This window comes from Tympanuchus pallidicinctus, unplaced genomic scaffold (genome assembly GCF_026119805.1).
Source record: "Tympanuchus pallidicinctus isolate F22 unplaced genomic scaffold, pur_lepc_1.0 scaffold31, whole genome shotgun sequence".
Taxonomy (NCBI): domain Eukaryota; kingdom Metazoa; phylum Chordata; class Aves; order Galliformes; family Phasianidae; genus Tympanuchus; species Tympanuchus pallidicinctus.
This window is the reverse complement of record NW_026294749.1, coordinates 4981833-5270190: the sequence shown is the minus strand read 5'-3', so window position 1 is coordinate 5270190 and position 288358 is coordinate 4981833. Positions and strand designations below refer to the sequence as shown.

The 288358-nt window shown below is 43.4% G+C and overlaps 4 protein-coding genes and 2 long non-coding RNA genes across 20 annotated transcripts; 3 read left to right on the top strand and 3 right to left on the bottom strand.

Moving 5' to 3' along the window:
* Nucleotides 1-32070: 32070 nt before the first annotated feature.
* On the bottom strand, nt 32071-69139 carry DSP (desmoplakin). Of its 4 annotated transcripts, none has more exons than XM_052697913.1 (24): nt 68796-69139; nt 60700-60802; nt 58929-59077; nt 58457-58631; nt 55742-55870; nt 54599-54649; nt 53605-53766; nt 52550-52654; nt 51325-51420; nt 50666-50791; nt 50114-50266; nt 48831-48985; nt 48176-48302; nt 47454-47658; nt 46735-46952; nt 45856-46022; nt 45403-45541; nt 43900-44093; nt 42925-43087; nt 42252-42335; nt 41277-41384; nt 40555-40653; nt 37448-39739; nt 32071-36016 (listed from the first exon to the last, which is right to left on the bottom strand). In XM_052697913.1, exons 1-24 carry the CDS (start codon nt 68978-68980, stop codon nt 32822-32824), a joined length of 8580 nt encoding a protein of 2859 aa, XP_052553873.1. In that variant the 5' UTR covers nt 68981-69139; the 3' UTR covers nt 32071-32821. The 4 variants fall into 4 exon arrangements, with proteins under 4 accessions (XP_052553873.1, XP_052553872.1, XP_052553874.1 ...); XM_052697912.1 differs by having other exon boundaries at nt 68790-69138; XM_052697914.1 differs by having other exon boundaries at nt 38774-39739; nt 68790-69136.
* On the top strand, nt 66347-67135 carry LOC128087917 (uncharacterized). Its single transcript, XR_008210071.1, has 2 exons — nt 66347-66630; nt 66796-67135. It is a non-coding gene; the product is annotated as an uncharacterized LOC128087917 (long non-coding RNA).
* A 36190-nt stretch (nt 69140-105329) lies between the features above and the next one.
* On the bottom strand, nt 105330-119800 carry RIOK1 (RIO kinase 1). 3 transcript variants are annotated; one of them, XM_052697918.1, is made up of 17 exons: nt 119671-119800; nt 118935-119148; nt 117681-117771; nt 116554-116623; nt 116098-116140; nt 115325-115417; nt 114295-114407; nt 114086-114166; nt 112810-112896; nt 112200-112337; nt 111782-111885; nt 110265-110371; nt 109675-109740; nt 107857-107976; nt 107635-107688; nt 106851-106994; nt 105330-105527 (listed from the first exon to the last, which is right to left on the bottom strand). In XM_052697918.1, the coding sequence occupies exons 1-17, from the start codon at nt 119739-119741 to the stop codon at nt 105417-105419; spliced, it is 1707 nt and encodes a 568-aa protein (XP_052553878.1). In that variant the 5' UTR covers nt 119742-119800; the 3' UTR covers nt 105330-105416. The 3 variants fall into 3 exon arrangements, with proteins under 3 accessions (XP_052553878.1, XP_052553879.1, XP_052553877.1); XM_052697919.1 differs by having other exon boundaries at nt 118935-119137; nt 119671-119790; XM_052697917.1 differs by lacking the exon at nt 105330-105527 and adding an exon at nt 105553-106523 and having other exon boundaries at nt 119671-119781.
* A 5493-nt stretch (nt 119801-125293) lies between these two features.
* On the top strand, nt 125294-145980 carry SSR1 (signal sequence receptor subunit 1). Of its 4 annotated transcripts, none has more exons than XM_052697971.1 (9): nt 125294-125464; nt 126943-127061; nt 128418-128505; nt 128654-128916; nt 129374-129450; nt 130631-130709; nt 131488-131581; nt 133938-134001; nt 145203-145980. In XM_052697971.1, exons 1-9 carry the CDS (start codon nt 125386-125388, stop codon nt 145342-145344), a joined length of 1005 nt encoding a protein of 334 aa, XP_052553931.1. In that variant the 5' UTR covers nt 125294-125385; the 3' UTR covers nt 145345-145980. The 4 variants fall into 4 exon arrangements, with proteins under 4 accessions (XP_052553931.1, XP_052553935.1, XP_052553932.1 ...); XM_052697972.1 differs by having other exon boundaries at nt 125296-125464; nt 145199-145329; XM_052697975.1 differs by lacking the exons at nt 133938-134001; nt 145203-145980 and adding an exon at nt 132092-132261 and having other exon boundaries at nt 125295-125464.
* RREB1 (ras responsive element binding protein 1) lies at nt 145865-268372 on the bottom strand. 7 transcript variants are annotated; one of them, XM_052697968.1, is made up of 12 exons: nt 268142-268372; nt 217040-217165; nt 212789-212908; nt 211296-211498; nt 206712-206801; nt 205197-205360; nt 187114-187258; nt 185812-185948; nt 171826-172015; nt 168158-170897; nt 152994-153740; nt 145865-149577 (listed from the first exon to the last, which is right to left on the bottom strand). In XM_052697968.1, the coding sequence occupies exons 4-12, from the start codon at nt 211407-211409 to the stop codon at nt 149057-149059; spliced, it is 4848 nt and encodes a 1615-aa protein (XP_052553928.1). In that variant the 5' UTR covers nt 211410-211498; nt 212789-212908; nt 217040-217165; nt 268142-268372; the 3' UTR covers nt 145865-149056. The 7 variants fall into 7 exon arrangements, with proteins under 7 accessions (XP_052553928.1, XP_052553929.1, XP_052553925.1 ...); XM_052697969.1 differs by lacking the exon at nt 268142-268372 and adding an exon at nt 267461-267753; XM_052697965.1 differs by lacking the exon at nt 217040-217165.
* Nucleotides 237172-237829, top strand: LOC128087938 (uncharacterized). Its single transcript, XR_008210083.1, has 2 exons — nt 237172-237473; nt 237564-237829. It is a non-coding gene; the product is annotated as an uncharacterized LOC128087938 (long non-coding RNA).
* Nucleotides 268373-288358: the final 19986 nt, after the last annotated feature.

Sequence of the window (288358 nt, the reverse complement as noted above, 5' to 3'; positions counted from 1 at the left end):
GCACAAAGAAAAATAATTGCAATGCTTCTAACTATTTTGCCTACCTTCAATTTTATTTTCAATATTAGTGAACTTCCAACAAAAATGTAGAGTTTCTATCTAATAACCTAAGCTATCCACAATCAAATAGTGAAAAAAAAATGAAGAGGATTTACATCCTTTTATGATGAGATGCAGATCATATGTCATTATTCATTTCAGTACTCGTGTTTTAGGAAGAACAAGGAGAAAATGCAGTTGTAAAATTAACTTGTTTCATTTTTTTTTCCTAGCACCAGTCATTGCACCGATTATGAGCATATCATTACAGAAGGTATTTTTATACTGAGCAGTCCACATTGCAATCTTGCTTTTGGCAAAAAATTAAAAATAAAAAGAAGTCTTGTACTGTTACAAGAATAATTCTCTCATTTTCCTTTCCTGGAGAAATACCATTTACAACTACAGAAATCACTGTGTTAAAGCACTGGTTTAACAGCTAACTCTGGCCACATCATTTGTCCATTACATCTAGTGAAGTAAAATTGAGCGATCAATTGTAAGCGCCAACAGAACAGCTCTGCCACAGTGGAAGAATGGGATTCAGAATGCAAAGTGCATTCATAGAAGTACAACTTTTAAACAGAGGTCTCCAGATAGATGGAAGAAAGGTTGTCTAGAACTTGGGAGAAGCAATGCAGCTGGAGAAAAAGGAATGAGAAAAGCTCTGCATTTTTCTCAAGTGCAGTGATTCGGAAGTCTCTGGAGTAGCTAGGCCAGGGCTAGGAGGCTGTATTCCCCTGCTGCTCATTCTGTTATAACTGTAATTGTTTTACTATTGCTTATGAGAAAAGCCTCTGCTTTTAGCAAGTTCATTTGCATGATGTGCCTTTTCTGCTTTTACTGTGATGTGTTCCTGACCAGCAGGATGATAATTTAAGAGGGATAAAGTCATTAGAAGTCAGGGAAAAGCCAAATACCAGAAGAGAGGAAAGTAGGAGGCATTTAGCATCTCTTTTTACGCCTTAGGCATGTGAACTAAGAGGATCTACATTACTACAAAAATGGTTGGGTACAGTGTGTACAACTGGAGTATATTCATCTGAGCTAGAAAATGCACTAAATGCAGAATGTAGTCTGTAGTTACTGTAGCCATCTGCTGACTGTTAATATTAGGGTTGACAGCAATAAGAAACCTCACCTATTTTAGAAGATACAGCCAGAGTCATCCACTTCAAATGTACTGAACATCAGCAAAAATAAAGCTGAACTCTTTTGTTTAGAGCATTACTAACTTCTGGTCTGTTAATCCCAACTGCCATAATGGCCCTGTGCTTTTCTGTGATGACATCTCCCTTCTCATGTGAAGACAAAACACAACAGCCAGACTAAAAATGCACTTGGTTCATTAACAAGGGTGTCTGGGATGCTTACGTTCTCCTATTACATTTACCATGACACTTCAAAATAAACACCAGAGGTGAATCTAAGGTATTACTCCCCCTGCCCCCAGAAGTTACTTCTTCATGAGCATGATCCATCATGAAGTATGATTTCAATTTTTACACTGCTGTATTTAAGTGGATTTTGCTCAGCCTGTACTTAAAAATCAACAAATCAGAACATAGGCCATTTCCTGGGGATTAATAAGAAAGACCAGCTGTGAAGAATGGATGGTCTGAGGCACAGCTGGGGACCACTAATCTCTCTGTACAAAATGAGAGATATTAAACTTTGCCTTAGTGCCTTGGACAGATTTGGTCAGCACTGCAGACATGTAACATCTGTGACTTAATTCACGTAATTCTGCATATTTCAAGTTGTTTGAAATCTCTTTTGGTAGTCCCCTTTCAAAAACATTAGTGTCTAATTAGGCAATGATTAAGATTAAATGACAACATAGTAAAACAGTTTTTGTGAGATACAAGAATTCAAATCTATAAAGAAATGAAGTCCAGGAATAAAATTCTATTCTCAGGGAAAGTAACTGGTCTGCAAATCTTCTGGGAAGGGATTGTCTTTTGCTACGTGTTTGAACAGCATCTAGCAAAATGGCTTAGATTTCTAGGCACTATTGTAACACAAAACAATAAAAATAACAGCAGGAATTTACACAGAACTACTCCAAACAACTCAAGCACAATGGTGAGTGTCATTTGAAGACAAAGGTACATTCCTTGTAAATGTTTTCACTGCACATAGTTGAAGATACAGAATTTTGCCTTTAAATAATACTGCACAGGAAGGCAATGTCTGAAATTCATAAAAAAAATATGGCTGATTTTTAGATTTTTTAAAACTGTTTCATCCTGTTTTCCCCAACACAGCAAGCTGGATGTATACAACCAGGCTCTGGCCTTCTCACACAGTTCTGGCAGATTCATGGCGGTCTCCTATCTCTGTCTAGCAGTGGTAGAGTTACAAATGATGGAAACATTAATGCTGAAAACTCTTCCATCAGAGCAAGAGGACAGGGAGCCCCATGGCAGGACATATTCTGTGAAGAGGTCTGTTGATCCTGCATAGCTATCTATTTACACACTTGGGGATAGAAAGACTAATAGTTGTGGGAACAGGATATTTTGTCATATATTATTATTCTGGATTGAGAGTGAGGAAAAACTGCTGGCTTTCCTTCTCAAGTTATTGTATTTTAAATTGCTCGCAAGGTCTCCTGGAGCCCAGAGAGGTATTCTGTTAAACACTGAAATAAATAAAAACTGCTGTCTGATTGGCTAGAGATGAATAATTTCTACTACCCCCAGATGCATCCATCTAGGATGTGCTTATTTGTATGATATGTGAACTAATTGTTTAACACTACCCCAGAACATAGTATTGTTCACCCAGAGAAAGCTACACAATAGAAATTTATTGACTCATCACACTACTATTTTTTTAGCCAGTGATGTGCCAGGATTTTTTCCTTCGGATATGTAACAATAGCAGAAAGATACTTCATTTCCTTGGGACTATTACTCTCCTGGGTGGCAAAATTAAAATCAGCCTCCATAAAACACTCTTGTGACAGTTCACAGCTGCCCCAAACTGCACAAAGGGCAGACTTTCTTCTTATACATTATTAGTAGCAAGCTGAAAAATCCTGTGTCGTATGGACGACATCCGTGCGCCATCCCCTTCCCACTGAGAGCTTCCCCAAGGCCAGCGGCCGCCGTGCTGCGCGTCAATGCGATTGAGTCCAACGAGCGCCCGCCGTCTCAGCAGCGCCCCCTACCGGACGCCCGCCTCTTCCACAGCCTCTGTGCAGGGCTGGTAGAAGCAAGCGGCACCATTTGGGGGCAACCCAGGGATCCTGACTTCAGTCCTATGCAACTCTACAGAGCCATCGTTCTGTATCTCACATCCATACCTTTCTTTTCTTGGTACCTCCCGGTGGCGTCCAGAAAGTGCAAGCCATTTAGGTCATGAAGGTGCTGAATGGCCTGCAGTGTCCTCCCACTAGATATAGCACTTTTATCACTTCTGCGTAACAGCTTGGGCAGATAGCCTACAGTTCAGATGTCCTAGCAGGGATGTATCTGCAGCTGCAGACAGCACATAATGCTGCATCTCTGCAAAGGAACATTTTATGCCTTCTACAGATACCTTAAGGTTGTTTTTTTTCCAAAGCCCTCTCTTCCTGAACAGAGATCCTTTCAAAAAACTCTACTCCAGAAATACCCACGTTACTGTTGCTTTCAACCAGTGAAAGAGCAAAAGTTCCCAAAGCCAACATTTTCATCGTTTTCCTTCATAAAATTTCAAGAGTTTGCTGGCAGATGGCCTTCTTTGGTCCATTTGTAATTACCCCTGCTTGCCTTTTCTCCATAGCCTCCTTCTGGGAAGAAGAAACGCATCCATGTAATAAAAATTGAAGGTAAAAACACTTGTATTTGTACAGTGGTTCAGGGCAGCTCCTCAGCTATTGTAACCAGCCTCTCATCTAAGGCATGTACTCCTTTCTACACAATCCTAAGGTAGTGCTTCAGAGTCTGTTAGAATACAAGCCTGTGAGGGTCAGCTATAGCACCGCCTGTTAATGTATACACGCACAGTCCTCACTTCACATCATGCATGTGAAAAGTTCCATATGTTCAGCTATCATTTTTAAAATGTGGTTTCCTGTTTGCTTTTTCAGTGAATGCTCTTCCTTGTATATTCTGCAATCCATATGCACTCTGTAGCAAGTCTGGACTAGATTTCAAATATAACTTCCAGGTACCGTCCCAATATCTGCTGTAAAATACGTATTTGTCTTACTCTTAATGCTGCTACATTTCTTGTCTTTAGCACACTACATACTTATCGCAATGATTTTATGCCATTTTATTCCATCAATATATGAGGAAAAAAAACGCACAAAAGAATCCCCTAAAATTCTTCATATCAGATTTCTTATATTTACCTTCACCTTCTGAATGTGTAATACAATTACATTATCCTGTAAACAAAAGAGGATGAGTCCTTCAAGTAATAAGAGAAGGGACAATGTTCTTCATTTCAATACCCCAAATTTGACCCAGAGTTCTGATCTTCAGGATGACTAAATACCTGTTGTCATTTCCTACTGCCTTTGGTAACCTTATGGAAGAATTTGTAATCTTGTTAAATGACAAAAGAATAAAAATATTCTCCTTTGCTATCAACCTGGACGCATTATTTGGCAGATTATAATGTCTTTTTTATTACTTTATTTTGGGAAACGTGCGCCTCCAGAAAGAATATTTGATCAGTTGCAGAAGTATCCAGATTTCAGTAAATTAACTGATAATTAACAAGGATGACTGCTTTAGTCTTTCTTTACTGCCTGCAGAAAACCACCAAGAATTTTATTAGCAAGGGTTTGGCTATGACCCAGAGCAGATCTCTGAAAGCAAGGAGCTAGCAGCATATATAACTTCGATTGATAGTGAGCTTTGGGAAAGTGATTTAAGAAAGATGTAGAGAGTAGCGTTGTATTTTAAATGTGAGTGAGCAATTTTTGACATACAAGCCCAGAAAATATCCTAAGAAAATAGTAGGGACAGAAACGTGAACTTCTGTCCAAATTATTAACACAACTGCCTTTTCAAACAACAGAACAATGCACAGAGAGTTCTAGAGCACTTCTGGCTAAGGCTTCCCAGAGCAAGAATGCCACTGGCTAATAAGGCTAAACGTGGAACCTGAAGCAATGATGTTTTCCTTGTTCCTCCTTTTTATGTCTAGAACACATAACAACCCCAGCATGGAGGAAATCAATCTGCTCCTCAGATGCCTTCCCTTTGGGAACAACTAAGGAGGAAAAAAGGACAATTGTTTGCCCATAGGTCCCTCTCCCATTTTGCAGAACTAGAGCAGGCAAGGAGTGCCCAAGAGATCACTGACAGGATCTCTATTCGCATGGTTGTGAGGTAGTATGCCAAGGAATCATCTCCTTCCTGACTCAACATTCTTGCAGCAGGTAACAGCTAAGTGATAAGGAGTTGAACTCAGTGATCCTTGTTGGTTCCTTCAAGCCCAGGATATTATCTGAAGTCCTGCTTGATCCAGTCAAGTCTCTGTGTAAATGTGGCACATTCTTAATCAGATACTTCAGCTGGAGAATATCAGCTTAGGTCCAGAGAAGTTGTGCCTTGTGTTAACCACTATGGCCCGTTTGCAGACTCTGACAAGGATAAAATTCTTCTGAATCCATAGTACTTCAAATTCTATCTCCTAAGTTTTATTCGCTCCTTCCTGTTAGGTTTCTTGATCTATCCCTCATCATTATGTTTTTTGTTTGTTTGTATGTGTGTGCAGTTCTAAAGAGTTCCACTGGATAAGCCATGTCATAAAGTATGCAGCTCAGTGCAGACTGGCAACTGTGAACTGTGCAAAACCTAAAGAAAAAATGCATTTTATAGTACATTTCTGTCTCTTAGTTCTCAGTGTTGGGTATACTGACAGCAGACTCCCATCAGAAAAGCTTTCTTTTTTTTTCCCTTCTTTTCTCCACAGTGCCAGAGGCAATGACATACCCCTAAACAAAACAGCTCTTCAGCAACAAGAGATTCAATGTTGTCCTGCTTTATCATCCATTTACTCCTTCCTCTGTTGAGACTAGCAATTAGTGCAACAATTAAAAGGAACTCAAAATGCAATATCTTGGTATAAAATTTTGTACATGTTGCTCTGTGTGCGTGTGTAATTCATCAACTAATTTAACAAACTATCATTCATTCATTAATCGCATATAGGCAGTAATTCTCCATAGAAAAACACTGTTTTCCTGGTCATCCTGTAGATCATAACACCATATAACAGTTGTTCTGCATATCTGTGCTTTATCTCAGAAGAGTTTGCCTTACAAACTTAAAGCTAAATACAAACAATAAATGACAAACTGCAAGGCTAATTAGCCTTTGTCTTCTGGCCCTCCAGAATCCAATTTGAAGAGAAGATAATGGGAAAACTGCATTTGAAAATGCTCTCAATGTTATTAATTGGATGCATTCTATTTTTCTCCCACCATATTTCAACCACATGTCCAAAGTTTCTGTTTCCTAAATGACTGTGTTGAGCTCCCCCCTAAGCATCTTTATAGGCCGTGTTCTGAAAAGAAACACATTTTAAATTAATGGTCATATGACGGGAACTTGGGGAAGCATCTGTATTTTGCTTTTTCAAATGTATTGTGGTGAGAGAAGAGTTTTTTGAAACTTTCTGGAAAAACCCTTTGCTTTTTGGTAATGATTCCTTAGAAAAGTTCTTTTCATTTACTAGTACTTCTGATTAGAGAATAAATCACCAAAACGCTTATGTGGGAGAAGCAGGAATGTGTCAAATGTTAGCATCATTTTATGCATTGGTGTAATTAAGAAATAACAATGTTCCTCTATGTCCATATGACCCCTTAGTACTCTCACATCCTGATTTCAAGGGACATCATACTGTTTAATACTAAAAGGTCTATCAAAAATGAAAATTTAATGTTCCAGTTGTAACTTGTTTCAACTGCAAAGATCAGGAATTTGTAATCTTGAACTAAGTTAACAGAACTATATACACTAAGATTCCTGTACTGATGATTCTTTGTGGGTTTCCAGAAATTTGTTTCTTTCTGTTGGGGTTTTTATTGTATGTTGTATCATTCATTTGGGTCTTAGAAGGTTCAGAAGTACGTCTGGGCCCCAAAACCATGGTGCCTGAGTGTCTCCCAAATTATTAAAAACAGATCAAGCAACAACATCAACATCTATTTTTATGTATAGTGCAATCATTAGTGACCCCCATTAAAAAAAAAATAAAAAAATCTCAGCATATGCTTTTCTATGAACCACATTGAAGTGGAGAGACTTAAGCACGTCTGAAGCTAAACAAGGTATTTATACGAATAATATATTTCATTCCAAGTTCACCTACTAGAGCCACAAGAAAGAACTGCAGAAAAAAAACCTTCCTATTGAATAAAATACATTACAAGGCCAGTTTCAAGTCAGTTATACATACATTTCCTTTAAGTTAAAAATGAGGATTAGATTTCAGCTTATCTAACTGCTTCTTGCAAAGTTTGTATCCTGCACAGCTTCAGTCATTATGACAGATATGCATAAATGGAACCAGGAGTGAATGGTCCGTTCATTCCAACCACAAGAGAACAATCTGGAAGACAATTTGAGTCATAAATTAGTGAAAAGTGAATTAAAATTGTAACTTCTGAGGCTGATTTGTGGTCTTCTGAAGCTGTAAAAAGATGAAGAAGCAAACTGATTTATGTTGGTTTACTGCTCCTTTGTCAGTTGCAGAAAAGGATCAGTAGTCAAAAGTGATGATTTCTGTGAGGAACTAATGCCAGACTAAGAATACTTCACTATAGCAGTAGTAAAGTCACCCTGAGCCCTTATAGAATTCAGCAGCTCTTAGGAAACAATGAATTCATTTTGAAATTGAGCTACAAAGCTTTTGGGTTTGCTTCAATAGAATCTGACTGAAAACAAAGTTTGGTTTCCTTTCTCTCGTTTTCTGGTCACAAAGCTGCAGGCTATGTCTGAACAAAACCACGGCTGATTTGCTAAAAAATCTGTCCCATCCATTTTGACCCAGTTAATGCGTTCCTATATTTCTAAGAAAATTAATGTATCAGGAATTTTCCCTCTGTCTCTGAAGACCCTTCTGGTTTGCAGGGTGATTTTAAGAAGTTCAAGAAATATAATTAAGGAAAACATTTCTATTAGTAATCAGCTTAATCTGGGCATTTAGGAGCCATATTCTTCTTGGAAAAAAAAGATTAGATTGTCTTCCAGGAAAAAAAATAAAATTCACTTAAGTGCTCTTCATCTGTACATCTGCGCATGCACTTTCATTTCACACCCAGATGCAGCAGCGAGGTTCACATCCACATTCCTGGAGGCATTTGTACAGGCTTTAATGCTCCAGTCTTAACTTTTATCAGGGCCAGATTGCAGCATTGACAATGCTTACCGTGGGCTGCAAACACCAGCTGAGGCCTCACTGCTGACCATCTTGACCAGCATTGCTCTCAGTCAGACCCAGACTTTCAGAAAGATTATTTGCCTTTCTGACATAGACCGCCGAGGGAACCACTAGATGGCACTTCAAAACATGATTTTGCACATAGCACCCAGCTAGCTTCACAAATCTCAATGGCAAGGCACACTGTAAACTCGTGTAGTACATGCTGTTATCGTTGACGTATGCTGATTTCCCCAAACAATATATATTTTCAAGAGTTTGATGGAGCAAAATTTAACAAAAAAATTCAAAACAATGGAAGCAAATGACAAACAAGTTTACCCTTCCTTTGTAGCAGGATCATAGCACCGTCCTTTCTGAAGAACAAGGCCATCAATTTATAACCATGGACATGATAATTATGATATCTGATAACCCGTACAACATTTTATGACAGATAAGATAAATGACATAGTGGAAGCAGCAGTCTCTTTCCTATTTCATTAACTACCTGAGACATCACATTTTCCAGCTGTGAGACCAGAAATGCACTTTCAAGTGTCAAGTTTCAAGTATATTTTCTGTGTTTCTCTGCTGTTTTATCCCTCCTTAGCCACTCTTTCTGGAGTCAATATAGATGAAGAAATTTGATTGTAAAAAAACAGAAAACTAATTTCTTATCTTAGGCAAGAAAGTTCAGTGGGACATGACAGTCTTTCTGTTTCAGTAGCACTCAGTACCGTGTCCATGCACGCTGAATGAGGTCTTGAAAATCTCCAGCAGTGTAGATGATTACATGAAAAATAATCATTACATGCAAGGCCACCAAGTGTGGGTAATCAGCCATTAAAATTAGCCACATATGATTACTGTTTTCTCACCACAAATCAGAATGGATGTTAGTAGTGTAGTAGAGAACAACGATCTATTAAGCCTCTTTATAAGTGGGTTTCAAATCCAATATAATCTTGTAACACCTGAAATACAGAGGCCACCAGGCACATATGATGGTATTCAGATCTCATGGCCACGGATTCAGAATTTCTAGTTTTATTTTCACTTTCATCACTCACTGACTAAACAGGTCTATAATACCTTCCAACAATACATCAGCAGACACCTTCAGTCCCTGAGTCCTGTTACTTTTTAGAGCTCTAGATGTATGTATGTAGGATTAGACAGGGTTTAATGGCTCTGAGTGTCTTTGTTTTCAAGGCAGTTGTAAGGACTACTCTCAGAATCCGTACAACCTCTTAAAAACTGTATGACCTCAACTTTGGAAGGATTTTCTGCATGTGGAGTTGATTTTGTGGGTGTAAGGCCATGCCAAAATGGGTACCGTGGGGGTACCTACGTTACTCTATGCATTTTGTTGCTCAAGACATACTGCAAGTGTAAAGCCTTGAGGGAAATTTCTCACTGTTTTGAACTTTGTGGTTGAGAAGAGGAAGATAAAATAACCTTATTCTTGAATCAGACAAGGCTTTGTTCCACTAAGCTAGCATTTCTGATAGTGCGTGGAAGTCTAGTTAACTGTCAGTCTGCTTAGTCTATGAGGATTTGGAATTTTTGTTAACAAGGAAGCATTTTTAACCTTTTCCAGGGTAATTTTTTGTGATAATAATATAATAATATGAAGAAAGATAGTTTCTATAAAAATGAAGGCAAATTATATGTATCATATACAAAAGAAAATCCTAAAACAACCTCTTTAACTTACTTAACTGAACGTATCTGAGTCAGGAAATAGCAAAATTTAGGTTACTCATGGGCCATTAATTTCATTGCTTTGAGCCTACAAATTCTGCTAGTCTTTAATTTCATTATGATAGCCTGGTGGCGTTTCTTTCCATTACCAGTCTTGTTTTACTTAGAATATATTAACTGACTGTCATGTATTTTGATATTGATAATTATTTTGTTTACTCTCATACAACACATGGCACTTAGCCTTATTTGCTGAACATTATTTAAACCTTTATAGGAATTTGCTCATTAGATTTTCTAAAGCTTTAATCTCTTAAATAGCTCAGTGCTTCATAAATCATGCATTTTCATAATACCCATGCAAATGGATGATAAATGAGAAAGGGATCTTACAAGTGGGAAAGGAGGCAAAGAGAGACCAAGGTTATTAACATTTATTATGAGTGCTTACCTGGCTAGGATATGACTCTTTGCATATTTACCACTATACGACAGTTTACATAGGCAGAACTCTACTGGTTCTCATGCAGTAAGTGAAAAACAAACGACTTTTTTGTGACTTCTAAGTGACTCATTAGCATCAAGACTAACAGAAGCAAACAGCTTAAATTGAGAAGCACGTACTTATCAAAGAATTTGATACAATTCTTTGATGAAATGAAAGGTCTAATGGATGAGAGGAAAATAGTGGTTATTGTCTAACTGGACTTCAGTAATGCTTTTACACTGTCTTTACAAGTGATCAATGCACGGGCTGGATGAGCAGACAGTGAGGTGAAATGAGAAGTGGCTGAGTGGTCAGTCCCACAGGGCAGTGATCAGTGGAACAATCTATTTGGAGACCAATATACAGCTGTGTATCCCTCAGATCAGTATTGAGATCAGTCCTGTTTAACATCTTCGTTAACAGTCTAGGCAAACCAGCAGAGCGTACCTTCAGCAGCGTGTCCTTGCTGCAAGGAAAGCTAATGTTAGCCTGAGCTGCACTAAGCAAAGTATTCCCAGAAGGTCAAAAGTGGTGATCCTTCCCTTTTACCCAGTAATGGTGAGGTCTGTAGCAGCCCAACAGAAAACACTTTATCTGTGGTATGCCTGAAATTGTCTCAAACACTTGCAAGATAAGACCTTTACCATGTCAACAAACTGAAGGCTAGAGAAAGAAATCCTGTGAACAACAGGATGGCCTTGCTCTGTACAAAACAATCCTATTTTGCTACAGGAAGTTTTGGCTGTAAACTTGTTTTTGACAAAATTATTCATTGCAGACTTGCTTCTTTATGACCTTGGGATGGCACATCGATAAATTCAGCAGGCATAAAAGTATACCTGAGAGAAGCCCAGGGAGCTTTGATTTTCCATACCTTGAAACTTCAGGATGAGCACTCTCACAGACCAAGAACATCCCCATTGTCTGGACCAGCACAGAAACCTAGACCAGTGATCTCTTTATCTATCTGTTCCTCTCTCTCTCTCTCCCCCTCCCCCACCTCTCTTTTCTTTCTGTTCTCCTTGTAAATGTATTAAGTAATGCAAGGTTTATTTCCACCCTTCTGCTTGACTTCCTAATTCACGTGTTCAACACCTGTGATAAAAGAGCCAAATCTATGCAGATGACTGTGCTTTCATCACATAGATGTGATTTATGTCCAGAAAAAGTTTCTATCTTTAGTCCTCAATGAGGTAAGACTTTCGCAGGAAAAGATTGGTAGATATACCCTCTTACAGCACCATGTTAACATCTTCATATATAAAGCAAGTTCCAACATTCAACCTAACACACAAAATTCTGACAAAGTAAAAATATCATAATGGCAAAGCCCTCATTTTCTTTGTGAATTAATCCTATAAGATACTGATTCATACTGCTTCTCTAGAAAAATTGCAGACTTCTGGAATCCACTTCTGGTGAAGTTGAAAATGGTGTATGGCCCGGTGGCCATAAATTCTCTTAAGCATTCCAGAAGGAATAGTTTCATTTACCGGTATGTAACATGCCCTTGCCCTTATTCATCTTTATGTTTTCCTACTTAGTTCTAGTCTCCTTATCTACTAATCCCATGTAGTGGCTCCAATTTCCATGCTTTCTCCACACTGAGCTTGAAACAGGCTTTCCCTCATTGCCATTCTATTCTGGTTGGTGGAGCTGAGCTGAGCTATTGCCATGATGGTGCAGAGCAGGGAATGGCTGCATTGCAAGCTGGGCCAGGCCCTCCATATGCAGGCCATGGGGCAGAGATGACTGCCCAAATGGTAAAGAGAAAAATCTAGAGTGCATAAGAGAGTACACTTTATCAGTGCACATTGTCCTCCTGAAACACTTTCATGCAAATTTGGCTGGTGGAAAAGAATTACTATAATTAAGAATAGAAAGTGACACAGAACAATGCAAGAAACAAAATCTAAGAAGCAAGAACAAAAGAACCATTTTATGCAAGAGGTAAGTTACAATAACTTGATATACTTATTTTCTCCTCTCTTGCATGTCTTCTATAAAGAGAATTAAGAACTTAAATGAAGAGAAAGCAAAGAATTAATTTCCTACCTGCAAATAGAAGAGTGGGGGAGGAGGGGGGGGGGGGGAAGGGGGAGTAGGGAGGAGGGGAAGAAAAAAAATGTCTAGCTGACCTGTAAGCTGCTTCTAAAATAAAAGGCCAAGTTTAAAAATTGCTTTCCAAGCTGCATAAATGTCTCAAACTCTTCAATGCAGTCTGTTCAATACTGTAGAATTCTGCATTTTTAAGCACATAAATTGAACAAGACCCTGCTTAAAATACTATTTAAATTACTAGTATGTCTATCAGAAAATACTTTGATAGAAAAAAAATTGTTTCATTGTAGGTGAAGGAATTTTGTCTAGGAGTGAACAGCTACGACTCATCCTCTGACTGATCAGAATCTGAGTGAGAAACAGCAGGCAAATTCAGTGAAACTCTTCTGCATCTGCTATGGAACAGACTACTTTGGTTTAAGTTTTGTTGATATCATCAGATTGTTAAAGGACAAGCACGTAGCTTAAAAGTTTCAGCACAAGCCACGTTTCTTTTTTGGAATCACTTCTTACTCATTTCATGCACGACAACAGGAATTGCGACATCTATTTCCAAAAGAACATCATCCTGGCAAGTAACGGGCAAGCAAGGGCAAGAAATTCTCACAACAGACCCGGCACGTGCAATAGACTGCTATAAATCACGAGGAAACCAGTTTCACATTCTATGAACGAGTGAGCTTCCTTTGCTGGTGGCGGGATCGCCGAATCCATCGCACCCCCGGGACGACCCACAGCTCCGGCGCCACGCTGCGGTTCATCACCATGGACAGCGCCAGCTCCTCGAGCCGCGCTGCCATGGCCGACACGGCGCTGCACGACACAGGGCGAGAAGCAACGCAGGCAACAACTGGTACAGCTGGCAGTAAGACAAGGCTTTGGGAACTGACTTAAATGGCACTTCTCATGTCTTGCTACTCTCAGTAAAAGAAAAGAAATTGCATTTTAACATTTCAATAGGATGACGTGCACTTTATCATTTCAACAGGATGACTTACAACGATTGAATTCCCATGCTAACTTTTCACCCCTTGCATATTTCCATATCTTACTAACTACGCATCAGGACATACTTTTCGGCTGCATTATCCTTTGCTGCTAATCCAAAAAAGATTAACCACGAATAACAAGTGTACAAAACAGTCTGTTCAATTTAAAACTAAAGTTCATCCACAAGTCTGCCCATATAATGAGCTTTCTTTCATTTCCAGTGAAGTTACTGTAGTATTCCATATAACTGTGTTTACCTGTGTCAGAAGATCACATAGTATCATTTTTTCAAATTGTTTGGGTGTATGAAAAATGAGTTTCACAGCACTGCTTACTTGGCCACATTGCACAAATAAACAGTACGAGTTCTCATCATATTAGTGCTGATTCTGCAAATAATGACATTCATATCATGCATTGTACAAAACAAATAAACCAACAAGAGAGAAAGAAAGATGATCAGCCAAACTAGCAGTGAGGTCCTGAAAAAATAAAGAATTTATCCTTAGAGATAGCAAGAGATCTTTGGCAAGACAATTTCAGTTCATTATTAAAGTTGTAGGGAAAGGAATTAAGAAAGTGGAGCAGGAGAGGTTAAAGCAGTGGGTTGAAAAAGGTAGTTGGAGTTCAGTGAATGAGTGGAGTTAGGACTTTTCTTTTAGGAGAGACCAAGAGTATCTATGAAGAAAAATATATTCAAGCTTTTCCATAACACACATCACCTTTTTACATACATATCTGCAAAATGAAATAAGATAAGGGAAAGAAAATATTTCATATTTGAAATAAACCTGTGTTTAAATTCTAGGAATGTTAAATGCTCTTTACTTGTCATTTCAACTTTTTAAACAGGACACAAGAATCGTTCCTTTGGCATGGGTTTTTACATTTTTTCCTACTGAAAAGAATTCTGTAGAAAACCCAAAAATCATATGTACTAGTTAAATCACAGACCACATTGCAGTGAGGGCATGTGAAATTAAGAGAACTGAGCTGAGAATGAAAGAGGCTCAGGCATGTTTGCATTTTGGAAGCAGGTATTTCTCGACTTTTGAGAACTATTATAGGTGTGACTGGAGCACAGCCATCAGCATGAAACCGTCGCTATGCAAGAATCTGACAGAAAATTGTCTTGAAAAAAAAATAAATATATATCACTTAATCATGAAAAGGCAAGTCAAGGAAGACAGAAAGTACACAGAGATGCAGCAATAAAGAGTAAATGTTAGGTGTCACTGGAACATTCCTGGCTAGTACTTTTAAAGACCAGTAATTGGGAAATCACGTCTGGTTACATACAAAGGAATAGCAAAACCTCTTTCCCTTTGTTATTTTTTTAAACAGTTATAAACCTGTTTAAATAGCAGCCTCTGAATATTCTCAAAATTAAATCTAGAAGACAGTGTGGTTTTTTAAATAATTCATCCTGATGACAGAATCTTACAAGAAAGTTTACTTAAAGGGTACTTTAGGCTATATAATTTTAGACTGATCATGTGTTCTTCTGGGCATCTCTTTCTGCGTCATGTGGCCCTGCTTATTAAGCTGACGTTTATGGCATCTTCAGAACAGCATGACAGTAAATTAGACACTGTGTGATACTGAAAAGAACTGAAGCATTGTGTATTTTACATGTCAAGAGATGAGCACCTGTATTTTCTCTTCTAACTTCAGGTTAGAAAAAGAAAAACAGAGAGAGAAAGGAAAAGATGTAAATACAGCCGTTATTGTGCCCTGTAATCACCTATAATTAAAGGTGGACTTGCCTGCACAATCACTTATAAGGGAAAGACTCTTGTCTTTTCATTCTCATGTAAGGTAGATTAAGTCATAAGTCTTGGCTTTCAAGACACTCAGGTAACGGCATAACAAAGTATAGAAAAGCTGCTTCATTACCAGCATATGAGAAGTCTCACTGAGACTTGAACATGGAAATATTCAGACTGTATTTTAACCAATCCCTCCAAAGCCAGTGGGACTCCTTAAGAACTGATGTTACTGGGGACCATGATTTTGCCCCTCTTCCCTTGTATTAAAAGGCATTTGGAAACATGTCTTCCTTCCAAGATTACTCCAATACATTAGCAAAGCCTGTATTTGCAACAGCGTTGTTCTGAGTCTGCAAACAGCCAAGGATGCGACCCATGAAAGAGCAAAACCGATCCACCACAGCGTTGATTCTTCTAGGAAGTAATTTCACTACCACTAGCTTTCTATTTTTATTCTGTTTAACTTTTCATTCTCAGAACACGTAAGTAATAGACGAAAACTTAATCTGGTCACACTTTGCAATAGAGCTACTACACTGGAACTCCTTCTGCTCATTTGAGATGAGCTCCTTTAACTTTCATGTCAGTGGTTCCCACATCAATGCGCAGCACTGAGTTTAACAGCCTGATTTGAATAACCTCCTATTTAAAATTAAATGGAAATCAAATGGAAATATTTTCGTGTCTCAAGGGAGAATGCTCAGACATTGATAATCTGCAAGGCAAAACTGTGCCTTAGAAGTTTTTGCAGTATGACACAGACATCTGAGACACATTGTAGATTACCACGCACCATGGACTTGGGTGGCTTACTTCGTTATAAGGAGTTGCTCCTGATGTATTACGAAAGCATATGAAGACATAGGCATGCATATTTTTTTACAATATACATTACAATTACAAAATAACTTTTTTTTAAAGCAATCTTAATAAGAGATTGCTTAAATCAAGTGACCTCTACATAGCTAAAAACTTTCTCCTTTAGGATTTCAGGACTTCTAGCCTAAAAGAGTGACATGTTAACCAGTAGCTACATGGTCAAAAATATTCTCTTCCAAAAAGAAATGGGAGGCAGGAAAACATTCCTTGCAACTGCAATGAGATCCTTGACATTCTAACACATCAAAATAATGGGAAGGATGAATAAGTTGCCACAATTTCAGGATTTAAGAAACCATGACTGAAGTAATCTGTTATGCTAAATTTTGTTCCCCTTTTAAAGAAAAGTATGTCAGAAAATCACTAAATCATGTTGCCTGTTTTCATCATTGTATTGATCTGTATTCATTTATGCTCAGAGGCAACAAACTATTTAACCACGTACATAATTTCAAGCATGTCTTTAAGTGCCATGGCATCTTCATTCAAAATTAAACTCAGTCACATTGCACCAAAAGTGTTTGACAATGACATTGGGTCAAAAAAGCAAGACTAATACTCAGATTTTGCACTGGCCTGTTGATTTCACAAACTCAAATGAAGGACCAGTATATCTCTGCCATGTTCAATACCAGGACCTCATCATTCGTGTTCACAGAAGGCACTGGATCACTTTCTCCTCTGGTTGGGAATGTCTCATCTTGCTGCCAGTTGATCTTCTCTTCTTCCATTTCAGACCACATTCACGTTAATAATTCCTAACCACTAAGGAGAAATGTAATTATTCTCTTTCTTTCTACTTAAAATTTAAAGGAGCATTTTCTACTTCATTCTTTTTAACAGCTACTCTTAACACATTTTCAAACTTGCAATAATGATTTTAAAAAGTAGGAAAAGGAGCATAAGTGTAATTTTTTTTAATTTTTTTTTTTTAAAGCTTATTCAGTTGGAGGTACCAGTCTCAGGTACATAAACATGCATAAGCATACATTCTTAGAGTAGTTTACTAAAATATTACCATTTTTGTAAGTGATCTTTGAGCTTCACCAACGATTTTAAGAAGAACTACGATTCAGGTATGTGCTTCAAACTCACACTTACCAGAGGGCATGCACCCAAGCTCTACAGGTTCCAGATATTATTACTAAGACATTAAAATGGTTTCTCTCTCAGGGGGAAACATCTTTGTACTTTGGGTGAGCACTTCAAGCTCTCCCTGAGGGTTGGGACTCAAGTTGCTAGAGGTGTTTTTGTAAAAGACCAAATAACTACATCCTCTGTAGGGGGAAAACAAAAAAAAGAATAAAAAACACTATTTAAATAGATTGTGCTCTTGGCACTGCAGCACTAATTCTGAAAATTAATTGTCTATAAGAAACATGTGGCTCCTAAGTGATTTCTAGACTTAACACTGGTTTCAGCTAAATAAACATCAGTGCCATAACTGCCATGTTAGAGGTACGTCACATCTCCTTACAAATTTGTTTTAGAGCTGTCACAGACATTCCAGTTTATCTCTTCTAAAAAAAATCCAAGCAGAGATAACTTCTTCTGTAATGCAGTATGTCACTGAAAACACAGTCTACTTCTAGGTGAATTTATTCCTAGGGGAACTGCTGTTTGATATCTGAATCCCAGTTTTTCAAGAAACAACAAAAAAAAATTGGCATGGTTTCTCTGAGAAATAACACTGAGGGGGATCTCACCACTGTTTATAAATATCTAAAGTACTGAAGTCAAGTTAATGAGGGCAGACTTCTTTTGGTGGCAGGCAGCAATAGAATAAGGGGCAATGGGCAGAAACTAAAATGCATGAAGTTCCATACTAACACAACTTCTTTAAGTTGTGGATGACACTGGAACAGGCTGCCCAGTGAGGCCGTGAGTCTTCTCCAGAAATATTCAAGACAGACCTGGACACCCATCTGTGTGACCTACTGTAAGGAATCTGCCTTATCAGGGGAATTGGACTGAGTTTTCTCCAGAGGTTCCACCAAACTATACAGTTCTGTAATTCTGTAGTAAGCTGAAGCTTCAGAGGTTAAAAAAAAAAAAAAAAAAAAAAAAAAAAAAAAAAAAAAAAAAAAAAAAGGATATTAAAGGTCACATTTGTAGAATATCTGTCCCATTTGCAAGTTCATGCAAACAAAAAACAACTAAAGACCATATTTTAAATACATGAGATCATTTACCTAGCAAAAAATTCCAAAGAACTTACATAATGAAGGTGTTACGTCTCTCCAAATGGTAACTGTTCTTACACTCTTACACTCTTGTGTATTAAGGATCACGGAACATTCAGATTGGAAAGGACTTCAGAAGGTCACCTAGTTCAACTTCCTACTCATCTGCATGCAGCAAAGCAATAGCTCTAGTTCCAAACTCTGAAAAAAACTTTACGAGAGTCCACAAGGCCACTGTTGTTTTACTGTGAGATGTAAGGGTTTGTCTTTCCAACTACATGTGTCCTGAATCTCTTTGACTGTAGCAGGGGGTTTCATCTGTGAAGTGGATAACAGTGGTAACTTGGTTTCTAGTCTTTCTTGCTGTGGAGCTGTTCTGCATCAAAGAGGAATAGACATCTAGACGTTCTTCAAGTATGTGATACAAATTAATTAACTTAGCTTGGCAAAAGGCAAAAATAAGCAAAGTGTACTTCTATTATTATGATTTCAAGTTAGCTTACCGACATTTTCAGTAAATTACCAAATGACAAACTCATACCTACTTTAAGTAGTCACAGAGTTACTCTAACTCGTGAAAAGCTAACAGATAAAGGAGTAAGTGTGTAATAACAGATCTTGGTTGGCTATAGCAGAAATAAGTGTGTCAGTTCCATCCTGACTTCATAACTTGCAAGGCTGGGATCTGACTCGACCTCTTCAAAAGGTGTGAGCATGTAGTCTATGCTGACCATCTAACTTACCACCAGTGTGCAAAAATAAAGAGGTAGGCATTGCTGATAGGCACTGTGTGATTCAGCATGCTTATTTAGATATGGTCTCTCTACTTTCCCTGAATATAGAGGATGATCAGCTGACTGGGTTAATGTAACCACTTAACATTTAGACTACTGGTGTTAATCCTGCCTCTGGTATACCATAAATTCAGATGTATGTGCTGGTAGACCTTGAAGTCCAATGAAGTTTCTGTAAAGGTATGGACAGCAGGAGCAATTCCTTAGACACACTGGAATAAGCTAAGAGAAGAGCTTTGCTGTTATGCAAGATATATTCATCTTCACTATTACCAGTGAAATCTGATCAGGTGACAATGAGACCTACAGGAAAACAGGATCAGAACAGGATCAGAATCCTCTTCTACAGCACGACAATCTGAAAGTACACATTTTAGTGGGTATATCAGTGGGTAACTGAAAAAATGACTGCCACAAACATGCCTTACATTATAGTCTGCTCTTGTACGTACTTCACGGATGGCTCTTGTGGCTTTCATGAGTCCACATCATTTGGATGACTCACAAAAAGAAAGCTATACTTATACTCAACAGACTCCTACAACAATGCCAGAGGTGTTATAGCCTCCACAGTCAGTACAGCGCTCAGCAGGAAGAAAGAAGTCACAAAGGAATAAGGTATGTAGGACAGTTCTTCTTAGTGTTTTCTATCATACAGTACATTATGACAGCCGAATGCAATATCGATGTTGCAGCCAAAAATTCAACAGCAGTATTCAATGGACTGAGAATGCATATGGCTGAATAAGACAAAGAACAATTTATTCAGAAAGTATTATAGGCAGTTATAACATTTGCTTTCCCTTTATGACCCTAACCTGACACAGAAAGCTACAACTGCAAAAAAATACAGGACCTTCCAACCCGAGAAGAAAAACACAAGATTTTATAGGCAATGAAATTCTAGAACTCACTCCTGACAGATCTTTTCAGATCTTAACATTCCCTGAACTCAATGAAGATATTTTCTTGAGGTTAAGTATTTCCTTAACTAATTCTTCAGATGGAAGCACCACAGCACCAGAAATCCTTTCCATTCCACACAGAAAAATCCGCAAGCCTACCAAGCTCTTTCATCCACAAATTCAGAATGTATTTTTGCACTTAGTCTTATATTTTGGATGAGCTCAGACACAGTGGTGAAAGTGTCTACGTGGATAAACAGACAGACAGGATTTAGACTGAATCTGCTCAGTGATTTTTACATCTGTCTCCCTATTGACATATCCCACAGGCTGATGTGCAACAGCTTCAACTTCATGTAGACCATAACATAACATCAAAGAAAACCTGCTGTAAAGTTCTTGTGAGCTGACTGAGTGCAAATAATACATCTTTGTGGTCTCTTTACCCCAAGATTGTAATTAAATTTATTTGCCTAATTTTCACTCTTGCTTTTCTTTCACTTCTTTTCTTCCTTATAGGAAGATGACTGGGTGATTTTCTTACTTTACAGATTTGTAAATATGGAAGTCATGCATACATATTTTCTCCTTGGAGCATATAAGGAGAGCGTTTATCAAATACTGCTTAAACATAACTTTTTTTAGCCTAGCTATGCTCTACTAATTTGCTTTTCTTCTGCATATTTTCTCCCTCACAAATGTACTGACCTGGGATATGTGGACTGTAGTAGTGCTTTCAGAAAGCTAGGTCATGCCAGCCTTCCTGATTAAGAGGTAAAGAGGACGAACACTAATTAAAGAATAGCAAGACATTGCACATGAAACATTAGAGTTTTGCAAAAATGTATTGCTCGTTTGCTTAGAAGGATGAGCTTATTTAAAATATTTAAAGACTAAAAGTGAAAAACTGGTCCCACTGGAATAGTAACCAGTTCCCTGCTCTTTTTGTAGAGCCAGAACTTCATTCTGTATTTCTGGAAGATACAACCTCTCTCCTCATAGCTGCAAATCAAAAGTACTTTTACTTCTCCTTGATTTACCTGAGACACAAACAGGTATGGCTACTCTGTTTTGTAAATAAGTGAATTTGGGTGTAAATTTCAACTCTAGGGCCACTACAAATTTAACTTTTGGAGAAGACAAGCTTTTCCTAATTTCTGAATATTTTATTTTCTTAAATTTTACAGGTGTTTTAGCTTTTACCATTAGTAACATACTACACACCGTGTTGGAGGAAGGACTCTTAAGTACCAAAGGCTACAAAATACTAGTAACCTTCAGCCTACTCACACAACAGCTTTAAACGCACCTGGCCTGAAGTCTCTGCTCTCCTATCTCTTGCAATGTTCCACTAGAAGCAATGATGCATGGTATCACAATTCTTCAAAATAAAGATTAATGATTTATATTCTTTGTAGTTAAGACTGAACAACTGGAAGGGAACAACTCCCTTCCATGGGACGCACGCAGCTTACTCTGAAGCACATTTATGCTTGAGGGAAGTCCAAGAAAAGAAGATTTATGAGCTCTTCTCACAATTTTGTCTTACCCTCCAGAAATGTTACCATGCTCTTGAACCAAGGGATGAAAAGTGAAGGCATCTATATAATGAAACAGAAGATACATTTAGATACAGGAACTGAAGCAATTCACAGGTGAGGAAGGGCTAAAAAAGCTGACTTCATCCAGATGTTGACAGAGGAGAGTCAAGGAAAAATAATCAGTAGGTACGAATAGCTGAAGAGAGTGCTTGTATCTTTTCAGTGATGCTGAGTGACAGGACAAGGGACACACTGAAACACAGGGGGTATCACCATAAGACCAGAAAGCACTGTAAAAGCGCAAGGGTGACTGAGCAGTGACACAGGTTTCCCAGAGAGCTTGTGACTGTCCCTCCTTGACGATATTCAAAAGCCATTTGGAACATGCTGGGGAACTGCCTCTAGGTGTCCACACCTCAGCAAAGAGAGCTGAAACCAACAAACTCTGGAGATCCCTTCCCACTTCAGTTTTTCAGTGATTCTGCGACTGTAGGGAGCAAGATTATGCTGTCACATATAGGAAGAACAAATAGTATGTATTTGTCAGATGCAACAGTACTGGCTAGCCTCAACTCTAACTTAGCTTTAGTCTAATTTTCTCTCTGCAATGGTGAGAATCATCTCTGAATTCTCCCACGTCACCCAACCTCACTTCCAGTGTCCATCTACTTTCTCTTTCTACCTAAGATCTAAAAGAAGATGCCTGCATTAAAAAAAAAAAAGTCAAGAAATGCTATATAAAAAAAAAGAAAAAACCCATAATCATAAAAACTGAAAATAAACACATTTTGCAATATTACACTTTTTACACTTCTGCCCACTCTTCTGTCCCGTTCCACACTTGAGTCACCCTAATACTTACATTGATTTATCATTTTTAATCTGAACAGCTTTTCATTCAGAATTCTATCTGTGTGAATGTCTTAAGGAAGGATTGAATAACATTCAACAGGTGTTGCTGAAAGTATAGCTCTCACCCATCCTATCTACTCTTTAAGGTTGCTATTTTTTTGTAATTTACTTAACAGGGCAAAAAGCAGATTAAAAACAGATATGATAATGATTTATCAAAGGTGACTTTCTGATGCTTGTTATTCAAAAGATCACAATATTTAAGATGTTGTAAACTGTGTACCTCACAATGTTCCAGACAACCCCATTATCACTCCATTCCTTTAATTTTACTTTACCTAAGACTAGTGAAGAGTTATCAGAGAGACTAGAAGAGATGAGCATAAAATATAAAACAAAGTCTATTTTGAATTTCGTTCTACATCACTGACGTAAACAATACCAGAAATTTCTGCAAAAATAAATATTCTTTTAAAGTTGTTTTCATTATGGATTCCTAAAAACATTTTATACTTCCTCCCATTTTTAGAAATCACCAGTATTCTTATTCTTACTCTTGGAAGGCTTCACCACTATATTTTGACTGCATTGCATAATATTGAGTAGAAAATGTCATTTCCCTGGCTTGCTGCAAGTCTAAGAGAATTTTCTCTTGAGGGACAAACCAGAGAACCAAAAAGAACAAACAGTTCCATAGATTATTCAATAAGCCTAAAATCAAAGGTTCTATAGTGCCTGAAGATAGCTAACTAAAAGCACATAAACCGAACACAATGCATATAAGATGATAAGTTTGCAAGTAGTTCATGTTCTATATTGGAAATAATTTTCTAGCTGTATCAATTGTATCAAAGCAGATTATTTGAGAGCATTAAATTAACTTAGATATGCAGACAAATTCCAAAAATTAGATCCTTTGCAACACTAGTAACTACTGAGCAAGAAGAGGACCTTCATTTGGACTGCTTTATTCATGTCCAGGGTGATGAAGGGCATATGAGAGCCTAGGAACAGATGGCAGTCCAGGAAAAGCCTGGAGCACAAGTCTTACAAAGAACAGAGAAGGGAGCTGGAATTGTTTAGTATGGAGAAGAGGAGGCACAGGGGAGATCTTACTCTTACTGCTCTCTACAACTGCCTGAAAGGAGATTGCAGCAAGATGGGGTTCAGCTTCCTGTCCCGAATAACAGTGAGGGCCTTACGTTGTACCAGAAAAGGTTCATGTTGAATATCAAGAAACATTTCTTCTCAGAAGAAGTGGTGAAGTAGTGGAACAGGCTGGCCAGGGAGATGATGGAGTCACTGTCCTTGGAGGCGTTCAAGGAATGTGTGGATGTCGCACTGAGGGACATGGTTAGTGGCCATGGTGGGGATGGGTTTGTGGTTGGACTAGGTGGTCTTAGAGGTCTTTTTCCATCCTTAATGATTGTATGAAGTAACACTCATCTCAAAATGATGATAAGGTTAATTTTCTTTCAAAAATAGTATACCCTGACAGAGATTTCACCAGTCTTCAGGGTCCTTTGGCAGGGAGAGAAGGCAAGATTGGAAAAAAAGGTAAAGAAAGCAGTTGATGCATCAGGTCACAGTTTAACACTCAAAGCCACGAGGATATAAAACAAAGAAAGAAAGAAAACGATAACAGAAAGTTTCATCTTCCAGGGCTTTACCTTCTATCATCACATAGTTGACTCTACAGCTAAAAGCTTTCCTAAAAACCTAAGAGCGGCTAAAAAATTCCATGTGATTCCTTAAGCTTAATATTTATTATGATTATGCAGAGAGGCTTGCCAAGTAATCCAATAACATTCTTGGCTATTACTGATGCCTTCTAAGCTTCTCCTTTCCAGCCAGTCAGTGCTGTAAAACTAAGCTAGAAATACAGACCTTCTTGTTTCTCCAGACCTCGAAAAGAGAAAAATATCCATACTGTGGACTGTGACAAGTCCAGCTTAAAAACTCACTTAAACTTCAACTGGACTGCACAGTGAGCTCAGCCCAAAGCCTATTATCATAAACTGCCCTTTCCCAGAAGTGAACAATCCCGTGTGTTTCACACTGCCTTGACTGGGAGCCAAGGATGAGCAAGTTCAAGGATGCCCCCAAGGAAGGCCAAACTCTTCTGTGGTGGAGTTCGGTTACCAGATTTTAGATCTGATGTGATACAAATACATATGTGGCTGTGCATGCCTGTCGATTCACCAGCAGAGTGGGAGGTGGTGACTTCAAAAAAAAATATATATATATATATTGCTTCAAACACTATTTTTAAGCTCCTGTAAAGCCCTGATAAGAAAGACACTGTGCTGAAGAGAAGCTGATGGCTGGTGGTCCTACTGATCCATTGGGCAGACGTGCAGTGAGCGGCTCAGCTCACTATAAGGAATGGTCACCTGAAGGACCAATAAACACCAAAGGTGCTTCCAAGATTGCCAGCAGGAAGGAAAAGCCTTGTCTGCAGGAGCTGCCTTTGTTTCCAAAGAGGGAAGAAGTGAAGAATCAAAAAGAAAGAGGGAGGATGGGAAGTCTTCAAATATTTCTGGTGATCTGCTCACTGAACTTTGGGAGAGTTACAGATACAAGTCTGAAATCTGACTTCTTCAAAGATACAGACATTTCAAATATTAAACTTGGAGAATTGTAAAGCAGACAAGTCTGTAAAAGAAAAAATCTGCCCCAGAGTGACTCCAATAAGAATGATAGCCAAATCTTCCCATAGAAGTCAAACTTAAAAACATCTTACTAAGTACACATAAAAGTCTCCTAAGTAATGCATTACTAATGTTAAGTAAAATCAAGAATATATATATCTTACATTTTTAAGCAGACTCTATACATGTTAATGAAAAAATTTAGGTACAGGCTGTTGTTAAATATTCTTTTAGAGCAGGTGTCAGTTCCAATAAATTTGGGACACGCAATCATGCCAGCACAGTCTAATATGTCTTCTGAGCCATGCTGATGCTGTATGCAAAAACTTTCCACTGCTAAGACAAGATAATCCAGCCACTTTATCAGTTGTGTGACTGAGATTATTTAAATCACTTTGCTTTTTATTTGTGGAAGACGAGCAGCATGCACGATCCCCATTCCACAGTGTTGCATATGTAGAGGAACTTGGTATGCACTTCTTACAGTAACAGTGATAGGACAAGGGGGAATGTCGTTAAATTTAAGGAGGAAATCAGGTGAGAGGTTAGGAAGAAATTCTTTACTCAGAGGGCAGTGAGGTCCTGGCACAGACTGCCTAGGGAAGCTGTGGATGCCCTATTTCTGGAGGCATTCAAGGCCAGGTTGGATGGGGCCCTTGTCAGCCTGAGTTGGTGGGGGGTGTCCTGATCACAGAGGAGGGTTAAAACCAAATGGGCTTTGAGGTCCCTTCCAACCTAAGCCATTCTGTTGTGCTGTGAACTTGCTATCTCTGACCTTTCTTTGGCTTATTTCTTCTGTGCAGCCCAGACTGGCAGACGACAGATCAGGAACGTAGCCACTTATCTTAGACCTAATGTAACCCAGGTAACCCTCGCATGTGTCTGAGCTTAAATGCTCAGGTTGGCTATGTCAGGGAACAGAAAATATTATGAATGAGGAAATCTGTCTCTCAGAAGAGTGAATGTTGTCACTGAGCTGGGTTCCCTCTACTAGAGGCTGATATCTTATGAAAAAGAAACAAAGATACTTGATCAAAGGTAGAAACCATGTTCCATGAAGTTAAGGTAACCACCAATTTCCAATTTTTGTAAGGTTTCTCCATCTGCCTTCTCTCCTATCTCCTTAAAAATATACGTGTATATATACTTCAAAATACACTTCCAACAAAAAGCTCATATACAATTCTATCCCAGTTGGTGCTCCCCATATGTAATCCTTCCAGTGTTAACTACACACAGCAGGAGATAAAAACACTGGATGTCTAGCTTTGTGCGCTGGCCATACCTCAGTTGTTAGAAGGAACATCACACATTGCACATTCCTTTATCTCCTGACTGTAACAGCAGTAACCCAGTGCCATGGCTTTAATCTAGCTGAAATTAGATAGAGAAACCACTTGTTCTCACTGCATTCAAGAACATTGAGGTGCTGGAGCAGGCCCAAAGAAGGGCAACAAGTCATGTGAAGGGCTTGGAGAATGTGCCTTACAAGGGGAGACCAAAGGATCTGGGGCTTAGTCTCAGGAAGAGGAGGCTGAGGGGAGACCTTATTGCTCTCTTTCAATACCTGGAAGGTCTTACAGCAAGAGTGGGGTTGTTCTCTTCTCACTGGTGACAGGACGAGGGGAAATGGCCTCAAGTTGCACCAGGGTAAGTTTAGGTTGGATATCATGAAACACTTCTTTACAGAAAGGGTTGTTAAACACTGGAACAGGCTCCCCAGGGAGGTTGTTGAGTCACCATCCCTGGATATGTTTAAAAACTGTTTGGATGTGGTGCTCAGGGACATGATTTAGCAGAAGGTTGTTAGGGGAGTATGGTTAGGTCGAGGTTGGACTCAATGATTTTTAAGGTCTTTTCCAACATGAGTGATTCTATAATTCATTCAAACTGTCCTACAGTCTGTTCGTACAGTAAGAAGCAGCAGCAAATTCCCTGGGCTTGAGGGAGGGGGCAAGGAAGTCCAGATGAGAACAAAAGACAAAGAGCATATTAGGAACCAGCATCTCATCACTGATCACAAGCCAGATGCTTGTATTCCTGACTCAAAGCTGATCCCTCTCAATCTGTTTTGTTACATATTTGTGCTTATCACACATACAAAAAAAGCACCAAGCACCTGTGTAGGAAAACCTCCTTAAGAATATGTACAGCTAAGTCACTGGACCAGAGCTCAATGTAGAGCAGCTATGATCTGTACTGACTGCCTACAAAACCACTGTGGCCCTGTTACAATATGGCATAGCATGTAAGATCCCTTTCTCACCACGCACAGGTAACCATACTATTCAGGAAGCCAGCAGTAAGAGGAGGTGGCAACCACCAGAGAAGAGTTTGCATCCCATCATCAAACATTGCCTGCAGGTAAGCAGACCACAGCATCCTGAGGGTAGAGGGAGGGATCTGGCCTAGAATGGCTATTTGAGGTCAGAGGGGCTCAAGCAATGGGGGATAAGAAAGAATGCAGCATCTAAGATAATTTTATTCTCCGTTTCTCCAGGCTGGATGTACATAATGGGTATAGCATGGTCCTTATTGAATCTGGAGCCTCTAATATCAACCTGAAAGAAGCAGAAACTTAAATATTTCCAGGCTATAGCCAAGGACAACATCCCACTCCTCTTTCCATTCCACCTCAAATTATTCACCAGAAAACCAAACAATTTCAAAGGAATTACAGCTGTTTGGAAACTTGTCTCAAACTCCATGAACAGTTTTACAAATAAGAGGCAGGAAAAAAAAAAAAAGCTAGAAAGCAAGACAGGTTCAAAGACTTTCCCTGATATTTCCTAAATGAAAATGTTTATTGCAACATTTTAAAATAGAACTAAGTTTTAAAAATAAAGATATCTGAAGAAGAAACATTTGATTCTGTCTTCAAACTCCATAGCTCATCCAAGAATCCAAGCGCTATCCCTGTTCTGTCCTTGATTGTTTGTAAAACCTTCCCAGGACTTCGTTCTTTGTTTTGTGTTCCCCCCCCACTCCTCCTCCTATGAAAACAAATACATTATTCTTGGCATAATAAAAATAAATGAAGTCAGCAACATTTTGAAAAGGGAAGAACTGGTCTGCCTGGACTTAATAGTGAGTCTGGCCCCAGAGGACATGTTGGATTTCCCAGAGTGAAGGAGGCCACTGGGAAACAAGGCAGGAAACATAAAGTCCCCAGAGTCAGGGTTGCACAGTTTGCTTAGATTACTATCAAGCTCTCTGAGATAAGGTTGAATGACAGTTCAGCTTTATTGAATGATTTTATCCTCTGTTTACTACTTATTTAGCCATTAAACATTAAACGTAACTTCATAGGAACAGGAAGGCTTTTTATATAGTAAAGGGTGTACTTGCAGTAAGGTACTCATCAGTATTTAGCAACAGCATCCCCTGCATGTTTCTCTCTGTCAGGATTTGGAAGGTTTGCAGAGGGAGCTGGATAAGCTAGGTCAATGTGCCATATAACTTTCAACAAGGTTTAGTGCCAGGTGCTGCACTTGGGTCACAACAAGTCCATATAGCAGGCTCAGAGCAGTGTGGATGAAAAGCCACCAAGCAGAAAAAGATCTGGTGGTGCTGATTAACAGGCAGCTGAACATGAACCAGCAGTGTGCACAGATGGCCAGGGCCAACAGCTCCTAGGCTGCATCAGAAACACTGCCAACAGAACAGGAATCTGCAGAGAGATCAGCAACAGAAGTATCTGGTATATTAGCAGATGGATATTCAGCTCCTGCCAGTAGAGCATCCCACTGGATTTACACTACCATGAAATATGTTGCTGATCTACTAAAGCTGAAACATACTCTGTGATGAATAGAACTGAAGACATTGCTCTGCTTATCACAGGATGCAGTTACACATGTACCAACTGTGCATTTGGTGTTACTGTGAGGAGTAAAAAAAAAAACCATTAGCCTCAAATTACAGACGCATAGTTGTTAACACCAGGATAGTTAACACGGGTCAGAAAGGAGCAGAGAGCCTACACACAGCCTGCTGTGAGGTACACAGGGATTGTGCAAGTTGCCTGGCATGTAAGAAACATGCATTTCCAAATATAAGATAACTCTGAGACAGCTACACATGACAAGTGAATCCCACTCATCTCAGAACAGCCTAGATGCACAGAAACTTCAAAGAGAACGACTCACAGAGATTTATTTTAGAAGAATACACAGAAAATTGAAATACAAACAAGTTTAAAAAGCACCACACCCACGCTCATTGTAAATACTTATAATCTAATAATCCAATTTTACACTGTCACATAAAGCTATTCTGTAAATATTCCCCACCCATCTTTCATATTCAAAAGGCTAGACTATTAGTCAACCATGCTATACATGCATTACAAAGTTGCAAAAGACAGACAAAACTGGCTCATGCACTGCTGTGCAAGCTGTATTGTTTTCCACGTACTTTGGGCTCTAAGGAGCAGCCTTTTCCCAGCCCAGAAGCAGATGGACAGTAAATCCCCAGCATCAAGGTGTTTCACTCCAAGAAAACCCTCAGAAATAAATTCCTCTCCTGAACAGAGCAAAGCCCAACTCTGTAAGGAGCTGACCCTGCTAATAACCAAATACTCTCCAGCCAAGTCAGCATGCAAGGCACTCGTTTTTCCACTGAACAGGGTGGATGTACACAATGGATCTATCAGCCCTATCTTCTGTCCCCAGGCACAGGGAGGAAGCAGTGGATTTGGGGAATTGACTGTGAGCCCCAAGGCTGCTAATGCACACGTCTCACCCAGCACCCCCTCCACATGGGGAAGTGCTCGCAGGCACAGGCTGGGCCAACAAGTCTACCTTGGATTTTTAATATTGAAGAGCTGCTGTCTCAGCAGAGATGAAAACTCAAAATTACCAGTCATTCATTCAAGGCAAATGGAAAAAAACCATTTCATCTTCCATGCAAGAAGTGCTGAGCCTGTGAACACCCTACCCCAAAGCTTCACATTCACTTCTTTGTCCCCATAGCACCACACCACAACAGAACAACCCGGGTATACCCAGGTACAGCTCTCTCATCTCACCAGCACCATATGCTGCCTCAGAAACACACACCCACACTGAGCACGTCCAACAACTTGTCCTCCTGCTGCTCATACCTGTTGCATCTCTGCTGTCTGACCGTATGGGGCTGCAGCTACCAAACTTCAGCTCTGGAGAAGGGGAGCTCTTCCTCCAGCTCCTTCCTCTGCACCTTTTTACTACAGAGGAGAACTCTCTGGCACCTCCAAATTATCAGTTTCCTGCCCACCTGCTGCCTACTCTAGCTCAGCTGCCATTCAGCTGGCTCTTGAGCAGAATTTACATGCAGCTACCAACTGTGCCTCAAAGGAAGACAGAATTCCCCAGTCTGTGCCAAGTGCAGGCACCCAATTGCAGGCTTTTTTTCAGTAAAAAGGTCATTTTTAGCACTGCAACCTTCTCTGCATTTAAAACTGCTGCAACAGATTTTGATTAGGGTCTTAAAAGCAAACAAAGAAAAAACCACCCACAGCTGTTTCTCGCTACCAGTCAGAAAGCTACTCAGGCACCGAGTTCTCCCCCATGGTACAGCTAATGAATTTCAGCTGTAAGCAAACCTCAGAAGCTATGGAATTTCCTCACGGACAGATTTATCACTTTATCACCTACTTTCTACAGAGATCCCTACTGACTTGTAGCAGTTCACTAAGTTTTTTAGTCCAGTGATGGAGAATACTTTATGTATGGGAGAGAATTTAGATGTTGTTATAATCTTCAGAAGATACTGGAAACACTTTTCAGGTTAGAAGCTATGCTTCAGCAGAGACAAACTATCAAAATCCAATCTATTTTCACCCTGGGAAAAGAATATGCTACAAAAATCATGCAGCACCATTGACAGTGATTAGCATTTGTTCCTATCAATTTAGTCTTTTTACCTGTAACAAATCATAGAACTGATAGGTAAAATCCCTACATGATACACAGCTAAAAGCCTGATACGTGTTTCAACTACTTATAGGAAGACTTATACTGGCAAATTATACTAATAGTTTTTTCATTTAAAGCTCTGTACTGTTATTTGTCTAAAATCATACTACATTATTTTAAGTGATAACAGAGGTAGGAACACAATACCAACCAGAGGTATTGGCACTCTGCTGTGTGCAGGAGAGGACACGATGCTCTCAATAGACACAGACATTTTCTGCCATGGCTGAGAACAGCCACAGCAACTAAGCAGCTTCAAATCATGCCTCGAGTCCAGTGCTCAGCCCTGCTCTGCTTTCTGAGCTCAGGAGAGACCTCAGGTACAAGACTCCTAGCAGGCTGCTAGCAGAACTTGCAACAAGAAGCCATCATACAAACAGTGATACGTGCTTGCCATTTTCTAGGTTTTCAGGGGCCACCAGAGGTGGCTGGACACCACAGGAGGTGACTGTTTAGCTTTCTGAAAGACCCTCCTATTCCACTAGACTGTTTGGCAAAGTCCAGTCACTTATCTTTGTTCTGCTCGCTGTCCAAAACTGAATGATGCACAAGGGAGAATCTAACTCATAGTCTGTCATGGCTGCAGGGACAAAGGATCATGAGCAGAAGAGATCAAGCCGACAGTCAGCTGTGGAATTCAACTGTGGAAACTGGCTTTCTGCTTCTGGAGCAGTTTTCATTATTGGTGCAATCTTCGCTTTCCTTCTGAAAACACAGAATTGAAAGTCTGTACTCATAAAAATGATGTACAGGCACATTATTTTTCATGATGCCAATCTGCTGTTTTTACAAGACTATTACTTCTTTATTTTCTAAAAGGTCCTTTCTATAATTCCTATCTCTAACAGTATTCAAAGCTCTGTTTAATAAGCACACAACAAATAGTTTAAAACTGCAAAGGTTTATTGCCCAGGATAGCCGATGTGGTGCAGTTAGATTTATGTATATTTTTTGTTACATGGAAATAAAGCAAAACAGTAGAAAACATATAGGTAACAGTAACACAAAAGCCCAGCCTAATACCAGCCCTTTATATTCACCAAGTTATACGTAAGAAAATGGCCAGACAAACATAAAGAAGCAGAACATTTGGAAGACAGCTTTTCATGTTATGGCAAAGATTGTAGACCAATATTTAAGGTATTTTCTATCCACAGTCTATTTTTTCTCTGTAATAGCAAATTGAGAAAGGCTCTATGTGGAAAAAAAAACCCAAACTTCAGGACTTTAAAACCTCAGCTATCAGTTTATGAGTTGACAGTTACAGTTAATAGGAGAAGGCAAACAACAGTATTTAAAATATACAGAGACCCATTAAAAATCCAACACTAAAAGGAAATGGCAACTGAAAATCAAAATTCACAAACATGACTTCTTGCATTCCCCTATCCTCTTCTCCACAAATCTGTGTTCAGGCATTTTACAGCTTTTTCAGACATTGAACACACCCAGAAAAGACTTAAAGTTTTTTGGACATGCCTTTATTTCCTTTGTTTCAGCAAAGTGGTCTTGCTTGTGCAAGTAACAACAGGACCACAAACTATATTGCTTTCAGTTAATCAGTTGTTGATTTAGGAAAGGGGATATAGACTAAGCTAGATGATACTAAAATGCATTCATGTTCCCTCACTAACTAGCGCCCAATAGACCCACTGCTGAAGGTTGAGTATGAGTAAGAATATGAAGAAGTTGCCGATGCATCAAAACTTCCCCTCCTAGATCCGCTGCGTGAGCCTGAACGTGAGCCAGAGCGAGAGCCAGAGCGAGAGCCGGGTGCTGAAGAGACATTGTAGGGACTGGATATACCTTTAGACGAAACAGAGGCTGCTTCCAAGAGTTTGAGACCAGTGATATCTTCCACCATTGACCGATTCATTGCATCTTTGTAGGATATTTTCAGCTTGGTCTTGGGGCAGGTCAGTATTTTGGGATAGCTGTTGGTGTCTTGCAATTTCTGGGCAGCACGACCATCAATCAACGAATTTCGAATGGCTTCTTCAATACTTATTCTTCCACGTACTTCTGGATCCACGAGACCACCGGTGAGGTACTGGAATTCAAGGAACCGCTGCCCAGCCTCATAAGGCAACCATTTTTCCTTGACTGCTTCCGCTGCTGACATCCTCTTGCGTCCGCTCTTTATGCCTTCAAATCCTATGAAGGCCTTCTGGGCTGGTTTGAGCCGCGTGGCCATATCCTGATCAATGATGCCCTGACTGGTAGCTTCCTGAAGGGAGAGCCTTTGGCCTGTGGTAGGGCATATTATGCCCCCTGTGCAGGCTTGGGCTTCAAGTAACCGTTGTCCGGTGATGCTATCCACAATGCCCCGCTGTATAGCTTCTGAAATTGAGATTTTCTCCAAGTTTTCAGTGTCAAATATGGCTGCAATGGGACTGCACTCATCTGGGGTCTCTGAGAATGAACCACTCCTTATCAGCGAGGAAGAACTCCTGACACTCAGGACTGTGGGAGACCGAGTCACCGATTCATGTCGAAACACCTCATCGGTGCCATTACGGCAGGAAATCATGTCTGCAAACTGAGTCAGGCTTAAGCTGCCAGAACGGTATTGATCAAAGAATTTCTTCTCTACCAGACCTTTATCAATAGCATCTTGTATATCATACTGGCTGCCTGTTTTCCTGTCAACAAGGACTACTCTACTGCTACCATCTGATCCTGTAATAGTTATTTCTTCCCACTCACACTCCTGTTCAGCTAGTTCTGTATAGGTGTCAAAATCTATGAGGCCTTTGCTGTATGCCTCCTGCACTGACATTTCCCTGTTTGTTTCTGGATCTACAATGACAACTCGACGCTTCCTAAGGGTGTTCTTCTGTGAGGTGTGTACCACCTTCTTCTTCTCCCTCAGGGGCAGAAGACAGAGCCCTGTTGCATCATCCTTTATGCATCTTTCTTTCAGCTGCAAGTAGGTCAAGTTCTCTTCCGTATTAGGATCAAAAAACCCTTTGGTGTCATCGCTTGGATCACTAAGAATCTGGTTGAGCTCCTCATTGAAGTAGCCACGCTTGTAGGCTGTCTCTACTGGCAGGCGGTAGCTTTCTTTGGGGTCAATGATTCCACCAGTGGCAATCTGGGCCTCCAGCAAGCGAATGCCATGGCCTCTTTCTATGAGCTCTTTATTCATTGCTTGAAACAGAGAAATGATGTTTCCAGTTTCTGGGTCTTTGTACCCAGTGACAGCTCTTTCAGCAGAGAGAAGCTTCTCTTTAAATTCTATTCCAACAAGACCTCTTTTATAAGCTTCCTCAACAGGCAGCCTCGCGTTGCTGACAGGATCGACTATGAATCCGGTGGCTGCCTGGGCTTCTAGGAGTTCAAGGGCTGTCCCTGGTCTAACCAAGCCTATTTTCATAGCCTGGTAAATGCCAAGTTTCTCTTTAGTAGCCTCATTGTAGATACCTGCAATACAGCTAGAGCCCTGAAGGAAATCGATAATCCTCTCACTCACTTCTTCCACTGTAATTGCACCTCTTTCCAAATCATTCCTTGTTGATTCCTTAATAATTCCAGCCTCAAGAAGAGCATCTGCTGAGACAGGCTGCCTGATCCCTTGGAATGACATACTCCTCTTCTGCACTGGAAGGAGTAGCAAGCCAGTATGTGGCTCAATCCTGCATTTTTCCTTTAGCTGCATGTAAGTGACTGCCTTTTTGGTGCTGGGATCAATGAAGTTCTTCGTGGTGCTTTGGCAGTTGTTTAGAATCCTGTACAAATCTTTGTCAATCAATCCACGGGATAAAGCTACATCTTTGGGTAGGAAAACACTGTTGACAGGATCAACAATCCCTCCCACAGCCAGCTGGGCTTCAAGCAGACGCATCCCAGTTTCTCTGTCAATCAAGTTTTTCTTCATGGCTTCAGACAGTGGCACAGTTTTGCCTGAGAAAGGATCTTTAAAACCTGTAATAGCCTTTTCTGCCGTATAGATTTGTTCTCTGTCATCAAAGTCAATCAGATCTCTGGCAATAGCACTGTCCACTGTTAATACCTCATTGCGGTGTGGGTCTATCACTCCTCCTGTTGCTGCCTGGGCTTCCAAGAGCAGGACTGCATTTTCTGCCGTAAGCAGCTGGTTCCGTTTGGCCTCAACAAAGGAGTACTTCTGTCTGGGTAAAACAGACACTCCTGCAATAGCACCTGCCCCTTTCAGAAAGGGTTCAATGTCAGCAGCGACTTCTTCTACTGACCTCTGCCCCTTCAGCAGTTTATCCAGAGTGAGTTTGTCTATAAGCTGACACTCATACAGCTGCATTGCTGTAATTTTCTTCCGCAGCCCATTGAACACCAACTTGGAAGCATCAATACAGAAGTCTTCTTCAGTCTGAGTAGATCTGTGGGACCCATATGGGCGCTGTTTAAGTTTCTCGATCTCTCTCTGCAGCCTGAGACGCTCAGATTCCAACTCTGACTGGCTTTTGACAGCAGTCTCTTCCAGTCTGCATCGGTATCTCTCCTCAATCCTTTTAATCTCCATCTGCAGCCTTTCAATCTCACTCCTCAAGGTGTTCTTCTCCCTCTCACTCTTCTCTCTCTCACACTGGATCTTCCTTATGGATTCCTCTGTCCGGGAGTGCTGGTTCTTCCATTGGTTGAGGTCATTCAGGATTTGTTGTTTCTCATTTTCCAGGCGTTGCTTCAAACGAGACTCTGATTCCAGGTTAACTTTCAAACGGTTCAACTCCTCTTCTAATCTCTGCAGCCTGGCTTTGTCTTGCTCTAGAGCACTCATTTTTATCAGCAAGGTTTCTCTTTCTTGCATAATGTGGTTATATTGATTTTTGGATTCTTGAATCCTATTGGATGCCTAAAATTTTAAACAAGAAATAAAACAAGAGAAGATAGTTAGACATACTCTCTCCACTTACCCTTCAGCCTGTCATTTAACCTGCAACAAACTGCCACTGGAAAACATTCCAGTCACAGCAGTGCCTTACCCAAGACCATGAATAAAATAAACCAGCGAAGATACATCTGTCCCTTCAATGAAGGTGTCTTTAGTACCTGAGTCTCCAATCTATTACCTACAGTCTTAATTTTCTAGTGATTTAGTTAGCTCTTTATGTCTTCTTCATGCGTCTCATAGTACACGCACAGAGCACTCAAGATTCTTTAAGAATCTGCTGCCCAGTAGGTGTACCCTGGCATAATTCTACTAACCTGAGTGAATACATATCAGCTAAGAAGTGGTCACACATGGATGAAAATGAAATATATGACTCACTTTTTCCTATTAGTTTCAAACAATTTGTTGATTTACATTTAAATTCCCTTCATATCTTCATAATATAATATATATACGCACACACACCTTTATACACTAACACATACATGCACATTCACATGCATTCCATATTAAACCAAATAAAATGTTACATATTTGTAACACATGCAGTATGTATGCATAGATGTCAGGCAATGCTAAGTGTTATTAAAAATTAGTATCAAGGTTTTAAAAATAAAGAAAAACTAAACAACTGACAGAATAGATGAGAATGAGGAAAAAATATGGAGGGCAAATACAGAAAAAAATAAACATTTTCAAAAGGTAGAAGAATGAAGATGCAAAAATATCTTTTCTTTAGTTTATCTATACTGTCATCTCAAGTTTAAGGAACATGGGCTGATAGTGAAATTTAAGTCACCCTTGATGACTTAGGAACAGAAGTCCCAACAGTCACTGAAATTTAGGTTTTAGGTATCTTAGCTGGCAGCATCACTTTTAATTCTTAGTCACCACTTTACGCAGCTAAACAGCACTTAGATGGTTTGTTGGTTCTGGGGCTTTTAGCTTGTTTAGTTTGTGATACAGCTCAGGTCAGGCTCAAAGGACTGCTTTAACCCATTCTGACCAAAACAGACCAGGAAGCACACAGCCAGCAGAGTACAGCTAAACCACAGTGGTATTCCATGTATTGTTATTTTCCCTTAGGATAGTTTGGTGAAGACCGGTACATATCCAGGGTTTCCTCCATGCTGAGGGCAAGGCTCAGCTAGGTGAAAAAGACACTTTAAAGTTTCCTAGCACAGTCCTCAGGGAGTAAAGGGGCTAAGAAAGTGGCCAAATTCTGCCATTTTTCTTTTAAAAATAACGAAGAGAGTGGCCATAAGAGGAATATTAGTCACAAGTACAGTGAACTTAATCAGCAAGGTGTGAATTAAGTTGGTTCAAATGGACATTGTGAGTAATTATATATCTGAGAGACAGTAAAGCTGGGATCAAAATATGTGTGAATACCTCCAGAGCCTGCTTTTGGAATTTTTCAATTTCCTGTCTCAATTTTTCCCTTTCTTTCTGTAAATCATTAATCAACCCCTGAAGTTCCAGGGTTTGCTTGCTGCTTGTCTGAAGCTGATTCTTTAGTTCAGCAATGGCAGAATTTTTCTCATCAACTTCACTTCTGACCATTCTGAGATCATCATACTCCAATCTAACATTTCGCAGCTCTTCCTCCAGTAACAAGTGTTCCTTGGTTAGGTTCTCAGTGAGAGACTGAAGCCTTTCGATTTCGATTTTGCACTCATTCAAGTTTTTGCTCTTCTCCTCGGAGGTTTTCTGTAAGTGCTCATTTCGCAGGTGAGCCTGCTTCAATTGCTCCTGTTCTTGTACCAACTGACGACGTAAAGTCTCAATGTCAGATGTGTATTTTCTTATCTCCTCCATGTACCTTTGTTTCTCTCTCACATGACCATCTAATGCTTCTCTTTGGTGTCTAAGGTCATCTTCATTTCTCTTCTTTACAATAGACACTTCCTCTATCTGCTGTGTGAGATTAGTTATTTTAACAGATTGCTCTCTCAGAGATCTCCTCATGCCTTCTACTTCCTCTTCCAGTTTCTTCCTCCTGGCTGTCTCTTCCATCACATTCTTATTCTGCCTGCAAAGTTCCTCCTCCAGCTTATGTTTTTGGATCTGCAAGTCTTTTACAGTGCTTTGGAACTTTGCACTTTCTTGATCCCTGCCTTTTTTCTCTTGCAAAACTCTTTCATAGTCAATTTTCAGTCTGGCCAGATCCTGCTCCTGGATCCTCAGCTTGTTAATTGTCTCAGTAGCGCTCGTGTTTGCTTTCTGAAGGTCAAACTGAACTCTTTTTAACTGATTGTTCTCATCCTCTATTTCTTTTCTTTGACTTGTCTCTACATCCAACAACTTTCTCAGCCTTTCAATCTCTTTGTTTCTCTCTTTAATGGTCTTAGATGCATCATCAAGCGACTGTTTGTATCGCATGCTTTCATCAGAGTGCCTTTGAATAACTTGTTTTAGTTCAATCTCCAGCTGCTGTTTCTTCTGAGAAAGCTCTGAGCCAGCTGCCTTTTGCTGCTGAGCATTCTCTTCTATTTTCCGTAGATTATCTGTTGTTTGAGTTATTGTATTCTTCAGTCTCCTAATTTCCTCACACAAATTCCTATTTTCTCTCATAGCATTATCAAGCTGTGTTCTATAATTATTGGTATCCTCTTCCTTTTGCATAGTAACCTGGTGAATTGTGGTCTTTGTGATATTAATCTCAGTTTCATACTTGTTCTTTAAGCTAATAATTTCCTCATCATAACTGTTCCTTACCTTAGCCAACTCATTTTCAAGTTCCCATCGGCTTTTAGCTTCTTCCTGAAGCTGAAGCTTTAGCCTTTCCAGCTCCTTAGTTTTATCCTGAATAGTAGCAGCAGCCTCTTCAAGAGCCTGCTTGTATCTGGAGTTGTCTTCACCACGAAGCTGAATGATCTGTTTCAGCTCCAGCTCTAACTGGTGCTTCTGCTGTGACACCTCAGAACTGCAAGCCTTCTGCTGAAGAGCATCTTCCTCTGCCCTCCTCCGCTGATCTGTGGTTTGCAGAATGGCATCGTTCAGCCTCACGATTTCATCCTTAAGGTCTCTGTTTTCTCTTGACAGTCTGTCAACCTGGGCTCTGAGACCTTTCGCATCATCATCTTTCTGTGCAGCTATCTGCTGGATTGTGGTCTTCTTAATATTAATTTCTGTTTCATACTTGTTCTTTAAATTACTCATCTCCTCGCTAAACTGGTTTCTTACCTTAGCCAGCTCATTTTCATACTCCCTCTTCCGTGTGCCTTCGTCCTGCAGGAGAACCCTTAATCTTTCTATTTCGTACTCCTTCTCCTTGATGACCTTCTCAGATTCTAACTTTTGCCAGCCAAGGCTGTCTTTCTCGTTTTGTCTTGTTTTCTGCAGCTGGTCGTAGTCATTCTTTTGTTGCTCATATCTGTCCTCCAGCAACTTCCTTTTTCTTTTCTCATCTTCAGTCTCGTAAGTCAACCTGGTTATTCTGTCATTTAGATCCTTTATTTGGGCATAGCATTTGTCCAGGTTTTGCTTAGCTGAATTTCCATCCATTTCAGCCTGTCTTTTCATCTCCTCCAAACTCATCAGCTTTGCTTTGAGCTGAGATATGTCCATCTGATACTTCTGCAGATTCTGTTCCAGGAATTTATGCTTGTTGTTTGTCTCTGAATTTGAATCCCTGGCAAGTCTGAGTTCTTCTTCCAGAAGTTCAATTTTTGTGGCTTTCATCTACAAAATGGTAACAAAAGAAGGGGAAAAAAAGAAAAAAAATGCTCACTTGTGACAACTGTTTCAAAAGTAGCACAATCAATACAATATACACTTGCAAATCTGACAACTTACAAGATGTATATTTTATTTGCTTCAATGATAACTCAAAATCCTTTTTAATTTAAAGTCATCAAGGCAAATTCTGGCAAATCTCTTATTCATTCAGATTCGGATTTTATTTAGAAAGCAACATGATGACTTTCAGAGGGAAACAGTACTTGATGGACAAGGGAGATGCAATACAGACAGTAAAATCTGGTGTACCAAGAGCTCACCAGCAAAATATTAAACAGCCTCGTTTACAGGCCATTTTATTTTCAAACAAGTAATTTTCATCCTTCATATATGACATTTCAAATGGGCCTGAATGGAATCCATGCAGCCGTTACTCCATTTTAAACAACAGATACCAATGAGGTGTGTCCTTTTAACGATAAGTTTTCAGCATGGAGATAACTGCATTCTTATTGAGATCACTCTGACAGGGAGATAAAAACATCCTGCATATTTTATCAAGCCCCTCTTATTTACCACAAAGGCTAATATTCTCTACCTCACACAAGATCTTGGCAGTAAATCTGCAAGACACCACACTCTGAAAAAAAGGTTGCATGAAACTACTCATATGCCTCATTCATCCTATTCAATGATAAAGTTCAGTATTTAGCTTTGTGTACTGTTTAGCACTGTACTAAAATATAAAGTCTTGGATCAGTGATAGTGCTAACCTGTGACAAAAACAGAAGGCAAAGGAAATAAAAGAGGCAGATTACCTTCAGGTCCTCCATGCTCTTTAACATTTCACTTAAGAATTTGTAATAATCTCCAGATCTTGTAAGAAGCTCTATGTAGCGAGCCTGAGCCTCGCTAGCCTTGAAAAGAAAAAGGGAATTATTAGTAGTTTATGCTGCAGAGTTAGATATGAACATACCTAGTTCTCAGACTATTTAAGAATTCTAATTTACTTGAGAAAACAAGTCATTAAGTAGCAAAGTTTCCTCTTTGCAAATTTGTATGGCTTCCTGGTGACCCCAAGTATATAAATTCTCTCTTCTGACAGACCCACATCTTTTTCAGTATTACTTTCCCCCAATGCTCACGTAGTATTAATTCCAAGCCTTCATCTCTTGGTTCTTCATGCTACTCCTGCCTGACAGTCACAAGTAAGTCAAGTTGAACTTTTAAAATAATGGTTAATTCCCAGTTTGAAAGTGACTGAACCACTTGGGGCACAGATCTTACTTTCTCACAATATGTATATAATGGACATTGGATAGGAATGAGCCAAATTCCTGAGGGTTAATCTACTGTCTAAATGTGCCTAGGTATAATTTTGCAGTGCAGCAACTATTCTGCACTAATTACTTTTGCATATGTGCTTAGTAAACATTACCAATGGCAGTGCTAATTATTATATAGTTGTATATGACTCACAGCGGCTCACGCAGATGAATACATGTATTCAAAAGACTGATGAGGAAGGAAAGAAAGATACCTCTTGCAGAATCAGCACTGCAGGAGACTGAACCACACACTTTTTGATAGGTATGTTGAGCAACGTTTCTAATCCAGAACTGTAGGAAGCAACCTGAAGCTCATAATCCTGTAAAACAGCAGGATAAGGTAAGACCCCGATAGCAACTGCTAACTAACTCCCTGGATCTGGATTTCTCAACATGCAAATAAAGGGTTGGTTTTGTATTTTTTTGTTTAAATAGCTACATTCTCCCTTGTTTATCTCTGGCCATGTACAAATAACCTTCTCTCACAAACTAAGGTTCATCAGTTCAAAAAACATTGTGAAGACTCATGGAAGAGAATAATAAAAGGGAAAACAGAACATATAAATTTTGAAAAAACAGAAAGATACGTGTTTCTGTCAGTTGAAGACCATCCTTTCATTATCAGTGAAAACTTCAGAGATAACTGACTCCAGTTTCTTTCACTTTTGCTACAACATGTACAGCAAGATCTTTGTGATAGAAAGGAAGGCTTAACTGGAGAAAGCGTAGATATAAAGGTCACAAAGAAATGCAAAGACCATAAAACCATTCCCTGTACATCTTTTCAGTTTTCATGGCTACTGCCTACCATTCTTCCTGACAATCTGCAGTTGCCTAACCTTCTAGACCAGATCCTAATCAGATCACATTTCAAAGCAACCCATCTATTCTCTACTCTCATTTTTAACATGTGAACTGGAAAGGTTGGTGTGGCTAGCAGGAGGCTTTGATTCTCCTGAAGAGAAGCATTCATTGGAATCTCCCATATCACCCTGCCATCTTCAGGAGGCAAGTAGAGATTGTTTTTGTTATCTTTTGTATAAACGACTATTTTACCCCAGCAGTTTCTTCTTGCAAGCACACACACATCCCAGAGAGCTAACATTTTGCCTATCACTAGAGTGGAGACAATAGGATGCACCTGACCATGAAAACAACCACCTGTAAAAATGCTGAAATCCAAGTACCTTAATTGCAGCTGAGCACTGATCTGCATGCTTGAGAAGCTCCTCAACTTTGTCTCGCTTCCCACAGATTTCACTGTGCAAGTTCTGTCAAGAAAAAAGTGAGCTGTGAAGCAGTCCCTCAGACTTGCCAGTACACACTGCATCCACAAGATGCCTGCAGTATGAAACCAGAGGCTCAGACTGAAATGAAGTGTAGCCATGCCTTTTCCACAGAGGCAGACACACTGTACAGAAGGCTGTTCTTCAAAAAGAACACCTAGCAACTCAACAACTTTCCGAGCTGGGAAGGGACAGATGCATGATTTTAGCTTACAAAAATATACTCTATTTTTATTTCTGTGCTGTGTATTTATTTTATAATCTGTCCCATAAGTTGCAGCATCTTACAGTTCCTTGACTTAATTCAAAGCTGCTGTGCCAAAGTGTCAGTCATCATGACGGAGACAAGCATAGTCTTTTTCATAATCCACAGCACAGCTGACAGAAAGTAATGAGGGTAATAATATTTCCTCTTTCTTAACTTGCACATATGTGGTGGTTTTTGGTAGCTTATATATTTTCTAATTCAAAACAGGCCACTGTATTGCTGGCTGCATTCACAGTGGTATTTCCTGACCAGTAAAGCAATTTAACATCCAATAAACTGTAGACAGCTTAGCCAGGTATTGCATACCTTCTGATCATGTAGATATCTCATAATAGTGTTGGAGTCACACAACTTTGTGGACTCAATAGAATCCTGCCTGCGCTTGGCATCACAGATCCATTTGCACAGAGCCTGATATAGATCCCGGTAAGTTTTCAGCTGTTTGATCTGTCTTTCTAAATCCCATGATCTAGGAAAAAAACCAGAAAACTGTCAAAATGAAAGTGCATTAGCTTTTTCTCTCTTTAAACATCTTTCAGAAACAAGACACCCTGATAAATATTGTAACGAACTGAGTAAAACAATATAGAGCTCTAATGGAGATGCTGAATAAAAATTTCCACTAATGGCTATTGAACTTGCTACATTTACCCAATAAGAGGTTTTGGTCCCTGACTTTTGAGGGATTGTGCATTACACAGAGGTCGACACTTCCTGACAGTTAAACAGAGGATGAATTGCAATGCTGTGACACTGCACTCATCTCAGTACACTTGTTTTCAATGTTCACCAAAAAAGCAGCAACTAGTCAATTTTGATCAATAGGACTAGATTTGGCCTAAAATAAAAACATGGTAGAACATGCCTTCAGTTTAATGAAGTTTTAATTTTTTTTTTTCCTTCTTAGTTCTTAATGTTAGGTTTTGTGGTGGTTTTCTTAGTTGGTTGCTTTTTTACCCCTTGCATAAAGAATATTCAGGAATAAGCACAGTTGCTTTGTTTGAGGGGCAAAATGCTAGTTAACTCTGTAGCACATAGGTTACACAGTTAACATGAAAAACTACATTTTCTTGCTTGGTCTTACACGATTTTGAAGTATGCTCAACCTATTCACAGTTGCTATTTACTGTTTACTACAGTCTCTCTGCCCCACAGTAATCTGCGCAGTAATTTCTACAGTATCTTTACTTTCAAGGGATATTAGTTCTTTCAGACTTATTGTTAAGAAGATCTTAGTAGCAATAGCCATACAGAAGAAGCCAGTAGGAAATTCAAGCAAACCTGTTATCTATCTGCTTTTCAGCTCTCTGCCAGCGGTCTATTAATTGGGTAACTTTGTCACTGAACTTTCCAACATCCATATCATACAGGGTATATGACTGGCAAGACTGTGAGTGAATCTGAAGCATTTTCTGCAGCTCATTTTCAAGAGTATTCAACAGTGACTTCTTCATGTTCAGATCACTTTTCATTTTCTGGAGAGGAAAAAAAAAAGGTATACCTTTTATTCAGAGGATACTCAATCTTAACCATCAACAGCACACACAGTGCGTTGGGATCTAAATGTTCTGTATCAAATTCAGCATAGTATGTATGCTGGTGCCAACTGGAATTAGTATATTTGAAGTGAAACACCTACTTTGTTAAACAAATTGACTTAAAACCATGTTTGAAGTTAGACTTATTCTTAAACAGTTAACTGAACCACTGCCTTCTGATGTCACACTCTGTAGCCACCACCATTTCCATTTCTGAGAGCTACACTGAGCAGTCCCAGGAGGGAGGAAAAAAAAAGAGGAAGAGGAAAAAAGAAGAAAATCTTCCTTGTAGGATCAGGCCTTAGGATTGTCATACAGTTTCTAAACGTTAAGACCTGCAATGGCTATGTGTGCTTTTTTTCCTTTCCTGTTTGCATTTTCCTCAATGTCTTACACAAAGATGTTGCTTTACACACACATGTAGACTGGTGTTTGTGTGCACATACACACTGTCGTGTAAGACCAAATGGCATATACAGTACAGGCAGGTCTCTCTTGTGTTCCCCAATTATGGGGATGTGTGCACCCTTCAATAATCTGCTCAACTATTTTTTTTGTGTGCAATTCAAGTTTACATCAGTTAAATACATCTACCAGCAGCTGGAACTGCAGCTCTCGGGTAATGTGGTAAAAGAGCAACCTGGTTGTTCTGTTTTTGCCACCTCAAGCCTTTGCCCTACTGCTTCTTCTGAGAAGAGGAAAGAAAGGAGGAGTGAAAATTTTACCGAAGGCACTCAGTGCAAAAAAATGATCGGCTCAGGAGCAGATAGATTGCTTCTACATGCTGTCATTGTGAGTAACAAAGCAATCATTCTTTGCCTTGTTCAGGAGGAAGTTCTCATTTTAAGATTTGAAATGCACTCCACAGGAAAAAAAAAAAGGAAAAAAAAAAACTAGTTACAACTAGATCACAAAATGAGAAATCAACGAGACTTTCTGCAAGAAATAAAGGAGGAAGTTGGATCTGACATTAATAAACATAGGTAGCCTTGTTCAGAAACTGTTTATTGAGACCTTCCATGCCCTTGGCTTTTCTGCGTGGGAAGCAATAGACAGTGGATGGCAGACCTGTATATTCCTTCCAATAACCTGCAAAAGCATTGTATATCTATGTCAAAATATGACAGGATCAGCTTCTCTGTCTCCTGCTGTTTCAGAAGGCTTTCACCTTCTGAATAAACTCAATAAACTAGTGATGACAGCTACTACTTCTGTCTTGCTGTGTTCCTGGGAATTAGCCTCTCACCTTCAGACAAGCCCGATAAGCCTCTACTTTATCAAGATCCAAAGGAACAGTCTCCTCTTCAGATAGCCTGACTTCAAAAACTTTGATCACATCTTCAGTTTGTAGAATAAGCTGGAGTAGACACCTCAGTGCATTCAAGCTACAGTAAAGAACACAAAACAAGACAAATTAGTTACAGACTGAGGCAGAAAAGATTATAATTCTAATTACCTCCAGATCATTAACTAAAGAGAATATGCAATAAACAAAGAAAATTCAGTAATATCCTCAAGTCTCATTTTTGTTTTCTTTAGTCTTCCAGAAATGAGAAGAAACTTAAGTGTTCCTACCCACATAAAGGAAAGAAGATATAATTTTATATTACTGATAATAATGGGACTTCTAGACTATGGAATTACGGAAGAATTATGCAAGAAGATGAATAAGTTATTACTACAGCCTCAATTTTCTTACCTGTCTAAGTAGCCAGCAGAAACACCATTAATATTTTCCAGTTTTTGAAACAGGGCGTTTATCTCTGATTGCAGGTACACATACTTTTCACAGCCTCTGAAGTTAGGCAGCAAGTCCTTATGCTTATTGAGGGTTTCAGCCATTATTTGAGAGTCATTCTGCACACCCTGAAGAAAAAGAATGCCCAGTTTATGCATTTTTGGTTGCTGAATTCTACTGCATATCTGAAGTTGATTTCCCTATCCAATTAGTCTTATCTTATCTAACTAGCTTGACTGAGAAACAAAGTAGGGCCTCAGCTCGTTTCCTTTAAATTAAGTAACATTATGTGGTTTCTGTTTTGTACGGTCCACAACAGGTAATATCTCTCTCTTCCATTCTGGAACTCTGCTCTGTAGAAAGCAGTAGAATGCCTTATTGCCAGTTGCTTCCCCAGTGCTCATGCCAAGGTCCTCCTAGTAACCTCATTGTCCCAGGGGAATTTCTCAAACTAAATCTATTCTCTTTACTAACTCTCTCTCCAGTCTCCTTCAAATCTGAAGAGCTGGGAGAGAGACAAAGTCTGTAAGCCTCATGTATGTTAACAGTGCTTTAACCTGGATGACACTTAACATGAGGTCACATCCAGTTGAGATAAGGCTTTTTGAAACCATACCCTGAAAGAATTTCTCTTCTAAAATCTGAGAGTCAACTTTTCCTACTTAGGCTTCTAGATAAAAAGCTGAATGCCAACCCAAATACATCTTTTAATTGGAAGCTAACTGTGCTATGTGCAGAGTGTTCATGTCACTCCCAGCTGATCAGGAATCCAAATACAGTATGCTCTGCAGAACAGTCACGATGAGTTTGAGATGATCGACTGAGAACATACACAGTTACCTCTAAATCCTGTATTCTGACAGAGAAGTCATGCAGAGCCCCTTGATCCACACCAAGTGGAGCTCTTTGAACCATTCGAATCTCAGAAGCTTCAATCTGACGCCGAAGTTTCTGAAGTTCCATCAGCAGCCAAGCCTCCTGTTTATCATGTTCTCGGTTTCTTTCATTAACTATAATGGTGTTTGAGGTACCCACAGGACAACTCTCAGTTGGAATCACTGTAAAGTGAGTTGGAGGTAAATGTCAGCTGCCAGAGAACTGAATTTCTACATACAGAAAGCTGATGCAGTGTCAAAGTGACCTAAGCACTGATTTGAATTGTAGAACGGAGAACTGGTAGATCTGGGCCATTAGGCAGAGTCTGCAGCAATGAAATGTCCCTTTCACAAAATGATAAACTTGCTTCCTCAAGTGAAGTTTTGCTTCCTAACAACTGAAAATTGATGGATTAAATTCCTCTCATTTTCTCAACGAGTTCTATGAACTTCAGAGAACTATTCCCAGATACACAGCAATGGAAAGAAGAACAAAACATACTCTTTCCTGGGCATGGCAAGTTTTGTTTTCTGAGGAGACAACAGTTACAGTTCTTTTACATGTCTCTGCATATGTTTACAAGGCTATTTTCACATGAAAAGGAAACACAGCTTTCTCTTCCGCCCTCCAACAAGGAAACCCAAGCAGTACAATCTGTACAAGACAACAGGAGGACAACAAACCTGTTTGGGGCTGCCGTGGTTGATTGGGCAGTTGTATTATTAAGGTTTGGTAGTGCTTCTGAGCATCAGTGAACTGCGTCTGGATCTTTCGTTTGTCTTCATCACCAAACATCTCAGAGCCTTGGCTGTTCCTGAGGAATTCTTGATAATGGATCTCCAAGTCAGTTATTATTTTTTGGTAATCTTCCTTACGCATTGTTTTCAGCTGAAATAACAGAGAAGACAGTCTTGAAAAAGGCAACAATTGGAGAGGATATATGATTAACAACTCATGAAGGAACATACGAATACATCTACTGAAGAACAGAGGAATCTCATTTTAGAATAAAATGATGCAGGCTGCTCTAGAAGTATGATGCACAAAGCAGCCTTTGAGCTAGATATGTAACAAACATTTCACAACTTAAAAACAGTTTGCAATTCTGCCTTTTACTATGTCATCCGTGCCCTTGCATAGTGGGAACACGCAGTACAAGTATACAGTAAGTCCCCTTAGTTTACCTTCATTTTTATCTATATCATGTTTGAATGGGAAAGTGTTTTTCTTCTCTTTAAATAAAATGCCAATTTCCATATATAACTGCTTGTGTAACCCAGCAAAAGGCAGGCCCACAGTTTTGCAGAACATACAGCTGAATTGGAAACTACAAGCACTGTTTGGAGCAGCAGAGGACAGGTCACGAATGTCCCTGGTCTACAGTTAAGGCCTGCTGTAGTCTCACCTTGGCAATAGTCATCGCTCTGATTTTCTCAATGTCAATCATGCAATAGTGCCAAGATACCAGGCTCTTCATGTTGATATACAGCTGGTTCCACAAAGCCAGAATAGCTTCATAGTATTGCTCAATTCTGAGATGGGAGAAGAAATTTCATGGTTAAAACTTGTAGTTTAGTAGCTTAGCTAAAAAATATCACAAGAAACAGTTATGGATGTTAAGTATGGATGTTGGATGTTAAGTGCTTTAAGGCTTTTCTCTAACAGAAAAAGAAACAAACCTGAAAATGAATTTATCCATAACTTTCAGATTAATAATGAGTATAACAATGAATACACAGCTAGAATTCCAAACTAACTCCAGTAATTTGCTTAAGAGTATAGGTAGCCACTGCTAACCATTTTTTTTTCACAGTGCCAAAAAGAAAAGAGCAAGCTAAGACTTTTTTCTTCTCATAGGAGAGGCTAAAGTAATATTATGCACATAATTCTAACTACCAAAAGCCATAAAAAAATTATTAACAATAGAACAAATCAGGCTTTGAGACAGAACTCACTCTTTTAACAATCAGGACATGTCTATGGCATGAGCACAGCAATGCCTGAGCTGGATCCACTCAAGCCACCTCGTGTCTGCAAGAAAATTCAACTTGGCAACTCACTTGGTAGCAAGATCCACTGCTAATGGATTTGGGGGTGGGATGATCAGACTAACAGATGGCACGAGCATATCCACTCCTCCAGGGCCAGTCACCAACCACTTGCTGCGTTCATTGTTGTCCTTCAGGATGCATTCATCTCCTTTGCGCACTGTTTTCTGTAAGGAACATAGAACAACATGTTTGTTCTTTAGTAAGATGGGGTTTCTAGGAGAGACAGGCAAGGATGATGTACCTAGATTACAGAACCAGGAGTGCTTAACAGCTGCTATGCGCATGTGTACATCCCTGCTTGATATTAACTCTGTAAAACTAACTGGGAGCCACAGAACACTCTAAGCATCTGCCAGTCCAGCTGATCATCAGATCTGGGGCTTGCCGTGACATACATCAAAAGACAGAGCGTGGGCACATGGGTACTGTAAGCTACACAATCATTTATGGCTGTAAGCCACCCCACAGCAAGCTGGAAGCAAATGGATGCTTAGCGCACAAATCATACTTGAGAAGGGACCAGGAGCAAGTGCCACAGAGCTAGATTCACCAGCAATGTCTGCCAGACATTCTGACACCCTGAGGCCACAGGCCTGGATGGTGCAGCTTACAACCCACACACAGCCAAGAGGGGAAAGCTCCTCCTATCATTTACCGTACCAGGAGTCCCCGTATCATTTTTGGACATCACTAGCAAAAAGCCACAGGCTTTACACTGACCTGATCATTCAGAGTCTTTGAATTTGTCTGGTCTTATCTTCTCCTGAGCAGATTCTAGCTTGTTTAACTGTGAGGACGACTGCCAAGCAGCCAGGCAAACACTGCCTACGTTTGTTTTGTTTTGCTTATAGTTCCAACAAGTAGTTAGCTCTGCGTGGGCTGAACTTCTGTGATTCCAGAATAAAGTGTGATATGGAAGATCACAGAGAGTGGATAGTAGAAACCCCAGATTATAAACACACATCACAACGGTCAATTAGTGGTCACTACAGGACTGCAACTCAGTGAATCAGGTAAAAAAGGTTTTACAGATAAAACATAGGAAAACTAAGTAACTGGGAACCAATAACAAAAAGAGCAAGTAGAAAATACACGTAAGCATGCTGTTAAGAGACAACACAGAAATAAACTCCAGCATATCCAACACTTCAGAGGAAGAAATCACCACCATTAACTTCATACTCCTACTTGCAAAAATGTTACACCTATCAGCTCAATTGTTTGTCTACTAAATCATTTGCTATATTTTAGTTTACATTATTTTCATTTCAGCTAAAAAAGGGACACATTACCAGATCCTGTTTGTAGTCACACAGAGCCTTGAGTATAATGGGCTTGTTACTCCGGTAATCTGGGTTACGTGGCTTCAGCTGCACAATCTTCCTGGATTTATTCACCAAACTCTGCACTTGCCTCTTGTATTCAAGAATTCTCTCTCGTTCATTCTGCAAAGATCAACTGTAGGTTAAAAACTCATTCTAAAAAGAAACCACATCTAGTTCCCACTAGTTTATTTAGAGGCATATATCTGGAGCTCACTGTAGGCAAAAATTCCTTTATCTACAGGGGGATGAGTCTTAACCCTATAATGTAAAATTGTAGCTTGAAGAAAGAGAAGAAAAACAACAAATAAATTATTTTTGCAACTTTAACAAGCTGTTGTTTTTTGTACCCATTTGTAGGCTATCTCAAGAAAAGGAGATGAATATATCATTAATGATTCCAGTTCACTCAGTACTGTTTATCAACATTCCATTATATTTGGGTTAATATTTGGTCTCTAAAGGGGTCAACTATTATCCATGCAAGGCAGAACATTATCTGTGAGTAGGATGGAACAGTACCTCCAGCTCCTTGATCTGCTCCAGCAAGCTCTGAAGTGACATGCTCTTATCACATATGAACTTCTTTCTGATGGAGTCCTGCAAATTCTTCAGATAGCTCTCTGTAGCTTGGGCCTCCTCAAAGAACTACAGGAAAAGAGTTGTGATTTCAGCTGCACACAGTGCTCACAGAAATGTCTACCACAAATTAATGGACTCCTTTCATGAGAAATCCCAGTTCACATCCAGCAGAACTGCAGCATTTACAACAGTTCGATAACGCTGTGTTGCATCTAATTGTGCATGGATTTAAGAAGATTTTGGTACAGAAAAAATACCTGTGGTAGGATTTATGCTTTTAACCAAACTTTTGAAGGATGGGACAGATCTCCCACAAACTATTAATCACATTCACAATTTGTCAACTACTTTCTTAAAACCCTAACATGAGCAAAACATGTAGACAGCCGTCACAATTCTTACTGGTGGAAAAGCATAAACACAGTTTTATGTTACCCTGCATTGCTAGCTAGTGAAGTGAGCTCTTAGAAGTCAGTCAGTTCTTTTTCTAAGTGTGTATGTTTTAAATGTTTTGATGCGAGAACATGAAGTTTAAAGTAACCATTTGTGAACAAGTACTTGCCTAGTACTCACATAATACAAAAGTAATCACTACCCACCTGAAAGTAAGCTGCATTCTCTTTCAAATGAACATCAATGCACTTGGTGATCTGAAGAATCCAGCTCCACTGAGTTTGCAGTGTGTCCATGTAGGCCTAAGAGAACAAATAATATCCAGAACTCAAATTACCACATGGATCTCTCTTCTGTATCCAGACTCAAGCACAATTATTTAATTTGAATTTCTGTAGAGAGTAAATATCTACTAGAGCAAACTAATGTACACCAGAATAAGGTAACTCATGCAAATAGTTTCCCTGCTTCTAAGTGTCTACCTAACTGAAGGCAGTTACATACCTGTTTGTGGGTTATAAAGAGAAACCTGTTCTTGACTTGAATTTTGTTTGATCAGCATAAAGCCTGAAGTGCATGAACAAAGGGGTGAAATGCAAAAACAGCAGTGTACATGAAACATTTCAATGGCAAACTGTCCTCCTTCCAAGGGGAACTGTCAAACAACTTTTCATGATGGCTACTTCTATAGCAAGACGTCTCACATACCCTTCATGTAAATCATTTGGAAAGTTACATACTGCTTTTTACTTCACTGCTGAAGCCCACAATGATTTTTCTTTAAGGCAGAAACTGATCACACAGTGAATGATGAGTGAATTCTACACAGTACGATAGCAAATTACACACTAAACATATTGAAAGGGAGAAAGAACTTTGTTTTTGTGGGTTCTTTCACACATTTAAAACAACAGCAGTTCCTAGAGACTAAGATTTTTCCTTAGTCTTGATTAAGGTGTAGAAACATACTATAAATTTCAGCTGCAAAAAGTATTTGCACTAGATTAAATATAAACCCTTAGAGGGTGTGGCTATCTTCAAAACATGCCTCTTGAGATAGCAGGAGAATGGCATGTCTTCCTACTATATTCCACTGCACTGAAGTTAACTCACATGAAATACAGCAATTTCAATGTATTTAGACAACTCCCTAAGCCCCCATATTCATTTTTACATGCATCCATCATCAAATTTGGTAGCAATGAGATCTCTCAAGCTCTTAAGAAGTCTTCAGTAGCTGTGTCTGCAGGTTTGCAGGAGGTAGTAACATTTATTAGAGCAGTTCTCACAATTGGATAAAAATTGATAGGGTTTTTGGCAAGCCAGCTGTTCTCATGTCTAAATGCAGCATTTCATTTGTCGACTTTCACTACAAACTTTTCCCATACAGCAACTAAAGGAGCAAGTTAAATCACATGAAGCTTAACTCACCTCAATTTTGTCTGAAGCAGGGTGCTGGTTGAGCACAAGCTGGTCACTTTCTTGCTTTAGCTTGTTGAGTTCTTTTTCTTTAAGCTCCAGTTCACTCATACGTTTCTAATAACCAAAACACAGTGTTAAATGAGCTTCCAAAGGCACAGAACTTAGAGTGATTTACTTAACTTTTTCCTGGTAGTTTGTATAATGATTGCATAAAAGCAATGATTGTATAAAATTATCCCTGCTAACAGTGCATGTTAATTCTACTAAATGCTACATATGAAGTCAGAAGAATCAAAGAAGGTGGTCATTTTAGTTCTAGTCTCTAGGCTTGCCACTTCATAGAGCAAAGCACCCAAAATGAAGCTTTTCTTGTTGAAGAGGAATGATGAAAGCAAGAATTAGTGTATCTTGCAAGATCCATAACAACCAACTGAAAAAGAATAGAGAATCTCCTTAATGGTGTGACTTTCATTTCTCTTTTACTCTGATGACCAGCACCAACGTTGGCTAAAGAAACACATGCTCAATTTCCATTTGTACCCACAGAAAACAATTAGGAGAACTGCAAGCCAGTCCTGATGGTGCTCTCAATGTGCTGAGACCATCAGGGGAAAAGAGAGTAGTTCCCTCATGTGTACCCCTAGTACCTGGTGAAGAGATCAGGACCACATCAGGGATCACTGGCCCCTGCATAAGCCCTAACAGGGAGAACTGGGCAGCTTGATTCAAGTCCTCTAGTTTAGCATGCATACACAGGCTACATGTAATTACTAGCCCTCAATGAACTGTACTGATAAAGCTAGTATCCAAGGTCAAATGAATACACAGGTGGCTGAGTGGGAGTATTATCTTCCAGTTGATGTTTAATCTTGATTCAAAAGGTTGTCACATAGAACTTAATCCAACAGTGTTTTGACAATAAAAAACCAAACAAACAAACAAAAAAAATCAATAGATTCTTAGTGAAGAAATGCCATGATCAGTTCCCCTGAGACAAGCTGCTCCTCCCTCAATATGCCAAAAGAAAATTCCAGGGCAAGCAGAAGGAGATTGTGCTATCTTACAGAGAAGGCCTCCTGCTTCCTGGAGATATCTGTGTTCCTGTCACTCCAGTCATAGAGAAGCTCCTCTTCCTCACAGTCATTGATCCACATGATCTCTCTGCTGGTTGCTTGGATAAGGTTCTGGAATTGACGGAGCTGATCCATTCTCTCAAAGGAGTATTTCTGCAAGGAATTCCAAAATGAGAAGCAATAAACACAGAAGAGGCTGTGCTGGGTGGAGAAGGGGAAGCCAAGAGAACAGCATGCACATTCATGCGTTTTTTATCTGAACTAAGAATAACAGTAAAATCTGCACAGCTATAAAATCTGCTGGCAATGGACAAGGGATAACATGCACGGATTTGAAGAACAACAGGGATCTGAAGTCACCAGGTTCTTCAGTCATTTCAAACAAATGCAGCAGATATGCAGGCAGGCAAGCGAAAAGACATGGGGAAAATAAAACGCCTGAAAATTTAACCTGGCTTTTACTTCCATTTGCTGCTGATAATATACCCTTCATTTTGTAGCAGTGCCTTTTGCACAGATAATAATTCATGAGAAGATTCTCTCTGTCCTTGCATCATACTGCATATCTGCTATTTGAAATGCACACAGGAAACAGCTTCCAATCCCACGGGTTAAGTCTATAATTTGCACAAGATTCTCTGTGTTTTACATGATGACATGGGCAAGACACACAGTCCTCCTAACATAGGCCAACTTTGCTGCTATATCAGTTCCTATTAAGGAAGTAGACTACTACTCTGCACCTGCTTAGTGATCAACACCTTCACCTGGTGCAAAGTAGGAACTTTCTGGTGAGGGTAAATCAATTATAAACCTGGCAATGAATTAATCTCAAGTTCATGCTTCAAACTGAGCCTTATATAAGCTACAAAGCACTGCTGAATGGCACTACTTATATATGCACCTATATTGGCTCTCACACCAGTGTTAGAACAAAAAACATTTATCATAGAAGGCATCAGACATGAAAACATCCTGTGCTCACCAGCAGTCCTTCGTATTCTTCCTCCAGTTGATGAACGGCAGCCTTCTCACGCTGAAATAAAGAGCAAACATGTAGTGTGCCTTTTAGAAATTGCCTTTCTTTACAGAGCCAGCACCACAATGCTAAAACTTCAGGTGGTAATTCACAATGTCTGCAACGGATCCAAACAGGTCAGCAGCAGGTTTGCACCAGTGGAGGACCAGAAGTATAAAAACAAGACTTGAGCAAACAAATTTCCCACAGAGATGTTCATAAGCAAGGTGGAACATAAACCTTGTAATACCACAACAGCTTCCAAAATCGGATCTCTTTCTGAATCAGACTCTAAATGGCTATGGGGAACAATCCAGTCCTTGAGCTTTGTAAAGACTATGAAGTAGTGTAAATTATGACCTGAGCAGCATGCTCTGATTTTATTCTTGCTTCTATGAGTGGGAGTGTGCATAACCTTGAAACTAATAATTGATAGGGCTACCCTTCCTACTTTTTGAATAAGTAGAAGGAACAAGGGAAAAATAACCCTTCCACTCCAGCTTGTCTGAGAAAACAGAGCTCCAGAACCAAAATCTTTTTTCCTTTAGATCCAACTCCCTCTCCTCTTGTCCACTTGAGGAATTAACAGAAAAGAGTTGAGATAAAGTAAGCCTTTCTCCTACACCTAGCTGTTGGGCTAATAACTGAAGAAATTAACTACTGCACTTCTTTATTCCAATCACAAAACTTAGATAGATGAGAAACTGCAAAAGGATTAAACAAACACAAAAAAGTTCTAAACTTAGCCCACAGTTTGGGCTAAGCACCTACATAATCCTTTCACTTCCTCATGTTAACTTAAGAAAATGAAAACAATAACTCTTGGCCATTCTCTCACCAAAAATATCCCAATACATAATTGCCAGTGTGGGTACACAATGATGAAACATTAAATAACACTAAATTTTCATTATAAAATTCTAAGGAAAGAAGCGGAGCACAAAATAATTGTGAAATAATAAATATTACAGTGGAAAGTTGTTGCTATCACTACATCAATGCTTTCTCAAGAGAAGCTCTGCTGTTCAGTGTTACTTGCTGCAGTGGAACATTGGCAAGCCAAGGTTACAAATCCAGACCAAGCAACGCGTAAGGGAAGACAGTAATTACCAGATCTGTTTTGACTTTGTCCAGGTGCCAGCGATAGTCTCCAATGGCATTGTGAGTTCTTCTGTGGTCACTAATCTGTTGCTCAATGGATGCTGCATCAAACCCCCATTTCACCAGCTCCATTTCAGCCTAGGAAAAAGGGACAGCATTCGTACTTTCATTTCAAACAAGACACTATAACCTAAATCAGAGCAACAAGGTTGAAAGAAACATGATCATGCAGTAAGAAGTAAAACTGCACTGTAATTTAGAATGGGGGTTAAAAATGTCTTTAAATTGCCTTTACTTCAACTGCGTGAGAGGCTCTCAAAATAGAAGAAACAAAGTAGGGAATATACTTAAGTTTGAAATTAGATAAGATGAAGCACACTCATTAGTATAAAGTTTTCTACAACACTGTTCATAATACATGTGAAAATGTACAATCCTGTTCTGCAGTCCAGTACACTACATACCATTTTAATTACATGAAAGTAACACCACTGACTTCAGTTAAATTCAGTCAAGCAGACAAAAAAAAACAAGTAATTAATTTAAAAACAAAAAACAAACAACAACAAAAAAAAAAGAAGCCAAGATATGTATTAAATAAATTGAAAAGATTATGAAACACGTTTTTTGTCTTGTACTTCGGCAACTTTTATTATAGGATGATGAAGAAAAATCTCTAGAAACAGCATTTGAAAGAACAGTAATACACCTGGATAATTCCTAGCTTGAAAACTGTCTGACTCCAGTTCTTGGTTTCATTATTTGCAAATACTAAAATCCACCAAATTGACAGCTCAAATCCTCAAATTCCAAAGCATCTTTTGCTCTGTGAAGACAATCACAATCCATCCTTTCATGAATGCCTCTGTGAGCATATGCACTGTAGAGAATTATGTATCTTAATCTTGGGTTGGGACTCAATTTGGTAATTACCAGCCTGGGGCCAAATCTCTATGAGTCAACAGATGTCAATTAAGCCTGAACCACACTCAGGCGTAGGGGTTCAAAGGCAAGGGCTGAAAATGTTCTGAGAAATGAAACCATTTTACATTCAGCTATCTAAAAGTTACAGGACTTTGACCCTTCTCAATTATATTTATACAGTCTAGAGAGTCCGTAGCAACAGACTTGAAAGACTGCCAACATGCAAACAAAGGCTCTCTGGATATCAGTCCACCTTCCTTAATTTTGCAGTGGAAATCTGACCAGCCCTCTTGCCACCTGGCTCTCCTGTCAGCACACCATCCGGACACAAGATACAAAAAACACAGGCAGAAAACCACCACAGCTGCTCAGACTTTTTTTCTGCTATCTCATCATGTTATCTTGGTCACAACATGAGCCGATAGTAAGAGAGAGGGAAGGAGAGGTATGCTGCAAAGTTGAAAATAAACCTTCCCTAATAAAAAAAAAAGCTCAAAAGCCAAATAGGAAGCCTCAGCTTTGCTTTAGAGACTGAAAAGGAGAGTGAGTCTTTTTCTTTCACTGCAGCTATTGTGTGGGAACTCAGCTGTAAAGTGCTTGCTCAGTGAGGGGTGCCTGAGCAGGGAGTCACTGGCATCTCTGCGAGGTGCAGCATGTTCAGAATCTTTCATCACTGGAAGGAGGCCCAGTGTCTGTCCAACATCATTCCTCAAGCCATGGCAGGTCTGATAATCAGCCTACTCTCCCACAGTACGTGAAGAGCAATCATTATCTGCTGCTGCTCTACTGGCACAATGCCCATAAATGTTAGCACTCAGAGGAGTGCATCTCCACTTCCCTTTCTTCCTCTAAGACAGGTCGTGATACGGGAGGGCACTGGAAGACCAGACTATGACTGGCACTCACATAAGTATGGGAACTGTACACAGCTCTCCTCTGCTCATTTGGTTTGCATAGCAGCCACTTGGTAAACACCATATGTAGATAACAATGACAGGATCACTAAGCAACAACCTAATAAAAGAGAGATAAAAATACTGCAACTTCAAATTACAGGGAGTCTGCAAATTCTGTCTCGGGCCTCCCTGCTCCTTTTTCTCCTAACTATCTCTCAGTAAGTGCTGTCCAACTACAAACACAAAACTTCCACACCAGCAGCACAAGAACACTTCAGGCTCTTAATGCATGCTTCTACTCCAGGCCATACCATCAACAGCTGTGGATAGGCAAATTTATTCTGTGCATGCAACAGGTACACATGAAAACGCTGAAGCTGCTTTTAAGGCAGCAACTTCTGGAAGTTTAGTCCTGTGGAAGTTAACTCTACTTTCTAGCTCCCACTTTGATAAGAATGTAGTAGAGGAAGAAAAATTGCAAAATACTGGGTAGTAGTTAAATCTATGAAGTTGGCCTCATCTGTAAAGAGTTAAAAAGCATTAAGGAAGTATGTGGAAGGAAGGAAGGAAATAATGAACACCATAATCTCTAGCACAAACATGCCAATGTCTTTTGTTATGTTAACAGTTGTGTCTCATTTTTTGTTTTCAAATCTGACTTCCACTTTTTCCCCTGCAAAAGAAGATCTCCAAATCCATTTTTGTATTTTAGTGGAAACTCACCACTCATAAAAATGCTGCAAAGAAGAGGAAAAAAAAAAAAAAGAGGAACTTGGAACAACTTACTATCATCTAAACATAGTTTTAATGCTCTACTAGCATTCATAACATCACTGCATGACAAGGTGATATTCATAAGCAAAATTAGGTTTTATCACTGTCTCCAGGTTTTGTACAGATTTACCTTCTGTTGCCTCATCCAATTTAAGCATTCACTTGTGACACGTTTTGTATACTCATCCCAGCCTGAACCACTCTGAGAGGAGTAGCAACCACCACCTTTGGAGCTGGCCCTCCTGGCACGGGGAACACTGATGGCTTTGTACAGAGCACGCATTTGCTCCTGAAGTTGAAGCAACCTGAAAGGGAAGGAACCAGTTACTTTCTATCAGGCAAACACCCAGAAAACATGAAAACAATACAATTCCCATCTTTTACTGAACCATTAGATATTCAAAAATAAATGCTGATAGCACAGGTTGTAAAAAAAAAAAATATCATGTCTAACATTAAATTGTGACAACCAAGACATTAAAAAAAAATCACTACCATTTCTTTCTATGTTATTATTTTCTGCCTGCCACATCAGAGAACGTTTCAAATACCACAGGATTGTATCAATCACGTTCTCTGCCCCAGCCTTTCCCTGGTAATACCTTTTCTGATACATTTCACAGGGCTGATTCATCTGCCTTAGCTCTCTGATCAGCCCATCCAGGATGTCCATTTGGTCATTTGCCTGTGCAAAACATTCTTCCAGATCTCTGTTTCCTCTAATCTGAACACCATCACCATATTTCAATTCCTAAAATTAAAAAAAAAAAAAAAAAAAAAAAAGATGGAGATTAAATATTTACTGCATAAACTTCACATTGTTTTAAGAGTGATGCTATGAGGACCAATAATTTTTAAGAAGAATAAAAGGTTTCAACTGCTAGGTCTCTGATTGACAGATTTAATTAGCTGAAGTCCAATTACTAAAAGATTCATAATCATTTGAAAGTCCTAATTACAAATAAAACATACAGAAAAAATTTTAAATAAAGTACCAGATAAACATTTCCATAAACAACAGCACATTATGACTGAGTTTTATTTCAGAGGAGTCAAGGCAGCACTCAGTGCACTGAGTTTTTAAGACCTCATGAAGTAGGAATGGCTTTTGTGTTTAGAAGACAAGAATCAAACATTCTGTCCAAGCTGGAGTTGGTGATCTCTTCTCCAAATTCTTCAGATTTTTTCCTAAGATTCTAAGAGCTACAGCCATTGCTTCTTTTCTCACAAAATACACCCTGCATCTCATCTGCCTGGGATCAGCTGCATTGCCAGGTGTCTCCAGTGCACTGGACCAGCATGGTCATGGTGCTTCAGAGAAGGAAGACAAGGCCTTTTGATCTCACCCTGCACTGACAAGGCCATGCTGAACTAAACATAATCCAGCTGTGATTTGATTCTGCAAAGAAAATGTTGATGGGCCTCGTTACTTAGTCCCACGGGAAAAAAACAGCAAACAAAAAAACAGCAATGTTGTGTCACCAAGCTGGAACTAAACATCACTTCCTTTTAACTTCACTGCAATAATATTAATCCTTAACAAGAGGCATTATTTACTATGGCATTGATTTTTATGCAAATACGCTCTCACATGCTGTACCACTGAAAAGGAAATAAACTGCTAACAACAGAGTTCATTCCCAGAAGAATTTTCTGTTCACTGAGGGTCAAAAAGTGCACATTAAATTTCCTCTACTGCAAGTACTGCAAACAGATTCTAGAACTCAATGGCCTCAACAGCAAGATGTGCTCACCATCCTGCACTTCCTTTGACTTAGTGACGAGTAACCCATCCCCAGATACAGTGGGTTTGTGTGACACACAGCAAAGCACACAGCAAAGATCATCTGTACATAGCTCAGATCAAACAGCTGACCAGATTTTAAGCTTATTTCAAATGCTTCTTTAGAAATCAGCTGTAAAAACAAATGTGGTGAAGGTTTTTATGACGGTTATGACACCTGACAGGATACACTAAGGGAGGGTAAGTGGCCATAACATTATTAGCATCTTCATCAGTAGTGGCCTTGATCACTGATAAGATGAAAAATTAGATGCATTAGAATTTGTTCAAAAGGTGTTTTATTGTTCTTTTTCGGTTCTGCATTTTGCCTTTTAAAATCAAAAAGGTGTCCTTATTTTAACCAGCTGCACATCAATCAGTTTTACTGATCAATGACTGTAGGCAGAAGCAAGAGATCCATAAGGATGTATGTCACTCCACTCTAAGGGTAAGTGGCAGCTGCCTCACGTAAATAGCTTAAAGGGTCGAAAAGAGATGAAGAACCACAGCCACTGTATTCAGTTAACAATGCAGCACTCATTCCCTACAAATATTCATAATCACTTTTTCTAAGAAGAAAAAGCACTCACAGGTTGTACTATGAGCTCAGCTCTCATCAGGCAATCTGAACAGTTTTGCAGAAGCTCCTGAATGGTGTTCTGACGTCTGGTAACTGTACAGGTTCCATTCTGACTGTTGGGGAAGAGAAGAATAAGATGAAGTAAGTACAAAGTAAGCACAATTTACAAAGAGAAATGTTTAGTAGGAATTCCCAAGAGCCACAAGAAGTTACGTGAAATAAAAAATCTAGTTAAGCTTTGGTGGCAGAAACATGCTTGGTCTGCTCTCTCCTCCATATCTTCACTGTGAAGTTTAATGCTGATTCCACAATGGTAGAGCAACTTTGACATCGTGCATCAGCAGACATGGAATAACTTCACCGCAGGATCGTGCAGAAGATGGAGCCTCCCATGAAGTTAAGAGAAAGGTTTTCCTCCAGTACAGGTATTTGCAGCTTTGACAGACGAAATTTTGACAGTAGCACAGTATAAATAAATTATTCATGGTCTTTCTTAGAGTCAACACATTAGAATGCAGTTACATTATTGCATACGTTATCATGCCAGCCACTGAACTTAGGAGTATAAAAAGATCACAGGATTCTCTGCTATGCAAGTGCATGAACACACACGTCTATACAAGTATACAAAGGGCCTTTTTATAAGAGGAAATTATTAAAAAAAATCAGTGCAGTGTCTCAAAAAAGGCATTACAAGATGCTTAAGCTATTACAAAAACAGATATAGGGGCTGGAGTCAGAGGACCTGTTTTTTCACAACTGTGTAAAAGGGAATCTTGGGGGTGCCATGTAAAACTACTAGTTAAGAAACACTAGAGGAGAAAACAGCAAAGGTAGATAGTGGGATCGTTACTATTGTCTTGTACATAATCCACTGCAACTGCACCACCAGAAAGTTGCTTTTCCAGGATTTGGTCACCTTGGGATCCTGCCACCAAAGCGAGCCACTGCTAGTTGAAGGTGGGTGAGGTGCTTCAAGCTAGGAATCATTCCTTGCTGATAGAATCAGAGCTCCCAAGCAAGCTCAGGCAGCTCCCAAACCCAGGCGCTTGCCAGTAGAACTGAAGTAAACCTTACTAAGAGAGGATAAGAAACAAAGAGGCTTCCACGCCTTGCCTAGTTCTCTGACTGCGGTGTTCATAGCAGGTAACATCCTCCATTTTAATTCAGTGGAGGCCCAAATCTTCCATACAACACTAATATCAAAAAGACTGTTTCTGTGCAAGCCCGTCCAACGCTACATAACCAGGATGTCATTTGGATACCCTGCAAAACTTTCCATTGACTCCGATCATACTTTGCAAAAGGAACTGTGACACATGGTAGAGCTGTCCTTGGGAAAAATCACTGCTGTGAAGGGAAACATTCAACAGTTCCCTTTAAGAGGGCTTCTGAAGTGTGTGTAGCTCTTCCTCTAGCAGCCTGTCATTCTCCTTCCTATGAGCATTTCTTGAATAAGTGATAACAAAAACTTTAAAGCTGTTCTTGTCAATATCTGGGAATAAACCTTTGAAAACAGAGGCAGGACTGGAGAATCACTGGATGACCTAAAACAAGCTGTACACACACAACTCTTGCTTACACCGTGACCTATGGCTGCATAAACACTGTACACCCTACTGTGCTATGCATGCCTGTATATCTTGGAAACAGCTTAAAGAAAGCAGCTGCACAACTGATTTTATGCCAGGTTTCCCCATTGGTTTCCTTTTCTAAATAATTCCTTCACCTTAGGCCTCGCTGTTGTGTTTGGATCGAGACGTATCTGACTGCATCTAAAATTTACATTAATTATACCTACAATTACGCTCATTAATGAAACACTAAAGAAGAGAGAGGATTCTTCCACATGATTTTCTCTTTTTGGAACATAAGAAGGGTATTTTATTCTTCAATTGCTTTTGTAATCATCTCCTGATAGCTACAAACGCCCGATGTCCATTAAAGCCAAAGGAACCAGACCTCTACTCTAATAAATTAGCATTCCTCCACCGAGTTCTGTGTAACTTGACTGACCTCAAAGCCATTAGCTCACCTTACACTGAGAGAAGTCTGAATAATGTCCAAACAATGACTGTCACAGTTAACACTAGGAGAAATTGTGAAGAAAAGGTGCTTTTAAAACCAAACTACAAGAACAAGTTGGTAGACAGAAAAATACAGAATTGTAAGTATTGTGTGTTCATTCCACTGCTTTAGAATACCACATCCAGCACTACTGCCCAAAAATTCAAAAAGTTGGAAAGCTTAAGATGGCTTAATACAGATAGGCAGAATGGATTGAAGGCAGGAATAAATGCCTTGTAGCGTGAGCTTCAGTGTGAACTACTAAAATCTTTAAATGTAGACCTGTAACTTCTTTGTTTATTGCTATGGGGGCATTCACAAGAAGAAAGCAGCAAACATTTGAGGCTCTCTAGTCTGTCTAAATAAAGACATAATCAAAAATAACAGCAGAAGTTGTAGCCACACAAAATGAAACCAGGAAAGAGCACGGCAGCTCAGCATTCTGGGGCACGGCCAGAACCAGCAGAAGCCCACAGAAGAGATTATGGTCTAGAGGAAGAGCTCCACCAAGACAACATGATGTGAGGCCTTTACATCTCAAAGAGGATTTAGCTGCACAAGTATACTCTAGAAAAGCTTACCTCAACATATATTGGTTGATTTATCAGATACAATGAGGACAATCCAACACGGACACAAATAAAATACTTGTCACCCATGCAAGGAGAAGGTATTTATTTCATAAGCAGTTTCAAAACCCTCAACTCTGATTTGGATGGTTGGACTGGATGATCTTGTAGGTCTTTTCCAACCTTGACGTTTCTGTGATTCCGTGATTCTGATACACTTCCTCCTGAAGCCAACAGGCCTTTAATGAGAATGAATAGATCAAAGCAAAAACCCCTACATAGAGTAAGGAGAAATCCAACCTTGAGGTAGAAGTAAAAATCCAAACAAAGACATACCATATTCTACACAATAGTGTACAGGAAGGAGAAAAACACTGGACCATAGACATCTTTGCAAATCCTAACTCGGTGGCATTACAATGCGGAGGCACAAAAGAACCTGGACTTCTGAAGTACACTCATGTAAGCTAAGTCCTCTTTAAAAAGATGTTTGTGGCCCTCAGAAGGACATAGGACCCTGACAGTTCTCACGTAACACACATAGTGGTTTACCTACGAATGGTATTTTAGAATCATAGAATAGCTTGCATTGGAAAGGACCTCAAAGATACAGTTCCAACTCCCCTGCTGTGGGCAGGGTTGCCAACCACCAGCTCAGGCTGATGTCCCATCCAACCTGGCCTTGAACACCTCTGTGGATGGGGCACCCACAGCTTCTCTGGGCAGCTGTGCCGCTGTCTCACCACACTCTGAGTGAAGAATTTCTTCCTAATCTAAACCTCCTCTCTTTCAGTTTAAATTCATTCCCTCTTGTCCTCTCTCTTCTCATTTACATGAACAGTATTAAAGTAATTGTTGATAGCAGTCATGATGACATTTTGATTTGGTTTTAACCCAACATCATCCAAAGCTTCAACATGTGAATGGGATCCTGCAGCATCAACATTGCGGACACACCAGGCAATAAGACATAGGCCAGATTTTCACTTGGTCTAGAGCACAGCTGTAAATACAGAAAGAATTTTCAGACCTTCCAACTATCTGCACAGAAAGGGAAGTGGAGCTTGGACCTTTCAGCCAGATTTACAATATAGGAGCGCAGGGGCACCTACTGAAAAATACACACATTTTGCAAGATCCTGGTTAACGGCTATGCTGCTTTGTGTCTGCAAACCCTGTGGAACAGAGCTGAGCAAAACAGCCCAGGCTGCTCCAGACCTTAACTACCTCCTTCTACCTGCATCTTGACATGCCAGACTGTAATATATATTTTGAAGGCAACTTATGAATTTTAAAACGGCACTATGAAACCAAATTCTTTATTAAAATGACTTGATTTTAATAATCATTAATTACTAAAGGTAGAAAAGAAAACATATGGGGATAATGTCTTTGTTTTAAATCTCTGAGAATACTTCAAAACGCAGAAGAATCACTTCTGATTGGGAAAAGATCTCTTTACTGTGAGGCTGACAGACACTGGAACAGGCTGACAAGAGAAGCTGTGGAGTCTCCTTCTCTGCAGATATTCGAGACCCATCTGGACACTTTTGTGTGCAACATGCTGTTTAGAAGACCTCCAGAGGTCCCTTCCAACTCCTACAATTGTGTGAGGGCCACAGATGTGAAGATGTGGCTGTAGGGATGGGAGAGCACCTTCATGCTGCCATCGCTCTGTATAATAGGCCTGTTACCTCACGGTAGGGCAGAACACACGTGGGGCAGAACACATGGTTCCCTTGCTGTGCTGCATTCCTGCTCTCCCAAAGAAACACAGAGAGCACAAGGCCCTGTTGCAGCCTGTTCCTGCTGCAACACCTCTCCACTTCAATGCCCACTGAGCTGAGCTGTGCTCAGTCATTGCCTTGCTGGTGAACCCTGTATTTCTGAAATAGGTTTGCACTTTACTGGTAAATGCTATCCCCATGAGTGCTGCCACTGTCCAGAAAGAAGAAATAACATGCTGCTGTTGTCAGAGGGCGGTGAGTCCAGACAAGCACTCTGGAGGGGGCACACAGAAGCACGTCCAGCTGGCAGCACGGGGGACTGCTTCACAGTTCCCTAATACTTTAGAAGCACAGAAGGGATACTTTCACCCAAAGACCTGATTGAAGAGGATGCACAACAGGTCAGAATAATCCCTGTTAAATGTTTTGATTGCTCTACAAAATATTTACCCTTTTAAAAACCCAACGCTTTTTTTTTTTTTTCCTAATTATTATTCAAAAAGTAAAAGAAGCTTTAAGAAAGGTCTTCTTGCAGCTCTGAAGTTATCAAGCAATTCCCATAATTCATCAAGGAGGCTAAAATAGGCAAAACAATAGCACCTCCTATTTTTTTTTCCTCCATTCACACAAACTTGTTTGAACAAGCAATAGCTTCATCAAGGGATTACCGGTATGGTCAGGGTAGACAAGTTAAAAGAAAAACCTGAACTGGAGCAGCAATCTCCAGCACACAGGCTGCACCCGTCATCAGCAAGCTGTTTGTGTGCACCTGGAAATCAAGCGTTAGGGAATGGATTTGATTTGTAGGAAAAGTCTGACCAATACACTGGAGAGAAACCGATAAAAGGTGGTTAATAGCAATATCCATGCAAATACAACCAAAAATTAAACTACAGTTTGCCTGAATACAGTTTAATTGAACTCTGACAGCCAAACACAACTGTCAGCAAACAATCTGTGCATTGCAGGGGAGTTGGACCAGATGGCTTTCGAAGCTCCCTTCCAACTCAAATGATTCTGTGATTCCATGACCAGGAATTTTCTTGTGTGCTCTCCTTCTGTGCATTCTTTGCTCTTACTGGCTCCATTTTGGCACGCTGCAGCCTCATCCAACACTTTCATATTTGAAAGCACAGAACACACTGCAACGTGATAAATCTCAAAAGAAATCTGTATCTCACATTACTGGGCTCTTAATCCTTTTAGGTGTGTGCAAAAAAGTCAGTGCTGACACATTAAAACTGCCAGGTGCTTGCAGTGGAAGCTGCAGGGTTTCACAAGGGGTCCGGCCACACCTGTTTGTAGAAATTCTCACACTCCTGAGCGGGACTTTTGCCACTGGGATGAGTCACTGAGAGCAAAGGCACCATTTGCAGAGACAGCGGCTGGTGGCTACACGCATGTCTGCACTGCTCACTCTGGGAAAGAGGTGCACCTGGAGCCCACAGCACGGCACGGCACTGCAGCCCCTCCAATAACAGCCACCCGAAACATGGCTGCGCATGAAAGCAGCTTTCATGCTTTCAAAGACGAACAGCTTGCAATGGAATTGATCTCTCACCAGTACCTATAAAAAAGGTGAGTTAGGAGAGGCACAGTGTGGTTTCTTTACCTCGTGGCAGCATTACCAGCTACTGATAAGAGCTGTTCTCCTGCTGGCTCTGCTAGCACTGCAGGCATTTGGCAGCTCAGGCACATTCCTTACTCTCTGCTTTCTGATAGTTCTGTTTGTCACTGGGGCAGCTCTCATGGCCAGCACAGCACAGCACAGCGATTCACCTTGGGCAGGATCCTGCAGACCACCACAAGGCCAACGGGATGGGCAAAACTGCAATTCTGAATCTGTTTATTTTAAATTTACCCAGTCTGCCAGCCCCCTGCAAGTAATTTCAAGGCTTCAGTATGAATTTCTGACTCCTTTTCTACATGTAAGGCACTGGCAGTACATCAACCTTCAAACATATCTTGTGTGTAAACCAATTAATTCTTGCAGCAATGCATTACTTGGTAACCACAAATCTTATGCTCTTTTTATTATTTTTTCGCCTGATCTCAGCCATGACAAATAAAACTGCAAAACTTGCTACTGTCTTCTTCTCTGCTAGCATCTCCCCATTGCAAAGGCATTGATAAATACTTGGTTGATGAATTTGCAGTTCAGGGGTGTGTGACTCAACGTCAAGCTGAGTATCTGTACCCAGGGCCAAGCTCATCTTGAGTTCCCAAGCCAGAAGAAACTGGGAACGTTGTAAAAGCACCTTGCTGAGCCCTGAGGGTAAGGAGCGGCTTATATTGCTCTGTGACTAACGTAACACTCAGCACAGACTTGTTTGGCAGAATACGCCCCAGATCTTACAAGACCAGACCCTATGTTGAATCCTACTGCGTTGAAAATTCAGCAACAGGAATTTTCCTCATTGAAAAAAAAGAAGCCTCTGTCTTCAGGTTTGGTAACTGACACTGAAATTTAGCATTAACAATATCAGGCTTAACAACCACCAAAACCAATTCCAGAGACCACGGTCCTGGTTCTGCAAGCACAACACACATAGGATTTAGAGCATTTTCTGCACGTGTGCAAAATTAGGCCTGTTTTTTTTCCATCATTTTTTGGGACACATCATTCAAGTCAGCACCAATCCAAAACAAATCTATGCCATGCGTAAGATGCAAGCATATAGAACGTATTGCAATTACTTATATAAATGTTATGGTCAGACCTCTTCACGTACATTATACATAAAATACGTATATGTATTTCAATCTCATTAGCAAGGGTCTTTAGTTCCACAGAAAGACGTTGGAATAAGGTGAAAAGGAACTTTCATTGTAACTTCCTTGCCAAAAAAGAGGTAAGAACATTATCTTACAGAGAGTCAATGAAAGTATGTTGATGGAAGACTGTTAACCTCTTCATCAAGCCTGTGCTAAGGAACCACTGAAAACTAAAGAAAGAAGCATCTAGCAAACTACGTACTTGTTTGCATTACCTAACAAAAGCCAAAGAATGCTAAGTAAAAGGCAAGTATTTATTCTCTAGTGAAAGCCAGACTAACAGGGAAGTCACACCACTGTAACAGTGCTGGAATGAAGTCAGGAAGAATAGTGAGGAAGCAACATGCTCTGTCATTAATTTTTCATGTCTGCCTCTTAAAAGCAGTATAACTCCTCGTAGTGGAGCATTGCTGGCAAAACGGACCCTCAAAAATGCAACACAGTGACAATACTTCGGAGTCCTAACACGCACTCTCCCTTGGTAAAGCACTGCATTGCTCTAATTATACTGCAATAATAGGTATTCTCGTATTACTGCAGCAGTAGGTGGACATGTCCCAGCAGCAGCTAATCAGAGGTACAAACGAAACCAAAGGTGAAATGAAGAACTAAGAATTGTGCAAAGCAACAAACAAATTTGGGAAGAACACAAGTTTGGTCCTTCATTCTTTGGTCCTGGGCAGCAGATGCTAAGCACAGCTCTCACCACTGGGTAGGGTCCCTAATTCCCAAAAGCCCGATTCTCAGCTGGCACACGTAACTTCGTGTAGCCTTCAAGTTGCCAGCTGCTGTTTGCTTACTGCATACACTGGACTCTCATCCTGCTGCAATCCGATCAGGATGTCCTAGCAATAAAGCCAGGGCTGGACTTGAACACAAACAGCACTCCAGAAGCAATGCTCAGTGGCATCAATAATGAGACCAAGAGGTCAACAGAACCACAGGTGAGCCTAACCACCTACCCGTACCCGTCGGAGGCGTAGTCCCCCCCGTAGGTCTTCTGGTAATAGTAGGTCTTGTGAGTGTGGGTGCCGCCGCCGCCGCCGCCCACCACATGGGAGCTCATCTCGTAGCGCAGGTCGGTGCCCGAATCGGCCCGCGCCATGCGGCCCAGCGTGTTGATCCGCGGGTGCGAGCCGCCGTTCATGCTCATGGCGGCGGGACGGAGAGAGGGCGAAGCGGGCAGCGGAGGGACAGCCGACCCACAGCCGGAGAGGAGAGCGGCATTCACCGCCCGGAGAGCCCGAGCTCAGGGGGCGGCAGGGCGGGCGGGGGCCGGGATGTGAGGGAGGGCGGCTGGGCGAAGCAGCGGGTCTTGGGTGGCGGCGGCTGCAGCAAGAGCAAAGGTCCCGTCCCGTCCCGTCCCCTCCCCGCCGGCACAGGAAAGGCGAAGCCACACCTTTCGACGGCGGTTTTAAGCGGCGGTGCGGGGCGTGGAGCCGCCTCGCCTTCAGCCCGGCCCGGCGCTTTCCCAGCCCGCCCTCCGCACCGGCGTGGCCCCGGCCGGGCTCACTGACTGCTTTGATTCCTTCACGAGTTCTCGGTGCGGACGTTGTGGCCTCATTAAAAACTTCCGATCGAATTTAGGCGAAATCTACCGCTTTCCTCATGGTACTGCCTGGCCTCCAGAGCGCTGTGGTGACGATAGCTGTAGGTGCACTAACGATTCCGAATACTATGGTACAACTCCGGAAGGCAACTTGAACTCAACAAAGACAGCACCTGTTAAGTCAGCGTGGTTATACCATGGACAAGCGTGCTCTGCACACAGCAGCCATCTCCCCGCTGATGTGCCCATTGGAAAGCAGTGTAAATGGTTCCACCAGTGTCCATAGACGCACTGGAATCACAGAATCACAGAGTTGTAGGTGTTGGAAGGGACTTCTGCAAATCATCGAGTCCAACCTCCTGCTAAAGCAGGTTGCACAGGAAAGTATCCAGGCAGGTTTTGAATCTCTCCATTGAAGGAGACTCCGCAGCCTCTCTGGGCAGCCTGCTCCAGTGCTCTGTCACCCCCAAAGTAAAGAAGTTTTTCTTCACATTCAGATGGAACTTCCGCTATTCCAGTTTCTGCCCACTGTTCCTTGCTCTATTGCTGCACACCACTGAAAAGAGCCTGGTCTCATCCATTTGGCTCCTGCGCTTCAGACGTTTATAAACAGCGTTGAGATCCCCACTCGGTATTCACTCCTCCAGGCAGAACAGCCCCAGGTCTCTCAGCCTTTCCTCACAGTGGAGATGCTTCAGACCCCTCATCATCTTGGTGGCCCTCACTGGACTCTTTAGAAGTTCCCCATCTTTCTTGGACAGAGGAGCTCTAAACTGGACAGGGTACTCCAGATGTGACCTCACCAGAGGTCCGCCAGGCAGAAGCACTGCCAATATTCCAAGCCCAGTCCATTTCTAAAAAGGCTCTGAAACCATCACATCCATAGATGGCTTTCTTGATGCCTGAAAGTTTAGTTTTAAAAAGTGAAAAATGTCAGATGCCAGAGACAAAATTGTTCTAACACATTTGGGTGTGTGCAGAATGTCAGCAAAGGCAGTTTGCTGTAGGATGCCCAGCAGCTCCTTCATTCTCAGCCACTGACTGCTGCTTTGTCTCAAGGACCAACTTGGAACCGTTTCTTACCTGTGTTTAACTGCACTTCATCAGCTGTTCTGGCCACTTGACCTTGATGTTAGAAAGCTGAGGAAAGATGGTCAAATTTTAAGAAGTATCTGTCACTCATGGATAAATCTGCCAAGGCATTCATCTCAAAGTGCCGTACAGCCAGCCAGCTATGTAAGTCATCCACATCTGTAAATTCTTGGGCCCATTTCTATCTTTCCTGCACCAGTTATTTTCTTGGTATTTTAGATCTGAGTGATAAACCACATCCCAACTCAAACACTTGATGTGTTTGACACATCTGATTCAAAAAGCAACTGAAAGAGAGCAATCCTCTGCAGTGCCGCTGTAAATGACAGAAGAACGTAACCTGCTGCTGCAGGTGGTGGTGGATGCGGCACAGTGGAAGCTAAGAGCTGTTCTGAGCAAATATGATGTTGCCTGGGGCTGTATGGAGTGCTACAAAGTAGCAAAATGCAAGTTGGCCATTAGTTGTGAAGTCACACAGTGACTTCCACATTGGAATATGTATTCTGTACTAATGAATTATTACGTAGCAGTGCATATATCAATTGATTGATACAGGTTTATGTATTCATGTGGATTTGGGGTGCTTTTTTGAACAAATCTGCACGAGTTGATGATTTGACGTTAGACTCCAAGTCATCAGGAAGCAGAATACAAAAACAGTAAGGCTGAGTAAGAACGACAGATACAATCCAGGTTTTCACTACACAGATATAGAGATCACTGCATTCGTGACACCTGCATATTTAAAAGTCAGATTTTTCAAGAGCTGATGCATTTATAAATACACAAATGGTAAGCATTTTTTTTCAGCAGGTCCCTTTGAAAGTTGTCTGTTTATATATATGTGTATTTAGAAATCTGAAAGTATTACAGTGATTTGGCATTCTTGCTGAGTTTTAGCACCACCTCCAATCAGCCCCACCTCTTTCAGCTTGGTCTAGTGTGCCAGCTCAGTGAGACACTCCATTATTTGTGATGGAGACAGCATGTATATGATACACCCAGAGGCCCAAATGAGTCATTGTTACCTGGACATGTTGAAAAATGTGCTTAAGTAGCAAATGGATTCTGTTGGTCCTTCTTGCACAATTAGCCCCTCTGGAATTCAGAGGAGAGAATAAGACTGAACTGACACTGAGAACAGCTCAGTGCTCCCATGCGAGCTACTTTCATGCATAGGCAGTAGAAATAAGTAAATACAGATATTTTTATTTTGCTGAAACAAAGTCAATTTTTGTAGGTGCTACCTGGAGGTGGAATTGGTGAAATTGGTTATCTTGAAACAATAACAAGTGACGTGGGCATAGCTTAAAACTCTACTTACTGTGGGAAAACATTAGAGTCATAATTTGAAGATACTGCTTTGACCTTGCTTCACTGCTCCTAGGAAGGGCCAGCCCTGACATACCTGAGGCCACATCCTAAGTTCCTTGATTTTCTTATACTTCAATGTGCTACTAAGACCAAATGTCCTGTAAACTCTGTGAGCCTTAGTGTTTTTTTCTTCCCAAGGAAAACTCCCTGCAGAAGAGAATGAAATGCAGTAATTTGGAGCTTCTTTCTCATGCCTTTTAGCAGAATGTGGAGTTCTGTTTCTTAATACATGGATTCATGAAAACTGTCTGGGTCTTAGAAGACTGTCTTTAAGCAAGTCAGTCTAAAGTAGACGTAATATTCCCTCCTTGCTTCTGAAAGCAAGAGCTGTGGTCTGTTCTGCAGTCCTGTATCCTAACTCACCTCCTCTGGAACTGCATAAATTAACAGAATGCCACTACATGGATGTGAAGATGATACGGTTGTGTCTGAATGCCAGATCAGTGAACAGAGGGAAGCTGCTTTATTCATAACACTAGGGCTATGCATTCTCTTCACTCTTTAGGTTTTGTGGAAAATTATTTCTCAACCCCAAGTGATATACCCAAAAACTGTGTTTCAGGCTTCAAATACTGGGTAGTGGGTTTTTTATTCTTCATGGTGCTGAGGTGACTGTCTATGTCTATACCAGGGGGATATTCATAAGCTGAATTCCTCTCTATGGCTTGTTAATTAGCTTATAACAGCAGCTGCCATCCCGTCCTACTTCACATGCCATCTTGTGAGCTTATTTAATACCATCTTCTCTTTGATACCTTCCTCGCATGGAGAAGAACCAAATGAATTTGAAATAGCTGAAACACACTGATAACTGATGGTAGCTGATGTTCAAAACAGCAATATGAATATGACCTGGCGATTGATTTTTGTTATTGTTGCTTATGAAAAATAGGTCTAGAATTCCAAACAAATACCAAATCGTCACGGTAAGACAGAATGTGACTTCCGTGTTCCTGCCTCCTACAGTTCTGCGTAGCGAGGACAAGTCTGCACGTGCAAGCCACTTATCTGGGTACGTATCTTTGTAGCGTGATTGCTGTGCATCATCACTCCTGTGCAATGACTGCCTGGGAAGCGACAGCTTAGCCTGAGTGGCAGCACTCACAAAGTCTCTGTTTCTGAGGAAATGAAGGCCAGTCCTAGGAATTTTCACTTCCTCACTTCACTTGACCTCAAAATCCCAAGTCTTTACTCTGACCTTCTCTCTTAGTGGGAAAAGAGGTTCACCAGCTGGCACCAGCAGCAACACCTCTACTGCAACTACAGTCTGAAATGTCAATAATAACAAAGCTAGACAACTTAGACAACTTACTCCAAGATATCTTATATACACTCAACTGTTGTCTAATTACGGGCAGATTTATAATGCCCTGCAGCATAATCCATTTGAAAAGGTAGGTATGCCCCAGTGAGTGTTTGGAGGGGCTGGGAAGGGCAGGGGATGACTGACATGAGGTTCTCCATATCACCCTGTAACTAGCCAAGCCCGGGATTGTCTGCAAAGGGCTGCCATTCCCAGGTACCTGAACACCATCTGTGCTCTTTTTAGACAGTATTACACTACTGGTTTCTAGTAAGGGGAAAAAATAAAATAATAAAAAAAAAAACTATTTGAATTCAAGGAGAAAATGCATCCTAGGTCTGCAAAATTCTTTCTCTACCATGGAAAAGTAAAGGCTGTGGTGAAGGATGTGTCATCCTTGCCGAACCTGACTGACTACTCAGACAAAAAGTTTCAGGATGCCTTGCTGCTTTGCTTCAGGTGAAGAATGGCATGTGACATCCCTTTCCCACCAGGGTCTTGCCATGACTGACTGTTCACACAGTATTTTCTACACAGCTCCTGAGTTTGTGTTGCTGCAAGCAGAGAAACCTAACAGTGACAGTACAAGGTCAATTATGTAATGATGCATTATTTCTGTTCCTTTAAAAATTCCCTTTACAATGATGTTTCATCAACACCTGCTGGCATTTGCCAGAGCTTCAGAAGTTTATAGGAAGGTACTTAATAGTGCTGGCAGCAATAGGAGGCTATTTCTGCCTAGCTGTTGTGTCGTAGTGGGTCATACATTTCTTCAGCCAAATAACATGCATGCAATATGCATTCATTTGTGAGGATGAATTATTACCAAAAGTTCATATTTTGTTGAGGAGTGCATCTTCCCTCATTATTCAGTTTGATATTTGGTGTTAGATATTGCAGTGCAGCTGGGCTGCACACAGTATCAGAAATGGGACGGGAAGCTCTCCAGGAAACTTCACAGCCACTTCACACCAGAGCTGCTCTGATTTGCATCCAGGTACCTGTGAGCCCAAAGGGATGAAGAACATGACTGACACCCATCCCTTTCTTCTGCTCATTCTTGGAAATGGGAGTGAAGGATCAAATGGGAGCTGCAACAGTAGGTCTATAGACAGCCAGGGTTTCCCCTCATTAGCATGAAACTTCCATTAGCAAGGCTGAGCATTATAACAGATGCTTGTCATCCCAGCATGTCAAACAACTGGGTTATGGCATTGGCTTGAGGCACTGATAGTCTTATTAAAATGCTACCACCGTAATTACAAGTACCTTGTAACTTGTAAGAAGGAAAACCAGATCAGAGCAGTTATAAAGATCCTAAATATCTTTACCAACTTAATGGAGAAAAGTAGGACTTTTTAAACAGATTTGCATGCACATCTCCCCTGTGCTGAACTTTTACAGAGTGCAATGGCTGCAGGCTATGGAGGACAGTGGAGAATTTGATCTAATATATAAAAAAGGATGGCAGTTAGCTCAGTTTGCATTAATTTTTGCAAGCAGACTTGTTTCATGTTCAGTTGTGGGGCATACCAAAGCTATTTTGATAACAAACAGGAAAGATAAAGATTTAGCTCTTCACCGTGCCAGAAGCTCTTCTTCTTCCAACTGAGAAGTGGAGGTGTCATCCTTACAAGATGATTTTCTTCTCCAAAACCCCAAGGCTATGGAGGGTGATTTATCTCCTGGAAGAAATGGAAACCTCCTTACCAAGATTCCCACTCCACAAACTTCAGATGCTATCACAGCATTGTGTGCTCTAGCTGTGCTTGCTCATAGAGCCAACCAGTATGTTGGGTATGCAAACAAAAGAACCTGGCTATGCAGTGAGAGCTGCATTAAGAATTGTTTTGTGCCGAGAAAGCCTTTTTGAACATGTACAACTTGACATAAGAAAGTTTCCTAGAAGACTTTTTGTTATGATCAGGGATTTGTGATTTGTATAGTGAACAGGGAATTTTGTTACCATAAAGTATGCAGTGAAGGAAAAAAGAGGCAGCCTCCCCCTGCCACACACATCCACAACTCTCTAAAGCCGAATTCAGAAGTGAAAAGTGGTCGCCTTTCTCTTCTATCCAGCTGAGTCATGTTAAGCAGAAAGACAAAAATGGGAAGCTCTTTTATGACAATGGTATTCCTCTCCATTACAAATGCAGAGACAGCACCATAACCCCTTGTAAACTTGAGAGGTCAGCATCAGCAAGACCAGAATACCATGAGGCAGCCACTGGGAATTGTGAACCACCTGTGATTACCACAGCTCTCAAGATGTATAAATTTCACTCAGACTTACAATGAAATGTTCTCTTCCTTCTCGGTCCTCAATTATTGCTCCTGTGATGTTCCACGTTCAAGAGCTGGTGCATTTTGCCTTCTTTCCCCAAACACCTTCACAAATCTTGTAGTTGAAAAAAAAACTATTACATTTAATTTTCTGCCTTCTCTTTCTGTGCTGCATGCAATCATAACAGTCTGATAAAGAGACCAGAAGATTAGAACCCTGACAGGAGATGAGATGCTAAGGAACTTACTTTGCATTAATGTTTTCTTCCCAGATCTGCATGTGATTTAGATATATCTTTCAACATCTATGATGTCTTCTCTATGTGCGTAGCTCTAAATCAGACATGTAAGGAAATAAAAATATGACTTAATTTCTTCTTTTTCTGCTCAGATCCACCTTTCTGTGAGGAAGACTTAGATCGCTGTAGGATATAGCTGTTTCCATAAAAATGCAAATCTCTTGCATGATTATTGAGGCTAACATCAATTCAAAAGAAGTTGATGGGAAACAGGGAAGAAAAAGGTCATTACACATTAACCTTATTGCAACAGCTCTGAGGTCTTATTTTCTGTGTGGATTCTTGGGAAATACTTCTGAATGACATTGTAAGAAACAGGATCACCTCAATGTAACAATGCCTCCTTGTACATGCATTTTAGCAGGTTTAACATGCTCAAGTATCATAGAATCATAGAATAGTCTGAGTTGAAAGGGACCCACAAGGACCATTAAGTCGAACTCCTGGCTCCACGCAGGACTACCCAAAATCCAGCCCCTGCATCTAAAACTGTTGTCTAAATGCTTCTGGAACTCCAGCACTTGAGGCTGTGCCCATTGCCCTGGGCAGCCTGTTCCATACCCACTGACCTCTGGAGAAAAAGCTTTTCTTAGACTTCATCTGACCCTCCCCTGCTGCAGCCTCATGCCATTCCCTCAGGTCCTGTTGCTGTCACCAGAGAGTAAAGATCAGTGCTGCCCCTTTACTCCCCTTGTGAGGAAGCTCTAGATTGCCATGAGGTAGTCTTCAGAACAGCTGTAAGCAGATAAAGACCATGCTATGTTACGTGCTGTAGACATGATTTCCCTCAATGGGATAAAACTTCACTTGTCCACACTACTCTGCTAAATGTAGTATGAGTTTAAATTATGAATAAGTCTAGTCCTGCCAGTTTCATGCCAGGTACGTCCTCCCCTCCAGGACAGACTCTAGCCACATCTTTGAAAAAGTGCCAGTTTTGTCTGTGAGAAAGCAATAAGACAATAATTATGGACTGGGCAGCTGTTTATAACACTGTGCTTTCTTGTATTTCTGTAGCTAGTGCACTCTCCTTTGATGCAGATAAGAACAAGATCTGGATCTTCCAGGAGAGGCAGGAGCACCTGGTGCTGCTGTATGGAAAGTGGTGCAATACACTGTGCCTGAAGGGAGCTCCTCAGTGCCGGAGTTGGACACATCCATGGATGGTGCCTGCACAGCTTCACTGTGCAGTTTGTTCTACTGCTTGTTGATCTCATAGCAGAAGGTTCTTTATCTCCCATTTGACCTCCTCTTGTCCACTGTCTGTTTTCCTCCTACCACTGATTTGGTGACTCTGATAACTGCCTCATAGTTAGTGGAGGCGGCTCTTTACTTCATGAAGATATTTCATCCCTGGTCTGGACAAGTCCTGGTCCACCAGCCTTTCCTCACAGGGCTGATATCCAAATACTAAACATTAAGAGGGCTTAGCAGCAACTTTATAAACTTAGTTCTTGCAACAGGGCTAAAATTTGGATGCAAGATTGTAAATGAGATCTAATTAATACTATATAGAAGGGAATACTCTCAATTTAACTCCTCTCAATACATTGTCCATGCTCCTTCTGATGTAGCCCAGGCTGCATCAGGCTCTTGATCTTCCTCCCTGCCAGAGCAAACTACAGAAAATTTTATAAGGTTCCTGTTGGCCCATTCCTCCAGCTGCCCAGGTTTCTCTGAGTGGCAGTCCATGATGATGGCTGTCCCCATCATCATGGTGTTTGGTGTCAGCTGCAGACTTGATGAGGGTGAGTTCTTGCTCCACCTCCATGTCACTGACAAAAGTGGTAAATCAGATACACGGCAGAATAAATCTAGAACTGTGCTTATAAGAGCCTCCAAATACAATATTATCAAGCTCAACAAAGAAGACAGTTATTCACTCAGCTACTAATCTGTTCATTTAGACCAGTATGTTCCAGTTAGGATACAAAGATGTTGCTCAAGTGAGAAATTTCATCTTAGTAGGGAAAATTAATTTACAGTGAGGGTAAACACTGCAGTAAGTATCCAGGGGGGCTGTGGAGTTTCCAGCTTGGAGATACTCAAAATCCAACTGGACAAGACCCTGGGTAATCTGCTCTGCTTTGGATAGGGGTGGGATGAGAGACCTCTAGAGTCCCACAGTGCCTACATCATTATGATTCATAATACAATCTTGGAGATCCATGTAGGCTATTCCCAATCACCCTCATCTCATTCATATAACAAAGCTTTCACCAGAGAGGCTTGATAACAGCACAAACAGCATACCTACCACGGAATGTTACTTATTCCAAAGGCCATAAAATCAGCTCCTTCAAGCAAATTAATACACAACTTGAAATTCACGTTCATCACGTATAGAATACAAGTTGTAAAACTATTAAGCATCATCCTTAGCATACTTGCGTGCTATCATAGCAGTTCATTCTGTTTCACTCCTGGTCCTCTTGGTGTCCATACCGCATTCATGCTGGTTTGCCCCAGGCTCTCACACAGAGACAGCCAACCAGCTCCCTCCCAGAGGGCACAAAATTCCCAGTTCCTGGCTTCAGGGACACAAGACACTCTGCCACATGGTAGCTCAGATTTTTCTTTCCTATGTGTCAGCGTTTACCTTCTGAGAAACCCAGCAATGGTGTAGGTTTGCTTTTAGTCTCGTCGTGCCAAGATACTCGTTTCACTGTGTTGCTTCATCTGAAGTAGATGAACGCTCTCCTACAGGGCAGCTAGGAGCTGGTAGAACAGCTGAAGGATGTAAAAGCACTCAATGGCTGAAATCCTTGACTTCCCAGCAAGGGGAGAAAACATGACTGTGAGGCAGAGCCTGAAGTCATGGCACAACTGTTCAGTATTTTTAAGGAAGTATACATCTCGAGCAGGCTGGGGCAGCTCCATGCTGCTGCTACATTGCTACTGTCACGCTGCCACTGCCACCCAAGCCAACCCCACAGAGAGCAGCCAGATGGAGTTCACCCATATTGCAGATGCACCTTTGGTTGCAGTGTGGGCATGCTCTGCACAACTGATGGTAATCACCATAAGGACGCACAACATCTGCAGCCCTCCCTGCCACCATCTCCCTGCCCTCTGTAAGGATCCAACATCCCTGGTGTGGAAGCAGCTGCTGGCGTGGCTTCAGTGGGAGCAGAGAAAGCCTTCACTGCCCTGCATAGGTGCAGAGCCAGCCTTGAGGGCACACAGTGCGGCTGTTCCAGCAAGAGCCCATCTCCACCAGTGCTGGTGGTGACACAAGTCAGAGCAAGGGCTCGTTCGTGCTGGAACATGAGCAGTCTCCTTGCTGGCTTCACATCCTCAAAAAGATCAGGTTTTGCCCATCAAATGGACTGATGGATTTGTTCCATACATACTAATACACATTTCATGCATAATAATAATAAAAACATCCTGCTCCACAAGGGCAAATGAGTTAATTCATTCATTCTTTGGTCTGCATTTCCTTCCCCTTTCTCCTCTCTTTCTGCAGACTTTGACAAGTTTCCACAACTAAAAAAACTGCACCAACAGATTGAAAAATAAATCCATTTCTGTGTAATTGTTTTAAATGGGAGCAGCCCATAAAGGTGCTTGTTCCAACATGCGTTGTAGGATTTTTGCACCTGCAAACAAGTTTTTATCTAGCAGGCAGAACTTATTCAAAAGGTCTTACTTGTGCTGGGACTAGAGGCAGGAATGAGTCACAGCTGTTTAATACTCATGAAGTGCCCTGCCCCAAGGAGTGCCTCTGTTTTTCTCCCCTCCCTGTCTCGCGCTCTTTCTCTCAAGACTTAATTGTCCTAAGTTATAATGCTTTTGAGAAATCACTTTTAAAATTATGACTCTTGTTAAAGTTAATTAGACACGAACCCAGCCAGATGAGATGGGACAGTTTCATAATTGTTATTCTAGTTTAAAACACTAGGAATCCCTGACCACAGGAAGTTCAAAGGACTAGCAGCAAAAGAAACAGATAATCTTCAATCTCAGGGAACACCGGCTTCACTCGGGATGCCAACAGAGTCATGACATGAGCTGGGCTTTAATTACAGCTGAGGTGGGGCCTCTCCCATTGACAAACAACAGGATTTCTTGCAGGTCTGAAGTTTGCCACAGCAGAGCTCTTCTCGAAGCTGAGTATCACCCCCAAAAAATAAGGTGCTGCCCCATACCATCCATCTGGGAAAAAAAAACTAAGCTGCAGTGAGATCAGGTTGTTTTAACGGGCAAAAATGTACCAGTATTTCATATCACAGACCATCTCAGTTTGGAAGTGACCATAAAGAGGATCCAGTTCCAACCCCCCACCCGAGGCAGGGCTGCCACCCACCAGATCATGCTGCACAGTGCCCCATCCAACCTGGCCCTGGGGATGGGGCACCCACTGCTCCTCTGAGCAACAAATTTACAAACTCAGCAATCACTGAGATCTGCAAGTTCAAAAAGCAAGAGAACTTTCCAGGGACAATGTTTGATCCACATAGAAAAGAATGACAAAGTGAGGTGGTAACCTAGAACTACAAGGTGACAATAATCATCGTACGACTGTGCCCTAAACACCCCGTGGCTGAATTCCATGGAATTTAGAGGTGACAATTTCTCATTCCACAAATTTTTCTTAAGCTGCTTCCTCATGTAAAAGTAATTTCAAAGGTGTGGAATTCTTTTATTGAGCATCAACAACGTATTTAGTGATGTATAAACATGCAGAGCAGAGAATCCGAAGGTCACCACAGTCTAGTCAAAATACAGCTAGAGCAGATTCAGAAAAGTGTAGCAACTACTTCATAAAGACATTGATGATATAAGCAGACAGACATGGAGAATGATGTACAAACGTTTCAGATGCCACTGTTTAAAGGCTTCATGCGTATACAGTGGGTTTTTGTGGGGAGAAGAGGAAAGTCACATTACTCAGTGCCAGGATGAAAGCCAGCTTTGTTAGAAGGCATAAAGTCGGGATCTGTAAACACGTATGGTCTACGGTCTGGAGGGAATCTGGAGCAGAGCAAAAGACAGATAAGAAAGGAATTTGTGAGGAGGTGCAGGGAGAAGAGGTCACACAGGCCATCAACTGTGGTGTCAGCAGACTCCAAACCGCACAGAGAACAAGGAAAATCTGGAGAGTGTTTCACAGTTAGTGCGGCAGGAAGGGAGCCTGACTGGAGCAGAGAGATGCAGTTCGAATGAGCAGTGAAGGGAGGTATGACTGATGAATTTACCAAAAGGGAGGTAAGACAACTTTTAGCCCACAATCTGTCAGCATCATCTCTCCTTCTAATACCTGCAAGAAGGCAGCCAAAAACTGCTCGAGGGAAAGAAACAAAACAACATATTTATGCATGAAATGCTAATGCTTTTCACTAATATTCACGTAGCAGGAGGCAGTTTCACCCCCAAAGGAAGGATTTAAACTCCAGTGGAGCTGAGGCGCAGTATAAAGCTTGGTAGCAAAAAACAGTGCAGTTCAGAATTTCAGGAGGAAAAAAGGCACAGAGAAACATGTGGCCAAGAGCAGACTTCATAGCTGTCTGATACAGCAGTTTTACAGAAAGCTGAGACCTGGCTGGGATGCTAGGATGAGCTACAAACACATAGTTTGTGCACCTAGCACAAGGGAGCAGACTGCTCATCCAAATGGGGATTGTCAGTCCTGCAACTGCTGCCATTCCAGTCTGCACTGAGCCAAGGAGCTGCTTTCCACTCCTTCCCCTCATCTGCAAAAGCCCGCAAACACTTCAAACCATTGCCTCACAGGAAAGCCAGGTTGGAGATGGCAGCACAAGGCAGCTGCAAGACATGTAACAGAGAAGACATTTTCTAAATCTGATTATAACCTGCATAGTCAAAAATCTGCTCTGAATTTTCCACAGAGATGAACTTTTTTTAAAGCCAAAAGGAACAGTTTTGTTAATATAATTGGTCCCAGGTGCAGAGCAAAAATCTATAATCTCACCTTGTAAATCTAATCTTGAATCAAAGTAGTGTTCTGTGGCTGAGTTAGAGCAGCTCTCAGAAAGATGGGCAGTCCAAATCCTACCTCAAATGACTGCGCAAAAGAGTGGTTAAGAGGAAAAATCAGTTTCAAAGGATCATTTTGGATCTTGGGTCCATCAGTTTGGTATCTTAACTTCAACCTGTCCCCAGATCTGTAAACAGTGCAGGGACACTTCAGTCTTACCCAGCTACAGACAGAGCGGGAGACTTGCTAGGAGAAGTGGTATCTTGCATTGGGCCAGCTGATAAAGCTCAAGTGGGAAAAAGACAAGATAGAAGGATGGATGCTGTGGTGCAAAGCTTAAAAGTTTTCAGCCATGTTTCTTGATCTGATAGAAGATTTTTAGTCTCTTAAGCTTTTCTTACCCCTTCATTTTTAAATCATGCCATCTACCACAGCTCTACAACTGCATCCTGCATCTCACCTTGAAGAACAGTACTCACAAAAAAAAAAAAGTCTTTTAATAAAAGGGAAAACCACAGCAATAGAGCAAAGCATATTACAGCCCCACTGTTTGGCTCACAGCCAGACAGCACGGTCTGGAGACCTGTTATCAGCATAGCATAAATAACAGACATTTGATCCCCTACATGTAGCATAATGTATACAAACAAATAGGCAATGCAGTAATATGCATGCTGTCTTTCTCCTGACTTGCACGTGTAATGCTGGAATATATTTATTTCATTAAATATGCCTTTAATCCTGTTGCAGCTAGCAGCAGATCTGTGGTTACAAATTTCCTGGGCTTCCCCATCCCAGAGGAGGTGCCACAGCTGAAAACAGCCATATCTTAGGCCCTTCCCTCATGGCCCTGGGCAGCCAATGCAACACGAGGGAGTCCTGGAACATCAGAAAGTCAGCTCTTGCCAAGCTCGCCTCTTGAGAAGAGGAGGGGTGAGAAGAGGCCACAAGCCAGAAGCCTTCATGGTGTTCCTCCAGTGATAGGGTCCCTCTGCAATAAAAAGGCTCTGACCTAAAGAAGCAGGATTTTCCCTTGCATTCATCATCTCTTCAGTAGGAGGTAAACTCCCATCTCTCTTCTGAGCTCTGACATGAGCTGGAAACAGCTCATTGCTGGTGCACAGCCAAACCACTGTTGGTCAAGAGTGGTGTGGAGGGAACTGCCTGACTAGGTCTCCAATTGTTAATACAAAGAAAGGAAAGGAATTCCATCTTTCACTTCGTGCCTATGGCACCCTGGAAGACTTATCACAAGATGAGGCACTGTCTGGCTTCAGCTAGGTATTCTTGTATTTAAGCCTCAATTAAAACGTACTACTATACTGTAGACCCAGGTTTTAGCGCTTCCATTTCTGATGGCTGCACACCAAGGCATTCTGAGACACAAAAGGACTGGAGACTAATTTCAGTGACTGACACATAACCTCGGTTTGTACAACCATGCTACCTAGAGAAATATTTAATTCACAGTGAAATAGGCTTGTTGCTAACATAGAAGAATTGGGCACAAGGCTGCATTATGCTCATAATAACTTACCTTCTTCTTACAAGACAATGCACTTGTGGTCACCCAGGTTGTTGTCTGCCACCTTAACACAAGTCCTGGAGAACTGTGAACCAGAGGTAGGGCTCCATTCCCAGTACTTTACACGAAAACGATCTCAGTCCTCACTGAAGTTCTTGCTAATTAAAAGAGATGAGATGGGCATAAAGAAATGTCCCTCTGCCTCCACTCACATTACCTGGGAGAATGAAGACCCACACCTCACTCCCCAAACTCCTGCAACCTGCCTAGGAGGTGCAAGATGTGTAAATATGAAAACAGAAGGAACTTGAAAAGTGGAGAAAGTTGAGGTGAGCAAATTCAACACGTGCACAGAGGCTCCAGATTTGGCCCAGACTTGCTGTTTATTTAGCTCTAGCTCTCTCTATCCTGCAGTGGCTCAGAAAGAAATAGTGCATGAAGGAACTAAGAATTGATTGGGTCAGTTTTCCCTTTCTCCTCCATACTAGTTATATGTGATCTGAAATGAACAGCAATTTTTTAGAAAACCATCTTTTGGTAGGAATCTTTCAGAGCCTCTGGTAAGTAATGTTTGGGAACAAAATAAATTTGCAAAGAGTGCATGAAAAGCATGTAGCATCTGCAAGTCTCCACGCATTCCAAAACGTCATCACAAAGCAGAAACTGTCCAAAGCTACTTCCTTCACACGCTTTGGGTGTAAAGGACTTTCAATCTGACCAGTCAACAGTTTTAGCCTTCAGCTTCCCAAGAAGCCACATCAGTGTCTAAGTTAGGCATCCCTAGGACAAGCTATTTCCCATTTATTCTTTTCAACGACTGGCAGGATCTGAGCTTTATGAAGGGCACACCCTCGTTCTGGGGAAGGAGACTGTGCCTCTCCAATTCTTAATGCAGGTTCCAGCTCCCACAAGGCTGGCCTGGCGGTTGGCTATGGGTGTGGGAAGGCAGGTGGCTCCCGCTCTCCCATCCCCCTTCCTATCAATGAATTTGAAATGATTTGCTCAATGTCACAGGTAGCAACATGCAGTCTGGATGGCTGCCTGGTTTTGTTCCATAAGTGATGGTTGTTGGTAATTAGCAGTTAACCATACAGAGAACACAAGGTACTATTTTTACGGGTCTAGCAAGCTGCAGACCACAATAAAGGGTGAAAATAACCTACACAGCCAACCATGTGTGGAAATAGAGGATTTTTCACTCTCTAAACATGAGGAAACGCTCTCTTCCCTTAGCAGCCAAGGGGCACTATATTGTACCAGGGTGCCCAAAACACTTGCCATTCTCTATTTGCCCCACTCTACACCCTCAAGCTTCTCCACAGCATTGCCTTCCAAGCTGAAAATGACTCCCTGGCTTGGCAATCACTCTGACAATGAAAAATACATTAAAAAAGATGCCTACTGCAGTAAGGATGGGTAGGAGCAGAGGGTGCAGCCACCCACGGGACTTGTGAAGATTGAGGGGAAATAACATTTTTGAGGAAGCGTGAGAAGAAAAATCATGTGCACAAGGCAATCAGATAAACAGAAACTCTGAGCTCTGGGTGGCATATACACTGTAGACATCGAATTTGCTCCAGTAAACACATGGCAGGCAAAGAGGAAAGCCAAGGATATGTGGCAAAATGGGAAGCCTTAGTGATGCTGAAGAGCAAAGTGCAAGGTCAATCCAAGGAATTGAGGATGGGGGAACAGCTGTAACCTGTTGTACTACTGAGCATGCAGGTATTGGCAAGAGACCCCACAATGAGCATGGTAATCTTCAAGGTTAGAAGCAACTGAACATGCCACTGCTTATAGCAGAAGCTGAGCACACCCAGAGAGTCAGAAACTGTGACATGTCACCATAGACAGAACCTGGGGAAAAGGCAGTAGGAGCTGCCAGCCCCAGAGAATTCACTACCTGCTCAGCCTTGTGGTAGCCCAGGAGAAGCTGCAAAGGTTGGAGCAATCCCAAGTGCAAATACAGACTGGGCATGAGGGAAGCCCTAAGAAAGACTAGGAGACGTTGGTTGATGAGAAGCTCAGTGTGAGCTTGCACAAGTGCTTGAAGCCCAGAAAGCCAACGATATCCTACACAGCATCATAAGAATCACAGCCAGCAAGGCAAGGTGATTGTTCCCCTCCACTCTGCTCTTGTGAGACCCCATTGCAGCTCCAGGGTCCCCAGCACAAGAACATTCATCTGTTGGAGAGAGTTCAGAGGAGGGACATGTATATGCTCAGAGGGCTGGAGTACAAGTCTTACGAGGACAGCTTGAAAGAGTTGGGGTGTACAGGCTGTAGAAGAGGAGGCTCCAGGGAGACGTGATAATAGCCTTCCAGTACCTGAAGGATGCCTACAGGAAGGCTGGAGAGGAACTCTTATCAGGGTGTGTAATGACATGACAAGTGTTTTAAACTAAAGGATAGTGGATTTAGATTAGGTATTAGGGAGAAACTCTTTACAATGACAGAGGTGAGGCAGTGGAACAGGTTGCCCAGAGAAGCTATGGATGCCCATCCCTGGAGGTGTTCAAAGCCAGATTGGATGGAGCCCTGGCAGCCTGATCTAAAGGGAGGTGTCCCTGCCCACAGCAGGGAGGTGGGAATTAGGTGGTCATTAAGGCCCCTTCCAACTCCAGCTATTCTATGATTCTGTAGTCCTTTCTCCAAGACAGGCTTCAGATACTGTGGGCCTAACAGGGATGGCACCTCTGTGGTCAGAAGGACTGAAAGTGGTCAGGTTTTTGTGATCTTTTACCCCCCCTTTCCCCTATTGTACTATTCCTACTCAGATAGATGAGTAATCTGCCACTCTATCCTTCCACTCTTTTTCTTCTTTTTTTTTTTTTTTCCCCATCAGTCTAAGAGGAGGCTTTTCGAAAATGCCATAGTAATTTAGGAGCACAAGCTCTACTTGTTTTCACTTGGATTTATAGCAACTCACGCAGGTACTTTTGAAATTCTCTACTTGGTATTGCAGGATCTGAGAGATGGAAGCTCAGAGAGCTGTGGTAAAGTTTAAAGGGGAAAGTGCTGAACTTCACTCTGCTGGAATGAATGGTTCACCAGGGAAATTTTACCTTAAAGGACATCAGTGAGAGAGAGAAGGGGATTCCTATGTTTAAAAATACTGTCTCCCCCTTCCTAAACATGGCCCTGAAGCACAAGAATGGAGACAGCCAGTGATATGCTCCATGCCCTCATCAAGGAGCTGAGGTCATTACTGCAAAATCAGAGCAAGTTTTGGTCATGGAATTATTCAGTCCCTCCCTACATAGGCATAAATGTCTTATTTACTTTATCCTGACATGCAAGCATTTGAGCACGTACACTCAAAGGCTTCTGCAAATTGGACCCATGATTTTACCTAGACCATACTGAACTGACTGGCCCTCAGCAAACCCCACAATAGTATACACAATGCCATAATTAGATTGTAATGCCTTTGCAGAATCAGCCACTCTTATTCAGCTGCCCAGTGATGCTCCGATTACCTCACTGCTAGTACAAAATCATTTCATTTAATCTGAAATTATTCAGAACAATTGTTCCTGCTGAGGTTAAGCCCTATTTAGTGCACAATAATTAAAAATCTTTCCACATCTTGCATGCCTATTAAAACACTATAATTGTACCCGCTAAGAGGAAGCCTTTGCAGAGAACTCCTTTGGTATCAGCAAAGTTGTGAGAAACCCAGGCCTCTTTCTGGCCATCAATGGGAGTAGCTGCAGTGCCAGTGATTAATGCAGCTGTTAGGTGAGGAGGAAAACACTCCTCTGACTCAGCCATAAACAAACCTGCTTTATCTCTCTTTGTTCAGCCCCCTCCCTTGCTCCTACTCTGCAACAACAAAGCAAAGCATGGGATGAGATGAAAGAGTCAGGCCAGGGCTTTTATTAGCATACCATGGTAAGGAAAGGAAGCTCAGGGACAGGTTCGATGCCCAACTCAAAGGAGAGCCAAAACAATATTCCCTGCCCTATGCCAAAGAGCAACAACGCAGTCGGTGCGTGTCCTTTGATGGAGTTACATGCCACTGCCTACCGATGCTTCCTGCCAATTCCAAGCTGTTCTCAGGTGTGCCCGGCTTTCAGTCCTGCCTCGCTCCCAAGCTGCCCTTCCCATCACAAGGTGTGTGATGAACGCAGGCAGAGTGCGAAGATCCCAATGGCCTTGTTCAAGAAATGCTTTTAAAAGCCAAGCCTGCCTTTTTCCTCCCTTTCCTCATGTGCCACAATAGCAGACCAAACTGGCAGGCACAGCTTTGCCAATGGTTCAGCTGCAACCATGCTGAAAGGCCAGCCATGGCCTGCACCCCCCAGCACAGTTTGGAGACCAGCCGTGCAACCAAGAGCGGCTGCGGCCTCTCTGGCACTGCCCCAGGGAACAGGCCTGGAGGGGCCATCACACTGCTGGGTTTTGCAGCACAGAGCTCATTGACACAACAGCTTTTTATGGCCAACCACTTTTTTTTTTTTCTTTTTTTAAACATGGCCCACTTGGTTTTAACTCTATCCATCCAAATTCAGGCTGGACAAAGCCCTGGGCAGCCTGATCTAGTGGGTGGCAACCCTGCCCATGGCAATGGGTTGGAGCTCAATGAACTTTAAGGTCCTTCCAACCAAAACCATTCTATTATGTATGCCTCCTCAGAAACTTATTATACATATCTTTTACTGTGCCATGTAGTGAGGCAATATTTATCGGGCAGTTACTGTGCACACAGTAATGTACAGCAGCTGAGGAGTGGGCCAACCCACATTTATAGCTCCCCTATTTTTATTACTGTGTGCTTTTTCCACAGGCAGCGTCTTCTGCCTGAAAAGACAACATTATCCAAGTAGGCAATATCAATAGTGAGCACTGAATCACAAAACAGTAAAAACAAATTGGACATTGTCCCTTGCCCATTGAGATTGTCCCTGTACATTGAGCAAAGCAGCAGGTGAAAGGGGAAGGAAGGAAAACTCACACTGTCACTGTAGCACCTAGATTTTGCTTGTGAAGATGCCTATCTTCACTCGTATATTAATTTTTATTTGGACAAACATGCTTTTAAAACTCATCCTGACCTGCTGGAGATACTATGTTCACAAGCCCAATGTTGCCGTCACCTTTTGCCATCTTTTCCCCACTGCAACAAGCAACATCTCCCAGCTCCTGCTAGATTTCCTCAGTTATTTTACACATTTTCTCACCCAAAAACCTGGTCAGGGAGGATGCTGAGCCATTCTCTCATCGGGTCCTTTGTGCCCCAGCTCCCACCAGGCCCCAGCTGAACAGCACCTTGCAGAGATCCATCGGTTGCCTGTAAGAGGCACAGGAACATATCCAGCTCCTTTCTCCCCACCATGCTCATGCAATCTTCAGAGCAAGAAGCATACCAATAAAGAGAGAAGCCATAGATGCTTTCTTTAAGCAACTCTCATTTTTGAGGCACATTCCTCACATTGTCTTCTTCTGGTACAGAGTGTGAAATGGATGACCTATATGGATGGGCATATGACTTTCCCATTCTCTGTGCCCTTCAGAAATGAGAAGTCCCACTGAGCTCTACGTAAGCCCTCTGCTATGTAGGTAAAAGGTGACCTACAAGGGAAACAAATGTTTCCCAAGTCCATGTCTGCAGAAACGTTAGGCCACGGAGTCTGGAATATAAACCTAATGAATGGTCAATAACAATCACTGCAGGCAATGAATGGATTGCCTGTGGCAAAGCAGAAGAAATGGCGGGCCACCCCAGCAATTGCAAAGTACTGACAGTGCTGTCAAAATGCTTGTTAGCACCTGAAACCTCCAGTATCGATACCAAAAATCATTATAAACAAGAGGATACCATGTTTTCTTTGGTTCTCCAAACACAGAGTACGGTCCAATCCAATATGTAGGTACCAGCACCAACTGCTATGGAAGGGGATACATTAAGAGATTAATTTTTATACACTTAATTCATGTCTCAGGCTGATCCCTTTCCCTATGCCCGAGGCAGATACAGTACTATGAACTGAGAAACCAAGCGACAGTAACTGAGAACAAGAAGCATATATGGGAAACACAAGGCTGGTTGACCAATGTCAGCATTCAGACTCCACAGGGTAGTCTGGGGTACGTACCTACACCTGTGAACTGGAATGACTGTTTTGACTCAGATACAATGGATTTTAAGGAATTGCTATTTTTTTATAAATACAAATTGAGAGTATTTCACAGCTCCATTATAAACCCAGAACTCATTCCTGCTTGGCAATCACAATTTGGTACTCAATGCAGTATATAAAATTGGGATTGCTTCCCCACATCCTTATCAAATGCCTCACTTACCTGCACCGTATTTTACTACCTATTTCCTCATTCAGTTAGTGCCACAAAGTTAACCCTTGACCTCCTCATCCCTAAGCATTCTTTGATGATTTTTCTCAACTCACTGCTCACTCTCCCAGATCACGCATGGATATAGAGAACAGCCAAGACTTGCGTGAGACTCCACCAATGACTTCTCTCTATGGCCACACTTCTGCATCCTTCCCCAAGGGTGGACACTGCAATAGCAATCAATGGAGGCTCCTTCAATTTCAGTCATAATCTTCTCTTTAGCTGACTTTAGTAATTACATCATTCAGATATTTATGGCTGTAATGGGCATAAGGGACAACGGATTCACCAGAGCACCTATAAATTTTATAATTTGTATTACATCCAACTGCTGACTTAGATCAGAAGCCAAACCTGCATCCACTGCTCCACATCACCTCTAAGTTCAATAAGGCTTTTCACAGAACTCCATGCGGTGCTTCTGAAAGATTCATTCTCCCACGAGACCCAAAGTTTAAACTTCTCCAATCATCTATTGCCACTGTTAACTGATTTTGTAAATACAGCACCAGCAAACAGCCACTGAGCTCAGCAGAGTGGTCACTGGCACATGCTGCAGCCAGCCCCCTTCCTGAAGAGACCTTGCCTTTGCCACCCTGAAGGTACTAATCCTTCAGGACTGCTTGCTGCTCAACCCCCAGCACTAGCAGCAAGACACAGAACCACAGACAAAATACACTTCACGTTCCTATGAGAATTCTCTTCTCCTACAAGACTTCGGGTGCTCAGTGCCTGCACAGTGTCCACATACAAGAAATGGGCCTTCCTGTCATGGAAGGGTCATCAGATTGAGGAAAGGTTAGAAGCACATTCATGTCTAAGAAATATGCAAGGGGCACGCAGATTCCATGCATTCTCCTTCCAACTATCCAGAGCTTGCAAACATACATCCTAGCGTTCATGGCATGCCCACACACATTTATCATTGGGTCACAAATATTACTATGGTGTATTACACCTCCATACGTAAACATGTACTTGTTAGTTGAGATCTATTTATTTCAAATAACATGAATGCTCTCACACTAACTGCTACACAATTGTGGACATTTTTCTCTTTTAGGACACTTCTGTATTTGTTCCAAAACCACTGAATTATGTAAATACATCAATTATTTTCATTACCTTCAAATTTCAGTGGAAGAAAATATCGAAAGGGATATTTTAATTATCTAAGCATTCATAGCTAGATATGCCCCATATACTAGACTCGTGAGGTTTGCATTATTAGATTGTGGTTGGAAAGAAAAGTACATTTATGGCACAGTTTCAGTGAAAGAGAGACAAAAATGGTCTTTTTCTTACAGTGATTTAAGAGTTGGAAAATACCATCTGCTTTCATTAAAAACAAAAAATACGGTACTCTTCCAACTTCATTTTGCATTAATTTATGAGACTCTGAAGATGGCCGATTTTACAATTTACTTCAAATGAGCATCAAACAAGATCAGTGCATCTCTATGTAAAAAAAAAAAAAAAAAGGGCATTAATCCCTGCTTTAATATGTATAGCCTGTATGTTCCTGTGACACTAATCAGACAACATTCCTTTACCAAGTAACCAACAGTATTCAAGTTTTTGTCAAGTAAAACTCTCAGGAATCTTGGTAACGTTGATACCAAGTGTTGTTTTTATGTGCATTTACACAGACACACTGCATTGTCAACAAGCATCACAGTGGCTTAAACCTTCCTGATTTGCAGCTATAGAATCACAGAATGATTAAGGCTGGAAAAGATGACTGAGATCCAAAAGCCCACCATGCCCTCCAACTCACTTCCCTCACTGCCACATCCACACAGTTCTTGAACACCTCCAGGGATGGTGACTCCACTGCCTCCCCGGGCAGCCTGCGCCACTGCCTCAGTGCTCTTTCTGAGAAGAGACTGTTCCCAATATCCAACCTGAACCTCCCCTAGAACGACTCAAGGCCATCACCTTGTCCTGTCGCTGTTACCTGGGAGACGAGGCCAATTCCCACCTTGCCACCACCTCCTTTCGGGGAGTTGGGGCATTTCAGATAACTAAGAGTAAGCAGGGAGAAAAGGAGACAGGATTCCTACTCCGTCATCACTGTCACTACTGCCTTCAAATCATCAGGATCAAATGCATCCTAATGAATACCCGTGTTAATCCAGGCCTGAGCTCTACCAAGAATAGATTTTTGTATTCGGATTTGGAATTCCTTGCACAGGCTTCAGAACAGCAGCCCCCTGCAATTCCTCCTGTCAGCTCCCAGTAACTCACTCTCAAAAGACAACCACAAGGAAAGAGCGAAGCTCAGATGTGCTGAAGAGTTAGAGCCCTCCATCTTTTAACAAAAGAATAAATGGAAAAAGCTACCAAGAAGTATCATAAAAACAAAAAAAAAGATCTCTTTTTCTTCAACATTATTCTCAGCCTGAGCGGTGGTGGTGACGGCTGACAGCGGTGGTCCCAGAGCCGCCTCTGTACACAAAGCAACTGCAGCTCCGAGCACCGTAAATCACTTGCAGACACCCAGATGGGCCCCAGCTGCACAGCGGGCTCACCCAGCAGCACACAAGGACAGGAACGCTCGGGAAGCAGCTTCAGTTTCATCAGCAGAGACAGCTTGGGTGACGCCTCTGCCCCCAGCGCCGCGCTGGCTCCTGCTGCAGCCAAGAGAAAGCTGCTGAGCACAGACAAATCACAGAACAGAGATTAAAAAAAAAGTAGCTGAGCTGACGCATGGGCTTCGTATATCATCGCCTCTCAGAGTAAGATTCAATCCCAACTCCTCAGGCATCACACGGTGGGCTAGCAACATTATTTGTTTTTTCCTCCCTTACAAAAAAGAGAGATAATCCACCATGTATTTCTGAGAAATGCAGCTTCAACTGATGTATGCACACCCAGAAATACAGGGAAAAAAAAAACACATCTTGAAAGTATATGCAAATTTTTAAAAAGTGTTTTTCACATTGCTTCACATGTCTCACATGCAGAGAAGGGCTTCATGTCATCACAGACCTACACTTGACCAATACACGTGCACAAATGGGAAACGCATCAGAGAGCTCAGTGTCCTACACCACAGCTCTGATGCTTCCATGACACTGAACTGAGAACATGTGCAGCACCCCCAAAATTAAAGAGTTTCCCCAGTCTCAAACCACAGGGAATGGAGAAGGGGACTCATCTTTCCAGAGTACCTGTTCCTCTCAATCACTGCAACAGCAAGGCAACACGCCATGATCTGCAGGGAGACCAAGGTCTGTGGCTGGTTTTCACACTACTTAAATCAGAGCAAAACACAGACAGTTGTTTTTTACTTGTGGTGTTTTGCAAACAGGCAGAACACTTGCAAATCACCTGCCAGCCAAGGCCCAGGAAGGTGCAGGACAGAATCACAGAATGGCTTGGGTTAGAAGGGACCTCAAGGATCATGAATCTCCAACCTTTCTGCCACATGCAGGGCCACCAACCTCCCCATTTAATACCAGACCAGGCTGCCCAGGGCCCCATCCAATCTGGCCCTGAACACCTCCAGGGACGGGGCATCCACAACCTCTCTGGGCAGCTGTTCCAGCACAGCAGTACCTTCTGCATGCAGGGCACGACACAGGGATTTATCTCAACCAGGGATTTCAATATACAACTTTAAAAGAAAACATCTCCTGAAGAGCCTACTGCACACTGTGCATCAGTATCCTAAGGAAAAAATAAAAATAAAAACCAGACAGCAAAACACCAATGAAGCAATAAGGTAAAGACACGTTCCAAGGGCTGTTCCAGTTTGTGCTCCTTGTGCCTAGAGAAACAGCCATGGTTGGTACCAACTGGCAAGAGCAAGCACAAGGCCAGCAATTTGGGATTCAAAGAGGTTATGGTACTAGAGACAAAACCGGGAGTCAATGATTTGGAAGCTGAGCAAAGCCTCTGCTCTCCCAACCCGAGCACAACAGCAGAGAGACAACCCCAGGTGAGCCGTACTTTACAGAAACGACTTGTTCTGTTTTCTGGATCAGCTTGCCTGCACCTGTCAGGGAGAAACCATCAGCTCGATATAATCAGAGAGATCTGGAGGGAGGGCAGCTCCTCGAGGATCACCCATCACACCCTGGTCTGGAGGAGTTTTATGAAGCTGTAATAAACAGTGCAAGCAAGAGAAGGCCAGAATGAGAGATCAAAAGGTTTACCCGGCATGCCTGGCTGTGGGAATGGAGCGCACAGCTGTGCATATGAAAGGGTTACACCCAAAAAATGAATATGACTGCCAAGCAGGGTGGAAAGAAATTATGTTTACAACTGCAAAGCCTCATGCTTCCATCATCAGGTGTTACAGAACAGGAATCCTGGCCTGCAAAAATTTCCAATTACCTCTGTTGGCTGTGTGTGCACAAGTAGTTTCCTTTCTTATTATTTAGTTGGAAAGTTATTTTCTGTACTACTGTTTCCATGCAAACCAAGAGCTTTTTTTGAAAAACAAACCAACTCTGATGTCATGGGATGAGCCGTGTACCAGTTAAGACAGGATCATAATGAAGGGAAAAAAAGAAATCTGTTTGCTCTGATTCGGGTCCAATTTTCCAGCTTTACCTATAACGAAAATGTGATAATTCTGATGATAATTCTGTCCTTAGAGAATTCATGGAATAGTTTGAAGTTGTATTACTAAAAAAAAAAAAAAAAAAAAAAAAAAAAAAAAAAAAAAAAACCCAACATGTAAATAAATTATACAATATGATTCTTGGGTTAGAATATGAGTCTTGGGTTAGAAGGGACGTCAAGGATCAACAAGGATCACCCCCATGCTGCAGGCAGGGCTGCCAACCTCCACATTTAATACTAGAGTAGAAACAGCAAGTTGCCACTTGCTTTCCCTTCTTCCTGAGCAAATGCAAGTTCTGAAAATATCTGTATTATCTTAAGGAAGTGATCAACCTTGAAATAAGAATAAAAAAAGGGAATACAGAGCATAGAATTGTTAAGGTAGGAAAAGGCATCTAGGGTCATCTAGTCCTGTCATCAACCCATCACCCCCAGATGCACATTGGTGATGTACATTGTACATATGCTGACGTACAGTGAGAAGCAACAAAGGTGATGATCGGTGACTTACAGGGATGGTACCTCAAGGTTTGGGAAGCTCAGGATTGAACCTCCAACAGAAAGTATTTGATACTGAGCAGAAGAGTTAAAGAGAAGCAAAGAAAGGAGCCGCTGCAAAGCGCTTTGAGCCAAGCACATCACTGAAGAAGAGACAAGGAGGACTATGCTGACCCTGGAGGCCATTTGCCAGGAGGGAGCCCAAACTCTTCCTATTATGAGATAAGGCTAAGCAAATCAGCAGCAAACAGCTGCATTGAAATACTACTACTAATAATACACCATTCTGCTTTCCTGGGATGGTTTGAAAGCTTGTTGTATTTTTATTGGACTTTCCAGTGATGTCAGCTTGAGGCAGGGCTTAGACAAGTAATTGCTGAAGGGCGAGTCTAAGAAGGGTGTAATTAGCACAGGGAGTGTCTGATGTGGGAAAATGGCATTCCTACCTGAGGGAGAGCCAGGGTCAGCCCTGTCCTGGGCCCCTTTGCGCTTACAGGTATTGGAGGAGGAGGAACACCCCCAGCCCAGCACTGTGTGCTACTGCTGTGAAACGCCACTGACCTCACTTATTCATCACCAATTACTCAGACTGCAACAATTTCACATCAGACAGCGTTCGCTGTCACGGAGCTGAGAATGCAAGCACGGCTTAAACCTTCCAGATACACAGCCCTGAAGTTATTGCATCAGGTAATGGTTGCAAAATAGACAACTGCTGACTTCAGGAAGGCTGCATGGGTGTAACTAAGAACAGAATTTGGCCATTAGCATTTGCATGGGTTTCACTGTAACTTACAAAAGGGATGCGGAAGAGTCCCCAGTTCCAAACAGCAGAGGAAGCACTTCCTTTGCAGTTGCCCATCTCCTACCTGCAGGAGTTATAAGTTCTCCCCTTGAGAAGTAGACTCCAAGCATCAGTCAATCCATCTATCCTCTTCTAAACAACTCCTTTACATTCACCTCTCCTGCTGGCAGCTCCTGAACTGGGCTTGTGAGTACCCTGTTCCAGAAGTCACTTTGCAGCCCCAAACCATGCGACTGCTCCTACCCATGCCACCTAGCCATTTGTTTCACTCAGATTTTGGGTCTTACTATTGGCAAAGGCTGGAAGCACTCTGCAGCTTCTTTCAAATACACCAATACAGCATCATTATCTCTGACCCAGCAACCAAAAAAACTGTATGAGTGCAGACACTGGGGGAAATCATAGACCCATCCAAAGCACAGGTAGCTCAATCACCATGCCTTGTGCAGCCAGACCCTGTTGGGGTCTGGGAGTTACTGCGTGTGTGAAAAGACCACTAAGCTCACCTAGTCAATCCACCACCCCATCCCCACCATGCCCACTAACCACGTCTCTCAGTGCCACATCCACACATTTTTTTTTAACACCTGAAGGGATGGTGACTTCACCTCCCTGGGCAGCCCGTTCCAGTGTCTGACCACTCTTCCCGAGAATAAGTTTTTCTTAATATCCAACCCAAATCTCCCCTGAGATGCAAGGCTACAGCTACCCTGGGAGTCTTTATAGCATAAATCAGCAGTGTATCATGCTCCCAAGCACACCTCTGGTGGACTCCGTTACATCAGCAAAGAATGCTCCCTGTGCTGCTATGTTAAAACCTCTCCTAAGAAGCTTGTTTTGATGTGCTTGTTATTAGCTTCCTTCCCACTGAAATCTTTTCATCTTTTGCCTGTGCTGCCCCTTACGTATGAAGCAAGCTGCCAGAAGACATCACCATCTCGAGGCTTTTGCAAGAGCTGCCACACTGGTCAGGGAACTTATATCTCTTCACTGTCCTGACTGACATAACTATGAGATAGCAAAAAGCAGCGGCAAGGAGGCCGGCTCAAGTCTGAACGCGCCCTTATTATGCATTTTTACCCAAGACACACGTGGCTGATAGCACAGAGCATGCTGACAGCTCTACATAAGCTGCACCTTGTGTTGAAGCATCCCACTTCTGCCAGATTACTTCCTCTCTCACTTGTCCTCTTTCTCTTCCGCACAAACTGTGTGATAGTTTCTCCTGGCTGCCCAGAATTCAGTGCCAATAGCAGGTTACTTTCAAACCTCAATGAAATATGTTTTCTTTTCACTTAAGTCTCACCACCAAACTCATTTCGTTACTCTCAGTTCCCATCTCTAATACTTCCAGCATCTCAAAGGAAGAGAACAGCGCACCACCCAGGCTTACCATCAATAAAATGGACTCATTAAACATGCTTCAAAGCAAACAGTACAGGTATTGTTGATCCAATACAAACAGGAATCCTTTAATTCTGCACAATGCAACACACAGGCAGCCACAGGGGACTCCGGCTCTTTTACAGGGAGTCCATCAATTACGTGGGTTGGTCATAGAAAGCTGACGTTTCATTTTTAAGTGGAAATCACTTAGCAGGAGCGTCTTTGGGCACTGCTACTGGTTTCCCCAAATGAAGATGATGAGAGGGAGTTCCTGGCTCACCAGTGGGAGGAGAAATAAGCTCATACAACATGTCTGACAAGGGCTTGCTAATCATAGAATCACTAAGGTTGGAAAAGACCTATAAGATCATCCAGGCCAACTGCCTACCTACCACCAACATTTCCCCACTAAACGATGTTCCTTAGTACAACGACATCTTAGGAAAGCTTTAAATTCATCTAAATACTCGGTAAGCCATGAATGAGGTCAAATTCAACTTGGTTTGTGACTTCCTACAGTAATAAATTTTGCCCTTTAAAGAAATAAAGAAAAGTAGAGTTTGATTGAATGCAGTAGGAAAAAAGCTGGTTTTTCTCTGTGATGATCCCACAGATTATATGCCTCATCTGTGATGTATGTAATACTAAAGTGCATCTTAATGCAAGAGATTTAAAGAGAACATTGTAAATATTTTCTTCCTTTACAGTCCTTTCCAGTGCTGTAAGTAGTAATGATAATTGGCAAAATAAAGCCACATAACTGACATTTTCTTTAGAACTCTGAAAGAACTACTTATTTTCTCTTCCACTAATACTAACATAATAGAACATCAAAAGTGTGACCATTCTCAAGAAACACATCCCTCACCCCTGCTCAGATAGGAATTCTTCAGCTCTGTTTAATCCTCCCATCAGTTGCACCAGGACTCAAGCTTTTCAGGGGATGAAGCCCTTGGTCTGCTCCCTGCCAATCCTCAACAGTGAATAGCACCCTGGGTTGCACTGATCAACCAAGGAAGGGCAACTTGCAGACAGATTAATGACAGCATCCAGAACAAGGGATGGTGCAGAAGGCGCTGGAGAATCACCACATGACAGCTCCTCTCTTCAACTGCTTTTTCCCTTGCTAGCTTTGTTCATCCAGAATTGCTCCATCACTTGAGTTGTAACCACCTCCAAAGTACCACTGTTCTTCATATTCACCACTATTAGAGCAAAACAAGTTGTACCAACAGTGTTTCCACGCATTATTTTGCCTCCTTACATTCCCTCGAAGACCCAAATACATGATAGACCTGAGGTCTACCATCAGTAGTAGCAGCTCAAGTCCACACTGAAGCTAATTTATAGCCCAAAGAGACCTAACACTCTGCAAGGCATGCAAACTCATACTCTGCAAGCTCGTGCACATCAGAGGACCGCAGAATGAGAAGGCTGGTGAGGATAGAGGACAAAGATTTCTCAGGTTTCTATTCTAACTAGTAGCATAAGTGCATTAAGAGCAATATCTTATCCTAAGCACACAAATAAGAATGAATTGGACAGTCTCTGTGCTACACATTTTTAGTTAGCATCTACCTTCATCTACTCTAGCCAACTCGCAGCTCTGCAAGATCTGCATATCCCCAAAAGAATCAGCAGTAGCATGCACATCAAAACTGGAATGCTTGGAAGGAGGAAACATTACTCAAAAAAAAAAAAAAAAAAAACCCACCAAACTTTACATACCTGACCTCACCTCAACACTTCATCTTCAGACCCAGCCTGCTTATCCAGCCCTCCCTCTCCAAACCTGGGCTCCAACCTGCTTTGACTATTTATAGGCTAAAAGTTATACTGGTAAGGTTGCTGTAACTCATATACCTCACAGACACAGAATTACATAGTGAAGAATCCATAAAGAAATCTTTTCAAACTTGCTGTCAAGATCTCAAGCCAAAGTGCTGGTAATGGTCTGCCACATCTCTCTGCCTCAAGCATGGTGCTCATGTCAAGCTGCAAGAGCCAGGGGTCAGATTAGGTAAAGGGGGGTGAAAAGCGAGGCTTAAGAAAAGGAATGCCAGGTAAACTCTTTGGCTTCAAGTGTCATTCAGAAGCTAGCCACAGGCCAAGCTTTCTGTTCTCCATGCCCGTCGCTCCCTTAGCCCAGTATTAATACCAAGATAAGGGTCACAGCCTTCCTGCTGTGCAGCAGCCCAATATAATCAGATATCTTAAAACAATTTTAACAGCCCACCAAATCCAAAACCGAAATACACAACAAAAATCAAACACCAAGCAACATTGCCAGTAGCCATTCCTGCTCAACAATCCCCCTCTTATGGCCTCTGAGAGCTTCAAAGCAGACATAGATCTCCAGGCTAGGTTAGAGAGCATCCTAAATCCAGTGCTGTAGGCTACAGGTCCACACAGTCTGCAGAGATCAGAGGCGGGTTGTCGCATGCCATGAAGAAAGGCCAAGTTTGTCCTTATTTCTGCCCTTTGAAAATAAACAATCATAGGAGAAGAGAGTAACAGCTGTCAAACTGTGCTTACAGCTAGTTCTTATGGGAAAGCAGTTACTGTCTATTGCATTACACAAGATTGTAGTTTATGCCCACAAGTTTGAACAGCTGCAGAGTGGCATCCTTAGGATGTTTTAGCTTCTCACCACAGGTCTTCATACACACAGGAAAAATGTCTCCTTGGAGTTTGTCATGTGCTGCCTGCAGTCTCATCCTAAATCCATCATTAACACCAGCTGGAGCCCTGCCCAGAACAAATTATGACTCTATCACCTTTGAGAGCATAACACTTTGCCCAAGAACTACAAATTCAGGAGAACTAAAAGGCTTAGGTGCCACATACAGATCCATCAAAATTTACATCGTTAGCACTGTTCATACACTAATTCATTCTCAGCAGACCTTCCAACAGCCTGAGCAGCTTACTTCTCCCTCTAGTGGATATGAAAATAAGCACAAGGAAGTAAGACCACATCAAGACAAGGAAAGCCATGAGACACTAAGGTACAGCTCAGTGGTACTGCTTCCAAAGTCTATCGGTGTTGTAGAAGGACAAAAAGTACAACTGTAAAAACAGCAAGTTACAGATTTATGTATTTATTTTTTTACAGCAATGCCATAGAAACTCAGAAATGAGTTCTCGTTCAGCTTACTATATTTAAATTATCTGTGATGCTCTTCACCAAACAGCATCTTAAATTTCATTAAAAGTGGCAAAACCATTTCTGAGTGCTTCCTCCCTCACTGAGCGTCCAAATACTTTCTCTGTAAAGAAATGGAGACAGGCAATTCCATGTAAACAGATGGGAGACCTCCATACGCTTCCCAACCGCTGGGGTCTCTCATCATTCTGCATGCATCCCCAGGGAGCATCCCATAGGTTTAAGGATACGCTGAGAAGCACTCGATATGTTCTGTATTGGTGCCTCACCTCTACAACACCCCACTGCTAAATAAAGTAATGGAATGTTCATGGAATCCTCTTCCACCTCTGCAGCCATACATCAGTAGCATCTCAGCCGGCCATGAACAAAAGCTGCAGGGCACATTCATCCTCAGAAAACAGCAGCCTCACTTCTTTCATATCTTGAGGGACCATCGCTGCGACTCTTGTCTGGGCACACATGCCAAAAGCAAGCATGCTTGAGCTATAGAGGCCTGCCTCAGCTAGTTCTGTATTGTTCAACCAAAATATTTTAGCACAGAAATGAAATGAAAACTCTCTAAGCAGCCGCTCCTTACATGCAAAGCTGGTTCTACTGGCCTCACGATGAGGAAACTAAATCCACAACCTCCACCTCCCAGTCCTTCTATTGCTATGTACTGTAAGACCATGCATGGGAGAAGCAACAAATCAGCGTCAGACTGAAGGACTGGTGAAGTCCTCAGAACTGAGATGCAGTTTCACAACAGTTCAGAAGGCAAATTGGCCATACTGCATTTTAGGAAGATGGACAGGGTGGGGAAAAAAGTGAAGAAAACTCAGACACCTCACAGATCAACTTTTATGGAACAGAAGATACCTGCTGAGAGTACTTCCTTCTTACTCCTCTCCTCCCACTGAGGCTCAGTGACTGGCAGCTGAGAACTGCTCTGGAATGTCCTACAATAGGACTAAATTGCTTTTTTATGCTTTTGTCTTTGATAGCACAGTTGTAAATACTTCCACTGTATGACGTACGCTTTCAAATATCACTAGATCTTTTGGCTGTGAATTCCAAGAAATGCATCTCTCCAAGTATCTGACCCATATCTGAGAATCTGACGCCTTCCACATGTTCAGTCTGTCTAAAAATACAAAGTTACAAAAGTTAACAGCACCTCAGCATTAGAGAGCTGACTTTCAACCTCTGCTTACCTGCACTGTTGTGGGCTGTCCCAAGAAAAGTACTTGTACCTGCTTCAAACCAACCCTCCACCAGGTTAAGCTTCCTTTAACTACTATCACAGGGTTTGGTGAACAACACTTGAGCATTAACTTTCTTTGCTGTTTCCATAATTCCTTAAGCCTCTCATCCTGCTTTTTCACTTTCTCCTGTCCAAAGAGCCTCAGCTCTCGCCTTGACTGCGCTCCTCCCTGCACTGACACCACAGGGTTGAGCCACCAGTCTTGGGATGACCGTGGGTGATGCTACCACAACCTCCTCACATGGCAGCTGATGGCACACACAGCACCAGACCAGGGGACAGAAGCATGCCCTGTGGGTTCATGTTCTGAGCAGAACTAAATACCAGCCTTAGGATGTGGTCTTCTTCACTATACTTCCCCCAAACAAGGCTATAGTCCTCTCTTAAATTATAGTTATAGTTATAATCCTCTTAAATTGGAGAATCTCTGATTCTTCAATTGAACATTTTACATATGGGTGTTTTGATTTCATAGGTGGTACTTCAGATACTTAGTCTTTACATTTTAGCCAGAAAAAGAGTGTTAAAGCAGTTCAGTTAGCCGTGCTGTTTCTTTTGCAGCTGTAAAAACTCATAGCAATTGCCTGACAGAACTGCGTTCCCATCCATTTTCGGAGAACGCAGATAACAAAACATGCATACTTTGACAAACGTGTCAGACAATATACGGTCCTGCTTACAGAAACATTCCCAAAGCTACGGTGACAAAGCAGCTTGAGTTCAAGTCATGACAGCAGTGCAGATGTTTTCATTCAGAAGGGGGAAAGAAACTCATCTGGATGCTACATTTTGACACTTGAATACCCTGTGAGCAATAGAATGAAGGAGCAGCAGATCTGCGGTCAACAGAAAGGAATTCTCTCCGCCTAAGGGATAGTTATCACATCAGCCTCAGCACTGCTGTAACCCATCTCAGCCATCTGCAGCAGCCACAGCCCACCACTTACCCATAGCCAACCTCTACACAGTTTGTTCACTCATGTTGCTCCACAGGGGTGTTACACTTCCCACAGCCCTATCAGTAACTTCCATAAGAGAGGGGAAGAAAAAGAGGAAGCGTAAAGCAGCAGCATTACCTTATGCTGCTTGTGACCCAGTTCTTATAGGAGGTACTGGCATTCCTACCCCAGCAATACTCCACCTGCAGAGATAACAGTGACAGAGTATGCAATAAACATGTTGCTACGGCAAATGCAAAGCAAGTAGGCTTCTTCAGATCCTATTACTCAGGAAAAAACACCCTACCTCATCATACACTGATGTCCATACAACATAGCTTTCAAGTTCAAACTAGCATAGGATATTCAGTTTTTTCCTTAGTACAGGATACAAACAAATGCCAGTCCTTCTCATCTACTCCACCTACCACTAGACTGACGTCATTAGATAGTTGTGTGTCCCTGATGTATCTTTAATAGCCTATTTCCTGCTACAGAGTTCACCAGAAAGGAGGCTCACCTCATGGCCCTTGCCCAAAGAGCTTCTGGCCCACCCAGTGCCTGTGGACTTCTCCACACCTCAAGCCTGCAGTAGCCAGGGCACATGAACTGCTCTCACAGCCCACCTCAACAAATGCATTCCCAGCTGCAAGTTATCCTCAGGTCACCTGCACTTGCAAAACACAGGCTCTTCTGTGCTCCTCATCTGTGCATGCTCCTCCACAGATGCTTTGCAAATACCTAGACTACATACCTAGAGAAAAGCACCTGAGGCAGAAAGTCAGCTTTGCATAGCCTTCTCAGGTAGTCCTGCTGCACACAGCTGCAAGCAATGCTCCTAAACAGCTGATTCAGGCCCACCTTCACACTACCAGATAGCTAGAGCTGGGCAAACTTGATCAGGCTGTGCAACACAGCCTGGAGGGGAGATGAGGCTATGTGAGCTGGGACAGTTCTTCCCTCAAGCCTTGATCACAGCAGCCTCCATTTTCTCAAGTGCTTCCTCAGGTAAGGAAGGCAAAAGCCCTCAGTGGCACACACACTCTAGCTTAGTAGCTTCCAGGCACAACACCAAGATCCAGTATTTACCCTCATCTTCAGAGTTCCCAAAGAAAATGGGGCTGCCTCTGCATCTGGCAACCCCAACCTCACTGCCAGCCACGAACCAGTTTTCTAGCAGAGAAGCCCACTAGTGGCCTACTTGAACTTAGAGCAGAGTTTGTCAGAGATTCACTCAGGCTTGGCCCATTTCACAAAACACACTGAGGTTTGCCCAGTGCACAACTCTGTGCTAGAAGAAAGCAACAGAAGGGACACAATTCCCTGCTAACACCTCCAGTCTCCCCCCCTCACTACCCAGTGCATCACTTTCATGAAACATGGATGTTATGACTGATACACCAAAGAACTGTTAGTTTGTGAGAAGAGTGACTGATACAATGTGATCCAATGGCAAAGTGCACAAGACTTTTTGCATTCAAGACAACCACCAACCATATTAATTGCAGATATAATGAAGGCCAACTTGCCTGTTACTACACAATTTCCATGATGGAAAGCAAAAGCAGAAAATACGTCAATGCAGCTAGTAGGACTAATTTTGCCATCAACAGTACTTGCTCATCTCAGAACATAGGTCTTATGCCCCTCCCTTCCTTCACTATCAAGTTAGAGGCAGTCACCTTTTTTGCACCTGATGTAATGTCATTTTCCAAACTGCATGTGTTTTTCCGTGGGCTCCCAACAAACATCCCTACTTGCTGAGGCAAAACCAGTCTTGATTCCCAACATGTTCCAGCAATCCCATCTTCACTTACATAAACATGTACGTAACAGTCTATCAGTCCCTGTGGGGACAGGGAGAAAAGGAGGGAGGTGTCTGGAAGCACTGACCACAATTCTAACCAAAGGAACAGAAGGGGTTGTAGAGGTCAAGCTGAGAAGTGCAAGCAGCCCACATTTCTTTGAGGAAACGTGCTCCTTAGTGGAGCAGCCATGCGTGCAATTGGCCAACATCTCAGTCTTTGCCTGTGACCATCCCACAATCTCTTATGGGTGCGGAAGGGAAAGAATAGAGAAGGAAGCTTCACCCTGCCTCTGGCCAACCCATCATTGCTTGATGCCTGCTGATGGATAACAGCCTTCTTCTATCACCAAACAACGTGTGTCCCATAAGTGTAATCCCCAGGGCATCAACTCCACCCCTAAAATGGGAAAACAAAAAAAAAAAGATTTTTTATTTTTTTTTACTGAACTCAAAGCCCTTGTCTGTGTTGGCACAGGGAGTCCTGAAACTGTTGACAGCAGGAAAAGATGACTGATGAACAAGGACGACACCTCTCTCAAGGCTTCTGTCAGCCTCAGTGGCCCAAGTTGCTGCCATGAGAAGAGGTGGGATGTTTTGAATACGGCACCTTTGCTCCAACACAAAGGACTCTTCAAACTCTGCCAGCTCCGCCCTATATACACCTTAGCACATGGACTGGTAGTGCTGAGGCACACCACAAACTGCTCCCATGACAGCTTTTCCACCCTGAATTTGAACAAATGCAATCTTGATGTCCAATATTCATTTGGCCAGCCTACAAAACGGTGTGTCCTACTTTCCTTAAGAGCAACACTGCCCCCATGCTGGGGTCAGCACACACAGAAATATCACAGCTTTAGTCTGTTTAGGCATGCCTGTCTGGTTGCAAAAGGGAACAGGGCAGTGAGAAAAGTTGCCTCCCAAATCATGAAATTCAGCTTTCAGCAAGATAACATCAAAAGGTGATGAAAGCAAAGAGGCAGCAAGGTTACCTGCAGATAGCTGCAACAGCCTGCAGAAGTCAGCTAGCTTAAGCTGCTGCCTTCACAGCACAGAAGCACAGGCCTTTACTTGAAGTAGTTTTCCCATCTTTGTTGTTCCCCCCTCCTCCAAGAATCTGTTTGAATCAAATCAATGCTCTGGAACAAAATGAACCAGCACACACACAGTGTAAGACAAGAGAGGAAGATGCCACAAACAAAATCAATGTGAGTTTAACAACAAGCTGAATCTTGAAAAGGATTTTTAAAAGCTCAAATGAGTTAAATTTGTTCCTTCCTGTTGCTAAAGCCACAGCATAAAGTCTGGTCAAGTAATCACACCACACTGCCACTGAGACCACCCTCACAGTTAGTACTGTATGATGTAAATAAAGGATTTTTAATTATAAAAGAAAGTGACTCATTAACTAGAAACAAATCAGTCCTTTTCCCAAGCCAAAGTTGATCTTATTTGCCCTTCTTCATTTTCGCAGTCTTCTCTCTCCGCTTCTTCACATGCTTTGGGACTTTGTTTTTTCTCTTTTCTCTTTGGGCTTCTTTAACCATCTTTTTCCTCTCCTATGAAGAACCAAAACACCATTCATTCAAAGCCAGCAGGAATAGGAGGTTTGAGCAGGCCTATCAATCTAAGTTAATTAATACATCACATCAAAAATGCAGGTCTAATGAAAATAACTTTGAGAGGGAGAGAGGAAAGGAGAAAGGAAGCATAATATGAGGGTGGAATTGCACACTGGTAATGACAGTACAAAATTCAAACTAGTTAAAACCTGACTTTCATGCAGCCTTTGAAGAAAAGCAACAAGATGCACTCAACTCATGCTATTTATAGCAAAGATTCCAATAGAAAGCCTGATCCAAGTTTTCTGCTACCCCTAGGGGCTACGGTAGGATGTGTTTTTACTCAAACAAAAATAGTGATCTAGTAACTGCTGGTAACTCAGAGCAATCCAGTCATCATCAGGATTGGCTAGAAAGGATGCTACGTGACTGCAATACACTGGAATTCCTGCTAGACAGTAAAGACTTATCCACAATGCTGAGAAGTGACCAAGACCTCCCTGCTTCAGATCTGAAAGGTAGCAGCTTTAGATTAGTACAAAAAGCATCTAGAAGAGCACTGCCATTTTATTTCATGGATTTGAAACCCATTATCTTTCCTAAGGGAGAAAAGAAAAAAATATAAACAGACCCACAAACCTAACAAACCCCCACAACTCTAATACCTTAAGCTGGCAAGTTTCATCTTTCTTTTGCACAGCACCTAAAAAGCTGCCACCAGGCTCTCACCCATGGGGGTGACTCCACAGAAAAGCATCACAAGAACTAAGCATATTTGTTCTGTAGTTTGGAAAACAAAACCTGAAAAACACGTTATTTCCCTCGCACATCTGCTTTCAGTCTTCTCCCTGCAGCAGTGCCTGTCAGCCTGTACCAACAGTATGACAAAAGCCACTGTAGTACAGACATTGTCACCAAGTCTCCAGCTGCAAGCATCAGGTGGTCTCAGTTTCCTGGACAAAGGGTGGTTCACCAGGAGCCACATCCACCAACCTGCATAGCAAAGCTGGAAGGTTAGCCAGAGGGACTGAAGATCTGCCCAGGTTTCACTAAGCTCTGCTTTGCATACCCTAAAGCTCTCTGCAGAGATCTCTCTTCTAGCTTTGTTTAGGCTAGAGAATGCTATGGTATAATGTTCCTCTTGACAAAAACATCATTAATAAAGCATCCATAATGAAATTTGCTTTCTCTGCTCTTGCTCTTCAGAGAGGAAAAAGCTCACAGCTTGTTTCAGACTACAAGTAGGACAAACGAGGTGTAGATTTTTCCTGTCATGGGGGCAGATGTCAAAAAATGTACATTTTTTTTCCTACAACTGACCTTTTTATCCATAGTAACTACAGCTGGAAGATCTTTGGGATGCCGAAATTCTTTACAGCTTGAGTCAGAGTCCTCTGAGCTGCCACCATCATCATCAGAGCCTGTTTCTGACTCATCCGTCTTCTTCTCTAGAAGTGCAGGAATCTGCAAGATGTATCAAGAGGGAGTTTATCTCAAACCCAAACCCTGGAGCCTAGGACTAAAATATATACACATATATATTGAAAAAATATATCTATAATCTTCTACAAAGAAACCCTTGAGCAAACTTGTGTCATTTTCTCTATTACTACAGCTATCACTGAGTCTCAAGAAGAGTCAAAAAGAGGTTAATTCAAACTAAGAATAGGATATCTAAAATATACAAGACAGGAACTTTAAGGTTAGGGCTCACAGCACAGATGTATTGACACTCCCAAACTGATTTCCATAAGTTATACACTATTTGCTAACACAGATGAAAGCCAATTTTTAATTATAGTTGGATCATACCAAAATCTACCTTGGGGCCACTGCAGATATGCTTTAGTGCAAACACAAACATCTACACTGCAAAACACACTTACTCTTAAACAACACTAGAAACTGGGCTGCAGCCTGATCCCTTCCCTGATTTTTATTTCCATTTAGTCTATACCACTGCCACATAACGGGCAGAAACAGTCACTCCATAGACAAAAGGCTTGTTCCGTGGTCTCAGCTGCAAGATGAGGCATTCTCTGTATTCCTTTAAGTATTTTTATGAAAATGGGTACAGTGAAGGATTTCAAAGAGGCCCTCTCACCTTCTGAACACCAGACAAATCCTTCTTCAATCCTGTCACGGTCTGGTAGAGAATCTACACTCAGAGACACAGAAAGAAAATTATTTTACCAAAATGCAAGCCTTACATCTTTCTACCCGAGGAAAATGAGCCTCAAAGATAGCAGTGCAAGCATCAGTACTAACCAGAGAATTGGAAGTATGACACTAGATTCAGTATTCTACACTATAGGGACACACTCACATTATCTTGCTGAACACACAATGCCAAATCCTCTTCTTTCAATTTCATCATTATATCCACATCTCTCTCATAGTTTTTAACTTCAGTCAAAGTTCGAGGTATGTAAGCCTTCTTGAACACCTAGGAAAACAAAGGGAAAACAGATTCAGTCATTTATATAGTTTCATGATGTTCTTCCATACTAATTAAGCATCACTAAAGGAATAATCACAAGGGATTTCATAGTTTAGAGAAGCTCAGAACAAACATGAAGTCACACACCACCTTTTGAACTGCAGGTTATTACTATTTATTTTGCTGGAACAGATTCTTCACATGCAACCTACAAACCATTGCAGCTCATGGTTAACAAGGCCCCTATGTTAGTACCATTACTAGCAGCCACATAGGAACTTCTCCAATCCTCCCAACTTCCTCTCAACCAATTTGAGTTTCATATTCTAAGAATTTTCCCCAATGTTTTTACTGTTATGTCTGCAAAGCTCTCAGGAGGCAATTCCATTAAAACATGCTGATACAACTTAATGCCTTCATGCAATAGTTCCTGCTTCAACACAGACTCCAACTCAGAAAGGAGTTACAGTACTATACTGGTGCAGGACTAACTGCAGCATCAACAACACATTAAAATTTGTCAGGCTATCGTTTTCAGAGCATCCTGCAACAAACTGAAGCATTTTACTTTTCTCTTCCACAGTATCAATTCAATCCTAGAACAAACTAAGCACACTTAACTGCTTAACTACTAGACTAAGTGTTGTGCAGACAGCACAGACCCTGTCTCTAAATCATCTGTTCTTCTGAGAGGTGGCACAAGCTAGTTGAGCTAAACTGAGAACTCTGAGAGGGAACTTGAACTTTGCTATTACTTAACCATCTCTTACAGGACAGTACATTCACACGTGCAAAGGGATAAACTGTTTGCTAAAAAGCACTTATAATAAAAAACACTAACATCTGACCAGCTAATTCAAAAGGAGTTGTATGCTCAAGAGATCTCTGGAAATGAAAACCTTTAACTGGCCAATTTTGAACCAGAAGCAGTCAGTAAAACCTACAGAGCCCCAAGAGAAAATGTCTTTGGTATATCAAGCAACATAGACTCCAATATTAAATGCTGGGTGAACTAGAACAAAGAGGTTCTTGCTGATATAAGCTCTGCCCAACACTAAGGTGTTGCTTTATTTGTGTGTGGTGTGATTTTTTGGTTTTTAAACTCTTCTCAGTGGACAGGCAAGATTAAAAAAACAAATTAAGATTGTTTCATCTTCACATCATCTTTACATCAAGATTTGCCAGAACATTAGCAGTTTTCAAAAATACCAGCAGAAAAGATGTAAGATGGCTCCTGCTGTATGTAAAAGCAAGGGAGGGAAATAGTATGTGGAAGAAATGAAGTAGACTGGGAACAATGGCAGACAGGCAATTTGGTCAATGCATGCATCTGAATATGACGCGAATTCTCCTGGTCTGTGTATCAGCAGTCCGAAAACACTGACACAACCAGACTTCTACTTAGCTGGGTTTTATCTGTTTTTAAACCAAACCTGAAGTGGAAGATTCACCAAGGGACCTAGCTACAAGCAAACACACCAGTTTAGGTAACTGAGTATTTGTTTTTTAGCACATGATCAATGTCACTTAAGCTTTTATACACTACATCCCTCAACCCTTCATATCTCAACTAGTTCAGGACATATCAGCATCACAGTGTTTTGTTTATCAACGGTGCATTTTGCCAAATAAAACAGAACAGTCTTCACTGTTCAGAAGAGGACAGGCTAATTTTGATTTCATAGCAGGAACAGAAATCCTCACTTCCTCATCCACTTTATCTTGGCTGGATCTCTCCTCCTCTGTTCTTTTTGATGCTATTTCCATTGCCTACAGAAACAATACAAAACAATACAAAACAATACAGTTATCACTCTTTAGAATCGCATCGTTTAATCCAACTAACCATTCCCATCTGTACGTATTTCTGCCCGCACTTCGGTCTCACTCACAAAACTTCCCCATAGCAATGCCTCGAGCGACACCTAATGGTAACCAACGTTGCTACAAGTACACGTACAACCGCAGATCTGCTTTATTAATGGGGCATTCACAACATCCTTGGGCAACCTGTTCCAGTGCATCACCACCCTCTGTGTGAAAAACTTCCTCCTAATATCCAACCTAAACCTCCCCTGTCTCAGTTTAAAGCCATTTAAAAAACCATTCCCCCCCAGTGACGTTGCTCGAGTCACCCCCTTCTGCACTCAGCCCACCCTGCAAACATCCAGCATCTCATTTACCAGCCAACTTCAACAGCAGGATATAGGGCACACAACACGAAGGGGTCTGAACTAGTTCTGAGTTTATCATTCAAGTTTACCTACACGAGCAACAATGCCATGTGGCCTTACCTTTGACAGATAGTCATCAATGTTCTCACTTGTGATAGAAGGATCAGTAATAAACTCAAACAGTTCCCTCACAGTCATCACTGCAACATTGTGCTTCTGGAAAAAGCCTATCAGAAATCAAGGGCAGAGACAAAAAACTGTAAGTGTTGTGCAATACATGCAGCAGTGATAGTTACAACAACATAACAGCATAATTTTCCCAAAGTGATAAATACTGGAAGAAACAAAGTGAGCAACTGTTAAGTCAAATCAACTTCAGTAGGAACCACGCTGAATAGAGCAGGGGATGAAGAGAAGGAAGTAAATAATTGCAGTGGCTGAGATGAAAAATGTATCTCAAATAAGGAATGTAGATCTCAAACTTCTGTCAAAGAGCATCTGAAATACCCACTGAAACAGTACAGCCTGCTTATAATCCACCTGAATGGAAAAACACACGGGACACACAAACATATCAGAATTTTTCTGTTACCATGCTCAGAATTGCTTTCTTGAGGCAAACATAAATGATTTTGGAGGTTTTGCTTCAGCACTGAAAAACAGCAGTGAAACACACTAAGGACTACTTAGTAATTGCTCCCTACTAACGATCTTAGAAGATATCTCCCCCATGAGAAATTAATCACAGAACAAACAACAAAAAAAATTAGTTTGGTGGCAGCTCTCCGTGCTCATGGAACCACAAGTCTTAGCAATGCCCACAGCTAGAAGGTGTCTTTTACAGCCTCTGTACAACTGCACAGAGAAAGATGCAGTGGCAGAAAAGAAAAACAACCAAGAACACTGCAAGTCACTGTGGCAATGGCATTTAAAGAAAACAAGCCAAAAAAGCATTAAAAAAAGAGCAAGGGTGCAAACATCTGGGTCAGAAGGGAGTAATGGAGAGGGCAAAGAAGAAAGGAAGAAAAAGGAACAATTAGCATACTGAGTATTGAGAAATACACAGCAAAGCGTACACAATTTCTTCAGACTTTCAGATGTCTCTGTACAATTGGAAAAATCACAGTAAAGAAAGGGGGGAAGGAAAATCAGCCTGCTGTGACAGATTTCATGTTCTTGGGCAGAAACACAGACTACCAGAACATCTTTTTCTCTTGCACAACATAAGCACACTCCCATGAACTCCATGAACACTCCCATGAATTCCAGCTGTGGATTACACACTCACAGAAGGACACAGATCAGTATGCCTGCACAATCTTTCAAATGTGAGGGAAGTTAAGATCAGTGCTGCTGCAGACTAGGACTCTGACCTCTTCTTTCTCTTGTAAATCTGAGATGCAGATGATTTCTAGCAAAATAGGCTGCACTGCCTGCTGAACTTGGCATAGAAGACAGCACCCTGAACAACCCACGAGAACCTAGGAAGGAGAGCAGGCAGCTTCTACAACCAGAGTTGTATATAACTCAAAGAATAGAAGAAAGAATACAGTTCACCTTCTTAAAAACAAACACACTTAAAGAAAACACTGTCAAAATCATCTATCAGAACAAGCACACAAGAGCAGCCCGCTCACCATTAACATTGGCACAATCCTTTCGCAGAAACTCCAGTGCATGTGGGTGGTCATGCTCCACTGCCTGGGAGACATCAATGATGTACACATCCCCACTGTGGTACCTGTGGACAAACATGCAGGGCTGCACTGAATCCAGCACTCTTACATGGGAGATTATGGAGGGACAGGGAACAAAGCCTGTTTCAATCTTATGAGCCAGCAAACAAACTCAATGTATTTCTCAAGCATGCATCTTACATACTAGAGCCAGAGCGGTGTGGGGTTGGGTTAAAAGCTACGTAATTGATAAATTGATTAACAGTCACAAAAAGGACTCCACCCTCCCTCACAGGCAGGTTAGTGCTCTCTAAATTTATGCAAAGATGCTGCCAACACATACATTTCAGATGTCACAATTCAAAAGTTAAAAACATACAGCATATTGAATTCACTGAGATCTGCATGAACAAGTCTGGCATCTTGGTACATTCTTCTCATGTACTGGATGATCTGCAGGTACAGCTCCCGGACTTTTGAGTCAGATAACTGAGCATTCTTCAGCAGAGGAGCAGGCCTTAAAATTGCAACAGAAATAATAGAAAGTGAGTACTTTTCTTCTTCATCGCAGCCACCAATGTTAATTGCTGTACCTGATCCTTTCACTCCGTATCAAGCAAATTAGCATGAAAGGCAGCAAAGCTTGATACGTGCTTGCCAAAGATACCGTAGCTCTGCTTCCAATATAAACTAAGAAATCAGGCTATGCTACCATTTGCTTTACAAAATGGTAATCTATCTTCAGGTGAAATTAGGAAACCTCTCTAGCCCTTGTTCTCTGGTTAGAATTGTTCCAGAATCATGCAGACTTTCTGCTGTGGTAGCTGGCAAAGATCTGGGTACTCTACAGGTGGCACACACACATAAGAGCAACATGTTAAATTCAGAGGCCTAAAGAAATAGTTAAAAACAAACCAATGCTTTATGTACAAATCTTTGTGGAAAGCTACTAGTAAGAAGAACCATTTCAATTTTCAAAGGATACATACCTATCTCCTTTACCAATAAAGCCCATGAGAAGCACATGACTTCTTAGCATAATTGGCTCTGGGCAAGGTATTTGTGCTGTATTCAACCTGCAATACAGGAACAAAATCATAAAAAAATAAATACAAACTAACTCTACTATTTGCATTGCAATAGCACCCACAGCAGCTCTGCTGCTTTAACCATCAGACACAGCAAGAACTCTTCAGCTCAAGGAACTTGTAGGTACAAAGACTGAAAATTGAATGCAAAAAAACCTCCACAAGCATTCTGCACTGATCCTTCTCTAAGCACCCTGGGTCAGACAGAATATTTGCACTGTTAATCTAGGATTAACCTGTATTACACAGTGTGCTGTTACTCAGCAGCAGCTGTTTCTAGCTCCTCCTCTCTTTTCAGTCAAGTCAGTGTACACATCAAAGAGCTCAGAGCACAAAGCCAGAGAGAGAAGTATCTTTATTTCATTTAACATGAGCCAGCAGTGTGCTCTTGCAGCTCAGAAAGCAAATGGTATCCTGGGCTCCATCAGAAGAGGAGCAGCCAGCAGGGACAGGGAGGTGATTGTCCCTCTCTACACTGCTCTTGCGAGGCCCCATCTGGAGTGCTGTGCCCAGGTCTGGAGCCCCCAGTACAAGAAAGACAGGGAGCTGTTGGAGAGGGTCCAGAGGAGAGCCACGAAGATGATCAGGGGACTGGAGCACCTCCTCTACAAAGACAGAGTGAGGGAGCTGGGCTTGTTCAGCCTGGGGAAAAGAAGGCTGCGGGGTGACCTCACTGCAGCCTTTCAGTACCTAAAGGGAGCCTACAAACAGGAGGAGAGTCAACCCTTTACAAGGGTAGATAACTGCAGGACAAGGGGAAATGGTTTTAAACTGAAAGAGGGAAGATTTAGGTTGGATGTCAGGGGGAAGTTCTTTACTATGAGTAGTGAGGTGCTGGAACAGCTGCCCAGAGAGGCTGTGGATGCCCCATCCCTGGAGGTGTTCAAGGCCAGGTTGGATGGGGCCCTGGGCAGCCTGGTCTGGTATTAAATGTGGAGATTGGTGGCCCTGCATGAGGCAGGGGGTTGGAGATTCATGATCCTTGAGGTCCCTTCCAGCCCTTGCCATTCTGTGATTTATCTCCCCCCCCTCCCCCCCTTCCTTCCCACAGGGAAAATTAAGACACTCTCCTGAATACTCCAGAGACCATGAAGTGTAGTAACATCCATGACCAAGCAATACTCCTGTAATGTCAATTTGTTACCTTTGATGATGAAATAAAAATTGGAAGAATCACCTTATTAAATTCCTCATTTCCTTTTCAGCCCATGTTTTCACCATTTTTCTTGGGTTGCCTTTACAATATCCATGACGAAATCTTAAAACAGATTAAAAAAAAAAATCAGGAGGACCCTTAGCAAACCAATGCAGTATTAGTGTTAATCATTTCATCACCTTTCAAACAACCTCTCTCACTCAACAAAATGAGGCCAAACTCCAGCTCACCTGAACTCACCGCTCACATACTTATCCCGATCCTTGAACATCAAAATAGAGGTTTTGTAAATCTTTATTGCTCTGTTCTCTCCATTTGCAGTACTGGCATGGTACACATTAGCCTATTGGATTAAAAATGGAAGAAACATCACTGAGGAAAAGCCTTAAGTTGACACAATCTGCTTTCTTCTTCTGATGTTCTGGAAGATATCCGAAAAACCTCTGCACTTCAGCCCCCATGTGGCACTCAGCTGAGTCTGTAAGATTTTATGCAATTGCAATCTCTTTCTAGCAGAGACATCTTACAAATAAGTACCTAAGACAGCAACAGTGTGAGCATACAGACAGAACAGAAGGAACAACAAACTGGAGAATTCCACACCATCCACATTTTGAAACAACCCCTTTTGTGCAGACATTAACTGGAACTCATGCACTACCTAGGCCCTAAAGCATGGCCCAAGCATAACATGTTGACACCACTACACAGAGTGGAAGCATGCCTTTAATCAGCATCCATGGACCTGGAAGAAAACCAGATTAGCCCAGAGACAAAGCATCCCAAAACCCATTTATTAATTTACTTGGAAAACTCTGGTCTGGTTTTAATTATCTGTCATATAACTTGATAACAGCAGTGCATAAACATGCTAGTTTTATAAAACAGTATTTTCAACTGCATTTTGTTACATCATTATATACTCCCACTCCTGGAGAGATGCAGAACTGATATGATTCACATGCAGTAATACCTTATGAAGAACTACCTACATTTGCATGCCTTTCAAGGACTGTTTAATATTATACATACACAGAGTTTGTAAAAAATTTCAGTTGCAACACAAAATGAATGGCAAATTTAAGTATTCTGAGAAATCCTTCATCATCAGGGAAACTGACTTCCTTTAACATAAATTGCATCTTAAAATAACTTCCTACTGAGCAACAAATAAAACAGCAGGAAAACTAAACATTTCAGTATATACCTTACCTAGCTTGCTGAGAAAGAGACTGTCACATCATTGGTAACAACACTTACTTCTTTCCCTGTGCTGATGCAGCCATTGATCTCTGATATGACACCTCTACTCAGCATCTTGAACAGAATCATTCGGGTCCTTGGGTCCAACACCTCAAGTTAAACAAAAAACAGTCACTACAAGTGCTACTACAAGCACTATGAAGAGAATTAAGCTTGCTTACTTCTACAGCCCCTCCTTAGTACTACACTAAAGGACCAATGACATCAGGCTGTTCTTAAGGATCAAAAGATGCTCAAACAGCTGCCATACTGGATTTTGCCATGATTCTAGAATGATACTTCAATTTACTTCAAAAAAAAAGTAGAAATTAGAATGAGCGTATGCCCTTGAGCTAGCTTCACAACAGACTAAAGAGAATGATTTCCCACTTAGATTTGCACCAGATGGTAAAATATGGTATAGCAGGCATAAATGGAGCAGCTATATGGCCTTGGGCCAGTAACAGTTCAGCCTTCCTTAAGAAAAATGGGAAGAAAGCAAACCCAGCATTTTGTCTTTGATGCTCAGAATTCAATAAATGCTTAAAATGGAATTCTGCATTGCATATACCATCAAATCATGATGCCAAGCACAAAAATGAGCTCCAAAACAGCTATGGGAGCAAGCACAACTTTCATACAAGAAAGAGAGAAACAACAGGCTTCTTTAGGATAAGGGAAACTGAATTGCAAGGCAAGTCTTCTCCTATATCAGCTGTTTTACCAGTGATTTCAAGATTCCAGATTATTTATTCCAGTCAAAAGAGAAATTTGATGCATTAAGGACTTACTTGCTCTACTGTTGCTCTGTCTGACTTATCTTTGACTCGGCACCTAGACAAAGTAAAGCAATATAAACCTACATATACTTTAATAAAGTGAAACAAAGAGAAGATGGCAGCCTCAAAAAAGAAGGCTCTCAGTTCATACAACGGCAAAGTTTTCTCCTACAGGCAAGAAAACAAAAAAAGAAGCCCAAAAGCATCAGTGCCCCTCCCCATTACAGATAGTTTCTTGTCTCCACTTCAGGGATGAGAAGATCACAACTGTGGAATAACTTAAGAAACTGATCTGGAAATCAAAAAAGTTTAAGACTGAGATGCAAACTGCATGCTGACTGCTTGCTTAGAAGTTGGTTCTCTTTTCCTTAATAAAGTTATTCAAATTTCAGGATCAAACCAGGGAATAAGAAGAACTCTTCTGAGTTCAAATTACATCAATGAGTATAGAGACAGTGTAATACTCACATGTCTGCTTCCTTCTGTCTAGACTTTTCTGTGACTCTGTTTATAACAGAGTCATCAAAATTCAGCTTATCTGAAAAACACATAAGATATGGAGAGGAAAAGAAATTTTTTTTCTGTTTGGAATTGCTTCTGCAATTCTCCCAACAGTCAGTATGCCACAACACAATGTTCAAACACAGATGGATCTCTGTATAACAAGCCAGTTGGCTGCCTGAAGATAGAAGCTCATCACAGAAGTTTAGTTAAACATGAGTTTACCTAGCTATCTGCTCTGACTATAATCCCAAGCAGGACTACAACATAACTATTGTAGTCTCATGAGCATGGGGATGCAATGCCAACCAGAAGTAACGTTCTTTGGATGGCATTTTACTGTCAAACTCATCTGCCCTTCTCTCTTAAACCAGTCCAATGCCAGAGGACACAGCAGTCTCCAAGTTTCTGTTCCCACAGCATACTCAAAATGGTGCTTGACTGTTAACTACATAAAACTGCTGTTTGGCTACACATACCAGTACCACTCTTTGCAGCCTTCATTTTAGAACCACTTAATTATGAAGGAAATGCAACTATTTACTGTTCCATTAAAAAGCCCCACTCACAGCTACAACTTTTCTTAACAGGCTGAGCAGAGCAGCCATTTTAATCACACGATAAACAAGCACACAAGAAAGGAAAGAAATCTCTTTACTTGTCTCAAAAATTCTGTCAGGTAACTGCTGCATGAGGTACCACACTAATACCACAAGGAACCTCAATCCTCTAAAGAAACTGAGTTGCAGTAGCACTTTAGAGAATGACCAGTGCATTGCAGCAGAAAGCTGCTAGTCTCCCTCAGCCCAAACAACTTGCTTGGGTTTCTACAGAGAGGCTATGGAACAAATACTTTGTGTGACCTGAGGAAGTAAAGAGAAGAAGAATTCTCTGGCTCTGAAGGGGTAGAAAAGGGATATGACAGCTGGTTAGCAAAGTTTAAGGCAATTTCAAGTACACAAAAGCCCTTAATAATTATCTGGCAACAGTTAGCTGCCATTCCAATAAATTCTGGCTTAAAGCAAGCAGAATTAGCCTGAGAATTTCAGAGTGGTATCTGTTTTCTTAGAAGAAGACAACACAATTATACTCACCTAAATTAATTTTATGTTCAAATTTCCTCAAAGCCTTGTCTGTAGGGGTAGACATTTTTGCTGAATAGCAACTAGGGGTCTGCCTATTTGCCTGAAACAAAGGATTTGTCAGTGTAAGTCACCTTCTCTAAACAGTCCCTTCAGATACAGACAATACCACTGGAAATGTCAGCTCAAGTACCTGTGCCAATAGCTCTAAGCAGAAAACCAGAATGAGCGAGGAAATGGATTCCAAAAAGTGCCCCAGTTCAGGGTTACTTTTGGTAGAAAATTGACCTGCAAACTAAACACTGATCTTTAAAGTAAAAGGGAGTAACAGACAGAAACAAGAACAAAAAAAAATAAGATGAAGAACAGAAAGAACTTCCCAAGACGGTCTTCTCTGAACAACACAGCATCTGAACACTTTTTCCATCAACACCAGACAGCAAAAAATGCTAATAAGCAAGAGTAAATCACACAGGTGCTTTGAGTCAGACAGTATACCACTATCAGCACCACTCTCATTTATCTCAGCTATTCTGTTATGCTGTTACTGATACCAGAGAGATTTTGAACCTCCACTGGCCAGGCTGAGAGGACAAAGGACTCTAATTCTCACACCTTCATGGGCCTTACATTCTGCACAGAGTTTCTAAACTAACAACATTCAGTCTAAATCCGCCCACTTCCAGCACTTTCTTCCACCTGTATTATTACTGCTATTAGGAAGAGCTGGATATGGCTCCCACAGTAGCCCATGCAACACTGTGCTCTGTATGTGTAGCTCTAACAGCGCTGGTACTGCAGCAGTGCTTTGGCTATTGCTGAGCAGTGCTGACACAGCATGAAGACTCTCCAATTTTCCCTCCAAAGGCCAGCAGGTGAGGGGTGGGACCCATCCACAACAGTTGACATAAACTGACCAGGAGAATATTCTACGCTATACAACGCTATGCTTTCATTATCAAAGTGTTTGTCTTCCTGACCAACCACTACACTTATGGAGGTTAGGGACCAGAAGGAAAAGTTAGGGACCAGAAGGAAAAGTGCAAAGACATAGAGAACCCAGCAAAAAGGCTTAAGACAAGGAAGCCAAGTACAGCTTTGACTACACAAACAGCATGGCACAACAACAGATACAAAGAAATAGGTTTCTCTCAATGATGAATTTCCACTAGAACTGATGCTCAGGACTAAATAGAACAAAACCTCTAGGTTAGCCTCATCTGCTTTAAGACACTGTTGTTACTGAGAGAATAGCCTTCAGCATACCTGCTGATTGCATCCAGCAGCAGTGTGGCACTTCATGAGTCTTCCCATCTCATCATCCCAGTCCCAGTCATCATCATCATCATCTTCTTCCTCTTCATCAACACTGTCATCATCACTATCTCCTTCCTTCACGTTGATCCCTTTGCACAAGCTTGACCGGCATTTCTCAGCAAACTCATCTTCCTGAATTATTTCTGCATCTTCTGCAAGGTCACTTGGAACAAATACAGACTGATATAACTACAAATGGTCGTTATGGTTACAAGTTCAGTATACCTACCCCAGCAAGCAATTCTGGGATGTTAGCTCTCCAGGAGATGTTTGTCACTTCACCCACCTAAAGTACTGAATGCTGTGAGTACTTCAGTTTTGGGCCCCTCACTACAAGAAATACATGGAGGCCCTGGAGTGTGTCCAGAGAAGGGCTATGAAGCGGTGAAGGGTGTGGAGCATGGAGGCTTACAGGGAGTGGTTGATGGAACTGGGATTGTTTAGCCTGGAGAAGAGGAGGCTCAGTAGAGACCTCACTGTACACTACAACTACCAGATAGGAGGCTGTGGTGAGGCGAGGGGCGGCCTCACCTCTCGAGTAATGGTGACAGGACGAGAGAGAACGGCCTTTAGCAACAAGCAGCGGCACCCCCATCACTCCAAACAGAACCCGAACGGCTCCAGCGGGGCCGCCCCGCTTCACTAAAGCCCAGCGCCCTCCGCGCCCGGCTACGTGCGCACATACCCGTCGGAGCACTCCGCGTCATCGAACTGCCCGGGCACGGCCTGCCTCATCACCTCAGCGCGGTAATCCATGGCGGCGGCCGCCCGGCACAGCCGACAGGCCGTACGGCGGCTGCACAGGGACAGAAAGCATCGAGCGCGAACGGTCACGTGTGTGTGACGTCATAATGTCGGCGGAGCGGGGACTGTAAGGGCAGCATTCAGCTCGTTTACTTACAGCTTTAGAAGTAAGCTGCTGTAACTGACAAATTTCCCTTCTACTCTGCCAGTAGAATGAAGAGTGAAGTAGTTCTCTAATAGCTGAGTCCTTCCACCTTCTTCCAAGCTGTGAATTGTCCTCTCTTGTCCATGATCACAATAAGCTGTCTCAAGACAAACAGCACTAATAGCTGTAAGGAGATAACTACAAAGCAAACGGCCTGTTCCTGAGATGTGACCTCAGCTGGTCCAGCCGAGCCGAGGATCTCACTTCACTGCAGTGACATATCAAAGATTGGTAGCAAGCAAGTTAATGCAGCTGTCAAAAAAAATCCTGCTCGTGCTGTCTCGGACATTAAGATTAATGCTGCTCTGCTTTTTGCAGTCCCTTTTATTCCCTACGTACATAAGCACAGCAGGAGGCCAGGATCTCCTCCATTTCATGCAGTATGTTTGTATCATTTGATAATCCAATATGCAAGGCTATATTTCAACTTTATGCACATTTTGGTTTAAATCAAAGAAGCACTCATGAGAAAGAGAAACCTAGTCACACGGTTCTTCAGTGCTGCTGTGAATATGATGTAGTTGCACTGTGTACTGGCCAGGTGGCTCCTGATAAAGAATGATCTATACATCACGTTAAGTTCCAAACAAAATATTTCTTCATTGCTGCATTATGTTATTTCCATGAATATTGGTTGCACAGTCATAAGAAAGTTAATTCTTTTTTGGTGCTATATAAAATTCCAAGATGCTTCCCACAAAACAACCATGTGACTAAGTCACAGAAACACTTGCCAAAGAAGCAACACACTTTTCTGTGTGGCCAGCTGGGAGTCTTCAGGTGCAGGCACAACATTTTTCCCATAGGAGGCATCTATAGGCAGAAAAGATCCAGTATATCAAAGGAGAATATTGGGCTGGCAAGAAGAAAGCATAAATGGAGAATACACTATTAAAAAAAAAGAACTGCAAGATGACAATACCTTTCTCAAAATGGTACCTTATAAGATATTAGAATACATCTTATATATGTGAACATAGGGCTTCCCAGCTGTATAATATAAGAGAGAGGCATTAAGAATATCAAATGCAGTTGTTGGTGCTGCACCTTGAATTAGAATCATGGAACTGTGGAATCACAGAATGGTTTAGGCTGAAGGAACCTTAAAAATTGTCTAATTCCAACCCACCTGTGGTCAGGGCTGCCACCAGCTCCAATCAGACTCCGTAAGATGTCAGCCTCTATTTTATTTATAAGCCTCCCTTTAAGTACTGGAGAGCCAGCATGGCCTTCCAAGTGTTCCCCTGGCTGAAGAAGCCCAGCTACTTCAGCCTTTCTTTGCTGGAGAGGTACTCCATCCCTTTGAGCAGCTTTGTGGCCCTCCTGAGGACCTACTCCAAGCGCTGCACCTCTTTTTTTGTGTTGGGAACTCCAGATGGGACTTCAAAAGGATAGATTGGATCTCATGCTGCTGGCCACCTCTTTTTTGATGTAGACCAGAATTCATTTGACTGTACAGGCTACAAATGCACACTGTTGGCTCACTGCAAGCTTTTCATCTGCCAGAACCCTCAAGTACTTCTCCATAGGGCTACTCTCAGTGAGTTCTCCCAGTCTGTACAGATATTGCCAACAACTCCTTGCAGTTAGCTTTGTTGAGCCTCATTAGGTTCACATGGGCCCACTACAAGCTTGTCCAGCCCCTCTGGATGACATCCTTTCCTTCTGCCATATCAACTGCACCACTCAGACTGGTGCTGTCAGCAAATTTGCACTCGCTCCCATTGTCTAGATGACTGATAAAGAAGTTGAAGAGCTCCTGTCCCAAGATGAACCCCACAGGTGGCCTTCAGAGCCCGAGTTCTGAATGTATGGGGTAGTGCTTCTTCACTAAAGTTCCCAGATTATGTTTACTTTAAATAAGAGGTGTTGTTTTATTTTTTTTAAATGCTCAATTAAAATGTTTCTACATTAGAAACTATACTGCAAGACATTTCTCACCTCTTTATTGTAAACGTCTTATTTTCTTCATTCTCAACAATCAAGTGTTTTAGCCTGTTGTTCAATTTTCATTTCTTGTTTTTGTTTTGCTTTGCTTTAATTCTTGCTTTAAGGTAAGAGTACTGTAGCTATGCCAAAATTTGACAAAGATGCTCTTTAGGGTTAGTCTTTAGACTCTCCACTAGAACTCAATGCAAATACTGTAGAAAGGCACCTTATAGACACAAGTGTAACTGGAACCCGTAATTGTAACTGGCGTAATCCATAAGCGAAACTGGCAATCCTCACTGGGATCCATAATTAATAACTGCCACACACTATCATTTTGAGAAGTTCTATTACTATAGACTAGCATATTACTATTTAATAGTAGGAGAAACTTTCCCAAAGCCATACTACTTCTCTAAACTACAAGAGATAATGAAAAGCTAATCCTTGATACAGTGTACCTTACCTTGGACGCATAGAATTGCTTTTATTAATGTCTGTCAAGCTAACAATAAAGGGGCTTCCATTGCAGCTAGACCACAGATAGTTGGACAGTATATATTGAAAACTGGATCAGGGCCCAAATGCAAAACAGTCACAATGCAAAACCAGTCAGACAAACTAGAGGAAAGGAACACATGGAAGAGACCTGAAGGGAAGTTGTTTCCCAAATTTACCCAAGAAACAGGACATAGACAGACCTAATAATTGAAGCCATGTCTCTTGACTTCAGCCATTTTGTGTATGACACCATTTTTAACCTTCCTTTGCTGAATCCATCTCGCACAAGCCACAGAGTACATACTGAGGAGAAAGCCCAGTGAACTCTCAAACTCTTTGCCACACAAAAGGCAAGCATTAATGAAGAAATAATACGCTCTTTTTACGTAAATATAAAGTGCTTTGTCTTTTGCTGGTGGCTTAGAAAAAGAAACTCACACCCACAGGAATCATTTCAGAAGTTCAAAATAGAAAATAGAAGCCCGAGGTAAACTTATCACCATAGATAATAAGAAACATAATTCTTTTTGTGATACCACAATAATAATAAATTTTAACTAAAAAGATTTTTTTTAATGCAAGTTTACATTGCTTGCATACAGCTATAGCCACATTCAAGATTCACATGGGTTCCTTCCGGTCTGCTCATAATTAACACCTGCATACAAGATGCCAAGCAGAAGAAAAGCAACAATGGTGATTACTGTTAACACTTGGTATTTATGTATGCGAACTCCCCCCAGTTACAGTCAGACCCCCTCGCCCCCCCAAAAAAACCAAACTCAACAAGACCCCATAGTTTGCTTTAATTATTTGTTTAGACTTTTTATTTCTTTTCTTTCACCTTATAAGTTGTTCATTAGGAGTATAGGACTTAACACAGAGAATGTGTGGACCAATAGGCTTTGTTGCACTGCTACAGTATTAGCCTGAAGGAGACGAGACTTCACTAAAACTGGTTGTAATACGATAATATAATAGAAAGTACAATAACAGTGGAGTGGCACACTCCTGGACTATAGCACATGAGAACAAGATCAAATACAGCAACCATAAGCACAGAAATCCAAGAAGAAGACAAACTGCTTACCTTCAAAAAGCTTGAGGTATACAGGGACCTCCAGCAAAAGACCCTCACCACCACTGCCAACCCTTAAATGAGGTCTGGGAAAGGACGGGTCCTGGCTCCACCCCTTCCAGTCACTCAGAGCATTGCTTGCATCTGAGCTCCCTTGGGTTGGCCCTGTGTTCCCACCAGGTGCTCAATCACTGGTTCAGGCTGTGACTTAGCATTTCCACTGCATAGGTCAACATATCTCACTTATTTTTACATGCTCTTTCCCTGCACCCACCACATGTAAACTCAGTAAGAGCACCACACAGGTTAATTTATGACAGCAAAGCCATTTAACTTGAATGGAAGAAAAGCACATGTTGTAGGCAGCTGATACTCAAAAGACAGAATATTTCATACTGGACTGTGCTAAATAGAACACCTCCAGCTGGTATTTGCTCTTTTATTTTCCCCAAGCAAAAATATTTGGCTACTTTTTCAAAAAGCCATGATTGGTTGAGTCAGACACGTTTGACCAAAGATTATGTTAAACAGCATACAAATCTCTACGGAACAAAATGTTCTACCACTAAATAGGTATTTCTGACAGAAATCATAGAATCACAGAATTGCTCAGGTTGGGAAAGACCTCAGAGATCCTCAAGTCCAACTACAACCTAACCATACCACCCTAACTCTAACATCCCTCTGCTAAATCATGGCCCTGAGCACCACATCCAAAGGGTTTTTAAACACATCCAGGGATGGTGACTCAACCACCTCCCTGCGGAGCCTGTTCCAGTGCTTAACAACCCTTTCTGTACAGAAGTCTTTCTTGATATCCAACCTAAATCTCCCCTGGCACAACTTGAGGCCATTTCTCTTCATCATGTCACCTGTCAGCAGTGAGAAGAGACCAACCCTGCCCTCGCTGCCATCACCTTTGAGGTATCTGAAAAGAGCCATAAGGTGTCTCCTCAGCCTTCTCTTCCCCAGACTAAACAGCCCCAGTTCCTTCAGTCTCTCCTCACAGGACACATTCTCCAAGCCCTTCACAAGCCTTGCTGCCCTTCTTTGGACCTGCTCCAGCACCTCAATGTCCTTTCTGTATGGAGGTGCCCAAAACCAAACCCAGTACTTGAGGTGGGGCCTCATCAGTGCTGAGTACAGGGGCAGGATGACTTCCCTGTCCTGTAGCAACCGATGGTCTCTGGTTTTCATATTCATGCTTCAGCCAATAGTGAACATTTCTCTGTCAGCATGCTTAAAGTAAGACTGAGACAAAAATTACCCCAAAAAGGCAGTTTTTGTTGCTGTTGTTTTTAATTTCCAGGTTCAGAATGGATTCAATGAAAATCTGGAGGAAGATGCTGGCTACCACTGCCAGAACAGAAAGCTGCACACACACGTATGACGAACAGAAGTTACTGCAAAACACTGAATGCAATTAAACCTCCCTCATGTTTGCTTGTACTCTGACTTTGAGGGAAAGAGGACGCATGGAGGCTGTTTTGGGACAAGGGGTTTCACTGAGTTTTTGATTAGGCAATCTGGGAAAGATATTCGGGAATAAAGCATAGCTTATCAAAGACGTCGCCCATTATGCTTCGTGAAGCTTTTTCAACTAACCCACCAAACACCAGCTGACCTAAAGAAAGTGGGACGGGAAAACCGCGTGCCCCCGCCTCACCACACGGCGCGAGGCTCGTCGGAGGGAGGCGCCGGGAACGCGCACTGAGGGCACGGAGAGCAGAGGCGGCTCCAGGAAGCGAGGACAGCCGACCGTCCGCCGCATGCGCGCGGGCGGCGAGCTGAGAGGCGACGTGTGCTGAGCCCGCGTGACCGCGCTGCTCCTCCCCGGCGGAGCCACGTCCGCTGCGGCGCGAGGCGGGGCGGTCCCGGATGGAGGCGGCCGCCATTTAGAGCGCCCGCAGCGCAAAGCGCGGGGCTGCCGGCCTGCCGCCGCCATGAGGAGCGCGCCGCGCCTGCTGCTGCTCGCTCTGCTCGTCTTTCCCGCCGCCCTGCTGCTCCGGGGCAGCGGCGCAGGTGAAGGGAACGAAGGGAAGAGCTGCTGCTGGGGGGGTGGCGGTGGCAATTGGCGGCGGCTGTTGGCGGCACGTCGGCCCTCCCGCCGCGGTGTCCTTCAGAGCGCCGATCGCCGCTCTCGTTCGCCATGTGACGGCTGCAGCCGTGCCGCCGGCTGGGCGGACGGTGGGCGGCCGCCTCGGTCATTCCCGCGCGGCGGGGCGCTCCTTTCCCGCTCCTTTCCCTCTCCTTTCCCGCTCCTGCCACATCATCAGCCCTCCTGGCGTCCGACGGGAACGCTGCGAGCTGGGGGGTCGGGGGGTGGGCTCCGTGGGAAGGGTGCATGGAGCTCGCTTCTGCCGTGCGCAGCCGTCGGGGTTTGGTTAATTCGTTACTTGCGGGCTTAAAGTCTGCGAAAACTTCAGTGGATGAAATCGCTGCTCTTAAACGTTGCGTGTGATCGGGCGAAGTCTTTGAGTGGATCCCTAAGGAATCCGAGAGAGGGGCTTCTATTGGCTTTTTCCAACCGTCACTGGGAATCCTGAAGCTGTAAGAGCGTTGGTCAAGGGTTTCTGTTCCACGTGAAAGTTTCTGAGTGTTTGCTTAGCGTGTGTGCTCAGAGCTGTGAGCTGCTTCAGGCTTGCGCAATTCCATCGTCCATTCATTTCTGCTCCTTCGTTTTTTGGAAAGCATTCGCTTCATTGGAAAAGAATCAGCGAAACTGCATTCTTCTGAATGATAGAATCGTGAAGGTTGGACGAGGCGTGTAAGATCATCTGGTCCAACCACCGTGCCCGCTAACCACAGCCCTCAGTGCCACATCCACACTTGAGCACCTCGAGGGATGGTGACTCCACCGCCCCTCTGGGCAGCCTGTGCCACTGCCTCACCGCTCTTACGAGGATACACTTTTCCTAGTATAAGTAAAAGTCATCTGCTTAACTGATACGTGCTCTAAATACAGGCATAAATCTGCCCTGTGGCTACTACTGGATTCAGGCATGACTGCCCTGCTCAGTGTTTGAATGTATGAGACTCAGCACCATAGAAGTAGAGAAGGGATGAACTGCTTGACTGCACTTATCTTGTTCTAGCTTATGGTTTGTTTTTTTTTCTGACTGGCAATCCAGCTCTGTTGAGCACATTAATATACTGGTGTATTGAGGAGATTACATTAGAACACTTTCCTAGATATGAAAACTTAAATTTGTTTTATAACTACGTGTGAAAGAGTAGTGTTCTGATACTGGCAAATGAAAAGGGCAGTTAATCATTTACTAAGCTTGCTGGTCTTAAAAGAAACATAACTCCCAAAGTTATGTTACTGATAATAGCAATCACTTTAGATTATACATTTGTAATGATAAAAACCGATGTATTTCAGTAGCTTTCATGGCAACTTGGTTGCCCGCTGTGTACTGCACCAGTTTTCTATTGCTTATTTTCTATTGGTTAAGAAGATACTGAAAGGCTTTTGTGCTTGCATCTTGTTTCAATAGGTTCAGGCTTATTAGCTGCAGCTCAGGATGCTACAGAAGATGAGGAAGCTGTGGAAGATACTGTAGTTGAAGACGAAGATGATGAAGCTGAAGTTGAAGAAGATGAGCCTACAGACTTGGTAACTGTACATGAATGTTTTTTTCATAAGTAGGAACTGGACCAAAAATGCTTGAAGATGCACAGTTAAGTGTGCATTTAATAGTATTGATATTTCTAAGTAGCTGTTCCAGAATCTCCTTTAAGCTTCCATTCTGCTTGAAGCTTCAGAAGGATTTGTCTTTTCCTGAATGACCTGTGGGGAAGACATCACATGGGGGACAGCCAGGTTTTTGCTGCCAGAACTGTAGTTTGTGAAAAGACCTCCAAGTGAAATAAGGGGCTTGTGTGAGAAAATGGTTGAATTCTTAAATTTCTGGCATAAAATAAGAAAGTTTGGGGCATAGTTAGGAAGGAGAAAACTTGCAGTGTACAAATGAAATCCCAGTAACGGTTCTATGATTCTGTTAGTCTTATTACTGTTTGTGAGCTTTGCCAGCTTTGTGACGTGTTGGAGGATGTGCTAGGTATTCTGTACTGATAGAATTCATTAAGTGACCTAACAGATGTAATTTAAAAAAATAGTGTATGACTAAGCAAAGTACAAAACGGAATCCTTTTTTGGCAGTTTGTTTTATATGTCACTGAAACAAGGTAGTTTTGCATAGCACCTTGAGCCTCGCTTCTTGACTTCACAGTTTTCCCAGCCAAATGGTGTGTGCACAGCTGGTCCAGTAGGTAGATGCTGCCTCGTGTGGTTGTTTTAGCTGTGAATCAAACGGTACAACTCATTCCAAGTCAGTTGCTTCAGCAGGCAGTTCAAAGTGAAAACAATCTTGTTTTCATTTGATGGAGAAGATAGTGACTGCTTGATCCCCTCTTTTGGAAATACACCCCTAAGGGTATTAATTGCCACATTAAAAAGTCATCACAAAGGTGAGCTTGAACAAATAAACTCTCTTTGCTCCAAAAAATCTGTTTCCAGGCAAACATAATACTACTTAAAGCAGTATTTAAAGTTGAATATACTCCATCTGCAGTGAAAATAATTCTCACTTGCCTTACGGTTATCCATGATTTGTAAGTGGAAATTAGCTTAGTTATGTGATCAATGAATACTCAGATCCTGCTCTTTTCCTTCCATCCCTGAACAAAAACTTTACTCTTGCTTTGAGGTAAGGAAACTTTTAATTATGATCAAATGCAGCTGAATTTAGTCGCTTTGTCAGTTAGAGAAGGATAAATACTAAAAATAGTGCAGATCAAATCTAGGAGAACAGACTTAGTGCTAATTGTACTGTTGCAGGAATTGGTACTAATGCTTATCATGGTATGGTTTGGCACACTGATACGTATCGTGTGGGATTCTCATAAAGCAAGCACAGTCTTTACCTTCACTGTTCACTATAGGATTTTTCAATAAAGTCTCTTGTCTTAGACAGAAGAAAAAGAGGAAGAAGACTTGTCAGGAGAACCTAAGGCCTCACCTAGTGCTGATACAACAATATTATTTGTCAAAGGTGAAGGTAAGCATCCTGTGCAGATTTACCATTTCCTTTACTGCGCTTACAGCTTATTGGTTAAAGCAATGAGGCCCTTAAAGGGTCTGACTGTAGAAACAGGGACAGTGTCTGCTGACTGAGAAATTTTAATAGTTAAATATTCTTGTTTCAGATTTTCCGGCAAACAACATTGTGAAATTCCTGGTAGGCTTCACCAATAAGGGTACAGAAGACTTCATTGTTGAGTCTCTTGATGCTTCGTTCCGGTACCCTCAAGACTACCAGTTTTATATCCAGAACTTCACAGCTCTTCCCCTGAATACAGTAGTTCCACCGCAGAGACAAGCAACATTTGAGTACTCTTTCATCCCTGCTGAGCCTATGGGGGGCCGTCCTTTTGGATTAGTTATCAATCTCAACTACAGAGATGCAAATGTAAGCACGACTTGTAATTCTTTGCAGTGTTTTTAGATGATGTGGAAGCATCAGGAAGGAGCTGCTTAGTCGAGTTCCTATTTCTTCAGACAGCGAGTGCCTTTGAAGTCTTTAAGCACATCAGTAGGTGCATGAACACACTGTCTACATCCTTGACAACATGTGCACATTTTATGCTGTGTGTGTTATATTAGTGATGGAAGCTAGAATGCTTTTGCATTGTGTAGTAGTGGGCTATACTCATTTAAAGAAGAAAAGCTGGCAGGGAAGCTTGAATTCCACTTTGTTTGTCTTATTGGGCTTTGTTTACAAACTTAACAGCCTGAATCCCATCTGCAGTCTTGACTTTATGAGCAAATAAATGAACAGTGCAAGATTAGCTGCTTTTTAGAGTTTTCCCAAGAACAGATAGAAGCTGTGTGCTGAATATAATTTAATGTGGAAACTTTTTTAATAGGGTAATATGTTTCAAGATGCTGTCTTCAATCAAACGGTTACAATTATTGAAAAAGAAGATGGATTGGATGGAGAAACGTAAGGAGACTGAAAATTAACATTTAGCTGGTGTACTAAAATAAGTTATTGATGAGGAGGCAATGAAAGTAGTTCTCATGCTTTTGATTTGCTGAATATTAGGTGTGCTGTATATTGTTGATGGTGTAGAAGGCATTTGACTGTTGCAGTGTTGATTGAAAACGAGCTTTTTCCCCCAAATTAAGATGTGTGTTACTACTAGGGATCTTCAGCGTTTTTGTGATGTCACTGAGCACCTTATGCAACTGCTTTGCTCAAGGACTTCAGTCTGGAATAAGGCACAGTGTTAAGGCACAGTTAAATAGCAATTCAAAGCTTTTAAGCTTTTGTAATGCTACTGTGCCATTTTCCTCTGAGTAGAAGATGCTGAGGGTTGGACTGATCTGTAGGATTGGGCTCTGCGTTCTGCTGGAACAATTGGCTTCTGGAGCACTCCAGTATAATTCAAGATTATATAAACTATAAGATGCCTTGAGTAGGAAATAGAGGAACTTGTGCTCCTTCTTTGTTGCACTTCCCCTATGGATGCAGGCTTCTTTTTGGAGTGCTTTTTCTTAGATGACCAGCTAGACCTGATTGTACTTTGTACTTTTGCAAACATATTGCAAAAATATTTTTGCTGTGCCTGTATGCTTTTAAATATTCTAACAAAGGAGAGAAATGTTAAAAACACATCAGTTCAGAGAAGGTCTTCAGAAATCCCTAAAGACCTTAAAAAACAAAGAACTCAACTAAAAGTAGCTGTTCTGTGAAATCACGTTTGCCAAAGAGAAAAGCATCAGTGTATAAGCAGTTCACTGATGCTCTTCCAAGTGGTTAAAGCAGTCAAAAGACAAACATCTATGTCCCAACATCTTGAACAGTGATATTTTGAGAGCGCTACTGCAGGTGCTGAATTTCAGTGATCATGCATGTGGTTTTCCAGCTTATATAATGCTCTTCAAATGTTCTGTTGCTCAGAATTCAAGTTAGGATTGGTTTCTGAAATCAAAGTCAGAATAATTGCTCAGTGTTGGTTAACGCCCAGGTTTCAGGTTCATTTTTACTCCCACATGTATGAAATGGCTTGGGAGAGACGAAGCGAGCACATGGCTGAAGCCATTGCTAGTTTCTATCTCTGCTTATACATTTCCTTAAATGCTAACGATGTTTAGTTAACGACTTTAACATTTTTTTCAAGGATCTTCATGTACATGTTCCTTGCTGGACTTGGTCTGCTTGTTATTGTTGGCCTACATCAGTTACTAGAATCTAGGAAGGTAAGTGGTGCACTGTGTGTTGTTAGTAGCACAGGCCTTGCTGTACAGGGAGGAGGGAGAAGTAGCCATCTCTTGTGGTGTTCAGTGGTAAGGGTGGAACTTCAGAAGATGTACTTTGAGAATTAAGATTGTAAGGGTTACTGGACTGATCTATAGAAGCTTTAAAATAAGAACTGAAGACTTGGTAGGTTTCTTGCCTAGTGCTCTTTATGAATCATCTTTACCATAATACTGGTCAGAAAGTAAAGCTTTTGTTATCTTCTGGTCTCTGATTCAGAGCTTGCTACATAGACTTCCCTTTGCTGTCTCTTTGTATCTCATGATAAATGAGTTCTAGCTCTGGGGGAAAATGGCTGTCCAGTTCTTAATGTAGTTCTAAGAAACCTCATGTGAAACTACTGTTATTATTATTCAGAGCCTGTTGCAGTGTTGTGTAGAAGAATACTGTGTCAATCTAAGAAAGCATAACAGCCATCTAGTATGGGTTACTGACAGCTATTTTTTCACAACAAGTATAATGAACCCATCTAAACAAGCATGAAATCATAACATCTGTGTGTAGAATAATATTGTGAGGCGTGTTAACTAGGGGTGTTAACACCAAACCTAGGCAAATAAATTGCTAACTGGGTCCAGACAGCATCACTTACTGACTAACCCTAACTTTGTCTCTAAGCAAAACAATTGCAGTTTGTTTATTAAAGAACTATTGATTATTTGTAATATTTGTGCTGTCAGAACACTGTGGAAGGCAAAAACCTCTTCCTTGACTTTTCAGAGAAAAAGACCAGTACAGAAAGTTGAAATGGGAACAACGAATCAGAACGATGTTGATATGAGCTGGATTCCCCAGGAAACTTTAAATCAAATAAGTAAGTAGTCTCTGCCACAAAATAAAGCACTCGAGTAGTTTAACTTCACCAGTAGCTAATATTGATTTTCCAGAGCACATATGTGTGTTTAAGGGAATAAGAAGTTGTCTAAAGCAGGGGGCCTAATGGTTACATTGTTAACAGCCTGTTCCTATACAGAACAAACTTGCCTGGTTGGCAATGGCAGTTGGCTGTTTTCACACTTCATAGACTTTTTCAGCAGTATGACATCTCTACCCAAAACCTGGATCACAGAAGGTTTTAACAGTCAAATACCTGGAAGTTTCTGTAAGTTGGTTAGAAGCTTACCTATAGACTGAATTCTAAATAAGGATTGCAGGTGTGTATTCACCAAAATTCAACTTGGCATCTGTGTTCCTTATATCCAAAATGACTGAATTTTTGCTCTGGGATGCCAAAAACAAAGCGAGTATCTGATTTCTTTAAAATGTTTGAATTTTTCTAACTTCTTTTGCTGTTTCTTCTGTTCTTGCTTTCCCATGGCTTCAGTGCAAAGTAGAAGAGGTGAGGCAAACCCTGGTGATAAAGAGTGGAAGCTCTAAATGTACTGCCTGTGTGATAATTAGGCATGGATAGAAACCTTTCTCCCTGCATGCAATGACTGGTGGTGTAGCATGAGCAGTAAAATGCAGAACAGATGCATACAACCATCCAAACATTTTATAGGCATATAAGTTTATATATTTTTAGATAGAGATACATATATAATACCTTTGGTTATATTGTAGTGGTGCAGTTTGGTTAAAATATTGCTGAACAGTAGAGCAAAATACTGCTCCTAACAGTTGCCAAACTCCCTTATAGGCAGATTTCTCTTCCTGGGTCTTCAACTCCCATCACTAATGTGCTGTTGTTGGCTGGTCTGAGATGAGTTAGCCTCATCTCAAACAAAGCACATTCTAAAAGAAGCTTTTCCTTTGCAGCAGCTACCTTTATTGTACAAATACTCCAGTTTTGATTAAATAAGCATTTTTGAGTGATCTTTCCCTGACAATTTTATTTAGTATAGTTGGCCTTCAGACCCTAGATCTTGCACCCAAGTTGTGACAGGCAGTTATGAATTAAGCTTTTTGATTCCTTATCCCTTTTTAACTGTACTAATATTACATGGCTATGAGGACTTGTTCTACATCTGGAAAATGTTAATTTTCTGGTGTATTCCACACAAGACAGTGGAATGACAGTATAAAAATACAGGCTTAGAAATTTGAGATGTCTCAATCTAGTAAGGAGTACAAGCTCTGAATGATAAACCTCTCTGAAGAGCCAGCTGCCTTGAAATAGCTTAATCTTGTCAGTGTTTGAGTTCTACCCTCCTCCCCCTGTAAGCTTATACTTAATTCCTCTTATACTTGATTCATCTCAGTACCTGAAGGCTAGGAAAAACGAGGCTTAAGTTTTTAATTGCTTTTAATTCCTAGTTAGGTTAAATTAGAGCCCTGCACTAGAATGCCTTGAGAAACATGGCCTTCAGGATCCCCAGGGTTTCGTGCCTCTCCTGTTGGAGGTGCATTGGAGTGTACTGATTGCCTGTGATGGCACCATGGGTGCTCTGAACAGCTACATTGCTGTGAGCAGGCCTAGCTCAGAAAAGAGCAATTTGTAAGCAAATGCTCAGCAGTCACCTCACCTCTTTCTTCATACACAGTATGAATGACAGTGCAAGAGTTGAAGATGCTGCCTGTGTAAGGACTCACTGTGGAAAGACAATTGGAAACCTGTCCTAAGTTTTAATGGAAAGAACAGGTTTCTGTTGCCCTGTGCTCACGCAGCTCAATCTTTGTGGCTTCCCCACTTGGGATGTCTGATTTCAGAGTGACATTCACATAATTAAATGTGGATGGTTTTTGCACAGGTGTGTGGTTTGTTTTTTTTACAGCTGAAACACTTCTAAATCTGTATGAATATAGAAATATTTCACGTAAGGCAAAGCTGTCTAAAGGGGGAGGGTCTGTCACATTCTTCAGGCAGATAAACTAAAACCAGTAATTAATCATTCATTAACTCTCTGAAAGTATAATTACCGGGTGTGAGTTTTTCTACAGCAGCAGAGCATGCAGATTCATCAAGAGTGTTGGTGGCATTTCTTATTAGTAACTGATGGTTCAGTAACTCAGTCTAGAACTGCATGTTAGAGAATAGGAATGTTATTTCTGCTACTATCTAGGATGCAAACAGCTTGTAGTGTTTTGTTGTTGTTTTGTTTTTGTTTTTTAAAGCATTGAGATGCTTGAGCCTGGCTTCTTTTGTGATGCGTGGTGCTAGAAGGGCAGTGCCAGGTAACAACTAACACGAAGTAGCTGAGACAACTGATGCACTGCCTTTTTTCTTTCAGATAAAGCTTCACCAAGGAGGTTGCCCCGCAAGAGGGCACAGAAGAGATCAGTGGGCTCTGATGAGTAAATGTTAACTAGTGCAACAAATGAACCTTTACTAATCCTGCCTGTTGGAGTTTTTTTTTGTATTGGAGTAGTGCGGAGTCCGTGTCAGCGCAAGGAAAATACTGCTAAACATTTGGACTGAACAGTTCAACTGAATGGTGTTAATATTACTGAAAATGCACTTCTCTTTTTTGTTAAATAATTGTTGGGGGGAGCCATTAAGGTTTGTGCCTGCGTGTGTAAGCAGTTGGTCTTAACAGAACCGTGTTACCTGAAATGTGCCTTTAGAGTTCTTTTAAATGCTGGCTTGTCCTCTGTATACTTGGAAGGGTATTTTCCCCTCCCCATAATCTGAATGTCTAGTGACTTAATTTGTCTTGATTGTATCCTGCCTATCAGAACCTGTATACGTTTTTCTTCTCGGTGACTTTGTTCTCTGGCGCACGCACAGACTCAAGTTTGTGTGTCCAGCCCTGTTCAGGCACTCGTCATCTGGATTTCTGTGCAGTTAGCATTCTAAAGGCACAATTGGGTATAGCTGCTTGTAGTGGTAGATACTTTGCTGCTGTTTTGACCTGGGCATGCAGGGACCTAAACATCTGAATTTATCTGCATGGATGTTAGGACAACTCTTACACGGCAGCAGAACTTGTGAAGCATGGAATTTGTGTGCTGAATTGGTATTACTACATAAATTTTTTTATACCCAACTTGTTAAATGGTTATTGAGTCATTCCAACAGTTTAGGTGTTCTCAATATAGTGGTACCTCTGCAGTGTTACCAGGTAACTTTGAATAAGCCAAAACAACTTTCCAGTACGTTCTTGGTACTCTCACAAAGACTCGAATGCTGTCTATATCAAAACATGTGGAATTTTCTTCAAGCTTTACATGGGGCAAAGACTTGGACCTATTCCATGCACTTGAAACTGAATAAGAAAAGCACTTGGCTTCAAGTAATCTTTTTAAATGACAAATGGTTAAATTCAACCTTTACGGTTTTTAAACCTGTAATTTAGACCAATCTGCTGACAACTCTGAGTTAAGTTTTTATCTCCTTGGCTTTCTCATTAGAAATAGAAGCGTTTCCATTAAATACGTTACTTCAGTACTTCAACAGAAAAGTTGTATGTAGCCAAAATGGGATTTCTTGTGGTAGAGGCACAACTTACACAGTTAGCAGGAACAGAGATGCTGATCTGCATCCATTGCATTCAGGGCTTGTAACTTTGAGGGGTTGAAGGGGGAGGAAAGCAGATAAAGCAAAGTCAGTTTGGTACTTGAGAAAGCTCGAATTGTTTCTGTCTCAGTTGCAGTTCTTTGTGTCTGAAGGTAATCTGGGAGCTTGTTCAGGAATAGGCACTGATTTGAGATGCGGGTCAGGAAGGAGAAAAAAATCACCTGGGCAGAAGGGCTTTTGGATCTGTTCTTGTTCTGCAGGAGCTGAGCTTCTAAGGCATCAAGAGTGGAGCAATACTTATAAATAGTGTGATATATTGGAGGCATCTCTGAAACTACCTGCACTGATGTACTTGTGCTGTCCTATATACAGTGCCAGAATGAATTGCAGAGATGTTCTTGACTCATCTCTGTGTGGGAAACAGAATGGGAAGAACAACCCCTAGTCCTGCTTTCATCCATTTCATGACATGCCAGTCGAAGTAGAATAGTTCTAGTAGAGAAGCTTGCTGGATGATCATTTGGCAAAGTGAGTAACTTTGTAACAGCTGACTACTCAAATTACATGCAACAACTTTGCCTTTAGTGTTGCCTCTGTGGTAGGTTTACAAGCCTAGATTCAGTCTTGCATTAGTTCAGCAAGATGTTTGTGCAATAAATGGTTTGTATGGTACAATCTATAGCTGTTGTAGGGGCTGACATACTCAGTTTTACTTCTTGTTCCTTTTTGTGGGTTATGCATCTCAAGATGGGTTTTTTGGTTCATCTCTCATCTTCTGGGAATAGGTAATCTTAAACTGCATTCAACTTCTCACAAGATTTCAAGATTTGAAAGCACCTCAGTAATAAATCTGAGCTGCTCTAGATAAGTGGGGCTCCCAGAGGAAAAGCCAAGGATGAGAAGACAGGACAGCAACGTAGGATATCCAAGTTCTGTTTCATCAGGAAGGGCTAAACTCTGCAGGAGTCCTGGAGCAAATCAGTCCTTCAATATCTTGCACTGAACAGAACTTCAGACAAGTTGCAGTAGGACTGCAGCACTGTGCTTAGATTAGAAAGAGGAATTTTTAAGGTTTCAGCTTTCCTCTCTGCACTTCGTAGTGAACATCTAAATGCTTAAGTTGTGAGCATGAAAGAGAAAACAGTTCAGCGACTTGAATAGGAGCTAACAGTTGGACAACTGTAATAAGACTGATCATAGGACTTAGCACTGACCTGGGATGGTTCATAATAACTTTTCTGGCTGGGAGCTGTTAGTTCCTATGACCAGTAGCTAGTGATCTGCTATTGTGATAAATGCAGCAGCAGTTTAAAATTGTGTTTAGCTGCTGTAACCAAGTTTTGTTCTAGAGTGGAAGCAGTTGAACTTTGGCATCTCTTACGTTCTTTCTAGTAAGTGTCCATTACACTCAGCTTTTTACATATGAGAGAAAGTGGTTATTGCATTGTGGCTGGGAGTGTAGGAATTTTCATTTTGATACTTGAATTTTCTACTCAGTTTTGAAACTAAATAGCTTAGCCATAGGTGGTATTTAATGTCATTACATAATATTACTTAATACCAATAAATAGCTGAGCAGGGTATCGTTTCATTCCCTCCAACATGTTAGCAGCAGTTCTGCTTGTGTCTGTGCTGCCCCTTCACTTCTGGTGGCACAAGCACTTGTGTCATCCAGCACACTCTCATCAGCTTCCTTGCTAGTTCATTGCACTGTCACACCTTTCGTGTGAGGTTATGGGGAGTCAGGGCTGTGAAAGACCTTACTGGAAAGAGATGCTTTTAGACTACAGAAGAAACTATGGCCCTATTTTATAGCAGAAAGACTGCTATTCATTTCTCATGTTTCCTAAACTAATTAGGGAAATTGTGAGGGTTTCACAAGGCTGCCTGTGGGGTCAGGAAAAAAAAAAAAAAGCAGTGCATTGTTTTGTCTGTGCTAATAGCTAAGCATTAATTGGGTACATCTGAATTGTACTTTGATACTTGTAGTCTTCTATGCTTCTATACTACACTGTCTTTGTGAAAAGCTTTTTTCCAATATCATCTAATATAAGATGAGTGGCAGCTGTCAGATGAAAGGATTAAGCTCTGTCTGATCATCTGTGTACAAATTAGTTCAATTGTAGGCTGTGGAGTTGAGTGAAACATGGTAACAATGGCCCTACTTCAGCTTATTTGGAAACTGGGGGCTGAACCTGAGTTCAGGCAGGCTGAGTGTCTTGGAATGGATGCAATCTAAAGCATCATTCACTGCTTTTATTTCTGGTATGCATGGTGCTAAACAAAACGTTGCATTTGAAAGCTCTGAATTCAGGGAAGTGGTGAGAAAGTCATTTAATGTAGGCTAGTTGTGTTTTTCAGTGTGCCTGGTGTGCTAGGCAGCAGTTAAGTCTGTTCTTTCTCCACCAAAGGGAAGACAGTACCTACCTCATAGGAGTGACCAAGGGCTGTTTCAGGAGTGTTTTCAAGCTACTTGAGACTTGCACGACATGCTTCCATAAAGCTAGTAAGACATGGCACTGATGTAGTGTGATGGCAACTATACTGTCGTGTTCTGTCAGTTTCTCTCCCTCACTGGAAAGAGCTGAGCAGCTTCAGTAAGACTTCTCTTAAATCTGCAGAGGAATTGCAATCGACTTACAGGGGAGAGCGAAGCCACAATGAATGCATGCTCAGCCAGTTTCTGCAGGAGCCAACAGGTGGGCTTTACTAAGTTCTCCTCTCACACTTTCTCCATGTAACTTTAAATTTTCCCAGGGACTTTTTTAATCAAAGTGATACAGATGATTGTTCTTGTACACACAATCAACAGTTTAAGAATGACTGATGGTTTTGGATGATTAAGTTCAGATGATGTATCGCAACTGCATTAAGTTAACCAGCAGGTGATGTTTTCATTTATAAGTGAGATCAGATCTCTTAAAGTGGCTGCAGGTATTTTGTAAACTTGAAGTTTTCTTAGCATCTTGTAGCTGTGTTGTTTCTTTTCTTTTTTTTTTTTTTAAATAAAGCATGAGTATGGCACCAAAAAGCCTGAGTGGTACCTGGGTGCTCTCTTCCTTGGTAAGCAACCTCTAGTAGCAAATGCTCAAGAGGAATGAAAATAGACTGTAGTTGCGAAGCCATTTTGCAAATGCATTTGGAATGAGAAGAATAACAAGGAAGTATTTTGTGGTATTCTGAACAGCAGACATACTAGAATTAAGATTCCTTCTTGAAGAAGAACAAGGGAGGGCCTGAGAAGAATCGTTCTCAGTTCAAGAACTGAGCCATAGTGCTGCATTCCCACATGGAATAACCTATAGGCAGTGAGGAAAGGATCTGTTGAGATGATTAAAGGCAGCTGGAGCAGAGTGCTAACAAAGCCAAATCCCTGTAGCTCTAAGATTTGTCTAAGCAAACAACATTGCAGGCAGCAGTACTGAAAATACCAGTTCAGGGAGGTAGGCTGCATCTGAGCAGAGGATGAGGTAAGACCTCCTGGAAAAGGGCAAACTAATCCATAAGCAAGGTAAGTTTGATTCATCCAATACTTCATTACATCTTCTGTGTAGGTGTGGATTCTCACTAATGCTGTGACAAAGCAGGCAGTATGGAAATCTGTTCTCTCGCTCATCCTTCACTTCGTTACTTTGCTGGTTGCAAGTAATTTAGATCCTGTCATCTTTCACTGCAGTACTATTTCCTTCAAGCAATGTAGTTCACTGGTTCAGTCTTCCAGTGTGTAGTTATTGATGTATCCTTATGTAATCGTAACATCTGTGCTTGACCCCTGCTTCCAAGATGCAGCAGCCACTTCCAAGAACAGCACTTAGGCTCTCCTTTGTTTCTCACCTATTGTTAGGTAGGGCACAGGCTGACTTTTTACCCCCCAAGGTTAGAACTGCAGAAAATAACTTGGCTTGTGCTTAGCAGAGAAGGAACCTTGTGCAAAGAAGTATAGATGTTTTCCAATAGCCTTGATTCTAAAATAATTTCCCTGCTACCTCTGGTGTCCAGCTGCCTCTAATACCACAGCTTGTCCAAGATGAGCTCACATACCAGACAGGCAGTTCTAAGAGAAACAAACGAGTGAGACCATATCTGTGAATTACATCTGTAGGCAGCAAGTTACCCACTTGCAAGTTTTGCCTTTGACTTTCACATTCTCTGGCAGTTAGAAGTAACTCCCCAGGCTGAAGTCTCTTTTCTCTGAAAAGATCTAGATTTTTATTTTTAAATCTCATGTTGTATCTGCTTTTTCCACACTGGTCATGCAATCACTTCACTAGGCTGTTCTCTTTCCTTTCATGTTTCTTGTCTTGACTGTAAGCTTATATTAACCAAGATGCAGTACCTTTCCAGTGCTGCAAGACTCAAGTCAGTTAGCTGCTAAAGGGAAGCTGAAATTTAACCACTTTCCTCACTGTTCATCATCTCTTCAGCTCACATGGGTACCAGAGCTTGCTCAGTACTCAGTAAGTAGTGCTTCTTAATTAACATAATAAAACAGAAGTGTGAGAGCAGTGTACTTTCCTAGAAAACCAGCTCTGCCTTGTCAGAGAAAGAGCAGAGGACTTGTGAAGATGAGCTCAGTTTTTAATCTGGCAGAACTGCCCCTGCCCTGTTCACTAGCTGGAGTGGGTATACAGTCAGCACCACCACGAGCTGCCAGCTGAGGGATCTCCCAAAGCATCTACAGGGAAAGACTAAAACTACTGTTGATAAAATGTAGTAGTAGTGCTATATCTTGGTCACTGATGTCTGAGCACTGCTTCTGCTTCCAAAAAGCTAAGGCTACAGCTACTGACTGCAAGAGTAGGCACTGTGTGCACACTTCCTTCTTGTCATCTGGTTTCCTAGCTCTAGGCCTCCTCAGGTTTCCTGTTGTAGAAGTTACCCCTTAAATTGGGCCTGTCAAGTCCACATGCTTCATCTACATCTAGGCTCACATCCTGTTTTCAGCTGAAGTCTTTTTCTTACTGAAACAAGCCAGAGGGTGAAATCCCCTCTTTCCAGAACACTGAAGCATATTTTTTTGTCACAGTCCTGGCTCTACAGTGCTATGGCCACAAACAATACATGGACAAAGCTTGGAGCTGAACCTGACAGCATACCAAGTCCCAACCTTGACCACCGAGTCCACCAGCAGGTTTTCAAGAGAGACAGAAAGAGCCAACTGCTCTGCTGGTTCACTTAGCAGGAATCTAAATAGAAAGGAGGGAAGTCCCAAAGCACTTTCTGCAGGAATCCATCAGAAAGAAAAAGCTGCAGCTCCAGTAACGTCCTCTGACTTACTGCATACAGTATGGCAAACATCATCACTGAAGTAAGAGATTATAATTAGAAGTATGAATTCCTTAACAACCCAACTATGATGCATTGTTTTTTCCTAAAGCCAGAGTTTGTCTTAGCACATTCTTGATCCTTCACACACCACAGGCAAGGCAGTCTTTCAGAACAACAGAACCCAGTTTGATCTGTTCTGTACTTCACAATCCACGCCAGCTCCTTTCCTGTGCAGCAGTATGATGGGTTGTGACACTGTAACACCCTCCTGTCCTGTGCACCTGAAAGGTGAGGACAGAGGATTGCACAGCAGCTGCATTGCTGTACAACAGTGAATTTGGGTGGAGTTATTCTGTCTCCCACTGGGTGAGGCTGCTTCATAAGCCCTGCTCAGGGCAGAGATCTGGTGTCAAACTGCAAAAGCATCCCCAGCTGCTCTGCAAAACTTTGCCACAAGGAGCCCTGGGAGGTGCTGCTATCACTTCCAATTAAGCGTTCAAATTAAGTGCCTTCATTCTTATCTGGGTGTTTTACAGCTGCTAAAGAGAGGGGTTTAGTTCAGAAAAAAAACTTTATTTTTGAAAGGCATGCATTCACCCAAAGCAGCACCAAATGCATTAAAAGCAGTGGGCAGCTCCACATCAACACTAAAATCCATTCCCCATCCATCCAAATTGCTCACTTCTCCAGATTCATTCCTTTCTTTTATCTCAACCCTGGCATCTTTTTCTGACCAACTCAGCACCATCTCCAGGTTTAATGTAGCTGTGCTAGAAGGCTGCTGTGGTTTTAGCTCTGTGAGATACTGGCAGATAACAATCTGGGCAGGAGATCAAAAGTTACACCGGCTGTGTTGCAGTGCAGGCTTCTGATGGGTTGCTGTGCCTGCACAGACAGCTCTGTGCTTTGGTTTTCTCTATCTGTGAAGTGTAACTGACCTGATACACATAACCTCAAATCATGTAAGGCTTTAGGCTTGTTAGCAACATGAAGGCAACAGACGAAACCAGGTCCTGGTGACACATGGCAGGCGTTGACTTGCCAATACTTAGGAGAAGTGTTTATTGGTTAAAGCAGACCTACATCTCACAACTAGCGCTGTCATCTCCCTAAAATAAATAATACATATTTGGGTGTGGTTTTTATTTAAAAAAAAAAAAAATCAAATTAGAAGTCAAATTTTGCTTATAGAAAACAACACTTAGGTTTTGGTGCCCATTTAAGCTGTCATCATAGAATCATTAAGAATCGTCTTAGAAAAGACCACTAAGATCACGTAGCCCAACCACCAACCCATCCCCACTGTGCCCACTAACCGTGTCCCTCAGTGCCACATCTCTACAGTTCTTGACCACCTCCAGGAGCAGTGACTCCCTGCACAGCCTGAGCCACTGCCTCACCACTCTTTAAGAAGTTTTTCCTAACCATTCTTTGTACCATCACATAACAGGATGGAAGGAAAGGTTGGCACATACCATGCTGGCACATTCTCCCTGTTAGATACTGGGTTTACAAAGCTGTGAGCTGGTGGGTTCCTGCAGCATCTTGAGACCAGCAGAGTTGTTGTGAATGCCACAGCAGAATTTTGCTACAAGTAGTGTTGATTCCAGTCCGTGCATACCACATGCAGTGGTGTACCTGCAGGTGAATTTCTCATTAAGAACCACATGAAGTTTGCTGATGACACCAAGCTGGGAGCAGATGTCAATCTGCCTGAGGGTAGGAAGGCTTCACAAAGGGATCTGTATAGGCTGGTGCCCATTGTATGAACTTTAACAAGACCAAGTGCTGAGTCCTGCACATTGCTCACAACAACCCCGTGCATCACAACAGGCTTGGGGCAGAGTAGCTGGAAAGCTGCACAGAGGAAAAGAATCTGGGGATGTTAGTTGACAGCTGGCTGAACATGGGCCAGCAATGTGCCCAGGTGGCCAAGAAGCCCAAAGGCCTTCTTTGTTTTTCTGCTTGTATCAGAAATGGCGCAGCCTGCAGGAGCAGGGAGGTGATTGTCCCCCCGTACTCATCAATAGCCTTTATCAGCATCCCAAGGCACACACGCTCTAAAAATCCCTAAAAGGAGGCTGGTTGTGAGGTAGGGGTTGGCTTCTACTCCCAGGTAATAGCAATAGGATGAGAGGTAATGGCTTTAAGTTGTGTCAGGGGAGGTTCAGGTTGGATGTTCGAAGACATTTCTTCTCACAGTAGCGAGGCAATGGCAAAGGCTGCCCAGGGAGGTGGTGGTGTCACCATCCCTGGAGGTATTCAGGAAACAAGCAGAAGTGGCACTGAAGGATACGCTTAGTGGGCATGCAGGGATAGGCTGGCAGTTGGACTAGATGATCTTCAAGGTCTTTTCCAACCCTTGCGATTTTATGATTTTAAGTTCTAAAGGATTGGCCCACTGAAAGCTCCCAAAGCCCTGGACCTCTTCTTCTCAGACCCTTGGTGCTAGCAGGACATGAGGGCATTCAGCTGCCATCTGAACTTGGTCCACAGAAAAGAGCCTATGATTTCAGCAGCTTCCCAAAGGAAGATGAACTCCTGCATGTAGGGAAGGAGCTGCTGGTTCTGTGTACACACTTCTTGTGAATGCACACTACAAATGAGCATATTTGGCTGTTCCTCTTGTTGCTGCCACTTCAACTGTTAGCCAGAACACTCGGTGACAAGGCACATTTTGTCCCAGCCTTCCCATAGCATACTACTAGCATGGCTACAGCAACGCCTGCCTCAACCACACTAAGCACTGGCCTCAACGCTCTAAGCACAGTTTGGGCCTTCAACAATGAGAAGCCATTTCTCCAGCAAGCTTCTCTCTTAGAACATACTGAGTATTGATGTTTGTAAACTACTTCACAACTCCTTGCTGAAAGGCTCTAGAGGAGCTCAAACTATTTCACAATAGCACATTGCAAATGACCCTCATATAGAGTTTCCTTGTACACTACTGGCAGCTTTAGTAACACACAGATCTGGCAGAAGAGAAATAAGCAAGCACAGCAAAGGACAAAGCTATTTCTAGTTCCTGCTGCTTGGAGGATTGCCAGAAGTCCTTCTGCCATGTTTCACTTCCCCAGAAAATTTAAGTCAGCATTCTCCTCCGTTAGGCATCCCATCAACACCATGATGTGCATATGTACATAAGCATCACTTACCTGAAATTACAGGCAGCCAACAGTAGCAAAGCAGATGAAGTCACACAGCATACAGGTATCCCATTCTGTGCAACAGCCTCCATCATCTTACAGCCTCCAGACTGTTCCAGAGCAGACCAATATCCTGGTGTTGCCACGCTGGTCTCTCAGCACTGCCACAGATCCTAGCAACTGGAAGCCTCCTCACACCAAAAAACCCTTACCAAAGGAGCCACATGGCTCCCAGTATCACAAACTGACCTAGATTCCTTACTGCATCTGTTGAGCATTGATATCATATATGCTAGACAGCAGGAAGAAGAACCCTGGGGAGAACCTTAGGCCCTATATTCTGCAGGAGGCACCTCAGTCACAGGAACTCAGCTAGAGTAGAGTGAGTTCAGGGAAGAGCTGTCTTTTTCTTGGGCTCGCAGCGTCCTCCACAACTTCCAGAAGCAATAAAATTTCTCTGTGAAAGTAAACTGGAAGCATGAGCCAGAGCACAGCACAGTTCTCTCCATGCTGTTACAGGAAGAGGACCCCACCTGCTCCTATAAATACGGACTGCTGATGGCCTTGGCAGCACCTGGGGCTGATCTTGCTGCAGCCCTTGCACCTGGTGCAATTGATTGGAGATCCTTAAAACACTGAATAGTTCTGCTCTCAAGTACCTCTCCTGCTGTGCCCCCACAGTCCTCCAGTAAGTCCTAAGAAACTTGTGTGTGCCACAGGACAGACAAGTCTGTAGCTTTTCATGGGACCAAAGGCATGCGCCACCAGTGCCTGGACGGGTGGACAAGTAGCAGCAATGCCTGGTACTTGTGTGGGACACACTGTCCCTTCAGGCCTGGGGAAGGAGATTTCACTCAACTAAAATCACCTCCCCAGTAATAGTCCTCAGCTGAGGCAAGATGCCAGGTCGGCCATGTTGAGAAAGGCCAGAGCCCAGACCTGCAAGCATGAATTGGTGCATCTGCAGGTCACTCAGGTAGCCCAGATCTGGAGGACACCACTGTAGCACGTTTGTGTTTTTTTGTTTTGCAGTCCAACATTTAGACACATCCTCATTAAAAGCCCCAAGGTATTTTTGCATCCTCATCTTTCCCTGTATTACAAGTGAGGATGTTAAAACCTGGAGCTTCTCAGGCTGCTTCGCACAGAGAGAGTGCCAGGTGTTCTATGCTGGGCAGCAGTTGGGTAATGGTGAACAAACGATTGTATTCCTCTTTACCAGTTTGCTCTGCACTATCAGTAAATACACCTGGGGGTGTGCACTGCAGTGGCGGCAGAGGGCTCAGGCCTGCCAACCTCCGCACCCTGCAGCGAGCATGGGGCTGCTGCCGCTGACGTGTGGCAGCAACTAGATCTTCTGCAGTTTTCTTCCCTCAGGAATCTTGTTTCCATCCCTCTGGTCCACCCAGAGGTTATTTGGAGTTATGCCTCAGCAGGTGCCGACTGACAAGAAAGAAAACCTGTCCGTGTTCAGTAGTGAGTCCTCACCACAGGACTGTGCATGGGGAACTGTAACTGCTGCCGTGAGGGTGCCAGAGCCTGGAGGCAGGAAGGCAGGAGCAGGGCATGCAGCGCCCTCCATTAGGTCTGTAAGTCTGACTCTGGTTCCCTTCTCCACCAGAAAGACTCATCCCACCAGGAGTTAAGGAGACGCAGGTTCTCAGCTGCCCTGTACTCCAGAACTGGATATGCGACTCGGATGATTCTTTGCCTCACCGTCCTGTGAAATGCACTTTATTTATACGAAATCATATAAAATGTAGCTAAGGCAGCTCCAACATGCTACAACAAAGCATTTATCTTCTTTGGACAATTGCATGTGGCTTCCCTGTGCATCCTGAAGACTTCACAGCCGTACACATTTACGCAAAACCAAAACCAGGATGGTGAAAACCTCCTTCATTTGCACAGAGAAGATCCCAGCACCTCTCCATCACCGTGCCATGCTGTTGGGACGCACAGGTGTGGCTGCAGCTAACAGAAGGCCATGCCACTGGAGCCAGCACCTGCATGGGATAATCAGCTCCAACGCGGTCTCTTCTGTTTCCAATTGCTATTTTAAGAAGATGCCCTCAAAGCAGAGCACCATTTCAAAGGGTTTTGGCTTCCAGAGAGTAGAACAGCAAATGCATGTGGTTGCCAAAGTGCTGCCTCTGGCTTAGTCCAAGCGAGGGAAGAGAAACAGCAATGCTGCTCTGCGGGGCACCTCTGCTTCACACGCTGTCCTCCAGCTCAAAACCAAGCGCCAACAAACCCACAAGAAGAGCCACGTCCATTTTGGAACCTCTAATTTTTAAATATAACATTTTATTGCTTAGATGGTTTGATACAGAACAACTTTTATTTTGAATTTGGAAGTACTGTACAACTGAATAAAAAGAGGAATAAAAGTACCAAAACAAATGTGTGATTCTCTGTTCATGTGGCATAAACCAGTCTTGTACACAATTCGTAGCAGCAGTTTAAGTTCCCTTTAGAAAAATATGAATTCTACATATTTATTACTGTTTCTGCATGGGATGAAATCACTAGGATTAACCTTCCTTTGTGGGGAGAGAAGAGAGAAAGGAGACACATAGAGGAGAGAGAAAATTACGAATCATTCTGAAAATGGAATCAGTCTCACATAGCCCCGAAAAGTTATTTCAGAATTGCCTCAAACAAGGTGGTTTTGTTGGTTTTTTTTTAGCTTTTTTTTTTTTTTTTTTTTCTTTTTTCTTTCTTTCTTTTTGCGCTTTCACAGTCAAGTGCTCAATGTAGTGATTGAATTATCTCCACGTTAAGTCCATTGCAACTCAGGCAAAAGAATTTCAGAAGATCCTTTTCTGTTTGTTTTATGTAAAAGCCCTGAGAGAGGAAAAAAAATAAAAATAAAAAATAAAAAGATCCAAACAAAAATCGTATAGAGACAAATTAGCTGAACATGCAAACTAAAGCCTAAGATTCACCCATAGTTTAAACACATTATAAATTTCACAGTTTAATATTGGGGGAGGAGGGGAAACAAAAAACCCAACAACAGCAACAGTTCTCAGTCAAACTCAACTAATAAAAATGTCAATAAGTTGTGGCAAGACCTTATACTCTACTAGGATACAGATAAAGGCTAAATAAAGCTTTAACTCAATAGTGATTATTGCTAGCAGATGTCCCGGCAGGCTGCTGGGAATTCATTACGTGCTACATCATTCTGCAGCATATAGTTTAGTAATGGCTTCTCCCCCACAGTATTGCGCAGTTTAGTGTGGAGAGTTGCAAAAACAAAAAACAACAAAAAACAAATTAAAAAAAAAACAAAAACAACCCAGATAAAACGAATAAACCAAAAAAAAAAAAACCAAAATAACAAACGACGAGAACCAAAAAAATACCCCAAATAATAATAATAATTATTATTATAATTATAATAGTAATAAGGATTTAAGGGATGCGTGAACTGGTTTCCGTTAAGTAGAATGCACCTGGGTAGTGAATTTAGTGAATCATTGGTTGTGACTGACTCTCTGGCGTTAGCTTCGTTTCTGAACGGGTTCAAACATCCCTATTTAACAAACAACAACAAAGCAAAAAATAGAAATCACATATACCTCAACCATTTTTTTCTTATTCTATCTGCAAGAATATTACTCAAGAAAGTTTCTCTTCCTTTGAATTCCAGACAGTTACATTTCAGTCTCCAGAAACTTTCGGAGAATTTTTAATATAGATATAGCTATATATAGATATATATTATATAATATAGCATGGGTCCGAGGCCCACGTCCTCCATGTCTGATGAAAGCAGGAAAAGCGGATCTGCGGGGCGGGGAGATCACAGTGCGGGTTGGGGCTGAGTGGTGGCATAGCACAGTGAGGCTCCGGCATCGCTATTATGGCTCTGTCTGTCCCAGAGGTCATGACTGAAGGACAATTAACAAACAACAACAACAAGAACAACAACAACAAAAACGCCGCCCGCTCCCAGAAGCGTGCAGCTACAGTAGGAGACATTTCCTTTAACCCCTTCAACACTGGCGGCTGGAGCATCGCCTGTTGCCGGCAACAGGAGCCATCCGGAGAAATCCCAGCTCCCAGCGTTAAAGGGGTTAAATTACTGATATGAAATTTAGACGCACACCTCAAGTCTTCAAGCATCAACCCCAAAAATCTCAGGAAGAATTTCTATTTATTATTATTTTTTTTTTTTCTTTTTCTCTTTAATTTAATTAATTAATTTATTTTTTTAACATGTCTTATATCTGTAGTTTTATCACCAGTAGTATTTTCTTGCTCCAGAACATGACGGTAAGTAGCAAGACGACGGTAAGGCTCGCATTTCTCTCTTGCTCGCTTTCGACTGGAAGACTGAGTCCCTTGGCTCCGAAGGAAGGCGTGCTGCCGCCTGGTGACGGCACGGAGACGGCCGTCCTCGGGCACGTGCACCACGAGCAGCGGGGCGGCCCCTGCACGGCTGTGACGACAGCCTGCTGGCCTCTGATTGACTCTCCGGTCAGAGGAAGGGTTTCGATTAAAGTACAGTAGAAGAGCTGCAACATAGGAGGAGGAGTTGGTGAAAGCTTGAAGTCAAAACATGTAAAGAGGGGATCCAAGCTGCGTTACACGTCTGCGTGGGCAAATATTGCCCATTGGCTTCTGCTGACTGCAGAGACAAGCAAACTGATGAATTTATAAAATAATTATAAAATAATAATAATAATATACTGAAGCAAATCAAACATATATAACAGCGGGTGCATAATTTCCATAGGTCACGTTGCTATGTAACTCTTCTCTGTATACGCACTCAGTCCACGACGGCCAGAAGAAAAACCCTAGTATCTAGAACACCATTTCTAACGCTGAAAAGTGGAAACAAGTATGAGGTTGAAATTCTTTGCGCTTCCTGCTTTTGGCTCCAACCACTTTGAACACCTTCGGCTGCCACGCTGCTAATGCCTGGAACAGGCTTAATGCTCCACCGTGTGGCAAATGCGAGAACATCTACTGAGAAAACAACACCCGACATCTCGCCTGCGTTTCCTCTGACTGTTCCGAATGAAATTCACATAAATTGCTTCCAGTTATTGGCTGTGGTATCCAAGGGCCTCCCACCCCACTGCCCCGTTTCCAGCTCAGAGAACAAACACAGAGACTATCAGATATACAAGACCAAGCTCACACACACCAATACAAAAGGTAACATTAATGCTTAAATGAAAAAGGTCCTCTCCAAATAATTCATTAAAATATTAAAAAAATCATTTTTGAAAAAAAAAAAAAAAAAAATCTATGATACCAAAAGATCTAATAAAGTAGTAAGGCACTCAAATCAGTATATACTGTAGTCTCTTGCATTATTATACTGAAAGGCATATGGCACTGCATCCAGTCTGCCATACTCTCCCCACAGCTGTAGGTCACTCTTCTGAAACGAGACCCTGGAAACCTTGCTCTGCTGGCTTCAGTTTGTGTGCTGGGATGGGCCCAGCCTTCTCGCAAGTCATTCTACCCCCAAGAGCTGAGGCGTGCTGTCTGCAGAGGCAAGAATGTGATTCATGGGAGACTTTTTGTTGTGCATCTCCAGCAAGTCTTGAATGAAACCCGGCGGTCTCTCTAGCTCGGAGCTACCCCGAGGCTCCTGGTCTTTCGCAGGCTGCTTCTGTGCGCTCTTGGCGGGCTCCACGAGGCCGGCACCGGCTCCTTGCCCGCTTGGCCTCTCCTCTTCACAGGGCACATCCTTGGCCGCGCCGACCAGGGACTCCTTTCGGCTTCTGGTGCCGGATGGGTGGCTGCCAACAACCCCCGCGGAGTCGCACTCGTTTTCTGAGATGGGGTTGGTGCCACTGTGGCTGGACTCATTTTCGCTGTCTTCCCCACACCTCGATTGGGTCTCCTCCTTGTCGCTCTCCTTCCCGTGGTTTCGAGTATTTTTGACTTTCTGGTGTATGCGCTGGTGACGAACCAGGCTGTGCTTCAGAGTGAAGGTCCGTTCACAGGTTTGACATTTGTATGGTCTCTCGCCTGCAAGAGAATGAAAATGGAAGGTCAGCCATAAGGTCACAAACACACCTCCCTCTTGTTCCAAGCAGCTTAAGATTCCCCACGCTGGAAGCTCAGTACTTTCATCAAACTTTGGTGTTCCTTCTATGCGGTCTTTTTGCTTCTGTATTACCATGATATGCAAGCAGATATAAAGGCCTTGGGGCTCCTGTAACTCCAGAAATACAGATGGGTTCTGTCCCTTTGTAACTTGATAAGATTGGAGTACACTGTGCACTGGTGTCCAGTAGAGCTTTATAGTCCTGTGGTTCTGATGTGCCAGGCTACTGAACCCACACAGTCCAGTGAATCTGATTTTCCCTTTCCTGCACCTGGCTGGAGGCAGCAACTCTCTAGGATCAAAGAGGGCTTTCCATCCCACCTCCTCAAATCATTTCCATAGTCACACAGTAAAACCACAGGGTAGCACATGGTGTACCTACTGTATCTTCTCCATTGGCCCTGCACTAGGGAGGGAGGAAGACCACGAGCCCCAGGTGCTTGTTAGCATCCCATCTACACAGCCCACCATGGGGGCTCCGAGTTACAGGTCCTGCCACACGCAGAGAGAGTGGATTTGAGATAGGAGGACACTGCCTACAGACCTGTGGTCAGTAGGGCTTAATAAGTGAACCAAACTGAATAGCACATAAGAGAATATCTCCTTCTCCTAGATACTGGCAGATGAGTTATTTACCTAAATCAGAGAGAAGCTGTCATGAACTGCTCTTAACAAACAACTGCTACTCTTTTTGCGAAGCAGAAGGACAGCACTGCTGTTTCAAAATGTAAAGAGCAACTGAAGGAGCCAGATTTATTACGCATTCACAGGACAACAGAGGTGTCTGTCAGCAGTGGTCAATGTTTACTGACCAAACGAAAGACACATAATCATAAAATCATAAAGGTTGCAAATGCCCACTAACCACGTCCCTCAGTGCCACATCCACACATTTCCTGAATATCTCCACCCCCTGGGCAGCCTGTGCCACTGTCTCACCACTCTTTCTGAGAAGAAATTTTTCTCAATATCCAAACTGAACCTCCCCTGGTGCAACTTAAGGCCTTTCCTCTGATCCTACCCCTATTTCTGAGAGAAAAGGCCAACCCCTACCTCGCTATAGCCTCCTTTAAGGGAGTTATAGAGAGCATGTGCCTTGGGATGCTGTTAAAAATCTGTTGATGCTCTTCAGCCTGCTGGAGCTCTATTCCTATTTCTGAAACACTTGAAAGCTCTTAAAGAGACCTTGTCACACCTGTGCAAGAAACGCTACTCTCCAGACAAAATTTTTCCACTCACTTTGCATCCCAAGGCCTCAGAGTAGCTGCAGATCAGATCCTATGCTGTAATCAGAACCATTTTTTGCATCTGAAATGTTTCATCTGTTTCATTAGCATAAGCTCCTTGAAAAACAAACGCCTCTGCTGACAAAATTGCCCCCAGACCCTGGCCAAGTACAGTGCCCCAAGGTACTTGCTACATGCCACCACTGCCCTGCCAGCACTGAAGAACCAAAGGTCCCACCCTGACAGCTTTATCCCGTGTTTCTGGTTGCCATTGCTAAAGACTTCTCAGTGGTGCAATTCCATCACGACATCACCAGTGTGGAGTTAAGCCAGTCCTGCTGTCCGTGGGAAGCATGACACTTCTGAGCCAAGTTTCTCCTTGCTGCTGACAGAGGACAGGGCTCCACTCCTGAAGCTCCAGCCAGGAGCTTTTCTGGTCAGCTGCCTTTGCCCATCCCCAAACAGGGCAGCTCTGCAGCTCACCCTGTGACTGGGACCCCAGAGCCGCCCAGAACTACATGCCAGGGTGAAGAAAATCCATTCAGCAGGCACACAGTGTGCCAGGGGTTCCTTACACACTTTAGAGTGCCTCAGAAGTTCCTCCTCTGAGAAAAACTATTCTAAAAAGTATTCCAAAAACTTTCTATATTCATCTTGAATCAAGCATGGTTAAAACCAAAGTATAGGCAATATTACACAAAGACAGCACTCTGCCATGTATCTGAGTGGATGGGAGGGAGACAGGAAGGAGGAAGGTCAACCAGTGTTGAGCCAACCACAGCTCTGAGGCAAAATCTGCATTTGAAAACACATTATATAAACAGTGGTGGCGTTTAAATTCATTACATTTGAAGAACTGACCCAGGTTTCTATTCTATTCTAACCTATTCTATGTTTCTCTATGACACTGACATTGTTCAGAGTCAAATAAGAAAGAGAAACAAACAGCAAAAAAAATCAAATGTATCGATATGGTTTGTGCATCTCAGCATGCAACATGGGATGGGAATGGGAATGGTATGGGAGTCTCAGGCACACAACAGTGTATCATTTAGGTCTAATTTTAGATACTGTAATCTTCCTGAATCCTCTGAATTAGTATGAAAACAGCCACAACAGTGGGATCCATCCCTTGTTTCACTCAAGCTTTGAATCCTCAATACTGGATGAAAACAGGTCATCTTTGCACTTGAGAAGTCAATTCCAAAGGTAGAAAGTTTTGCTAAGGCACTAGTCTTTAGTGTAGTTTATTAAGCACCCTCTTCAATTACAGCACAAATATTTTTGTAACCAAAGTTAATCACAAAGATATCATCTTCAGCAGAAAGCATTTCAAAATACATGAAATGTCAAACTGCTCCATTTTCCCGCACCAGAACCGCTGAGAGCTCTGAGAGAGTAACTCTGAGAGGTAAAATACATCATTAGTGAGGATGCACGACTAATTCACTCTTGAGCTAGCTAGCTCATGACTTCACCTTCTTCTCAATGCACTGCTGAAATTTATTGCATAAAGCAATCGCTAGTACTTTAATTACTGAGTAATCAGACAAAGATTTTACTACCTATACTCCACATTCTCTGCCAAAGGAAGAGAAGAATGCAGACTGTAGCTGTGCCTTTCACTCAAGCAGAAGGTCACGTGTATCACCAAGTATACAATCAGTACAGGCCCAGATAATCAGACAAAACCACACACTCTCTCTAAACTTTCACTCAGAAATGAAGCCTTACATACTTCCATGTTTATCCACTGCTTATCAAAATACTGGGAAGAGGTATGGCCACACACACGTGATGGGAAGGGAGTGAGAAGCTGGACTGTGTGGAGGTCTGCATACTTGTCCTAACCTTCAAACACTGTAAGCAAACATGGGGGAAAGCCATTTGGGAGCTGAAGATAAGGTGGTGGTGTAACTACTCCTGCTCCTGTAATAGGTGCTTTAAATGGCAGATCGGGGAAAAGATGACATCTCACATCATCTACCTTTGGGACTAAAAGCAGTGTCTCAACTTCATGCACTAGCAGTAATTGTGCACCTACAGAGAAGATGCATCACTGTGGTGGCAGATCTGCTCATTATCTGCTCTGCCCTGAATTCTCCTCTTACCTGTATGAGACCGCATATGTCGTGTCAAATCTTGCAGAGACCAGAAACGCTTGTTGCACACAGTACAGACTTTCTTTCTTTTGTCTGCTTTTGCAGTACTCTTAGCCTCATCAGTCTTTGGTATTTTGTCATCACTGCTCTTCTCAGTGGACTTTCTCTCTGTGCCTTCCCCCTCAGAAATGCTTTCGCTCTCTTCATTCTCCTTTCCTGTCGCCTCACAGTCCAGAGGAGACTCCACTACCTTCAAGTCCATCGGAGACTCTTCCTGCTCAAGACTGGAGTCCTGCATCGAGGGAGCTCCTGCATCATCCTGGATGCTTTTGCTTTCATCCTCACTGCTCCTTTCATCTTTTCTGTCCTCACGAATGTGGGCCTTTTTGTGACGGCTAAGAGTGCCAGCAAACTTGAAGGTTTTGCCACAAACGTCACAGGCATGTTTCCTTTCAGTCTGAGAATTGCTGCCTGCACTCTGGTCATTCTCTGCCAGCTTGAAGTCCATTAATTTGCTGGCAAAATTGAGGTCAAGACTTTTGTTACTTACAGAATCTTCCTCAGGGCCCTCTTCATATTCATCTGCTTTTTCTTCGGCATCCTCTTCTGCTGGTGGGGAGTCAGCCTTTGGCTCCTCCTTGGGGCTGCACTCACTGCCTGGTAGCTCGCTGACTTCCTCTGGCTGCTCCTTCTCACAGGATGTCAGGTCCAAGACTTCACCCCCTGTAGCAGGCGCCTCCGCATCAGCCTGACTGTCTGCAAGCAAACAGAGAGAAGCTTTCAGTGGGACACTCTCCACTAACACACAACTACCAGCAGTGAGGATTCACAGACCCACAAGCAGTGCTGCCAATCAAGCGTCCGAACATCTGCCTCATCCTATCTATCACTCAGTAACTTACAGCTGAAAAGGGATCAAAACACCACAGAACCAATCAGAATGATGATTACAGATCTGTTAAAAAACAATTTATTTTCTAAAATAAACTCACACCCTTAGCAATTTCTTCAAGTGTGATGCAACTGGTTTTACCAAAGAAAAGCTTAGGTCTGCTACAAATATACTGCACCAGAGACACACGGATGTATTATCTGTAAACAGGTGTACAGAATACAGATATAGACTGACATAGCATACGTCCTCGTGTTACTCTGATAAAATTGTAAGCAGTGGGAAATGTTTTCCAAAGGGAATATAAAGGCTTCATGCAACCAACTGGTACAATTAAATGTCAAAGGTTATCACAGGACGGGTAAAAAGCTGGCTATGTTTCAGATAAGCAAAAGACGCTGAAGTTTGTCTACATGTTGGTCTCTGACCTCACCTGGAGACAAAACATTAAGCCAAGAAGCAGTAGCAGGAAGCATCCTTTGCTGTTTCACCAACCCTCCAACAAAGGCAACACATGCCTAAGATGTCCACCTTAATGACATTCTCTGTTCCCCTATCAGTCTGCACCATTACCACTGCTAAAGACACGACACGTTCAAGCAACATAAAATGAGAAAGGCAAACAAAGGGGCAGAGCTGCACCTCTTCCAAGCTCCATACAAGCACAGCAAGTATCTAAAGTGGAAATAAGCAGGACTGAATCTGGATACTCATGCTCACAATGCTACACGGCATGTAACTGCATCCCATGTGCTGCTTTCCAGCAATTGTTCCAGGACATGAGCTTAGCAAGGAAAGCTCAGACTTTCCTTGTGTTAAGTCCTTCCCCACCTCCTTCTTGTTGACAGTGTGTAGCTGAGGCAACAAGACTACACACAGTCACTGCAGCATTTATCTGCAAGCCGAACAGCTGCTTGGTAACTGCAGGGGTTTAGAAACTCCGGGTGAGCAGTTTAAGTCCTCCATCTGACATAGTACAACATGTGCATGTCCCTGCATTGCCCATATTTCCTATTATAGGACTTTTTTTGCAAGCAAGGAGTAATCACAGAAGGTATGAAGCTAGTTCTCAGGCAAACTGAAGTTCAAATGTAGCCTTGCAAATAACTTGCATCGACCTCATTTTCTTAGAATCACCACAGAATCATCAAGGTTGGAAAAGACCTCCAAGATCATCACGTCCAACTGCAAGTGATGATCAGTGACCATTAAACAGATGTCAAGGCTAAGCAGCATTTCCAGATGGTGGACTATCACTTAATAGAGCATAATCCTTGACACACCTCTTCCGGGGAATTCTGATGGGGGTGGACTGGAGGAAAAGAGTGAACTGTCAAAGGAACAATCTCATCTTTTAATCAAAACACATCGGTTTATATTAACTAGTTTGCACAAAAGCTTTCAACAAAGTTCATTGCTCATCTTATTATCTCCCCATTAAAACGTGCAACTATGCCCTAATCGGCGTATAATGCTGGAGAATTTGAGGGCATCTGGAAATAAAAGGTCACCTACAAGCACCCTTGTGCTTTTTGCATTTGCATTTGCATTTGAATTCTATGTTTTGACTCATTGCTTCTTGCCTGGATAAACTTAAGGTAAAAAATTCAAATGAAGTTATTACAAACATCAGGAGGCATTTCTAAAAACCCAGCTGAAATCTCAACGTGTAATAATTAAGGAGCAGCACTGCTTTACAACTTGGAGAAATGTGAGACAGGCGTGGATGAGAAGCAGGGGGCACACACAGCATTCCCGGTAACGTGCAGGCAGCAGGGTCTGGTGGCTGATGTTGCAGGCAAGGCAGTGAAACCAGAACCCAAAGCCAGGCCGCGTCCATACAGGGGAAATGTTTGAAAAAACAAAACAAAACAAAACAGAGGAAGCACTCCTGTGGGTTTCTGGCCTGCTGCCTTCTTCCACACATGGCATTCTGGGGACTGGAACAGCACATCTGTGTCTCTCTGGAAATGCTTCAGCTTAGTCCAAGAGTTTGGATGAAAGGAAGGATTAATGACGAGAGATGTGACTCCATGCTGCTGCTGAAAGGGTTCTTCTCCTTGACCATGGCCACCCACTCTTACTTCAACCACAGTGGTGCTAACATTCACACACCACACACCAGCAAGCAATGTCTTTTTCACCTCAGCACATATTTGGGGTGAAATGTGGATTTGGGGTGCATGGAAATGAAGTGACCCCACAATCACTTCTCCAAGGGTAAAAAGAAGGGAAACCAGAGGATCTTCCTTCTCAGCAGCCCCTGGTTGCTGCTGTCAACAGCAGGTATTTGTGAACGATGGATGAAAAGACAAAATTGGCAAAGTGGATTGAGATACACAGATCTTCAAACAGTGTCCATGGGAAGCACCTGCGTGGCTGCTGCATCCCAACACTGGTGCTCACCCTCAACAAGATGAGCTGCATGAGTGAGGCCAGGAAACATTCCTGTGTGGAAACTGTGTGTAAGGCCAAAGGAAAACTGAAAACAGAATGAGAAGGAGGGCTTTACTGGGGAAGAGAGCAGGAAAGTATCTGAAGATGGAGAGAAGTACAAGCATGAAGAGTCCAGGATGGAGGGAGCTTCACTTCTGTCACACCAAGAGCCACATTCTGTAACTCCTTGCTGCCCAAATACAAGGCAGCAGACACAGAGCAAGATGACTCTTCAGACAGGAACTGTTGGGAGCAATGTTCAGGAGGGGAATACAAACCAGAAGCATTCCAGGAGGGCAGTAAGAACCAGAGAAGGCCAGAAACTTAATGTTTTGTTTTAAAAACCCCAAACACAAAAGCCTTGGCAACTTTTAATTTCAATATGTTGCGTACTGTGCATCATTTTCCACTTTTCCCTTCTTTCCCCCTGACTTTTCCTTGCTGTGCTTTAAGCATTTGTACAATGTATTATTATTTTTTCTTTTAAGAGGAAATTGTTCAATTAATTGTACTCAAACTCTGTCTCCTTTTTTCCCCCCTGTGCCCTTCCCACCTGTAGGTCCCTCCTTGTGTTGCTGGCTCACAATTACATTTTCATGTGGAAGAGAGATTGGGCCTTTTGGGACAGGTGATGTGGGTGGCGTTGCCTTACCAGCACAGGCTAATGGGTGAAGATGACATTAAGAAAAAAAAATACGAACCTTAACCACCAGCATTCATAAAGGAAAAAGACCTCAGACACCAGCAGCATGGATACACACACTTTCTCTTCCAAAAACAGCTCATCACAATAGAGTGAACACTTCCAAAATTCAGTTATGGACTTGGCCAGGAATATCCTAAGGTGTGGGCTTGGGTGAGCGCTCTTCCTTCCCATCTGCACTAAGGAGACCTGCTGCCTTTCTTGTCAAGGAAGAGCTTCACAGACTCCTTATGAAACTGCATGCATATCACAAAATGGCAGCTTCTGACTAGTCGAGCTACTCTGTGGTTACCCCCAACCTGTGCAGTTGGTTTCACAGCTGGTGAAAAAGCAACCTGCTTTGCACAAAACCTGACTCTGGGGATGGGTGAGAACCAGCCCTGCTCTGCTGCCGACAAACTGGAAGAACAGCGCGGGGAGGTGTGTGGGAAAGGGGACTGTCGTGATGGTGGCCTCACTGGTGCCTGCTGTGGGGCTCCTCCCGCAAGGCCGGCACTGCTGCTTTTAATCTGCTTACAGGTCTCTTTGTAGAAAACCTTGCTGGCCACACAGAATGCTGTGTGACACAGAGAAGGATCCTAACCAAGTTTTCAGATCAGAGCAAACACTGCTCCAAAGGGCCTGAGCTCTTTCAAATGGGTCACTCCTGTTTCCAGATCAGTGCCTCCATGATTTCATTTGTTTATCATGCTGTGCAGCCACACGTATTTGAAGCAGTGAGGAAGGCATGGTACAAAGGAAGGGTCTGCTGTTTCTGTCTCTTATTAATGCTGAAAATGCTCTCCAGTCTGCTTGTTACCCCACAGATAAACTTGGAGAGGACAAGAGCAGAACTGCCCTCACCAAGGCCCCTGCCCACTGCCACTTTCTCAGCACCTGCATCTCAGTTTAGGCACCCCTAAACCTCAGTTTTAGGAGCCGAGCCTGTGGCCCTGTCCTAGAGATGCACAGTTTGAGTTGCTCCTCTGAGGTGAGGACACAAAGATGTCAAGGTTTGATGGAGTCAGCTCTGACACAAAGCTAAAAACTTTGGGAGATGTAAGGAGGAGAGGGGAATCAGCAGGGAAGTAAGGCCCTGAAGAGGAAGGCAAGGAGAAGCTCCAGCTCAGCTGCTACCTCTTCAACGTCTGGGAAAGAAACAATCTTCTCAGGAGACATATTCATAAGCAAAACCTCAAGGACTCCATCTGAGAATGCAAAAACTTTTCCTCCTGCATGAAAGAAACCACTACATACTTGTAGCCAAGATCTCTTTTTTTTCCTTCTAACTGTTGCAAGAAAAGCGTTTTGATGAAGCTTGCTTACAATTCCAGCTGAAGGTTTCAGTCAGCCCAGTCAGAACAGTCCACTTCATCTTTTACAGGTGGCAAGAATGAGAAGTAAACTGCTTTCCTGTATACACAAACACAACTGTCCGGGGAGACACTGAACATGGAAAGTTTCAGATAAAAGAGCAGATACAGATCAAGGCGGGGAGGCTGCTGGTTTGATTCTGTTTTCCTGTGTATGTCTTTCCCCTGGAACTAAGGCGGAATAGAGCATAGCTGGAGATGCTGAGGTGTTATTAGATAAAACAGGGTGCTGTAGTGGAAACAATTTTGTGACTTTAAAGCAGGTGTTTATTGCCAGACATTCCTGACATCCCCATAGAAGCATCAGAAAGCCCGTCACATAAATAATGCTCAAAAGCAGAGCAGACAGAGCACTGGAAATAAATGTTGGACAAGCAATTGGCATTACCAGTCCGATGCGCTGACAACTTGCTATTTTCCCTTACTATTTTACATTAACTGAAATAACCTCAGATTATTTTTTTGTCTTATTTTACAATAGACACAGCCACCACTAGGTGGAAGCAGCCCAGTAAGTTTGGCACTTTTTATGAACTGGTCACACAGCGCTGCTCCTACTTAAATCCACAACTTGGAGAACATCTTTTCAACCTGCACAGTCAACTTGCAAAAACATGGGGGCTACCTTTGTCCATTTTTATTGTAAACACATATTTTGCCACCTTTACTACATCGCATTACATCACACACAAGGTTAAATACTTAAACAGCCCACAGCTGGGGGAGCTTCAGCTGTTATGCGCATGAGTCTTGAAATAAAAGCATTAAAGGACAGATGACTTCTCAAAAAAGTGTAGGGAATTTGTGTACACCTTTGGGAAAAGGATCAATTTTGGAAAAGCAGACAGTTAAAACTGCAACTAAAACTCTGGAGAAGAGACATACAGCATCATGCTGTTTGCCTTTGACACAACCTATGGTCGCCTCCAAGACCTTCAAGTGAACAGTTCAAGTCACCAACACAAACAAAAGCACTCAGCACTAGTTCTGACTGCACCTAGCAGGTGGAAATCTACACTGAACCGGGGGGAAAAAGCCCAGAGACCTTCAGTTCACAGTGAATTCTCCTGTCTATCAGGAAGAGGGTTTTATGCAGGGCTGGTAATACATTTGAGTCATACATCATCTCCTCAGTATCTTCAACACAACTGCTCTGCCATTCAGACCAACTTCAGTGTCTCTTCTCTATTTGCCACTCACTCCTTTGCCAAGCAACTCTCGCCTTGCCATAAGCTATGGGTCTGGAGTGGCTGTTAAACTTTGCCTGACACTGAAACTGCAGTTTCAAGCCCTTTGTCCTCTAGGAAATAGCGACAAATGTAGTTCAGAGGTACAGACAGCTATGACAGTTTGGAAAAACAACAAGTCCTCCACTATAACCAGGGCTCACATGATTTCTGGAGAGATCACGGAGTGGCAGATTTCTAGAGCAAAGATGAATTCTGCTTAAACACTAATCAGAAAATTCACTGTTGAGCGTACTTCGTAAGTATTTGCCTAGTTAACACAGAATAGTTGTTTTTGACTCTCCCACATCAAGAGCAGACCTCTCTAAGAAAAGGACCTTTTCTTGGAAAGTAGCTTTATGTGCTGTATAACAGATAATCCATTACTTCATTCCCATCCCAACATCTCTCCTCCATCAGTGGGATTTGGTTGCAAGAAAGGAGCCTTCAGAAAGCCCTATGGAAGGGAGGCCAGGGCTGCTTTAATGTGATGCAAGTGGACGACTCATTGAGCTGCTCCCCAGGGCAGCTGCAGCAGCCTGCCCCGCTCTGAGCCCCACAGGCTGCCCCTCCTGCATAAGATGTTTTGGGCCCTGTTGTCAGGCTGCTCCCTTCTGTTTCATGAAGGAAGGACATGCACAAACTCCATCACTCACACAGATTGCCTGTCTTCAACTCCTATTCAAAACCACCATCCTGTTTTTTGTTTTGTTTTAAAACAAGACCAAAAGAAGCCCTCTATAAACCTGTTCCCAGTGACACCCTATTGAATTGTGCTTCCTGTCTTACACCTCATCTTAAAGCTTTCCTCTCTGCCTCATTTAGTGCTGACCAAACACCACCCAAGCATCTCCCTTTCAGCACACAGCGCATGACCAGACTATGACCCACTTGCAGATACAGCTCCCATAAGCCCAAATCATGCCACTTGCCCACCTTTTAAAGCCAGCACAAGGTGAGCAATGCCCCCCTTTCCAACTGAGCCGCAGTTTCAAATTATAATTTACTTCCACTGATTTTGAAATCCATTTTTCTTGCGCAATGGAGTGAGACCACATGTCCAAAGATGCTGAATGATTCTGGCTTGTGATTAAACACCAGCTGGTGAAGCTTGTTAAGAACACTAAGCCATGCAATGAAGTGCTCATGGTAATGCTACCAGCATAGGAGCTTTCTGAAGCTCCTTTCTTTCTGAAGCTGCTGTCTGAAGAAAAAAAGTGTTTGATGGTAAGGCCAATTTCAGCAGCATCCATCCAGTTCTCCCAGGAGATGCTGCCAGCTCCATCACCCTGCTGCATCAACGCACTCTTTCAAGGTCACACCATGAGCTGGATCTGAGAACTGATCTCAGGACTGCTGGTCCCTCCCCTTGCTCTTTTCATTTTTTCTGGACAGCTAGGTCAGTTACAGACGTGGGGATGAACAGCTGGGAACAGGTTGAGCCAGTATGGCTGAGACGTGCTTTGTGTTATCCAACTGTGGCCCAAGGCTCTGTCTGCCAGGGGCAGGATGAACCACTCTGACCAGCCCAGCACTGGCTGCACAAGAGCTAAAAACAACATTTACCTTCCATCGGTATCCTGCACATCCTATGTGTCATGCTCACACTTGGCTTTAGAAACCCTTTCGTCCTCACCTCATCAATCAGCTGAGCTGCCTTAGCATCCCTCTGACTACAGTTTTCAGCAGATCCCATTAGGGCATTTTTACTTCACCCTGCTGCAAAGATCACAAGAGGTGAGCACTTTCAGAGCCCTTTCTGAAGACGTTTGTTCTGCTAGGGGATCATGTTATAACATGAGTCTTCCCCTCTCATGCTGCAACCATCTGTTGCCTGCAAAGGCCGAACCAGCTCACGTGACACCCCGGGTAACGTGCTCCAGCCCGGCAGAGTTACGGGCTGTTAGCGTGGTAACGAGACAGCTTCGTCCTTCGTGGCAGGCGAGAGCAAATCACGTTGCAACATGTCTCCAGCATGGCAGATTTTACTGCCAGACTAGTACTGAGACCTGTGTGACTGCATCTGAATCACTGCAACACAACCTGCCGATTACAAGGGAAGAAAGGATGAGAGGCTGTGAAGACAGCAGACATTTCCAAACAAAGGTCTTGCTGCTTTTAGATTTGCTGTTTTAGTGGCTCTTCCATGTCACCTAATCAGTGACAAAAATCTGCCCTTTCTCTCCTGGAGGTATCTCTTTTGTACAAGAGCTTCTCAGGCAAGGGAAACGTACCAATCCACTGAGCTTCCTTCCTGCATCTATCCCATTTGGTCAGCAAAGGCAAACACTGAACTACTGCGCTCACCCACAGTTTGATGCCAGTTCGCCCCTTTTTGCTAAGTGCCACTCACCTGCCTACAGCAAAGCTGTGTGATCTGACAGTCAACTTCCTTTGCTGAAAAACTCCCAAAATCGAGCGTGCAAGAAAATGACAGGTGAACATCAGCACAGACAAATTTAAGGTAAAAAAAAACTCTGGAAAAAAATCACCTAAAGCAAACCTTCCAGATGCTCTAAGTAGTACTGATGTTCATGAAAGAGGAGCCGCTGCATACCGCTCTCCAGGACCACTGCCTTGCCCTGCATCAGCAGCCAATATAAAGCCAAGAAACGCTGCGTACTGCAAACAAGAGTGTTGAGTGAAAAACAAAGAGCATCCCTTTGCTGCTGGGTACAGGCCTGGTGTGCCCTCATTACAGGTTGTGCGTGCAGTTCTGGCCTCAGCACTGCAAGAAGGACATAGCTGGGCTGCAGAAGACTCAAAGTGAACCTAATCCAAGAAATGGGATGACACCAGAAGGGACCCTCATTTTTGGAGGAGAGGGGGTGATTATGATTGAGGTCTGCAAGCAGAGAGAGCAAACACAGAACTGCAATTCACCAAATCCTGCAATGCTGGAATGAAGGGAGGCTCTCTGAAACTAGCAGGGGATCAGCTTAAAACGGATTTAAAAAATATTTCTTTACACAGCAGGTAGTGAACTTCTGGAGCTTGACGCCACGTGAGGCTGGAGACAGACAGCATCAGCAGGTTCAGAAAGCAACTGAAGAGACTGAGAGACAGCTGGTCCATGGTCAGGTTCTAAAGGGAGCAGGCAGCGACATGCCCTCTAACATGCAGCCCTAATGCAGCAGTGCGGGATGCTGGCAGCGTAAGAGAAACAGACTGCAGGAAGTGGCCTGGCCCACAAGCTCACCCCAAGCAGCAGATCCTACCAATACCACTGGAAACAGTGTTTAGCTGCATGAGCCAATGTTCTAACACAGCAGGGCATCGGGAGTTGGACTTGATGATCCTGTTGGGTCCCTTCCAACTTGAGATATTCTGTAATTCTGTTTCTTTCACCTTTATGCTTTGCTTTTCTGCAATGCTCAGCCCAACTAGCACAACTTGATCTTTCTATTCCATTTGAAAAGTGCTGTGCTGCTGTGAGATCCAGCATCCCTTTTCTTAGTCTGGGGAATAAATCTATTTCTCCCCAGAGATGAGATGGCAGAATCTGTACAAATTCTATTAGATTTGGTATGGCTGGCTGTTTTTTTTTTTGTTTGCTTTTTCCTCCTTTAATGTTTTCACTCTCCCTTTCATTCTCAGGTCACCCTGTCAGTAATCTCTGAGACCAGCCTGTCAGAACCAAATCTGTTTCAGTGGAAAAGAACCCTAATTTCCCTAGTCAAAGGTGACTTACAACAACATCCTTGTTGCAAGCTCCTCTACAAGATGTTATCCTGAGATATATGTGTTTGAATTTGACAAAACTTCCATCAAAGCCACTGGGCGCTTGATCCCATAGACTTCAGTTGTATAAAGTTCTATGTAAGGTCCAATTAATTCCCCGCAGGAGAAAGTTTTTCATCTCTGTAATTCATTTTAACGACTAAAAGAAGGGAAAAGGCCACATACAAGAAGAGCAGGAAGCCAGGCTCATGCACTGGAATGAGGAAAGTGGCTTCACAAGATGTCTCTGTGATGGAGGAGGAAATTACAAATCAAAGGAGACCACAGCTCCTGTCACACCTTCTCCCTCACATCCAAACCCCCTGCACACACACACACACACACACACAATGCCCCAGACTCACAGCCTTTCTCTGATCCCATACTGTAGGTACTTCCCTCACTTTCATCTGCCACAACTTGGTTCAGTTCTAATTAACACCTCAACCTAAACGAGGGACTCCCCGCATCTCGCAGATATGTTTCACTTCAGTTATTTCTTTCTCTTCACTGTGTCAACACAACATTTTAGAAGCATCAAGACACTGATTTTTGTAGGCTTTCAAGTTACTCACTTTTTCTTTTTAGATGCCTGCTAAATCAACCAGAAATTTATGGCTACAAATACCACTTTCTGCACTTTTATTTGGCTTCTTTCACAATGCAAATACAAAACAGAACTTCAAAGTTCAGCAGAAATCTTTTTGCTTCACGATAGCCTAATTCTTTTCACATTTCTTTTCAAGCGTGCAATGACAGGATTAGCTGGGGATTAATTGCTTGAAACTCAACCTGAATCTCAGGTCACAATTTTCTCATATCTTCAGATTTTAAAGCTTTTCTATCAACCAAATATTTGTCATACAGACCAGTATCTACAACAGATCTTCCCACACAAACATCCTATTTGGAGGTCTCAAAACTCAAACAAAAATCCTGCTTACTGCGCAAACTCCAATTTCCCCACCCCAAGTTACAGTCCCATTCCCAATAGAAACTGGACTGCTTTACACAAATGCCATCTTTTAATATAATTTTTATATAATTTATGTAATTCAAACGAGCAGTATTCCTTGCTTCCCATATTGTCCCTCAGAGGCACCTGCTCTTCAGATGAAACGTGCTTACTCACTGGAGGGTCACCCAGGCAGTTATGGTTTAAACACAATTTTATTTATTTATTTCCATGTGAACGATCATGGCTTGGATTAAAATACATCTGCAGCTGTGTACTGACTCAGAACTGACTGCAAAGCTCAGTCAGCAGCACAGCACGACCAGTTGAGGCTGCACGTTTCACGGAAGCCAGTCATTTGAACAGACTCTCTTTTGCAATAAAAGATCATCTAAGCAAGCATAGTACATCAAAAGAGCATTGCTTAATTAATGTATCTCCTGCCACTGTTGTGGCAGTTGAAGCACATTATTTTCGTGGTGAGGACCAACTCTGCAAAGTAAAGATGTCTACAGTTCCACTCAAGTCATACAAGCGAGGAATAAAACCCCTTCCAGCTCTTTTTTACTACTTACATCTACCTATCAATAATCTGTATCAAATCCACCCAGGTTCACAGGTTAGGCATAACTGTATTCTACTAACTAATTAATTTCTGTTGTTTATAGATATCTTCCCATCCTTTTAATTTCCATGATATTCTGAATGCTTGACAAGCAGCAGCTCATCTGCAAAAAATAAAACAAAAAAACCACGCACACACACACACACAACACAACTAACCCCCAAAATAACCCAAATCACACATACAGAAAAAACCATAAAACAACCACCATTGCCACTGCATCTCATCTTTTACAAACAGTAATGCTGGGACAAATATGATCTGGTAGTATCTCTCTGAGAACACCCTCCAGTGATTCTCTGCAAACACATCTAGGTTATCTGTACTAATGGCCACAGACCATTATTTTCATTTTGTATAGAACCCCGTTTGATTCATGTACCATAAAGGGAGAAAAATTAACTGCATCATCTGCAGGGCACATCTCCTTTGCTGCTCTGAGAATGAAAAAAGTCAAGAGCTGGAGAGAAGAGCAGGAAAGAAAGGTAAACTGAGTTGAACACAGAAGAGAAAATTAAATAAGACAACATCAAGAGAAAGAAAGTATGAAAAGCAAGTGTTCAAGCATGTTCAAACAAAACACAGGTACAGTGCTGAACGCTGTTTAAAAGCAAGCTGTGCCAAATTCCCAGAGCCCCACTTGTGAGCTTTGCATTACAATAAAAGGCAATGAAGAAGATGTATACTTCCCAGGGAAATGCTTCTGAAGTGAAAAACACACAGCAGTGTTGAGGCAAGACTGAGCAGCACGAAGGCTTTTATCAGAGGCTTTTGGCTGTGTGAAGGATATGGGTTACTCATAGCATGTGCATTTGTGCCCTTTCACAAAAAACCAAAAATCATCTTGACACTACACAGAAGAAGTTCTTCACGTTGAAATTCTATTGAACATGAAAGATATGCTTGCAAAAATCTTTTCACGACTGTGAACGGACAGAGGTTTAAAACTGGTAGTATCTATACCATTTAAATGCTCAAAATGAAGTACCTTTTCCTCAGTCAGACACATTTTTCCATGTGCAATTTCCATACAAGTGGATGGAAAAGAGCTAGTTGCACCAGTTTGCTCAAGTGAGTGTGCTACTCTTCTGACAGCAACGTACTACAGTGATCTGGGAGCATGGTCAGCTTCACTGCCATGATTCTATGAAACCTTCCTTGGGAAGCCTAATCTAGCATCTGATTTAGTGCCTGGCAACCCTGCCCATGGCAGGGGAGCTGGAACTAGATGATCTTGGAGGTCCTTTCCACTCCAAGCCATTCCCTGATTCACTACAGACCAGATTCCCAACGCAGACAGTTTGGAAGCAGAACACTCTTCTCATTCACCTGGGCTTATCTTGGCCTCTTCCTGGTCTAAACTTCCTCTGTCCTCCCATCTTACCTTTCCCTTTCCTCTCCTGTAAGCTGTACGTACATTGCTGTCAGAGTGGCGCTGCTGTGGACTCTCAGCTGAGAAACAGAGAACCAGTGTCACCTGAAAGGAGATGATCCAAGGCCCAAATCTGATGAGGTGTGATTCTCCAGCACCAACTCTCCCTCCATACTGCTCTGATCATGATTAGAAAGGGCTCTCATTATGAGCAATGCCAGAGTGCAACACCCTGAATCTCATCAGTGCCACTACTGTGGCCGTCACCAAAGTCCTGGATCTGCACTGAGGACACAACCTACCTCCTGCTGCAGTGGCTTGTTTTCCCCATGGGGACAGCAGTGCAGGCCTTCTAAAGGATGGCATCCCCTCCCAAGCCCAGCAACAGCAGGGGAGACAGGTTTTACCAGAAGTGCATTTTCCTGTCTTCATTAAGGGTTTACAGCAGTACTGCTACCTTGGAAGCCTGCCATCAATAAGCAGGTCAACCCCCTCAGTCTGGGCAAAGCCTCTCTGTATTGTTTTCTGTCTCATGAAAAGTTCCCCAGTAACTATATATTATTTTTGGAGAGCAGGGTGTTAGAAAACAATTGAAATGAATAAAGAGCTCTCCTTCACTGCTGAAAGCAAACTGTACGCTTAATAAGATGATAGAATTTGGGCTGTGCACCCAGCAAACAATAGCCTCACTGTTGCACGGATACCTTCAAGTTACGTCCTCACGTCACCCAAAGCAAACTGTAAGAGAGACTGCTCTGCAACTCAGATTCCCTTTGAACCTCCTAGATAACTCTCTACCTCTTCGGGGTTCCACTTTAGTATCAAAATGGATCTTGTGCTTCATGAACCCTTCATTCTTTAAAAATAAATGAATCAATCTCTTATCTCTTATGAGGCTGCACTCAATTCCCAGAAATTTCTTACAAATCTTCCTGGCTTTTACTCCTTACATCAGGAGTTGAGACTGCATAATGAGGAGAATGATATTAACAACTATCACTGACTTAAAAGTGAGCAAAGGAAGCAGAGTTTCTTCCTTTCCAACTCCAAGCAGGGTAAGAACCTACTAACTATTACAGCGTGAGTGGAAAAAGGAGTTCACTTTAGATTGACACAGCAATCAATGAAGTCCTTCCTTCACAATGAAGAATGAAGAACTTCAAACTCAGAATAAATCTCGCCCCTCAGTTCCTCCTTTGGTTTACCCCAGGTTTGAGGTTACTTGCAGAGTGGCACGAAATTAAAGGTTCCATATGTAACTGCATGCCTCAGGGCATGAGCCCACCTTCAGTTGTCTAACATAAGAAGAAACATTTCCTAGAGGGAAACTACTGCTACATAATGCTAAGATGCTATTTCTCACATCCTCCTTCTTTCTGTCAAACAAAAGCCATCACAAGAAAAAAAAAATGCTAAATGCTACATTATTTTCTTTCACTGACACAGTTTTACACTTATTTGCTCTTATTGTTATGGCATATTTTTATCATTACTGAAGTTGACAAACAGTCCCCAAACAAACCATGTAAGGCAGAACGAAATATTCAACACATGTTCACTGTCAAGATGAGACAGAAAGAATAGAAAACCTGGAACTAAATTCTTTTTCCATGTATGCTAAGTTAACGCCACTGAAGTCAAATGGGCAGCTTAATTTGCCCTCTTGATACTCAAAGCCACAGAGATTACTCCATTACTAAAAAAATTAACACCACCATAATGCAACAGCAAAGCTGAAGCTTTACAGAGAAAAAAAAAAAAAAAAAAGATTTGGACATCAGAGGGAAGATGAGAAAGGAAGATTCCAGCATGGGGAGACTTTGCCTTCAGGTGCCTTCAGCGAGGAAAATACTCAGGTACTACAATCCAGTTGAAGGACAAGGCACTCTTACCTGTGTGAGTGAGCATGTGCCGCTGTAGGGAAGTTGCCCACGAAAAGGCTCGAGGACAGTAAGGACAGGAGATTTTTTGCGGGCAGTCTGAGTAAGTGTTCCTCTTCCCCCTCAGCAGCTTATCTTCAGCACTTTCCTTCTCATCCTCACTTGTTCCATTTTGGCCGCTTTCTTCCTTGAAATTGTCAGTGGACTGTAGAAACGGGCTAAATTTATTAGTGTCTGTGGTAGCCAGCATCTTCTCTATGCTGGCAAACTCCCCGCTTGACTCCAGATCCACACCGCTGCTCAGTTTAGGTTTGTTTTTTGTTCCTTTCTTTCTACCCCTTTTCTTAGTCAACCCAGTGTCAGCAATGGGAGACGGCTCGGGATCACAGGCCTGAGTCAGGTCACTGGGAAGGCTGGAGTCTCTCGGAATGGCGGTCACGATTGTCATTTTTGCTTTGGCATTCCCTGATTTGTCGCACCCAGTGGAGCTGCTCGCTGCCTTGGGACTGGCATCTGCAGCCTCTGTTTTCAGCAAAGCAGGAGCAGAAGACACAGATGAAATGATCTGTGCAATGGAAGCCAGCGGTGGCAGCTCTTTAGTTACTGGAGGCTTTGGCAAGAGAGGTTGCGGTGATGGTTTAGGCCTCAAGGGTCTCAGCAAGGCAGAATTGCCAAGGAGAGCTGGGGAAATGATTGGGACAGTCAAATGCAACGAACCCTTCAGTGGCTGGGGATGTGCAACAGCCCTGTTTTTCTCTGAGTTCCCATTGGCACCAAAGCCCAGAGGACACTGCTGACAGTTATAGGCATTATCAATGATGACAGAAGAAGCCAGCTCTTGATTCCTGGTCTCACCTGGGATATCATTGTCCCTCTTCAGGACTTTGGGGATGGATAGATCAATGGGCTCCATGGAACAGTCATAGAAGGACAAGGGAGAAGAGACAAACAGGTTCTCCTGCTTCACTTGCACAGCACTCAGGTTTTTGCTCTTCTGAGAGAAATCCAATGGCTCATCAAAATCCATCGGGAAGTTGCCCGTATGTTCAAGTTTGATGGGAACATGAGATGGTGTCCCAAGCAAGAAACCATTCTGTGGCTCCAGGAAAGATGCGATGGGCTTGCAGTCCATGTAAGTGCTGTCTTCCAATAAAGGAGCATCTGCGTGGCTCTCCTGAGCACTGCAGTCCACCACAAGGATGTAATTCTCAATCTCCCTTTCCTGAACATGCAAGTGCTGCTTCAGGATATGGTGAATGCAGTTCCTCTTGGCTGAAAAGGCTGTGCCACACTCCTTGCACTCAAATGGCTTCTTCTTCTGGCAGCCACTGTGCGTCCTCATGTGGATGCGGAGGGCCCGATAATGCTTCAGATCCTCGCCACACATCTTGCACACAGTGTCTGGAGAACAGAAGGCATCCACCATCTCTGCGGCATTGCTGGTGACATACTCAATGTTCTTCTCTATATCCTTCCTGGTCACTTTGAGGTGCTTCTTTCGCAGGTGCCTCTCGCAGTTGGCTTTAACTGTGAACGGGTAGTGGCAGATTTTACAAATGTAAGGCCTCTCCCCGCTGTGTGTCCGCAGGTGCCGGATCAGTGCTGCCTTGTCAGCTGCAATGTAGTCACAGATGTTGCACTGGTATGGGGAAATACCCAAGTGAGAACGGATATGAGCTCTCAGGACACCAGAGAAGGCAAACACCTGGTCACAGAAACGGCAGGGGTACAAGACTTTCCTCATTGTTGGGGCTTTCTTGTTTGCTGCCCCTGCAATGATGGCTTTGAGGTCCCCTTCTGTCACCTCTTGCTTGATCTTCGCTTCCATATTCAGAGGCAGGAGAGCTTCAATAATGCTGTCCTGCTCCAGTTGTGTCTTCATCTCGTGCTGAGTTAAAGGCTCTACTTTGGGTTGGAGAAGCAACTGTGAGGAAGGACTTGATTTGGCTCCTGGCTGCGAGAGGTGAGAGTTGGAGGAGGTCTCCACCGAGTTCTTGATCAGCCTCAGAGGAGGTGGTGGGAGGCTTGGGCTAATGCAGCCGGGGGAGGCTTGCTGGGCACTGATAAGAGGAGGAGGTGTAGAAGTTGCGACAACTGTTCGGGGCGTTACCAAAGGCTTTGGCTTCAATGGTGGCATATGCTTGAAAATGGACTGCACGGGGACAGAAGGTGCCTTAGAAAGTGGAGGAAGACTGATCTGAGGAGGAGCGGAAGAAGCCATCTTCAAGATCTGCTGAATGTCTGCCAACTCAATTGCAGATTCATTGGAGATGGGTTTTACCACAATACTGCTGTCAGGCTGGATGATAAAACCCTTCTGGAAAGGCTGCAGCGAGAGGAGCTTTATGTTCTCCTTTGTAGGTGGGAGGACTGAAAATGGCCCTCCCATAGAGGCAGCTTCCAGAGGGGAGAGGCTGAGCAGGCCAGTGCTGCCGGGTTCCTGAGGTAGGTTACTCTTCAGTGCTCTGAGCCGCATTTCTTGGGCATCGTCTTGTGTATCATCCTCCTGCTTGACAGGTTTGATGTCTTTGGTGTACTGTAGGCCCAAGGATGCCATGAAGGCTTTCTGGTCTGGGTTCTCACTGGGTAGGGATGTGGACTGTAGCTTGTGCTTGTCTCTTCCCTGATCCATCACGTGAGTTTCTGTGTGCAGTTTGAGCGCTGAAAGCATGGGGAATGCCTTGTTACACGTCTCACAAATAAACCGATGGAATTCACTGATGCACCTTCGCAAATTTGTTTCACACCAGACCTGCAAGACATGCAAAAACATTTAGAATAGACAGCTACAAACTGGAAAGCAATCACTTATTACTGCACAGCTAAACCACCTTCACTCCCTCTTCTTCTGCAGTAGAGAAGCCCTTCAGCCTCCTAAGTTGGTGTATCTAGATTAGGGGCTGACTCTCCAGAAGTTCTTTTCTGTAGAGGCAAATTTCTTCAGAGTTATTCAGGCTCTAAAATACTTTTCCACTCTAATCCTCCCTTCCAGAAACCTCTCTCTGTTCACTGACAAGACAGGAGCCTCAGAGGACTACCCAGCTAACTTCAGTAAGACGGGCAGTAAGACTACCTCCTTCGGCTCCTTTACTACAAAGAATCTACAAGGAAAAAAAAAAAGCATCTAAGAAGGGTAAACAACAACAAAAACAACAAAAACATCATCCCTCAAAATCAAAGAAATAAAATGCAGAGGCAAAACCAGTCAGACTTTTGATTAGGGAGTCTGATTACATTTATTCTTCCAAGAAAAACAGCACACTCACAAACAGATTTTATACCTGAAAACAGTTGTGAATCCAAATACTATATTCAAATATTTAAATGCTACCCAGGTAGCATTAGATGTGGAATTATTTGAGGAAGGCTGGGAAGGAGGGGCATGGATAACACTGTCAACATTTTTGTTTAAAATAATTTTATAGATCTTCACGCCTGAAACTCAAAAAGGCCAAGTGTTCTTTGGAAAAGGGAAAAAAAAAAAAGCAGAAAGGGATAGGGAAAGGGAGAAGGAAAATGAAAACTAGGAAAAGGAAGTGACTGAATCCTATGCAGACAGTAGTAATCTGGGCTCCACAAAATATCCCATGACTTGTCTCTGGCAGATCGAAGCTTTCAATACATTCAGAAGATACACGCTGTATCAGAGGGCACCTCAAGCTCCTAAGAACAAAGCGTACCTGAGAAATGCGGGGGAACTTCCTACAGGAGAAGTCTGTGAATCCCAAGTCGTGGAAGCCTGCTGGAATTGAAGGGTTGTTCTGAATGAAAGGCTTTCCAGTGGGATCTCTGGGAAGCTGCTTATGGATAACTGCATTGTGGCGCAGTAAGCCCCGATGAGTACGAAAGGTAATACAACAGATGTCACACCTGGAAAGGAAAAGTATAAAATAAAATGACTTATTGTCTGCTGCAAGCATAAGGACCAGCATTCTTCTCACATTAGGCCAGCCTCTTTCCCCTCACCTCATGATACTAAGAATCTGCTAAATGCAGAACAAAGTAATAGCATGTCAAAAATCTATCATCACAGAAAGGCCATTTCAATCACAGCCACTTTCTACCAGTTTCTGGTGGTTAAGTTCACCAGGAGTTCAAAGAATATAGCAAACGAATGTCACACGTGGGCAGACAGGTAGTAGAAGCCGAGACTGCAGATTTCTGACAATGTTCCCATTGTCCAAGTACTTCAGTGGTTTCATACAATTTTATTTTCCTGATTCTTTACTAGAAAGTGCTATTAAGATAATGACTTGAAAAAAATAAAAATAAAAACCATCAGCAGTAAGGAAAGGTTAGACCAGACCTACATAGCACACAGCTGCAAACGTACAGATAACACCTTTTTAACTACAGCTTAAGGCATGCTACTGCCCACCACTCAAACACCTGTGTATGAATTTTTCTCCAAATGTTTATACTGCACTGCTTTTCCATAAACTTCCACTGATTCTTCTCTAAGCTGTTATGAGAAATATACTTTCTTTAAAAGAAAAAAGACTGCTCCCTAGAGGGGAAAAGGTCAGGAGGAAGACCTGAAACAGGCTCAACACTTCTGACATTCTGACACTCATATACCTCCTTCACAGCCAGCGTGCCTTCTGAAAAATGCAGAAGCAACAACTCTTCTGATCCACAGCTCGGGGCTATGATTTGTTTTATTTCAGTTCTATTCCCAAATTCGGGCAATCATACATTTATGTACGGCAGACTAGCTTTAAGACAATCAAAGGTGCTGGAAATGCAGCTAAGCTACAAATGGTAAGGAGTACACAGCAACATCTGGCCAACATGTCAACAACGTTATCGCCTTTTAAGTATCTGCTGTTTGAGCCTTGCACTAGGACAGATTATACCCACTCTGAATCCAACAAATGACACAGTTTCACTCAAAATGGTTCCCTACGGTTACAGCTCCAGCTTGTAACCAAAACACAAGTTTTTCAGAAGCCACTAGCAGAGAATGTGAAGCAGACAGCTGTTGAGAGCACTATTTGCACTTGGAGTTCTTCACATCTCCCCATGCTGTCTTTGCCCTCCCATCGAGGAAAAGGACATGTGCCTACTCATTAAAAAAACATCCTGCAATTAGACATGACTTCTGACAAAATCCTGAAACAACCCCCTCCCTGTCCTGTCACTAACAAACTCCCATTGTTGTTCTTATTATCACTACATAAACTTCCACAGACCTTTTTTATTCCCTGAAAATGAAGAGATAACCAAGTCACTCACAGAACAATTGGACTCACAGTCTCCGAGTGGTGAAAGAAACAAGTGTGAAGTATATGTACCACTGCCTGTGTTATCATGGTACCCAGAAGGCTGAGGCATAAATATTATGCGCTGGAGGTTTAATCTGTTTTATCTCCCCTGTCAATTCACTTGCATCCTACCTTTATAATTATTGCCAGCATAGTGCTGGCATTCCATTAAATAGAGAACTGCAGCCATTTACAAAGCGAGTGTTTACTTAAAGAGATCTGCTAAATGTGACAACCGGCTCTGGTGGAGGAGAGAATGCCGATGCAGAGCGCTCCTCCAGCATCAGGATTTGCGGCACGCTTCCAGCTCACTTGGCAGTACCTACCCGTGATGCATAGCTCTCGTGTTGGGTGAAAACAAAAACACTCAACCACCAAAACCACCGGGGGAAGGAGGGCATTACAGGCTTACAACAGTCACCTCCAGAACTTGCAAGATACTGGAACAAACGCTCTTTTAGAGGCGATGAAAAAGCCTGGTGTGAAAGCCAGCAGTGCTTCTGGCACACTCCTCCTGGTATCTCAGCACATGGACGGCAAGGGCTCACAGGCCTGGCTGCTCTGTGAAGGCATGCAGATCCTCACCCTCTCCTCGTGTGCCCAGAGGCAGCTCTGGGAGTCCCCAGTGTGCCTGACCTCCCTGGGACCAGCAACAAAATTCAGTGGCTGTGTCTACTCCTGTTTGACAGGGCAGAGAAAGCTACTGCTGACAGGACCGCAAGGCCACGAAGACAGCCAGGGTCTGCTGCCATTCCCCTGGGATTTGGGCTAAGCAAGCCATAGAACCATAGCACGGTTTGGATTGGAAGGAATCTTAAAGCCCATTCAGTTCCAGCTCCCTGCCATGGGCCGGGCTGCCCCCCACCAGCTCAGGCTGCCCAGAGCCCCATCTGATCTGGCCTTGAGTGCCTCCAGGATTGGGGCACCACAGCTTCTCTGGGCAGCCTGTGCCACTGCCTCCTATGTCTCACATGCCTCACACTCTTCTACCCTCTCACATCCACCAGTTGTGTGACGGATTGATTCTAAGCACTGGTTTACTTGGGGCTCCTACCAAAAGCTGTGCCTGAAACAAAACCTTTCAGGGCAGAGACCCATGTGAAAGTCCTTCATGGTACACCTGTACCAACTGTTATGTCCCAGGAGAGTAAAAATCTGCAATATAAAAATGGTGTTTTCATGCAAAAGGAACCTCCCTCCCTTCTCCCCTAAAACAAAACTAATAAAAGACATTATGCCCATTCTCTTTTTTATAATGCATAGAATTAAGCAATCTCCCGCGTTTTTCTCCAGCTGTACCACAAAACTGGAAAAGGATTAAACTCTTTTACCATTTGGTCAAACCCAACTCCCATCTGAATAAAGAAACACCCAGGTAAGTCAGGCCTGTCAGGGAATGTCAGTGTGCTGCCTCAGCTCAGCGCCTCCAGTGGGGCTGCAGCTTTCAAGACACAGCCCATTCACACATTTTTTTTCTCCTGCGTGTTATTAAATTACCTTCCCTGCATCTCAATTACTAAAAGAGCCCAGGCTTCTTGGGTTCGAATACAATGAGTGTAGCTGATACAGATATGGATATGCACCACCTCCAAGGAAAACTCAGGGCTATGGAGCTTCAATACTAGTTAAGGCAATCATTGCGTGGCACTGACTAACACGTGGTGATTTAAAATGGAGCGTGCTGCCATGTGAAAAAAGCATTAACTGACAATCTTGTTTTGTTGGTTTTTTTTTTAAGGAAATTGATTTGCCCGTTTTGACATCAGTGCTATTTTCCATCTTTAAGCAATGGCAATACTTACAATGCTTTTAAGTTCAGAAACACAGCAAGAAGCAAAAGAAATCTCACATAATACAAACATCTTTTCATCTTGCTTAAATTTCTTTCTAAAAATGTAATATTAATCTAGAAAGCCCAAAAAGACCAGCATATCAAGTGAGGCAGCTGAGCCATGTGGTAATACTTTGCTCGTGATGAGCTTAAAGACAAAACAAAGCAAACTCTCTCTCCTTGAAGTTTCACAAGTCTGTCCCAGCGTAGTGCCAAGTCAAACAGGGATGATGTGACTGCAAAGAGCAGAGATGGGAACAGATTCTGAGGAGAACAGGCAGAGCAATAGCTAAACACCTGAGCACAGATAAGAGCACTGTGCTTGCAAGGTAAGTTTCCAGATGTAGCAAATAAAAGCTGCTGTGTTATCACATGATTGCTAGTCTTGGCTGCCGCTCTCCATTCTTCTGTAAATATGATTACAGAGAGAAGAAAGCCATTTGGTTCTAAAAAATTCATTGTAAGCAAAATTGGAAAAACTGCTGTTAGCAACTTTGACTGCTTTACACTGAGCGCCCTTCTCAGTAGTTCTGTATGTAATGCAGTCACTCATACCTGTCCAAAGCCAGTCCAGCACTAGAGCTCTGGCTTGCTGGCAGAGGTGTACAGAACAAGTGGGTGAGAAAACAAAACTGCTAAAACACAAAAGCAGAACCTTAATGTATCCATGCAATGACAGTACAAAGACCAGGCTGACCTCAGAGCTCAGTCCGCCTATCACACCAGGTGAGTTTAATTGTTACTAAAGAGCTCTGAGGAGAAGGACCTGAGTGTCCTGGTGGACAACGAGGTGGCCATGATCCAGCAGTGTGCCCTTGTGGCCAAGAAGGCCAATGGTATCCTGGGCTTTATTAAATAGAGCGTGGCCAGCAGGTAGACGGAGGTAATCCTTCCCCTCGACTCTGCCCTGGTGAGGCCACATCTGGAGTATCGTGTCCAGTTCTGGGCTCCTCGGTCCAAGGAAGACAGGATATTTTTTTGAGAGAGTCCAGCAGAGGACTACAAAGATGATGAGGGGTCTGGAGCATCTCCCTTATAAGGAAAGGCTGAGAGACCTGGGGCTGTTCGGCCTGGAGGAGAAGGATGAGAGGGGATCTCACCACATAAACACCTAAAGTACAGGAGCCAAATGGATGAGAGCAGGCTCTTTTCAGTGGTGTGCAGAGACAGGACACCAGGATCAGCAGGCAAAAGCTGCAACACAGGAAGTTCCATACAAATATGAGAAAAAACTTCTTCGCTTTGAGGGCAACAGAGCACTGGAACAGGCTGCCCAGAGAGGCTGTCGAGTCTCTTCAAAAGGTATTCAAGACTCACTTTGATGTCTTCTTGTGTGACCTACTGTAGGGAACTTGCTTTAGCCAGGGGTAGGACTGGACGATCTCCATAGGTCCCTTCCACCTCCTATGATTGTGTAATACTGCATCATTGCACTTACAAGATCCCTATCTAAAAGCACAGCATTTTATATTAAAATGGCATTCTTGAAATCTGTAATGCTAGTTGGAACATAAAAGCATTTTAATATGCCTTAATAGACATTCTTTTGTGCAGCTTGTTTAAGAGACAAGGCAGGATTTGCTACACTTATGACAAAAGACACCTATGCAAGAAAAGTTTACAGTAGTGCTTGCTGCCTTGCATTACACTCCCTTCTCAGCCAGTTTCTATTTGACAGCAATAGAAATTATTACTTTTTTTTTTTTTAAAGAAAAAAAAAAATATTTTGAAAAGGAAAGGAAGAGCCAAATTTTAAGCAAAATTAATTGGTGTTGATTTTGATTAAGGGTAATGCAGTCAAATCACAATGACTTTAATTTGATCCTTCTAAACCCTGTATTTCAGTAGTCAAGATTCAAAGGCCTCTTATTTATATGCCATTATTCTTACCAAGAAATTAAACAAGCATTAGGTGGAAAAGGGAAAATGGCATTTAGCATTCTTGTTCTCATACATTTGATGCCATGTAAGAGCAGACCAAAACCCAAAGTTTTCACCCATGCAGCTCAGTAACGCTGTGCTGCACAAGTAAAACCCTTGTTAATTTCTGGGCATTAGCAAAAACAAAAAAGTACTTTCTTGTTCATTTCCTGGCTGTGCTCTTTAGCAACAGGCACAAACAGAAGCAAGGAAAAGAAAGCAAGGATGAAACATATCCTGAGACGGAATCCGTTAATACACTGTTAGGTTATTAAATCATCCCAGTCCTCCCACTTAAATCCCTAACACATAGCCTACATAGATTTCCACTCTTGTTGTTATTATTCTCCTTTCTGTCTCACATTAGCATGGGTCTCCTTATGAGCAAAAAAATTCAATCCTAATCTAAAATCAGACCAGGCACCAGAGCAGGATGGGCACTTGCCTCCAGCTAAATTCTACCTGCTTTACTGATGGAAGCAGCTCCCTAGCCTCAGCCCTGTTTGCGTATGAAAGACAAAAACAAGGAGATGGAGAAACAATCATTTTAAACAGAAGGACATTCATCCCCTCTGAAGTAAAACTAGCAAGTTGCAGGAGTACTCCCCTTCAGGAAAGGATTTCTCAATGTCTCTCTCACTTTGTTTGGGGCAAGGCAAAGGGAGGGAGATGACAGAGAGCAAATTGGTTTCTGCTCCCGTGTAACCCCACCCAAGACCAGATACTCATCTCTTTTTGGACCAAAAACCCTTTCTGGCCTCCGCACCCGGGGCCCTGGGAAATAACATCCAACAGCTGCACTTATCTCCCCCACTTGCTGCAGATGAGTGATGGAAAAGCAGTACTGTGGGTGCTGCTCCTGCCTTCCCTGGGGATCCCTGCAGGTCCCCTGGCACCACACCCCAAGGGTTCTGTGGCTTTCTGATCTCCCCCTAATCGAGCACCTCCTCCTTCTGCCAGCGTTAAACAGAGACAAACCTCGCAGGAGCCCAGCCTCTGCTTTGTCCCACTTTGTTGCCAGCATGCCCTCTCTTTCATCCTCGGCTGTAGCCAAGGCTGAAGATGCCCTGGCAAACCTTCTATTTATAGGGAGATGCACAATGCCATGTGCATTCCTGCAGCCATGCTTTGGTCCAGGCATGGAAAGTAGCATGGAGGGTTGATACAAGCCTCCACAAGGGTGCTGTTGTGCTTCAGGAATGTGTCAGTGAGTTGCAGAGCCAGCATCAGTCCTGGTGTGTTGGAACTCCTGCTATCAGAGCACCTTGAGTGAAATTGACCAACACATGGCTCAATGGCAAAAGCCATTCTTGGCACAAACCTCCACCTGCAGCTTTTCTTTTTTTACCTCCTTCATTTTTAAGCAATGAAAATCAGAAAAGAGCTCGCTTTTCCTAACACTGTAATGAATTGCATGCACTAACAACAACTCAACAGTGTTTTAATATCTCAGCCCCAGTGGAAGAGGAGCTTACTCTGCCATTTGTTTCAACAGAATAAGCATATAACTGAGAATAAATAAAGGGAAATTGGAGATGGCCCACCCTTGCATAAAGTAGTTCATTTTTTCATCATGACTTTTCCATTTAATAAAGGTGAAAGCTTGGAAAACCAGAAGTGCCAAGAAAGTAGCTGGACAGAATCACAGAGTAAGAGCTGAAGATCAGCATACAGAAGAATGAAGAGTGCACAAACAGGGCAGGTGTACTTGGAAGAAAGAAGCCTGCAGAGCGCAGTCTGTTGTAGCTACCAAAATTCCAGGCTGTGCAGCATACAGAATAAAAGCTATTTGTACGTACAAACTCAAATGAGTCTTCCAGTATTCTTCTTGGGGGAAAGAAAAGGAAAGTTCTTCCTGCCTGCTAACACATTTCTCAAAAACAAAAGAACAAAAAGACCTATGAATGCCTATCAAGTTTTCTTAAAAAAAAAAAAAAAAAGAAAGAAAAAAAAAAAGAAATCACTGCCTTTCACCAAGTAACATAAGAAGAAACATATCTACAGGAACACACCTATCCTACAGCCATCTGCTGATGACAGAAGAGTACACAAATAGGTGCAGTCCAATCTGGATGGAACACACTTGCCCTTATCTGCATTCACAGGTAAACTATGCTCAGCATGCAGACGTGGCTGTTAACACAAGCAGCAGCAGCCAGTACTTTGACAGAGCGTGTGTATAAACATACCCTGGACACCAGGATCAGACAGGCATGCTAATAACCCGTTCTGGCTCAGCCCTCTTTCCCTCCTGCATTCCCTTTTACGAGAAGCTTTTGGGCTTTGCATTTTACCCACTTTCTATTTCGGTACCTGAGCTAAGATATTCAGTGCCATGTGACACACCACACAGCTCTGCGTGAGAGCCTCACTCCCTGCGTCCATTCACTATCTGGTATTTTTACCTGCCTGCTCCTGACTCCCAGCCTTCTTACACAGTGAGCTCCCTCAGTGAGCTGACCACTTCTAGGATGGAGTTGATTTGTGCTGCTCTTCTGAGGATCTCTCTTTTTTCTCTTCTGATCTCTCTTTTCTGAACAGAAATTTCAGAAAGTACTTCAAATGCAGTTCTGGTTTGCTTTTGCAAGTCAGCACAGAGTCAGATGCTCAGCCCACTGATTTTACTTCCCTATTTTATTGGCTTAGTAAAAGATGCAATCCAGCTTTCTTGCATGTCCTCCCCTTTGCCTTATGGGCATTGAGAGCTGTATTGTACCACAGCACATTTTTGGTAGCAGCATTTACCAGAGCTGGATTTCAGCGCAATGGCTTGTGCCATTTCAGCAGCTGGCTCATGGAATTGCTCCTACACTGAACATACTACCAACTGTGATCAGGATTCAGTTCCCAGTTTGTATTAGCCAAACACCAAGCAAGAAGTTGAGCACTTGAGCACACAGAACAGGGGAGTCGGCCCAGCCAGCAATGCCGTACAACTAACTGACCCTTGTGCACCTCTGTCTTTGGCTGCAAGAAGTTTGGTGAAGGTACTCTGTCAGTACTTGGTAACTTTAGCAGATGACCCTAGAGCAATGACTAAGAAGGGAAGCATCAGGGCTAGAGCGTGCCAAAAGCAAAGGTCAAAAAGTACACAAGCATGCCTGTGCTGGAGGGCTTTCACTCTCTCCCCATACTCAACAGTTGTGTAGGATACAACCTCAGCATTAACCACCTGCACTGAAAGTAGACGAGTTTCCCATTTTGAAGCACTGACAAGAAAGGAGGCTTGTCTATATGCACTCCAAAGGCTGTGACAGAGATATAAAAGTAGTACAACAGTTCACAATGCTACAAGAAGACTACTAGTTGCTTCTAGTAACAGCTATGTCAGCTGCTAGGAAGAAACCTACTCTCCCCACCACAAACCTGCAGTGGCGGCACATAAGCAATAAAAAATAGCAGACAACATTTGCTTTTCAGACACATTCAGTCTTTTAATTTTGCAATGTCTATAACACCCTCTTCCTACAAAATGCTGACCATGTGTAGAAAGCAGCATGCTTCACAAAAATTAAGTCAGCAAAATTATTCCTTACTATATAAGGAGAGAAAGTAAATTCCTGAAGTTGCTTAAGTAGGCATTGGCAGAAACGGGAATGAAACTTAAGGGGCTTTTTCTGGTGGTTTTTTTTTCTTTTACATCCTGTACAATGTACTTTCACTCAATCACACCACTGCTCTGCACACAACTTTCTCTTGCAGCAGTCTTTTCTACTGGTGGCAAGGACTGAAATGACCTCAGTACACTTAAAAATTAATTATTTTGTTTTCCTGGTAATTTTATTTCCTCAAAACCAATGTAGAGAACTGTTGTGATGAACACTAACTGGGCAACAAATGTAGTATTTTAAGTAGCTGGAATTTGACTTAGCTTAACATATATTGCCCAAGTGCATTAGCTGAAATGGCTAACACAGAGATGAAGGTCTAGGGACCCTGCAGCATCTCACTGCTGACACCACGCACTGAAGAATGGCAGCGTGCTGGCAGAGGGGGGATTCTGGTGAGCCCACTGACTGAATCACAAACCGTGAAACAATTCTCCCATAGAGTCCAGGGGCTCATTCTTACAGTATTTAAACTGCACTCTTCCCCTGTGAATGAAGCCATGTAACACCAAGACACAACAGCAGCATTTCCTGCCGAGGAGCTTTTTCAGCAACACAAGCTCGGGTTACCCTGGCAAAACTGGAGGTGGATAACAACAAACACCAATGGTCAGGGTGTCCTGACATTTTTTCGTTCCAGGCCCTGAGCATTTCTGTTGCTACGCCTTTTACTGATCTAGCTGTTCAAAACAACAGCTTTCTGTGGTGGTGTTCAACCTCTAACTCACCTGACTTTACAAGTTTCAGCCAATCTTGGCTAAGTTGATTTGAAGAACAAGGTAGACAGTTAATGGCTTTTGGTTTTCTTTCTTTCTTTGGCTTCTTGGAAGTTTTACAAAAGCATACTGTCCTGGGGCAAAAGAACTGCTTTTGCTGTCCTAGTGAAAATATGCCTGTTACAAAGGCAAGTTACAAAGCTTAATATATTATATCACTGTTTGGACATGCACTGTAAAAGGTCAGAAAACTTCATCTAGCCTGAATCCATTCATGGACACAGGCATCTACAGGTACTGGCCTATAGGTCAGCTCAGGGCCTAAGGGAGACGGTGCATTTCACACCCTGTAACACCTATATATATATATTTTTTTCCTCCTAACTACTCAGCTCCTATAAAACACACTTAGAAAAAACCCCAAATCCTGTAACTGAAAACAGTGACACACTGAATCAAATGTGATCAAAAAGGGCACAGTGCACTCATAAAGATATTGGCTTTAACCATGTTTCAACCTGTACAAGCTACCCTTGCTGAGAACTAACGCTGAAACATGCCTCTATGAAAGGTGGTGGCTGCCGTGTTATCACCACCTCCCTCCTCCTCTCCTCAGAAAGATGTAGGGCCACAAGAAGCAGAACAAACGTCTCGCTGCAGCTGGGAGAAAGGAGAAACTAAAAAGGCTCAGCTGCTGGTACACAGAGTACTGCAGAAAACTTCCTGGAGGAGAGGGAGAGAAAATGAAAAGGGTATGCTCTAGTTACAGAGAAACCCAACAGAGGAATTTTACAGTGCATGTACTTTTTAAAAAGCCACACTTTTTACTTTAAGTCCATTCCATTGTACTTGCCAAAGGAAAGAAGGGAAACCTCACAGAGCGCCTGGAGAGGCTTCTCCTCAGGAAATCCTCCCATCTCCTCAGCCTGGGCTGCTGCTGCTGCTCAGGGCTGCCTGTCAGGCAATCTTTAGAAGCACGTTACCATGTCTGACAGCAAACCTCAGCCACAAAAGTTTCCAGAGGAGTTACCCTCCTCTGCGAGGTTTCTTATTTTCCCTATTGGCTGCACAGTGTTTCAGCACTCTGGTTAATTATATCAATGCTTAGATACAACTTCCCCTTCCCTCCCCTACCCCAAAAAAAGATGGTGTCTCAAGGCCCTGGCTGCAGGGAAATGGCTGCTGGCTTTAAATAATCCAGGTAGGGAGGCACGAGGAGGGGAGGAGGGGGACGAGGGGTTGGGGGGGGCAGAAAGCATAGAGAATGCCCCCTCCCTTAGCTAATAGGGGTGCAGGCAGCCTCTCTGGGACCAGTTCCTGTCACTAATTAGGGTGCATGCAGGTCTTGGGGCTTCAAAGGGACGCGGACTGGCCAGGGGGTGATGCGTGCAGGATGCATAGGGCCACAGCTCACTGCAGTGGGACAAAGGGCCCTATTCTGGCTCCCCACAGCAGGACAGTTCTTACCGTAATTAGAAGACAAAGATGTCGGATCTGGGATTTTACATAACTGGGAGAGACTCTCCCAAGCGGGAGCCTCTCTCACACAATCGGTGGATTAAGCATTGTTTATTTTGCTGCAAGTAAACAATGAGGTGCTCCCAGCTCGTGGCTCTGCATGAAACAGTGCTCCCGGGGAGCACAAGGCTTTTCATCAAGCTTTGAACAGCTAACCCCGCGATTTCAAGTTGCTCATTTGACAGTATCTGGAAGGGCAAAGGCCCACTCCGTGAATGAGCTGCTCCCAGGCAGACCCAGGGGCTGCCAGACAGCCCTGCCATTCCTTAATGGAGGAACAGGACAGGAAGATGCTGCGGGAGAGAGGCTGTACTTCACCAAGAGCTCGGCCACAGCCCGTTTGCGCCACGGTTTACAAAGAGAGGCATGTTGAGGCTGACAGAGCATCATCTGTTTCTTGGTTGTGACAACACAGGGCTGCCCACAGCAGTAGCTGCAAAGCAACTGCCAGAGCCAGAGCATCTGGGGCCTGAGGATGCACAACATCTGATACCTGCTGCACAGAAGTCCTGATCAAGTGACTTGAATTTTACAATGCTGGCAATAAAAAGAGACTGAGCGTGTTCTGCTCCCTGCCCTTTGCTCCTAGCACAGCTGCTCTCCTTTTTCATTTGTTTGAACTTTGTTTAAGTAGAGTTCTTCCTCTTAGTCTTCTACAATAAGGAAACACTGGGATTTGATGAATGCCTTCTAACACTTTGCAGTTTGCTCCCCTGCCACAAACACACCCATACACACATACCTCCTGCTCTACTATTCTAGCAGTGTTTTCTCATCTCTTCGACTCCTTCTCTTAAAAAGACACCTTCGTGCCTCACAAAAGGAATCATTTCAGTCACGTTAATTCAGGACTGAAAACAGCACACCACAATCAGCACATTTTGTTGAATCCCGCAAACAGTCCTGCAAAACTCTGGGGACCAGGGTATTGCAGACCCTGCCTGCCTAGGACTTTCATCCTGCAGAGATGAAACAGTCACCTGAACAGCAGCCCAGACTGCTCTGCTTACCAGAGGATTTTCTGATAGGTTGGGGCAAGCAGACAGTGACATCTGACTCGTCTAGACCAGGACAAAAGGTATATTTTAAGCCAGATAGGTAATGCAAGTTGCATTTGAATGTGTTAGCTGACCAGGGAAAACCATGGCTTCCTTGTCTTGCCCTCTCTCTACTGAAATGTCTTAAGTTGCTAAAGCAAATATTTGACAAAACCCCCTTTGTCATTGTCTAGACAAGCCCTAAAGACCCAGTACTACCCTTAACTCATGCCCACAGAGCATGACAATCATACCTTTGATTTGGGGACACTTTTTAGCCTGTGCAGCTCAACACAATTATGGGAAGCAAAATCCATGTCAGGAGAATGTTACCCAACAGTAAGTCAGCTAATCCTAGGGAAAGAGCTACATGAAGAGGTACATGAAGAGACTGCTTGCACAGTGTCCTTCTGCTTTGCAGCAACAGACTGTGAAGCTCCCAGGCTAGATAAACTGTCTTTTATCCATCACCCAAAGCCAGAGAACCCTCCTGTCCACTCAGCTTCATAGCATATAGCCTAGCAAAGATGTTGTATCTTTGCAGAAACTTAGAAGTAAGGCTAGTAAATAACACAGCCACTTTCTCTAAAGTGTAAAGGGTACTCCAAAGTTATCTCAGAGATCTTTCAGTGGGGATACAGATCAACTGTTTCAATTTTGTTCTGTAATGAGAATTTACTTGATTGACTTCCAAAGCAGCAAACTTCAATTAAGTAACTATTATTTGCTGGACTAAGTTTAAGAAAGCATTTTCCAAATCCCCTCCACATAAATTACAATTACAATGCCTTAAGAAAATAATAAAAAAAAAAGGTTCTAAACATATTCACCAGTCTTTTCTAATGAAGTAAACAAATAAATAAATAACGAACCCCAGCTCTGCTCCATCCCATTCTATTAAAACAATGCCTGCAGTAAAGAATGTTGACACTCAAAATGTCAAATTCTGCTACCTTCTGAAAAGATCACTTGAGAATCCAATGTCCTAAACAAGCCTGAAGCGCTGACAGGTTTTTGCAAATGGATAACCTGCTTTTGTAAATTAGCAGCTTTTGTATGTGTTGAAACTAGACTTGGAATATCCCTTTTGTATCTTCATGTTATCTGGCTCTAGTTTTTTTTCTATTAAAAAAAACCAACAAACAGGAAATAAAAAAAGCATCAGAAATCTCAGGAGCAATTACTTGAACCAAAACACAAACCCCAAGCACCTTCCCAAACAATTAATAGCTAATTTTTCCTTATTAAGAGATGCTGATTTAAGCCAAAACCCAAAACATTCCCTAACCTCAATAGGCAGAAAAACATTACACACTTTGCAGAAGGTTTGGAACCAGAAACTCGTCTATCTCCACTCACTCCCATGACAAGCAGCAAAACTTCAGGCAGAAGAACCTCATGGGTTGGTACCTGAGTGGATTTATCTAGCTTTGCTTCCTGCTTTAAACATTTGCCATTTTATACAAAAACTGTGATAAGTTGGGAAGGGAGGAAGGGGTGCTTTAGTTTCTCCTAAAAACATTCCCAGCTATTAACTGGCAAGATCTCTTGTATCTGGAAAAATACATAAATAAGTAAGTAAGTAAATAAGTAAAACCTTCTAGCACACCGGTGACAAAAGATGAAGCAGAAAGATTCAAAACCAGTTCAAAATCAGAATGGGGGTCAGTTAGTAGTGCAGAGGTCTGAACAATGCTGGGTTTTTCTCCCCTCCCCAGCAGGCTCTCTGAGACCATCTGGCGACCAGAAATGCTCTCAAACCCACTTCTTACCTCAGTGAGTTATCTGGATGCGTCTCCATGTGGGACTCCAGCGCATACTTGCAATAAAAGTCTTTGAAACATACTGGACAATGGTAAGCGTCATCTTCTTTCCTATCCCCTTCACCATACTGACCATCCTCGACAACCTACAGAGAAAGGAAAAGAAAAAACCCTCACTGGACTGAATTTCAAGCAACAAACCAAACATGCAACCCATTCAAAGTCTTCCTCTTATAAGCAGAGCAGTGACTGCCATCTAACTTTGCTGCAGGTGACCAGAAATTGCTCATTTCGGCAACAGAGTGCGTGAGAGGCAGCGCATGTGAGAATACACATGGCAGGAAGGAGGCTCAACAAGAGATGAAGCACGCAGCGAAGTCGCAGATGCATCAGTTCTAATGAGAAACTGCTATCTGAACGACTCATAAGCCTGCATGTTTATATACCACTGAACCAGCATTCCTCCTCCTTCAGAGAGCCAGGCGAGCTGTCAGCCTAAATTATTTATGCCACTGAAATACTGCCAACTGCTAACTCAAGTGGTCCATGGAAAAGCAATGAACTTCTGCGTGTTTTCTATAGCCCTCTTCTGATTACAGGGAGGAAAAGCATGCACGGAAACAAGGCTACTGAGCTACGTGGACCTGCTACCAGTTTGCCATTTAGAGACGAAGGAGAAAGGGTCGAGTTAATTTTGGCAGCCACCACACGTTTTGGATAAATGACTAAAATGCAGTAAAATATTTCATAAACAAAACCCTAATGGAAATGTCTAGCCTTCGCATAAATATTTTCTGGTTGCTCTTGCAACTCAAATAATGCAGGATTATGCTACTGCAAAAGGGAAACATACTATAGATTTCTTTTTCTCCAGTCATAACAAAAATGCACTTAAGTTGTTTCTTAAGTAAACACTTTTTTTGAAGTTCAAATCACCACCCTGCAAGAATACTATAAATTAAACAGGAAATAAAATGGGGGAAAAAAAAGAGCAGCAGTGAAAGAATAGCTTATCATCTTCTCATCCAACATTAGCTAATATATACAATCAATAAGCATATATGCAATCAACGTGCTAAATGAGAAATTTAAACAGCAAAGAATAATAATAATTCTTTCAATTTCTGAATTAGAAATGCATTTTCCATTTCAGACAACACTGTTGGGTACAGAGGAAAAACAGGTATCTCAAATCGTACAGGACTGCAATGAGACCAAATGTTAATATTCCAGTGCTGACTGCATGAGCACAACGGCCAAAAGCATAGGAGGCAGTCAGGAAAGGCTTTTGCTTCATGCCTGGGAACAAACCTTTTTTGCAGGTGTCCTTTCCTCTCTGTCCATCTCAGCATCTTGACTGAACTTCCGCTTTGAAGACAATCGCTTGCGCTTCAGCGGAGACGGGGGAGTTGTGCTCGCCGTGCTGTTTGGATCCTTCTCATGAATCTTCATGTGCCTGAGCAGGAGGGGGAAGAAGACGCCATCAGCGGGCCAATTGGGATGGGAAGTCCACACCAATTTTAATGCCAACACCACTTCCAAGCTTTGCCTTCCAATGATCCCAGCACAGATCCCATGAGTTGCATTGCAGTCCTGCCAGTCCTGAAATACCCAGCGTGGGTCTTCACAGCACCCAGGAGTGTGGGGCTGTAGGCCATCACTTCACTACCACCTGCACCTGCATCCATCCCGCATTACCCCCAGGCTCTTCAAATTTCAACTGCACACATGAAGTGGAAATAACACTGGTAACACTGTGAAGCTGCAGCAAGCATGGCTTGTGAAACTCTGTACTGCTAAAATGCCTTCCTCAACCCACATCCCCAGGACAAAGACTACTTACTGTCACAGTGACGCTGGAAAGGGGAAAAGAAGGCTCCACAAAACCTGCTTATATTGCTCCAGGTTAGAAGTACCATCACTGCAGGATGTTCTCAATCCAAACCCCAGCAGTAACTAAGACACCTAGTGTATTTCTTTGGTTCTTTGGTGCAGCACGTAAACCCAAAGAACAAAATGGCTGAGGAAGCAATCTCATGCCCATACACTTGGCTCACTTGACTCTCAGTTTGCTACGTTTGCAACCAAGCAAGATGCTCCCACCCAGTTCTCTTCAGTTAGATGACACATATTACTTCACTTTTCTTTTTCCGAGTACTCAACGCTTAACTCGTACTTTTTAAAAACCAGATGCAGGGCTTTTTGCTTCAAATTAATAGTAGTCAAGTGCTTTTGACAGAAATCAAACTTAGGTTCCTTCATTCCAATACGCAACGGAAATTTTCACTTCTAATAGTTACAACTAGAAGTGCAGGAGAGAAGTGCCCTCTGTGCATCTGAATGACTTCAAAGCTGCACAAGGCAGTCTGTGTTAATGGTAGCTGGGCAAGCTCCTTCAGAAGCCACACCAGCCCAGCTCAGGATGGTGCCATTTCACTTGACTGCAAACCATCATGTTCAAACATGAGAGAATGTTGTAATGCAGGTGAGTCTTACACATCCTCACAGCTGCTTGGGAGTTATGACATAAAATCAATTTTAGTTTTGGATGCCAAGGGCGTGATGCTGCAAGATAACACACTGGACCAAACTGACCCATGGGCAGAGGCTGCCAGATGAGTGTCTCCCAACATAATACTTTCACAATCCCTGAATCTTTTAAGAAAGGGCAACTACATTACTGTCTCACACTACAGCCAGCTTCCTGAGGGTGTTATGCAGGAACAGCCTCCATTCAAAGCCCCAAACACAGCAGAACTGCTGCAAGATTAAAACGGCTGTTCAGCAAGTGCCTGTATTGTTCACCTACCCCCAGCATTTTGGGGAATCAAATTCAGCTCCCAGGCAACTCTCACAGGCCACAAAAACAAGGGATGGATGCTGTGGGCAGCTTACACTGTGAGAGGCTCAAGAAGAAGAGAACATCTGCATGCAGATGGCTGGTAAGAGACAACAGCCTGCAATGGTTGCAGATAAACTTGAGAAGCAACAGGAAACAACAGGGCAAAAAGGCAGTATCCAGTTCTGGAGGCAAAACAAGACCTGAAAGGTAGTTTGCTGCAATATTTTTTTTAATACATTTCCTTCTTTTTAATAAAGATTGCCATCCAGTTTTGAATCTTCCTCTAGCATATGCCTGTCTGTCCCCTCAACCCAAAAAGAGGCAGACAGACACACGGTCTGTGTGCTTATCCTGCTGGCAGTTTGGCTGGTATCTAGCCAGTATGAGTTGGCCAGTTACTTTCAGAGAGGGAGAGAATGAAAGCAATCAAGCTAAATTCTATTCAGCCAGAAAACAAACAAACGACAACAAAAATACTGCTATACAAAAAGTATGGGACTTCTTGTCTCTATTTTCATATCTCCTCTCTGTCAGAGAGAATTCCTGTTAGTAGATATCCATTGAAAATAGCTTCCTTAGGGCTAAGTTATATTCCCCTGCTCTTTGTCCATCTGCTTAGTTCTGCCTGTTTTGATGGAGCTGCACCTACAGGAGGAGGCTGCAACAGCACATCCACAGTGTGTGTACCAACAGGAGAAACTGCTGGTAATTGCAGATAACTCCAAGTCCAGCCTGCCACCTCTGCCTGCCTTGACACAAATCATGCAAACACGCTGGCTCCTGCAAGTCCCAAAAGCAGTTCAGCCACATCTGCAATAAAATGACTGCTAATAAGGCAGGGCTTGTTAATGTGGGTGCAGCAGTGCAGTGACTGGACTTAGCTACACCTGGTGTTGAAGCCATCAGCAGCCTGCAGTTTTCCTTCCTGCATAGCCATGCACACTTCTGCCATGCCCGGAAAGCAGGAGCAGAATCCATACCCACAGCAAGGAATGCGGTAATCCCTTCGTGTTTTGGTTTTGCATATTTGAAAGGAAGCAGCCTGAGCTATTGAGCTATAAACAGGAAGACACCCTGACTGCACCTTTGACTTTTACTGTGTAGGTCAGATATCACAGACACCACGACAGCTCTCTGCATGCAATCATTAGGAAAAAGAAAAATCTGAAGCTAAAGCAGCAGGTTCCAGAGTTCTCGAGGAGAGTTGCAACCTGTCCACATTGCAGTGAGCAGGTTTATTCCTTTGACAGGTTAAGCAAGTTTCACTACATCAAGTCAAGGGTGGAGAGGAAAAAGATTACTAGAGCTACGACCCAAGATAAGCAGGAAGATAAAGCCAAGCAGTACAAAGGATAGACACAATCTTCATCTCTCTCTTTTACTTTGTAACATGGATGTCATTCTGCCTCAAGAAAACATTTATCACCCAACTTCAGTTGAACTGCAGCAGATGCCAAGTCACATCCATAACCTTTCTGTTAAACGCTCCTTTCACCAAGGCTCCTTTTACTTTAAAAGTTTCCTAACTAAAATTAAAGGCGGGAATTAATGAAAGTATTTGTGCTGCCTCATCCTTTATCCTCCTTCAGAAGAGTTTGCCTTGATTGGATCTTACACTCAACATTGAAAACGTTCAATTTAACATCAAAAATGTTCACTGTTTAGCCTGCCAAGACACAAGGAGAACAGGAACAAAGCTGTGCTTAGAAGTTATTTTCCCATTGTGACTATAACAACATATTTTGGCCCAACAACACTGGCATACTTTGAATACGAAAGCCATGCTTGTAAGTCAGCCTGGCTTTCAGCACCTACAATGATAAAGGAAAACGATACGACACTCATCAAATCTAGAAGAAAAAAAAAGATAAATGCTCAACACTTTAAGTGAAAATGGAATGCAAAGTAAGGCCATGCATGGAAATGCTCACATTCAGCCACAGACCTGCGTTACAGTAATAGCTGCCAGAGCACTGAAGTGACCACCACCTCAACTCAAGAGAGATCCAGAGCTGCGACTGACGGAACTTTGCTTTTTCTTCTAATTTAAATTGACAAGCTGTGGCTCTGAGCCGCCCTGCAGAGCAACCCAAGAGCAGCAGACAAGCTTGGGATGGGGTGGAGCCCAGAAAACTGCACTTCAACTGTGGTCACCCATCTCCTCGGCACGCATGCATGCACACACTGCACACACACACATGGACAGTACTGAAGGTGGAACACTGAAATGTTACTACGAGTCACAAGATGAAGTGATGGGGAGAAAAATTTATGCTAAACAGACTGCCCAGTACCACGAGGTAGCTAGCTTTGAATACTATCTCAGAGGAAGTGGTAGAACTTTAGTTAGAATCATTTCAGACACAGAGCCAGAAAAATTTGCAAAGAATAATCCTGAAACAGCAAGAGAAAATTGTATCTTTTTCACACGAGGTTTGATTCACCTCTGAACTCTGCACGTTTAAGAACTGCTATGCAAAAAATGCAGATAACTCACTACACACTCTGCTTTTCACAGCACAGCTGTATGTGAAAAAGTTCTCATGATCTGTTTCCTCCCCCTCACTAAAAGAATTTCACAGGTGAGCCAAGAGGATCCAACTGTGCTGTGACTGTGTGCCAGTCAGCCCGCCCAGAATAATCTTATTTTTCAACTGCTTCACTCTGTTTCATTTCATCTTCCCTGGGAGAATCACCTTCCGCTTCCCCTCTTGTGCCACTACTTTCTTCTTCCCTCCGATGTCATGTGAACAGAATGAGTAAGATGACAGTTGCACCAGAATTCCCCAAGCTTCTGAAAAAGCAAACGGGCAGAAAAACTCTCTGTCCCAACACTGTAATGCAAAGCATGACTTTGGAAGGGTGAATATTGGACCAGAACAGTGGCAAGTGAATGCTTCAGCACTTTTCACTGAAGAAGAGACTTTTGTGAAAACAAACACATGCAGAGCTCAAGTGCCTCACTCCTTTTTTTCCCCTCGGGTGCTGTTGGATCAGTGCCTAAGGGAGGTGACTCACAGTGAGGGGAAAAAAAAAGAGCATGTGTCCTGCTGAACCGATAGGCAGTTTCTATTGGTCACATCCCAATCTTTACTGCATCTCCAAAAAGGGTTGCTGTATTTTCTTAATGCAGAGGGGATTTGCATGTTGATCATATAAGCCTTCTGGAAGACTCAAAACAGGGCAGCCCACAGCTCCGATGCCAAAACCAGAACGTGGGAAGGTTTTGACTGGCTGGCTCAAGGCTAGAATGAGGAGTCAAAGCATCCTGAAAGAGGCAACTGCACAACGCAGCTGCTCCCAGCTCCAGGTCCCACTGAATTACGAATGAAACCAGGAGCTCCTGCTTTGCATGCACATAACCCCATCAGCACCCCTCTGGCTCCTAGAGAGGAAGCATCCTGCAGCATGTGTGGGAACCCCTCACCTCAGTCTACAGAGAGAAAAACCACACCATCACTGCGCCCCAAGTTTTCATGGCTGCTGATGTGCTCCACGTCCCTAAAGAAAGGGCCTGCCTGCCTCAGAAGCCCAGGCAAAAGGATGGTGTGAAACAAAGGGTTGGATGTGCAGCCTATGAGCAGCGACCGCAGTTAAAGCCTCTCCCTTCTAACCACGGCAGCACAAGCAGTGCTGGCTTTCAGTCAAGCAGTTTATGCCAGGTAGGTCTGATTAGAAGGAGCAGCGTGTCCAGAGGGGAGCAGTAAGCAATTTCAGTGGGGCCCTGTTGGGAAAGTCCCAGCATCTAAATCAAGATTAATTCTTGAGCACAGGATCCAGTGCATGTATAAACACCCTCCTCCTCCCTCACAACTCCACTCCTGTGAAAACGCAGTGGGGAGGCCAATGAATCTGGGCATTATCAGCCCAGAGCGATCATCTGACAGTATCAAGTTCAAGTTCTGGCTTCATATCCCACATATTATTCTGAGTTTCTCCACTTTACCACTAGATGTACCCTACACACTGTTGCACACTGCGGTTCCTCATCTCCCTCGTGACTTCTTGGTATCAGAATCTAGAGGATGATTCTCACACACCTGATGCTTATCTAAAGACATCCAAACACTCAAGAGACTGAACCAATGCCTTCTATGCTTTACCTTATGTAAAATACAGTACTATTTTTATTTAAAATATTACTTTTTTTTTCCCTCAGACTATAGAGTTGCTCAAGTTCACCAAGCCAGCCTGGGAAGCCTGAACTGGTCAGATGCCCAAAGTACAATTTAACTGATATAATTGCTTGACCTCTTCCATTGTTACCTGAGATCTTTCACTTACTTTGCTAATTTCAAGTAACAGTAAATACTCCCTGAAGAATCAAAACAACATATCTTTAGTAATGTCCAGTGAATAGTATATTTATCATTCAACAGATGAGCAATTATCTTTGTTTAAACATGTATATATATATATATATACACACACATAAATCTTTTGTCTAAGCTTCAATTTTTGCGCCACCATATCAGAACCAACAAGAGCGCAGGATGCCCGCAAGCAGGTTGAAAACTAGACTGTGATGTTCTTCAGGCTCAGAGAGTAAGAGAAGACAGACTTCAAAATTGCACTTATGTCTCTACTGAGCAATTTCTGTGCCATGACACCTTTGTCAGTGTTGTTTTGTTCTGCTTAACAAATTTCACTTCAGCCCAAATAGCCTAGAAATGTAGGAATCATAGAATCATAGAATCACCAAGGTTGGAAAAGACCTAAAAGATCATTCAGTCCAACCATTCATCTATTACCAATAGTTCCCACTAAACCATGTTCCTCAACACCACATCCAGTCTTTCCTTGAACACCCCCAGGGTGGGGGTAGGAAAACACAGGAGCTCCTCTTCAAGGCTTCTGCCATTTGACATACATGAGAAATAAATCCTAGACAAACAGAAAGCAGAGCAGCAGCATTTCTAGGAGCAATCACTTAATACACTGCTGCTAACCCTCTCCTTTGTGTCTCGTGAACATGACTGGAACTTAAGTCAAAAGTAACATTATACCCTTGGGTTAAGAAGTTTAGTCAGTTGTTTGTTTGTTAAAACATGCAGAGAATCTGTATCGACAATGTATTTCCAGTGCTAATTACAAACAGAAGCCACTTAAGAGAGCAATTCACTCAGCTCTTGCCAGTTGTAATCACAGGAACCAGAAAGACGCAGGTAATTTTGCAAATCAGACCCGATTTGTACTTGGATGAGTTTGTGTTTGTCTTCTCTTCTTGGCTCCTTCACTGTTTTTATCCTCAAAACAACAAAAATGACCCCAGAAGCCCTCAGACATGCATGCACACTTCAGAGCAAACCGAAAGACACGCCAATACCGAAAGCTCAACCGTTTGGGAAATGCCTTTTTACAACACAAAACAGGTTTCAAGTACCACCAAGCAATCTGCTCTTAACCAGCAGCGAACGCTAAGGTGCGGTAAGGGACCAGCCGCAGCGCTGAGGGAGGGAGCCCTTGCAACACAAGCAATTCCGTCGAAAGAGCCGGGTGGGGCAAGCAGGTCCCGGGGAGGATCGGCTCAGGAAGCACTGACTCACTGTAGCCGCACGCCTGCAAGCAGGAGATGCTCCAGCACGCGCTCACCGGCCTGCAATCTCGCGGCGCAGTGGCACGGCTCGTTATCCCCACAGAGGCCCCAGCGCTTGTGAGCTCCCTGTCTATCAGGGCTAGCAGGGCCCCGCGAGCCCCCCCACACAGCAGCATTCCCCTCAGCACCCCTGGGAATTGATGCATCTCACAAGGCCACACTGATGTGCCTTCGGCATCCTCCGCGCAGCCTTCTGGGCCGTCTTAGGCCTGCTATTCCCCTGTGCAATGAGGCAAAGCAGAGCCAGCCTCGCAGCAGGGTGGCAGGCAGCATCATTAGGGTGACGTGAGCATTATTATTTAGCTGCGCCGAGACTGCCCGCGTGCACCTGTGGTTACGTTCACATGACAGCCTAGAAATCCCTCTTCAGTGCTACCAGGATGGTCTGCAAAGTTAACCACCGCCACGCAGCTGCCAATACATGATACCTAAGGATATACGATACATCTACATGCACACAAAGCATTTTGTATTTTTATCCTAGAATAAAATTTTGCTTTGCTGTGAATAAAGGCAAGTTGCATGCATGTGTGAGAGGTAAGATACCGATCTACACAGAATGTGGGGGGGAGGTACCATTTCTGAATAATTATGCTGTATTCACAGATATTTAAGCAACTACTTGCTACGCAGAATCAGCAAGTCAGAACAGGTTGAGATTGATACAACTGCATTCCCAGCCTGGCTCAAAGTCACTCCTGTTCTCTACTAGAAGTGTTGTCAGAACACCTCAAAGGAAAACAGGGAGACAAATATTTGCCTGATGATGCTGTGACAGGGAAGTGATTCAAAACATGCCTGTGAAGCACAGCTTACCAAAGGACAGCAAAAGAAAGCACCCATCTGCCCTTCACATCAAACCTTGCATAAGTGAGGTCAAAAGAGGCGAGAAATGCAGTGTGAGCCTCCCAGTATCACTGCACCCAACTGCCTGCAGCCTGCATTAAATTCAGAGCAGACCTAAATCAGCACTGCCAAATAGCGCATGGAGACTTCTAAGCCATAAGAAACCCTTTAATAAGTATTAAACGAGATCCCTCTGAGGCCCCCGTGCTTCTTTAAGCTTGGAGACAAAAGTTTATTAACAACAGTAAAACTAAGCAGGAATAAGGTTTTAAAAAGCGTACCAAAAACCTGGCCTGGGACATTTTGTACCGCTGTTTTCTCTCATCTTTTTGGAAACGTGTGATTTTCAGGCACCTCCTTTAGTTGTCATGGTCTAAAAACTTACTCATTAACTTCAGAGTTGGTTTTAAACTACACATTGAAAGGAAACAAGTGTGATTAGATGGCAAGGACAATTGGAGCAGTATTAAATAACAGCATCGGGGAACAAAAGAGAGAGAAAATCAGAAAGGGATGTCAGAAGGAGGAAATGGTTTGTCCTAAGAGCAAATAGGGTTGGAGAAGTCCCAGGTACATCTTGCCTTCCCCCCCAGACCGCACCCCTTGAACAACCAAGCAAACGAGGCCTCTGTGACTTCCCAGAAACAGGCAGAGCCCTCCCGCAGTTGCTGCCCTGTCACACTCCGCTGTTGAGCAATCTTGATGGCACCACACAGCAGAGAACAACTTGCTGCGTCACACAGCTCAAGGAGGAAAAAATAGACGGCCGCAGCACTGCTGGGGACACCGTGCAGATGGAGCTTTGTACCTCCCCCCGCACGCTCGCCTGCAAACAAGGAAGCTGCACGAGATAACAGAGGCACATCTTTATGAAAGCAGGGTCTCCACGTTACCCTGGTATCAGTAGTCACCATGCAACTTGAGGGGCAAGGAAATGAGGGTTATCGGGGCACGCACGAGCTGTGCAAACTTCTGCTCGAGCTGAGGGCAGAACCCCAGCACACGAGGCTTCACGTGTTTAGCCCATTTCCTCTCCTGTTCCTGAACATGTGGTCCTCCTTCCTCACCAGCAGTGATCTCACAGCACCAGGAAAAGGTTTCTCATCTTGTTCCACAGCTCCACTTTAGACAAGCACAGCAGCTGGAAACAGAAGTCCTGCACGACTAGCACTGCTTTAGAGGCATCAGCAGGAACCACCGCAGAATGTGGGGATTTTGGGACGTCTTTCCACAAAGTGCACTGGAGAGCTGATGCTGAAGAATCACTAGAAATCACTGCAAGCATTTAGAAGACTTCAGCTGAAAGAGCAGCCTGACAAAGGCAGCACACTTGTTGATGCCTTCAAGAAAGCAAAAGCAGTGTTTATACACTGTGTGCTGTTCACTTGTTGCATGGCGTGAGCACTTGATCATGTCTTTGCCAAAGCTGTGCATCACACAGGTGAGCACTGCAGCTAAAAAATGAGTAGAAGGCCCTGGCTAAGACCATTTTTTAAAGTTAGAGAAGTTTTTCCAAGTGCTGACAGTCCGCTATGAATGAACAGCATATTTTTAAAAGAGGGGAAAAAAGAGAAAGGCAAAAAACCCACTGACCTGGAGAGTACATACTGCAATGTACTGGTTGCAGCACGCAGAGCTAGAACAGGTTGAGCGGGTTGGATACTTGGGGGGAGAAGAGGTAAAGCTGGAAGATATACATTAAAGCTGGAACGACGGCAACCACAAACAAGGTATAAGATTGACTTTTTCCTCCTCCTCTTTGTACTTGGCCCAGGAGTCTTTTCAGACAACACTGAGCACACTCATTAGGGAAGCGATGCAAGTATTTCCAACGTGCACACACAACAGGCTAAGCAAGGATGACCTTAACATACAAACTTTCCCAGCAAACTTTCTCAGCAGCCAGCATTTACTATACAGAATTGCTCCAAAAAAAGCCAACCAGACAATGCACCGCTTGTTAACCTTGAGAGCTCACATCTCTGCAAGCCTCACGTTACCATCAGGCTTATGGCAAAGGACTAACTGGTTGCTGAGACCACCTGGATTTTCTAGTGCTTGCAAAGCTAAAGCTTCTATTTATTCTGTAACTCCTCAAGGTGAGAAGAAGAGGTAGCATCCCTGAGAATACTAAACCTTTGGAGGAGGTGATGTTCCCAAAAGGGTACTAATGCGGAAAGATCAAGGCCTCGTGCAGCCATGTGCTCTGCAACCAGGGTCTAATCTGTCAAGTGGTTTGTGCTCGTTTGAACTGTGACATGGTTAACAAAGCAGCACTAAGCTACGCTGAATGCACTCTGTTACACAGAGATTTATGTTACTGCCTGTGAAGAGGGTGGCATTACTCTGGTGTCAGACCACCTTCCCTCCAAGCACCACTTGTACCACAAACATCAGCTCACCACTGAAGGCAGCATCTCCTTTTTGCCTACAGAAAACTAAAGCCTAAAAATCCACCACCTTACAAAGTACAAGTGCAGATTTAGATATTAAGGAAAGGCAGCGCACACGAAATCTAGGGCTGAAAAGCCAGTGGATTCTTTCTTATGTTTAGGTACTGAAGAGCTGTGGAGATGCAAGTATAATGTTCCTCATTGTGTATGCTTCAGCTCTCAAGAACAATAGAGCTAATTAAGGTTAGCATATAAATCTTAACTCCGCACTTCCTTGCTTCGCTTGATTCTAATCAGATCTCAACATCACTGTTTTTGTGTTCACTTCCTTAGCTGGTCTTTAATGATAACTGAAGGGGGATACTGTCCAAGGCTACAAGCAATGCTTAACATGCCTGAAATCATAGCATCTCCTTACAGCTCTCACGGCTCACACTGGTCCTGTGACACAGGAGCTCCTTTAGGTTACATTACAGCTGAAGATATCCCCTTTTTTTTTTTTTTTTGGAGCATCCTATTGACACATCACGTTAATTAAATAATGGTTTGTGTCAATCTTTACAAAGATGATCAATCTACTCAGCAACAGTGAGACAGACGAAAGCTTCTGCCTGGACTATTAAAAATAATTTGTCCTTCTCATTCTCACCAAAGACACAGAGAAACAGACTCTTACTGCTAGACACTGCTGTTGGAAAATCCTGGCCTTTTTCTTCCTTTTTGAAATCTTCAAAACACAGAGGTCTCAGCAGGGTACCAAACATTTACTGTGGACATCCCTGCTGACAGGAGAGACCAAAAACATTTCTCTCCATTTCCCCACCTTTATTTACAAAACGTATTAATGAAAATGTAAGAAACAGTTTTCAACCACAAAGAAAACTAAAACAGGTATCATATCTCACTTGCCTTCTACAGCTCCGGTTATCAATTACTAGAAGCTGCAATTAGTCCTTTGTGTTAGTTATCCCTGCTCAAGAATTAGGGCACTTGTATTTGCTGAAGCTTATCTTTTACTAGCATGCTGACAGCGGTTAAATCATCCCCCACATGTAAGGAATGGATTTGAAAGCCTGTAATACATCCTGCTTCTTCGTATTTAAGGGCGCTGAAATAAAAGCTCCTCAGGAGATGACCAAAGAGACATTTCCATTGTGCAAGACAATAAACAAGGGCCTTTTCACACATGTGAAGTGTCAGTCATTTTCAGTGTGGCGAGTTCCTTAGGCACTCGCTTTTAGCTTCAAGATTTTATGTGTCCCATCTCCCAAAGCTACCAAAAATTTAACACCAAATTTCCAATTGGCCATCTGTGCACCAGAAAACAAACAACACTGTAATAAGACAGTTCCCTTCTGAGAAGCAAAACAACAACAAAAACAGTTCATCGTCCCATTTGGCCAGACTCTGCCTCCAAAAATCTCCATATTAAACAAATGCCAGACTGCACGCATGTGCTACACTGCAGAGATCCTATTTGTACTTTGAAGCTGGGCATTGTTACTGCACTGCACCCCACAAAGCACACACAGCTTACTGGAAGCAAGCCAGCATCATAAATAACATAGGAGAATTCACAGGTGGAACACAGGGAGAGGATGGATTTAGCCAGATCTTGAAGACACTCTGCGTATTGGATGTTTGGGATGTCACAGGCAGCTTGTATTCATGCCTGACTGTAAAACACAGATCTTTGCTAAAGAGAGCTGGGAAATCATCAAAATTTATGAATCTCAATCCCTGTGCTATTCTGGGAATACAACATTCATCTTCCAATCAGTATGTTAAAGGCTTTACTTGCTGGTGAAGGAGGCTGACTAAAACATCAGCATTCACAGGTTACCCTCCAGCATGTGCATTTTCCATTTTTTCTCCAAAAACCCTCACTCTACAACACGTGCATACACATGAGGTGTTGTTCCAAAAATTTCAATAGCAGAGCAGTACCATGCATGCATAACAAAACCAGCTGTTCTTCTCTTGACACAATGTTAAAAAAAAAACAACACAGTTTGGGAAAATTCTGTAACACGGGGAACAAGACTGAGAAAGAAAGTGTCTTCTTAATTAAAAGAAGAAATACCTTCTTTGATAGGACCCTTTGTAAGCATGCTTCAAAGCATAGCTTCTGCAATCCAGATCTTCCAATTTGATTTTCAAAGACTTCTGCATGTGGTGGTTGCATGTGGTGTTTTGCATGTGCCAAAAAAAAAAAATCTCCAAACTCAGAGACCTGTTCTTGAGACAGCACATAAAGTTTGTGCCTACGAGTAACATGTCACTAAAATGCCACTATGAAAAATTTTGCCAGGCAGGGAGGAAGGACAGAAAGAAGGTCAATAACTGTGGCATTCTGGTTTCATAAAGAACACTTGAGTCAGTTTGCATTATCACACACACATACAGCCTGGTGAACACCAGGCATAGACACTGCAGCTTAGTTTACCAAACTTGGGAAGCTGTGGTTGAAAGACATGCATTTTCCCTTAACTCTTTTCAAACTTGCCATGGAGCCTGTAATTGCTACCCACTGGAAACTGGCAGGAAGGTCATTTCTCACCTCTCTTCTGGCATTTACATCCTATTAATGTTTCCAACTTGCGTGGAGAACGTGTCTCTGGCAGGGATGGAAATCTGATTTTAAAGTGATAGGTACAGACCATCCTTAGTTACAAAAACAGAAAAAGAGCTGTTGGTAGTTTTCTCCTACCCTGAAGGAAACCCATTTGGAGCAAGTGGAGGCATCACTCTTCCCCCTAAAGTCAGATGCATGTTCTACTGGAATGCAGCACAGTAAGTCAAGCAAACTCTTTTTTCTACCTTAAGGCCCCTTGCTAAAGCTTATGAATCACCACCACCACCACCAAGACCCCCATCAGCAGACTAACTCATCTGTTCACATTTTGGGGCATGCAGTGGTGGAGATAGAACAAGAAGCTTGCAACTTCCTATTTGGCAGCAGAAGCAGGACCCAAAAGAGCTCCTCAGAGTTGGCGTGATTCACAGATGAACTCCTTAGAGAGCTACAGTGATAGCACAGATGGAAAGCCTTCAGTAAATGCAAGCTATTGATTTCAGACACTTCTTTGGAAATCCCCAGACTTCTCAGAGTCACAGAAAACTCTTTATACACACACACCTTCTTTCCATAAGAGTTTATGCTCCTGCTAGAGATCTGAGAGTATCCAGCTTTAATTCACTGTGACCAAGACAAAGCTGCAGAGTCTGTGTCTCTGGTGGAGAAGTGTGAGGATTAGCATGCTCTGTACTACACATTTTCTTATGTACAGATCACAGTGCCACTCTAGTTACAGCAATTTAGAACTCAAGATTACTCTGATCTCCCTTCCTCTGAATTCCTAAAAGTCCCAAAAAACAAGCCATCCAAGCCCCACATCAGGCCCTCACACTACAAGGTTTGCTCCTTCTAGCTCTGCTCAGAAAGAAACTTGTGTAAAAAAGGCAGTGTCCTCTCCAGTTGTATTTCTCATCAAATCATGTTTCTGGTGTAGATTCTAAGCATGGATGGATCTCCCAGTTATCACACACTGCAACAACCCTCCTCAAATGGGAGCAGCAGCACTGAGATGGAGGCAGCTAGGCTGACAGCACATTCAAAGGAATGAGGGAATCAGCTTTTCATGCTATACATTGAGCACTCTCCAGAAATCCTTGCTCTCTCCAACTGTGACTGTCCCCATTGGAGGCTCAGGTCACTCTGGAGCAATCTGGCAGCAGTAAGAGAGCTTTCTGAGATGCCCTGAGCTCACAGTTCCTCGTTGAAAATCCTGGCCAAGAGTCATACTGGTCAGAAAAGGAAGCAGGCTTTAACCTCTTTTACTGAATGGTGCTGCACACGAGAACCTTCCTTCTCCACCCCTCTATTTGCAGTGCCCATTCAACTCGACTTGTTGACAAGGAGCCAAGGAGCACAACAAAAAGAAACTGGACCTTATGTGAGAGGCTCTGACTCATTTACAAATGAAGTGTTTGCTTGTATTGTGGGAGTCAGGAAGGGCAGCATCAATTTAACAGGTAAAGAGTACAAGCAACACCCCAGCACAGCTAGAAGAAGGCAGACAAAACAGTGTTCTCACTTGACAAAAACTAGGTATTGCAACAGAATCTTGCTGCGATTCAAAAAAAAAGGAACAAATTAGAGCTATGGAGGGTTTTTAATCCCTCCACTTAATAAATAGAGGGGAGAGAAAAATTACTTTTTAGGAAGATTGTGGCACTGATACTTCCTAACGGCAAAAAATCATATGGAACTTTTCTCCCCTCTTCCTCTGCTCTGCTGAATGTCTAACGGCCTGGCTGCTAGAGGTGGAAAAATGGATCCGAAATTTCATCCCCTCAGAACAGAAGTAAGCACTCTGGTGGCACAGCATTGCCCTTGACAAAATTAATCCAATGGATTTTTTACTCCTAAGTGGTATTTTAGAAGGTCCAGTTTAAAAAGACAGTATGGACAGTTAAGAAAGAGCCAGAATGAGGCACAGGGAAGAAAGAGAAGACAGAATATATGCAAGATGTGCAGACACATTCTGCTCCCATTCAGATCCCAGCAGACTACATTCTCCCTCACTCCAGTCCCAAGCACTGAGCATATTTGGTGCAAAAACAGCACTATGTGGGAATGTTCAAGCTCTGCTGATTCTTTAGCAGAACTTCCACAGCTTTCTGTTAAATTCAGTTCTCTCCCCAACTTCACACTTTGTGACACTCAGAAGGAGGACATAAGAAACCCTGTTCTCTGTTGGTTTGGGCATATATCAGCCACTATTTGGATACTCTAACATGAAACCAAGGAATAAAAGAATTGTGTGCATCAGCAGGGAAAGATGAGCTGGCATTCTTGCCCCACCAGCCAGCTGGCACAGAAGAACAGATGTGGTACCACCATCAGCAAGGCCTTTGGAAGCAGTCCACGAGGCAGGACGTGGCAAGCAGGCCCCTGCTCCAGAATCCTGAGGCAGAAGGTTTTGAACGTGATATGAAAAGCATTCATCCACAGCACTGAGACTCGGTGCTACAGCCAGACCTGAGGTACTTATGGAATAATTTCCTTCAGACCATCTTAGACCAGAAATACCTGTTTCTGAAGGAAGTACCTAGTGTGCAAGATCAACACCTTCCTTTTGAGTTTGTCACAGTACCAGATAACAAATTTCATTTCATTTTGTATTTATCCTCATCTGCCTACTTGTACATTCACGCTTTTCACTACGGCACCAGGATTCACTAGCACAGCCTGTTACAGCATCAAGAAATGGTTATTCGCTGCAAACAATTGGTTTGGCACCATCCTGCCCACCAGTACTCTTCCTTAGCAAAACTACCCTGTTTCAGTAGGCTCAAGATGTTTCCTGTCACAGGCCTGGGGCCACCTGGTGCAGCGTCAGTGAGCTCAGCAACTTTGCAGTGTTCCACCGTGCTGCTGCAGTGTAAGCCTACACAAAGAGGAGTTCTACAGAGCAGACAGGAGCTGACACCTGTCAGATGGAAAGAGCTTGCAACAGAAATCTGTTCCTTGCACAATTTAGGTTCTTCCTAGCATGGGCAGTAAACAGAGCACTCTATCCTGGCAACATCAGGCAAAACCCCATTAAGAGGAAAACTTTCAAATGAATAACCTTGTCATCAGAAGGTTTTGATCTATAGTTACTTCTTTTGGGCAAGTCACTCAGTCTGGCAGATTTACTGCTGAAGCACGATAAGAGTTGCTATACAGGGAAACCTTGATAAGCAAAGGATACTACATCAACATCTGGCAGGCCTGGAGTGAAGTCCCACAGGAAGTCTCCCTGCTTCTGGAGAGGATGAGGAGATGCCTAATGAGAAAAAAGCTAAAACAAACCCTGCAACCTTCAGCAAGCAGCCTAGTGAGAAACAGGACACAATGGTATCCAACATGAGGGTCTGGGTGCTGAAATTCATCCTCTGGTGCCAATACTGGCACCAGCTGCAACTCAGAAGCTGCCCTGCCTTCCTGAGGAATGACCCAATTTGGAAAACGTGGCTCACAACTGACTCAGTAGAGACAGACATGATTTATTCAATGCCCAAAGCCATTATCTCCTCTGAGCATCTTCATGTCTTCCTCTTCTCATCTGATGTTTCTTTCTCCATCCCTCCTCAATTCTGATTGAGTAGAGGTTAAATGAACACAGAGATAGAACATTTCACACATTGCTATTTCTCCATTTTCATGGGACTGCTTAAGCTGTCAGTAAGATCCAGAAAGAGGCAGAGCTGCAAGCAGATACTGCTTCCTTTGGGTAGGATTATATTATCTCTGCTCGCTGAAGTAACTCCTTTTATTCCACCTATAGCATACTCCTTGGAAAACTGTTGGTAATAATCAGTGAAACAAGGTATCTTCCCACCCACACAGAATCAGTTCATAACCATCACTTATCACAATACTTACAAGCAGCGCTCCTTTCCCCCACTTATCTTCCACTTTTTTGTAGGTTGTAAATGCTTTGACATGGGGGCGAAAGCTACCTGGGAATTCACAAACTCTTAATCAGTTGTGAGGTGCTCCACCCATGCAAATAAATGAATACTGAACTGGAAGATGTGAGAGGGGAAGGACCATACAAAGAGTGGTGAGGTATTGGAACAGGTAGACCAGAGAAGCGGGGGAGACACCATCCCTGGAGGTGCTAAAGGAAATGTGTAGTGTGGTACTTAGAGGCATGGTTTGATGGGCAATATTGGTGGTGGGTGGATGATTGAACTAGATGACCTTGGGGGTCTTTTCCAATTTAATGATTCTACAATTCCAGAGCAGTTTTAGAAATGCCCATCAGGAACAGGGGCACCCTTCTATGGAGCAAGAAGGCACCAGCCAGTGGGATGGCCCCAGCCAGGACACTCCAGGCACTGCTGGAGTATTAAACACAAATCCATACTTTCTCCATCCTGTAAAATTAAGTTTTATTTCATAGGGCTGTCCTAGAGCTGTGTTACAGCTAGTAATAACTGTAACTAACCGGTAAATTCTGTTTGGTCCCATACGGAGCCAGGAGTTGCATTTGATGATCCTTATGGGACCACTACAAATTTGGATATTCTATGATTCTATGTGATTTTACATTGTTCCCCTAGTTGTCAACTGTTGACATACTGCTAAATCCCTGTGAAGGAAACTACACTAATTATGTTTGGACACTGGTCACAGATAATTTCCTGAATCAGTAAGTTGCCTGCAGAGCAAGTAGTGATGTATGTATTTACAAATAAGATTGATTATTCTGAAGAGGTATCTTCACAGTGGCATTTGGATACTACACTGCTTAATATTCACCACAGATGCCCCAGTACAACCATTTGCATCTGCTACTCAGAAGCTACAGAATTAGAAGTTCCTCTACAGCTTGGCTATGTATTTTTATCCTTAGAGAAAAATCAATCCTGTTTTCAAAATAATAATAATAATAATAATAAAACCAAAACAGCAAAACTTCTGGATATCCATAACAACTGAACACTACGTGAGGAGAACCAGAAACCCTTTCTCAATTTTGGCTCCCTTCCACAACATAATCATCCCAGCAGTTGTAGAGTGTGTGTGTGTTTGTGTCACACCGTACTTGTAGATCAGTCCATGTAAGGGTCTGTAGTTAGCTTCAAAGCTCTTCCAAGGAAACAAACCCAGCCCTCTATCCTGTAGTGCTTTCCAAACTCCTGGGTCGCGATCAGCACTCACCTGTGCATGTTTCCATTGGTGGTGAAGGACTGTCCACACACTGAACATTTATAAGGCCTTTCACCTGAGTGCACCAGCATGTGGCGATCAAGGGAGCTCGCTGAGCTCAGAGACTTTCCACAGATGCTGCAGGAATGGTCTGTCCCTCCAGTGTCAGTGTTATGCTAGAGAAAGCAATGATTTTTTTTCATTGAATGACTCTTACACAGCGTGAGTAAGATATCAGAGAGAACTGTAAACACCTTAAAAGTAGCTTCACAGAGCCACGTGACACAATAGCTTATATTAAGGTGTGCCCCATATCCAGTTCTTTCCCACAGCCCTCCCCCTTAACTCCACCCCCTCCCTTTGCTTTAACTCCTTAATGCAGCTGCTTTGTGCAGCCTGGAATGCCCACCACACGCTGCACTTTCACTGGGTGTGCAGCAGAAAAGGATAGAAAGGGACCCAGCAAAACCGATCCAACAAGTGGGACCTTGCAATGTGTTAAGCTATGTAGCACTTTGGGGTAGGGTAAATGGTAAGGGGGAAAGAAGAAAGAGAATGTAATTATAAACTTGATTTCAGAAGATGCTTAAAAATACTCTTTAAAGATATTAATTTCAAAGTGACTGTGTAGTAAGAAAACAGAAAAACAGAGCAAATGCCTCTGTTTTACAGGGAAAACATGGCTATCAGCCACTGCATTATATGTACCACTCATCTTTGCTTGCATTTAGAGAATTGAACATTTCTTCACATACCAAAAAAAAAAAAAAAAAAGAAAAAGAAAAAGAAAAAAAAAACCCCACCCAAACTAAAATCAAATAGAGAATAAGGAAAAAAATTAAATAACAGTTACAGCACAGAAGGGAAAACGGAAGTAATGAGTATCTAGTGGACTCAGAGTGGTGAACCACAACTGTAACATCCCAAGGAGAACTTTCTGACATAGAAAAAGCCAAAGCTCCTCATAATACATTTTCATGGTTCAAGAGGAGCAAGATGAGGCCTGTATCTGACAAAAATAAAGAGCATCATACATTTGAAATGGGTATTTTAAATTCTGCCTCCCAAAACTGCTGTACGTGTAAAGGACAGAGAGGCTCTTAACACCAAGATGATTTTAAAGTTGTTTCTTCCTGCTTCTTATCTGTATGAACAGTAAAGGGAACTGTATTCAAACAGGACAACAAAACAGGACTTATGCCTCATGATGGAATTGGTTTTCTGGATCCTTAGGATACCTTAAGCTATGCAGAACAGGACACACATCCTTGTTTGAGCCACTGAGGGAGTAGGGAGGGGAAGGAAAGGAGAGAAAGAGAGGAGAATTATCCACCTCCTGGTTGATGGTTTGTTTGTTTTTTTTAATTAATACCAGGGGAAAGCTTGACTAAAACCAAAACAATTGTGAAAAGTTATATACAGGCATTTCTGATTTGCACATGGAATTGCTTTTCACTACTGCAAAATGCACGCTGGCAATTGAGACACTCAATAAAATAGGGAATCGAGAGCTCAAACTTTACGTACCTGACGAATGTGCATAGTTAGCTGGTGCTGTGTAGTGCAAATCTTTTCACACAGAGGACAGGTATAGGAAGACTTCTCTTCTTTTGTTTCCTGTGAAGAAAACAACAAAGAAATCAGATATTAAAGAACTGGAAAGCTGTTACTGCTATGGATGGAAAAAGTACGAGCCATCTCCAGTACAAAAGGCCACTGCTAACAGAACGACTTGTATGTGCATTTATCATCCCAGCAGATCCCTCAGGGAAGTTTCAAAAACTTCTGAATTTATAAATAGGGGCCATTTCAACCACCACAGAAGAACAGCAGCTGTTTTAACAGCGCACAGATACTCAGCAGTAGCAGTTTAGGACAGGAAGTGAAGGCAATTACTGCAACCAGCTCAAACTGCCAGGAGGAATTTAGGTGAGCAGAAAGCAATTACCCAGGCTGGAATCCTGCCAGAATATGCTGGCAAATGCAACTAATCTTCCAAAAAGATCTTTAGGAAGCACAAGTCTTCAGGACTTTGGGTTTTCCACCCCACCTCGATGGCAAGTTGTTAGGCCAGTGCCCTTTTCTCAGAGCTCTGACTCAGAAGGAAGAGCAGCATTTACTGAATCACCAGCACCACTTCCTTGAGCATCCTGTGTTTCTCCTGGAAGCATCCCATCCAGGCACACTGGCCAGGCCCAACCCTTCTTAAGCTTGCAAGATCTGATGAGATCATAACGAGAAAGAGGTGACAATGTGGGAGCCTACGTGACTCTAAAAGAACAGATTATGAACCCCGTTATCCTCCACCCAGGTGAGGAGTAACCACGGTCAAAGCATGAGTACAAGCAATGCAATAGCCCCGACCTGGATTGCTCAGTCTGATTTAAGCATGCCCTTGAGACACTGGGGAAAGCCGCCACTCTTTCACAGCCGAGGATGGAATGGCACTCTCACAGAAACCAAAGGCATCTGCCTGAGCTGTCTGCAAGGATGGCTACCGAATGACACACGGTCATTTGCACCAGACGTGGCTTCTGAACCAAAGCCTGCATGACTCAAAGCAAGAAGATCTGGCACTGAAAATGAAACCTCTGTTTTCTGTAGAACTATGCACATCTTTACCAGCTGGAGGTTCACCATTTGTTACCTAAACTCGTGGTGATGAGAATACAAAAACCATCTCTGCATGACTGATGGGAAGCATAATATTTATGCTAAAAGGATGCATTCTATTGAATCTCTTTGCTGGCTATTTTAGGTAACACTAGTGAGAACAAGCAAAAGAAACCAAACAACAGCAAAAAACACCCCACCAAACCTAAGTAGCTCTTTAGTCAGAAACAGGAGGGAGCTGATCTGTATATATCTATCTGTTTCCTCTTTCTAAACAATTTTTTTCCCCTTCACTGTCCTACAAGCTATCAACTGAGAAAGGACCACTTCCAGACAGTCAGACACAAGCATTTGTGTGGGGCGCTGACAATGACTGGCCCAGGTCTCTGTCATCAATCCTGTGGCATTCAAGGGGAAAGACACTGACACAGTGTTAGAAAAGGCTGTTTTGTTGATGATTTTTTTTTTTTTTCTGAGTTTCAACTTAATGAAGCAATATTCCTCTCAACACGATCTGAGGAAACACTCCATAGAGAGTTCCTGACTGAAATGTAACATTACATTTTCAGAAGTGGGGTCATGATATTTTTCCATTAACTCCAGTGACTGGTGGATGTGGATGCAAAGCTATTTTCTCATTTTGCCTCAAGTAAACACGGCGGGTGACCTCCCTTCTATAAGTATCAGGAACAGCAACTGTTAGGATATCCCAACCCCCCTCCTGTTTCCCTTGCAAGGCTCCCCATCCCGAAGGTAATCATTGCAGGCCACACACACAGGCCAGGGCCCAATGCCCTGTTACTCACAAAACATTAGAAAGCAAATAAGAAAGGCTGCCATTATAAAGTCTCAACACCCAAGAAAATTAAAACACATTATCCCCGTGCCCACACACACATACAATTCACACACACACATTCCATCCTACTGATACAACTTTAATTTTACTGCATGCAACCAGTCTGCAGAGCAGTGTTCAGCTCCAATTATACTGCAATCCTGTTAAAGTTGGCTCAGGACAGAGAACAAACACACTGTGCTGCAAGGAAAATCCCTACAGCTGTGCTGACAGTTTAGATCGTGTTTAATCCCCAGGGTATTTATGTGAAATTATCAACCTACTACTTTTTTTTTGCCCCCCCTTTAAATGAGTGACACAGTTCTACACGATGCAATCAATGGCTTCAGAGCCTTTCTCAACTGCTCTTCGCATCAGCAAATTAACAGCAGATAGAGTAATTGCTGGTTCACCTTGAAGCAAAGATCAGAAACACACTATAGCTCTGTCAGAGCTGATTAGTATTGAATCTGGGGTTTATTATTAACTAAAACCCAAACTTTCTCCAGTGGTCACCCAGGGTACACGCTGCATACCGTAACACAGCTCAAGCAAATCAAGGCTAGCTACAAGAGGAACGCTGTTGACTGACTCGATCCAGGCCAAAACACATTAGCATCCCTACTCCAAGAGCACCTCCACTCACAAACATAGAACACAGCACTCAGCCACCTCACTGGAGCCAGGGTGGGGAAAACACGCTTCCTGAACTGAAAGATAAAACTAACAGTTAATTTGTTACCTATTCTCTTTTTAGTCAACCTGGCAAGACAGCTCTGCGTTCAACTGATGGCAAATGCTTTGGGAATTGTGCACAAGGGCTGCTTTTCTCCAGCTCACCTTTGTCACCTTTTTTTTTATTCTCTTATAGAGCAAAGCAAACGAGAAGTTAAAATGGATGCAGGTTGATGACAGAATACGTTTATTAGACTATAGGTAGACCAAAGATAAAGCTAGCATTATAAAGAGAACCATAGACTAAGGACAAAGGTTCACAGCAAAGTGTTTTGCTGCCAAGAAACAGCAGTCAGACCCAGAAAATTAGCACTGTTACTATCCTTACAATTAAAATCAGGGGCACATTCTGACCAGAATCGGAGATCTGTGCACCGTTAAACACTGAAACAAATCAGTGCTTTCATGCTGCTATGTTGAAAATGGAAATTCACTGTATTAGATGTTGTTAAACCCACTTATTATTTCACATCTCACTTCTAATACCTCGCTGATGTAGCCATTTACCCCTCTGGCAATAATGATCTTTCAGCCTAATAACAAATAGGCTATTTACCATGTTTTCAATCTATTTATTTTTACACCGTAAGAATCCCTCTTAATCCTGTCACATTTACTCTCAAGCTTCCTTTGATTCAATGCCCATCGAAGCATCAGGTGGAATAAAGGTCACTAGCACTAATAAACTTTCCTGAAGCCAAGCCACATGGTGTTCCAGCAGACAGCTGTGCAACAGCACTGCCACCGAGTCTCATCTGAATTCCAGTCTTACTTTACACAATGAAATCAAGGAACCAGGGTAGCCCTTAACAGGGAACACAGCAAATAAACCCTGAAGTCAGGTTCTAGCCAGTGTGACACCACCAACACAGTTGCCTGTACACAGCCAGGCTCTTTGATTAAGAATTCCTATGTTCATTTATTGTTAGTGGTTTTTAACCATTTTAAGCAAGAAAATTCAAGACAAGTAATAAGTATGTCAACTGGGCAGCCATTCTGCAAGTTATTAATAAAATACTATAAGACCATCACGAGTCACACTTCCCAACCTTTCTGATCCCCATTACATCTTCATTCATTAACAAATTCTCTGTGCTAAAGTCAAACAGATGCGGGATTTGGGGTGTTTCTTGCTGTACTGCAACACCTTAATTAGTAGGGCTTAACTCAGCAAAAGAGAAACGTGGATATCAATAATCACAGCTTGAACTGACTCTATCACTTCTCCAGATCAATACAGCTATCAGCCAGAGTCATCAACTGGCAAATGGAAAAAAACCAAACTGATAAAAGCTACATCTATTTGCTCTGCAACATTTATACAAAACATTCTGCAACAGTTCTTCACATTTTCATCAACAACAAATAAGGGCACCTTACAGTACAACTGTGTGAACTGAGTGCCTTTATGGACATTTTGTTCTAGCACCACCTTTAACCTTTAATCACTCAGATCTTCTGCAGGGGCAATACCTCACAAAGGGACCCTCTCAACAACTGAGCCAAGCCCCACAGTCCCCTGGCCAGGCCATCCCTCACTGAACTACTTCAGTTCCAGATACTTTTCTCCTAGGTTAATGGAACAAACTGACCCTCTCAACAAATCAGGAAAATGCAAGAACATGGATAATGGATGAAGCAGGAAAGAAGTGGCAATTTTCGTTTTGCTGCTGCTGGTGTCATCTGGCAGACCAGCTTGCCCACTGTGTGACATGTGAGCCCAAGCAAGCAAACCCCTTCCATCCCTGGTTTTCTAAGGTTAAGTTCTGGGGGAGCATCAGGAAACACGCAAAAAGAAACGATAACAGAGGCAAGACAAACTCATGCAGTGAAAAAAAGACAAAACCACCAATGAAACATAATCACATCATTTTCCATGCAGCTGTTTGACTTCCCATCATCTCCCTGTTCTTGAGTTTACAAACCTGATTCCTCCTACCAATCCGATTTGGTGCAGGAGACTTCGAGGGAGATTTGACAGTCTGAGAGGTCCCCCCATTTTCAGCTATCTTCCCCACATTCATTACTGCTGACATCATGGCATCAATGGAGGACAAGTCTGCTCCGTCCGAACTGTTTGGTGAACTTGGCGACACCTTGTAACTGTTTAAGGTTTCCAGCTGCTTCTCTGGAATTAGAAAGAAAAAGCACACATAAGAGCTGCTAGGTCATCTAAAAAATTAAACAAAAAAAACCTCACAACCCAAAGCAAAACCCCAAGGTATTTTCAGCTGCCTGCAACTCACATCACACTGCCTAATTTCATGGACAAATGCTCATAATCACTGAAGATTTTCTTGTATCAGTGAGTTTCTCCTATTGGAATGTATAGGATGAGGTGCAGATCTCTTCTAAAAGGATGTTCACGTTATCTTGACTTCCAAACTAAATTCAGTACGGGAATTATGGAGTGATTCACCTTAAATTTTCTTGCTGCAAAATGGTACTAATTGCAGTACCTTGCAATCACAATGAACTATCAGATCAGCACCAATGTATGAATGCTCTGGCAAACACCATCATTCAAGCAAGCAAGCATTTTAAGCAGAATTGCACAACTGAGGCATCAGTAGCACAGTATACTGGTTCCTCTGTCACATACCTTAAGTCAGCCTTGTAGAAGCAAAGAGCTAAATCTGAAAAAAATCCAACTTCAAATCCCCTAAAATACATTTTTACTTCCATACCTGGCAATGATATAATTATCTTCTTCTTTTTGTTCTACCCACTCTTATCAGTCCATAGAGTATATGTTACAGCCATGACTGATGCTGCCCCACAGGCAAAGCTGCTCAGATTCAGACTTCTCCATCACATTTTGTACACAGCTTGTCAAACACACAGGTAAAGTCCTCCACTTTCCCCTTAAGGTGTTAAAAAGGAAAATGCTTTCAAACTGAATGTTCATTCCTCTAAAAAAGAATCTCCCAACCAAATAGGAACACCCTGCAAGTCTACAACTGTCATCTCAGGTGGTCAGTACAGGATCTTCATGTGTGTGTGAGTCACTCTAACACAAGAGGATGTGAGGGTGAACAAGGAGAAACAAATCTACCTGTGAACATCCGATCTCTGCATAATACTGACTTTGGAAGATAAGTTTGAGCACTACAAACAGGTGTTTTTTGAGGCTAAGTAATGTGGTGCCAAGCTACCTGGAGCCAAGAAAATCTTAGTTTGGAAGCCTACAGTAGTGCCTGAGTATTTATGTGCCCATGCTTCTGCTCACTGTGTTTTATATACTTCACACAGATAAAGGCTAGGCACAAGGAAAGAAAAGCATGCACCTATGCCTCTGCTCAGTGTATATTACACCCCTCACGCAGATAAGGGTTATGGATTGGGTAAGAAATATTTCTACAAGCCTTCATCAATGCCCTAAATTAAAGAGTCTCTCAGAGCTAGTCAGACCAGTTACCTTCATTGCTATCCCCTGATTGACTGAGGCTCTCTTCTTGCTTGCTGGTCTCCTCACTTAGTGTAGTAGCTTTAGTAGCATCAGGCTCTTCAGCCTCTTCTTCAGTAGCACCCTCTAGCACTATGTGAGGCAGATGGGAAAAAGAGAATGAGATTACATTTTGGTGGAAGCAGTTTTAGCAGAGAGTAAAACCCCAATTTTTTGAGTGCTCTACTGATGGCTGTGTAGGTTTGATGGCGGAAGCACGTCAACGGAGCCAATGCAATGAAGCGCCCGAAGCCACAAGTATCCTGGCACAGGAATGGGAGATGCTGCTGCTGCCACCAGCAGTGAAATCTGGGCAAAAAAGGAGAGGAAACCCTTACACAGCTTGGTCCCCAGCATTCAACCACAAAAAAAAAAAGAAAGGAGTAGGGAACAAAGGACTGAGCAAGCCAGTGTGCCACTGACACTCATGACATACGGTAAAGAACTTGGAAGAGTATTCTGCTGCTGAAGATTCACTAAGTAATTCAGTTTCACTCACAACCATCCCACCCCTCAATTTCTCTTCTTGGAGGATTAATGTTTACACCAATAGATGAATTCAGGGCAATCTTCTTCCTTCCTGCAGCAAGAAATGAGTACTGAGGTTTTTGGGGCCATGTGGCACATTCCTTACACCCACTGCCCAAGGGTTTGAGATGAACAGAAGACAAGCAACCACCATATCTGCTGACAGAATTTCTCCACACCCCTTTCTAGACCACAACCTTATCATGCTATCCTTGGGGTTTCAGAAGGGATTCCTGCTCTGGCTGGAGAATGACAATGCAGTTGAACATCACTGATAGAGGTGAAGGTGAATCATCAACACCTAACAAAGAGAGGAGTTCTCTTTGTGGCACTCGTGGTCACAGCCTCTGAAGTGGATGATTCATAACACTGAAAAAATCCATATCTTTTTATTGGAGAAATACATTTTTATAACCTCGTATTGGAAATTAACACACTGTGGACATTCCATCATCTCAGGTTTCCAAATCGCACCCAGCAGACTTAATATGGATTTTCCCTTTTTTCAGAAAGCAGAGGCCATCGCTCTCAATTTATGGCTAATAGGGTTTCTTCCTTTTAAAAAAGAAATTCTCGAGGATGACGCAGATCAGTCACAAAACATATCTTCAAATGCTTTTTGAACAGCGTATGCAAACAAGAAATGATGGTATCCCAACTACTGACATTTCAGAGTGAACAACAAAAGTCTGGCAAAGAGAAAGGGCCCAGTTTCTGCTCTCTTCACTCGTGTCATGCAGTTCCTTGCTTTACTCAACACAAGAAAAAGCAGCAGACTCAAGCTCTCCATGTCAAACTGCCGTCCTTCTCAGGAGCAGCACACTGGTGGTTTGACACAGTGAGCAGCACAGTCTGGAGATGAAACATATGTGTGAGCTGACTGAAGCCCACAGTCTAAGACTCCAGATAAAATCAACTTCTTCAAACACCACTTTTAGTCTGCATCTTCAGAAACCAAGACTATTTTGATGCTACCCTGAACAGTTCAAGATAACTCTTTGAAGGTTACTTCTGTATGCTTTTCTGCTAAGCAAAGCACTAATGTTCCCCGTGATGCAAGGGACTGCTTGATTCGAGAGCCCAAGCATCCATCCTCCTGTATTTTCTCCAACAAGTATAAGAGCTGCTTATTTGATGGGGTCTTTAAAAGAGGTCATTTAAGAGCAATACGGTCACTTCTTTCTACTGCGTAAGTGGTTAAAAAGAAAGTAAGTGATTTAATCTTGAAGAGAACAAGTACTAAAGAGTCACTTCCATGTTGCTTGCTGTATCTGCTCAGTACCACCAAAAACAACGACCACTTTACATCATTTGGAAAAACTTCTGTTAAAACAATGCAAGTAAGTGCTTTACTACATAAAAAAAAGCAAACGAACACATCAACAAAAACCAGCTCCTCCTTCAGAAATACACTTACCCTTTCCTCATTCAGTCAATACCTCTAGCATTAACGTTACCACCATTACGTCCTGGAAGAAGTCACTCTATAGCGTAAATAACTCTGAAGATTCAGCATTTCTTAATTTTAAGCAGTTAAAAGACTGAAATTCAACTCTGCAAAAATAGGGTTAGTGTCGCATGCTTTTGTTCACATATGTATTTTCCATTTTCTTGCATGAAGCAAAAATGTACCACTTAAACAAAGATAACCACATGAGCAGGACGCACTGATTTCAGAGGCATAACTTTCTATTTGCAATAGGATATAGAAACAATAAGGATACTGGGCCAAATCACTCCTTCCTGTGGGAAAACCCATGGCAGAAAGCCTTCAGGCAAGAGAATACTGAGAGGTTTCTCTTGCAGCTTTTTTTTTTTTCCTTAATAAATGCATCAGTGAGGACGGGGAAATGTTTTTTTCCACAGCACCTATGAGATCCCAGGAATCAGACAAGCAGTGACAGCAGGAATGCCCTGTGGCCCTGCCCTCAGGGCTCTAAACACCCCAGCTGGGAGGTCACACCAATGGAGCCTCCTTCCTCCCTTTCCCCAAAAGAGAACAAAGACCTCCAGGAAAGAGAGACAAACAGGAAAGAGGCTGGCAAACAGCATGGCCTCAGGTTGCATTCAACATCTGAGCAAAGCCTCTAGGAAACAGGGAACTGGTCACAAGCATTCAAGTCATCTATTTTGGAGACCCTCCCCCAGCATCACAGTCACCCTCTCTTATGAAAGCAGAGGGCATACATGTGAGGGGGCAACAAACAGAACAAAATCCCAACAGCCTTCCACCCGTGGTCACAGAAAGGGACCCGGCTCCCTCCATGTGGTGTTGTTTCCGAAGCCATGAAACCGGGCAGCTGCAATCTCACACAGAAGGCTGCAGGGCCTTCAGCTCCTCCTTGTGCTGGAGGCCCATCCCGATGCCACACATAACAGGAGAGCTGCTGAGAAACAGGAGGCTCAAAAAAAAAAAAAAAAAAGAAAAAAGAAAAAAGCCTTGTTGCTTCCCATTCAGTCTGTACAGGAAGACACTTGCTAGACCTATTTCCTCCTCTGGGATAAAGTGTGACTCCACTGTATGCTAAAGCTGAGTCCATCAGCAGCTACTTCCCCCCTCTGCTTATGTGTATTTATTTGTATTTAATTTTTTTCTTTAAAGACCACTCTCAACTGTTACAGCTGTTCCTCCTTCTGGCGATGAGCATCACAGATGAAGCAAAAAAGAGAATGCAGGCCAGCAAGGGCTACAGGGGAAGGAAGAAGAAAGGAGAAGAGATGATGAGCCTTGAGAGTCACGATCACTTGACTTGCCAATGAGAGACAGCCACTCTAACGTGGAGCTGGTACAAGTCCCTGCTCTGGTTTGCTCCCCTGTCTCTGCACAGGAGTTCTCTGTTTGGAATAGGTAGAGAGAAACACACAATACAGGCAAGGAGGGGGAAAACCTGGTGTGTAGCACAAAGCTGCTCATTGTTCTGCCTTAAAAAAATGTTCACATCAACGTTAAATTGGAAGCCATGCACTAATTGGGCCAGGGAAAGATTAACACTCTCAGCCAAATACTTTTATTGGTTTCATTAAACATGCCATAGTATGCAGCACAGAACACGGTGGGAGGAGCAGAAACAGGGGAAACAAATGATGGCTTTAGGAATGCACCCCCCACACACATGCATTTCAAACCACGTTTTCCTGTGAGGCCCAAACAGGAATCCTGAGCCTTCTTCATCATTTCCATCTTAGCAACGCTATTATCTTATTCAAGGCTTTCCCAAAGTTTTTTTGTTGTTTTTTTTTTGTCTTCTTAGTGATAGAAAAAAATATCCAAGGATCATTTAAATGAAGGCCAGACCTTCCTAGTATACAAATTTAGAGATGAGCAGAACTTCAAAGAGAGAGATTGCATTTGAATAAACAAAAGTTTACCGTTTACCCTTGAGATCATAATACCTAAGAATCACTACACCACTTTCAGAAAGGTATCTGATGCAATGGTCTTGTACCGAGCGCCCACCAGAGGAGCAGATTTCCATCCCGGAGCACACAGAGACGCTCCCAAGCACAAAAGCATCCCCAAGAGATGCACACAGCCACCCAAAACCACTTTTTGAATGTCATTTAGCTTCAAAGCTGGCAGGAAAGAAGGAAAGAGGATGAAAACGCGTTGTGTGGGAAGAAAAAGGGGTTAATACCATTGAAAGCCACTGCCTCAATGCAAAGGAAAACCAAAAGAAAGAAGTCTTCCCAACTGACCTTTTTAATATCAACTGTGCCCTTGCTACTGAAGTGTTGGTGCTGACTCGGCACCCCAGCGGTAGAGAAATATACTGGCAGCGTCACCTCACTGTCACCACTGCTGGAGCACCAGTACAGAGCAGCCTATGGGGAAAGGAAGACAAGCATAAAAAAAACACAGTGGCATGGGAATAGCTGGTGGTCGGTTATTAGCTCAGCATTCAGAATAAGACAGGCACTAAGGATATTGCCCCAAAGCTTTTGAACTAGTACCTCTAAGTAGAGTTTTCCCCTGGGGAAAAGGAACAAAAAAAACCAAAAACAAGCAACCATACAAACCCCAACAACAAATGAAACCTCAAAGACACCAAACCAAAGGAGCAACAGCTCAGGACAGGCGCACTCTGGGCACTGAAAGACAGACCGCTCATCTTGCAACGACCTCTCGGGGTTCTTACTGATACAGCTGTTTTATCCATATTAGCATGAGTGGAATACCTCATTCTGCAACTCTACAAATCCACAGCATCCACGTGTCTCCTCTAATTTGACACACACACTGGCAGATAGGCACAGACACTGAATAAACAAGTGAAGCACACGCTCACCGCCATGCCTTAAAGCACGGCTGGAGCGCACCACCTGTTTTAGGGGCAGGGCGAATAAGAGCAAGAAGACTTCCACATTTATGGATTATTTTGTGCACTGTTGCTACCACACCTAACAGCCTAAATTTTGAATATCCAAAGATGTTTACTTCTTCAGTTTCACCCCTTTGCATGCATGATGAGATACGTGGGCGATATGGTTCTTCTTTAAGTTTTGAAATCTGCATTCTCATGATCTATGGACTATTAGCAGTCCTCAGGACTTTGGCTTGGATGACCAAAAGCATCTCTCCATGAAACATACCAGAATTTGAACTTTGCTACTGCCTTAAGCAAACTACTGCTCTGAATCACCACGATGCTCTGGTACAGTGCTGATAAGTCACAGGGAAAATGAGGAAGCTGTACTAATGTAACAGTGCTGGAAAAGCAGGGGCTTCCTGGATGGAATTTTCCTGCATTTGTCAATGGGTTCAACGACAGCGTTAATATAAGATGCATGCATACCTGTCTTCTTGGCCCTGCAGTTTGCTAACTTGAAGAGCAAGCACCCTCCCGTCTGTCCCTGCAGGCAGTGAGGATGGCACGACACGCAGCAGCCTGTGGTCTTGCTAGGCTAGAAAGGAGAAGCAAAGCACATGCTGCTGCACTGCCGAGAGTGAAACCAAAATCTGACAGCCCCATCCCCTGATGAGAAAGCCTTATTCTCTGCCACAATGCTTTATACATCTGAGGGTCTGGTACAAACACACACTGAACTCTTGCCCAGCATCACTGCGCCCAGGATGGCAACATCACACGACTGACCAGCTCCTGATGAATTCTGAGATTTTCTAACATCTTATTCCTCCTCCCTCGTATCAAAGACCTATCTAAAAGCTGTTCCTCATCCTCCCTATCAGCTTGTGGGTTAGCACCTGGCCCTCCAGGAAGCCTTTGTCACCAAACTGCAGTCAGCCTTAAGAATGTGTTCAGACAAAAAGGGATACTGAGATTTCAAGACAGTTGAACAAACCTGGGGCCACAAGAGCTGATTTCAGGCACACGCAAAAAAATGAAGTTGGAAAAATAGCAAAGCAAAAGCCAGCAAATGGAATCACAGATTCCTCCACTCCCTCCACATACAAACTCCCCTCCATCTTCATTTTGCCAGCTTCCCATACAGCCAGTGGGTGCAGGAGGCCTCTGGGGAGACTATCCAGCCCCGCAGCTCACAGTGGCCAAAGAAGCATGTTGGACAAGACAGACCTTCAGCGTTACCCAGTGTGCCCTGCCCCTGCTCCCTCCCCGCGTGCCGAGGAGGGACACAAAAGCAATACTGTCTGTCCTTATAAGCTCTGCTTTGCATGTGTTCGGCAAGCTAAGACAGCTGTGTGGACGGCTCGCAGAGTTCCAGGAAGTTGATGTGTTTCTTGGCTTGGACTCCAGTTTATTTGCCTTAGATGAAGTGGCGACCCAAGAAAATCTCTCCCCGTCCCCCTGGGCTGGCAGGCTACAGGACAGCAGCATGCCTTGGGACATGGCACAGGGTCTCTCCCCAGATGGACGGGCCTTCACCAGCCTGAGGCTCTTGATCGGGCTGAGGCTGGCCCACATCCTGCTTTGTGAGGAGACACTGTGGGACACGGTGCAGGAGAGCCTGGGAGTCTGGGAGCACGTTCCTCAGAGCCAGGGGCTGCAGAGCCCATCCCTGAAGGCTCCCTGCTGAGGTGGGAGGTGGGCCTGAGCTCCCCCAGCAGCTCTCAGGGAAGCAAAACCTCACTGCTGCTGCTGCCTCAGGGGAGCAAGGGAGGTAAAGAGAGGAAACAATCTGAAACGTAGCAACTGATAGCCCTGTGATTTCTTTCAATTTTTTGCCCTGCGCCAAAGGGTAGAATCACAAACGCAGTGAATTTCATACCTTGGAGGACAGAAAAAGAAAGAAAAAAAAAATCTATCCACTGATGTGCTATCACCTAGATGGGTAAGCAAGCAAGCACTGTGCTGAGGTAACGGGGTGCTTGTCCCAGTGCCTGAGGGGTGAGCTAGACAAATTGCACTTGGGAGAACCAGACAGAAAACTTTTCAGTGTAAAAGAAAAGCCACTTCCCCTCCAGCCAAGGCAAGCTCCAGTGCCCTTCAGCTCTGAAGAAGAAAAGGCTGCAGGATGCAGTGTGGGTGAAGTGGGACACTCAGTTCTGCTGAGAGATGCTGGCATCCCCAGCAATATACAGCCCATCTGAACCACGGGATATCTTGCCCTTTTAAGGTGGGCCAAGAGCAAGCATCTGTGCAGCAGCAGCACAGCTCGAGCCTGCAATCAATAGCCCCTGGTGTCACTTAAAAAACAGGGGCTTCTGTGCCTTACCAACTGGCCTTGCAGATGCCCAGGCAGCCACCCGGTGGGGAGACAATCAGTCTGGTTGTTCCGCCTCGTGGCTTTGTGGAAACAAGACGGAACAGCAGCAGCGAGAGGAAGAAAAGCCACGAAGCTATGCGGCTGTGCCGCTCGCTGGCAATCGGTGCCTGCAGCTGTTGGGTCAGGAGGGGGGGCCTGCAACCCCACAGCTTGGCCCGGGGCAGCCCCAGACCCAAGGATGCAGGCAAAAGTCCCAGGCAAATCTCTGGAGGATGGGGTGGGAGAAACGAGCAAGCATTTTGCTGCCTCATGCTTGTTTTTCACACCGAGCTGGAGCTGCATGTGTGCAGCAGGACAGGTTTGGAAGGGATTACTGAGAGGCAGGATGAATCATGCAGAGGAAGACAGAAAATCTCCTGTGCTAGTGCCCTGCATCTTGCGTGGCATGCTGCTTGTGATCCTCTTCCTCCAGGGATCCATTTAAAGAGGGCTTCACTCACCAAAGGGAACAGTGCTGGTTTGCTCCCTGCACAGCCCCAAAAGAGCACATTTTCTGCAAGTAATGGTAGTGTGCCCTGTGCAGCACCTCACCAGGCAGCATGCCAAAGCACTGCACACCACACAAGGTACTGCAGCAATGCAACGCACAACGTGAGAAAAGAGACAGAAATTACAGTGAATAAAACTCATTTCCTGATGGTGGTGCTGTCAATCATTACGACCTCATTGCAAGCCTTGTGAAAAACTGAGGTTATTACACTACTGCACAAGAATCTCCAACTTGTTTTCAGTGAAAGTTCTAGTTTTACAGGTTACGTAGAAAGGATAGAAACTACAGATGCTCAACAAAACATAAAAAACAAATTAAATTAAAATGCTTTTATATTTTAAAGCCTCACGTTCTTAAGGATAATCATGACCTCAGATGCTCAACCTGTAACTTCTTAACACATAACGATACCAACACAGAGCAACCCTTCTTTACAAAACAACATATTTTATGCCCAGGAACACATGACCTCCAAAACCAAAACGGCTTATTCGTTTTTAAGAGGGAAAAAAGATCGCAACATCTCCACACATCTCCAACACTTAAAAGCCAGCACAGCTGTAGGCTAGTGCTACTTAAAGATGAGAGCCTCCACCAAATCACCAAACTCATTTTAAGCAGAAAGAGATTCAACATGCAAATGTTTTGCAGAGAGAATGATTCAAGAGTCTGCAGCTCTCCTCCCTGCTCTTTTCCAGGGAGCATGACTTGCTGACAGGATTAACTACTGCCAGGCTCACGAAGCTGGGAGACAGCTGCCACATGGCAGCCATTTATTACAAAGCTCCACTCCTCTTAAGTTAGGAAAGAGGCAGACTATTTCATCTGTGTTATCAGCAGGGTTCCTCTGCTCCACAGGCTTTGGAGACCAGGCTTCTTCAAAACAAACATCTCCTTTTCTACTCCACCTTGTTAACATCCTTATCTTCCCGTCTTCTGTTTCTGGTCAGCACAGGGACTATTCCCTCTATCACACTTTCCAAACAAATAAACAATACATTTACAAATCAATTTAAAATGTTCAGTAACACACACACTGAAAGAGATTTTTACGGAGTTTTAGCTTGATGTTCTAGCAGGGGGAACCACATGTCACAGGGAGAAAAGAGAGAAGTGATGGAGCGAAGGGATTCTGAAATATTCTGTGCAACCTTCACTCTTCTGTCCACCTCAGAAAGCATTTTTAATGTCACTCTCCAGTACAACATCCAAAACAGCTACACAACCTTTTGTCAGCGAGATAACCAGCAGTGCTGCTTTGTACTTAGATCTCCACAGCAGGCAGACCTCAGCCAGAGCCACAAGGCAAAGCCACACTGCTGCCCTGCACCGCAGAAGGCACAACAGGCTTCAAGTCAACCACCTCCTACAATCTGTAAATGACCAGAAACAGATACGCACCGCCGATGTAATCACGTGATATTCAATTTAAATGACCATCGATTGCCATTCTCCCATCATTCTCAACCAGAACTAGAAGATGCATGCTAGCTGCTCAATTTAACCTGGAGCGTTCTAATCAGATATTAGCAATAGGTGCCAGAGTACCACAGATCTCTCAAAGTGGGGTTTATCACTTCCTCATGGTAAAGGAAGAACCCAGCCTTGAGAAAAATGTCTCTCCCCCTTTGCTGATGAACAGCTGCTGCAGCCTTGCGAGCACTGCTTACAGCAGCTGGGCAGGCAGCCTTGCTTCAGCATTGTTTGGAGAGCTCTGTATTCTGAAAGTCAGTGTTTGTTTTTTGTTTGTGTTAGGTAAATTAATTACAGCGGTAGATCGTGCTGGCAAACAGGCAAAGCATCCCCAAGCTGAGACCCACACAGAAGAGCCACCAGGGAAATTTTAAACAACAATGCTACTTGTCAATAGTACTCTTCAGTATGAGTTTTCTTTCTATTTTGAAGTAAATATGCTGAAACTAACCTGTGGGAGGTGTTTCCTGCACACTGACAAAACGAAACAGCATCTCTTAATTTTCATAGACTGCAACACACATGCTAAAAAAGAGCACAGGAATCCAGTTCTGCAATTTCTTTACCAGATGAGCAGAAGAAGCTTCCTCAGAAAAGACCTCTCTCCATATGACCTGAAAAAGATGCATTCTAAGCCAAGAATTGCCTACACTCACACAAACACAAATCCCCTTCATCTACAAGCATATCAAGCTGCTGATCTTCTCTGTTCCTTGCCACATAGTTTTTGCTCTAGGACTTTAAAAGTCTAGGAGGCATTTCAAAAGGATTTTACAAAATACACAGGCCTGGCCTTGCAAAAGCTCATGAGGAATCCACGGAGGTCATCGTGGAGCTTAGACAGTCTGCAAACAGCATAATCCACGTGCTGGTGGGGTGAGGAATGCCCACAGTCGGGTGGATGGGCCTAAAGACTTCTGCAGCAGTGGGATCCTCCAACAATGCAGTAAACCAACAGGAAATGCCTGCTGATCTTCAAAGCTCGTCAGCGGGAACAGTCCTAAGTTCCCTGAACGGGAGCACTCTGGTAGCAAGGCCACAGTCCTCTTACATGCTTAGAGAAAAACAAAAAAGCACAGTAAATGAACAAACATCCACTAACGTTAATAACTGCAAACACTGTCAAGACTGACCCCTTGCTCTGCAACGAGCCTCCAGATCCATCCAGCAAAGTTTTGAAGCTCCTCAGCACAAGAGCCACAGGGATTAGGCAAGCAGCTTACAGCCTCTGCAGCTTTCTTTTTTTCTATTATGGGCAGTCCTACCCACATGCAGCCTCCTGGAATGCAATTATCAGTTGTTCAGACAAAGGGAGATGCTGCAGCCTGCAGGTGTAAAAGGTACCCACTGTAACTCTGTCAGGACCACTGCACTGCACGGCCCCATTGGCAGAATCTTAGGTGCAGTCCTCAGCTGTCAGGCAGGCTGTACAAGTCACTGTGAGTAAAGGGGAGTCTGGACACCTGCACATCACAAAGAATTGCAGGAAGTTTATTTCAGGAAAGCGGAGGGAAAAAAAAAAAGAAAACAGACCAAATTGTGAACAGGTTTCTTCAGTAAGTGAAGTTTCAAATTGCTGCTCCTCCAGCCAAAAACGCCTGCTGCTGGTCCAAAACCATCCTCCTCTTCCAAAAGAACAGTCCTACTACTTCACACATTGCCATCAAACAGACAATTCTTTCCACAACTCACGTATGAAAAGGGCAGCTCACTCCCCTCTGCTCAACCCCTCTGACAGATAACATCGCACACCCCGAAACATTATTCTGAAACAAAGCAGCACAAATTATGAAATGTTCAACTCGATTGTGTAGTAGTTGAAAACGTTAACCACAAAAAAAAAAAAAAGGAAAACCAACAAAAAACACAACACAGAATCATAAACTGGATAGACTTGGAAGGGACCCATAAGGATTATCGAATCCAACTCCTGGCAAATTCCAAAACAACCAAAGGCACACATGGAACAGATCAAGTGACCTGAGCATCCACTCACAGCCATCTCAACTTCTGCAGCAGTACAGCAAGAGTTTGCTAAGAGGAACCTTGACTAATCTCTTTCAGCTATTCACACACAGCAAAACAACAGTAGAGGATCACAGTAGGACCCGTGACACTGAAATTCATACTTATTTTCATAAGGGATGTTCCCATGTGAACGTCTTCTCAGTCATATATATCTATATATATACATCCACACAGCCACTTTGTTTCAATTCCAGTAATGAAATCACCCTATACTTTTAAGCCAGTCCATACTGTGGTAATATGTTGCACCAAAAGTAATGCCTCCTATTTCTTTCCATGTAAATAACAACCAATATAAAGAGTACAAAAACACTGCTTGATAGAGCAGATTCTCAGCTACAAAACACTATTTCACTGTTTGGTCTCTATCAACATTCAGCAAACATCAATAATTGTCAATGGACGTCATTCTTTCCACATGGAGGAATTCAGTGACACACCTGTGCTTCATATGCACTTCCATATCAGACACCATTTTGTCAGACTGCCCCTCTGCTGCCATCTGTCACACAGCAACGATGAGGAATGGAATACTGGTGGGAAGGTTCAGCCTCTACTGCCATACCACCAGCATCCACCTGTAACACTGTGGGCCTACATCATAAAATAGGAGGCATTACTTCTTGAGCGGCCCTCGTGTACTCCTGCACTCATTCTGTCGAGGCCACTTAGGATCTACTTCACAACAAGAGGTGAACAATACCAACAGACTTCTAAGAGAGACGTAAAAGAAGAAATGATCATCAGACATGGTTCTCTGAATAGGATACAACTCTTCAAAGGCGCAAAATGTACTTCTACCCAAAGTCCCTCCAAACTTCATACATAATAGATGTTAATTCCGAGCAGAAGGACACAGAACATCTCAATGGCAGAAAATCTCACTTCATACTTTCCCCGCAGGTACTAAACAGCAGGAGCTATTTTTCTTCTCCAGTTCAGACATTACTGCTTTGCACAAAGTTTCGTAAGCATTCAGAAGCTCAAATATTATATATAAAGAGGTGCAGGGGAAGAATTCAAGGAATTAGTGGCAGTCTCACCTGTGGAGAAGATAAGTGTGTATTTTAATGAGTTTAAACAAGAAACTAAAGGAGAAACCAAACAAAACCACTAGCTAAATAAATAATTTTTCACTGTAAGGTGAAAAACGTTCTCAGCCTACCCACTCATTTCACACATGGTAATGTGAAAGTATAATTCTACCAAAAACTAGAAGACAGTCACCAGATTTGTTTCACTTGTTTATTCATCTGAACTTCAAAGAGAGTTTTTGAAGCTGGAAGATTTTGCCAGCCCGACTTACTGACAGCTGAAGACAGGAAGGGGCCTTCCCTCATCTATTAGGGTCTTGCACGACACAAGAGGCTATGGAGGTCCACACTTTTTTAAACAGAAGGAGCAGCAACATGTTCAGCATATTTCACAATGAACTCAAGACATTATTCAATACAGATCTGACATTAAAAAATATGGAAGCTGACAAGTTCAGAGGATTCTCAGTAAATATGCCCCTATAAAACTTCCAAAACGTGGTGAAACAGGGATAATTTCAGAAATAGCAAGGTCTTTAAAGTAAGCAAGCTCCACAAGGGTTCAGTAGTTGGAAGGGTTATCAGACCTCTGGGGGAAGTCAGGGGCTCCATCTTGGCAATGTTTCATCCCTTCGTATACCCAGGAGACTGATTACACCATGATAAGCAATTAGGAACCCCAGGGAGGACAGTTAACTGTCCTACCAAAACAAAAAGGCTGCACAAATGTAAGTCTCACTAGATTAAAGAAACACTATCTGAAGAACAGCAAATTTGTGTTTGCTCCTTTCTACTGGAACCAGCAAAGATTACGCTCTGCCTACATATGGCACACAAAGATCTCAGAAATCCCAAATTTGAGCACGTACTTGCTGCTAAATTGGTAACAAATGCTCTGAAGCATTTTCTTTCCCAAGACACCAGCGCTGTGATGCAGGAAAAAAGGAGGAGGGATGGAGGGGAGGAATACAGTAAATAGTGATTAGAAGACTTGAAATAGTAATCTCATTCAGTTAAATTTGTTTTCCTCATTGTTAAAACTGTGCCCAGTCGAGCGTAAGCTGCCAAAAGAGAGACCTGGAAGGGCTGTGGGAGGCTCCTGCTTGCAGCAAGGCACCTACATCTATCACCATCCTGCCCGCATTAAACATTTATCCCCAGCAGAACCGAGGGCTAAATTCACCTTCCACTGGCCAGCTGAGGTAGAAGCTCCAGCACACACCACCACTGCTAGTGATGGTGTAGGTTCTGACTTACATCAGGCACAATAAATTGCAAAGGACTTTGACAGCTTAAAATATGAAGGAATGCTTTTCAATAAGACGACCCCCTGTTCGTTTCTGCCCTTTTATCTTTTCTGAACAGTTTGCCATCCAGTGATAGGAGGGAACCCCAGCTGCATAGCCTGAGCTTTTATCTTCTGCTGACCATGCAACAACACAAAGCTCAGCACTGGATTTCCTGCTGCTTGCCTAAAGGGGCTGTTCAGCTTGTTTAAATATTACTTGCCTTGAGAGCCTTGGAGTTGTGCCCAAGCACTGTACTGTATCTTCCCAGCATCCATTTCAGCATGTACTTTAAAGGTCTTTAGGTTCGATGTACTATGCTCTCCCTTGCGACAGGAGGAGCCTGATGCCTCCAGGAAAAAAAGAAAACCCACACAACTCCTCCCTCTCCCCCCCGTTAATCCCCACGCCTCATTCTGTTACACAGTGAACAGAAGTCCCTCTTCAGCCCAAAAGCATGCAAACATATTTAGTTCAGTAAACTGAACCAATTACAACCAAGGCAAAGACATTCCGGCATGAAAGTCGGCAGCTAGAAGAAATCAGATGCCATGTATCACTTACGGCAAGCTATCAGAGCCCTGTAAGCAAACAGCCAACGAGGTACAGGACCAAAAGAGGACTTTTAAGGCGAGCTGTAGCATTGCAGCCTCCTGTCACGTTGAGTTTAGGAAGTCTCCACAGTGCATTTTAGAAAACAGGAATCTTCAGATGGGACCTCCTCAGAATTTGAGAGCAAAACACTGTGTTGCTTTCTTTCCTACTTCAGACTGGGGATGCACATAAACTGCAGCTTTTAGAAAAGCAAGAAAGAATCAGTCTGTGCAGACTCTTTCAAAGCCCCTCATGTTCACAATTACCATGCCACAGAGAGGCTGAGCTCTGCTACAAGGTCAGCAGCAAGATAACCTTGGCCGAATGAGAAGCCCTGTGCCAGCCAGCCCGGCGGAGCATGAGGTGGCTCCCGTGTGGCCCAGCAGGCCTTGCTGCTCTCCACCCCACATCAGGGGAAAAGGATGGCAGAAAACCCAGGCTAAAATCAACTCATGGAACTTGTGGATACAGATGTGCTAGTAAGAAAAACTTCAGCCAATGCTGACTGCCAGAACTGCCCTGGAAGAAGGTGCCCCTCACAGCCCATCTTGCTGCTATGATGCAGTGATACATGTCCCCCCACAAGCTGATTTAGAGCTACAGCTGGAAGGAATCTCAAGGCTAGATGTGGAAAACAGTTTTTAATCCATTCTGCTTTGCCTCAGTCTGCAGAGCACAGACTGATTTAACCTGATGTAAGCCACGGCTGTCATTCAGAAGGACAGACAGCCAGTCCTCGCTTAACCCCTCAGCTCCCGCTGCTCCCTTCTCCCTCATGCCTAGGAGTGACCTGGGATGATGAAATCGGTCATGAATTTGTGGTGTGTTTGTTTTTTGTTTTTCTCTATACATGCACTCAAACATTTCACCAACAGCCTTCAAACAGGGTAGCTGAAGCATCGTCAAATTACACCCTCTATTTGAGTGCGGGATGAGAGACCTGAGCAAGAATGTTGTCTGTAACTCTATTCCTGTGCTGCTGCAGTACCAAGGGAAGATGAAAAGATGTCGTGGAACAAACTCTCAGCCAGTTCCATCTGCAGTCCCTCCTCCCGCTTCCCCTCGCTCCTTTCCCTCAAGCTCAGAGCTCATTTGCAGTCCCTCTGTCATAGAGAACATCTCTCACCATTTAAAATTCTACCTGAAGTTCAGCTCTCCAATTTACCCGGTGAAAATAAGTTCACCATAAAACATACTACCACAGTTAAAATGTCTGCACTGCATCTCTCCCATGGCACCCCTGGAAGAGGGGAGCAAGAGAGCAAGAGCAGTCCTAGGCGGTCCGTCAGTCATTTTATTGCTTGTCTATCCAATCTCTCCCAGATCAAGGACTGGGTGTACCTTTTGTGCAGCACTAAGCACAAAGCAAACAGAAGTCCAGAATATCTCCACCCTCAGCCTCCCTCAGAGTTCACAGGGCTGATTTAAACTGCATTTTCCACATTTTTGTTTGTTCACAAGCAGCTGTAAATGACCCTGTCCCCATGCACAAAGTTATCCCCCCAAAAAACAACTCATGCTTCGTTAAGCTACACCAGTAACAATGCTGGCACAGTCAGCCACCATGTGCCTCTACGTGTCTCAACCAGAGCTGCAGAATGGTAAGCAGGGCAAATCGCTCACCTGGAGTTCTCAGGTACTTTAGAAAAAATATTTACAAACCTTGGAGCCTTGGACTTAACCTGCAGCACAGTGGGAATGGCACACATGCTCCCTCATTGGCAGCTGACCGCCTCCAGAGAGTGGCCTTTACTGCATAGTGCATCACCTTAAGGGGATGGAATGGGACAGAAGTGGAGAAAAGAAACCAAAGCTGCATGGAGCAAGGACATGCTGCCTGGCTGCGTGTCCTCAGGCACTGCTAGCTCACATTGCTTGCACCATCTGATCGCTCAAAGCTAAACATGGAATGTAGGTAGCAAGTCATAACGCTGTGCAGGACTGGAGACGTGACTATCAGCTGTTTCTGCATTATAATTATTGCACCGAGGTACAGCAGGACCAAATATTTGCCTGTGCAGATTTCTGCACTGCTTTAATTCATTAAAAATAACAATGAAGGCTGCATATCACTTACAGATTCAGGATTACTGTCACTTTTCTGCAGGCCTGGGATTCCCTATTTGGGTTCACAGTCATCCAGAGTAGAGGAGGGACCAGCGTTATTTTGCTTTATTCAAAACAGCATTAAGAAATCAGATTTCATACGGCTGTGATCTGTCTCTTCTCCCCAAGACAAAAAGAAATTCTAAAGACAAACACACTGAAGCAGCTCTCCTGAACCATCATGCTCTGCCTTTCCAAGCAGGACTTGGTCATGTAGCAGGAGGGTTGGACTACATGAAATCTAGAGGTCCCTTCCAACCCCTCTGGTTCTGTAATTCTATGATTTCCCCTGCTGCCCGCTTCTGCTCCTATGCTTTCTTTTATTTTTAAAGTTTCTGCTATTACTAACAAGAATAATAAGAAAATCTTACTGTGATATCATCATTTCCTTGCATTATCATATTCTCTGGTGAACTGATTAATTTGCAGTGATCCTGACCCCCAGCTCGCACTGGGCCTTAACTGATGCAAACGGTTTCCTTCAGTTCTTTCTTTCTCCATTTTATTTTTGTCCTAACATGTACAAAGTACAAGCACAGGGCTGGGTTTTGCAACTCTGGGCTGAAAATGTAAATATCTTCACCGGTACAGCTGGAAGGGAAGGTTTAACTTTTAGGCAATTTGTTACTCTACCACGTTCAGAATTAAGCTAAGCTTAAAGCACACATGTCAGTGAGGAAATGATTTAAGCCAATGATTCAACACAACTTACTGTCCATGCTTTGCCCTGCACATGAAGCTTAAATTATCAAAAGCACAATCTGTCAGATAGTGACACTAATTTTAGTACAACACATCAGCAGAAAAACAACAAGAATGGTACTAGAACTGACCAAGAACTCGTAGCAGTATGCACACAAACCTTGTATGTTACACAAAACAAAACAGGCAGCGCAAACCAAGATAGCACTGACTCTTTCCAAACAACTGCAGGCCAAGGGATGCTTCCAGATGATTCTGTAGATACCTACAGCTTCCTGCTGGGGTGTGGACTCCCCCTACCCACCCCCACCAATCCCTTAACAGAAACAAATGAAGGAACACATTAGCACTTTTCTAGATAAAGATGCATTCACAGCAGAATCCCTGTGAGGGCTGAATACAAAGGGATGCCCTCCCCCCTTCCCCCGAACTTCAAAGTTGCCATTTTTTGCATGAGCAGCAAGGCACCCGGATGCAAGGTGCTTATCAGGAAGGTGGCAGGAAGGGACCAGTGCAGCATGAGCCACAGCTGTGCTCTAGCAGGTCAGAGAAGCGTGCTGGTGGCCAGCAGACCAGAACTTCTGTTAGCACCAGCAGAACACCAGTTCTAAGAAACCACTTCCTACCGATTCTCCCTCCTGACAGCCCGCTCCCTACTGTCATTCAGAGCAACCAGGCAGCTGATCTCTAGCCATCCATCAGAATTGGCTAAAACAATGTCACCCAGCCTACCGCATCAACAAAAACCACCAACGAATCCAGCTGGTGGTTAACTGCAAACTTTTGCTTTACTGACAGCATTGCACCGAGGAAGGTTCTTTCTTTTCCATCCCACAGATGCAGCTCTCTCAGAAATCTACTCCACACAACCTCAGATTTACAACTAAAAACATCCCACACATCTGCTTCCACCTGGTGGATTACCAGAGATTGAGACTATAACATTTTTCAAAACAATCATGTAAACTCACCCCTGAAATCAGCAGCACGGTAATGCTGTGGGTAGCACCAGAGGGGAGGAGCACTGGGTTTGGGGGGAAAAGGGAGCTTGTGAGAAAAGAAATACAAATCACTATTTAACTCCTTCTCAAACTCCATCTTTTCTCTCTTGGGAAGCAAACAATAAAAGTGACCTTTCTTCCATTTCGATGAGTTCCTCAAAACAGAAGAGAGCAAAGCTATTCAATATTGTTCCCCGGTGCTTCTAATGAACGAATATCTTCTACCTCAAATGTCTTGTCAAAGAGAACACTTTCCACAGTATCTACTTCCATAACCAAGCAAAAAAAAAAAAAAAAAAAAGTTATTTTTTATATTTTTTAAAGTGCATATTAAAAACACACACTGCACAGACATGCTGCACATAACCAAAGCAAAAAAAAATTATCCTGAAATGTTTTATTAATTGCTAGCTTTAACTACGGAAACCTGCAGCTATTGTAACACTTCAGCAAAGAAAATGAAACAGGTCAGGGAGTGTCCTGAAATACTCTCTACTGCAAAACCTTTCTGACCTTGTTTTGAAAAATGTCCTTGCTATGGTACCTGCAAATGCAGCTTTTGCAGTACCTTCTAATTGCATTTTCATATACATATTTTTATATTCCAGCACCAGTGGTATCTGATCCTCTGCACTTGCAGCCCAGCAAGACCCACTCTGGAGCATGAGCTGTGGCATGCTCCTTTCTGCTGCTGCAGTTTCTCCTGAATGGAAGAGAAGGTGAGCACTGCTGCAGCCTTACTCTGTTCTCTCTTGCACTATGAGCTCATTAAGATGCATGCAGTGCTTCTGCAACCACACTGAAGGACTCAGTCTTGGTCTACCCAGGCCTCAGTCTCCTTCTACTGAGGAGATCTATTAACTGCCACAGAAGCTTCCAACAGCCACTGTCAAAGGGTCTCTGGGCAAGCTGTGGTCTGTAACAGAGGGCTACCAGGACCATGCACTACGTGCCCAAGTATTTATGAACTTCTGGGCCTTTGTTTTAATTTAAGAATCATAGAACGGCCTGGGTTGAAAAGGACCACAATGCTCATCTGGTTTCAACCCCCTGCTATGTGCAGGGTCACCAACCAGCAGACCAGGCTGCCCAGAGCCACATCCAGCCTGGCCTTGAATGCCTCCAGGGATGGGGCATCCACAGCCTCCTTGGGCAACCTGTTCCAGTGCTTCATCACCCTTTGTGTGAAAACTTTCCTCCTAATATCTAACCTAAACCTCCCCTGTCTCAGTTTAAAACCATTCCCTCTTGTCCTATCACTATCCACCCATGTAAACAGCCGTTCCCTCTCCTGTTTATATGCTTCCTTCAAGTATTGGAAGGCCACAATGAGGTCTACCCAGAGCCTTCTCTTCTCCAAAGAGACCGTCTGTGTTTGGTAAGGTGTGTAAACCTTGCCAGACAGCTTTCAAGCTATGCTTACATGGAACAGAAGCACCAGCAAAGTTAAATACATCCAACAGGACAGCTTTTTTGTCTGACACCAGCAAACCCCTTAAGCAGAAATTCTATACCTCTGTGTCACAGCACTGGAGAAATATTTGGGCATTCGCCGTGTTGCTTGCTGGTGAAACAGTACACAGATATACAGGTACACAGTTGCTACATTGCTACATCAAGATGCAGGGCTACATTCCCAACTTGAGCATTCACAGAGCTGATCCAGTTTACTCCAGTCTGGAGTCAGAGGGACAAGAGGATGCTTGGCTTTCATGGGATCATGTGCAGGCTTTTTCCTCCACACATTTTGCAACAGGCTTCAAGAACAGAGTAAGCGCAGCTGCTGCCACCTCCGCCAGTTTACTCCATCAACCACTGTACCTGCAATCTCCAACCCCCTTCCCACATCTCAGCACTCCTGCAGCAGAACTTTGAGGACTAGAAAAAATGATCAGACTGACCTCCCACCCCCTTTTAGGGTAGTGTAGGTTTGCTTTTTCTTCTAATAAGAAGAGACGGGACATGAGAAAGAATTCAAAACCTGAAGTTATTTTCCCTTAGCTGCATACTTACAAATGGCGAAGTTCTTTTTGATTATTAGTTTTATTACTTTATTTTTTTCTTTCAACCCAAACAAACGTGGCCTGAAGCTAAACACCTGAAATGTGGTGTTCCAGCACAACTGGTTAAAGCTTAGTAGAGCTGCATGCAAGTGAAAACAAGGCTCAGAATAAAGGTGCCCAATGATCTCTGACTGAAATACTCGTGGCGGCCCAGCTTCTTGCTTGCAGAGGAACTTACCAGCATTACTGTCCCAGGTGGCTCTCTATGTATACCTTGAAATTAGGAAGCTGACTAAGCTCCTCACAAACTGGTCTAGTCAGTCCCAGTCAACCCCATCCTAAACCAGTGAAAGTTGACAGCTTGACATCCTCTCGAAAGGTGAAATGAAGTCTTGAACCACAGTGGTGGAACTGCCAGCAAACAGTACAGATATCTTTTTCCTCTAGTCCAGTTGTTGTTCTAGCCCCTCATCCCAGAACTCAAGAGAGATGTCCAGTACATTTTTGGACTTGCTGACTTTAAGTCCATTGGACAAACTCCATTTCTGGTTGTTCACAAGTCAAAAAATGTTTGCTTGGAAAACAAAGCAGAAAAAAGCTGCACTTCTCTCACAATCACTCCATCCCAAGAGCCACAGCTTTAGCACTTCCAGTTTCCCATCTCATTAAGTGTCTTGCAATACTTGTTTTTGTAATCATTTTCCATGCTGTCTACACAAAAAGCTATCTCGGAAGCCAGAAATACTACATTCCTTACACATGGACCCTTTCCAGACTCATCCCAATACTTTCTGTGCTTAAGGTCCTATACATTTAAGAACACGAATCACTACAGGCCCAGCAGTTAATTCATTTTCAAGTTGTCCTAATTATGAGGCTAAACATTGTTTAAACTTCTCTGTCCCTGATGTTCCCTAACTTCCCATGGAAGTTAGACTGCCTCCCAAATGTTCTCAGTTCACTGTTGCAACAATGGCACTCCAACATCCTGACTTGCCCTCTGATAAGCCACTGAGCCACTTTGCATTTCCACGCACACAGAGAGCAATTTGCATTAACTACTACATACACAGCATCTTTCTTTCCAAGAACTCCTGAGTGAGAAGCCACTTGTTTTCCAGCTTTTCCTTTTCAACTCTTTCAGGACAGGAACACCTCTTCCCGCTCTTTCCTCATCATCTGCATTCTGAAAGGTTACAGCCCACGGACCCCATGGCAGATGCCAAGGCCTTTGGTGTCAATGAGTGGCCATTAGCTACAACATAAAGGCTCAGATGAGGTACAAAGTGTAAAGTTTTTGGAAGAACGTTTAAAATCCAAATGCAGTTTTTTTGCCCATCTTCTTGAATGTCAGGCAATAGAAATGCCAATAAAAGATGTCACAGCAAGAGAAGCCATCAGCCAGCTGTCCATGGCCTGATGACAAGTCCTTGGCTGGAGGGGATGGAGACCCAGCCACCACTGGTGGGACACACGGGGCTTCTACACTCCTGCTCCCCTCAGTCTCTCCACAAGACCTTGTCCTGATGACCGGGCCTCACGTTCAGCTCACTGTGGTCCTTGCACCTCTTTGACACAATGAATGGATCATCACTGAGCATCACTGGTGGCAGCCTGAATCCCCATGGATGGCGTATGCAACTTCTCCTCCAGCTATAGCACTACCATTCTGGGGCTCAGCGGCACAAACTCAGGAGTTACAAATAAAAGCAAAGAGGTGGTCACTTCCCGAGGTCAAAGCGTACCTGCAAATGCAGGTTCACAATGCAATGCACAAATATTTATTTTCTCTGTGTACTTTCACATCCCCTGTGTCTTGGAAAGCTCTGGTGTTGTTTTTTTTTTGCTTGTTTTCTTTTCTTTTCTTTTTTTTCCGAAAGGAAGAAAAAGAAAGAACAAAAATCCCCAGTTCTTCCAGTTTCTGTACAGGGAACAAATCCTCCAGTACTCTCTGTGTGCTCAGGCCCCTGAAAGCTGCCAGAAACAGTCGAAGGATGGGGGATGAAAGAAGTTTTCTGCGATTAATCCTGCTTTCAAAAGGCTTTAGAAGTAACTATGATCAAACACATGCAATGCATTGCTCAAATCAATATGAAAACTCAGAATGGAAACTATTTCAGAAATCACTACAGCTTTAAGTTTCCTATTTATTTACATTTTTGACAGTAAAGGATGAATGGGTTCCCTATCAAATGGCTTTTCAAACCCAAGATACAATCTCACACAAACTGGTATCTGTACATCTTTCTTGTACATTTGTATCAGACTCAATGGTACAAACATGAGGAAGCATACCTACAAGGTTCATAGTCATACCTCTGCATCAAGATCTTTACTAAACAACCCGACCAAAGGATGCCTACTTTTAGCACACACGGTTCCACATCGACTCATTTGCAACCTGTAGTACAGCTGTCATTTAGGTCAGTAGACAAAAGGAGACACGCTTCTCCCCCAGTCTGATGTAGTAAACCCACGGCAGTCAACACAAAACCCACAGAGACACAAGAATCAGGCCTTTGGGATGATACGCTTCTGACTCCTGCATGGTGAAGTCTGATGAGTTTGCTGAAGCGCAGCTTTTAGCCAAGTGCTTTTTCATACTAACTCATCCACAGAGCAGAGACGATTAATCACTGTTCATTACTCACCTTCTGGCAACACCCACTCTAAGCTAGGCACCGTCCAGACACATCAGGAAGACGGTCCTCATCTGAAGGATCTGTCATAAAAGGGAGCCATTTCTGAGACCCGATCCCAACAGCTACCAGGATCCACCAGAACAAAGCTGCTCACAGGATACCTTAAACATGCACACAATTCTTTCAAGAAGTGACAAGATCCGTAGTAAATGCACCAGCTGTACCTACTTTTCACTGCCTGCCAACCCCCACTCGAATTGCAGTACAAATAATTCTTAGGAAAGGATGTTGCTGAAGAAATGTGGAGAATCTTCACAGACCATCACAGCACCCAAATGATCAGAGCCCATCACTTGGTTACAGTACATAGGAAAGTCGTTATTCTCTTCTGCAGCATTAGTAACTTCTCAAACAAAGAAGCCTGATTGAGGCAGACAGTGAGGGGCTTATCAGCTTAGGAAATGGGAAGGATGGTCCAATTAACTGCCAAGCAGTCAGACATAATTCATTCTGACGAGGCCAATGGGAGACGAGTCAGAGAAATGCATGTCCTGTCCATTTACGTAACACCTAAACATTCCCCCACCGCAAACTCTTCTCTTCTGCAAGCTAAATAAGGAGCAGGCCGCCAGGGGAAAACCCCCCTGCAGCTAACTGGCATCTCAGAGGTACGAAAGGCATCACCATGCACTAAGCTGTTGGAGCCAGGAGCTAAGAGCTGCCACCAGGCAGGGACAGAAGGCTCCACACAAGGTTACCTCACCACTGCACTGTCACCTCACAGTCCAGGGAATGGGGAAAGAAGTAGAAAGCACAAAAAGGCAAACAAAACCTACCCCAGTCTAGGTTGACAGGCTTCATCTCCTTTTCCCAAACCACTTCAGAAAGAGTCAGAACAACGCTAAAGCCATTTCACAATATTTAAAAGAAAAAAAAAAAGAAAAAAGCTGAAGGCAATCCATATGTAACAGCTGATGAAGAAAGCTGTGAATCCAGCTTGAGTGCTGCTTCTCACATTCTCTGCTGCACTGAGTACACTGCTGGCACCAGGTGAGCAAAAGGAAGGCACAGAGAAAGAGGAAGGGGAGAAATTCTATGAAAGATGACAAAATGAAAAGAGAAAGCTTTCAATGGATCATACCTTAAGAATCACCTAGGAAGCAACAGGTATCTGAAACAGAGAGGGAGAAAAAGAAAACACCTCAAAAAGAGTCCCTGAGCTATTGATTCATAAACATGAGCCTTGTATGACATTTATAGGAAGAGAAGCATCTTTACTCTGCAACAGCAGCACATGCACAGGACTCAGCCCATCCTTTGATAACTTGTCTGTAACCCCCCTCATTTCTCAAAGTGCCAGATCTCAGGCTGTCGTGATCCCAAGCACGTGCTTTATGTGCTATGGACAGGATGATTTAAAAAGAAAAGTCACTGGCGGGATATATTTACGTTACATATGGTGACATCCTATTTGCCAACTGGTTACCAGGAGCTAAGGAATTCACGCAGTACCAGTGAAGTCTCCTTGCAGCAGGGTGTTATAGCGAGCACACACCAGGCTATATATGGTATGTTTACTGAAGGATTAGGCATAAACATGTTACAGAAGGACTGATGTTGTGCACCGGACACCGAGCTTGCTGCTTGGAAAGCAGTCTGTCACATACCCCTTGTGCTCCTGGCCACGGGTGCCAGTGAAACCTCTAGAAAACAGGAACAGGTTATGCTGTGAGTAATGATTAACTGCAGGGAGTATCAGCCCAGCCAGCTCCACCCGCCTGCATTTCCCATCTCCTCTCTGCCTCCTCCGGTACTTCAGGGACCGGCTATCCACAAGGCAGCCAGGCAGAGGGCATGACGTGCAGCCAGGCGCATGCTGTGCTGTGCAGAGGGGATGATGGGCACAGACAAGTGCACCCATTCCTTCTTCACAAACAGCTGGCAGAGGGAGAGCCAACGCCGCAGCTCCCCGCCTGCCGGCAATGCAGCCCAGCCCGCACAGGCCTATTTCATAACAGGGGGGAGAAAAATCCTGAAAGGGCAGAGGGAGGAGGGTGGACTAAAGATGCCTTACAGCACAGCACAAGGTTCGTATCTGGCTTCAGAGTCCTGCCTAACCTGTTCTATGGTATGTTCCGTTTAACTCTCGTTTTGTTGGCTTGCTTTTCTGTTGGCAGCTGGAGCCAAGCTGCAGCCCCTTCTCTGCTCTGACACCTTTCACTCTCTGTCACGCTCCAGCACGAACACTGGCCCACGAGAAGGGGATGCCAGAAAATGAAACGTTGAGCCCAACACAGGCTGATCCTGGACACGTGGCATCTTTATGACAGGGAACAGGAGCAACCTGACCAACTCAGCGACACGGCCAGCCCTCCAGTGCCAGCCCATCGTCTTCATCGCTGCTCCTCTAGCACCTCAAAAATAAAAACTATGCAAACGATAAGGAGGTGGGGAAGCAAAGCAGAGAAAACCCCAAGCTACAGACTCAGAAGATTGCATGCCCCGAAAATCTAACCAGAGCTGGTGCAGGGGCAGTAGCACTGGGACACGTTCTCATCACTGCAGTAGATTTATGTCTTCATTGTGTGCAGTAACCACAGGGTTAATGGACAGCCCAAAGATCAGCCATATACCTGCTAGGCAACACAGGCATCATCTCAAAGCTCTGTGGGGGGGGTTTGACATGGGCTGAACAGTTTCTGACCGATGGCAAAAACGTGGGTTTGCTCAGTAGCCATTTTAAGGAACAGATGCAATCATCACAGTAGCACAGTAATAAAAGAACCGGGGGCAAAAACATGGGGCAGGAACATGGACCCCTAACAGCTCAGCAACACACTCACGGCTTGATCGCAGCAGCAGCATGCGTGAAATGCACTGAAAGAAACCAACAAAGAAGAGAAGTGATTAAACGACCTTCAGAGCACAGCAAATCCCTCAGAGCAATGAGTGCTGGGCACAAGAAATGTCCTGATTTCCAGTCAGTTGTTTCATATGTTTTCCAGGGAGTTCTCGTGCTGTGGGAAAGATTTCTGTGTGCATTGAAAGTAAGCCTGCAACATCCCCTTCCACTCCCACAGCAAGTATGCAATCCATAAAAGATTAAAGTGCTGCAGACATATGCTTCAGCTAAGACTCTTCTTTTTTCTTCTTTTAATCATATCAACAGTTTAGCACTTGCTGCATTTTATCAATCTATTTTGCCATCCCTTTTTAAGGTAGTAAGAGGCAAGGGGAAGAGACGGAGTGCAAGTCTGTGAGCCACAGGCAGCCTGTAACTCAAACACAGCTTTACTGATGTATTTACTACACAACTTGTCTTTGGGGGCTTTTCAGGCCTGGGCAGCCTTTGTCTCTGCACACTATGCACTAACAAATGAGCAATCACCCAGAGAGCAGACCGGCATCTTTCCATGGGGTCCACCAGGAAGCCGAGACATAGAGATGTGCCTGAGAAATTCCCCACTGGTTACTAGAAATCCATTGGGTCCTGAAGCCTGCTGCAGTTCTTAACTGTGCTGCAGTCACATGAAAGAGAACAAGTTTCCTCCTCCCACCCGCATCCCGTGGGTAACGTTGCGTGGGCAGTGAATATACAGAGAAACGCAGTAAGGGTGGGCTGTAAAGCTGTACGTATTTCTCTTTGGTGGGGGGATTATTATGTTTCGGTCAAACCTGCCCAATACTCAGAATGGGTATCCAAAAGAGGGTGAGCTGGGGAATCCTCATCTTCTGCACCACCACCTTCTTACAAGTGAGTGCTGCTGTTTTACCCTGCTTATTAAATACAGCGGAGGAGCACGGAAAGGATTTCTACATAGTACAAGCTCCGAGGTGGTGTGGCTGCTTTGGAGGTATTCTTATTCGTTGGAGGCACTCAGCAGGTAAGTAAGCAGAGAGATGAGAAGAGGGCACTGTGCTTCTGAGGAGAAATGCCAGGCATTGTGACAATGGCAGCAAGCAGAAAGTGTGGACTGAGCAGTGATTTAGCTGCTGGGGCCAGGGCTTCACACAGCCTCCCTTGTGGCTGTGACGGAGCACCGTGCCACGCAGCCCCTCCTTCTGCCCCAGGCACAGTACAGCTAAGGGCTGCAGGCCTGTGCCGTGGCCAAACTACACTGACCTTAGGCAGGGAGTAACTGGGGAGAGCAGCAAAGAGAAGCAGCAGGTTTCACATCGGATGCCATTTCCTAGACATAAGTGAAGCGCACAGCATCTTCAATTCGCTACATCTATTCGGTCACCAGCGAAATAAGAAGCAGGTAGGAGAGGAAATAGAGCGGTTCAATGAAACAGAGCAAACATAAATAAGCACAGACATGTTCAATGTGCTAAATGCATTTCCACTGAAGTTATAACGGAGTGCCCCTGATAACACAACTACATCTGTAACATTACACTCTGCATCCACTTCATAAAACATTTAAAAACTTGTTTTTGCTTTGGTCCGCCTACACAAAATAAGGAAGAAATATCACTCATCAGGAACTCCCTAAGAAAAATAAGCCTTCGAGTGGCAACGTACACTAACTGAGTAGCACTTATTTCTGCAAAACTACTGTTCTTTATACATTTTGCATTTGAAAGCTGCAAGTCTCACACGCGCACACACAAAAGACAGACAGACTGCTGCTGTGGACAAAATGGTGCCATTTAATACAAAAATCTGGTTTATGCACAGACTGGCTGTAGTGCATGCTGGTCCAAAGCAGAGTGGGATGCAGCCAGTTATATCAAACAGTTGTGCCCTCAGCAACAAACGATGCATTCATAAAGCTGGGAAAGCCTCTGTCTAGGGGCTCTAAGCTCTGCAAAGGAAACAATCAGTTGCTGACATTTTCTGAGGGAGGGGATGGTAAAAAGAGGTTGAGGGGGAGAAGTATGATCTACAGGAAAGTTATGTGCAGAAGAAAAATGAAAATACAAGGAATAAGTCAAACTGCCACTGAGCTACCTTTGTACTCTGACTGCATTAGCTAGCACAAATGAGCAACGCCACCTGAAAAAGACATGCACTTGGAAAACACTTGGCCAGTCAAGAGTGCAAAAGAAAAGGAAGAAGAGAAACGCCACTCTTCTTGTAGAACACTGGCCCATGAAGACACGACAGGCATCAAGCAGGCTGCAGCACACAATGCCGCATCTGACAGCTTCACACAAGTCTCTTACCCTCGCCTTTATTAGCTATGCCACCTTCACACTGGTAACGAAAAGCCAACATCTGGTGCTAGCTAAATGTCAGCACAGACAATCCCTTTAATAAAAATTTAAAGAGTCTGCATCCTAACAAGGAAGTCGCTAGTGCTTTCAATGTACGACCCTCCACCAGAGCTTGGAGGCTGAAGCAACCTAGGCTCTTTGCCTGGGGAACTTTGCTGGGCCCCCTGCTATCTCATCATGGGGATGCTGGCCCTGTGTGGCCAATCAGGAGGATTTACATGGTTAACAACCACACCTGGGTGTCTACCAACAAGCCACAGGATGGAGAAATCCCACCAGAGTGCCAGCCCTGACCAGGCTCCTACAGGAACAGCAGGTCATACGCCTTACGCTTCCCACTTCACAGTGCTCCTGGCCTCAGGGCTGCCAGATGCAGGCTGTGGGTGTACTCCTAAAGTCCCAGAATGTCCCTTGTGTGCACACAGTATCTGTGGGTGCCCAGGTCCTGCTGCAGAATGGGGCCATGCCGTACTGTCTGCCCTCATCCCAGGAAGTGGGTACCAGGCCTCCCCAAACTGCAGTCAAATCCTGCTTAGACCTCAGATACGTGAGACACTCACAGAAGTGAACATGAAAGTTCAGCACGTTAATAAAAGTACAGCATCTTAATAAATACATACAACCTCCTCTGTTCTACTGAGACTGGCCATTAAAAACCAACCCCAAAATCACAGATCGTACCTGAAGTTCAGTGGCAAGGCCAGTGAGAGTTTCTCTAAGAGGAGAAATGAGCTAAGGCCTGTCTGCACACTGATCAAAAATGAGAAATGTCTCACCAATCACTCTTGGCTGCCCCAAGGCTACAGCAAGGCATGCACTGTGTTTCCTGCAAGCATTTGCACGGCACAGAGGTCTCTCATATCTGAAAGGAAGACAAAAACTTTGTAGCGAGTTGAGCCTGAACACGGTGGTTGTGGAGTAAAGAGATGTCTTCCCCAGATGGGAAAGATCCAGTTAAAGGACAGATGACAGATAGTTTGGGTAAGGGTTGACAGAGTGAGCCTCTATCAAAGGACTTTCTACACCAAAGATTTAAGAGAATGCACTGAAGATTCTGTAGGGGTATCTAGAAAGGGATGTGCAATTCTTCCTGCCCACAGTGTACCTGACCGTTTGTTGAGATCCCTTCATGAACAGGACTGTGGCACTGCCAGTATACGTGTTTTTCCACAGGACTTTTTTTTTCTTTTCTAAAAACAGGATGAGTGGTTCATCAAGAGCAAGCCCTTCCTGTGCCTCTGTGATACGAGCAGAGAAAACCTGTGAGTCTGTTGGAAATGAGGAACAAAAGCCGGGAGCACACCCAGCCAGTTGTAACAGGGAAAACTGAGCAGGCTTTCTACTGGTATCAAGGTACCAGAGATGAATGGTAATGCTTTGGTTTACCAACTGAGAATTGTAAATAATTGCTATTGCAATAAACACTGCACTGTATTTGCATAAATAATCTCAATAAAACTTCATGAAAAACCACTTCATTAGTGCTTGTTATCAGTTGAGGACTAACAGTAGCTACACAACTGCTAATGCCTTTGCAGAGGCATTAAAACAATCTAAAAACCGTCTTTCCTGCTTTATTCCTTGGAAAGTTTCCAGACAAGGCAAAAGTTTACACACACGTTCCCATTAAACTTGCCCTTAGTACTAAATCAATATATTTTAGAATTCAAATTCATAGAATCATGAAGGTTGGAGAAGTTCACTAGGCTCATCTAGTCCAACCGCCCCCCCGTGCCCACTAACCATGTCCCTCAATGCCACATCCACGTTTCTTGGACGCCTCTAGTGACAGTGACTCAACCACCTCTCTGTGCAGCCTGTGCCACTGCCTCACCACTCTTTCTTTTTCCTGGTATCCAACCCGAACCTCCCCTGGCACAACTTACAGCCATTACCTCCATCCTGTCGCTGTGACCTAGGAACAGAAGCTGACCTCCACCTCACTACAGTCACCTTTCAGGGAGCTGCAGACAGTGATAATGCCTCACCTGAGCCTCCTCTTCTCCAGACTGAACACTGCCAGCTCAGCTGCTCCCCATAAGCCTTGTGCTCCAGACCCCTCGTAGCTTCACTGCCCTTCTCTGGACACACGCCAGGGCCTCAATGTCTTTCTTGTAGTGGGAGGCCCAAAATCGAACACAGTACTTGAAATGCTGATTACAGGGGGACGATCACCTTGCACATACGATTCAGTTTCTCTTCACAGACTTGCACAAAAGCTGCTAATACCACACATGACCTGCTCGTTAAGAAAGGCAGGGAGATTTTTTGTGTCATTCAGAGAGGGAGGAGAAATCACTTGGGCAGCGATGGAAGAACAAAAGTACAGTTAGAAAGAAAATTACACACCGGCCTGAAAAACTGTAAAGCTCTTTAAGGGAATCTTGTGAATAAGAGATGAACAAAGAGTTTCTCAGATCTAGAAAATGTCTTCAATCTGAACACTGAGTCACAGGACACGAGTGTCCACATCACCTTACAAAAGAAAAATAAAAAAGAAATCCTGCCTTAAATGTGTCACTTTTAGCTGCTGTTTACTTTGTAGTGGTTTGCTGAAATCCCACAAATATTTAAGACCAAAACCACAGTCCATATTTTAAATTTAGACAAACTAGAGCAACTTCGAAGAGGCTGCAATTGCAAGCCCTCACCCACAGCTTCTCTCCTTCCATCACCCCTAGCACAGGGCTGATGCTGGACACGTGGCCACTGCTGGAGGAAGGACATGGACCACAAGCAGTGCCGCCGCAGCAGTCTCCATCCACCAGCCTGCCCACCCTGCACCTTTCATCACAAGGCCCTGCTAACACCTGCAGTTAAAACTCAAAAGGCAGCAGCTACAGATTCCCTTCTTGTCTTTCTTTGCTCTCTCAGCTGATCCAAGTAGAATGAAGAAGAAAGGATTTGCATCTCACACCGATGCTTCAGGTAGCAGCCTTGATTTAAATCAGCAGAAAATTCAGGAGAGAAAGGAGCCCGAAACTCTCTAGCTGGGTGCGCTGAACACCATGAACCTCACACCCCCACCCCACAAATGCTTAGCTGCTGAATGAGATTCTTCTCATTTCCTGCACTGAATCATCTGTGTCACCACAAAGATGAGATTTTCAACCATGTGCACACGTTTCTGATTTGAGGGGCATGCAGCAGAGGGTGCTTCTCAAACTACTGTCAGATCATTCACACGCGGTTTGGATTTCTTTTGTGTTTGATGTGTCATTTGAGGAAATCTGTGTTTTCCCAGTGACTACAACCTCTCAATAATTTTATCTTCTAGGAAACATGCAGGTGAACACTGCTGCTTCTTTCTTTCGCAAAACGTTATTTGACTGGAGTTAAGAGGGACAGGAGATGTTGATTTGCACAATTAAAAATAACTACAGAATTTGCCAACAGTTCAAGGGAAGTTTTTCTCTTCCTCTACTCTGCCCTGCTGAGGCCACATCTTAAGTTCTGGATCCACATCTGGGCTCCTCGGTTCCAGAAAGACAGGGAACTTCTAGAGAGAATCCAGTGGAGGGCCACCAAGATGGTGCCTGGGAACATCTCCCTTGTAAGAAAAGGCTGAGAGATCTGGGGCTGTTTGGCCTGGAAAAGACTGAGGGAGGATCATATCAATGCCTATGAATATCTGAAAGATAGAAGACGAGAGGATGGGGCCAGGCTCTTTTCAGCACTGTCCAGTGACACGACAAAGGGCAATGGGCAGAAACTGGAACACAGAAAGTTCCTTTTGAACTTAAAAAAAAAAAGAAAAAAAAAAACCAACAAAAAAAACCACAACCTTTTTACTTTAAGGGTGACAGAGCACTGGCACAGGCTGTCCAGAAAGGCTGTAGAGTCTCCTTCTCTGGAGATGGTCAAGATCCACCCGAACACCTATCTGTGTAACGCACTGCAAGGAACCTGCCTTAGCAGGAGAACTGGACCTCTTGATCCCCCAAGGTCCCTTCCAAGCCCTACAACTCTTGATCCTGTGATCAGATGCTTCAACAAAGTTCACTGAGGTAGCTCACGTTCTTTTCAAAACTTTCACATCTCAACTTCAAATCATTTACTTAAGTACAGTTTTCCCATTTTTATTGCTAAGCTGATCAACTGTTTTTTCATCACTACAGCAAATCACTTTGCAGCAAAACTAGCAGTGCTGCACCCCTCAGAAGTGATAACAAAACATCCAAGCCACCCATTAGAAAGAAAGGTGAGGCAAACTGCAAAACCACACAGTTTCTTAGCCTTCTCTTCTGATCAGGATGGCTTTGTATCACTGCTTCATGCAGACAGGGAGGGGAGGAAATCACAACCTCCTGTTGCCTGTGACTTCCTGCTGAAATCAATGCAAGTTTTGTGGATCCTGGGCAGGAGCAGGTCTATATAAGGATACGACAGTGATAGCAGAGATCATACTTTGCTCGGGATTGGTCCAGGGCATAAAGAGTTCATGTTACCCTGAGTACGAGCACAAAGAAAGCTGACAACCTCTGAAGATCCCACTAAAGCAGAGAAATACTAATGATGCACATCCTTCTCACAGAACACCCCACTTAGACAAAAGCCAAAGAACAAGAACCAGGTTTCTCACACAGACCTACTTTTTCCACCAAGTATCACCAATCTTCTCCACCATGTACTCTACTGAAGGAAAAATCTACCATCCTTTTGACCTTGGACTTGTTCATTTTCTCTGTCCCTCTCAGTACATGCTCTTTGCTAACCATTCAACATGCTGTGAGCCCTGATAAAAGTGGTTAATGTTTACTGAAACCGGTGTATGAACTGTACTAAACCTGATGGGGAAGAAGGCAAAGTTCTGCTAGCAGCATCCGTGACCAATTAAAAAGTTTGTTTTTTTTTTCTCCCCAACTTATCTCCCCTCTCCCCTATACTAAACAGACATGTCAGTAGATCAGCAGGCAGCACTGGGAGAGCACGCTAAAATGCTTCTAATCCATCCACCTGGATGCCTAAAAGCAAGGCACTACTCTGAGAATCATATAGGTAGAATGATGGAATGCAAGAATGCACAAAAGCAACGGAAGAACTGACTGCTGGGAGTTTCTCTCTGGGGATATGTATAATCATTTTCCAAAACAATCTGAAAATCCACAAGTCCAGCAGAACTGCTAATATTCCCTTCCAGCTTTCCTTTTAGGAAGCTGATACATCTTCACTTGAGCAATATCTTCAATGCATCCTCTGATTTAAGTAACTGAAGAAACAGAATATTCCTACTGTAAACTGAAACAATAATGAACATTTGACCAGGATGTTTGGAAGATCTTACGTTTGCTGGCATCCCTAGTATTAACAAGTGTTTCAATGGCTGTATCTGTGTACTATTTATGGATAATGTTTTGTAATATAACCCAAATGCATGCATTGCCACTTCTTAGCGAACTGAAATTTCCTCTTTTTTCCAATAACCAGTCCAGAGATCACCACCAAACAGCTCTTCCCTCCTTCCCACCATCTCTAGCGACAGAGGGATGCTCTCAGGTGTTTAAAGCCATTTTAATTTTGTTCTAGAGGGCAGCAACAGAGCCACAGTCACCTTGGAAACAAACATCACCCTCTGTTTGCAGAACAAACAATGGTACCTTTTCAGCCAGTGTGAGGCAGGCAGGGCAAGGGGCAGCCAAGCAATTCTGGGACTTACAGGAGCGTTAACATATTGCATTCATTCACTGCGTCAAAAAATAGTTCAGCACGAGAAGCAAGCCTCTCTCAAAGTGGCAGCCTTTGGCTGAAAACCACAGACAAGTGCGTAAGGCTAAGGAGGTCAAGCACATCTCCCAGGTCAGCAGGGAGGCCTTCTCTCCAATTATTATTTTTTTTTTTTAATTGCCCTTGTGTTCCCCTCTCTCGTACACACAGAAGTTAGAAAAACTCACCTATTTAAACCGATCTTAGTCACAAAAAGTCTAGGGCTCAGCTTCCAAGTAGCACTCACTGAAGTTTTCTCAGCGTGCCAAAATATTTCAGAGAACTATTTACCTGCACTTGTAGTGCTTTGTGCCTAGTGCATCAAGAGCCGTTTCCAGAAGCTTTCCTTGTGAAGCCAGCAGGAATTGCAGTTATACAGCATTTCAGGCCCTGTGTCCAAGTACTCAAGCAGTTACATACCCCTCATTTCAAAGTCATTTCACCTTCAGAGAACCATGGACCACCTGACTGCTTTAAAAACCAGACAATACTGGCTTAACAGTAACTTCTGAGTGGTTTCCTATCTGCAAGAGACTTTTTCCCCAGCTTCAAAATAAAGCCAAAACAAAACCAAGCCTTTTTACCTACTCTAAGCAGGAAAAAGACCTAGATGTTGAGGGGTTCAAATTTTATTAGATTTAACACTCTCTCATCAAGTGCTTGCTCTTCTGGTCTGTCATAAGTGGAACATTTAAAAGAAGAAAGACTGAGGTATCACATAGGTATTTTAGTGCCTTCTACCCTTGCCACACTAACTAGCAAACTCCTAAATAGCTCTGAACAAACTGCCAGGAGCTCAGCTGCCCTTGTCATCTGTAAGGCCGCTCAGCAAAGCATTTCAAGGTACAATGCAATCATGCTGCCATTTAACTCGTGCATAGAATAGCATTCAGGTGTGCTGTGAAGGAGTGCCAGGCACAACACACCCATGTGAGAACTGCACCAAGGTGATGAGAGCTGCACAAAGGCAAAACAAAGCATCTCCTGGTTTAGATCCATAGATTTCAACATCGCAAATATGAACATTTTTCCTATGGCCTTTGCTCATCTTGCATGGTGCATTTACCTCTGTGAAAAAAAAAAAAGGGACAAATCATCTTAAATCATCTTAACTAGGCCATTAGAAAGGCTGGTGCTTGTCCTGCTAACTTAAGCAAGCTTGTCCATATGGGCAAGGCAGGTTCACTGAGAACTACCATTATGTTAGCTCAACTGAGTCAGATTAACATTTCTAAAAATCCACCTTAACGTTCATTAAGACGCAGGTTAACACATTAGATGGTCTCACACAGCCACAAGCTGTGATTCTATGATTCTAAGCACGGCTTCAGACACGGCAGGCTGTACCTGAGAGCATCAAGAGGGCTCCGTGTTTTTTTACTGCGTTCAGCTAACTCAGCTGACCTCACACAATTGAGACACACGCCCTTTCTGCCTGTCAGGACAGGGGCCTCCTCTGTCTTTTGCTGCTGGGACAGGAGAAGTGAGGTAGGCGCAGAGGTGATTCACATGCAACCCGTCCTTCACTTACTGCTGGTGGGGGGAGGAGGAGGAGGGGAAAGCACGCAAGTGAAAAGCCACAGCTGCTCCAAGGCTACTCCAGTTTTACAGCACCCGATTTATGGAAAACAAAACAAGAACAGAAAAACGGGATTTAAACACCAGCAACCTGCAGGAATCATTATAAATGCCTCCCGCTCTGCCCAAAGACTAGCCTGGACTCCATCTGCCTTCAAGGCCAAGGAAGGAAACACTTAACTTGAACGGCAGCCAGGATTCACAGTCCACTTTCCAGCAGCTCGCACGGGGAGGGCTGTCCCTGTGGCAGGACAGCAGGTAGCACTTCTGTGCAGTTTCAACACCACTATTTGGGACTGCTGTGAGCACAGAAAGGGGGACACAGGGGTTCCTCCATCCCACAGCGCTGCTGCAGCACCTGGCAGCAACACCCAGCTCGCCGGGCTCCTTGTGCCGGGTGTGACGTGTGTGCAGCTCAGCAGGCAAGGCTGGAAGGCCTTCCTGCACTCTGAGATGCTGTGACTGTTTCAACAAGCATGTTCCTCGTTGCTTGGGCAAGGCTGTGAAGGCTTCCCAGCAAGGCCTGCAGCCAGGCCTCTGTCCCTTGCGTCAGGGCAAGCAGGAGCAGCAGTTGCTGCTGCCGCATGGCCGGCCCTTCCCTTCCCCTCCCTTCCCCCCGCACACCCGCCCCCACCCTCCAGGAGCTATCGCAAATCCCCAGGCTGCTCCGACTGCCAGCTGACATAACTGTTTAGTCAGCAAGCAGGCAGAGCAGCGTCCGGCCCCCTCCATCCTTCCCCAGCTCCTTCCCGTGGTACTTTCCATGCTGCCCGTCTGCAGAAACAATCTCTGTCCCTCCACAGCAAAGTGCTCTGGAAAGTTGGTCTCACTTCACCCACAGCCCACAAATTTGGGTTGTTCCTGTTGTCTCCGCCCTGGCGCTCTATGCGACCCGCATTCAGCCCCCCGGTGCAAGGAGATCCAGCATCAGGGCCGCTGCCAGCACCACTTCCTCCATTTGCTGCAAGATCGTGGCCAGGCAGCCCTGCACTGCGCAAGGGAAGTGCAGCCTAACAGCCGGGCCTCAGGCACCAAGTGCTCATCCTTCTCATCTCTCCAAGGTGACTTACAGACTTCACGGAAGTTGAGCGACCATCTTCAAAGCAGACATGTGCGATCCTGGCCAGCACAAAGGCGGCACAACCAGCCCCTGCCTGCCTACTCAGGTCTACTTGACTGCAACAGTGCAGGTGGGTAACTGTACCTCTACAAAAAAAAAAAAAAGGAAATAGTGTCCCAGACAAGGCTGGAATAACCAAAAGCCCAGGCAAAAGGCAAGGAGTTGGTGTGAGAGTATGCACTGCGTGGATGGCTGATGTTCCTCCAGCCCTACGTGCAGGAATGGTGGGCTCTGACTCCTCAGACACCGTGTCCATGCAGCATTCCAAGAACACCCACCTAACTGACTGCTTGTACAAACAAACAGCTCTCACCTGGAAACCCTGCAGTGGGTCATCTCACCTCTCTTGTGCCATTCTGCTGGACACCTACATGCCCTGGAACACAGCTGTTCCCAGTGTCACGTTGTCAGACCGAGTCAATCTATGTTGGCTCATTTTGCTAAGTTTTCTCTTTTTCCAGGTGTAAGTAGGGGAGATTAAAGGTGTCATGATGCCATCCATAGTTTGTACAGAAACAACATAAGCAACACTGAAATGACATTACCTGCACTGACATTCCAGAACTAAAACAACATCAGGCTTATACACGAGTCTGTTTCACTGATAACACTCAAGAGAGTGAAGCCTCTTCTTTCCTCCTCTCTTCCCCTTAAGAAATACACACATCCTCTTTTTCTTACTTCCTCCCAGCTGGGTATCAATGCAACTGACTATAATTCATCTGATTACTAGACTGTAGAACAACTGACAAAAGAGTTAGTGACCTTAGTTTCTCATATTTTGAGTATAAAGAATTACTGAAAGAAATAAACACCTCTGCAAATAGCCTCCAAATAATTAAGCGATGATGAAGACTGAAATCCCCTAGAGAAGAAAACCATTTTAAGCCCTGGACTCCTTAATTCACTCTTTCATGCTTCAGCGCTGAAACATCCCATTCTACACCACGCTGCCTGCTGCCAAGAGATAGACAGCTGCAACATGCAGACACAAAAAGGAGGTGTCTTTTGGCTGGAGTTCTAGCTTTCTACAGGTCGTCCTGTTTTACACGCTGCTCCTTGGAAAAGTTTTAACTTCAGAAATCTAAAAACAAATGGACTATTGGAACTGATGACAGCTGCTGAATGAGCCTGGTCCAAATGTGTATATGCCACAGAGTCCCTTCACAGTCCATCTTCATTCGCAATACGGCAACTTTCTTGGAAATGTGCTGTTGCAGCACTTAGTTGGCCTTTAACATGAATGTATTCCTCATAAGAGAAGTTTGGACTCTGATAAAATCTCTGTCAGTCCTCACTGTTAGTTCAGCTCCACCAGTACAATCTCTCTGCAGTGACTGATACTCTGCTCCTGATCCTCTATGCAAACTGACTTCCCCCACTAAAGACACTGCACCAACGCTGGCAAAGACGCGTGAGATTTGTACCAGCTCAGCCAGAACAAAACCTGGACCACAATCCGACATGATGAAACACGATTTCCTTACACAATATCAAGCGTAATTAAGAAAGATATTCTCTTATGATGGAAATGACTCTGGTAGCAGAAAGAACAGCCAAAGACGACACAATTTATAGAAGCAACAATTTTTTTGCACAGCTAATGCAATAGAGAGCTCTGTATCAATGCATGGTAAAGTGGGAAAAAGAGAGCAGCTTCACAGCTGAAACTCTCAAGCCTATTTGTACAAACAGCACGCAGTTTTGTGATTCCTGCACTGAGGGTAAGCACCTCCCAGCAGCTCTTCCTCTTTCCCCAGCTGCTCATTCCCACACTGGGAAAGCCTACAGTTTGCTTCCCTTTTAGCAACCAAAACAAAAGTTTGCAGGGTGTGACTGCTGTAAGACAGAAAAAAATGGAAGAGGACTGTCGACTCAAACCATTTCCGTGATTTCACTTCCAGAGGAAAGCCCACAAACACTTGTATCAGCACCTCTGGAGAGGATGCAAGCTAGGAGTACATGGGCAGGAATGGACAGCTAGAGGTGAGGAGATAAATGGTAGAAAACAAAAACAGAAGCCCCTCCTTAAGCTGGTTTTGCCGTAGATTATAAACTGCTTCTTCATGCTGTGATGTCAAATGCGCCCTCATGTTGCCAAGGAAATAATTCTGAGGTCACTAATTTGACACTAGTTTGTCACTAGCCGTTTAGTTATCCTGGCAAAGATGCACCAGAAAAGGAAAAGAGGGGAGGAAATACCTAAATATCAAAAGAGTCTTAAGAAAAAGGCAGCTTCAAAGAGATAACAAACATCACCGTGCAGATCTCTGCTGAGACTGTTCCCTCTGCATTGTTTGTAGTCACATACCTGGAAGAATACTTGCCTTGAAGTGGTGGGGGGGGGAAGCATTAAACACCAATGGTGTTAAATACAATCTTTGAAGGCAAGTACCACAATGTACCTGAAAGACAGGGCCAAGTGGGAAAAGAAAAGGGGCAAAAGAGGGGAAAGTGACTCCATTTAACATAAGCCTATCACTTTTTCAGAGCCTTACTGATACCAGGTACAAAGATTCCCATGTACTGATAACAACCATGGAATGGATGCTCACACTTACCTTCAGTGAAGCTGGAAGCCACAGTGAAGATAAGAACGTACTAAAATTAAAAATAAAGCACCTTCCAGACATTTTTTTTTAAAAAGGACCATGCAGTGCTTTCCACATTGCAACTCCAAGCCACTAAAGGTTTAAGCCCAGCAAGAGAAACAGAGCAGATGCAGTTCCTATACACCAAGACAGATAAAACAGACACAGCTAATGATCCCCCACCCATGGAGTAGAGCCTGGATTAGGCTCTGTGAGCAGGAATTAATCAACCCAGCACAGAGCTGCATGGATTCCAGGATCCAACATCGCAAGCAGCGCTTTCTAGTTCATCTGAGGTTGATTTGAGAAGCCAGGAAAGATAAACTGGCTAAAAGAAATTCTCCTTGGTCCTTCCACTTATCCTCCTGCCCCTTGCTTTGCTAGAAGATGGGGCCATTTCAATGGTTTGAGCACTGTGTTCAAGAAACATGCAGACATGGCACTGAGGGACATGGTTTAGAGGGCATGGTGGTGAAGGGCTGATGGTTGGATTAGATGATCTTAGTGGTCTTTTCCAACCTTAACGATTCTATGATTGCAAGAAAACAATTATAATCAAAGTAACACAGACATGCTCTCCTGTTTGAATATATATGACTTCACACTAGCTTTCAGATTTTCCAGGTTTAACACCCAAGAGCAGAGAGGGCCTTGCAAAGTATATGTCACACCAGAGCTATGTTTCTCGGTCCTTATGCAATGCTTTGGATGCTATATTTAAATGTAGGATAGTAAATGCATACAGCAGCAGCGGAGCACTACAGGATGAGCTTCAAATTCAACAGTCAGAGCTACAAACACAGCCTCCTTTCTCTGAACAGATATGCTAGCTACTTCCAAACACAACATAAATCACAAGGCCCGCAGAGCACAGGACTAAGTGCTCAACAGCTTGTTAGAATGGTTTTATACACAGCTACACTGAAAGATTATCATTATAAGCCAGCATTACATGATGAATAGGGTTTCTCACAAGATTGCTGTATTTCATAAATCTGGAGATGCTTAATAAAGGGAATATGTAACCTAGACAAATTTGATTTCTGGCTGTGAGATGCTTTCTTTACTAAAAGGTTTGAAATCACCATCGTCACCATTCATATACCTGCAATGAAGTTCTCAGTTCTGGCAAGCTGGAATAAAACTTCTTCACGAACTAAACGCAAATCAAGTAGCACACATAATTTGGTACACAGGTTAAGTAAGGTAGGGCTTTAAAAGCCGTGGTTCCCTTTCAGGCTGTCAGTACTGAAGAATGTGCAGCACTTTACACAGAGAAAAGGGTTAGCATGACCTGATCTCAACCTCTCCTTTTTTACTTTCTACTTCAGAAGTGGCTGCATTTCAGTAGTAGTGGAGGCACAGGTTTGCAAAGTGCCCTGGGAGCGATCTAACATAAGTAAACATGAGCAGTATGGTTAGCATAGAAGCAAAACTCTTCTGGTTGCAAAGTGTTAAAACTGTCAGGTTCAGCAACAGGCGGCAATCCTACAGGTGGACAAGTAGGTCGGGAGAGGGAGATAAGGGGAGAAGGAGATAAGAATATAACAGTTATAGCAATAAGCAATTCACTTGAAGGAGCACAAAGCAATTCCTCTGACAGCTGCTGAGACCATACAGACGGACGAATCCCAGCTACCGCCCCAAGTAAGCACTACAGCATCTGGACAAGGAAAACTTTTCGTGGCAAATACCCCCACAGCAGGATGAATTCCACTCACTAAAGCTTCAGATGTGCAGGGTACACTTCAGGCTGCCATCTGTAGGAATAAAAAGATACTTAGTGGAGGGATGCAGGGACACTGCTCTTAGAAACCAGGAGTGTACATGGGGAGGAAGGCAGAGAGCAAAGCATCATCTAAACAAGCAGCTCTCAAATTATCAGGATGGAAGCAACTGAGAAAGATCTTAGAAGTCAGCACCTCCTGTCTGTTACGTGCTTGTACTGACACAGTTTCCCCCTCAAAAAAAAAACTGCTGAAGAGAAGAACCCTGGCAGCACCTGTAGATCTTTAAGCCTGTCCAAGTATATGTCTTACAGAAATAAATATGTAGGCAAATAAAGGACATTTAGCACGTGTCAGTGATAGATGTTAACAAGGCAAACCGTAGCTTTCACAAGTGAGCAGCATAATCAAGAGCATGGAATAGCTTCTGCATAATCACTGACACTCAGATGGAGACTCTAGCATGGGAGAAAGGCCAGTGAGGTGACACAACAGAGATCCACACAGTTCCGAAATGAATGGAGGTCAGCAGTGATGCATTACTCATTATTTCCCACAGTCATAAATGGTATCAAGTGGAAGCATCCAATGGCAGGTTTAGAAAATTGGGTTTTTATCCTTCTCCAACAAAGCACGTAGCTAAAGAGCAAAGCTCACCACCACAACATACCAAGTGTCTGTGCAGGTTCAAAAAGCCAAGGAGAAAGGATTCTTGAACCTAAATGCTGAACTTCTTTAAAAATTCACTGGCTCAAGATTCCACAAGCTGTGCCTGGAAGACTACAACAGGAAAGCATCAACAACAGGTGTCCCTTTGCCACGCTCTATCTTGGTAAATCTCATCAGTTGGCATCCCAAGCTAGAGGGGATTCTGGACTAACTTGTTATCAGACACAAACAGGATTCCCTCCAGTTTTTAATTTTGCAGGTGAATGCAGAGTGATCTCCTCCACAGGACGGAAAAACCTTCAGCCAAAGATCCAGAGGCATTTCTTCCAGCACCAGCACCAGCTCGAAGAGGCATTCCCTGCTCCGACCAAGTTTCAGTGGAGAAGCAGGTACCAGGAACTGCTCATTCCAGGACAGGGCAGAGCTGGCGAAACCTCGCTGGAACGGCAGCTTCAGCATTATTCAGGTCAGGATGAATCCAGAGGTTACCATACCACAGCTGTCTTCCCTGTCTGATGGCCAGAGGTTACTATGCTTGCAGCAGGGATGTGTCCAACAGAGATGCCCAGTTCAACACAACTGAACTCAAGCACAGCGAACTCTGAAGTGCAGCACACGGGCGGCACAAGACACGTTCATCCTTCTGTCTTCTCATCTACACCATCCAAGCCCTTCACCTGGGGCCAGAGCAAGCACCAGAATGAGAAGCCTCCAGAAACACTGAGGTCAGTTCTACAGCAAAGATTTGCCTAATGTCCTCACCTCGGCAGCAAGCTTGGGCCTCTTATTTTCCAGAACTTATGTGAAGACCTTTGGGCAGGGATAGAGGTGAGAGACACGTCTGCAGACCACCTCCATCAGAAGATTCCAGCACAAAGCCAGGCCCCTTGTTGGTATGGCCACAGGCCATATTAACTTGTCGCCTTCAATATGCACCCAGCAGAGTTCAGGTCATGGATTTGTTGGAAGTTCATCGCTTATTCAAGCTTTTGTGTGAGGGGTCATTGCTGTCAAATTGTCTGCTTTCACAAGCACAAAAGCTCATGTTAAAATGTAAATACTTACAGGTGTTCCACCAGGCACTCAAGATGAAAGTCAGAGCAAATATATTAGCCCTAGCTGTATTTTACCACGCTGTAGTACTTGAAAGTCATCTGTTTGTGAACCAGGGGTTTTATGTGGGTTCATCTGCCTAGACAGGAAGCGTGATCTAATGGTGAAGACACAACACTGAATGTACAGCATTTGGGTTCTTTTGCTGACTCTGTTACTGTCTCTGTCACCTTCATTAAACGTATTTTTCATGCCATTGTCTGGATTGAAAAGAACACAAGCAGATGCTTATTCTGTCTCATACAACTGCTGTGACCCTGTGTCATTTCTGCTAATTACTTCAAGAATACCCAAATGACATAGGAAATGTTAATCCAACCTGTAAGTAAACCTGTGTTAACAAAGAGCATCGGCCATATAAAAGAGCACGAAGTCCTTCCCAAATGCCTGTGCTACGCTGTTTGTTTTTCAGGACAGACTCTCTGCAACTTATTATTACTTCGGCCTTGATGGAGACAGTGTTTTGCACATTCAGCTCTGCAACAAGCCTGGATAGGCTGGCTTCCCCCTGTCAACTGTATTGGTGCACTGGATAGCCCTTGTAAGCCATTCAAATGCAACTTCTGTGCAGGTGTAATGCCACAATACGAGCAGCAAGACTGAGCTGGCACAGCTCTACTGGGAAAATCAACTCCCCAACTGTGGGAAGAAGCAAAGCCAATGGAGACAGCAATCACCACGTCACCCTGAAATCCAGTTTCACGTCCAGTTCAACCTTGTTCTGTGATTGAGCAGCACAGTTCTGGAAAAGCTGGTCTCCTCTTCCCTCAGCATTTCAAACCACATGTTGTGACTTTAGGAGACTGCACGAATGCTAAATCAGGAGTCGTCGTCTACAGCCTGAGAGCAACCTGCATTCACTTCATTACCAATCACAGGAAATTTTGCACCGTGAATCTCACGTCTGGGAGGTCAAACAGCCCCACAGCCCTCACTCACAGAGCCTTTCACCATCAGGATTCTTGCTATTAACACACAAGGAAAGACAGCTTCAGTAAACCACACCAGCGGTGCGGGTGCCATCTCTGCAACAGCAAAGGGGAGCGGAAGGGAGCTGCCAACAGCAGTGTGATTGATGTGCACTCCCCTCCCCTGCTCAAGTAATGGCAGGAGGGAAAACGAACACACGCAGGACTGCAACCTGCCATATCTCATTCAGCATCCCAAGGCAAGCCAGATACTTCTCAAACACAGCGCGATGTTTGAAAGAACAATCTGCCACAGTATGGCAACTTCTCAGAGACAACACGGGACTGAGAGAAGGGAATGGCACTGACTTTATCCAACAGCACCCAACTGTTCCCAGCCACGTTTCTCTTGAAAGAAAAAAGCAAGCAAGCAGCAAACACCGCAGACACATGCAAACCTTACAGTGTTTCTCCTTTCTGCTTCTTGCTTTTGGTAACTTGCTCTACTTCTATGCATTTCTCCTAACTCTCACTCGCCCATGCAAAACATTCCCATCCCTACAGAAAGCAGAGGTCTGTTTCAGAGAGGAAAAAAAAAAAAGAAAAAAAAAAAAGAAAAGGCAGTAATGTTTTTTACACCCTGCCTTCTCCTCTTACTGCAGCTCCCAGCTGTGCCCCCCGGCCCCCCGCATGCGGTGCGGGCTTTAAGGAGCGCTGGTTCTGCTGACATCAGTGAGGCTCCGGGGGCCATCCCAGCAGCTGCTGCTGCTCCTGTTGGTGGCGACGAGCCAAGGCTCTGCTCTGCCGTTTGGTGATGTTCCCTCCTGCTGGCTGCCCCCCTCCCACCCACACGTCTGCAGGGTGGGGCGAGGTGGTCACTGGCAGCCTCTCTAAGGAGACCGAAGCAAAAAAAAAAAAGAGCAGCTTTCATTTCCAGACTCCGGTCCAGAAGTGACTTCTGACAGCCATGCTGGGAGGTGAAGGAACAGCACTTCTCCTTCCCGGATGGCTGAGGCCCACATTGCCCTTAGGACTTTGCCACCTAAAGGAGAGAAATGCACGCTCTTTCTCTCCCCACTCTTCCCAGAGCCCCGCTCTGTACAGCTGTTGCCCTGTCTTAAACCAGACCCCATCCTCGGAGGCAGCTGTTCCCCAGCCAAATGCTGACAGCAGAGCAGCAGAGCTCGCCCAAGAGCACGACTTGTGTGCAAGCCATCTTCCAGCAGCAGCGGAGGGGCTGCACTGCAGCCCTTTCTCCTTCCCTCTGCCACTCCTTTGCCAAGGCAGTGTGAGCTGTGCCAGGGCACCCTTTGGCCCAGCCGACCCCACAGGCACAAGATTTCAGCAGCCAGCAATCCCAGCAGCGGGGAGCATCCCTGTGCTGAGCTGCAGCCAGATTCGGGGAGAAGAAAGGTGGCAGCCAACTTCGCGAACGCCCTGAGAGCCTGCAGCTCAGACCCCATGTCAAGATTAGGAAAGTATGCACACATGAGCTGCCCCAGCGCTCGGCTTTAACTCTTGCAGGCACTGTGTGTGGATGGAGTTGGAGCTCAGAGCCACTGCTGTCACCACGTCTCCTCCAAGCCGGCCCCTCTCAGGCCACGAGAGCAGCCGCACGGCCTCGAGCTGAGCAGTGCTTTCTCAAGTAGGTCAGAAACCGAAGCCAGTGAGACGCGCTCTGAGCTGCAGCTCACATGGGTTAAAGATTCTGGCTTGTGTCATGAATACTTTTTCTGCAAGTTAAACACAGGCCCCAGTCCTGAAACACTTCCCTTCGCTTCACCCATGCCAGTATTTTGACTTAAATGGAACAACCTCCTTAAGTAGAATTATATCTATGTTTGAAGTGTCTGCAGGATCAGCGCTTGGCATGATCCACGCTTGCCTCCGACGTACACGCACACCAGCACATTTTAAACATACCTGAAGAGCCACTAGGATGAGCTGTGCTACGATGGAGAAAAAAAAAGAAAGATGGTAAGTCACTGCACAGCAAATGTTCTATCTCTGTGTGTGGTAGGATGGTTCCTTGGGACAGGAGAAGTAGGGATGTCTAAAGGCTACGGCTGGAAGCAAGAGGAGGGATCCCAACCCTCGGTTTGGCTGCGCAAAGCTGAGCCTCAAAGCTGAACAGACACGTACACCATCAGCCCCGGAAACAATTTTAGGTGTCACTCATGATTTTTTTTTTGCTAAATTATTATTCCTTAGAAGATGTACATCTAAGTGCAGCAAAGTCAGCAGTACTAAGCTACAAAGGAACCTTCTTCAGCCAAGAAACCAAACCATCACCTTCCTCTCACGTACCCCGAACAAACACAGCAGATACCAGCACGAGTTCCTCTGGAACAAACCAGTCAAATTCATTCAAATTTTCACCGAGTGCAGCAGGGCAAAACTCATTCCTGTTCCCAGAGCTTATTACAGAAACATGACTAAACATGCTCAGCAGCCCAATGTGATAGGATGCATCCATTTGCTGATGCCAGACGAAGATGCATGTCTCTTACGCATGGCACCGCTCTCAGAGGCTGCTTTCAAAAGATGTTTTGAAAAGCGACCTGCTGCGTACATTCTTAACAAGTCATAGTATCACCGGCTGTGCGAGTGTTTGACCTCTACTTGCTATGTGCTGCGGACAAAAATCTGACATCAGCTTATTCCAACCTTAGCAACACCAAAGTGCTCCTACAAAGCTGACAGCAACAGGCTACTGCAATGCACCCACGTCGCCCAGACGGACCCCCAGCGTGCTGAAAATGCAACCAGTTTGGTACGTGAGCCACGTGTTTTAAATTTGGGTCGGTTTAATCCAAGTACGAAACCTGATTAAAATGGGAGTCTTCTCTGGAGGTCTAATTTCTAGCTGTTTCCATTACTCCATGCGCTTCCATGTTGTATAAACATAACAAATGATACATACATCACTGTTGGGGTGACTTAAGAATCCAGTTTAAAGCTACAATGCAAGTCACTCAAGGAGCAGAATTAGATTATGTTCTGAACAGCAAGAGCCAGCAACCGCACTTCATTTCACTGTTGGGAACATGATGTATCAAGGGGGTGATTCCTTTCTATTCCCAGTTTCTTCTTCTAATTTCTGTATTTCAGAATCGTAACATTTGCCATTTCTATATACCGATGTATAGATAAAATGAAAGAGAAGGACGTGGTCTGGTTGCGATGCCTTAAGACAAGTATTAAATTGAAGAGAATTTTGCTTTTAAACCAAGCAATACACCATCTCCTGAATATATACTTGCACTACTATCTAGAAAACAATCCTGAATCTTTGTCCCTCGTGTGCAGTCCATGCACTTATGATGAGAGCCTTCTGAATTCTGCCTTGCAACCAAAGCCCTCAGTCTGTAGGCAGACACCCCAGCAGCAGCAGTGCAGGCTCCCAGCATGCCTCAACCTTGATATCTGGAAAGCCTCCGCGAGGGCGTAAGAAGATAGTTACAATTAAACATTTATACTGAGGTAGTGCTGAGCAGGTCAGTTCCACAGTGTGTTAGGTGGCTTTTCAAAACTCGGTAATTGAATGCTGATCCCTGCCCCGAAGAGTTTACAGTGTAGGAAATCAAAGCGTAACACTTGGCATATCTGTATACCAGGAATTAAACAAAGACCACCACTTTGAGGGTCTCTGGACTACGCACCTCGTATAAACATCCATTACCAGAAATAGTGGAAATTTTTAAATCAGCACCCTGGGCTTTCCTACCACACATCTGTGCTACTGAGTTGTGTCTGAAGTACCCGCCGGGACAGCAAACACAGTGTGCAGTCTGTGCAGCGTGCTGACATCTTCTTGCTCAGTGTAAATCATTTTTGGCCCAAATACCTTTTAGCGATCAATCTGAAAAGAAAGCCAGTGAGCACACAAACAGAAGCACTTACTGCATGCAAGTCACACGACTGAGGCAGCGCTGGCAAGAAGGGCTGCCAATGCGCCCAGTCACAAGCCAGGCATCAGCAGCTCCTCCTGCACAAGGTCACTTGAGGCTCCCGGCCGACCCCAGGGAGGCACTGGCTGTTGGGCCAACTGCAGCCCCAGGCAAGCCCGTGGCATTCCCAATCTACTGACCCACATCTTTTCCTATGGAGATCAAGAGTTACGCAAGGCTGTAAATAAAAACTCTGCCCCCAAACATGCAGGGGCCGTCTGCCCCACATGCATCCTCGGGGAAAATTCTCCACATTCCCCTTTTCCTGGGGGGAAGGATAGGCCTGGGAAGGACAAGTCTCCTCCTTCTCATCAGGGGAATGCATTCACGAAAACTAAGGCATAGCCTCTACAATTTAGAAAAGGGATACAGCAGTGTCCATGCCGTTTCGGTGATGTCCAAACCCAAGATAGAAGAGAGTTTCACCAAACAAGCTACTATAGCTCAGTTTGCTGTTTATCAAAGTCCTAAAATAGATGCACTGATTTTGTAAGTACACCTGTAGCAATTTCGAGCACCAGAACAATACAAAGGCACTATTAGTATTTCAGTTTTTTAAAGTTTCCTGGCATCTTTCATGCTGTGAATGCTCGGGAGCTTTCAGCTATATATACCCCACATAAAACCTTCATCCAGTGAAATCTGAAAGAGCATTGATTCGAATGAAGCCATGTTTTCCACCTCCACATGCTATTTACACATCTATTGATTTATTAAACACGTCAAAGCAGCCAGAATGAGACACAATCTTTGTTCAGCTTGACCCGCTTGATAGTTCTGCCAGCACCCCAACTTTCATTTGCTGACTGTTGAGCGTTAAAGATGAGAAACCTTAACACTTACACCACTCTTTTCTTTTTTTTTGGTCTTGGGAACCATGGAAAATCCTCAGTCGCTAGATTTAAAGAGCTTACATGTTCCAGGAGCTTTGAAAGCAGAGCCTGGGAATGGCTTGAGGTGTCTCTTTTTCCATGAGCTGCTGAGCTCATGGAATCCACCAGTTTTTTCCTGCGGAGTTCACAATGGGCATGGCTTGTTTCCAGGGTAACTGGCATCCATGGGGAGGTACAGATCACCTCACCCACCCCCAGGAAGAGGAGACAGACCTCCCACGAAGTGCAGGTAACACTGATACAAAAATAACCAGTTCTTCACAATTTAAAGAAAAGCAGCTTCCAACAATGACCTACATTTACACCAGGGAATTAGGAGCACCGTGATAGGCTCTCAGCCATTGCACAACATGGCAGTCAGGCTCCTGCCACTTCAAGTACTGCTAAGAGACCTTCCTGAGCAGAAAAGCCATCTATCTGCTGTGAAAGCTGGACGTTGAGCCAAGACCTGTTCCACAAGCTGCCCAGGACCACAGTTTTGAAACTCACTTGGAAACTGGTAAGTTGTACTGACGCCTGTTTGGATCACCTGATAAGGAAGAACCATCGACACCTGCAGCTGTTAGAAAAAGAGGCCAAAAGAAATACATTCTCCAAGTCAAGGCATAAGTTGTATCTTCATTGAGAAGCACTTGTCATTGCACTCACACTTCTTCCCCTGGAACATACAGAGAAATCTCATAAAAGGGAGCCTTTAGTAACACAGCTACATCTCTCCCACAGCATGCAGTTCCACTCTCTGCACCAGCAGTGTTTCACCTGAAAAGCAACCCTCCTCCCACAGCTCTCCTTCCTCCTGTCCAAAAGCATCAGGACCTATAAAATGCAAAATATTTGTGCTGCACTGCGAGTTGATGTGAACATCAATTCAGGATATCTTCAAGCTTTTGGAAATAAGGAGGGGACAAAGCTGGCAAGTGCATGCACAAGATGCCCCAGCCACCTGTTGTCCTCAATACACACACAACTTCATCACCACCAGGAAAAAAGCACACACACAGGAAGAACAGCACACTGGTATTCACATCCCGGTGCTTCACGTCTGCTGAGAGATGATTTTAATCATCTGAATTTAATTTGATGAAGAAAACACATTCTGTGTAATGAACAAGGAACTTAAGCTAGGCTTTCTTCCCTGCCCAAAGCTGCAAGTGGACCAAATTAAAAGTGACGTTGCTCCCTAAAGGAAATGAAAGGAAGTACTGCTACTTAATGTGCAAAATGCAAAGCAGTTCTCCCTTGTCCAAGCAGCAGCGATAGCAGTGTGAAGGAGCACGGCCTCAACACAGGAATGGAATTTATTGCTGTGATGCAAGTACTCCAAGCAGAACACTCCCAGGCACTGATACATCTGCACACTGACATCACCTGCTGTATGGAACGGGACTAACAGGGGCTCTCACTCAAACCAGCTAATCGCACACGATAAAAGAAAGGCAGCCATGCTTCAACGTGAGCATTTTGTTCCCCTCATCTTTAGGGAACAGGCATATACCTAAGTTAACAAAAAAAAAACGTTTGTCAGAGGTTCATCATCCTGTTTTCCAAGGATGGATGATGCTGACAACCCATTCCTACAACACCTACAAGCAAGGCTGCACTGTATCAAGAAGGCATGTGCTCTAGCACCTGTTAACATCTCCACCAGAAGATGACAACCGGAGAAGTCTTTCATTTACCAGGGACTGGCACCTCCATTATTCACCACACCACACATTTATTTTCAGAGGCAAATTAGCAAGTCACCCAGGCACACCGGCAGAGAAGGCATCTCTAAGATGCTTAACTTTTTGCTTAAAAAGTGACTTAGAAGTCAGAAATTCATTCTTCCAAGCTGACAGCAATTGAACTGTCAAGCCCTTCAGCCACAGAGTGAAAGCAGCTCACCCAACACTTTCTGAGGGCTCTACACAAAGTAACATCCCTTGTGCAAACAGATCTTTACAGAAACACCAGACACCAGGAGATGCCTTCTTCAAAGGCAAAAGTGGCCATCAAGATCCTAAGATTAAACATATGAGATTAAATCGGTAAATAAATTAAACACAAAACGTTTTTTTTTGTCGAGGAAGGTTAGATGCAGGAAAACGACGGAATTTCAAAGTTGCATTCCAGGTGCAGCAAAGGAGATGGCCATCAAGGTGTTAAAGGCCCCTCTCCCTAATGGTCCTTGGAATACCTGTTTCAGTCCAGGAGCCTAACAACGCCCCTGGGGGATTCTGGCAGCTTTTCTTTTCCCTCCCTCAAGCATCTCTGTGGATGGCCTGGGCTCTTCAGGTGAATCCTGCTGTTAAAACAGCTGCCTTTCTCTGCATCTTTAAAGAGGCATTCAGAGTCCCTTAGCATTACTTAGTTGAATCACTCTGAATAAACAGTCTCCACCCATCAACTCCTTCTTTTGTGTAAAGCACCTATTCAAAGGCAGCCACCTTTATTGATTGCTAGGCTGGCCAACCTGAAAGCAGAAATACCACCATTAAAAAAAAGCACAACAGGATACAGCAGGGCACCCGTGCTATTTCTAAAGGAAGCACGGGTCCAGGTGTTGCTCAGTCGCATCAGACAATTCATCTCTGTCTGCAGCAAGTATCTGAGACACAGCTGTGAGCCAGGATCCCACTGACTATCCTCCCTTTTGTCCAGGCCCTTTTCCTTGTTCTGACCCTTTCCCACCGTTGCAAGAGAGCAGCACAAGCCAGCCATCCGACACGAAGCCACAGCATATGCTCCAACTGGCGATTATTGGCACTTGTAACATTTCATCACAAAACATCAGCAGGAGCTGTAAGCAAGTTTTATCACCCTGCTGGGACTGAGACAGGAAGGGGAAAGAGAATGGGATGCTCTGGTGCTGCTGCCCCACACTCACTGCCATGTCCCGGGCCCTCAGGGCTGCGATAGGGACAGCCGGAGGGAGGGAAGGACTTCAGGTGGGAAAATGCCACAGCTGGCAGACATCAAAGATGAGCCACCAGAGCTCTTGCACTGAAAAGCAAAGAGGCAACGCTCCTGAAATTCCTGTTCAGAAGTACCCCAGAGCCAGACCAGCACTTCCCATCCCAACCTCACCTATTTTCATTTGTAATGGAACATTGATAACCAAACCTGACCCGGCAAAGCTCTCTCCAAGCCCCAGGCCCTTCCCAGCCCTACACAGGCAGCCCACTTTTTGGAAACCGCTCCCAGGTGATGCACTGCGGGTACCTAAGCCCTGCATGCAGAGATGCTCCTAAATGGAAGGCGGGGGGAGGGGGGAAGCTCCCACAGCTGCTCTTTTACGTAGGATATTAAAAACCAACCAACACACACAGAAAGGATTCCTCTTATGCCTCCCCGAAGAAAATCTGCGTTAAGTTCTGAACAACAACTTGACAGGTCAGATCTCTCACCCAGCAGCAAGCAACTCGCTGTCTGTCATTTCAAAATGCAACTCTGCTCACCCCCAGAGTTTACTTTTGCTCCTCCAGATCCTTTTCCAAAGAGTTGCAGGGTACCTGAGCACTACATCCGCGACGAAGCTGCACTCAGAGGAGCGCGAAACAGCTCCTGGCTCCTTTCCAAGGTGCCAAATACTCTTGAAGAAAGCGCATTTTAAAGCTGTAATGCCACACTTTGCTCGGATTCAGAAAGGAAGTAAAGGAAAAAGACACGGAGCAACAGGCGTTCCCACTGCCGCTGCACGCAGCGCTGCCATCCCCCTCCAAGGACAATTACCTCCAAGACAGAAAGCACCAGGTCGGCGAGGCGGCCGGCTCACACTGCTAGAGCGGCCCAACAATGCGCTCGTTTTACAACAGCCTGCATTGCACTGGAAGCAAGCAGGCATGATTTCACATGTTGCAAGAGTGTACACCTAAAACACGCATTTCCAAACGCAGGCATCATCCATCAAAAAGCTAAAAGGGGCTTTTTCTGCACGCGCACGGAGTTGAGCCTAACAGGATTTACTTGTTTTCTGCCCGTTCCTGGGGAGCCTCCGCAGTCCCTGCAGGCTGCTATCCAACATGCATCAGATGCTCCTGGAGAAGTGAGCAGCAGATAACTCCGCAAGGACATTTGCAAAGGGCAGAGAGAGCCCAATCCTGGTCACATTTAGGCATACTGAGAAGGGTGGAATTACTTCTGTGCCTGGATAACTTGACTGCTTGACGCAGTCCTAAGGAAAGCCTTCTTCATGCTTCTAAGTAATTTCTGCCCAATGTCTGGCTATCTAAAATTTGTATTTGAAGTCAATCTAAAAAACCATTGCAACTTAAAAAGTGAATCCCTTACAAAAACACTCAGGTTAATTTTAGCATCCTTCTGTTTAGCTGCTTAGCAACACTTATCCTATGACCTTCTAAGCACCACCTACTTTTACAAGGGATAATGAATATAACCAAAGGGATTTATCTATATGTTTTTAATCTATACGATGCAAGTACACGAACAGGTTATACTTCAATAAGAAATCCTACTGAAAGCAATCCAAGCTGCATTTCTGCCTAAGAAGAAACTTTTGTTGGCTAAAGCCAAGCTATTGTTACGGTTGCAGTGCAACTTCAATGCAGACGAAGCGATAACATCCTTAAGGACCGAGAGAAGCAGGACACACGGCAGTGTCTGTTTGCCTTGGGAAACAACTGCACTTGCATTCAGTACCGAAGATTACGGATATTACTCAAAGATCATTAAGACACTTGGCTTGCCCAGTTTTGAAACATCAAGCCTCTCCTGCACCCTCAAAATCACAACACGAAGGGCAGGGGGGCAGTACGTGTTGCAAGGTATTAAGGACGGCTGCACAACCTGCGGGAGCTGAGTCAGAGCTCCTGCACCAACATCCGCACAGCCCAGCTCTGGGTGAGGGAAAAAATGCCAGCAGACACCCTGCTGCTTTCTGCCTTAAAACACATATTTTTTAGGGTCACTACTTATCGAAGGCAATGGGAAATAGTGGCTAGGAAAACAATCACTATTGCTGGACAAACAACAGTTTGACAACTACCAGCTTCCTGCAAAGTAGAATCAGAACCTTAGAATGGCCTGGGTTGAAAAGGACCACAACGACCATCTTGTTTCAACCCCCCTGCTGTGTGCAGCGGCGTCAACCACCAGACCAGGCTGCCCAGAGCCACATCCAGCCTGGGATTTTGAGCAGAGAAGGAAAGTAAAAGGAAAGGTTTGAGCTGTCCTCTGCACTGTATCCAGAGGACGGTGCATTTCCAACCACTGATGCAGTGCTGTCCAGGGGTGGGATGCCGGCAGCAGGAAGGTGGAGCAGCAAAAGGGCTGCATCCCACCAGCAGGTGAGGGCAGCCCTGGTCCTTGGGCTGATGGATGATGGGCTCCTGCTGCTCCTAGGTTTCTAACAAACAAAAGGGCCCATTCTTCCCTGCACATACCTAACACCCGTTAAGGCTAATGGGCATTATGCAGGCACACCAAGAGAAGACTGTATACCCCTAAATCTTCAAAGGGAAAATTAGAACCTAAAACAAATATGGCTGGCCTGACCCTGAGTCACCGCATCCCTCTCACTCACGCTGACCCGGCGGAAAACAGGAACTGCGGTAACAAAACGCAGGGCTCGTTTCAGACCTCGATGCAACAGCCTCAGCCATCCTAACAGCTGTGAGCTGCGTGCTGCAGGGTGACAAGACGGCCTTAGTTAGCAACTGCTCCTGTTGTTAATAAGCAGAGTTTTTTTCCCCAAGGCAGAGCGCTGGAATGGCAGCGCACACCAACTGTGTGCTGCCCCAAACTCGGCCGTAGGACTCTGTTCTCCATGGCGAGGTGCAGGCAGGCAAAAAAGAGTTGGGATGGCACTGCTGTTCCCCACTCGCTCCGAATGCAGCTTGCCGCAGGCAGGATGCTGGCAGCTCGGGGAAGCAGCAGGGCATCAGCGGTTGGGCCTGGTGGTGTGAGGAGGGCTCGGCTCCCCCCACCAGGATGCAGCTGAGAGGTGGGACAGGGGGAAAAGTTTAGAAAAGAATAACAAGAAATGAAAAATACAGAAAAAGAAGGAGAAAAAAAAAGCCGCGTGTGTGCAGAGGAGAGGTGGAGGGAGAAGCAGAGGGAGAAGAAGCCAGAGGAAACTTATCTGCGACATGACAAAGTTCAATCCACCGCCCTCCCTCCTCTGCTCGCAGAAAAAAAACCCAGTTGCAGCATCTCGCTGCCCGCGGCCCTACTCTGCCCGACAACAGCGCGGCCCCTCCTCGCCGGGGCTCGGCACGGGACCCCTCCGTGTCCCACAACGCGTGGCTCCGGGGACACCGTGGGAGGGCGGCGGAGGGAGGCTGAGGAGGCGCTGCCCCAAAACTTTGTCTCGGGTTGGGTCGGAGGAACGGGACCCTCCCGGCTCGGATGCGGCCCCGCTCCGCACAAAGGCGGCGGAGGGCGGGGGGACACCCTGCCGTCTTAACGTCCTTCTCCCCGGGAGGGGGGGGGGAGGGGGGGGGGGGGGGAAAAGCACGTCCCCGATGGGGGGGGAGGAAGAGGAGAAAAGAAAAAAAAAAAAGCAAAAAAAAAGAGCGAGAGAGGAGGGAGAAGGGAGGCGCGGGGGGGGGTGGGGAGGAGGGAGGGAGGGGGACGGAAAGTTGTGGGGGGGGATGCGGTACCTGCGGAGGGCCGCCTGCATCCCGGCCTCCTCGCTGCGGCCTCCGGGCGGGCCCCGGGGAGAAGTTAAAGGGCTGCGGGCCGGGGGCTGCCGGCGCCGGGCTACGAGAGGTGGCTTCCTCGCAGCCCCATCCCAATCGCGGCGCTGGCTGGTTAAAAATAAACTTTGCAGCGGGAGGGGGGGATGATCTGGCCGGATTCCTGAGCTCAGACGGTTTAATATGGATGAGCATCAGGTCCCGAAGGCAGAACGCCGCGGCCGGTGCCGCTGGTTGGTAGAAAGTCTGCAACAGGGAAGGGGAAAAAAAAAAAAAAAAAAAAAAAAAAAAAAAAAAAAAGCCAGGAGCCGCGGAGGGAGGAGAGGAGAGGGAGGAGCGGGGGAAGGGAAGAGGGAGGCTGCACGAACTCATCATCATCTCCACCGCTGGCAGCCAAACTTTTTTCCTCCCCTTTTTTTTTAAAAGGAAACTTTTCCTTCCCCCCCGACAAGCGCTTGCAAATTCGCACCACCGCGAGCTGCTCCCTCCCCACCCCCCCGCACACCCGAAGGGGGGGGAGAAGGAAAAAAAAAAAAGAAGAAAAGTTTATTTTCCTCCTCTCCACTCCTGCTCTCCTCTCGTCTCCTCGCCGCCGGGGAGCAGCGGGCGGGGAGCGCCGCGTTGCGCGCGGCCCGCGGTACTTACGGCGCACTTTGCTGGGGCTGGGCTGCTTGCGCCGCGACATGCCGCCGGGATGGGCGCCGGGGGCAGCGCGCCCGCCGGGGAGCCACGAACTTGTTCCGGAAAAAGGAATCAAAATGGCGTTTCTGGGGATGTGCAAAGTTCATCAACTCCGCGCTAACTTCCCGTCCTCCGCGCCTCCCCGCAGGGGAGCGATGGGCGCGCTTCGGGACCCCACCGCGCCGCGCTGCGCGGCCGCCCCCGCCCCCGGCCCGCCCCCGCGCTGCCCCGCGCGGCCCGATAAGGACCGCATCACGTGGCGGCCGGCTCCCTCCCGGGGACGCGCCGCCGTCGCCGCCTGGGGCGCGGAGCATCCCGGCCCGGCCCGCGGGGTGCCCCGGGCGGGGGGAGCCGTTGCCGCGCGGCTCTCGGCGGGGCCCCCCCGCACATCGCCAGGTGACGGCCGCCGCCGCCAGGCAGCTCCCGGGCACGGCCGGCTGCCTGCCGTCCCCTTTTTCTTTACTTTTTACCTCACGGAACGCTCATCCTGCACGTTTCTGGGTCCCCGCGGGGGTCGGGAGTCTCTCAGATGAAACAAAACAGGCTGAACAAAACCTCATTCCAAGAACGCGTTGTGTGCGAGCGGGGGCTGTGCGGTGCACCTGGTTACAGAGTGCGTGCACGCAGCGGGGTGTGCTCCTCCCTGTCGTGGTACCGCAGTGTGAGCTGGAAGATTCAACAGGTGATGGAGGCAGGTTGTCACAGGGATCTGGCTGGAAAGCCAGTCCGGAGCTGTGTGGCAAATACTTTAGTTTTATGCACTCACAGTGTGTAAACTCTCCATCCCGAGAGCTCGATGGGAGGGAGGAAAAAAAAAAAAAAAAAAAAAAAAAGTCAAATAAAACTGGTTGCAAGGAGTGCCTCAATGAGGAGCTGGCTTTCTCTTTAAGGAAATGGTTATTAACACTATTTCTAAGCTAATAAAGCCTGGCTTCTTAGCGCTGCTATTCGGGAGGTAGGACCTGAAGTCAGCAGCTGGCACTAAGGGAGTCGAGGTGTGGCCTGGGGGCACCCGGCTGGTGCCAGAGACCTGGTAGCCTAGCTCAGTCTGCAAGGGGATTCATATGGAGAGGGAGTGGCATGGAGAGGGAGAGGCATCCCAGGTACCAGCTCTTTTGCCCGCGAGGCATCGGTGTTAAGCTTGCCTTAACTCTGCCCATCTCGCATAAAGGCACCCCTGTCAGGAATACGCATAGCCCACTCCAAAGATGTGAGCTGTGCTTTGTCCCAGGGATAACCATCCTCCCTTTCAGGCTGCAAGTAAAACATCTGCTGTTCTGGTGATCTGGAAATGCCAAAACTGCCAGCGTGAAAGGTACACAGGCGTATTCGGAAGACAGACCTTCAGCTTTACCTTATGGGTCTTTGCTGTGGCCCTGTCGGCAAGCTGAACTGCTGCCAAGTGGGCCTTGTTCAGTGCTACCTGTGAGCTTCATGTGCAAATTTCAGTGCCAACAGATCCATCAGAGCCAAACTGGTGACTGACAGAACAGCTGCGTGCAGCTTACCCCACCAGACAGTAGGCATTAGAAAGTGCAATTGTTTGGCTATGAGGTTCTTACTTTATGAAAACAAACAAACAAACACAATGAAGAGAAGTCATTAAAAATAAATTCAGTGCAAAGTGCCTTCACCTTGTTCATCCTTGTCCCTATTCCAACTGCCAACCTGCAGCTGTAAAGGTGTCAGTAAATCTAACAGCACTGCAGGTGTCTCACATCTTTACATGAGTATCTTTGCTCTCAGGCATCAAATGAAACCCAGAACTGAACTGCAGTTGTCCACTGCAAGCTTGGCCCTCAGAACGTTTATGTTCACACTAGAAGACTGCCACGGTTTCAGCTCAGATGTGCAGTCATATAAACCAGCCGTAGGTTAGGCCCAGAGTTCACAACCTCAGGCCTTGTTTGCACAGATATTTGCATATGTTGCTGTCGTTTCAACCGGTGTTCTCTACAGGCTGGCACCTCACATCTAATTCACCTGTGGCTAAAGCCTCTGGAACGCTCCTTGAAGAGCTTCAGGCCACCTCTCCGTCACGTTTCTGACCCCCCCTCCCTGCATTTCCTACCTTCAGGGTGCTCAGGCAGACCCTGCACAGGAGGACTGGCCAGGGAAACTGGATCTGTGTTCACTTCAGCATTTCAAATCTGCCCTAGAAGCATGGAAATGCAAATAATGCGAGTATTCTAAATCTCACGCTGGAAAGAAAAACAGGATTTTAGTGCTTGGGGAAAAGATGTGATGAATTTTTAAATCACACATTTTTACGTTATAAGCACCTCTTCTTTTACAGAAGAAAATTTAATGAAAAGTGAATCAGTGCATGTTACGTTAATGCTGTAGATTAAAAAAAGTTATGTAATAACTGGAAAACAGTAACTATCAAAGTTTATGAAAGAGCCTAAAGTTCTGTGTCTTTAACAGCTTAGGAATTGAGTCTGGGCTATCACTGGGCAAGAGAAATTAAAATGCAGTTTTCAAACTTGCCATCATTTGAACTTTTATGAACCATTACAGATGTCAAAACCCACTGCGGTCTGAGACTGCATGTGAAATCTTGAGCAGAAGTTTTCATTTGTTCATTCCAGCGAAAGGGAAAGTAGATATAACTTTTGCCTAGTAGAAACCACTTTTATGAGTAAAATGACTCCCTCAAATGTTACTGCTTCGCTTAAGTGATACAGATAACCCTTTCATTCTGTGTTTCTTTCCATCTGCGTTCTGTGTTTCGTCCCATCTCCTCTATTTGTACAACCAAAGTACCAAGTTGCTGTTTTCCTAAGAGTGCACATGGTTTGTGCACTTTCTGGATATCGTGACAGCAATTCTCAGCAGTGATGGTAAACATGATAAGGAGCAAGAAGACTTTCTTCATCTCCTACACATCCTCACACACCTCTCTGCTCCTACGCTGCATTGTTAAATACCATTAACAACAGTGCATGCACAAGAAGTTGTTCAGTGATGGTATTTTCTGTATCATTAGTTCCATTAAAAGCACTCACTGGGTGACATAGCCATATTGCTGACAGGAATGTCACCTGCTGCAGTCCCAGGAGAAGGACAACTCTTCCCCTACCTACAGTTCGAATATCAGAGATGGTTATTAAAGCTGATCAAGGAGAGAAGACAAACAGGATATGTAGCTTACATGAAGGCTGCAGCTTGAGGATAAAATGATGTCTTAAAGCGAGGAGACCAAAGCAAATGTTGGCATTAAAAGGGGAGGTAAAGATTAACTAGAACATCAGTTTTTTTCTACTCTGGTTAGACATTGCCAGTGTCTTCTGCTTTAGATCACAGTATTGAGAAGTTACTTTAATTTCTTGTAATGCTTACTTACCACTCTCAGCCAAAACAGCTATGTGTAAGTCGGTTCTTACTAGCCAAGGTACATGCTGCAGGAGGCAGAGCAGGCCCTGACTTCCAGGCTGCATCCAGAGGCTGGGCGAGTCCAGCTCCTCTCCCTGCCCAGCTGCAGAGGAGATTACCAGTATCAGAGGTCCCATCCGCCGCTCCAACTCACGCCTGCACAGCATCTGGTGCAGCAAAACTGACATCTCCTCGTCCCCTTGCCCCTGCCCTGTGCCTGACAGCCTCGCTCCTGCCAGGAGGCAGAATTCGGCTGACATCCTAACACAGGGAAAAGTGCACTTGGAGGAACAGAGAATGCTGCCCCGAGGGCATTGAGAAATAAGTCTTTATAAACGTTAAGACCAAGAGAAATGCTCAAATTTCCTTTACATTTCAACCGAGTATTTCTTGAATAAACATGCCACTGTTAGGTCTCCTCTAGGTTTAGGATTTTGTTTTGGCTTTGAGGGGCTGCTTCTCCAAGTGAAATATAGGTTTCTTAAATCAAAAACTCCTTGAGAGTAAAAGCAGAACTGACAAGTGTGTCCACCATAAAAGCAGGGTAATTATCCAGGGGAAAAAAAAATAAAAAAGTGGGAAGTTCAATTAAACATATTTCCTGCAAAATGCTTGGAAGGCTAAGCTTGATGAATTCCAGCAGAGGAAAACAACACAAGATGGCACACCATGCAGTACCAGCAGCAGATGCTGTCAGATGACACGATATCACACAACATCCCCATTTTCCGTATGTGGGTAAATGTGATGCACCACCATGCTCAGCTATCCTGGCCTCTGAAAATCCTGCAGCCAGGGAGATACGGGCAGAGTGGTGAAACTTGCTCTTGCAGCCACCCCACCCATATCTCCAAGGGCAGCTTTGGATGATCTGAAAGTCAAGGCCACTGCTTCAGTGCAAATTTATCTTACTATCACCCTTTGGCGGGTGAAAGAAAACTCAGGGTAGCACAGTGTTTAAGCAGTTTGCTTCACGTCTCAACGGGATAGCAGTTGCAGGGCTGGCAATAAGACTCATCTTTCCCTCAAAATCCTAGTGTGGTTTTCTCAGGTACAAAGCCATCCCCACTGCTTGATGTCCTCTCCTCAGCAGACGGCATTTTACTGATAACACACAGCAAAAAGAAGAGCTCGCATGTGAAGTGTTTGCTCCCTGTTTGCTTCAAGCCATTTCAGCAGTGCAAAGCAGACCTGCAGCTGACTCACCTAGCCAGCTAAGAACAACACCTCTAGCCTGAGGACTCATCTGGAAATACAAAGGCAGCATGAAACCCAGACTGCTTTTTCCCCCATGTACCACTGAATGTAGGGCATACTGTAGGACCGTGGGGAGCCTCTGGCTGCCTCAGTTGCTTCCCCATCTCCTCTTCTTTCACTGTGGGAGTCTCTGGCAGATGCAACGCAGAGCAGCCCTGGGACTGGACCACCTTGATGAAGGAGTCCCTTCCCCAGCCCTTCTTTTCAGGGCATAAAAAGTTGCATAAAGTATTCCACAAAGCAATTTTAGCAATAGTCAATGTTTCTGAATCCTTTCTGGGGAAGATCAACAACTGCAACCCATTCTTTCAGGAAACTTTAAGATTTATTTCCTGTATAAAAATGGTAACTGTAGAGACAGGCTAAAGTGATGTGCAAGCAACTAGCCTGTCCTTGATCCCTGTCAGTGAAAAAGAACAGCAGGAGCACGAAAGAGTGTTATTATAATTTTAATAACCAAAATTCCCAAAAGAGGATGATTTTAAAAAATAGAGTGTTCTACATGGATAAAACCAAGTAAAATCTACCTGTGCGTACTTAATCGCCTAGCAAATTTTGGAATGGCACAGCTTACTTATTGCCTAAACTGCTCCAAACTGCAGCGTGACAAACTAACAAGCAGATGTTTGACATTTATAGTCTCAAACAGTTCTCTGATCACTACTGTACAGCCTCAGAAACAAGTTGTATAGCCCACATGCTACGTGTAGAAACAGAGTGGGAAAAAGAACAACGGTAAGCAGAGCCACCCACTGCAATACTTCTGCTTCATTTAAGACTCCTCATTGTTGCTGAGAAGTGTTTGCTGCCAGGAAATGCAAAAAACACACACGTGAAAAAATAAGTTAACGTTTAGTGCCCAGTTTGTGCTTTGGTACTGAGCACGACACATTCAATCTTACTGACCACCCAGCCTCTCACACCTCATTGATTGTTAGTTTAAATGGGATTATTTTCCCTAGTGTAGGCAAAATAAATGCCCATTTATTCATTTGCAGCTGTTCAAAAGATGCTCTGGCACCAGCAGAGACACCAGGAGCTGAAGGAAGGCAGTAACATCCACCTAAAGCATTATTTACTATCTGTTGGCTTTATAGCGTGTCACAGAATCATATGGGTTGGAGAGGACCTCTGGAGATCCAGTTCAATCCCCTGCTAAAATTAAGAATACCTGCTGTTCATTCCATGTGACTGCCACAGTACAGCTCCATGCAGTACCATGTTAGTTTAAAGCATCCTCAATTAGGGAGTATTCAACAGCTTCCCTCTGGAGCTTGGTCCATACTCTTGCACATGCTACCGTTAGGATGTTTTCCTTGATCGCTTCAGCCTACATTTTTATTTTCTTCATGCCATAGCTAAATATAGCTGAAAAGCTGCGAGTAGAAAACTGTGTGGGGAAGAAGGAAACCCCAACCAGCCCAGGGGAAACACGGTAGACGGTGCTTTGAGATGCGCCCACAAAGCAGGAGAAAACAGACAGGGCCAGGAAGCAGCAGAGAGGTGAAGAAATAGGAAGTGAGGCAGCAGTCATGAAGAAAGTATGCAAGGGAGCAGTTACCCTGCAGGGAGGGGAAAAGAGAGACAACTTTCAAGGGCAGAGATTTCTGTAACTTGGGGGAGGCTGCAGGGACAGGATTTGGGGAAGAGAAGAGAGGAACACAACAACCAGGGAAAAAATGGCCAGAGGATGCAGTGAACAAAGAATCAAGGGGGAGCAGAAGAAACTGTCCCGTAAATGATCATGAAAAGTGTCCCTTGTGCTTTGTACCTACTTAAATTTGTGCTTAAATTTGTGCCTCCTTAAACCAGAGGCAAAATTGCCTCGGGCCAGGTCTCTGCTGTAAAGTTGTGCAGGCCTACTTAGAAGAGGCAGATGTACAAAAGGGTATGATTTGCAGCTGGTGTTACAACTGAGCTACACTACCAAAAGCAGCTTATGTTCACAGCTATGCGTGCAGAGCTACACTTTCATCAGCATTCAGGCAATGATAAGAGAAGCCATATTGGCAAAAGCACAATATTGCTGATGGAAATTATAACTAGGGTAGATATACTTCTGCTGCAGCACGCAAAGATGTAACTAGCTGGTAGAGCTCTATGCTTGTCAAAACAGTCACCCACATGTGTGCAATTAGACTGTCCATGGCAGAGGTGGGATTAAGACAGGCAAAAAGAATTCTTCTGCTGGTACGATGAAATTATTTTCACAGCTACCACAAAAAACTGTCAGCAGAAAGTTTCTCATGGCAAAGCAACACCGGCTCGTGGACCAGAGGGCCTATGAGAGAGAAGCGGTTTCAATCATTTCTGGAGCATTCATATAGGAAAATACTTAGCCATGGAAAGAAGACTCAGTACTTGGAAAGTATCTGAACGATAAGAAAATGTGGATGAAAGGATTTGAGTCATGTTATTGAAACTTATACTTTCATTTATCATTCAATTGCCTTGATTTTTAAATAAAGGATAATCAAGAAGAAACTATTTTCAAAACTTCTTCTATTTTCCTTCATTTTGGTCTTTGACTTATATTATAGATAATAAGTTCACATTCTTGTTTCCTTCAGTGAGACACAAGTAAGGTGAGATCTCTCTTAATGAGAGAGCGAAGATCGGGTAGAGGGTAGATTGGGTAGATATGCTACTAAACATCTTTCCCCCTCCCCCTTTCAATGGCTTTGGTGATCAGATGGAACTCTGCTCTATCTAAACTGAAACTTGAAAATGAAAAAAACCCCAAACCACTATTATTAAAATGAGCATAACAGAGCTGTTACCTGAAATGATTCACTGAGTGGAAATCTCGACTCTTGAAAGAAATGTTTTCTAAGCATAGTGCACAGACATCTGTGTCTTCCTCAAGAGAGCTCAGAGTGATTAGAAAGGCCAGAAGACATTTGCAGTCCACAGTTTCAGCTTGCAGTCGATGGTCTGGGTCCCTACGACAAAGGGTTGTGTTATTTGAGATTTGTGCCTGTAAGAACATCCTGAGATCCTAACAGTCATGCAAAATTTTTTCCTGCAACTTGTTGCAAACTGATAACAGACTGCTGTGGCTTTCTAAATTCACTGGTTATTACATTTGATTAAATGGCAACTGCAAATAAATAAGTTTATGAATTCAGTTCATGAAATTATGTACTTTAAAGCACTCCATTCTTAAAATGATGTATCTGATGTACTCAGTTCACACTGTCCTTCTGGATTTGTTTGATTAAGCTGCTTTGCTCTATGTCATTTCCCTCTCAGAAGTAGCTGAAAGTGTATCTTAGAGTGCAAATCAGCAGTCTGAATAGATTAGCAAAATCACCTTAAAAAAGTCAGAAAATGCAAAGAAACAAACAGAAAAGGCCTGAGGTTGGAGCTTAACTTCACTAGAATAAGTGTCATACAGAAGGCAACCCAAGAGAAGCACTGGTAGCACAGTAGATTACTGCACTGGCTGTCTACCTCTAGAGACATGGGTGCAAAGCTTGATTCAAAATACACCTAAAAATGAATGTGATGAATTCTCCATCATGTTTTCTAAGCAGTGGTCCATGTATTAAAATACATGTAATAAAAAATGCTGAAGGACACCAGTGTCTTCCACAACTGTTTATCCCACACATACGTGCATATAGCTGGGAAGTTGCATTAAGGTCTCTCAAACTGAAAAGGAATCCTTCATTTCTTCTCCTGTTCATTTTTAACTTACATTTATTGAGGCTTTGCTATGGTTGTAGTTACATGTAATAAAAAACAGAGAAAGAGATGCATTCTGAGCTGTGGTTTCTGCTATAGCAGCAGGAATGATTCACCTCAGAAGATGTAGCCTGTCGTTCTCTGCGCACAGGCTTGAACAACAGAAACACTTGCTTTTGCTAAGCTCTCAGTCCATCAGCCAATGGACACAATTCACCACAGTCTGAACTTTTTTCTTGGCTTAATCTTGAGGACAGATCTGCAGATGACGTTTCTGGTCTAGACGCTCGGTTACTGACACAGCAAAGCAGAGGAAATATACACCGTGCCTCCTTGTACGTGGTGATTAAATAGAGCTGATATCGTTAGTCCCGTTCTACTACGAACACCACATTACCCAATCATACTGGAAAATAAAGAGAGGGCTCAAGATTTCATATTCAGAAGTGGACAGTTCTTTTAAATCTTGGTACTTGGATAATACTGTGTGTAAATAGCTGCAGCAAAACCTTGCGGCAGCAACTTGGGGCTAAGCATGAAGAAAAAAACAGAGGTTTGGAGAGTCAAGACAGCAGTGGAATGAAGGGAAAATAAGATGAGAGTGGTGTATAATAGTTCAGCTCACAAAAGTTTAGTAACTGGGAAACGAATAGAGACAGTTCCTGGCATGATTTTGGGTTAGTGCTGACTGCAGAGAACTGGTGTACAGCTGGAGTACTCGTGTGAAAATGTTAGCAGCATATGTAATAAAAAACCACTGAACTGGAATTATACAGAAATAAGTTATTATTGAAACACAGCTGTACTTTGAACAAAGCATTGAGGAATTTAAAAGACAATGATTTGCCAAAGGGAACAGCATAAACTTATCTCAGCCAGTGAGCCACAACCAGTTCCTGTGGCTGCTCCCCACCACCGAGCACAAGCCCCATTTGCCTGCAGTAATGAAATGGGACCAAAAGATTTCATTACATGGCATCCACCGCATCAGTTTCTGTGAATTTATGTCCACTCTTCATATAAACTAAAACCATGCCAAATGTCTTGCAATTTTTTTCATCCTTTTTATCGTTGCTATCACACTTATCACATGAAAGTTGATCACAAGGGAACTGTAATTATTCCTCTAGCAGCTAGTGGTGATAACATCAAAGCAAGAATATGTTTATAGGGTTAATGTATGATTATTTTAGCATCCCGAAGGCTTTAGGCTGCCATACCACCCAATTATCCCAGGGCTACGTGAGAAGAGGGAACTTCATGTAATTAGGAGGCCCTGAACTAAGGTTTCAGATTCAGCAAAATATGTCATGTCACAACTCATACTGCCAACCCAAATTGTACATAATGTAGCACCAGCTTTTGTAGAATTTAGAAAATGGAACAGATATGTTGAAAACCAGACTCCAGAATTCAGTAACCACATTTTAGCTCTGAAATAGCAAAAGCATGACATTTACTGGACGACATAAATGTATGTATCAGGTTTATCACACCCAGAAGAGCAAGAGATCCACTAGGTCACATGCTTCACCTCTGGTGGGAACCAATACTTCAGCCATATTCGATTAATTAGAAAAAAAGCCATTTTTTTTCCAGAGAGGATAATGGCAGTTAGATTTCTGATTCTACGTTCTCTAGGCACCTACACAGCCTGATTTTCAGAGATGCTGAGCACATTCACTACTTCTATGGCTGCTGAGCAACCTTGAAACAGGAGTTCACAAGTATGGGTTAGATGCAAAACTAGTCAGAGAATCATAAAATCATAGAATCATTTGAGTTGGAAGACCATCTTAAAGACCATCTAGTCCAACTCCCCTGCAATGAACAGGGACACCTACAGCTACATTGCTCAGAGGCCCAGCCTTACCCTGAACGTCTCCAGGAACAGGGCATCATCCACCTCTTTGGGCAACCTGCTCCAGTGCCTCACCACCCTTATTGTAAAAATCTTCTCCTTATGTCCAATTTAAATCTATCCATTAAAAAAAATCATTCCATTAAAAAGAAAAAATGAATGCCATAATGCTCACAACTAGTTGTGAGATCTCTGATGAAAATGGAATGAAAATGAATGGAAACACTTTTTTGCAACCCAGGTAACTGCCCAGACTCCTGGGATATTGTATGAGTCAGCTTTGACTCAAGAAATCCTCCCAGGAAAGGCTTAACAAGCACTCAAACATTAAAGTGGGGGAAAAAAAAAGAAAAAGAAAAAAAAAAGGGATGTAAAAGAATTGCACCTTGAAAATTGGTGGAAAAATTCCAGAGCAAATCTACTTACCAATAGTCTGTGCTCTGAATAATACCAGGAAGTTAGTTTAAAAGTGAAACTTGGTAAGAAATATTCTCTGAGAATCCTCTGCAGTTTGTCAAATGTGCTGCAGCATGTTGAAACACTTGAAAAACTATTACTAAGAAAATAAGTTAAATTCTTCCCAGCGGATTCTGAATAGTTGGGAAAAGTGATGGAGGCCACTGCAATTAACTGAGCACATGAAACAAACAGCTTTCATGCAAATAATGCAAAGGAGTAAGAGGTCGAAATTTAAAGAAGAGTGACACAAGAGCTATTTATGTAGATAATTTCAAGATAAATACAATTAGTAATGTTTTATTTGATTATCAGGCACCTACGATAAGGATTTGGAAACAGGATAACAAAATGGTCTCCTAAAATGACTTTTTGCTGTTATGCAAGAAAAGTGAGAGGATGGAGCCAGCTGTCTGGGGATGGAATACTGTTTCCCAGTGCAGAGAGGAGGCAGCGTGCAGATACCAGCAGAGAGAGTTGTTAAAAATACTGCATATAAAAGCTGCCAGGTAACAGACATCCACTTGTAAATGTGACCTGCACACATCTTTAAACAATCCAGTAATATTAGGAGATGTTTGCCCAATGCTTCTGAATACCACAAGGTTCTATGAATTATTAACCTGAACATTAAATAGCCTTGTGTTTTGTGATAGAGTCTCTACAAAACTCTGGGGATCTGTTCTGATCTGTTCTTACTGATGATCCCACGTGCTCTCTGCCAGTCATGTCTCATCCATAAACCCTTTCTGCAGACTTCAGAGGGCCTACAGTTAGAAAGGTAAAAGTTGTCTTATGACAATGCTTTCTTTAGGGCCTATTTTTCACTTCAGCATTTTATTTATCATTTGGTATTTGCATTAACTCTTCATAGCAAAATTCCCAGTCCCATTACACAGACACACTGTTCCATTGTAGGAATATGCAGAATGGTAATATCACCCACTCAGGGCTTTCCAGGGCATTCTTGTAGACAATGAGTGTCTGACCCAGTCCAAGGCCTTTAGATATTAGGAAGAAGTTTTTCCCCCAGAGGGTGGTGAGGCACTGGAACAGGTTGCCCAAGGAGGTTGTGGATGCCCCATCCTTGGTGGCATTGAAGGCCAGGCTGGATGTGGCTCTGGGCAGCCTGGCCTGGTGGTTGGTGACCCTGCACACAGCAGGTTGAAATTAGATGATGGTTGTGGTCCTTTTCAACCCAGGCCATTGTATGATTCTGTGATATGATTTGGGTTACACTGAAAACAAAACGAAAGCTGTCAGTCAGTGAATTGAGATAACAGATTAAGGACCAGAGACTCAGAGTTTTGTACTGGCCCATGATTCAGTGCAATTAATTAATTTATTTTTAATTGGAATTTTAACACTAAGTTACTCTGAGTTTCTTTCAAAACCAACTAAATGTCAACTTGGGCATGTTCATCAGCAAGAAAATCAGGCAGTGTGGCTGAGTGGTCTAAATGCTCATTAAACTGCTTCTGAACTACTTCATGTCAGCGACATCCTCCAAGAATAGCTTCTCACTCCTGCTCTGAAAAAACATGAAGTTACAAAAATGCTGACATACCCAACTGTAAGGAATTCCAGAACCGTGCAGTTCACTTTCTATCAGTTTCCTGCAAAAAACTCAAAGAAATAAAGTAGCACTTTGTAATAAAATATCAAGGCATAAATGATTAGAAACCACCCTGATTTCACAGATCAAGAGAAAAGATAGCATGCTTAAGGCATTTAACTACCTCCTCATAAATACAGACTGTCTTAAGGTTAATAATCGGTTAAAAGAGAAATTTCTTTTTTCTTTTCTTCCCTTATTAAAATATCTGATCCTCACTTCTGCCAGGATCCTGACAAGATCTTAAGAAGACCACAGTAAAGATATCACACCACGCAAACATTTTCTTATCTGAGATGCTATTGTATCCTTGCCAGGTTGGAGAGTGGAAGATGCTAACTGTGAAAAAAGTTTTGCTGCTTTCTGTATGCTAATATAACGTGGCAGAACCCCCCCATGAAGTGACAATGGTGTGTAATACTTCTGCAACAGCTATTGCTGCCTAATTTCACATCATGTTCTTCTTGATGAATCTCAAAGTACGTTGTAACAAAAAGGTCAGTTTTGTGAGCCCCGTTCTGCAGCTGAAGGAACTGAAGCAGTGAGAAGGGAACTAATGAACAAGATGTAGAAGGGCCAGGAACAAGAGCTGCCTCTCCTAGCTCCTGACCTCCTTATATCAATAGCGCCCATTTCAGCACAGGAAATAGAACAGGCTGTCATTAAAGGAGGAAGAGCTGTCAGCCATACAACCATGTTAAAAGAAAAAAAAAAAGTTAGAAATTACAGAAGTCGCATCACTGGCTGACACACTTCTACTTTTACAGCTTTTGAATGCAAACCAGACTGTAGCTGGACTCTATGCACACTGGTAATAAAGAAGAGTCTGCCGTGCCTCGGACACTCAGGAATAGATAGAGAAATAAATATAGGGAATGATGGATTGATGCTTTTATGAAAGCAAGCTGGGGGTTGAGGTATACACAGGAAAAAAGCAGGGAGCCAGAATTTAAAATAGAGTGGGAGGTGAGAGGGGGAGGGTGAGGTTTAGGGGAAAGATTTTGCCATGTCCAGGCTTTTTCTCTTGCAGTAGCTCCTGACCCCAGCTTTGGGGGTGAGACGGCCCTGTGACACAGCGGAGCTGGTGCGCGTTTGTTACGCAGAGAAATAATTTGAGGAGGGTGTACAGGTGTTTCCTGTGTTGCAAAAGTCACCTCTACAGAGACTCTTGTTTGCCATTACCTAAGACTTCAAAGAAAATACCAAGACGTGTGTAAATGGTCGTGTCAATACCGGGATCCATCTATTCTCCACTTAGCAAAGCAGTCGTAGACACAGCTCCTGGGAATGCCCAGGAGGAAGCAGCAGCAGCAGCTCTTCAAAACATGGCCCTGAACATAGAGTCTACTGGGTAGCTACTTTAGGAAGCATCCCCAGTGATTCATGTACACTGCCAGAGTTTCACTCTATATGTTTTTAACACAAGATGTACAGTTATCTCAGTACCTTGTTGGTTTGGTTTGTTTTTTTTAATCTTATACTGCTTTAGCATTACAGCATCATCTTTAGCAAATTTTTTTTGTCCCGAGCTCATATGTTTCAGGCTAAATCAAACCCAGTTCCTCATGCTCTAACCTGATGCTAATACTTGCTTGCATTAGAATGCGTTTATCTTGAAAAATGACATCAGTGATTTCTTTAAAATACTGTCCTACAATTTTATGCCATTCAGTTCTGATTTCTCAGAGCAAGCCACGAACAATGCTACTGTTTTTCACGAGTGCTGAGTAACCCATTCTGACCTGAAGTGCTTTGCTACATGTAAAAAAAAAAGGGTGCTGTGAAGTACTGAGTGATCTGCATTTGGAAAGGTGGAAGATGATGCGAGCATGCTTTGCAAAGACTGTATGCATCCACAGTTTTCCTCGTCGAGCCCACACAGCAGAGCAAGCCCTGCCGGGTGGCTGCAGAAGAGCTGATCCTGTCAGTGCTCACCTTTGCTCTGGGCTGGGGTGGGAGGACCTATGCACAGCCCTGTGACCTGAAGCACAGCCCTTTTGTGGGAAAGAGTACAACCCTGGGCAACGAAACCGTATTTCACTTCAAGGAGTTCTACTTAATGGGGGCCTCAGAGAAAGGAGGATTATAACACACTGGCTGTTTCTGATGAAGTATAAAAACCCTGCGTTTCCTGTGGTCCAGTCACTGCAAAGCCTCTCCTGTGGGTGTTGGCTGAGTTAGAGTGAATTAAGATAAGCAGAGCTGGTGGGTGATTAAGACTTCAGTATGCATGTTTTGAAACGGGATCCAGTGCTAAAGTTTTGAAAAAGTAGGGTAGGTTAAGCATTTGGAGTCCACCATGTTCTTACTTGCAAGATGCAAATCTTCTGCTCTCCTTCTGAAGCATCTCACTGGAAGAAGGGCTATAAATCATTAAATGCCTGGCTTTTGTTGCTTGGGACACTACAAAAATCATGGAAATGTGTTTAATGAACATTCTTCTAGTTCAAAGCATTTCGGTACTTCAGTTCTGATATTGTTTCCAAACTGTTTTCTCAAGGCCCTGCAGCACACGGTGTTACGAAAAAAAAAAAAAGTCGTCAGACTGGTTTTAACACATCTTTTCAGTGCTGATAAGCAAAAGCTCATTGAAATAATTCTGGGTAAGATGCACGTGGAATATACCTTTCTGAAAACCTGAGCTCAGGCTTGGAGAAGAGCAGTTGCATCGCAAGCTCCAACAGACGCTTTCGAAGGTATTAGAAAAGAACAGGGATGTGTCTCGCAGCGCTCTGAAGAGAGCCTCTGTCACATCCTGTTAACCGTGTCTGCTCTTAAACCTGTTTTGTGAGTACAGCGAGTGGCTGACAATCCTCAGCTGCCAACAGCTTTGAAACTACACGAGTGACTTTCAGAAGCAAGGCAGACACTGCTGGATTTTGGTAGCTAAAGGTAAAGCATTCAACAAACAGCCTGCTTTTCTTAATGGAGTAAACGATTGCGTCGTGAGACTACTTTGCTTAACAATGCCATCATTAAAATGGTAATAGGTTTTGAGGTCCCTATTCAGCCTGGTGTGGGATCGTACCTTTGCTGCTGTTGTTTCATCCTGTTTACAAAGAAGTTTCTGCAATTCCGTCTGGTAAAAACAAGATGTTAACCAAGGAAATAAAGCTCCAAAAATAGCAATGTGGCCGAATCTTTAAATCTATCTTAATAGGACCCGATCTCTAATTTTCCTGAAAACAAACAGCCACTGGATGTAAAATTATTCCCCTGCAAGGTGGAAACAAGACGAGCTAACGACTTTTCTTCTTGTCACTAGTATTAATTGTGTTGGAAATTATGGTTTCCGGACCCAAATGTGCAGAAAAGTTTGGAGTGAATAAGTATAACCAAGCACACTGTTAACACGATTTGGTAAAACTTCATGCATCTTATTTGCCCTCTAATAGACATGAGGACTTGACTGAAAACAACTAGAAAAAAAAAGCCTTTTTAATTAGGTTTTTCTTTTTCCTCCTGTTTTTTTTCAGTATACAAAGCAAAACCAAAGCAAAAATACTTCTGCAGACAGACTCTGGTAGCAGAGCTTTAACTTCTCCATATTTCCTTTCCATACTTTTGCATTAAAAAGCCTCCCACGGTGGATGAGGCTCATAGACACAGTTTGGCAGTAAAGGACGAGTCTCAGATGCCACAATCAAATTGCTTCCAGGGGCCTAATTCTCCATTATACCTACACTGTGTTCCATGTCTTGCTGTATTATCTGGTCCTTCTGGGGATCGCTAAGGCAGCAACACAGATTTAGAGCAGCGTCAAGGCCCCTGCCATTTACCCTTGAATTGAAAGGCCTTTGCTAGAGCCAAGAACAGATAGAAAGCAGCAACTTGCTGGCCACACCTCCCTCCACACACCATAGCGTGCATCCCTACAGAAAGGAGTGAAGGGAGTGGATAGCAAAGACTGTGGTCCCACTTTGAGCGCAGGACGATTTTCTCATGGCTGTTTCCATAAGGCTCAGCACCCCCTTTGCTTGTCCAGAGGGGCACAAAAAAGGCCCAGCATAACGATGAAATCAGATCCTCCTTCCCAGTAAGTGAAGGAATGGTTGCTGAGACAAGCACTTCTCTGTCATGTTTTGTTTTCCCAGCTCTCTAGGCTGCCTCAGCTCACACTGAAGTTTGCTGATTACAGGTGTGACCACTGAGACTTTCTGTCCCAGTGTCCGAACAGGAAACTTTCTAATCTTTCGCTTTCATCCAGTAACAAGGGATGCTCACGGGATCCACATGTCCAGATCTGCAAGCTTCCACAGAGGCAAGGGCCTGTGCAAGCAGGTGGCATGAAGGACTGTGTCCACAGCCAGGAGAGTTCATAAAACCAAGTGATGTTTGTCCACAAAAAATAAGCATAAAAAACCAAAGCAATTACTGATCTTAAAACCGTGGATAACATTGTCGAAATATTTTCCATTACTGGAGGCAGTGGGCTACATTCATCTAGGATGTACCACCCAAGTCGGCCACTGATTTTTTTGTAAGAGCTTTGTGCCCCACAGCACTTAAATCATTATCCTTTCCTACTTCTTCTTCTTTTTTTTTTTTTAAAGCAGGAGTAGTGTTACAATAGACTAGCTGTGTTTTACCATCATTTCCTTACTTCTACATAGCTTTAATTATTACATTTAGCTTCTAGAAGCACGTGATTTGGGAAATCAACACCATACGTTATCTCACGTAAAGAGCGAAACAGTAAGATTCACTTTTGAAAACTGAATAGCCTTCCGAGATGAATGAGGCTGAAGGGATGTTTGTTTTATTTATAGCAATACCTCCTTGACAAATAATTCAAACGGGTAACAAAGGAATAGTTGTGCAGTTTACTTCAGTGACCTTGTTCCCATAGAAATGTACACGCATACCCTCCTCCACAGACTGGATGCATACCTATCTGCTGCTGCGTGGCCCCCACCCATACTGCATCTCCTCACTCCTGACGTGGGTCCGACTGCTCAGTTCTGCCCTGCTGATGCTCAGGCTGCAAGCAGAATAGGTCCCATACAGCAACCTGGATTTTCTTCAGAGAAGTGCTTGAGGAAAAACAACACCGGAAAAAAGCTAAAGAAGAAAATGATGTATCACAGTATCTGCCCTCCGTATTTCCTTTCAGTTCTTAATTCTCACTCTGAACAGCACTTCTCCACCCTAGTGAATAACTGTTTCTGTTTCTCTACAGGAGGAAGATGATCATCAGACAACAAAAGCTAGAGGGAATACGGACGAACGCTGTGTGACTGGGCCTCATGTTGAATTATTTTTTGCTTGCTCTTTTAGTTTGTTTTCCACCTTGAAAGTATTTAGTGTGAGGATTTCCTGCAGGAGAGCTGATAATTCTCTCTGTTAGTAACAATACTGAAGGTTATTAATGTAAAGTAGCAATACTGAAAAGACAATGGATGCAAAATTAAGTGTTTCAGTCAATACTTTTCTTCCTTTGCACCTCTTCACTTTCAGAAAGTAAGGTTATCAAACAAAAATCACTTGCATCCTGATTCTGCAAAGAGGCTGTACTGCAACAGAGCTCTGCACCTCCTGCTACACCGGTAAGGCAGTTAATTTCTATCTTGTTTTCCTAATGGTTTACAATACGTTGGGGATAAAATCTGAACATTTTACTGCCGCAGGAAATGTAAGCCTTGAACTTAACTAACACAGTTTGTTGGGATATTTTGTAAATGTTTCCTGAGCTGACTGCAAGAGTTAGGCAGCCAGTGCAGCTCCGGTTTTCTCCTCCTCCAAAAGTGAGGCTCACCTATGATATTTACTGCATCATTGCATCCGAGCCAAACTTGGTTACTGCGGCAACTAAGTTTTTCTTCTCAAAGGGTCACAGGGAAACACATCCTTCAGGATCCCCTAGTAACCGTCAGCCGTACGACTGTGGAACATCAACAGTGAAATGCCTGCTTTCCATCGCTAAGGCAGCGCCGCCTGTGCCTGCAACAAGGGGGGCAGAGTCTGGTTACATTCCTGACCCACTTTCACATCCCTCCCTCCTCCTCCTCCATCTCCTCCTCCTCTCTCAGAGAGCACAGCAGCAACCAGCAGGGCAGCAGGAGCCTCCCTCCATTTAGCAAGGCTCCCAACGCCCGTAGCCACCGAGCCACGTGCTGTCTCCTAGCAAGCGGCAGAAGCGCAGGTTTCCCCAGCAGCAGGCCAGGCCCTGTGTGAGTGGTGATGGTGCTTCTTTTGCCCAGGCCTTTCACACACCCGCACCACACACAGCGTGAGCTCCCCCTCACTCCTCTCCTGGTGGGTGCGTGGAAAGCTGGGCGTGCACCTTGCTCCCTCCCCAGCACTCATTCTGCCATCCCCTTGGATTAGCCTCGGTGTGCCTGTCTGACTGCCCCGCTCTCCTCGCCCACCTCCTTTATGTAACCTCGCCGATTCGCTCCCACTCTTATCCTCCTGGGGCTCATCCCTTTCCCCAGATATTGCAAAACCCCCTCCTACCCATGGTGGGCAGGTGGGTGAGTAAGAGGAGGAAGCCCATGACCGGCTCTGTATCCCGGTGGCTGCTCACAGCACCCATCTGTTACTCTGCAAGCAACACTCCCTTTCCCCGCAGGCAGTGCAGAGGGATTTCAAGCCATTCAGGGGCAGGTGTGAGCCTTTGTGCCCCACTTTGCTGGGCCCCACCACTGAGGCTCCCCGTACATCCCTGGCCTCCTCACAAGGCTGCAGGGCCCCGGCCAATGCAATGTGTACAGCCCGTCCCCAGAGAGGTGCCCGTGGCCCCAAGGCTGCTGGCCTGAGACACCGTGTGGAAAAAAAAAATAAAAAAAAAGTTCTCCGTTCCTTATGCTTATATAAGTTAAAACCACCTGTTTTCAAGTTTGGACTTGATACATACTTCTGCTCTGCTCCTGTAAGTGCTTCAGCACATGGTACACACATGCTTGCATCAGTGGAGAGGGGGGACTTAGTGTTTAATATGACCCCAAATCTTCAGAGCTGGACCAAATTAACAAAAATAGTTGAGTAATAGATTAATAATGACTCAAAATAACATGACACAGAAGCAGGAGATTGTTTCCATCACCATGGTTTTCCAGATACTCTCTCTATAAATGTGCATGTAGCAGTGTTCTAGATACTGAACGTGTAGTACATTCATGTTTTTAATTATTAAATTCAAACTAAATGTTCATTCTTCTCATTTAAAGTAATGTTTCACATATAGAAATGCCTTGAGACACACGTAGGTATTAATTACGTAGGGTTTAAATGATGCTGTACTGTGTGTGACCAGCACAGAACTGGCAGCGCTGCCTGAAGCACGGATGGCACTCAGGCCTTCCTCAGGTATTTCTGCCTGACGTGAGTTCACTCTTGTCGTGGGGAAAAGCTGCTCACTGGCAGGGATGGGAGTACGAGGCTGCACCAGATTTTGCTCCCCGGTGATGGTTTTATTAAGCCAGGTGAATGCGGTGGGCTTCCCTCCATTGGCTGTGACCACCACGGTGACTGTGAGCCCAGAGACCGCAGGAGGGACAGCAAACAGCTTGGGCTGCGCGTGGGGCAGGAGCCTGAGGCAGTTATCTAAAATCACCTCTCTTCAAACACCCGCCGGCAGCCCTGGAGATGGGCACAAGAGGGTCCAACCTAAAACAGCGTTTGCCAGAGTGCGAGGCACACTACCATCATAGGTGCCTGCCCAGGGAGCGGAGCTGGGAGCACCCCAAGGAGGGCCCTGGAGGCAGCATGGTGCCAGAGCAGCCAGGCCACAGAGGGAATCGCCCTGCTGGCCTCTCCTCCTTCCTGTGTCCTCCAGCAGTGCTGCTCGCTGCTGGGAAGGATGGGGCATAGCATAAGAAGGGAGGGGGAGAACAAGAGGCAAAAACACAGACAAAACGCCTTTTATGCCTTAAATTTCCAAACAGATGTTAGGGCCTGTCTTTTTCGCTCTCGAGGATTTTTTTTACTT

What these genes read in the sequence shown, in the direction of transcription:
- DSP (XM_052697912.1), bottom strand. Translation starts at nt 68,980, where the DNA reads ATGAGCATGAACGGCGGCTCGCACCCGCGGATCAACACGCTGGGCCGC. An exon ending in GAGCGATGACTATTGCCAAG is followed by an intron (nt 47,659 to 48,175) that starts GTGAGACTACAG and finishes CTGTTATTTCAG; the next exon opens with CTGAAAACAATGCGTAAGGA. An exon ending in AGAGCATGGAGGACCTGAAG is followed by an intron (nt 39,740 to 40,554) that starts GTAATCTGCCTC and finishes ACCATTTTGTAG; the next exon opens with ATGAAAGCCACAAAAATTGA.
- RIOK1 (XM_052697918.1), bottom strand. Translation starts at nt 119,741, where the DNA reads ATGGATTACCGCGCTGAGGTGATGAGGCAGGCCGTGCCCGGGCAGTTC. An exon ending in GAAATGAGGAATTTAATAAG is followed by an intron (nt 112,897 to 114,085) that starts GTGATTCTTCCA and finishes CCTGTATTGCAG; the next exon opens with GTTGAATACAGCACAAATAC. An exon ending in TAGTTACTATGGATAAAAAG is followed by an intron (nt 105,528 to 106,850) that starts GTCAGTTGTAGG and finishes GGTTCTTCATAG; the next exon opens with GAGAGGAAAAAGATGGTTAA.
- SSR1 (XM_052697971.1), top strand. Translation starts at nt 125,386, where the DNA reads ATGAGGAGCGCGCCGCGCCTGCTGCTGCTCGCTCTGCTCGTCTTTCCC. An exon ending in ATTATTTGTCAAAGGTGAAG is followed by an intron (nt 128,506 to 128,653) that starts GTAAGCATCCTG and finishes TTCTTGTTTCAG; the next exon opens with ATTTTCCGGCAAACAACATT. An exon ending in GGAAACTTTAAATCAAATAA is followed by an intron (nt 131,582 to 133,937) that starts GTAAGTAGTCTC and finishes TTTTTCTTTCAG; the next exon opens with ATAAAGCTTCACCAAGGAGG.
- RREB1 (XM_052697964.1), bottom strand. Translation starts at nt 230,838, where the DNA reads ATGGAGTTTGAGAAGGAGTTAAATAGTGATTTGTATTTCTTTTCTCAC. An exon ending in ATCAGGGGATAGCAATGAAG is followed by an intron (nt 211,499 to 212,788) that starts GTAACTGGTCTG and finishes TTCTAATTCCAG; the next exon opens with AGAAGCAGCTGGAAACCTTA. An exon ending in AGTTCCCCCGCATTTCTCAG is followed by an intron (nt 170,898 to 171,825) that starts GTACGCTTTGTT and finishes CATGTCTTGCAG; the next exon opens with GTCTGGTGTGAAACAAATTT.